The 242,584-nt window shown below is 39.1% G+C and overlaps 14 protein-coding genes and 1 long non-coding RNA gene across 23 annotated transcripts; 10 read left to right on the forward strand and 5 right to left on the reverse strand.

Annotated features, from left to right (window-relative positions):
* Positions 1-5,149: 5,149 nt before the first annotated feature.
* On the forward strand, positions 5,150-23,170 carry eif3c (eukaryotic translation initiation factor 3, subunit C). The gene is made up of 23 exons (XM_079476262.1): positions 5,150-5,303; positions 6,673-6,791; positions 6,872-6,937; positions 10,287-10,476; positions 11,109-11,234; positions 11,329-11,380; positions 11,464-11,594; positions 12,591-12,715; positions 12,796-13,077; positions 13,239-13,380; positions 16,128-16,253; positions 16,885-16,978; positions 17,068-17,255; positions 17,714-17,938; positions 18,035-18,226; positions 18,310-18,481; positions 18,583-18,742; positions 18,919-18,984; positions 19,667-19,754; positions 19,854-20,019; positions 22,200-22,241; positions 22,344-22,391; positions 22,805-23,170. Exons 2-23 carry the CDS (start codon positions 6,691-6,693, stop codon positions 22,879-22,881), a joined length of 2,859 nt encoding a protein of 952 aa, XP_079332388.1. The 5' UTR covers positions 5,150-5,303; positions 6,673-6,690; the 3' UTR covers positions 22,882-23,170.
* A 1,911-nt stretch (positions 23,171-25,081) lies between these two features.
* prodh2 (proline dehydrogenase 2) lies at positions 25,082-36,038 on the forward strand. Its single transcript, XM_079476263.1, has 11 exons — positions 25,082-25,157; positions 25,293-25,797; positions 25,952-26,142; positions 29,344-29,470; positions 29,635-29,706; positions 30,245-30,325; positions 30,433-30,576; positions 31,001-31,167; positions 34,429-34,539; positions 34,638-34,726; positions 34,819-36,038. Exons 2-11 carry the CDS (start codon positions 25,561-25,563, stop codon positions 35,013-35,015), a joined length of 1,416 nt encoding a protein of 471 aa, XP_079332389.1. The 5' UTR covers positions 25,082-25,157; positions 25,293-25,560; the 3' UTR covers positions 35,016-36,038.
* Positions 36,039-37,617: 1,579 nt separating this feature from the next.
* tbx6 (T-box transcription factor 6) lies at positions 37,618-42,094 on the reverse strand (the record flags this gene model as incomplete). Its single annotated transcript, XM_079477282.1, has 8 exons — positions 37,618-39,283; positions 39,369-39,633; positions 39,809-39,870; positions 39,963-40,033; positions 40,180-40,323; positions 41,013-41,280; positions 41,423-41,633; positions 42,025-42,094. The coding sequence occupies 8 exons, from the start codon at positions 42,092-42,094 to the stop codon at positions 37,618-37,620; spliced, it is 2,757 nt and encodes a 918-aa protein (XP_079333408.1).
* A 3,904-nt stretch (positions 42,095-45,998) lies between these two features.
* Positions 45,999-50,086, forward strand: gdpd3b (glycerophosphodiester phosphodiesterase domain containing 3b; the record flags this gene model as incomplete). The annotated part of the gene is made up of 10 exons (XM_079476566.1): positions 45,999-46,323; positions 46,665-46,707; positions 46,790-46,925; positions 47,024-47,069; positions 48,021-48,139; positions 49,073-49,162; positions 49,292-49,425; positions 49,593-49,652; positions 49,771-49,822; positions 49,943-50,086. The coding sequence occupies exons 1-10, from the start codon at positions 46,179-46,181 to the stop codon at positions 50,084-50,086; spliced, it is 969 nt and encodes a 322-aa protein (XP_079332692.1). The 5' UTR covers positions 45,999-46,178.
* On the reverse strand, positions 49,748-54,171 carry nif3l1 (NIF3 NGG1 interacting factor 3-like 1). Of its 2 annotated transcripts, XR_013787765.1 has the most exons (8): positions 54,098-54,165; positions 52,795-53,442; positions 52,471-52,627; positions 51,489-51,612; positions 51,195-51,333; positions 51,012-51,095; positions 50,478-50,841; positions 49,748-50,405 (listed from the first exon to the last, which is right to left on the reverse strand). XR_013787765.1 is itself a non-coding variant. In XM_079476565.1 (7 exons), the coding sequence occupies exons 2-7, from the start codon at positions 53,426-53,428 to the stop codon at positions 50,657-50,659; spliced, it is 1,323 nt and encodes a 440-aa protein (XP_079332691.1). In that variant the 5' UTR covers positions 53,429-53,442; positions 54,098-54,171; the 3' UTR covers positions 49,748-50,656. The 2 variants fall into 2 exon arrangements, 1 of the variants encoding a protein (XP_079332691.1); XM_079476565.1 differs by having other exon boundaries at positions 49,748-50,841; positions 54,098-54,171.
* A 10,093-nt stretch (positions 54,172-64,264) lies between these two features.
* Positions 64,265-68,406, forward strand: LOC306905826. The gene is made up of 3 exons (XR_013787777.1): positions 64,265-65,285; positions 65,377-65,538; positions 66,095-68,406. It is a non-coding gene; the product is annotated as an uncharacterized lncRNA (long non-coding RNA).
* A 548-nt stretch (positions 68,407-68,954) lies between these two features.
* On the reverse strand, positions 68,955-72,147 carry cabp5a (calcium binding protein 5a). Of its 2 annotated transcripts, XR_013787731.1 has the most exons (8): positions 72,042-72,144; positions 71,810-71,904; positions 71,229-71,259; positions 70,437-70,580; positions 70,144-70,253; positions 69,706-69,853; positions 69,320-69,578; positions 68,955-69,144 (listed from the first exon to the last, which is right to left on the reverse strand). XR_013787731.1 is itself a non-coding variant. In XM_079475980.1 (7 exons), the coding sequence occupies exons 2-7, from the start codon at positions 71,843-71,845 to the stop codon at positions 69,550-69,552; spliced, it is 498 nt and encodes a 165-aa protein (XP_079332106.1). In that variant the 5' UTR covers positions 71,846-71,904; positions 72,042-72,147; the 3' UTR covers positions 68,960-69,549. The 2 variants fall into 2 exon arrangements, 1 of the variants encoding a protein (XP_079332106.1); XM_079475980.1 differs by having other exon boundaries at positions 68,960-69,578; positions 72,042-72,147.
* A 4,417-nt stretch (positions 72,148-76,564) lies between these two features.
* taok2b (TAO kinase 2b) lies at positions 76,565-100,136 on the forward strand. 3 transcript variants are annotated; one of them, XM_079475691.1, is made up of 19 exons: positions 76,565-77,003; positions 77,749-77,889; positions 77,974-78,045; positions 80,893-80,994; positions 81,197-81,242; positions 82,129-82,225; positions 83,628-83,741; positions 83,939-84,030; positions 84,302-84,395; positions 84,500-84,581; positions 84,972-85,139; positions 85,430-85,636; positions 85,743-86,102; positions 86,192-86,320; positions 87,153-87,356; positions 89,817-90,056; positions 94,431-94,643; positions 94,836-95,018; positions 97,372-100,136. In XM_079475691.1, the coding sequence occupies exons 2-19, from the start codon at positions 77,758-77,760 to the stop codon at positions 98,185-98,187; spliced, it is 3,351 nt and encodes a 1,116-aa protein (XP_079331817.1). In that variant the 5' UTR covers positions 76,565-77,003; positions 77,749-77,757; the 3' UTR covers positions 98,188-100,136. The 3 variants fall into 3 exon arrangements, with proteins under 3 accessions (XP_079331817.1, XP_079331815.1, XP_079331816.1); XM_079475689.1 differs by lacking the exons at positions 94,431-94,643; positions 94,836-95,018; positions 97,372-100,136 and having other exon boundaries at positions 76,576-77,003; positions 87,153-87,374; positions 89,817-93,733; XM_079475690.1 differs by lacking the exons at positions 94,431-94,643; positions 94,836-95,018; positions 97,372-100,136 and having other exon boundaries at positions 76,576-77,003; positions 89,817-93,733.
* A 743-nt stretch (positions 100,137-100,879) lies between these two features.
* Positions 100,880-108,168, forward strand: mazb (MYC-associated zinc finger protein b (purine-binding transcription factor)). Its single transcript, XM_079476150.1, has 7 exons — positions 100,880-101,693; positions 101,878-102,028; positions 102,465-102,832; positions 104,202-104,449; positions 104,598-104,661; positions 104,795-104,966; positions 105,615-108,168. Exons 1-7 carry the CDS (start codon positions 101,661-101,663, stop codon positions 105,965-105,967), a joined length of 1,389 nt encoding a protein of 462 aa, XP_079332276.1. The 5' UTR covers positions 100,880-101,660; the 3' UTR covers positions 105,968-108,168.
* A 5,502-nt stretch (positions 108,169-113,670) lies between these two features.
* tlcd3bb (TLC domain containing 3Bb) lies at positions 113,671-126,885 on the forward strand. 4 transcript variants are annotated; one of them, XM_079476229.1, is made up of 8 exons: positions 114,449-114,887; positions 115,766-115,795; positions 115,880-115,964; positions 116,649-116,732; positions 118,987-119,209; positions 119,488-119,583; positions 122,625-122,734; positions 123,519-126,169. In XM_079476229.1, exons 4-8 carry the CDS (start codon positions 116,674-116,676, stop codon positions 123,784-123,786), a joined length of 756 nt encoding a protein of 251 aa, XP_079332355.1. In that variant the 5' UTR covers positions 114,449-114,887; positions 115,766-115,795; positions 115,880-115,964; positions 116,649-116,673; the 3' UTR covers positions 123,787-126,169. The 4 variants fall into 4 exon arrangements, with proteins under 4 accessions (XP_079332353.1, XP_079332355.1, XP_079332356.1 ...); XM_079476230.1 differs by having other exon boundaries at positions 114,458-114,631; XM_079476227.1 differs by having other exon boundaries at positions 113,671-114,887; positions 115,766-115,964; positions 123,519-126,885.
* A 1,371-nt stretch (positions 126,886-128,256) lies between these two features.
* pagr1 (PAXIP1 associated glutamate-rich protein 1) lies at positions 128,257-130,683 on the reverse strand. Its single transcript, XM_079476405.1, has 4 exons — positions 130,059-130,683; positions 129,217-129,547; positions 128,975-129,063; positions 128,257-128,650 (listed from the first exon to the last, which is right to left on the reverse strand). The coding sequence occupies exons 1-4, from the start codon at positions 130,246-130,248 to the stop codon at positions 128,400-128,402; spliced, it is 861 nt and encodes a 286-aa protein (XP_079332531.1). The 5' UTR covers positions 130,249-130,683; the 3' UTR covers positions 128,257-128,399.
* vps25 (vacuolar protein sorting 25 homolog) lies at positions 130,416-135,598 on the forward strand. Of its 2 annotated transcripts, XM_079476407.1 has the most exons (7): positions 130,416-130,536; positions 130,648-130,748; positions 131,524-131,669; positions 132,206-132,259; positions 132,347-132,435; positions 133,403-133,478; positions 134,828-135,598. In XM_079476407.1, exons 2-7 carry the CDS (start codon positions 130,702-130,704, stop codon positions 134,938-134,940), a joined length of 525 nt encoding a protein of 174 aa, XP_079332533.1. In that variant the 5' UTR covers positions 130,416-130,536; positions 130,648-130,701; the 3' UTR covers positions 134,941-135,598. The 2 variants fall into 2 exon arrangements, with proteins under 2 accessions (XP_079332533.1, XP_079332532.1); XM_079476406.1 differs by lacking the exon at positions 130,416-130,536 and having other exon boundaries at positions 130,615-130,748.
* Positions 135,599-136,815: 1,217 nt separating this feature from the next.
* Positions 136,816-181,273, forward strand: wnk4a (WNK lysine deficient protein kinase 4a). Its single transcript, XM_079476411.1, has 21 exons — positions 136,816-136,973; positions 137,204-137,839; positions 153,560-153,732; positions 153,825-154,045; positions 154,748-154,905; positions 156,603-156,691; positions 157,058-157,277; positions 159,725-160,097; positions 163,881-164,029; positions 164,214-164,278; positions 165,685-165,820; positions 166,180-166,296; positions 168,055-168,228; positions 171,139-171,187; positions 171,281-171,391; positions 174,136-174,989; positions 176,178-176,265; positions 177,587-178,133; positions 178,433-178,638; positions 178,741-178,844; positions 179,272-181,273. The coding sequence occupies exons 2-21, from the start codon at positions 137,231-137,233 to the stop codon at positions 179,272-179,274; spliced, it is 4,446 nt and encodes a 1,481-aa protein (XP_079332537.1). The 5' UTR covers positions 136,816-136,973; positions 137,204-137,230; the 3' UTR covers positions 179,275-181,273.
* Positions 179,967-182,599, reverse strand: coa3a (cytochrome C oxidase assembly factor 3a). Its single transcript, XM_079476410.1, has 2 exons — positions 182,255-182,599; positions 179,967-181,720 (listed from the first exon to the last, which is right to left on the reverse strand). Exons 1-2 carry the CDS (start codon positions 182,451-182,453, stop codon positions 181,626-181,628), a joined length of 294 nt encoding a protein of 97 aa, XP_079332536.1. The 5' UTR covers positions 182,454-182,599; the 3' UTR covers positions 179,967-181,625.
* A 363-nt stretch (positions 182,600-182,962) lies between these two features.
* Positions 182,963-186,125, forward strand: cntd1 (cyclin N-terminal domain containing 1; the record flags this gene model as incomplete). Its single annotated transcript, XM_079477283.1, has 7 exons — positions 182,963-183,128; positions 183,646-183,721; positions 183,797-183,977; positions 184,057-184,219; positions 184,297-184,441; positions 185,299-185,395; positions 185,957-186,125. 7 exons carry the CDS (start codon positions 182,963-182,965, stop codon positions 186,056-186,058), a joined length of 930 nt encoding a protein of 309 aa, XP_079333409.1. The 3' UTR covers positions 186,059-186,125.
* Positions 186,126-242,584: the final 56,459 nt, after the last annotated feature.

Genomic DNA, 242,584 nt, shown 5'->3' on the forward strand with positions numbered 1-242,584 from the left:
ATCCACCCTGTCTTGGACAAATGCAAAGTAGAATAATCATAACATATCATCGAAACACCTGCTGATCCTCATGTATAGCATCTACAGTTATATTATGTTATAACTGATGTATTGTATAATATTTTAATATATGATATTTGTTTGTGACAGGGTGCATTTAATAAACACATGGTGTACCTCCAGTTAGCAAAGCGATTCACTGTTAAAGCTGACTGTGCAGTGTTTAAATCTTTTTTTAATTTCTATAGATATTAATTAATATTTGCTGATTTTTATTTGAAATACAATTTTCTAAGATGTCACTTTTTACACATTTTTATTGTTTATTTTATATTTAACCAAATACTGCATGTTGATCTTGTCCTGCAATTCTAATGTATCATTTATAATATCGTTAATAGTCTTTCTCAGGTTTGTATCGAATATTGATAGACAGTTCGATAATTGTAGTGTAATAATACTGTCCATATCCTTTTACAGATCTCTATAGATCAGGTACGGTTTTAGACATGAAACTAATGTGATTTAGTTGACCGATTACATTAGCAAAGGTGCAGGGCTTGTGTTTATAAAGGTTCTTAAAGAGGAGTTGATTCCTTTAATGGAATCTATTCCAACCTTTGGAATCGACTCTGGAAGGCCAAAGTTTTTACATTTACATTTAGTCATTTAGCAGACGCTTTTATCCAAAGCGACTTACAGATGAGGAAACATTGGAAGCAATTATAACAACATAGGCAACAAAATACATAAATGCATCAAACTAGTCAATTAAAGCCTAGCACAGTATAAAAAGCTAAGAATAGTGAGGTTAGTAAGTGTATTTTTTTTTTTTTTTTTAAAGAAGGAAAGGGAAGAGAATTAGGAAAAATCAATCAGCGACGTGTTGACGGAAGAGATGCGTTTTTATGCGTTTTTTAAAGATGGCAACCGAGTCTGCTGATCTTGTAGCAGCTGGTAGATCGTTCCACCAATGTGGAACAGATCCAGAGAAGGTACGGGAGAGTGACTTTTTTCCTTTTTGGGATGGTACCACTAGTCGTTGTTCCTTTGCAGACCGCAGTGATCTGGCAGGAACATAGATCTGCATTAGCGAGTGGAGATACGATGGTGCAGATCCGGTGTTGGTCTTGTAGGCCAGGAGCAAAGCTTTGAACTCTATGCGGGCGGCAACAGGGAGCCAGTGTAACCTGATGAAGAGCGGAGTTACATGCGCTCTCTTCGGTTCATTGAAGACCACTCTTGCCGCCGCATTCTGGATCATCTGGAGAGGTTTGATTGTGCAAGCAGGAAGTCCAGCCAGAAGCGCATTGCAATAATCCAGTTTGGACAGGACAAGAGCCTGGACTAGGACTTCCGATAGGAAAGGTCTAATTTTCCTAATGTTGTAGAGGATGAATCTACAGGACCGGGTGGTGCTGGCAACATGACTTGTGAGGTTAAGCCGATCATCGATTACCACTCCCAGGTTTCTGGCTGTGCTGGACGGTGTAATCATTGATGAGCCTAGTTGAATGGTAAGGTTGTGGTGAATCTTTGGGTTGGCCGGGATCACAAGCAGTTCCGTTTTTGCAAGGTTTAGCTGCAGATGATGATCCTTCATCCAAAGCGAGATGTCACTCAGGCATGCCGCGATGCGAGCAGCGACCGTCGGATCGTTCGGTTGAAATGACAAGTAGAGTTGTGTGTCGTCGGCATAGCAGTGATAGGAGAAGCCATGCTTCTGAATGACCGAGCCGAGGGATGTCATGTAAATGGAGAAGAGTAGCGGTCCAAGCACTGAGCCCTGTGGCACCCCTGTGTTGAGCTGTTGAGACGCGGAGACCTCATCTCTCCAGGATACTCTGAATGACCTACCCGAGAGGTAGGACTCAAACCATTGCAACGCCATTCCAGAGACACCCATAGCACTGAGGGAAGCCAGGAGGATGTGATGATTGACAGTGTCAAAGGCAGCAGACAGATCCAGTAGGATGAGCACAGATGACATGGATGCTGCTTTTGCCAGTCTCAGGGCTTCGATGACTGAGAGCAGTGCAGTCTCTGTGGAATGACCGGTCTTGAACCCAGACTGATTGCTGTCCAGGAGGTTGTTTTGCATGAGAAAGGAGGAGAGCTGATTGAACACAACTCGCTCCAGGGCTTTGGCGATGAAGGGAAGAAGGGAGACAGGCCTGTAGTTTTCTAGAAGTGCAGGGTCCAGGGTGGGTTTCTTTAGAAGTGGTGTGATGCGTGCCTCTTTGAACGCTGTGGTAAATGTCCCAGTGGTGAGCGAGGAGTTGATGATGTGGGTCAGAGCAGGCACAACCGTTGGAGAGATGGCCTGAAGGAGATGGGTGGGGATGGGATCCAGTGGGCAGGTGGTAGGGTGGTTGGAGCCAATGACCTTTGAGACATCAGTTTCAGACAGAGTTGAAAAGGCAGGGAGCACACACGTGTCAGGGATGTGGGCGGGTTCGACAGATGGTGGCATAGAGAACTGGCTGCTGATGGCAGTAGTTTTCTTTACGAAGAACGATGCAAAATCAGCAGCTGTTAACTCCGATGAAGGTGCAGGAGCACCGGACAGAGGAGAGCAGAGAAGGTTTTGAGGAGCGTTCGAGAGTCCGGAGAGTTGCAGATCCTCGAGTGGTAGTAATCTGTTTTTGCAGAGGTGACATCTACAGAGAAAGAAGAGAGAAGAGATTGGTAGAGAGAGAGGTCAGCAGGGTCTTTTGACTTGCGCCATTTTCTCTCAGCTGACCGGAGGCTGGCGTGATGCTCACGCAGGACATCCGATAACCAGGGAGCCGACGGGGATGGACGGGCTGGTCCAGATGCAAGGGGGCATAGGTTGTCCAAGCAGGATGAAAGCGTGGAACACAGGGTGTCTGTGGCATGGTCTGTATCTAAAAGAGAGAGCTCATCAGAGGGGGGGAGTGCAGAGAAGACAGCAGAGGAAAAACAGGAAGTAGGGAGAGACCGCAGGTTGCGCCGGAGGGTGACCATCGGTAAGACATCTGCGATATCCGGAGCAGTGAGGTCGAGGTCAAGGGTGACGAAGAAGTGATCAGACGTGTGCAGCGGGGTGACCTGAGAGTGATGAGTTGAGCAGTACCTTGTGAAGATCAGATCTAGATGGTTTCCAGACTTGTGGGTTGCTGATGTGGAAACCTGCTCGAGGAGAAATGATGCGGTCAGGTTGACGAAGTCAGCCGCCTGTGGCTTTCCAATGTGGATGTTGAAGTCACCTAGTACCACCAGGGGAGTACCATCCTCAGGGAAGGATGAAAGAAGCACATCCAGCTCCTCCAAGAAATGTCCAAGCTGACCTGGGGGACGATATATAACTACAAAATGACTTTTAACAGGGTGGGTGATAGTAACAGCATGAAACTCGAAGGAGGTGTTGTCACACATGGGTGTTAGCTGATTGAATTTCCAGTCTTTGGGGATAAGTAGACCGGTGCCTCCACCCCTTCCTGTGATGCGAGGGCTGTGGGAGAAATTATTTTTTAAATTTAAAAATTTAATTTTTATGGGGCCCTAAGCAGAATTTTATTTGGGGGTTCCCCTGTCCCTCCAATACAATCGACTATTGTCAATGTTTGATGCATGCACACTTTAAACCTAACACACCCAATTCTATTAGTTGTAGCTGTGTTTGGGATGTAGGAATGTCACAAAAACACATAAACCTTGCAAAGTGTGTTGTCAAAACATTTGATCATTTCGTTACCTCCAATTTAAGGTGAACTGTCCCTTTTTAAATTTTTAGCACAGACAGGAATTTATTGTTCAATGCATTAAACTATTTGCAAATATTTTTTTTTTCACAACCTATAGACACCCTTTTTAGTAACAACATATAGACACTCTTTTAAAGCCACACAGCCCTTGAGGACGATTTAATCTTTGTATTTACTTGATAACCATTCAATAATAAAACAAGTTTACCTCAACCTGCATGTAGGTTACAGACAATATTCAAATAATCCAGTTTGATGCGTTCATTTAGACTGAATTTTGGCCGTTAAATGACATCTATTGATACAGGCCTTATTATTCCCACCATGAAGGGCAGTGTATTTGAGAAGCTTGCACACACACAAATCTATGATATCTAATGTATGTAATCAACTGATGATAATACAGAACTATAGGTAATTTGGGTCAATGTTCTGTAGTGTTAGTGTCCTTTTTGGTATATATTTCCATTGTTTTTATTTGTACCATGTTAACTTACCTTTTAATTTGATGTCACTGGTACTGTTAGTTTTGTTATGACCATATTCCAAACACAAAAAAACCATTGATTTAGTGATCACTTGATCCGTTTTGTAGCACTATAATAACCCTGATGTGGAAATTCCATTTTACACTTCAAATTTATTTTGTTGTTGGCATATATGTGCAGTTAAGTTAAAAAAATCAGCTGTTTTCATTGTTTTGAGATGATGATGTTAATTTATTTTGATTAAAAAGTTAATATATATTTAGGTTTTTTTCTTTTTTTAAATCTGTCAATATTTATACAAAAAAAATACATTGAGAATGGACATGTTTATGGTGGCTTTTAATCTTGCATCAAATAGTGAACTGCATACTGTATGCAGACTTGCATTTACAGATCACCAGCACTAAATATTTTGCTAGTACTAGAATTAAACTGCAAGAAGCAAGACGGTTGCAAGCCTTTGATTAGAGTCATTTAAAGCTTTTGATTGGACAGTTAGGTCCTAGAGATGTGGTGCCAACAGCTGCACCGAGGGGGCCCAATTCTATTTTTTTGTCATGGGGCCCAAAATTCCTGCCAGCGCCTGTCTATAGGTATTATCAATAATTTGTAGAAACAAGATACAAATAATAGTGTCAAACACTTGTTTTGTTTATTAAAAACGAATACAAAAATATGACAAATAAGGTACAATTTAACTTGACCATTGTATTAATCAATCCATAAAGCCACACAAGAGTAATATACGCGTTATGTGTCCGAGATAGATCAGACACAGGTTGTATCACGACAGAGTCCGAAATCGTTTATTCATTTTCATTCACTTATAGTGGACCACTTAGAATTCGCTGTAGGGAATAGTGAATGAGTGAGCGAATTCAGACGCAACCACCGCTCCAGAGCATTAGGCGGCACTAGAGTAGTGGCAGCAGTAGGGTTGGCGCGCCTATATTACAGTTTCCTTTCTCTCCGGAACAGCCGATAAGGCTTTGACGCGTGCCGTCGTTTGTAATAAAATTGCAACTCTGGATCTAAAATCAGCACAAAGAAGATTCACAAACGGTAGTTTTTACTCAACAGCAAACAGGCAAGTTCGTTTTACAGTCTCTCTATGCTGTTTTTGATGTTTACGGGATTAACAAATATAGGCGTTTCAATACCGTTAACGTTAGGCCTGGAAAAGCCGGTCGCACGTTTTCGCGGACGTCTAATTTGTGTGTTGGCAGCTCTTAATTATTGCGCGACGTATGCATCCTACTTGTTTTTTTTTTATCGCATTGTTTATGGTGTAAATCCTTCCTGCAAAAATCGTCGGTCTTTAATGAGTGGTGAACTAGTGGTCCCGTATGGGTAGTGTAACTCACTTATTCACAAGTATTAATAGCACCAAATGTAACGTTAACATTCTAAACAAGCTGCCCCTGGCCTGAATTACATCATTACATTTGCAAAGCAATGACAAAATGTAAGAACACAATTTTTAATGTCGTATTTTTATCACTTTCCCATTCATTCCTAATTTGTTTCGTCAGTGTTGCTAACCCAGATAGCAAACGTACGAAGCCCGTCGGAGAAAAATAAAAATAGACCCGCAAATCCGAGGTCAGTTTTGTAATTCGTTCACCCCGTTTATTAATCCGAGATCACGGTTTTGTAAACGGTTACAGACGGAGCACTGCGTTTCCCCACGGACCATTATTACTAACGCACAGTCCGCTAAATTCTCACGCATTCACCGTGACACACGCATTTCTCATGCTGATAAATAAGTGAAAGCTTGTTGAAATGGTGAACTGCTATTTTACTTAGTTTTAAGTCTATTTTGTGAGGGATACTTGTTTTCCGGATGCATTGAGTCCATAAAACTAGATGCGGACTTGTGGACGCCGAATCCTATTATTTACACACGCCATCTGGCTGTTCCAGCCGTACTGGGTTGTCATTTTTCACATTTTCTGAGTTTGCAAATGCACCAGAGACCAGATTGTACCACATAAACATGGGAAAAAATGATCCAATTAATATCTTTTAAAAAGTTATCTGATTATTGACTATTTATGAAAGACAGGTACGGTTTCTCTTGCATCTGCTCATATTGTGATCACATCCTTGCGCAAGCCCCAAACAATGGCGCAACAGAACGAGAAGATTCTTCGTCATATGTTGCTTTTACAGTGTGTTTGGACAATGTCATGCTGCACATGTGCATTTTTACACCAAGCATGTATATCAGTTCAAAATATTGGTTATCGGTCTACTTGATTTGTAATAATCCACATCGGCCCTGAAAGGCGCAGATCAGTCGACACAATGTGTATGGCGACCACCATAGTCTTATTAATTAATGGGAAACATTGATAAATGTACTAATTAAGCTCAGCCAGAATTTTTAGGTTTAATGATGTACATCTTAAAAAAATGTAAGTTTATCCTATCTTATTTATTTCTCTTTCTAGTGGTAATACACGTACATCATGTCCCGCTTTTTTGCCACCGGATCGGACAGCGAGTCGGAAGAATCATCGTCCGCCGATGAGATCACCCCAAAGGCAACCGGGACTACTTTTAATAAGCAGTGAGTACATGTTTTTGAATTTTGTTTTGAATTGCGACCTGTTTTGATGCAGACATTTAACTCACTTGTTTTATTTGTAGGGCTCTGTTGCTAAGTGATGAGGAGGAGGATACCAAGAGAGTGGTACGAAGTGCCAAGGATAAGCGGTTAGTGTTTATTTTTTTTACTTTTGCTTGTATAATGGCGAATAAAGGGCTTTTCAGATTGCACGCGATGAAATTAAGCCATGCGAATGACCAACGAACTTGGGGCTGTTCGCCAACAGGAACTACAATACATCATCGCATTATCCCTGCATTACTGTTGATTCGCTATAAGTTGTTGTTTACGTTATGTACATTCACACCGATTGCAAACAAAACAGACATATGACTACTTAAGGCTTATCTTTTACTGCTGGGACCGTGTCCAGTTTCAAACTATATCCAAAATCTAGCGTTACATCCACAGCGACAAACGCATGTCACACAAACAAACTCTGTTTATGTTCTTAGCAAACTCCATCGCACACGTGCTACACTATTAAAGGAGTAGTTCACCTTCAAAATGAAAATTGTCATTTACTCAGCCTCTTGTCATTTCAGACCAGTATGACTGACTTTCTTCCGCAGAACACAAAATATATTTTGAAGAATGTTATTAACAGCCCCCCATTCACTTGCATTGGTTACAATAGAACGGAATGGGCGGGCTGTGCTGTTCAACATTTTCCTAAATATCTTCCTTTGTGTTCTGCAGAAGAAAGTCATACAGGTTTGAAATGACAAGAGTAAATGATGAATCATTTTCGATATGTCAACCTGTACAGCCCTGCTAGAAACATGCTGTTGTCCAGTCATGACTTGTTGCACAGGAGAATAACATTTAGTGTAACAAAGCCCAAACCCTTAAATCATTTATCACATTTGGTAAATACAAAGAACATGGTTCTGATGTGCAGCAAAAGATTGTTGAGCTACACAAAATTAGTATATTTAAAAGGAAATGGTTTAAATAATAAGGATTCCCATTTTCAACATCAGGGCAATAATTAAGAAGTTTTAATGGACTGCAAAAGTTGTAAATCTACCTGAAAAGAAATATATTGTCGTAATGCACAGCAAAGAGAATATTTTGAGTGCCAAAATATCTTTTTTTTAAAGATCTCAGATGGAGAATTGCAGAGATTTATTGAATTTTAGTGTCAGAAAAAAACTGCATCTCCATCACTAGTGCTGCACAAAAAAAAAACAAGGATAAAAGAGTTTTAAGCGGTTTAAGAGTGAACCGATTGAAAAAAATCTTTGTTGTGGACCTACTTTTATACCAGAGGTTCTGTACATCTTGTATTATATCAAATATCAAAAGATGATAATATCCAAACCTGACTTACGCCACTAGAAATATTATAATGGTTTGTGGTTAGACCTTCCATCTGCACATTGGTTCAAAACAAACATCCAAATCGACAAAAAATGGATCACTGAACACAAAATCAAGATCCTGCCAGTTCCTTGACCTGCACCTTCTAGAAAATGAGTGTGTTGAACTGAAGAGTGAGCACCAACATTTGAAGTATCTGGAGAAATTCTTGAGGAATTAACTAAATCTCATCAGACTGAAGACTCAGAACTGTTTTTCTTAGAAATTGAGGTTGCAGATCGTATTGAATACATAATTGTGTAAGCCATTCATTGTGACCAACATGTTTGGGAGAATTTGTTTTACAATGTGATATTCCCCTTCTTCAAATAGTTTTCCTTCAATAAAATTTTGTTTCCCACATGATTTTAAGACTGTGGAACTGTTGATGTCACACACATTTTTTTTAACGAATTATTTTTGATGTCATGTTGTGTTTGCATTTGGTGTAGTTTTGGCACTTGAAAGCTGTTTCGCTTCTAACTCTGATCACATTTTATTGTATTTTAACACACCTGACAACAGAACAGATAATATGTGAAAATAGAAAACGAGTATCGAATAGTGACTAAACACGACCCAATAACATCTTGTTTAATCCAACCAGCTGTTACTTTAACTGCTGCTAAAATCCTGATTTATAAACGCAACATTGTCTGACCAAACATCACCTTAACATTGAAGATGTTGGCTATGTTACTTGTTTTTCACATGAAACTGCCTTTACTGCTGTAACTCTTCTCATCAATGTGTTGTGTTATGACTTTATTTTAAATGCGACTGATTGTTTTATTGTAGATCGCGTATAGCGCAGACAATTCGGCTTAAATTCTGAAATATGGCAGAATACACTGTTGCTGTCACACAGAGCTTTCGTGTCGGGACGTTAATTGAAGCGGCACAAAAACTTCAATGTGGAGAGGCAGTTGCCGGTGGCAAGTATAAAAGTGAGCATTGGATACGTTTGTGACATGAAATGAAAAGAAAACCGGAAATTCTGTACCAGCAGACAAAACCCAGATAGACATAGCCAAAGCTTTCCTATAGCTCAGTGGTTACAGCATGGTGCTTGAAAACGCTAAGTTCATGGGTTCGATCCCAAGGATTGCACATGCGCATAAATGGAAATTGTATTACCATTTTGTTGGGGAAAGGTGGGGCTCGGAAACCATCCCTACCTCCGAATGGGGAATGGCAGAAAAAGTTTGAGAAAAACTGCATTAAAGGAATCGACTCCTCTTTAAGAGCCTTCAGAAGCACAAGCCCCGCCCCTTAGCTTATGTCATTGCTCAACTACATCATATTAGCTTCTTGTCTAAAACAGTGCAGACTTCAGGAAAAAACTGATGGATGAAGTCTAGAGCTGTGGAATGACATCATATCATTCATCTATAAAAGCAAAAGCTTTGTTTGCACACACAATGCAGATATAATTACATGTATCCACACATTTAACAAATCCTATACGAAAGTACGTTTGCTTTTCAGATGAACTGTAGATGGACCGTCTTTCTCTTACTCTCAATGAGCTCAGTATGTGCGTGAAGAGAACATGTAGATCTATATTAAGCATTCTCACAACATATTTAGTTGGACGTCTGTTTAGTTGTGGATTCACAAGGTAATCGCGTTTGTCCAGTTAATTTTCAACGGGAAACATGCGGTAAGCGGCAAAATATAGGCTGCTTCGTTGGCGGCGCGCAAACGGTGCTCGTGCATCCAAAATCCTGCAACTTCAACGGGCACAGCTCTTTGCAGCATGCGCAGCTGAAGACACAAATATTTTATTTTTAGCTGTTAAAGCTGGACAGAGCTTTTTCAACACCTGTCTGCACTACTTGCATCTAACACACCATTTTCACATGTTCCATCATTTTTCGTTTGAATGAAATAGTGATTTAATTTTAGTGATGAATTGGTTTAAGACTTGTTTGTTTTTTGTTATTATTGATTTATGAAAAGTAATTGAGGTAACTAGAAAGTAGAATTTAGCCAAAATCCATTTAAATCACCATATTAAAATGATCTTGTTTTACTAGTCTAAATTCACTATATTCTTAATCTGTAGTTCACTCTACTGGTTGTTTTTTTCAGGTTTGAAGAGCTCACCAACTTGATCAAGACAATTCGCAATGCTATGAAGATCCGAGACATTTCCAAATGTCTGGAGGAGTTTGAGCAGCTGTGTCGTGCCTTCCTCAAAAGTAAAACAATCGTGGACAAAGAGGGTGTACCGCAGTTTTACATCCGCTTGCTAGCTGATCTGGAGGACTACCTCAATCAGGTATGTAGAAGACACTGGAAAAGTCTAGTGTAGCATCACAAATATTTGATCTGCAATAAATATTTGAAAATTTTAAATACTGTTCGAATATCTATTATTTTCATAAGAATAAAAAACCACGGCACAGGGTTAAGTAACCACTGCGGAAGATACCATTAGAATCCTTATTCTGATGTAACTCTGCTTCACTTCTTCTGTAATGACTTTATAATATAGATAAATACATTTTATTGTGTTCCTAAGTCTTTGTTAACTCGGACTGCAGACTAATTTAAATTATGTTAAGTTTAAACACGGATCCCGTGTTATGCTCGGCTCAAATCACCATATAGGTGTTTTAAAACACATGGTTTCTGTCAATCTCATATTAATCTTACCAAGTATCTAAAGGCCCGGTTTCATAAACGAGGCTTAGCTTAAGCTAGGACTAGGCCTTAGTTCAATTAGAATATTTAAATTGCTTTTATTAAAATGCCTCTGACAAAAACATTACTGGGATATCATTTTAATATTTGTTTTTTATGAGCTCGAATATGATTTTATTGAAAAATGCCCAGCCCTAGTCGCATTGTTCATGAAGATGCTTGACCAGGTGCATTATGGGTAAGGAATAAGTTTGTCTTTCTCAATAGCTATGGGAGGATAAGGAAGGGAAAAAGAAGATGAACAAAAACAACGCTAAAGCTTTGAGCACACTGCGCCAGAAGATTCGCAAATACAACAGAGAATTTGAAACGGAGATTGCTACTTACAAGGAGGTACTGCAGAAACCTCTTATATAAAATATGGATATGTGTGTGATTCTGGAGCTCTTCTGCAGTGCCAGTCCTGTTTCTCTGCTTTCCATTTCAGAACCCAGAGCAGTCCGCTGATGAAGAGGAGGAGAAGGATGAAATTGAGAGTGGTAGCTTTCCCTCATACGATATCTTTGATCTGCTATAGATTGATTCTTTTGAAATTGTGTTTTGAAAGATTGTATTTGATCAGGTGGGTCGTCTGCTGAGAGTGATGAAGAGGGGGGGGATGAGGGTGTGACAGCTAAAAGCTTACTGAAAAAGAAGCCTCAAGAGGAGGAGAAGAAAGCCCCAGAGGCCAGCAAGTTCCTCAAGGGTGCAGCTGTAAGTCCTGTTTTTAACAATATAACTCTCGCAGCCCCCAAAAGTTCACTAAAAAATAACATATAAAAAACGTTTTATTTGAATAATCTTTCTGCATTTGTATACTATTAAGATCCTATGGTTCTCCATACCTGGTTATGCAACCGGGTCATTCCATGACAAATCAACCTAATTTTGACAAAGTTCCCTGGCTCTATTTGTTTTCTATTTCTACAGAGGCAAGAACAACATCAGTACTTAACAGTACATGTTTTGATGGAAGGAAAACAGATGCATTTCTAGTTTCAACATTATTTGTTCTTCAGACATCTCTCATTAAAGGAATTAATTACCAGAATTTTAAAAAAATGAGCCACGTTAGGTTTTTGATGACCGTTTTCTCCTGCAGCCATATTTTGATCCTTATATCTCTATAGGACTGAACCTTATAGGGCCTTAAAATGTAGTTTCCAAAAGAAAGGCTGGCCAAGTACAAGAATCAAAAAGGACATTAAGGTATCTCCTAATGGTTTTGAAGTTAAAGGCATTCACATTCTGCAAAAAGAACACCAAATAAATGCCCTTCATTTTTGAGCTGTCATCATTGGCATAAATGCGTCAAGGATTGCTAAAATTAACAGTATTACTAACAGATATACCGATCTAAAAATAAATAAAATTAGGTTGCTGGCATATTACTCATTTCTCATACTCATATTTCTAATACGGCTTCAAATTTAAGATGATATTTGTCTTTACTTCTCTCTACAAATGAATTGATTACTTAAGTATTGATCTGTTGCATTTAATATTTTGTCTTTCATTACTTCTGATGTTGGTCTTGCTTTTGTAAAATAGATGATAAATACAAATTTGAGCCGGGGACCTCTGGTTGAGTTGACACGAAATTCAACTTACAGACCAAAATCCCTGTATTTTCCTTTGAGAGCACTTGATATTACTATATTGCGATAACAGCTATGTGTGTGTGTCTTTCATGGTTTGTCTTGATGTTAGGATGATGAGTCTGATAGTGATGATGATGATGATGAAGATTGGAGTTCTGACACGGAGGACAGCGGTAGTGACAGCGAGGACAACGAAGGAACTGCAGCATCCCTTGCTGTGGCATTCCTTAAAAAGTATGTACTTCAGCCTCAGGCTGTGCGCTCTGTGTGTTTATTTTCATGCACATGTTTAAATCTCATTACGTACCACTCAGAGCACTTGATGGAGACAAGCAGGCTGAAATTGAAAAGCAGTCTGATCGCAAGAAGGATGACAGGAAAAAGAGACACAAGAAGAAGGAGCGAGCGGAGGAAGATGGAATGGAGGAAGAGGGAGGAGAGGCAGAGGAGGGAGTGTGGGAGAAGGTGAAGGGAGGTGTGCCACTAGTGAAGGAAAAGCCCAAAATGTTTGCTAAAGGCACAGAGATCAACCCTCCTGTGGTGGTGAAGAAACTCCATGAGATCCTGCAGGCACGAGGCAAGAAAGGAACAGACAGGTATGAAACCGTTAAGAACCCCAGTCATTAAAAATGATTTAGTTTACTTTATTTTTAATAGTTTAAAAAGCACAAATTGCATCGAAGAGAGTTTTTTCATGTAAAAAAAAAATTTCTGGCATGAGCTTTGGTGAAGGCATGTTTCCTTTTTTGTCTTTCAGAGCTTTTCAGATTGAGCTACTGCATGCTCTCGCAGGCATCTCTATGGAGCATAACCTCGGTGAGGGCATTCTTGTCAAAATCAAGTTCAACATTATCGCCTCTCTATATGACTACAACCCCAACCTGGCTGCTTTCATGAAGGTGAGACATACTGTAGGCCTAGAGGTCGACGTGTGCTAATATGAACTTGCCTGTTGTTGTATTAGTAAGCCGCAGTTCAGCCACTTTCGTCTATGACAAGCCAGAAAAAAACAGAAGCTGCTTTACTTTGTCCAGTAAAGACAAACATTTTTTTTCCAAAACAGACCAGGCATTGTAAGTAAACTAATGAATGGGAAACGCACATCTCTTTGCGATCATGTTCAGGACAGGTGCCTACAATCACGCTCTAATAAAGTGACAAAAGATATAAGCATAATTCAGACTTGTTGTCATTCATATTGGCTACCTGTAACTTTTCAAATTCGTGGCAGGATTTCTGTCGGTGAAATGCTTTGTAAAGCAGATCATTTTGGCTCTTTTTGTGCATACTGATGAACTTTGTACTTGCTTTAACTCTGCTATAATTCCTCTTTGCACATTTGCTTCATTAACATGCCATGAATAGACAGAATAGGCGCTTATCATTGACGCCATGACTTTCATTTTGCCGTCACTCGTCAGCCCGAAAGCTGCAGTGCATATATGAGGAACGTTTTTTGGAGACATGAATAATTTGACATGGTTTAGTGCTGCAGAGCTCCACTGTTTGCTTCATGCTATTAGACCAACTGAAAGATATATTTTTTCAGTATGAATCATATTATGGATGGGATTCATGTTGTTCATACATATTATGAAATCTCAATTATAACAATAATAATTACATTTTGTTACTTAAGTGTAGCATTTGTTTGCAATAATGATTAGAATCAAACATGAACAACAGAAAATAAAAGTGCAGCTGTGCACTACTAATTTCAAAAATAGAAAAGATATAAAAGTGCCATTTTGAAATCTGTAAAAAAAAACATTTAAATATGGCTGCGAAAGTTTGTTCCGTTACAATTAATATGCCGATGTCACGTTATTTTGGTACTTCGGTTCCAGGTTACGTTTTTCTCGGGGTCTCATATCTAATGTTCTTTTAATATAGACTCCATGTAGACTAGTAATGATTACCCCTTTAATGTTTCCATGGCGACGCGTCATATTTGTCACGTGATACACCGCAGCCACACCTTATGACAGATCGCCTTAATTTCTTTTTTATTTCAAAATATTCACAAACTTGCTTACCATGTCATCAACTATCTGATATTCCGATTCTCAAAAATGTGTAAGTGAGTGTGTTTGGTCATTTATAAATAATCTTGATCTACGTGAGACGGGTGCAACCATGTTTCTTTACGACGCAGTTCAGAGCGTTTTGTCTGTCATCAGTTTCTCCCGAAATACATGCAAGAAAGTGGCCGGTGAACTCCGAGAACTTTAACTCTTGTAAACTTTATAGTTACTTCCACTATGTCTGTCTGATGTGAATAACACACGTCGTAAAAAATTATATTTGAATAGATTGTTATTGCTGCTTCCACAGACACGAGTGTGTATTTTACAAACTCCAAATGTATTGTTTTACTTGTGCTTGTGTGTATTTAAATGGCTGAAACCTAAAATAAACATTATTAGGTTGAAAACACTGCATAGTTTTGGTATATGACAGCGCTGAGCGTTTCTGGCTCAGCGCAAACCAACGCGCAAAAGCACAATTTGAATCTGGCAGTCACTGAACATTCTAAATCTCATATCTGGGACCGTATTCTCAGGGGCACGGAAATAATATCCCTTATATGGGACCAAACCGGATACCGCTCAAAAGGTTAACAATTTCTGTAGCGAGGTAGGCGGACGAGAGCCGGGATTCGAGGCCGGTGCGTGAATGAAAATGAGCGTCAGCTGTACGCGCACCGTACTATTGGTTTGCGGCACCAGTGTAACAAAGTTCCATGAAGGGAAGGAAGGAGGCGGGAACCGGCGAACATTTTACATCTTTAATCAAATCAAATAAACAAGGACGTAAAAGACAAACACAAACACAATTTCCGGCCCCGGTCCTCTCTCACTGACGGTCCGGTCGCTCGTCCACTTATGGTTCACAATCCCCTCCGTGATACCAGACCAGTGCGCGTACAGCTCGTTATCATTCACGCACCGGCCTCGAATCCCGGATCTCTCCCCGCCTACCTCACTACAATTTTATTTGTAACCATGAATACAAAATGCCGGAAGATTTGATCTCACGTTTCCATATAAGGCATAAAAAGGAAAATTTCCTCCCGTTCGGTGCGCCCCACCTGTCACGTCTCTATTCCCCACCAGTGGGGCGCCCCCCACAGTTTGAGAAACGCTGTTCTATTCTAAGTTTGATCCGTCTCACCCTTTCATTTCTCTCTTGCGCTCTCTGTGAGCATGATCATTTTGCATTGTGGATGTTTTTTGCATTGCATTGTTGGAAGTATGTCACTTTATTTCTATGTATGTGTGATCTGAGATGTTTCTGATTTTAAGGATGAATTTTGTCCATTTTCTAAGCAGGGTCTCCAGTGAGTTTTCCACACTATAAAATCAAGATACCAATTTCATTTTTTTTCTTTGTAGATCTAGGAAGTGTTGACCACTTTACAAAGTATCATGCCATTAAGACACAGATTTGTTATTTAAGCGAACGTAATTTGCGGGTTATATAGCACATACATTTCATGTGTCATCATTTTGATGTTTTTCTTTTTTTCCAGCAAAAAATAAATGTTACCATTATACATAATCATTCAAATCTAAATTTACATAAATATCATAAATGGCCTTGCGAAATGTGAATCAACTTCCATTTTATTTCATTTCTCTTTTAGCCCGATATGTGGAAAAAGTGTTTGGAATGCATTGATGAGCTGCTAGACATCCTGTTTAACAACACAAACATCTTCATTGGAGAAAATATTGCGGAGGACAGTGAAAATCTGGCCATCTCAGACCAGGTCAGCATAACATGTCACGTTCATTCCTTGGATAAAGTCTTCATGCATATTATACTTGAGTTAAATCTCTTTTTCCCTTTAAGAAATTAACTTTCTTTTCCTGCAAAGGACTATTAAGGATTATCATGTCTGGCCTATAATAATTCAACAGTTTTGGTGTGATGAATGATTTTTGAATGAATGTTTTTTAGGCATACAGAGAACATTACATTCTTTCAGCAGTCCTTTATTTAATGTCCTAACATTATTAGGGCTATAAGGAAGAGGGCTCCATTTTTATTTATTTGTTTTGCTTAAATTTTATATTGAAACGCAATACAGAATGTTGAAAAGCACATTTTTACCATTCAGTTTATGCAATAGTGAAAAAATAAACAGCTAAATGAATAATGAAATGCATAAAAACATTCCGTATTCAAGTGTTTCGATTTTACAATAATATTCATTTCGGTTCATCCCTTTGACATCTTTAAGATGTTCAACAATGGAAAGTAGCATCATGGAACAGTGCAGGAGTTTTGATTCAACTCGAATACTAAATTCAGAGATTGTGCCACCTCGGTTTTTCTCACCATTTACCTTATAAACTTTACTAATTGACTTTATGGCCATTGTAACAATGTTTCCTCAGCCGTTCCGTGTACGTGGCTGTATTCTGACTCTAGTGGAAAGAATGGATGAGGAATTCACCAAAATCATGCAGAACACAGACCCTCATTCACAGGGTGAGTAGATTTTCATATGATATGGCCAAAAATGCTTTTACATTTTCGTCTGTTGTGGCCTCATACCGGTTTCTCTCTCACTCTTGCAGAGTATGTAGATAACCTGAAGGATGAGGGCCATGTGTGTGGCGTCATCGACCGGCTGCTGCAGTATCTGGAGACTAAAGGTAGCACAGATGAAGTGTGTCGCATCTATCTGCGCAGGATCATGCACACTTATTACAAGTTTGACTACAAAGCACACCGTCGCAGCTTGGGTCTACAGGGAGAGACCAAGGTAAGTCAACAATTAACTCTACAATGCAGCTTTACAGAAAGTTATATTGTGTCTGTTATAACTTCTAGTTTGTGTCTGAGGTAGGCAATGTAGAGTTGTTTTTGGGCACATGTGATACGTTTTGTTCATTATAAGCAATCTAGCTGATGCGATTCCAAAAATCTGGAGTTTATCTACAGGGCCTACAGAACATCCGCCTAATAACGTGTTGCAAAAGTTTAGGCTTGAGGTCATGAATTTCAGGGTTTATGGTGAAATTCTACTGCTTTTTTTGCTGGCAATTCATGAATATACTTGTTTGAATATTACGCCATATGAATATTTGTTTTCAACTCGTATAACTAAAGTAACTACTTTTACAACGAAATCTAACTCGGCCAGTGAGTATTTAAAATATTTCATAAACATGTGAACCTTTATATTCGCACTAACTTTATCTTCATGCTGTTTTTCATTAGTCTGAACAGGATCAGGAAGAAAGTGAGGGAGAGGATAGCGCTGTCATTATGGACCGCTTGTGTAAGTATATTTACTCCAAGGACCGCACAGATCGAATCCGCACCTGCGCCATTCTGTGCCACATCTACCATCATGCCCTGCACAGCCGCTGGTACCAGGCAAGAGACCTCATGCTTATGAGCCACCTACAAGACAACATCCAACATGCCGACCCTCCCGTCCAGGTACACACAAACTTGGCTTCAAATGTTTTTCCATTTAAAAGACAACATTCAGCCAAGAAATTGATCCGTGTTTATTCTTTTGGCCATCTTTCTCAGATCCTGTACAACAGGACCATGGTGCAGTTAGGCATCTGTGCTTTTCGTCAAGGCATGATCAAAGATGCACACAACGCCCTCCTGGACATCCAGTCGAGCGGCAGAGCTAAAGAGCTGCTGGGGCAGGGGCTCCTCATGAGGAATATGCAGGAGAGAAACGCTGAACAGGAGAAGATCGAAAAAAGGCGACAGGTAATGTCCTGAATTTAGCTGTAAAAATAGTCTGCTTTAATGTCGGACATGTTACACGTAACACTTCAAATTGCTTTATCCAGGTCCCATTCCACATGCACATTAACCTGGAGCTTCTAGAGTGTGTGTACCTGGTGTCAGCCATGCTGCTGGAGATCCCTTACATGGCAGCCCATGAGTTTGATGCCCGTCGCAGGATGATCAGCAAACAGTTCCACCACCAGCTTAGGGTGGGTGAGAGACAGCCACTGCTAGGTGAGAAAAAAAGCAAAGAAAGGGTTCGATTCAATAATAGTCACGTTAAAGGGAGCAAAACTTGCTTTAACCTACCTGTGATCTCCCAATGTCTACCACAGGTCCTCCTGAGAGCATGAGAGAGCATGTCGTGGCTGCCAGCAAAGCTATGAAGATGGGAGACTGGAGAACCTGCCATTCCTTTATTATCAATGAGAAAATGAACAGCAAGGTGTGGGATCTGTTCCCAGAAACCCAGCGTGTACGGGAAATGCTTGTCAGGTACATGCTTCACATCCAGCCACTTTAAGTATGTTTGGCATCAGATGTGATAAATGATATGATTATCCAGTATCATGTGATTCTTAGACAGTTGTGTCTTAAACAAGCAGAACGATTTGAATAAAATGGGACTGTTTACCTATTGTTTACATTTGTCCTTTTTTCCTAACTTATAGGAAGATCCAAGAGGAGTCGTTGCGGACCTACCTTTTCACCTACAGCAGTGTGTATGATTCAATCAGGTACATGTGATTGGTGTTAAAGCCCGGGACACACCAAGCCAATGATCAAACTCTGGCCTTTATTTGTGGGTAGTTTATTTTTGGTTGTGTTCCACTCCATTGTCTGTAGCCAGTCCCCTCAGGTAGATTTTTGCCTGATCCGAGGTGTTTAATCGGCATTGGAGCTTGTAAAGAAAGAACCCTCTGATTATACGACTTAGACACATCTCTTACATGTGTATATGTCTGCCTTTACATTACATTTCTTAAATTTTTTGTTATATATTTTTGAAAAAGCGACTCTTGAATTTGAAGTGATTATTGGTGATGTCAGTGGAAACATTGGAGGGCAGCTTTGTTTACAGTTTGTATATTCACAGTTCTTCTGTAGCTACTGTTTTGCTGTTGAAATGAATATTGACTACTGCCACCTGTTGGTGTTTGGGGGTTTAATGCATACTTATAAATGTGCTCATGCTTGCTGGCTGCGGAGTAGTCTTTGCAGATTAAGTGCAACTTTTCTCCCAGCACATGTGACACGAAGTAGCTCTTGGTTTAGTTGTTTGCCATCAGTTTGGTGTGACTTTGCTATTATATGTAAAACCGTATGCAGGCTGTTTTGACACTGAACAATTCTTTAAAATTTCAACTTGTCCCAGTATTTTGTGAACAATACTCATTTCTGTCTCTCTCTGTTATACAGTATGGAAACTCTTTCAGAGATGTTTGAGTTAGAGTTACCCACAGTGCACAGCATTATCAGCAAGATGATCATCAATGAAGAGCTCATGGTACGAACAACAGTCAATGTTCCACATCGACAGAAGAATTTAGCTTCTGTCCTTGCTGCGTTCTTACATTTATTTGTGGTTCCTCTCTGATTTTCTCAGGCTTCCCTGGACCAACCCACCCAAACTGTGGTGATGCACAGAACCGAACCCACCTCCCTGCAGAACATGGCACTGCAGCTGGCTGAGAAACTTGGTGGCTTGGTAGAGAACAACGAACGCGTCTTCGATCTCAAACAGGGTGTCTATGGAGGCTACTTTAATAGAGGTAGTGTTTTTGATAGAAAAGGAATTTTATGCTCAAACAGCTATACTAAATTTAATGTGAAATTCCATCAGACTTCCCCTTTAATTATAGATAGAAGAAAATAGTGTATTTAATCATTCGTGAAATTCACACTGATCAAAGTAAAACTCTCCTTTTCATTTCCATTTAAATTTATTTCAATATTGCAAAGCAGCTTAAGAGTAAATACATTGTTCAGGCACATACATTTTTTTTTTATATCAGTACAAGTTATGTAATTTCACTCCAAAAGGCAAACTTTCTTATCATCTAGATTCATTAAACCAGGGCTCCAAACTTGCATATTTGGGGGTTGCTCTAGTTGTTGTTTCATGTCGAAAAACGAGCAGAAAGTGACCCGTCACCAGTGCAGGCTGTGTGTGATAGTCAATCCAGGTCGTCATTGACAAGTTCACACACACAACGTGAGCGCTTTGCTACGAGTCGCTGTTTGCTGTGATGGATTTCTTGAGTCCGGGACGAACGATTTGATATATGAGATGTTTGAAACTAAGCGTAGAGGAAATGTCATTTTGCTGTTGATTTCAAATCCATTCACAGCAGGTGGATACTCTTGTTAAGTTTGATGTTATATTTACATGTTATGTGAACACACAGCTTGCACTCTAAAACAGTTCAGCCAGTGGCTACAGTAAGTCTTGAGACCTAAATTGCACACAGACAAAAAAAATTCGTAGCCATCAGGATTTAAAAAAAAAAATCTCTTGAAATATTTGTCTATGTCTTAAAGTGGGCTGCACATGTCACATTCCTAGAAGCAGGCCACTCCTGAAACAGAAACAATATCAGGAGAGTCTTACCTGGGCTAATAAGAAAAATAACTTTATTGGACTTGCTTGGGGTCCAAAGTTCCCTTTTCAATGAAAGTAAATTAAGCATTTTATTAGAAAATTACCTCAGCAGTGCCACAGGCTGATCGCCTCTATGCCAAGCCACATTAAAGCAGTAATTCATGCAAAAGGAGCCCCAACCAAGTATTGAGTGCATAATTTAACATACTTTGGAGATCTTGAACATTTCTGATTTGCAAATGCTTTGATATGAGAAAATATTAATTTTTTTGCGGAAAACGGAATTTAAGATTTTCTTTAGCTGTACATCGGAGCCGTCATAATTACAACAAATAAAACTTGAAATATTTCACTTTGTGTGTAATGAATCTAGAACATAAGAAAGTTTCTTTTTGGAATTACATAACATGGCTTCATGCTTTTTGGTATTTTACATAACTTTATTACCTTTTTATTAAATTTGAGATGTGCCTGTATTTGGAAAAGCATAAAAATATGAACTATAGGATACATGGTATAATTAATATTATATTTGGTCGTGTCCGAAAGTATTGGCAGTGACAGAAAATTTGTGTTTTGCGAAGTTTACTGCTGCTGTATTTTTAGATCATTTTGCCACATGTTCCTATGGTAAACTGGATGTCTTAAATTAGCATATCTTAGGTTTTAAAGGTGTTTGTTTGAAAAAAAATCACAATATATGCAAAGAGGCAATATTTACAGTGTTGAACTTCTGTAATTGGCTCTGGCATGCTGGATATTAGCTTCAGGGCCAAATCCTGACTGATGGCGAACCTTTCTTGCCTTATTAGTGCTCTGAGAGGATCACAATTTGTGGGCTTCTGCCTATCCACTCGCTTTTAGAGGACTGAACACAGATTCTCTATATGCGATTGACGTCTGGGGAGTTTTTATTTGCAATTATTTAAAATGCATCTGATCACTCACCATAATAATTTATAAAGAATGTGAATAAACCACCAACAGCTCAAGCAGAAACATTGCAAAACACAACACTTATATCACTGCCAATACTTTTGACCACAACTGTATAAACCATATATATATATCTTATATTTATAATACTTAAGTGTGTGTGTGTGTCCGGTTTTTCACAGTATGTGGTAGTAATACCTGTAAAAACAATAGAGATTGTAATTGAAATTAGTTTTTAGTTTGTAAACTAAAGATGACTAATGATGCCATGTGCATCAAATCGAAACAATTTCAAGAAATCGCCACATGTCAGAAGTAGCTGTTGTTTTATCAGAAGACTTTATCATACTTGCCAGTATATAATTGTCTTGGATTAGATTTCACAATCTAACATGACTTGATTCCTCCACACAGATCAGAAAGGAGGGTACCAACAGAAGCAAGGCTACCAGAGAGGTAACTATTATTTATGCATTGGTGCTACAGCTTTGACGTGTAGTAGAAGTGTGTGTGATTGGGCATGTTCAGTTGTGTTTCTAAGTGCTTATTACTATGCAGGTCAAGACCAGAGGGGAGGTTACCAGCAGAAGCAAGGTTACCAGCGAGGTAGTTATAAACCCTGTTCATTTAATCTTTCATCTTTTCATCCACCCACTAACCTGCTCACTCATTACTTTTTTCAATGAATGTGGTGGTAGCTCACCATTTGGTCCTTTAAAGGCCTTCCCATACTTTTTCTTGCTCGCCATATTGTTCTTCCTTGACCATATACATTTCTTGATATCTGTTGGACAGTGATTGTTTGATTTCGGAGATTCGAATATGTCTCTAAGCTTTCCTGTAACACTGTGGTAAGAGCATTGCGTTAACAGCGCAAGGTTGCGTGTTCGATCCCAGGGGATTGCACATACCCATGTATAAATGTATAGGATAATGCAATGTATGTTGCCTTTTGGATAAAAGCGTCTGCCAAATGCATAAATGTAAATGTCTCTTTCTGTTGTGTGTCCATCCAATAGATCAGAAAGGCAGCTACCAGCAGAAGCAGAACTATCAGCGTGGAGGTTACAGGAACCAGAACCAGGGCTCATACTGATCCCATTATGGCCTGCTCCAAAAATGCCTTTATTCTGTAACCAGACAGCATTTTCCTCTGCTTGGCTCTCCACCCATATGCAACTTTGGACCAGTTTCAAATATAGGACTTGTCTACTTTTGCAATGCACATAACACCAAATCATATAAATTTGTCTTTGTTGCAACAAAATTGGCCCCATATTCAACCTTTTATTATAGTAAGAGATTTTGTGCTTAGTGCTCTTGGACAAATATCAAGTTAATTGGTTCTTAACCAGATTAAATGAATAAAGGTTATATGTTCAAAAATGAGTATTTCTTGTCAATCTTTGATTTTTTTTTTCAAATGATCCAATGACCGGACTTCAGTTAGGTGGATGATTTACAAGTGCAGAGGTGGAATCCAAACACACATGGTAGCACAACGGAAAAAAAACCACAACACAGGGAGTAGAAAACAAAATGGCATCATTTTTACAAGACTTCTCACTGCAATTATGAGGACAATAACTGCCAGAGCCACAGCATCCGCACACAACCCCTCTTACTTCTATTGAGCTCTGGCAGACATTTTATTATCATAGCTCCTACCCTTCTTGGATCATAAAAGAGTTTGCCAAGTTAAAGCATTTCCATGCCATTTCAATAGACAAACACCTATATAAAACCCAATGCAAAATAAACTAAAATAAAAAACTACTGGATCCATAACTGCACCCTCACAATATTCTAAATTACCACAAACTCCTTACAACAGTCCACATAGGATTTTATCAGTGCCGGCATTTAGACCGTGTAGTGCCATATGTTGTATGTATATGCATGAGATATTGGTGTACAAATGTGCATAGTCTTATATTCACGGAATCACCTTATTACAGATTGATTTGAGTAACTTCACATCAACTTGTCAAGTGGTTTTGTAGGTGTGATATATTTTTACTTTTGCAAGCTTTCCAAGAGGACACCATTTCAGTATTATATTAGTCAGTTGTGGGACACAAATGTTCAAACGCAAAGCTTATGTTTGAAGTAATGTGTAAACTGCATCTGTTATGAAACGCTGGTAAATCAGTCCTGACAATTTCAGAATATTACATTACCAGTGCATTCGTTTTGCTGCTTGTGCAAACAAGGAGCTAGGATTAGTGAGTATGTGCTGATGTTGCATGTTGTGTTTACAAAAGATATCTTCTCAGTGCTGCAGCCTTTGATATACAGGAATAACAATGCTCTGGTGCTGATGTGTGAATTATAGCAAAACAAAAACCGCTGCGGATTTAAAACAAACAGGAAATCTAGGTATTTCATAATTGAATAGTCTTGTGTAAGAGGTTATTGAGTTATGAGGTTGACCATCATATAGCAAACACTAAATGGTGTTTAACGTTGATGTGTATGAAGACCTGATTTAAAGCTACACAACTGTTAATATTGCTAGCAACTGAACAAAATTTTTCGGTAACACATTACAATAAGGTGATGTTAGTCAGCATTTGTAAATGCATTAGCTAACATTTAATCGTTTTTCAGCATTTATTAATGCTTGCTCATGTGAATTCATGTCAATACAATTCATTTTAGTTCATGAAGCATTAACTATATATGTTAACAGTGATGGCGTTTGATTTGAATAATGTATACGTAAATGCTGACATTAACACAAATGAATCTTGTTAAATGCTGTGGAAGTATCGCTCATTGTTAACAAATAGCACCATATTGTAAAGTGTTACCAATGTTTCTAATAAAAATGTTTGCCTCCAGTACTGCAGATAGTTCAGTTGGTTTGGTTGGTTAACTTCTGGCTCTTCTGTGAGTACTGACTGTTCAGGATGAAGTTTATTATGGCCCTGTCTTTTACACATAACTCTGTTCAACGCCAAAATCTGTCTCCTTCCCAGGACCCAGGGTCATTTTGACACCTGTTCTGTTTTCTTGCTTATCATTTTCACAGCATTTTTACTATTTTACTTAATTCATTTATATTATCTCCCTCTATTTTTCCACACATCACTATACATTTAATATAATTGGACGTCTTTTTTTGTTGTTTCAAAGCATAATGGTGTTGGGACCAAAATTGGATACAATTATTATTGATGCATCGTTATATTTTCTGGATCGATGGGTTACTGAATATTTGTCCCTTAACCTTTTCGTCCCAAGGTTCAGGCTTCATGTCAGTGATTAACTAGGAGACCTCCCCTCTCTACCCCATTCATGTTCTCTCCTCTGCCTGTTTATTTGCAATAAAAGTTGGACACAACCATATAATTGAAAGAGAACATTAAGGTAAGAGAAATTAATATTTTCTTATTGTTCTTTGAGACTTCAGTCATTAGACTACTATGGCAATATCGTTTTAGGAAATTGGACTCAAACTGATTAATACCATTTATTTGGCCTTTCTCCTTAATATGCTTTCAGGTCATTAATGTGGCTGTGTGGAAACAAGTTTCGTTGCATACTTGTATGTATAAGTGTCTATATGAATCTTTCATGTAAAAATAGCATGTTAACCTGTTTGTTGAGCAAGAACGGGAATTACCCAAACTGAGATAGAGCTAAAATTGATCACCCCTGTGACTGTTTAGATTAGACAATCTGTTAAATACAGGGATCTCAGCTCCCTATTTTAGTTGATTGAAAAAGCCTCTCTTACTTTACATCTTCAACAAGTGTCAGAACAGCGAAGATGTATACTCTTCTTCGGCCACATGTATTACATCGTTTCATGTCTCTGCGCTACATGAGCATGGCTGAACCACAGTCTCTGGTATCAAAGCGTGGTGATCGTGACCCTACCGCACCCGCCTTTCTGACATTTGAGGACCCACGAGCATTTAAAGTAAAGAGTGTCTGGGAGATCATCCGAGCCCTTGGAGTCTTCAGACTTTGCTCGTTCCCTGTACTAGTTAACAACTGTGGTAAGGTAAGGCATACACCTGCAACACACTGACAACTACGTCCTTCATTTTCACCTGGTGCACAGATGAATTACGATACAGCACCAGCTGAGAGGCACCTAGAAATGAGCCGCTTGAATGCGTAAAATAAATGAATCTTTCTCTCCTTCTTTTTGGCAGTTAATGACCTTTACAAAAATGCTTTTGGGTGAGCGGATTTTCTCAATGGTCCTGCGTCCATCTGTGTACGCTCAGTTTGTTGCTGGTGAAACCGAAAGAGAGATAGCAGAATCCATGCAAAAGATGAGCTCTCTGGGCCTCCACCCCATGCTGGCTGTTCCTATCGAAGAGGACTTAGGAGAAAGCACTGGGTAGGATATTTGGAAAACGTTGTATCAAGAGTTAAGCATTTGAACTCTTACTGTTAAATAATATTATAGTGTTAGATTTGAACTTTTTTATTACACACAAAAACATTATATATACTGTATATATATATATATATAATGATTTGATCACCTGTCGATTTTGAAAGTTTGCCTGCTTACAAAGAAATGACGGGTCTATCATTTTTATGGTAGGTTTATTTTAACTGATAGAAACAAATATCAACCAAAAAATCGGGGAAAATGTATATAAAGGTTATAAATTGATTTTCATTTCAGTCAGTGAAATAAGTATTTGATCCCCTACCAACCACTAAGAATTCTGGCTCCACAGATTGGTCATGTGCCTATATGGACCACAGATTATTTCTGTCACTTTAAGAAAGTACTACTTATAACAGCTTGCTATGTATATAAAAGATGCCTGCCATCAGACTCTGTATCTTTCATTTCAACCTCTCCACCACCATGGTCCAAGACCAAATAAGTTTCAAAGGGACAAGATTGTAGACCTGCACAAACCTTGAATAGGCTACAGACAGAAGCTTGGTTAGGAGACTACGGTTGGTGCGATTATTTATTATTATTTGGAAATTGAAGAAATACAAAATATCTATCAATTGTCCTTGGTCTGGAGCTTCCTGCTAGATTTCCCCAATGGGGTAAAGATGATCAGGAGAAGTTAAAGATCAGCCCAGAACTCCACGGAAGAAGCTTGTTAATGAGTTCAAGACAGTTGGGACCACAGTTAGCAAGCAAACTATTAGTAACACGCTATGCCACAATTTATTGAAATCCTGAAGCACTGAAAGTCTGAAGTTTGACAATGAACATCAAATGATTCAGAAAAGGCTTTGGAGAAAGTGCTGTGGTCAAACGGGAAGAAAATTGACTCCTGTTTTTGGAGGGAGAGAAATGCTGACTAAGACCCCAAGAACAACATCCCGGAAGAGAAGCACAGATTTGAAAACATTATGCTTTTTATGACTTCACCGCATTGAGGGTTTATGTACCATCAAATATTGGGTAAGAACCTCCTCCCCTTAACTAGATCACCGAAGATGGGTCATGGATGTGCTTTTAACATGACAAAGACCCCAAACATATTGCCAAGACAACCAAAGAGTGGCTAAAGGAGGAGCACATTAAATGTCTTAGCCTAGTCCTATAGAAAATCTTTGAAGGAGGCTAAAACTCCAATTTGCTGAGTGACAGCCAAGAAACCTTAAAGATTCACAGAGGAGTGGACTCAAATGTTTCCTGACACATGTGCAAACCTGGTGACCAACTATCAGAAATGTCTGACCTCTGTGCTTGTAAACAAGGGTTTCTCCAGTAAGTACAAAGTTATGTTTTGCTCGGGGATCAAATACTTATTTCACTGACTGAAATGCAAATTAATATACAACATTTATATAAAATTTTTCCCCTGTTTTTTATATTCTGTCTCTATCAGTTAAAAAAAAAACCTACCATAAAAATTATAGACCCTCCATTTATTTGTAAGGAGGCAAACTTGCAAAATCAGTAGAGGATCAAATATTATTTCCCTCGCTGTATATATACACACAAACCATTTGTTTTTCCACAAAAGCAGAAACCATCATTGTCATCTCTATTAAACATTTCAATATAAACAATCAACATGGCCACGAAAAGTCCCGTACTATTTAAAATCAGATCTTCTAGATGTATTGTGTCCATTCCAGTCCAGTGTCTGTTGAATTTCAACAAAATTCAAGTTCAGGAGTTACAGAAAGAGTGACAGCATGACAAAACACATGAAAACCTCGATTTTTATCACAGTTATCACATTCAAAAATACATTTAGAAGTTTTCCTAAATTAATGTACAAATATTACTGCTGTATTGCTTAATAATCAACATGAACTTGTTTTCTTTGCGGTATTTGAGGCCTGACAAAACAGCATCTTTTCGGTTATTTTCACCTGTTATTTTCAGTTTGCGTTCTCCGCAAATAAATGCAAATAGAAACAATCTTTTTATTTGAGATTTTATCAAAAAACTGTTAGTAGTTCACAGAATGATACAAAGCGTATTTACCTAAATACATACCTATAAATAGATAGAAAATCGGCCTCTGAATGGTTGGTATAATGGTATTTATACACACACACACACACACAAACAATGCTTTTGATTGACTGATCATCAGCAAGTGTGAGCATCTCTATAGAAACTGAAGTTTTGGCAGTTGGCTGGTGTGGAGCATTCAGGTGTATATTATCACAATGCCAAGCAGGAAACACATCAGTTATGAACTTAGACAAGCAGTTGTTGCTGCCATCAAACTTGGAAGCACAATACGGACATTTCCAAACACTGTGAGGTCCATCGTTCTACAGTGAGGAACATTATTCACAAGTTGAAGATAGTAGAAGACCGTTTTAATCTTCCCAGGAGTAGACATCCCAGCAAATTCACCCCAAGGTCAGACCGCGCAGTGCTCAGAGAAATTTGCAGACAACCCAAAAACTCTACCTCAGACTCTACACGCCTCTGTTTTCATGGTAAATTATGAGGTTTGTGACAGTACAATTAGAAAAAGACCATACAAAAAAAACATGTCTGGAAGGCTTGCCATGAAGAAGTTTCTTCTCTCTAAAAAGACCGTACCTAAGACAGCTAAGGTTTGCAAAATGAAGGTATTCTAGTAAAATGTGTGGCCATATGTACAACAGATAAAGCTTGGCCAGTATTGGGCATGTAACTGGACAATAATCTACAGCAAAATGGCTGAAATAGAAAAGAATACTGACCCAGTCAAGTCCAGAATAACAGCCATGTCAAGACCAGGGCCCGTATTCTTAAAGCTTCTAGGAACCCTCTAAGAAAGCTCTTAATTAAGCTTAAAAAACTTTAATAGAAAATGCACAATAAGACACAATAAGTTTCTGTTAGTGCTGTAATTGTTTGTGTGATCAGATTGTGACAGTTATGACAGAAACAAATAATCTCTGCAGCATAGTTGCATTTCTCCAGTTAGCAAATATTTTAATGTAGTGATATATATATATATATATATATATATATATATATATATATATATATATAAATATATATATATAGGTTATATACTGTGTATATATATATATATATATATATATATATATATATATATATAAATATGTATATTCATATACACTTTTCATGCTACACATACAGGGAACGTCGATATGAAGACAACCTGGTGGCCATGTTGGAATGCATCCATATGTCTCACAGTAAAGGATGGAGTAAAAATCCAATGATGCAACTGAAGATTACTGCACTTCTCAGCCCTGAGCTGTGTGTGGGTGTTTATTCTTGTCAAAGATTAAGTTCATGTCTTAAAACTAACGCAAATAATGTATCGTAAATTTGACATGGCGCTGCTTTTGTTTTGTCAGTTTAATGTTGTCACTCATCTTTCAACATACTGTATGCTATTAAGTTACAAATTATACATGTTTGTAGGTTAAGCTGACCTCTCTGCTTAGGACTGAACGATATGATCTAAACTTGCTTGTCAAAGCCATGGAAGGAGAGGTACAGATATTGGTTATTTCTTAAAGAAACACCACAGCCGTGGATTTATGTGTTACACATTTTATATGATGTTTTGTTTTTTTATGCAGTATATTTTATAAATGTGTGTGTGTATATATATATATATATATATATAATTTGTTCCATTTTGATTAGTTCTAGCGATCCCCAAAGGAAAAATACTGATTTGATGAATTGGACAAAAGATCTGCACCATGCCCCTGTAGTCCTGAAATTTGTGGGGGACAGAAGAAGTCACAAATGATCATTTAAGTTTTAGTTGTTGTTAATGATTAGTTTCTATAGCCAGGCTACATCAAAAACATACCTGTAGAGACTGGCTTATTCATCAAGCTACCTTGTACTGCGCGATTTGTGTTATTTAATAAGGTTTTAGAATTATGCATTGTTTTCCCCAGCATCAGCTTTTAAATCAATGTCTTATTTTGTATCGGGTAGGAAAGATTATGTCAGTCATCTTCATTCACACAGCGCTTTAATACCGATTATATGTAACCAGAGACATTTTATCCAATAGGAAATCATGTTTTCTGGCCTATCGGAGAGTGAAAACACACACTTCATATGTGGCCTTCAGAGACTGAACAAAATAGGAGAGGTACCAATATTTGTAATGGATCAAATCTTAGTCACAAGGAATGCATCATGTTCTAATTTCAATGCCTAAGAAATCTAAATATGTATTTCTCTCAATGTATATTATAGGCCAGCGCTAATAAAGTCCGTGTTCTGGTGGATGCTGAGTACACTTATATAAACCCTGCACTTTCACTCATTACCATGGCGATGATGAAAAAGTTTAATCAACAAAGTGCCTGGATCTGGAACACATACCAGTGCTATCTAAAGGTAGGTATACTGCCTTGGCCTGTTGGTGTAAACTGATTTGAACAGGCATCTCAGTTTTGCCAAAATGGTATTCATGTGTTCTAGCCTTCAAAAACTAGACCTGCCTGAACATGCTGGGAAACCAACTAAAACCATCTAACAGGCTTAGGTTTGTTTCTTTAGACCAGCATGAATGTCATTGCTTGTTCTGGTTAATGAATGTACAAAGGGGCTATGCTTTGGTGCAAGTGAGGTGGGGTGACCAGCATTGATTTTAATGTTGCTACTCTAGTTGACCTTCTCATTATAGTGGCATAGAAGCCTGTTAGGGATGAGCAGGCAAATGCAACATCCTGTAGTCTGATGACCATAAATGCAGGTCCAAAAGCTAATTATAAGCCTTCTATTGGTTGAATATAGTCTTGCTCTATTTGTTTGCCTGCAGGAGTCAAGGAATCTGTTGTGTGATGCCATTCAGACATCCAGTGATCAGGTGTTCTGTCTTGGCATTAAACTTGTCAGAGGGGCTTACATGGACAAAGAAAGAAATTTAGCTGAGAAAGAGAAGCGTACAGATCCAATACATGAATCATGGGAAAATACAAATGAAAGGTGAGTCCAAATATTACTTAACATTATAAAGAGTATATCTGTTCCTATTTTAGAATTGCCTTGATTGCATGGACTTTCTAAAATGATTCTGCGTATAATTTCATAGTTAATATACAGTCAAATAAAAAAATATTCAGAGACATTTTTACTAGTGGATGCAGGAAACTGTAGTTCATTTATGTAAGTGAGGATAGCAAAATAAAGTTCATTTTGACATTAAAACTGAGGGCACTGAGATTATTGAGACACTTTGACTTGGCCATGTTTTACTTGCGTGTTTTTTCTAAATTGCTAATGTGACCTTTTTACACCAAAGACTGACCAAAAATCAAAGGAACAGTTTTTTGGAACATCTATTGACTCAAATGCAATATAATATACATAACCATGTGTTCAGATGTTTATAAAGACCTTTCATAATGAAGCATTACGTTTTCTTACCTTAGAATGAGCTATTTCTATCTACAGCGCTGGTCCCCTAGCATGGAATGTTTTTGACATGTCGCCATGTTGTTTCAACAGTAGTCCTAAACAAATGAACTGCTCTACAGAAAGCGTTTCGTAAATACGTTATCTCATAGGGGAAAGAAGCGAAAATGTGACAACATCTTAATCCTCTCTCAGCCTCCGTAGTGCTTGCAAAAGGGAAGGGAAACATTGCTTGGTAATGGTTGCCCAAAATTGGTATTATCTAATCGTGTCTAATCGCTGACAGCTATTCAACTTAATCCATTACATAATTTTCTATCAAAGTTGTCAAAATACAATATAAAGATGAATGTGTTCTATTTCCATTTTCTAAACTATAGTGAATAAACTGTGATAATGTGAGAAATGTTGAAGGTGTCTGAATCAATTTTGGTTTGACTGCATACCATTTTATGCTTTGCATTGTCTAGAAATTGTTGTTAGTTAATGCAATCTCTGTTAAATCATTTTTTTATTCTGTTTTCAGTTATCTAGTAAATTTGACCACACTATAGTTTAGATCAGTCTATTAATGGCTATTAATTATTGTTCTTTTGGTATCAGAATCTTAGCAATAAACATGCATTTCAAAGAGTATTTTCATTACATGAATAAACAAACGATGCCAGGCAAACTGTTGTTTGTTTCAACATTTAGTTTATAGTATGTTATTTTATTATATAGTCGGGGGGAAATTAAGAGACAGTTTTAAAGTACCATTTCAGTCTTATTTATAGGTATATGTTTAGGTTAAACTTAATTTTTTTGTTTAATGCTGTGAACCACTAACAATATGTCAAATAAAAAGCAAATATTTATATTTATTTTCAGAAGATGAAAACTGGAGAAACCGGTCATAATAACAGAAATTATGCACTAGAAGTTATTTTTCAATTTTAAGCAATAAAATTGTAATATTTCTATATATCTGTTTAGGAAAAGTTTGACAATTCTTTTTTTATGTGATAGTCTCTGTTTTATAATTAGACTTTTCATGTGTCTTGTCATGCTGTCAGTCTTTCACGTTGCTTTTGGATGACTTCGTTATTCCTGAAGTTTGATTTTGTTGAAATTCAACATACACTGGACTAGAATGGCCACAATAGATCTAGAAATGCTGATCAAATTAAAATGTGTAATGGTCTATTGATTTTATTCCGTGGCTGTTATATGTTATATATAAGTATATACTGTATATATTGCAGTGACTATAAAAAGTATTCACTCGCCTTCTTTTTTCACATTTTTAACTTGCTGCCTTGTGTTAAACTAATTCAAGTTTCTTTTTACCACATCAATCTAAACATACACCATAATGGTAAAGCAAAAAAAACTGATTTTTCACAAAATGTTTTTAAGTACATTGCAAAAGTATTCATACCCTGAACTCAGTTCTTGGTTAAAACACCTTTAAAGCATGAAGTCTTTTGGGGTATGATGTGACAAGCTTTACACATCTGCACTTGGCAATTTTCTGCCATTCTGCTCCTCAGATCCTCTCAAACTCTGGCAGTAGATAGACATTTTCATTGTTCTTTGTGCACAAAATCATTGTCCTGTTGGAGAAGAAACCATCTTTCCCATGTCAGAGGTTTTCATTAAGGGTATATCTAAATTTTGTGCGGCTGAGCCTTTCTTCCATCCTGACAAGTCCCACAATTCCCAGCTGCTGATAAACACACACAAAGCATGATGCTTTTATCACCACACTTTACTTTTGGGGTGATCTTGTGCAGGGCATGAGCAGCATTTCTTTGTTTCCGGAAGACATGATGCTTGAAACTGAGATTCATCAGACCATTTCAGCCCAAATATTTGCCCAATAGTAGGAATTGCCCAATAGTACATTTCCCATGCCTTATGCATGAGAGGGGCAGCAGTCAAGAATATGAATAGAGGAAAGGAGGTCCGAGGTTTCACTGGGTTTGTAGGGTAGGCAAGTTCTTTGACGTTGGGCATGTCCTCTGATCCCAACTTTCTTAAGCAGCCTTGTAGTGGAATTGGAAACAAAGACCATGTAGCCCACTTTCACAGGGAACACTTTCACTGTCCTTCCCCGATCTTCAGCCTGTGCCGCCAAGTTGGCATACCGGAGCTTCTTTCTTTCAAATGCTTCGTTAATGGCCTCTTCCCAAGGTACAGTCAACTCAAATATTATGACTGTCCTGCAAAACCATGTCCAGCTTTTTCTGTCCCTCCCGAATAAAGGGTTGCCTTTTTAGCGAGTTAACCTGGGCGTTTTGGGGGATGGCATTTGCTGCCACTCTCTTGCTCTCTACTGCTGCAGCCAATTACTTCAGTTTGCATTCTTCCCCACATCTGTGTCTTGAAATGATAATGCCTCAGAGCTCTACTGGCAGTTATTTTGACCTCATAGCTTGGTTTGTGCTCTGATATGCATTTTCAGCTATTAGACCTTTTATTAAGAGATGTGTGCCTTTCCCAATCATACTCATTCAATTGAATTTGCCACAGGTCAACTCCAGTTGAAGTGTAGTAACACCAACAAGCTAAATTTCAAGTGTCGCAGAAAAGGGGATGAATACATATGCAATGTAATTGTTTCGGTTTTAATTATTTTTTATAAAATTGGCATTTTATATTTTTTTTATAAAAGTTGTCACAAACCTTTTTTTGCTTTGTCATTATGGTGTATGGTGTTGTCATTTGTCATTTGGCATAAACAACTAAATGTGGGGGGGGGATTAAGGGGAGAATACTTTTTATAGGCACTGTATATACTTTTTGGGACCACTGTATTTTAATGTCTCAATTTTTTTGCAACCTGTATAGTTATAATGGATGTCTGGAGATGATGCTTAACCTAATTTTTGAGAAGCCTGAACACTATATGATGATTGTTGCCACTCACAATGAAGAATCAGTCAGGCGGGCAGTGACACGGTAAACCTTTGCACACAGTGAACTTCTCTCATCTGATCATTACCAGCAATGTAAAGTAAGATCCCAGTATTTGTAATGTATTTATTTCTGTATTTTAGAATGGTGGAGTTAGGAATGGACGAAGACAGTAGCTCTGTCTGTTTTGGTCAGCTGCTTGGAATGTGTGACCATGTGTCTCTCACTCTTGGTAAGAAGAGGGAATCAATAGCCCAATAGTCTTCATTTTAATAACAATACATGGGATTATTTTTGCCTTTCTTGATTCTTCTCCCATTTTAGCTCAGCATGGTTTCTCAGTTTACAAATCAGTGCCATACGGAACAGTGGACAACACGTTGCCATATCTGGTCCGAAGAGCTCAGGAAAACCGTACTATCATCCAGGGCATCCGTAAAGAAAGAGACCTACTGAGACAAGAGCTCCGCCGCAGAATTAGGGAAAAGATCACAGGGGCCAAAAAAGATACTCAAAAGTAGAAAAGAGAGCAAACATAGAGGGTTGAAATTGAAAAGTGAGTGCAAAAACTCTTCTTTCTTTCACTATTGTAAGCTCAAACTCCTGATAATTCAAAAGTACTTTTACAATTTCAATACATGTTGACAAATATCCCTTTAGAGAACTGATTCAAATGCAGTCACATATTATATTTACATTTACTCTAAAACACATGGGATGATTTGGGATGACTAGTTTTTTAACTAGGATGTAACAATTTATTCCTAAAATAATAAATACAAATAAATAAATTAAATTTCTAGGTCTCCAGGTCTTCATTTAGTAAAAATACAACAAACAAAAATACAATCTGTTGTAATTTGCTTTGGTTGTCAGCAACTTTTACATCAAATAAAATATATCAAATAACATATCAACATTTTGAACTTCAGTGCTGTTTACATAACCTTATTTTAAACTCTTTCTCTGTCTATTACCAAATGGAAAGGGGAAAAACAGGGTGAAGTTGGTGTAGTTTGTTGAGGAAATTGTCACCTAGACTTTAATGACCCTTCCTCTGTTTCTAAAGCACTCACTCCTTGACACCTGCTAATGAGCAAATGTCACAACTGTTTTAAAGAAAACATTGAGCAAAACAAGTTTTTTTTATTTAGGTTTTGAATAAAAAATGAAGAGAAAATATTTTCCTGGTGCTCACGGAACTGCACGGTTACTCTGCATTGACACATGTTGGAACTGACTTCAATTCACTTTAGTACAGACTCTTAGAGTCAACGTTTCCATTTTTGGAAGCATGTATTCTTTGCTGCCAATGGGTTCCCACAACCCTTCACATGTAGTCCAATTACAAAGAGTGAATTACTTGTGAAAGGCCATTTACTGCTTTAATGTATATTATGATCTGAGAAATAAGCCCTGTGTTTTTTAATATACATTTGATTTTCTTTTACACTTTTATGGTATCATAAGTTTTTTGCAGATGTGAAATGTCTGTCAGTGGTTGAATTAATTGAAATACAGATAAAGGAACATTTTGTATTGGCGGATGATGTCGTATTATTGGGGTCATATGGCACCATTTGGCTGTTTTTCTGTGTCTTTGGTGTGTTATAAGTTGCCCATGCATGTATTAGACTCGTGAACTTGCAAAAATGACAGTGTCAGAACAAAAGATGCATTCTATCTAAAAGCGAATGCTCACTCAGACCTCCCTGAAATGCCTCGTGTAACCAAAAGATGAGACAACTAAAAGCGAATAGTTACATTTTATTTACAACACTGTTCCAGAAAAGTACAATCCGAATGATCAAGTTTGGGCAGAGCATTTGCTTCATGAACCTGGGAGAGATCAAGACCAGAATGAAGGCTTTGGTTAAAAAGTGGGGCGATTCCAACCATTAAAACTTTGCAAGGACAGTCTGGCGCTTCAGATTCGCATAAGTATATTTTCATTGAAAGACTTTGTTATGGCCTAAAGTAAGTTACGTTGAGTTTGGCGCATGTTGTTTCCATGTTGTTTTGTGTTCAAACTAGAGGCAACAAATGCCGCGTTTATAATGTGGTTTATTGTCTTTGTAGAGTCACCTCAAGACATAGCGTAACACAGGTTGACCAAGAAGGGCCAAAGCGTGCACATTATTTATTATGTTACCATTTCCTGCTGTAATGCAAGCTTGTTGTTATCTCACACAAACTCTGTATGATGTATATGGTTGTTTGTTTATAGTCTTTATAACGTTATATATAAAAGGTAAAACAGTTAGCTATCGTTTTAACTATTTAACTTTTTTTTATAAAACCTTACCACACCTTTACATCCTGTAAAGTCTTAAACATCTTCATTTTGTGGATCAGATTCGGGCTCGAATTGATATAAAGAAGTACTGATGACATTTTATCACCTGTCTGTACAATTGCTGCGGAGCCTGATATTCTGAATATTGTAAGAGGTATTACATTTCCGTCACACGCTTGGAGTACTCGACCAATCACTACGCACTGCTTAACTGGCCAATCATGCAACACCTCACTTTGTAAAAAAATCTGAAACTCTCTGTGTGTTTCAGAGAGGCGGGGCAAAGAGGAGATACAAACATGCACAGTATGTGGAAAATACAGCGGTTTTGAACCTTAAATCATGTATACACATCGCATTACATCTAAAACAAACTATAATATTCTGTTTATCAAATATTTGTTATAAAATGATGATGCTATTACAATTTGAGAATAAAATAAATCTAACTTACAATCAAATTAAAGAAACATTCCCCCATACCAATTTTATATAATTTCCCTCTCAAGGTTCCTTGTGTTGTAGCCTGGTCATAATTATATGAAAATCACATTTTAAAAAATCACACATTTTATTTTGTAGTTTAAACCTAAACAAGGACATTAAAATGTACAAATTTGTTTATTAAAGATAAGCATAAAGGTCTACTATAGCTACATTTCAGAATCCTATAACAAACAGAAGCCTTACAAACATTAAAAATACTTTTGATTTTCAGCTACCATAAATGACCATTTCTAAACAAAATTTGCAGTGCTTTCATCATTTTCAGACCAATGGCTTGGCCATGAAATCTTGGTCATGTTACTGTCATTTACTGTTGGTTGTCAGAATACTGCTCTTCCTCCAAGATCAAAGTAAGACCCCTGACCATGGGGATGGGCATGCTGTGGCTGCCTATAAATATGCCTGAGGGGTAAATGTAGCGAGGATCGTGGGTCCTGGCAAAGACGCAGTGAGTAGGCAGGAAAGGGATTATAAAGGGAGGGGGGAGCCGAAGAGGAGAGGGAGGTATCCAGAGGAGGGAGCAAAGAAGGGTGCAGCACCATATCTGGTAGATAGGGGGCAGCAGAATTCAGTTGTGAGAAGGTGCCTATCTCTGTGGGAGCAACAGCAGGGTATGCATTTGTAGAGGAAGTGCATTGTGGATGGGCTGGGGGAATAGAAGGATTTGGAAGAGAATGGTGCAATAACTGAGAGGTACTTGATTGCTGAATGGGAGGAAAGGACTGAGATGAGATCTGAGAAAGGTTCGCGGCCTGGGGTGGAATGTAAGGGAAGGAGGGATTAGGGTATGACTGTGTAAAGCAAGGCTGAAATTGGGCAGTGTTAGAAATACTATGAATTGGGCTGGATGAGGGCAGAGCAAGGCTCTGCAGAGGATGTGGACCAGATTGAATATGAGTAGAGAAGGGGTAAGAGTTGTGGGATGATGGAAAAGGGTTTGATCCAGGAGGGTTGTGCATGGATAAAGATGCAGGAAATGGCTGTATTGGGTATGCTGTGGTGGGCTGAATTGTACTGGAAACAGCTTGTATTGGACCTTGAGTATAAGCATTGGTGGGTGGGAAAGAAAAAGGTCCAGCTGTTGAATAAATTGGATTTGGAACTGCTGAGACAATGCTCAGACCTGAGGTAGATAATGGTTGGGGAAGTGGAAAAGAACCAGCTGCTGGATTTTGGGTAGGTTCAGCGGTATTCAGGTGATGACTGTGATTCTGTTGAACAGAGTCAAAGGGTAAGACAGTTATATCTGAATTGGAAGGAGTCATTATAGTGTTAGGAGTAGAATGTGCAGGAGGAAATGGAAAAGCAGTTGGAGTCATGTTTGGGTCAGATGGGGTGGGATTGGGATTAGGGTTGCACTGTTGTACAGCTGGGAAGGAGAGAGCAGTCTGGGGTAGGCTTTGGCATGGAGATGATGGATCAGGATCGGTTGAAGACTGCATCGGGGGAAAGGGAAAGCATGTTTGGGATGAGTTTTGGGTAACAGGAGTTGTTGCACTGGAGGAGCACAATCCACCCTCATCTGCCTGATTTTGAGCAGGGTCAATAGTTAACCCAGAACCTTGACAGGAGGCAGGTGCAATAGATTGGAAAGTTGGATTTGAAGGTGTTTGAGGATTTAGATTGTCCTGAGATTGATCTGATGTAAGAAGAGAGCGATATGATGAAGAGGGGAGAAGGTGCGAAGGGGTGGAGTGAGAGATAGAAGGGTAAGAAGAGCCAAGAGGAGAGCTTGTAGAGGTGGTTATAGTTGTTGAGGAAATTTGAGAATTATAATCTGATGAAAGCATAGAGGAATATGTGGGCATGGAGGGTGGAGAGGCAGTTGTGGAGGAGTGAGGAAGCTCAAGATCCGAAATATGTGTGGAGGACACTGCAGAATAGATGGACGATTGAGGCATGGGTCCTGATGAGTGTGCTGATGAGCTGAGCTGGGGGGTTGGATAACTTGACATGTATCCAGATAGGCCCATCATTTGACCAGACCTGTTAGATTAGAGACATTTTTAATTAACATGCATCAAAACAATGACTTTTGTGGAAAATTAATAAAGCAAGTTCCAAGATTTACCCATTCATCAGTGTGTTGTCCACATTATTTTCTGACTGTTGTTGGTTCTCCATTGAGGAGGGAATCTCAGATACTTCAGAAGTCAAAAATGCTTGACTAAGGACAAGTGATTGGCCAGAGAATGTTTCTTCTGGCAGAGATGGTACATCTGTGTGAAAGCTAGACACTGTAATAGGAAGGGCAGTGTTCATAATGGAGAGGGTGGTGCTTGTGAGTTCCACAGATTGTGTGAGGAGCTCAGTGGAATCACAAGGGTCACAAGATTCTGAGGAAAGAAAGCAGACAAAAAAATACTGATTACAAAAGCAATATTTGAGAAACCAACAAGAAACTCAGCGTAGAAATCGATGTGTGCATTTTGTTATAAATATTCCCAAAAAACTTTGATGTTTTAGTTTACTTTGTGTGTGTGTTTATTTTCAAAACACAAATGTCCTCACCAATATCCAAGGAGTCCTCTTGATTGGATGGAATTTTCCTCTTTAACCTTGCCTCTCTTTGTCTGGGAAAATTGCAATGAAATTGTAAAATGTTTGCTGTCAAGACATGTTTATGCAGGTAATTGTTATATGGGTGAATGTGTTTGTGATTTACTTCTTGCAGTTCATTCCATTCTCTCTAAAGCCTTTTGCGAAAGGATTGGAGTTGATCTTTAGCTCAGTGATCTGCGAGAAAATATAAAAAATAAGAAAAGAATAAGAAATAAAACACAGTGAAGGATCATTTGTATAAATCTTAATTTTCTTTCCCTTTCTGATTATTTTAAAGGTTTTACATATTAATCCTTCTTATATATTTCACGTTCTTGTACCTTGCTGTTCTGGTATGCAGTGACAGTAATAAACTGTGTTTCAGGAAAGGTGAATGAGTGCTGGGCTCTTCCCCACATCAACACATCTCGGGCCTCTATCAAATGAATGCGTGGCTGGTATCGATGGAGGGAGTGGAGGATGACCTTTGTGAAAAACAAGTTGGAAATGTATTGGATTTATGTCAGGAATATTGGTTCTCAGCGGTTCTGAGATTTTCAGGAGAATTTTATTACACAGCTCATAACACATACAGTGCCTGCCAAATATAAGAATACTTTAGTCACACATTACAATGTATTAATACTGTTGCCATTTACTTCAAGCTACATTTTTCAAATACATTGTGAAGTTGTCAATGAAACAACTTTTAATGACGATATTCTAGTTGTCATACGTCAATGATTAATGAGTAACGTACACTTAAAATATATATGCGGATGTTACATGTACATTAAATGTTGTATTCAGCAGCTGAAGTATCTTTGTGTCCATAGTATATGAAATTATATTTGTAACATTTGAGCAGATGTAACCATAGTTGAAGTTCACATTTTAATGTATGTGTATTATTGTAACATTATAGTATTAACATTATTGTAAAGCAGCGTTTCCTAATCCTGGTCCTGGAGTACACCCAACACTGCAAATTTTCCATAACTCTCTAATCAAATCTGTTTCAGTGACATCAAAATGACATCAAAGTGCACTCCAGGACCAGGATTGGAAACAGTGTTGTAAAGATTACCTGTATGATAAAATCCAATATTGGCGTAAATTGCCCTTACTCTTTGAACATTCTCAAAACATGCATCATTTGTCAATAGTTACTTACATATCCTTGTGTGTCTAATGTGTTATTGGTGAGTTTGGCCCGGTGGAAGGATATGGTGCGATTCTGCCAGTGCTCTCCAGTTGCTGGTGAGTCTGGGTGGATGAAGACACGGTCAGGCAACCGAGCCTCTGCCCCACCTACTACCTGCCAGCTGTTGTCTTGGAACCGGTAGCGAGAGGAATCAACAGGTACAATATCTAAAAGAAGAATGTAACGCAGGGTTGGGTTCAGTCCTGACAGCTTCATCCGCAGCTGTGGAAACATTCTCCTGAGTATAGGAAAGGTAGAGAAAGAAAGTAATTGATAAATATTTTCAAATCAATGAAAAGTATCATAAGTAACTTTTTTTAAACAAATGACAAAAGTTATTTTCATACTAAGCAGCTTATTCTCCAAAAATATGTTCTAACCTGCCCTTCTTTGTAACAATCATCTCTGTGCCAACTGAACTGAACTGTTTCCATAGTGATGCATTTTCAAGTTCCATTTTGACAGTATCCTGAGGATTCCCAGATGAATCGGCGGTGGGAGGAGGGGGCTGCAGCAGCCGAGGGGGAAGGCCACGAGCAGCCATGTCGCACGTGGTTGGGTATAACGGCACATGGGCAGAGGGCTCACGATCTACAGGCAGCAAGTAAGAATCAACTACAGTACGAAGCCACATGTAACTTTTGTGTTATCAGATGCGGTGCGTTTTAGGTCCCCTTCTTTTAAACTTGTAAAAAACAACATCGCAAAACAACACTAAATATTCATATTTAATACAAGTATACGTGCTATTATAATTCTTGAATAGGACTAAAAGTGCAGCTTTATAGGTAAAAGGCAATTAGATCAAATTCACATTCCACATAGCTATCTGTAGGAATTACTGTAAAATGATCAGCTCAGGTATATTTTCTCACTTCATCCACATCATTAAATATAATCTAGACTCATTTAAATGCATGCATACTGTTACTTTTTCCTTCTGTGTATTTTTCTCTGCTGAAAGATATAAATTCTCTCTTACCTCTGTAAAAGCAGTCACCCAGTCTCTGAGGTCCCAGGGCCAAACTGGGGTACATTTCCACACCCAGCATTTTTGTTGGTTGATTTCTTTTGATTTCTTCAAGCTAATCAAATCAACACTATTCTCATTGACATTTCATAATGAAGTAAAACTGTTCAAATGGTTTACACTATTTTATTTTCTATGTGTTTCTAACGTCCAAAGGATGACTGTTACTTTCTGTGTCTTCTCTTCTAATGCCTCTCTGTTAGCCCCCTCTGTATTATATAGGTGAGTGTACCTTCACACTTTTACCAAATGGCGAGGTCTTCACACTTCCTCCTTCTTATTATGTTTCTCCAGGCTCAGCTTTTGGGCTAGCACTCCTGGTCTTAAACACTGGTTAAATAAATACAATCTCTTTATAATACACACATACTGGTTAAAGACTTAGTCGTTATTTTGGCAATTTTGTGAAACATGTTGTGTACAGTGTTACAGCTCTAGGTCAATATAAAGCCTTTCATCACTGAGATGGTTACTTTAATCTCGCTCTTTTTTTAATATGATGAACTGAAAAATCTGAAGCTATTCATATTTACAGACAAACCTATATTGTACGTAAAAACAGTATGAGAAATTAGCATATCTGAATCCTTGAATTCCTCAAACAGTAGGCGAAAATAACCAGGTGGCCTAGTGTTTCGAACACCATTTTGACTAGTATTTTCTACTAAATTGACTTGGATTTTCAACTACGGCCAGTGTCTGGGAATAAATATATTTTACATTGTAGTAAATGCTTTTATAATATTTTGCACTATACCTTAGGGTTTGTACAATCAAATAGGCTATTTAGATTTTTTATGTTTTTATATTATATTACAACTACACTACACAATAATACAAGCAGTTTCTATTTCTTTTATAAGAAACTTATCAAATTATAATATTATTTGATAATTTAGAAGTAGCTGAATAAGTAGTTCCCACTAAAGAGTTATGTGTTTCTTGAAAAACAAATGTCATCTGGTTTTGGTTCTTGGTATGACATAAAACCACAAGTGTAAGCTGCTGACAATGTAGTAAAAAATTAACAAAACGAAAATGCGTTGTGACTTAATGACACAAATGGTATGAAAAAATTCCCAAAGCCACATATGGCCATGGTCCACTGTCCACTGTCCCACATGGAACAAATACAGTATATTGTTGTAATTATACTGTTTCGGTATAGTTTCATATAGTATTCTGCAGTGTTAACAATAGCAAAGTGGCAAACTGTACTTAACTGTAGTTTTACTAAAGTAAGGATACACTATATCTAAGAATTTTACTACCACTTACATAAGTAAATACCATAGTATTATACGGAAGTATTTTTTAAGGTGGGGTTGATGGTGAAAACACGATTTATTAAGCCTATATTGTGTCAAGTTTAATTCAGCATTTGCTGAATTGTCTGTTTTTTGCTCTCGGTTGGTGGTGAGGGGTGGAGGGATGGAGCAGACAGTTTGGTCTTACTGCTACAGTTTGGTCACTAAGATAAACAAGGATTCTGGTACAGCATCCAAATGCCTTTTAAAAAACAACCCAAGATTAACATTTGGCTTTAAAGATGCTTCTTTGCATGCTATTTGACAAAATATTTGTCACAATGTTGCTACTCTTGCAAAGTCATGACATTCTTTTGGCAGATGCATTGCTAACTTGGGCTTAGGTCATCCTCTCAGTGAGTAAAAAGATCATTTATTTTATACCTATTGTTGGTCATACCAATATATTTGATCTTAGTTTTTAAAGATTTAAAGAGAAGAGTCAGGGTACATTTGAATGAGATTGAAAAATAGCCTGTTTTGGACTTTCTGATGGGTCTTTTGCCGTCGGACTGGTCCATCATTACCTCAGCATTGTTGTTTTAGTTGTTGTTTTTGTTTTTCATTCACAGGAGTATGATAAAAGTGGCTGGGAGAGAGAGGAAGTGGAGGTGTTGACCCCTTGTGTCTTTCTTAGAGGGGGGTGGATGTCATTACTTACCATGATGTTTCCACTATAAAGAGTTTACAGGGACTCCGAGGCCTAATGGCAACTAATGTGTTTATGATTGCCCAGGCGTGCCTCTTTCAACAACAGTAGCACCACCATCTCCATTCACATTACATGAGCTCTAATGGGGGTGTTTCAAGAAATTGTGGCATGTTTGAATATGTTACAAATGTTGGAAAAACGCAGAAGAGGCTTAAACCAATATGACGATCTTTAATCAAATGTTATCAGCTGTATGGAAGTAATAGAATGAGTTGTGATTGTGAATGTGCCTCTTTAGATCCTTGTAGATCGTTTGTAGATCTAAATGTAGAGTTTAAGGGCTTACGGTGTCTTTATTACAGGTATATTTTGAGAAAGAAATAGAATTGATTAGTGGATGACATTTCCCTATACATCATCAACTTCTCAAATGATTTGCAACATAAAGTCATGTGCAAGCGAAATTATGAGAATGTGAACAATTTAAGAAGAAACATGTAAGACAAAATTTGATGTATTTATACAATGCATTTTCCTCAAACAAATGTATTTTTAGGTCTTTACGATTTTTGTGGTACAATTTATTTTCTGTATAGACCACTTCGAAAGACGTAAACAATAAGAAGAACTTCCTACACAAACGTTTGAACAGATTAGATCCAACAGAACTTATAACGGAAATAAAACGTTAAAAATTATATCTTTAATTATACTCTATATGTAAAAAAATGGATGTGCTGCTGGACCAGGGTTTACATCTTGTGAAGTGGTTTATTGCTGCTTTGCCACAGTATAGAATAAATTGAATTAAACAAACTAAACAATTGAATTCAAGTTATGTAATCAATAAACAGTTGTATTAATTCATTGCACTTTTTCAATAATATGCTTCTTCTATTTGACAGGTGTAGGCATAAATAACATTTTCTTCACAATCGTAAACTATGTATACTATGCACACTAAAATTTATTTTGACTAATATACAATATAGTTTTGAAACATGTCACTAAAAGGGATAGTTTACTCAAAAATGAAAATTCTGTCATGATTTACTCACCCTCAGGTTGCTTCAAACCTGTATCAATGTTTTTGGTCTGTTGAACACAAATGTAAACAATTTTCATTCTATATAACATTATTTACTATAGAAAAAGTTTCCTACTTTTGTTCTCTTGAACACAAAATGAGATATTGTGAAGAATTTAGGAATGCAAACAGTTCTGGGGACATTGACTACCCTTTTAATTTTTCCTATATAATAGTCAATGATGTCCCAGACCTGAAAATTGTTAATATCTTCCTAATATCTTTCTCTGTGTTCATCAGAACCAAGAAATGTATACAGGTTTTGAACAACTTGAGGGTGAGAATTCTAAAAAGAATTTTCTTCTTTGGGTGAACCGTGCCTTTAATATAAAATTATGTTGATGACATAGTTTAACATTACAAAACATGAGAAAAATCATCATATGTCCATTTCGACGTGACATTTCTGACATCAGACCATATAGAAACCATGTGGTTGTACCCCATGAATTTCTAAGCTATATTCCCAAGGCGTAAGAAGAAGTCTGGACTTATTGTGGTCAGAAAGTCAGAAGTTTTGCTGTTCATCTGGTGCTTTTGAAAATGTGGCCACAAACCACTATAGTTCAGATAAAGGATAAAACATTACAAATATTAACATTCCATTGAGAATATATATATATTTACCAAAATCACTATCTTAACAGTTTCCTTTATGTGCTCTATGTTTTGCAATTTTTTTATCCCAATGGTAATATTGTAAAAGGAATGAGATTTGATTCCTTGGGTCCATTGTTAAACCATATTTCCTTTTTTTTAGTTATCCTGTTGTGATGGCATCATACGTAACCACACACACCCTCGGACTCACACATAAATCATCTCATGTATGATCACATGCTTGGTTAAACAGAATAAACACCCGAAACCTGCATGAGATAAGACATGCAGTTCATATAAAAACAGGTCGAAGAGCAATTTAAGTAGCTTAAACCAAGGAGCTGTGATAGATCAAGCATGAATTTTTGCTTTTTGGAGCAACAGACTTGAATAATTATATCTGATTCTAAGAGTCAAAGTTCATTTTGTCAGGGATTAACTAGTTACTATAGTTGCTAGAATGGAAACGGCGAGTGGGATTCTTCTCTTCCTGATAGCAGTTGGAGTTTATGTTGCTTGTTCTCTATACCTGCTTCGTAATCCACTCATTATTCATAGAAGGAAACGACTGGAATTCTACTGCAAACACATTTCACACAGAGGAGGCAAGTGGCATTTTCACACTTCATAGCATTTTCATTTAAATTTCATGACCAAAGTAAATACCGAAATATTTTCTTTGTTAGATCGTAAAATCTTGGTTACATTTTAAAAATGTGACTTCTGGATTCCTGAGAAACACACTGTGAACCTTTAGTGAAAATATGATTTTAAAGTCTCACTACATTTAGGTTCTATAAGGGTACCCTTTGAATTTGGCTTATTAAAATTTAGAATAGACTGTTTTAAGGTGGGTTTATCCCAATTCTAAATAATTTAATGCGTATTGTGACATTCTGTAAAATATGACAATGCTTTGGTCATTTATTTTAAACACTGTTTGTAGGGTGTGGAGAGAAGATAGAAAACACAATAGAAGCATTTACACAGTAAGTTTCTTTTCTATGTTTTCTTATCCTCCTCAATCCCTTTCTCCATTTAAACCATTTAATTGTATCATCCCTGTCATAGTGCTGTTGATGTGGGGACTGAGATGTTGGAAATGGACTGTCACCTTACTCTGGATGGCTATGTTGTAGTTTCACATGATGAAAACCTTTTGAGACAATCAGGATATGATAAAACAATATCATCACTTAGATTCCAGGTAGATTCTGAAATCCTTACTGCTGGCATATTTCCTTATTCTATAATTTGTAACCTGTGGAATGTTAGCTATCAAATTGCAATTTATTTATGTTTCAGGATTTGCCGCTTTATGAAGAGAAACTTGAGGTCACGTTCAATGTCGGTAAGTGTTATTTCAATAGCTATTGTGGTTAACTGTTGAACATGTTTTATATATTGATTTATATTTTTTTGGTTGAGATGGCAGGACCGGTTAAGTATACGTGTCATCTAACAAGCTAAATTACTAAACGTCTCATGGTCTTAAAACAAATATGTGTTTAAAAATGAAACCAATTTGAAACTTCATCAGTTTTGAGTTTCATTCAGAAATTCCTGAGCATCTGGCATTGTTATGGCGTGCATATATAGCCTACTGTATATTCCTGCCCTTACCAATAATTTAGTGACTCCATGGGTTTCAGGTTAGAATTTACAGACCGAGATCAGTTTCAGAGAGGAATCACACAAAAAATGTTCTAAAACCATGTCAAGTCAAGTCAGCTTTATTTATATAGCGCTGTACAAGAAAACATTGACTGTAAGTAAAACATAAAAGGTTATGGAAGTCAAAACACAGGTCAAATATCAGACACACAATAAATTCATATATGCAGTGTTAATTAAATAAGACTATCAAATTCTAGTGACATGTATTTTGCACATTTGAAATTCATGTGGCTTTTCTGTAAGTGCATTTTAGCATGTGACCATCCAGTATATAAAGACACATAAACATGAACATAGATCGGTATATGGGTTAACAAATACATTGTAAATGTGTCCTATGGTATGAAAGCAAAAATAAATCTTTCTTATACCTACTATTTTATATTATACATTTAAATATGAATAATGTAAAATTCATAAATTGCTGTGTCACACCATATAGGAAACACTACCCAAAGCGATCCGACAGTTAGTCACACCTTTGGACATCATATGAATCAACTGCCCTACTATTTATTCTTTAAACTGTATTACCTGTAATGCTGCTTTGTTACAATCAAAATTGTGGAAAGTGCTAGTAATACATTTGAGTTATAATTGACACCAGCATTTTTCTGTCTATTAGGACACTACAGTTCAGGAAAGGACAGAAGTTTTGCATTACTTGAGGATGTCTTCCAAAAATTTCCCAACATGCCCATGGTTCTTGAGATTAAAGAAAACAATGACTTGCTCATTAAAAAGGTGAATTTTACTAGCCATATTTAGTCACACAAGTTAGAGGTCTTCACGGAGGCCCCGAGACCGAGGACCTTAGACCCAACCCGGGTCCCGTGCCGGTTCGGGTTTATATTTTAAATGGTCAGCCGAGTCGGGGCGGATCCCAATCTTCTTTCTTGTGGTCTCTAAACTGTTTAATACCCGAGTCAATTGGAGAACACCCGCCACGAACATCCGTCAGTCAGCACTTTGCATGTTTTGAAACTTGCAACTTGTAAAACTAGGATGAATTTGGTGTGAGCAATAGACTGTATAAAACATGGACGTAGAGTCTGTGACACCACCCGTGCAATTTTGAAGCCTAAAGTGGGCGGAGCTGGCCTTCGCTATCTTGACAGCATATCACTGCCGGTTAATCGAAAATGGGCAAACAGGCGGGTAGTGGGTGGAGCTTAGGTGCCTGGTCGGTGTAACCAGCCAGAATAGCCTCATAGGCAAAAAATAGGCAAAATTTCTCAGGACTGCACCAGTTCGGGTCCAACTTTCAAAATATTAGACGGGTCCGGGTCGGTTCTGTGTAGCACAATCACGAGTCTGTCAGGGTTCGGGTACATTTTGGGACCCATAAAGACCTCTAACACAAGTAAGATCCTAGATCTACATTTTTTTTTCTTCCAAGCACAACATCAACTGACAGTATTTTAGTATTATGCTTTAATCTGACATCTAAATAAAATAACATTAATAAATAAGGTGGTTGTTTTATAGAAATGTTGTTTTATAACCAACTAATAACAATGTAGAATGACCGATGAAAATTTTGATAAATCATGTCATGCTTTAATATTCTGGAACAACATGCCTTGCATGCCCAGAGACCGCCGATTGGCTACAAGGCAAGTTGAGCCAAATCCATCTGTACTTTAAAACTCGATTTTACTTTTTATGTTGCTGTAGGTGTCGTGTCTTGTAAAGAAGTATGGCAGAGATGTTATTACAGTGTGGGCTTCTGAAAAATCTGACATAATGCTTAAATGCCAGAAAGAGGTGCAGGTTTTTTCCTGTAATTATTACCCATTATAGAGTATATAAATGTTTTTAATAGTACACAATATCCCTCCTACAAGGTTTTTAATTGATCTTTTCCTGTTTATGTTTCATTTGTTCTACAAATAGAACCCACACATGCCCTACATGTTCACTATGAGGCGTGGACTACTACTTTTATTGCTCTTTTATACTGGGCTCCTTCCCTTTGTGCCTCTGGGTGAAAGTCTACTTATGTTCTACCTGCCCAGGATTATCAACAGGTAAGTCTATATAACCTGCAAACAGTTGAAATTCTGGGAAGTACTGACATTTGGAAAAACGTACAACCCCTTAAAACATTCCTTAAGGTGTTGGCTGATTTGAAAGTAATGTTTTATCTACACTTTGCGTTTGACTTCACTATTGAAATATTTTTGTATCGTTTCAGGACATATATTCCAGAGGAAGCCATTCTGAGGAAAAGATTTGCAGTGTATTTACTTCAGAAGTATGTGCGGTATTCTTCTGCTCTTGATGCTAGTGACATTCATTAAGAGATGTCTTTTAACAAAAAGTATTAGATTAACCGACACAAAATACATTGAACTTTTTGATGTTTTATTCAGGTTAACAATGCGAAAATGGTTTTTTGAACATTTGATCAAGAGGGGTTTACAGGTGAGCATTTGGCTTTTATGTAATGCAAATCTGAAACGGTAAACACAGCATCATTTTGTGCAAATGCTAGTATATGATCCACATATCTAATACAAAGCTAAATCTTATTTGCCATCCCAGGTGCAGCTGTTCGTGTGCAATGAGGAGAGTGACATGGCAGCTGCGTTTTCTATAGGAGCCACAGGTGTTATGACTGACTACCCCACCCTGCTATCAAACTATATTGAAAAACACCCTCCCCCTCCACCTCCCACTGTTTATTAGATCTTTTTTTAAAGCAAACTCAACACTTTATTACCATTGGATAAATAGGGGATAATCCATGGCTAGCTATGCATTCAAGGATTTTAATCCACAACGTGGAGGCGTAGAACCACCCAAGAGCTAGCCGTGGATTATCCCGTTTATACCATGGTCATTTGCAAAGTTAAAAACAAGTTTAAGCTGTTATTGATGTTGGCACTGCAATTTTGGATCAGGCAAGTGGAAATGATGGTTATTTTCGTCAGTTCATCTTGTGTGATATAATTACATTAATGAAAACCGTAATCAATCTGACTGGAACTACTTGTGCATTAAACAACTTTAATGCACACATTCCAGCCAATCAGAATCAAGTATTTAGACAGATCATTGTATAATGAAATAGATTTACTTTTATTTTAAATAGTACTACAAATCAAATTTAAGTAACAGCAGGGTGCACTTTTAAAGCAATTGTTCGCTAAACAATGTTACATCTCCTTTTAAACTATTAAGTGGCAATATAATTTGTGATTTCAAGTTACATAGTCCCATGTGTTGAACTCCAAATGGCTGTGTTATTGAATGACATTACACTACCTGTAATGGATCACTGTCTCTTTCAGAGACCACTATATTAACTGCATGACTGAGTTTTTCAGCCAGTTTCTCTTTAAACACAACCAGGTAGCCTCTTTCACTGTTGCTATGGTCACTGAGAATCACACTTGTCCCTTTGGCAACGGCATCTAGAACCTCATGATGTGACATCTCACCTATTCCAGAGAGGAAAAAGTTAGGGCAAATTTTACAGTACATACATTTTACGGCCTTAAAACAGCTTCAATGATCTTTACATTGTAAATATGTTGTAACAGCTGTTATTGTAAGAAATGTAATAAACTGAAAATTTACAATATACAAACATGTGTACTCTGAGATATACCTGTGATGTAAAGGTCTGCCTTCACACACTGTACGACAGAAGCTCCAGACCCCGCACATACCGCGACTGTCTTCACCAGAGAGTCTAGACCATCAAATAATTGCTGCATAAATGCTCAATTCTCTCTTTGGCTCTTTCAAAATGCACACTTTGCATCTTAAACACCATCATTTGATATCCCACCTAATGTATTCTGGTTGCCCAAAGCCAGTCTCAAGTGGGGTAAACCAAGGTGAGTCTTCATTTTCTGAACTGCTGCAGCAACAGACACTGGCTCATCCAGAACACGAAGTCTTCCTTGACCACAGCCTATCAATGGAGGCTAGGTTCAAACCATAAACGAAACTGGTTAAACACATTTTTTCATACACTATTCTATATGGAAAAATGTCAAAGGATGCAATAACAGAAGATAGACAGATCGCCGTCACAAAATGCTAAATGGCTTCATAGACAAATAAATTACAGATAAATTACCTGTTGGACTTGTGTAATGTTTAGAGATTTGTTGGCATGTAGATTTGAAAGCAAAGTCTGCACAACAGCAGTTAGCGATGAACTTGCACAGGTTAAGACCACCTGCTGCCCTCCAACCTCATTTCTGAGAAAAAAAATTATAAAACGGTTTTAAATGATAAAGTTAATAATGCAAAATGGCTAGAATAGGAATGTGATAGTGCTCTATATCAGCATGGCTGTGATTAGGCCAGAGGCACGAGGCAGCAGGCCATCGCCCTCCAGTTTTTAAAGGAACTGGGGAACTACTTTCTTCCACCATAAACTAAAGTGCAGCATAACAGCTAAACAAACCTCCGTCTTTTAAATTTGCGTTGTGTTGCTTTAGTGAAGTTATTTTCAAGAAAAAATGCGTTATTCCTACAGATCTACTAGATCATTTGAAACTGATAGATGGAGCGGTCCCAGCGCTTAAAGATGCCCGACTTGAACCGCACGCGGTAAGTGAAACTGAGTCATATGTCTGTTTTGTTGGCAATGGGTGCGCACCTGCACTTGTGCAAAAGGTGGTCTGTTTTCGGAAATAATCGTACAGCTGAATCTGTCTTTTATAAATGTGACCAAACTAAAAACTCTTCGAAGTACTACTATAAAAGTACTCAAGATTAATATGGGATTGGAAGAGCTCTAGGAGTTTAGACTTTGGAGTGAACGTGGTATTTGCATGCCATTATGTAGACGTTTGGAAGGCTCTTGGCAAAGGAAGCGACTTAAATTTCCGCATTATCTTTAGCTGGCATATTCCTGTGACAACGAAGCATTGTGTCCGTCAGCAGATGTTGCTGTTTTAATGGCATAACTTAAGCATAAAACCTAACTGTTTGCAAATAAACAATACATTCTATATTTTTCAAAGCTTTATATATATATATTATTTGGCATATTTTAAAAACTATAGACTGATTCGCGTACAGTTACAACCCTACTACAAAACCAAACTTACTTTGCTGTAGAAAATGGAAAGGTTTCAATGCCCTCTATACATTTGATCTGCTCCAAGAGGCCGTTGAGTTCGCCCTCATTCAAGATTGAGAATTCAAGTCTGTGTTTTTGTTGGGTGCTAGTGTAAGCTTGACTTAATACTGATGTTTGCCCATTTCCTGCAAAAAAAAAGAGATTTAAGTGAGCAAGCACTTTATTAGACTTAAGTGGGATAATTATGAAGAATAAAAAAGCACAAAGCCCCTGCGAAGCAGAGGGTTACAGTGCATTTTATAACAGCTAAGGGCGAACAGAACTGACAGTTTTATAAAACATGTTTTCTTACCCATTCCTCCGACTAGCCAATCATTAACTCCACCTATTACGCTATCCCATGAGGTGTGTGGAGAGAAAATGGCAATGCCGCCCTCTAGTGCTCTGACAGCCAATTGCTGCTTCCAGTCCTTCTGAACCAAGCGCTTGAAAGGTCGAAAAAGCGGTGGGTGGTATGAGATAATCAGATCACAATTCATCATCACAGCTTCATCCATGACAGCCATTGTTAGGTCATTAGTCAGCATGATTGTTTTGATTGGACGTGGTTTGCTGGGCTCCACCAACAGGCCAACATTATCCCACGATTCAGCCAGTGACAGTGGAGCAAGCTGCTCTAGAACATCAAGCACGGCCTTTAAATCCATTTCTCCAGCTGGATGGCTCAAATAAGAAAAGTACCGAATAACTTTATATGACCTGAGCAAAGAAAAATGGGATCGAACCGAGCGTCCGGAAAATGGGAAAGTACACTGTACCAAAGGAGATGCGAGAAAGCAATGAGAAGAAAGTGGGAAGGAGCAATGATGTGAAAAAGGAAGCTTTACTCTGCGATAAAACCTGTTGGTTTTAAAGATGTTACAGCGAAGGTCGAGGCAACTGAATTGAAAGAGTCTTCCTGAAAGTTTCCTAATTCCACCGAACATGAGCAAAGGGAACGCTGTAAAAAAAGAACGAAAATTAACAACACTTCTACTAATGTTCCAAGTATGGTAACAGAACTATGCAACACCTGCCCACCCCTCTAAAATAACAAATATTAGTTACTTAATTTTTTATGTTTATTTGCATGGTTGTCATAGAATTATAATTATTAACGTTATTAAAGCTCTTTAATTTAAAACGTTTCATTTAAACACTTTTGTTCATTAAGTCATACTTGGCACAGAAATAATAATAACTATAAATAATCAATAATAACAACTTTTTCTATTATTTCTATACAGTTTTTTGTCTTTCCTGCATTCTTTTCTGTAAGAACTGTCAATTGTTGGAATAATTTGGAATTAAATCAAAGTTGTTTGTGGAATTATTTGTGCTTTGCAAATAGGTTTCTGAAGTACTGATGTTAACGTTACATATGTATGCTGGACACCAGTTGGCTACTATTTTGTCAACCTCTAAAACATCCCGTCAAAATGTTTTCTCTTAATGTGCACTGCCACCTTCGGGCGATCAACATCGCATTGCTGAAGCAGCAAAAGATAGTCAGATTCACCGCGCGTCAAAATCTTTCCAAACAGAAATGATCGTTAAGGCTTTCCACAAAAATACGCTAAGGAAAAAACGAGTCAAATGGCTAGAATAAAACTCACTGAAAATCTCGCACCAGTCAGCCCTGAGCCTACAGAGAAAGGAAAAGTAATGCTGCGCTGACGAAGCATCCGGTGAAACCATTCGCATGGATTTCTGGTTCTTGTAGTTTTCTTCAGTTACGTCCAAATCGCGAATTTGATTGGTCAAACGATGTTAAAGGAACAGTGTGTAGTTTCTTGGAGGATCAAATGACAGAAATGCAATATAATATACATAACTATGTGTTCAGAGGTGTACAAAGACCTAACATAATGAAGCGTTATGTTTTTCGTACTTTAGAATGAGATATTTCTATCTACATACATCTATCTATCTACATTCCATGCAAGGGTCCCCTTGCATGGAATGTTGTTGACATGTCGTCGCCTTAGAATATATAGTTTTGAGATATTACGTTTTGAATATATGGAACAAACCTCTTTTATACGTGAAAAATACGAAGACCCTAAATGTACAGTATCAACATTTTCTGAAATGTGTACATGGGGATTTTTGGAACAGGTCAAACGCAGATAGAACCTTTGGATTCAGAAAAATCACTTTCGGTTTAGAACTATAAGGTTCCATCTGTGTTTTTTGCTTATCTCCTTGACAAGAGTATCAATAAATCAGTCAACCTCATTGTTTTGTGTTGCACTGTTTTCTCAGATATTCCAACTCTCAGTAAGGAGCCCGGCCACATGACAAAGAAAGCTGATTCTGATTTGTCCTCTTGTGTGCGTTCATTGTGCTGATTGGCTTGATAGAACTAATTTATATTTTGATTTTGTATATAGAACCAAAGTCGTGCCACTCAGTGGCCATGTTTGCAGTGCGCCTCCGGGCAGTTATTACGTAATTCAGAGAAGAGTGAATGGGGAATTCTGATATTTCAATAATCACCGGTTAAAATCCCAATTAAACGACATATTTAAAATGACGTAAACTGTGCCATAACGTTTGTTTCCTATGTTTGTCTAAATTGCGTTTAAAAACATTATTTTTCATGTTGCTTAAGAACACTTGTGAGCGCAAAGCTTTGCTAGGGCTGCCATATTGAGCGTTGCATTCCTATCCATTCATTTCAATGGCATTGACGCATCTTCTTAACATTAAGATCTTTGATAGAACCTTTTTGTTTTCTTAAAAACAAACATGTCACTAGTCTCTTGGTACAAGGACGTTAGAAAGCGTCCCTAGCTTTGGTTTGCCCTAGTAACATTTAACCCTGCAGAAAATGCTTTACTCCTATTGGTATGCTCACAAAAGTCTCTCATCATTTGGATTAAGTTGAGAAAATCTCAACTTTGTCACAGTCACGTCGCTAGACATGCCCACATCCTGTCACCAGGCAGTTCTAGACCATTTCAACTGGGGGGGCAAGCTGGGGCCAGGTGTACTGTTAGAGGGGCCAGTTACATTTAGACCTTATTGTTGTCATATCATTTTCTGCACTGCATGCATTAACAGGCAAAATACCATGGATATAATCATTCAACAATTGTCACGGTGTGTGGACAGAACCCAAGCGCAGGCAGCGGTTTGAGAAACAAGAAAACTTTATTAAAACAAAGACCCTCGATGGGAAAACGTTAACTAAAACAAGACAAGAATGTAAACCAAAACCTCCCACAAGGGGAACAAAACAACAGGGTAATAAGAATAAGAAATAAACTAGAAGTCCACAAACTAGAGTCCAGGAAACAGGGTAATCCAATAAACATGTAATCCAATAAAGTGACTCCAACAGGGATGACGATAACAAATATTGGCAATGAATCGACAAGAGACAGAGGGAAACTGGGACTTGATAAAGGGAAACACTGACGAGGACTGATGACACAGGGAGAGTGGCCACAGGTGACAAGGATGAAACACTAAGGGAAAGCTAACAGGAGGATTGCACGAGGCAGGTGAGGGGACTGAAACACTAAGGGAAGGATGGATCAGGGCTGGAGACAAGACTAACACTAATGGACTGCAAACAGGGAAACAAGGGGGCGGGGCTAAAGGACGTGACACCCGAGAGAGAGTATGGCTTCTCAAACCAAAACAATGCTCTTTCTCCACACAAAACACATGGGACTGACATGATCCTGCCACAAGACTCGAAAACCAAGACAAGGAGAGGCAGGATCATGACAGAGCGCCCGCCTTAAAGAACTCCTCCAGGAGTTCTTCAAGATCACACTAAACATGACAAGACTGACAGACAGGAGGACAGACACCATAAACACAGAACAGAACACACTAGGGGCAGGGCTGACATGACTAGAAAGGGATTGGGGTTGGACAATAAAATAAACATCAATGGGAAGGGGGGAGGCGGAATTGGTGGGAAAAACTTGGGAACATTACTGGGTGGAGACTTAGGAGGGACAGGACCCTGCTTCCTAGAGCTGGGCGGAGGGGTGGGGTAGGAAGGTCTGGGCATGGAAGGGATACCTCTCTTGGAGTGGGAGGAACTAGAAGGGGTAGGGCATGACAGGACGGCCGTAGTAGGGAACGGCTGGGGCAAGGCTGACTGGTCTGTAGGTTGGAGGGCCGGCTGGGCAGGACTTGACGCTGGCTGGAAGGCCGGCTGGGCAGGACTGGGTGCAGGACGCACCTCCGGACTGGACGGGACCACCGGACTGGACGGGACCACCGGACTGGACGGGACCACCGGACTGGACGGGACCACCGGACTGGACGGGACCACCGGACTGGACGGGACCACCGGACTGGACGGGACCACCGGACTGGACGGGACCACCGGACTGGACGGGACCACCGGACTTGATGCCTGGGCAGGGCTGAATACCGGCTGCTGGGCTGGACAGGATGGTGCCACTCTCCTCTGCCTCTTCCTCTTTGACCGGCTCACAGGACGTGTGGCCGGCTGCAGAGTAGCGGTGGGGGACCCCACTATCTCCGTGCTGGAAGAGTCGGACGGGGAGTCCCACGACTCCCTCCGTCCACGCCTACCACGGAGGCTAGCTGATGGTGGAGCAGAGGCTGGTGGCGCGGCGGTTGTCAACACCCCGAGCTTCAGGGCAAGACCCTCAGGGATGGGGCCCAACGGAGATGCAAAACATGGAGCAGTTGAGACCCTGGGCTCCGGTCGGCTCATGACAAACCTGAGCACACCCTCGAAGTCCAGCGGTCTCAGCCTCCTCGTCTCCGCTGGAGATAGGGGAACCCTGAGGCCGTGGATGAATGCTGCGGTCACCTCCTCCTCTCCGAGGACCACCTCTCCTGCAGCTTCCAGAAACCTATCAAGGTAGTCCGCCAGGTCTGAGTTATCCTGGCGAACGCTGCAGAGGGGACGAGGCTGGCAGGACCTTGCAGCAAACACTGCTGCCTTCTGGGTTCTTCTTGGTCGGTTCATTCTGTCACGGTGTGTGGACAGAACCCATTCGCAGGCAGCTGAGTTAAATAACAAAAACTTTATTTAAACAAAAGACCCTCGATGGGGAGAACATGATCTAAAACAAGACAAAAATGTAAACTAAAACTTTCCACAAGGGGAACAAAACAAACAAAGTCCTTTGAATAATAAATCAACAAAATCCACAAATTTAGAACAGGAACAAACACGATAATCCATAGACAGGAATAATCCAACAAGGTGACGTGTGGAGGTACAATAAAGACAAAATGACAATGAACCGACAAGGGACAGAGGGAAACTGGGACTTGATAAAGGGAAACACTGACGAGGACTGATGACACAGGGAGAGTGGCCACAGGTGACAAGGATGAAACACTAAGGGAAAGCTAACAGGAGGATTGCACGAGGCAGGTGAGGGGACTGAAACACTAAGGGAAGGATGGATCAGGGCTGGAGACAAGACTAACACTAATGGACTGCAAACAGGGAAACAAGGGGGCGGGGCTAAAGGACGTGACACCCGAGAGAGAGTATGGCTTCTCAAACCAAAACAATGCTCTTTCTCCACACAAAACACATGGGACTGACATGATCCTGCCACAAGACTCGAAAACCAAGACAAGGAGAGGCAGGATCATGACAACAATGTATTTGCATTTCCATTTTATTTTTCACATTTGCATTACATATTCAGAATTAGTCACAGTAACTGTAATTGCATTTCCATTATATTTTTACATTTGAGTTACATATTCAGTATCGGTCACATTAACTGTAATTGCATTTTAATTCTATTTTTACATTTGCATTACATATTCAATATCAGTCACATTAACTGTATTCTACGATTTTTGTGTTTTTTTGCAAATAGATCAGCAAATTCATGTAGATTTAAGGCCTTTGCCCTCCTTGACTCAATACTTAGAACACCTAAATTGCTTAATCTGTCATCTGACATTGTGGACCTGAGATAATAATGACAGCTCTACTACACTGGGGGGTTTCTGCATGCCACCCTGTATTTTCCTTTCTAAAATTCTTCTGAACTGATGTAGTTCATACCCCAAGTCCTCAATATTTGATTCATACATTCTTGCAAATGAAAACAGGGACTTTTCTTTGAGAAACACATCACTTGTAGGGTTTAGAGTTTGGATGCCAGTCATTATTTCACAGTTTTTGCTAGAAAACCTTCTGTTAAGCTCATTGAGCATCTGATCTAAAACAGGGTAGAAAAGGGTTGTACGAAAACTATCCTTTTCTCGTTCTGAATCTGACCTACTGTACTGAGCACCCAGTCTGCATTAAATTGAGAGCTTAGCTTTTTTGGTCGTTTTGCAGGGGGCTGTATTGCAGTATCACATTGCTCAGCTGTGTTCAACACTTCATTCCATAGGTCATCAAAAAATGATTCATCCCATTATTCATTCAAAGTCTGAACTAAGGCTTCAACTAAATCAACAGCCTTTGATAGGTCAAGTGATGAAGACTGTAGCATATCTGATAGAAATTTTGCTTCTCCAAACACTTTATGGAGGGTAACAATGCACACAATGAACTGTAAATCTATCTGTGCAAGCAGACCTCTAGCCTCCACAGATCTGTTACCACTGTGTTCTTGAACTATGTCTTGCAGGACTCGCTTTATTGCAGGCAATCTATCCATAATAGTATGTAGAGCCAAATATCGACATGCCCAGCGAGTGTCGCTTAGCCTCTGAAGCTCTCTAGCCGGTGCACCTGGATACATTTCTTTCTGTATGCTAAGCCATTTTTGATGCACATATGACCCAGATGTGAATACATACAGTCTTTCTAGTAAGGAGAAGAACCCTCCTATCTCAGGGATAGCTTTGACTGTATCCACTAAAACAAAATTTAGACAGTGTGCATTGCAGTGGATGTAAAAAGCATGCTTTGCTTGTAATGCGTGCCTGGACACCTGAATGCTTCCCACTCATAACTGAAGCACCGTCATATGCTTGGCCTACTAGGTTGTTTTTGTATTCAAGACCATGACTTTCTAATATGTGTATGATTTTGTCAGTAAGCCCTGCTGCATCTAGTCGTTCAGCCGATTCAAAGTGGAGAAAGCTCTCATGGACAGCTCCACTGAAATAGTACCTGAGTACTAGAGATATCTGCTCCTTTTTTTACATCTTTTGTTTCATCTACCATTGTGCTATAGACCTCACTGTCTTTCACTTCTTCTATAATTTTAGTTTGAACCATGTCTGCCAAACAACTCAGAACCTCATTCTGAATCCCTTTGCTGGTATATTTTGCATTATGAATGGAAGTCAAGCTTTTTTGCACAGTTTTGTCATGCTTAGCTATTGTTTCTAAGATTGCCATGAAGTTCCCTTTATTATCTGACTCTGCAGACTCATTGTGTCCTCTTTGTGCAATGTTTTGTGTGGCTGTAAGTAGTAGTATTTCTCCTATTGTTTTAATATAGTCCCGATTTTCTTGAACCTGTTTGTTGTGTTCCTTGTTTAGGGCATTTACCAGTGTTGCATTACTTTTTACAGCTTTCTGATAGTCTCTCCATGTAATCATTGCTTGTTTGTGCCCTCAGACCTTGCATGAATTGCAAATCCCCCCTGTTTGTAAGTTGCCTTCTTCCAATTGTTAAATCCCAATTTTGAATCAAATATCGTCTCTGAGACTTTGGGAGGGCTAAAGTGCCTGCAGGCATAACAAAACACAGAGTCTGATTGTTTGGAATATTCAAGCCAGGGGTGGATATGGTACCAGGCTGCCTTGACGCGCCTCCTCCGGTCACCCATCAGAGTTCTTGGGTATATATTCATCATTGGCTGCATTGGTTCTTCCCGGGATTTGCTGATATCTGTCAAAGAAAAAAAACAATATACATATATTAAAAGTATGTATACCCTTTTCATTTCAGCAAATAGTTTTCATTTACATCAATATTGAGAATTAAGTTTTAAGTGCACTTATTACTTTGTTTGTCTAACTTAGTATTTTTCAGTTTTCCATTATTTGCTGATGAGAATGTATTTATTTTACCACCTTCATTTTTACTCTGTCATGTCTTTTTGTTGTTATTACTACTGTTATGATTACTCATGCCTGTTTATTTATTTGTTTACTTTTTCTTTTTCCTACCCTGAATGTATAATAAAAAAATCATAAAAAATATTTGGCTAATTTTAGATATACAGGTGCTTCTCAATAAAATAGAATGTCGTGGAAATGTTAATTTATTTCAGGAATTCAACGTAACAGGTGAAACCAATATAGTATATAGACTCATTACATACAAAGTGCGATATTTCAAGCCTTTATTTGTTATAATTTTGATGATTATGGCACTTCATGCTTCCTTCAGATGACAAGCTTTATGGAGATGCTGAATAAATGAACTCTTCGATGACATTCTAATTTATTGAGAAGCATTGTTATTGTACAATTGGTATCAGGCAACTTGTGAAATCCACCTGATATCACAAGCTCATAGCATGTTAAATCAGAATAAATTTCATTCACAAATTGATTAATTTCTTTAAACACCATATAACCTGACATATTGCACTGCTTTACAGATGCATTCAACAGCACAAACCTGATGGTCGACTGCTAGTGGGAAGATGTGGCTCCTCTGTAGGTGTATCACTCTCAGCCTCTCCATCTGTCTCACTTTCCTCCTCTACTATTCCTTCACTCTCCGTCTCTCCAATGGACAACTCTTCCTGCTCTCTCTCTGCTCTCTCCACACCTGAACGCTCTGTCTCACTGCCTACCTTATCTTTTCTTTGGAAGAACGACATGATGTCCTTCTTTCTCTTCATTTTGGTGAGAAGCTGAAAACTATAGAGCAAAAGCAACGGGGACCATGAAGCTTATGAATTAATTTACTGAAAATAACTGATTTGCAAGGAAACTAACTATGTTTAAACGTTTAATGTTACAACTCGTTTACTGAGTAAAAACACTCAGAACCATGTGTTTGTTGATCATATCCCTTTTCAAACTGCCACAAAATAACAAACGGCCAGGTTAAGATTAGCTGATCTAACGTTATGCATTTACATATACATAATACAACATATTAACAACTTTACTGCACCAGCTGTCTGCCCCAAATTTTACTCTCAGGTGAATGTCAGTGCTCACGGAGCTTGTACAATTTTACTTGCGGGTTTGAATCATTGCCATACGTTATTTATTGCACATTTGATGTCTGTTACATGTATGATACAGTGCAATGTAATACTTTGGATTTCTCAACCTTAATTGATTTAAAAGTCTACATATTAAATTTTCACAATTTAAGTTTTAACATTTTACATTTGATGATGCATTATGAACGAACATGAATGAATAAAGAACTGCATTTTAATCAGCAGGTAATGTTATCAAATTAAGTAACAACTGTTAACAGAACACACCCCATGTTAACACTTTACCAATTTTTGGTTTTAAAAACACGCAAGCAGGGGTGTATAAACCTACACTTACATTAATTAGAAGTCTGAGTATACAAAAAAGATAAATGCGCATATAATCATTTTCATGTTAATATTAAAGTCACAGAAATAGCTTTAAATGACACAAGAGTATTCTTTAAGTAAACTTTAAGTCCCACACAATAACTAGTCATTTACATCCAAAATAAAGTTGAAAGGAATATGTTTAAAAACATATTAGACAAACCAATGATACTTTGCTTGACCTGCTATGTGGAAACTAAAGTAAATTAGATTTATAAGGATAAAACATCCTGTCATGGATATTTCAAGGATAAACCAAAATTATGGCCAAAGGGCATCATCATTACATCATTTTCTGTATCCCTCTTATCTTTTTTTATATGAAAGAATTATCTGTCAACACTCATTCCAGCTGCGTCACTCCTTATCTCATGTTTTTATTTGCTCTTCTTGTAAACGTTATCTTGTAGTTTACGTTGCGATTTTGGTGTGAAATACATCTATTCGCTGCTTACTGTCTTGCCTTACAGTTTTACAACGCAGTAAGTTAAAGACATAAACAGATCACCATGAAAACACAAGTTACATAAGGTTTAAATAAAACACTTTTAGGGCATGCATTATGACCTTGGCACTGGACAGTATGATTAGCGTAGTAACTGTAGCAGGACTGCAGACAGTACGACAGATGTGCCCTGCAATATTGACTTCACAGAAAAAATGGGAGTTAGTTTACTTTGTGTAATTGGTGGTCTAAGCCCTCCAGTCCCAGCTGTCAGCTAAATTCAGCACTGAATTCAACACAGGAGGCAGAATTTTTTTTCTTTTCTTCCAGGGCTGTTACTGAGGATGAATTGAGGTCAAGTTAAGAAGAAATCTCTTATCATTTAATTGATAAATCACTTGCTTTTCTTATGCACATTTTCCTCTTACGCTTCCAACAACCACTTTTTAACTGGTACTTGCCAATAGCGATGCCTGTACCTGTGCAACACACTGAATCTAATAAAAATAGACTGCTTCTTTATTATAAACAACTCCGCCTCAAACACATTATGAAAAAAGACATCATTTTATGTGCTTGTCACAAACTTTCAAAGCACAATTTTCAGTCAGTTCAGCTATGTCACTTGCGGTATCGGTCTTTGGTGTTGGTGTATCATGAGCTTGGTATCGGTGAATCGCTATTTTTTTTATACATTTTTCAGTAATATGTATTTAAATACATATTACTGTTAAAGTTGTAAATTGTTGGTTGCTATATTCTTTGTTTCTACTTGGGGTCTAAAAATATTGGCATCACCAGTGAAAATGCTTGATGACTGATGCTGGATTATTGGAGCATGCATTTGATGAAGTCAGTGTGAAATGCTGTTCATAACCCATTTTACTCTTTATTTATTCTTAAGTCAATATTTCTAAAGACAGAACAAAATAACAAAAATTATGTTTAGAAAGTCTTAATTTTTGCCTGCAATTCAGATGTTTCTCCTTTATGTAGTTTTCAACTAATGTATCTTGTGGAATCTGTTTAGTGCATCCACTTCATTCTGTTTATACTCTAAACTTTCCAGTGTTCCTTACCCCATCACTCTTCCATTATCCCCTCTTAATCTTTCAAAGAAAGTTCCTTGTGAAAGTGATTTTGTGTCTTCATCATCTGCTATTGGCAGCAGCTCAGTACAAAGATTACACAGCTTGGTTTGTTTTATCCTGAGAAATGTCAGATGAATAGAGATAGTTACTGGAAGCCTTCGGGATCTTTATCTTATGCACAGAAATTACACTGTCATCAGTACAGAAAAGTTCAGAAATGTATCTGCATATGCTGTATCTCTCAGTCACAGAAATTATGAATGCCTCTGAATCCCAGATCAGACCACAGAGTATTTATACCAGGTGTGTCGGTCCTGGCGGGCCGGTGTCCAGCAGAGTTTAGCTTTAACTTGGCATAACACACTAGTCTGCCGAGTCATGCAGATGTTCCCAACACTGGTCTTCTGCCAACGTCTCTGAAAATGTCTCAAAATGCATGTTTTTGAAAACATGGCATTATTGTTTACGTGTAAACTCGGAAGGCGCCGTTTAAAAAAACGATGATGTCATACGCATGCGTATTACACGTTCACTCTGTAGGCATGCATGAGTTTTCCCCAAACAATAATGACGGCCTCCATGCTGCTGTAACGTCACGCCAGCAGAGGGAGCCCTCTCCTAAGTTCTGACTTTGTGCCACGCCATCTGCTTCATTGATTACTTCCTGTTTGTTAAACATTTAAGCATGGCCAGGCTAGCAGGATTTTGCGAAGTATTGTTTGTCCTGCTATGCTACTGAACGTTACTCTGTCTTTGTCATGAGCACATTGGAGTTCTTACCACCGCCTGTTTCAAGATTGTGCAGCTGCCTGTTGATTCTAGTTTGTTCTCGTGGGATTACAATAAACCTCTGCACATGGAGTCTGCCTCAGCGTCCGATTCATTACATAATACTTCGCCTACAATGACTCCAGCAGAAGTAGCTAATTTACAAGCAACTCTGGCTTACCAAAACGACATCCTCAAGGGATATCAAGACCAGTTGGGCAAGATGCCTAACGAATACCTCTCACAATATCTCCACTCGTTACCACCTCCTGCACCTAAGAAAGTAAGTTTTGCTTTTCCCAATAAATTTGATGGATCAGCCGATCGATGTAAGGGGTTTCTCCGGCAAGTGGAAATCTTTTTCAGACATCAAAAGGAGGAGTTTGACTCTGGTGAGAAGAAATGTGCTTTTTTAATGTCTCTGTTATCTGGTAAGGCTATTGATTGGGCTTCAGCGGTTTGGGAGACTGACAGCAGAATTCAGAGATCATGTGCCTTTTTTTTAACAAATCAGAGAAGTATTTGAATATCCAGCAGGAGGCATGGATGTTTCTACACAACTACTACAATTGAACCAAGGACGCCGATCTGCCGCCGACTTTACTATCGATTTCAGAACGATTGCTGCTCAGAGTGGTTGGAATGATGTTGCACTCAAGGCTATGTTTCAACAAAGTTTACAAGCTGAAGTCGCATGCAAAGGAGAACCTATCATTTTCTGAGTATATAACACTAGCTATCAAGATTGATAATCTCATGCGCAATAGTCCTGCCAAGTCAAAATCACCTTCACAGAGAACCACTCCGATAAACCAATCTTTCCAAATATCCGATCCAGTTCTACCTTATGCTCAATCCTTCCCTGAACCAATGCAATTAGGAATTACCAAGCTCTCTATGCAAGAGAAATCACAATGGCTAATACACAATTTATGTTTTTATTGTGGAGAAGCAGGCCATTTGAATGCGGTATGTCCACATAAAGCCCGGAGGACTACGTCATATGCTAGCCGGGTGAGTTTTGACCAGATGCCTCTTCTTGCTATTAAATTCCTCACCATCTGTGTCAAGATTACCACTGAAGGTAACTGTTTTGATTCCACAGCGTTGATTGATTCCGGATCTGCATTGAATTTAATTCATCAAGACATCGTCAAGAATTCAACGTCCCCACACAACCCTGTGATCCACCACTCAAGATCAACGCTATAAACGATAGGCCCATTGGAAATGGCATCATCCAACAAACTCTACCCTGCAACTACAAGTAAGATCTTCTCATTCGGAAGCTATTTCATTCCATGTAATTGACTCCCCACGCCATGAAATCATCCTAGGATACCCATGGTTATTCATGCACAATCCTATCATCTCTTGGCATCAAGGTGAAATTACGCAATGGTCACAATTTTGTTTTACTCACACTCTAAGCACCATGGTTACCAAGCCCTGTTGCACTACAAGTATAGAAGGCCCGAATTCCTCTCTCTATTCCACCCTGTTATCAAGAATTTCACGAAGTCTTTAGTAAGACTAAAGCGACTATTCTTCCACCCCATCGTCCTTGGGATTGTGCTATTGACCTCTTATCCAATGCGATGCCTCCCAAAAGTAAGGTTTATCCTTTATTACGACCAGAATCTCAGGCTATGGAGAATTACATTGAAGAAGCTCTCAATTCCGGTTTCATTAGACATTCTACTTCTCCTGTGGCGGCAGGTTTTTTTTGTGGAAAAGGAGGACTACGACCATGCATTGATTACAGAGGTTTGAACAATGTGACTGTTAAATTCAGTTCTCCATTACCTTCTGCCCTTGAACAGCTCAGAGAGGTGACAATTTACACCAAGTTGGACCTTAGAAGCGCCTACAATCTCATTAGAATCAAGGAGGGGGACGAGTGGAAAACAGCATTTCTGACCACTAGGGGTCACTACGAATACCAGGTCATGCCATTTGGTCTTGTCAATGCACAAGCAGTCTTTCAATCTTTCATTAATGAGATCTTCAAGGACATTCTGAACAAGTACGTAGTTGCATAAATTGACGATATCCTCATTTATTCCAAGTCTGAAATTGAACATCAAGATCATGTCAAGACTGTGCTATCCAGACTATTACAGAATCAACTTTATGTAAAGGCTGAGAAATGTGAGTCATGTTAATCAAACCTCCTTCCTGGGATATAACATCAGCAATCAAGGTATAGAGATGGACAATTCAAAGATTACAGCAGTCATTGAATGGCCTCAACCAACCACAGTCAAGGAGCTTCAGCGGTCTTTAGGATTTGCTAAATTCTATCGATGCTTTATCCGGAATTATAGTATTATGGCTGCCCCTCTGACATCCTTGCTGAGAGGTAAACCTTCAAGATTGAGTTGGACTGAAATTGCAACACAGGCCTTCAGTAGGCTCAAAGACCGTTTCACGACTGCACCCATCCTCAAACATCCAGATCCTGATCTACAGTTTATAGTAGAGGTTGACGCTTCAAACAATGGAATTGGTGCGGTACTATCTCAACGCCCTGGACAACCAGGCAAGCTCTACCCTTGCGCATACTTTTCAAGAAAGCTCACGGACGCAGAACGTAACTGTTGTCGGCAACAAGGAACTTCTATCTATGAAGGCCGCTATAGAGGAATGGAGACATTGGTTGGAGGGTTCCGTGCACCCATTCCAAGTTATAACAGACCATCAAAATCTGGAATACGTCAGGAGTGCCAAAAGGCTTAATTCACGACAAGCACGCTGGTCACTTTTTTCAAGATTTCAATTTACTGTGATGTACAGACCCGGCAGTAAGAACACCCAAACATTTACCCTCTGGTTTGTTACAGCCTTTACCCATTCCTCAACGTCCTTGGTCACATCTGTCAATAGACTTTGTTACCGATCTCCCTTCATCAAATGAATTCACGACCATCTTAGTTATCATTGACCGCTTCTCCAAATCCTGCCGGGATTTATTTATTTTTTTTATTTATTTATTTATTCCCATGAAGGGTCTACCCACTGCCATGGAAGCTGCACAAGCTCTGTTCCAACATGTCTTCAGAGTTTATGGCATACCCGAGGACATTGTTTCTGATAGAGCACAATTCACCTCACAAGTATGGAGAGCTTTCTGCGGTCAATTAGACATCAATGTGAACCTCAGGATATCACCCTCAGTCTAATGGTCAAGTGGAAAGATTAAATCAAGAGATTGGTAGATACTTGCAATCGTACTGTGGTCAGAAGCAGCATAGATGGTCAGAATTTATACCATGGGCTGAGTACGCACAGAATTCCTTAAGACATTCTTCCACTGGCATTACTCCCTTTCAATGCGTGCTTTGCTACCAGCCCCCCATGTTTCCATGGTCAAGAGAACCATCTATGGTACCTGCAGTTGATGACTGGATGCGTCGAAGCGAGGAGGTGTGGAACACTTCACGTATACGTTTGCAAAGGGCGGTCAGGTTCCAGGCCAATAGACGACGTCGTCCGCACCCTCCCTGCCTTCCGGGACAAAGGGACTGGCTCTCCACATGGGATCTTAAGTTGCGGCTACCTAGCAAGAAAATGAGCCCAAGGTATGTAGGCCCATTTAAAATCATAAGACAGATAAATGAGGTCACATATCAGTTGGAGCTTCCCATTAATTATCGTATCTCTCCCTCCTTTCATGTTTCCCTCCTTAAACCGGTCCATCCGGGTGCTGACCCCAACATTGAGAACCCGGAGCCACCTCCACCGCTGGACATTGGCGGATCCCCTGCTTATGCGGTAAAGGAGTTGTTGGACTCAAGAAGGAGGGGGGGTCAGCTCCAATATTTGGTGGACTGGGAGGGGTACGGTCCAGAAGAGAGATCTTGGGTAGCATACCATGACATCTTGGATCCATCACTTACCAGGGACTTTCATCTAACCAGACCCGATTGTCCATCACCGCGACCACGGGGGCGTCCTCGTGGAGCTCCAGGAGTCGCTCCTAGGAAGGGGGATTCTGTAACGTCACGCCAGCAGAGGGAGCCCTCTCCTGAGTTCTGACTTTGTGCCACGCCATCTGCTTCATTGATTACTTCCTGTTTGTTAAACATTTAAGCATGGCCAGGCTAGCAGGATTTTGTGAAGTATTGTTTGTCGAGCTATGCTGCTGAACATTACTCTGTCTTTGTCATGATCACATTGGAGTATTTACCACCGCCTGTTTCAAGATTGTGCAGCTGCCTGTATATTCTAGTTTGTTCTCGTGGGATTACAATAAACCTCTGCACATGGAGTCTGCCTCAGCGTCCGATTCATTACAGCTGGATGTTTGTGCCGCATGACATGCTATCATTTCTCCAGCGAAACATTGATTTACTGCACCACTACAACTAGCGAAGACATATTATTTATATGCACACTACTATAAACATGAATACACGCCGACAAAGTTTATTAAAAGCACTTAGATAAAAATAGTGTAGGGTTTCTTTATAGCTCAACAGTGAAATCCACTGGCATGCATAATACATTGCCTTTATTCGTTTTCCCGGCTCCAAGTAAATGCATATAATTTTGATAACTCTGTCCTGTGTACGTGAAACTTTTCAAAACACAGGAAAAACTTGTCAGTTTTTTAATTGTGTAAACGTTGTAGTCATTCATTCATAAGCTTTCTGTTTTAAATAAAAACATAACTAATGTAATTGTTTCATAATTTAGCATTTTATTCATGTGCAAATATCTTTAAAAAAAATGTATACAGATTTTGTAATTGGACTGGGTAAATTAATATAATGCAACACATAATGTAATAATAATTAACAATCCCCCCCAAAAAAGAATTGCAATGAGAGTTTTGCATATGCCGTGGAAACAAAACTTTAATAATGTTCTACTATTTATGTGCATGTTTGTATTTGTATCCATTTTTTGCATGTGTGCGTTTTGCATGTTTTATATATCTGCATGGAATATAGAACCCCCACCCAAAAAACCCAGTATTGCAATGAGAGTTTTGCATATGGTGTGGAAACAAGACTTTAACTAAAAACTGAAAAATTATTTTCTACTATTTATGTGCATGTTTGTATTTGTATCCATTTTTTGCATGTGTGCGTTTTGCATGTTTCATATATCTGCATGGTATATAAAACCCCCCACCCAAAAAAAGCTCAGTATTGCAATGAGAGTTTTGCATATGGCGTGGAAACAAGATTGTGTTAATTTTCTACTATTTATGTGCATGTTTTGCATGTGTGCGTTTTGCACGTTTTATATATCTGCATGGCAAACGATCTTCTCAGCAGTTTGACAACATCCTCACAAATTCTGAAAAAAGCATAAAAACATGATCGCAACTTCATTCATACACTGTCAGCGGTTGCATTTGTGCAGGAAATGTAAAGAGTATATGCTTTAGGAGTTGTATTTAATTTGAAATGGTAAAATTTCTCACCTTCAAAGTCTACTGTCCCATCACCATTGTTGTCTGCTTCTCTGACCACAGCATCAATCTCTCTTTGGTTCATATGCTCTCCCAGTAGTTTACTCATAGCACACCTCAGCTCCTCTGTAGTGATTTCTCCATCACCATCCATATCAAACTGTAGATGATGAGAAATTAGAATGTGTTGTGAGACACAGATCTGTTCTTCAGTTGTAGTAACCTGTGTGGTGTTGAATTTAGTTCATGTAGTTCATGTGATTAGTTTGATATCCAGGAAAAACTTGCTGGTAAAATGAACTGTCGATCATTCGAATTATCGAATGCGCTCAGGATAAAAGAATAAGCCCTGATTTGAAGATTCCAGCCAAAAGTATAATAAAGCATCCTAAGCTTAATATGCAAAGAAAATTGTAAGCAATTCATAAGTGGATTTCTTAGTTTTCTCACCTCTTTGAAAGCATCTCGTAGTTCCTTTACACCAATCATCCCAGCTGTTTCAGCCAATAGCTTTGGAGCCATCAACTCTACAAAGTCTTCAAAGTCTACTTTCCCTCCTACTGAAAGAAATGCCTCTCTTTTATTAAAGAAAATTGTTTTGTTTGCTGTTATTTTCTATTTTATTATATTAAAATTTTCTTGCATAGTGTACAGAAACCAAAGTTATCCAGGTAAACTGTTAAAATTTATAATAATAAAAATAAACCTGCTTGATTTCATTATTTACCATTTCTACCACTTACAGTTCATGTTAATGTTCTGGCCCAACTCTATCAGTTCCATCTCAGTTGGCATGTAACCCATCGTCCTCATCAGGTTTCCCAGGTCCTTACAGCTAATCAGTCCATCCTTATCCTTATCAAACTCATTAAACGCCTCTCTCAGCTCTAACACAAAGAGTGCACAAATATATTCTCATCAAGGCATATAAATATATATCTATCAGACCTAATGTCATAAGAAACTAATGCACGTTTGGAATAGTTATATATGTAGTTTATGATTTAATTGATAAAATAATTATGATAAAATAGTAACCATCCCTATGCTGTTAAATATTTCACAGCGATGTTTTCTTTATAACAAAAATAAATAGTTAATTTAAGTTAATTTCAAGAATCACAGATTTAATAAAACAAATAATTTAAACCTGAAAATAAACCGCAGCTGTACACCATGAGTAACACGACATGACAAAAGAGCCCTTTAGAATCTATTACAATTTTACATTTTTTCATTCTGGATGCAGTGCAACATGACAAGCCTGTTTGGAATGAGGCATTTGTCATGTCGTGTTGCGCCACTTCCGTCTAGTGTTAACAGGGAGTTACTTTAAAAAACCCTTTTTGAAAGAAAATAAATAAATGATATGCCTTAAATTGCTGCATTTCTGGATCACTTGGGTATTTAGGTAAATTTGTGACCTAAATAATGACCCTGTTAATGACTTTGTACAAAATTTCCAAATCTTATAATTTTGTAGTACAATATAGCAAAGCTTTGACTGTAAAACAGTAATATGCACACGTATTTACCTTCAATTTCATCATCTGCCAATTCTCTGTCCTGCAAAACCAAAATGACAGGCAGGTTAAGCCTCTTACAAATGCATGAGGCCCCAATCTTTATTAGATTTTTTTATATAATATAAAAATCCTATTCTACCTGCCTGGTCCCTCTTTTGATAACAGAATAGTGCACTGCAATACTGTATATCCCATTAAGAAGCAAACTCTCAATGGCACAGTTAGCCTTTTTCAGATGAATTAGAGGATTATTTTAGGAATATTAAAGGTGAATCTGACTGAGGCTTTACTGTGATCACAGATTATACCTCACCTGATTTACTGGGGCTGGAATTATTGTCTTTTAAATCAGACCAAACCAACACACCAATCCAAAAAAAAACATCTATTACTATTAACTCTCTAATTGCATTTCAATTCAGTTTTCCCCACACATTTTGACATTTGTTAAAAAAACAAGAAACACGTCAAACAGATAATGATGATTGTATAATAAAATGTATTACATATTTTGCAATATTCATAAATATTGTTTATTAACTGTTTCTCAAATAGTATAAGAAAACATCTTAAGCAATCATTATACTTACAATTTTGCCTCCTCGTATGAAGATGCATGCAGTCATATTTGTAAGTATGGATTTAGCTGACCGGAGTGCTGTAAGTGAACGGCGTCTGTCCTGAGCTGGAAAGAAACAAGGATTTACACAACTTAAACGTATTGCATATACTGGGTGTGGTGCGTTACTGTTGTGTGAAGCATATAATTGCATTTCATAATAAAACTTAAGTTATTTTGAAAAGTTATTTATACATTCTTACCCTTTTCTGTTTCAGTCAGAGTGAAATTTGACTGGCAGTGAATTGTTGGTGAGTTAACCTTCTTCCTCGGAGAGTCTGATTGACTGACTGTGCTTCTCAGAGCTTTTGGTGTGGTGTAGGAAAGAGAAGGAGGAGGGGTCAAGCTGACATCAATTCTGCAAACCATTATATTATGAACAATCAGACTAAAATTAAGTAATTTAACTGATGACTAAATAAAACTGTAAAAATGATCCCCCCTTACAGACAATAGGGACTGCACAGCTGTCACAAAACATACAAACTTTCATTGATTCGAGAAAAATACACACAATATTAAGACCCAAGAGTTTAAACATTTGAATGAGCTCTTGTCTAAAAAAGCTGAAATATAGACATGAAATGTCATTTTAATATAAATAAAAATACATTTCTTATTTTGTTTCTGTGGATAAGGTCACCTCTGCAGTTTTTACAACATGTATAGTTATAACATTGTGATAATCAAAATAACTTAGGCTTATTGCTGATTTGTACCAATATATAAATCATAGAAACCAGATGACATTAGATCTATATTTACATTTAGCAGACGCTTTTATACAAAGCAAAGTACAAATGAGGTTAACAATAGAAGCAATCGGAACAACAAAGGACAACAAAAAGCATAAGTGCAGTAAAAACTGGTCTCATATAGTCTTACAGTATACAAAACTAAGGATTCTTATATATTTTAAGGATAGAAAGAGCAGAAAATAAATGGAGTACATTGTGTAGTTATGTCACCAGCTTCATACAATTGTTATCGTTTTTGTAGCAAAGATGTGATCTGATCTTTATTGTGTCTATATACAGAACATTAAAATGTTTACCTCATTACTGTTACATAAATGCATGATTTCAAATAGTACCACAGTCACAAATCTGTTTGCATAAGGGATTAAGTCTGACGCTTTAGCCTAGGACAACTTAATACGGATTTATTTATTTATTTTATGTTTTTTAAGAAGGAAGTGTGCCAGAAATTGTTACATAAGGGAATGCATGGACGAGAAACTTTGAGAAGGTAATAACCATGCGACAGGATTAAAAGAAAAGTTAATCACATTAATAGAAGATAAACGGATACGATGTTTAACTTTAAGAGGTTTTGGAAAACTAACAGCAGGAAACAGACATATTACAGAGAATAACATTGATTCCAATCACTTTCAAGACTTAAAGCCCCAGTGAAATCAAATGAATGTTTTTTTCCCTTTTATAAAATATAAGTTTTCAATAAACTGATATGATCCTACGCGCTGACAAAATTCTCATTTAGAAGATATAAGCATTTAAAACTGACAATCTGGCACATGCGACTCTCATCAAAATTCTCGTCCAATCAAATCTGCTTTAGAATCCGAAGAGTCCCGCCCTCTTCACTATGAGAGCTGCGGAAGCGGCTCCTCAAATCAGCCACTTGTTCGCAGATTTATTATGTCCTACATGGTGAATGACGCATAATGTCCTAGATTGGAGATGGGGGATGATGCAGACGGTGTAACCATTAACATTAAAGTCTTAATTCAGCATTAATGTTACGTGAGTGGTAGCACGTAGGTGTCCTCTAGTTCAGAGACATGATAGCACAGAGCTGATTATCTGTGCGATCATATACACAAATTAACTTAAAACGTATCCGACCCATTTCAAGTATACACCGAATGTTGTATGTTAATGCTCTATGGAAGAGATAGGAGCCTTGATGAGTAAAGGATAAGACAATAAACATTGTCAACAAGCTTCATATGACACATCCCTGGTAACACTGATCTTTCTATTTTTTTCAAAATACTTTTACACCACTTTGGCTTTTACGTTGTTAAATGTAGCTTTGCCAGGCTGACTGTGTGCCATAAATGAAACGCTATTGATTATTTTAAAAGGGGGCGGGGTCACTCTATTGTCACACACTCTCTGCATTTTTCAGTTGAAATTACGTCAACACGTGTTCTATTTGGCTGGCCCAGCTACCTGTCTTCTGCTCTCATGAGGCACGGATTCACGAAACCAGAACCAGCTGAACAATATTTATTATTAAATATAATCGGTTACTGAACTTAAATATATTTTGTTGCTGTATCCCATGAACAAAGTAGTCACATAATGACAGCACATTTTATTACATTTGTACTATTTTATAAATTGTTTTATCTCTTTTGATCACTGAGGCTCCTCAAACTTTAGAGGCACCCCCTTGTCATGGTACAAATGAACAATACAAAGTTTTGTAATATGCTATTTCATTAAATACTGCATACTGCTGGCAGGATTTAGGACACCGATTGCTCACCGCCAACGAAACCCCCGTGTTTTGCTGCTTACCGCATGTCTCCCATTGAAAATGAGCTAGACATTTCCAACTGTCGCTCAAAACTAATAACACAGGATAATCCCGGTACTTCGAGTCACCTTGACCAGCAGAGTTTACACAAACATCATATATAATACACCATGTATTATACATGTGCATTGCATTGTAGTCTATTTGACAGTTTATGAGTTTACCTCCACTGCATTTAACATATAGCTAGTATACATAATTTGGATTGAAACAATGAATTCCAAAACCTCCGTTGACATACCTGGGTATTGTAAACACTGAGTTTTTTAACTGTTCATATGTGTTTAAATGTTTTTAAAAGCATTGGTTCTATTTACAATAGGCTAAGCATTTTTATGAAATAATAAATTTAATGTTTAAATGAAAGTATTAAATGAAAATATGTTTTTCATGCTTTGCTTCAATTGTGTGTAGGAATTGTTCACTTTCAACATACATTTTCATGATAATTTTCTCACCCCTCTTGTCATGCAAGATGTTTATGTATTTCTTTCTTTAGTCGAAAAGAAATTAAGGTTTTTGATGAAAACATTCCAGGATTATTCTCCAAATAGTGGACTTCACTGGACTCCAAACGGTTGAAGGTGAAAATTACAGTTTCAGTGCAGCTTCAAAGGGCTTTAAACGATACCAGACGATGAATACCGGTCTTATCTAGAGAAACAATCGGTCATTAAAAAAATACTTTTATATAGTTTATAAACACTTGTAAGCTGGGCCTGCAGAGGAGGGCCAAAAATGCCTGGTTAACAGACAGGAAAAATTAGAGAAATACTGTATACAAATGAATAAGCTATCATTAGATTTTTTTAAATGACAAAGACGTCTGTTTTCAAGAAAAATACACATTTTATTAATTATAAATGCAGCAAAACACAAAGCAGCAGGTGCAAAGAACTAAAGAGTTTTTTTCATGAAAAAGGATAAACATCTTAAATATAAATTGTAAATAAAAAAATTAAAAATAAAAGCTATTGTTTACGCTGTGTGTGTGTGTGTGTGTGTGTGTGTGTGTGTGTGTGCGTGCGTGCGTGCGTGTGTGTGTGTGTAAGGGTACAGAAGAACATTCAGACTTTTATAAAGAAGATTAAAGGCTAAAATACACTACAAGGCCTTTGCTCAAATTGTGTCCAGACATGGACTTGTTGCAGAAAGTCTGTGCCAGTCTGCAGATTTCATAAATTTGTGTGTTTCTATCTGAAACTTTCAAAAGGTGTACGATGTCTAGTTTAAATTGTTCAGATTTTGTTCTTGTAGTGTATTCCTGCCACAAGTTCTCAACGTGTTGTATTTTTATTTGTTAATTATTTTGATTAAAGTAATATTTTACTTTAAATCTAGATGCAGATGACGCCAAATTATCCTATCACAGTTTAAGTTTGCAAGCTCTGGATTTAGCCTGTGCAAAACGAATTTACTTTTACTTTTACGAATAGTAGATTACTCTTTAAATATAGTTTTCATTACAAATGTATTTAACCTTTATGCATAACCTCTAAAACAATTATCACATAAAAAACGTGAGCATTGCTGTTTTATGACAAACTAATCATATAAGTGGACAAGTGGACAACAGTGATGATATGCAAGTGCCATGCAGTTAATATACTTCACAATTAACATCCTTTAACTATTGGAAATTGTAAGCTGTGCATATTCATCCGGTGATTTTTGTAGATGTTTTAATTAACCTACAGTATTCAATATAAATACATACATAAAGTTAATAATAAAATTAGTTGTGAATGCTAAATTGCGATGGGTGAGATTGGAAATGTAATCGAAATATTGCTGTAAAATTATTATAAATTACAAGTAATCTGTGCTTCCACGCCCACTCGACGCTCATTAAAAGCGCACACATGCGCAGACAACCCTTAAAGCTTAGTAACATTTCCTTAAAATGAACTAACCCTGCTCCGGAGCAGGTTATCGTCAGGGAGTAAGTTGCCATGGTTACTTACATACCCTGAAAGTTATCTCCGTTTTTGGAACCGAAAGTTGAGGTTACCCTTAAATTTACCTGGTTTTGTCACATAGCCAGGTTTCTGGAATACCCCCCTGCGTGTGTATGGACATTGTGTTGTAACGATATGTAATGTTTATAGTTTCAGGCACGTTAGAGAAAACCTTTCATTTGCCTTTTTCTCGCTCTTCCGGTTTCCGGACGGCTCCCGCCCCGTTCCGCCATCATGCAGTCCTGAACAAAAAAAGCGAATGAGACAGAAAGAACAGCAATGGGCCTGTCACTGACAGAAGGAGATAACATGAACGAATGACACCGACGGCATGACAAAACTTGATAACAGTGCGTCGGGAAGAGATGGAATATCTAGCTGTGATATAAAGTGTCCATCCGCGTCGCTTGACAATCAGCTGGTTCTGTCCGTTAACGGTTAACAGCGGTATTATTTAATAAAAACGAATGATCGGACGGATTACTGAACGCATATCAAAATCAACACAATAGCAGTAGATGGATCGCTATTCAAATCGATGAGGACTCTTTGTATGAAGTGAGATAAAGGAGGCCAGATTTTCTTCAGGCCGGAGAGCTAGCTGACTTTAGCTAGCTACAGTGGATCCCATAAACCACGGTATGACAGACTCGTGTAAATAATTGAATGTAGTGCTGAAACTTGCACGAATAGACATCTGTCTAAAGCGGACAGTTTTGAGGTGATCTAGTCCGCTGCAGCTGTTTTAAAATGTGCATGATTTAGGTGTAATTACTTCATTTTTTTTGCCAATCTGACAAATACACACCAGTTTTTGTGTGTCTACTTAAAGATTTTGCGAGCCGGGCATGTCGCATTATTATTAAACTCACAAATACATCTCCGAATCACATTTCTTACAGGTTCCGCAGACAAGCATGATGTTTCCTCACCCAGTGCGTTACCTGTCATTTGCGCGACTAAATTCATTTATATGTTTTAAAGAGCATGCTTGCATGTAACTTTGTCATTTCAAAAGATGTACACCTCAATGGTCTGCTCCGAAATTATGCTTTAAAAGCGTTTACTGATTGATAATTATTATTTATTTGATAACTGGCAGTGATTTGAACGTGTGGTATTTTAAGTGTCTGGTCCGTATTGTATACAGTGAGATACTGATGTTGATTCAGACTTTGACAGGTTATTCACTAATGTATGGTTTTCTGTAGCTATAGCTCTGTCCCCTTTTATTAGTGCTACGGTATGTAGGGTAGGTGTTTTAAAATCAGGTTCTGAAACATTCAAAGGTCAGTGCGGTTCAGGTTAACCATGGTTTTCATTTTATCACTATTTTTGTTTGTATGTTCTATTATTTATTCATCTGCTGTGTTTGTGTGTTAAGGCGCTGGCCATGCCGTCGAGTGTGCGGGCTGGGAATCTCAAGGACCCAGAGGTGGCGGAACTTTTTTACAAGGAAGATCCGGAGAAGCTCTTCACAGACCTACGTGAGATCGGCCATGGCAGCTTTGGAGCCGTCTACTTTGTAAGTGGCCATTATGACATTCGGAGCCGTAGTAGAGCTCAGCGAACTGACTTGCCATCCCTCTTTTCTGTTTGTGTCTTATAGGCCCATGACATCCGCACCAATGAGGTGGTGGCCATTAAAAAGATGTCATACAGTGGCAAGCAGTCTAATGAGGTAAACCCACACACACAGTTTTATTTCTCAAGTTCGTGTTAGCATAGCAGTGCAACTTTTTTTGAATCAGTCAAAAAGGGAATCATAGAACATGTCATTTTATGCAGGAGTTTGTTTTCTAAGAGGTACTGAGATGCTGCTTAACACCTCTTCTTATGAAAATGAGTCGTGGGATTTTTCCTGTAATGCATGGCAAGAGATCTAAAAGCATAGAAAATCATACCAGATCCTTCGAATTCTCAAGGATTGTCTCTCCCAGCTCACCCCAGTGGTTTTCTATGGGGTTCAGGTTCACCTGACATTAGGACACAGTCTTGTTTGAAGTTATATTGTCAGACAGTTGAATAGGTTGGAGTTTGTTTTTAGATGAAAGCAAGGTTTTTAATCCTTCTGAACAATTTGTGGTGATGTAGGTGCTGTTTGATGTGGTTTTCTAACCCCAATGATCAGCTGACTTTTGCAATCCTCTATGTGTGTGACACGTGGAGATTGTTTGGGGATACTAACCATACCCCTCGCTGTGCAATACACATACTCCTCCATACGGATTCATTTCAATGTTTAAGCTGTTTTCTTACAGTCTGTTTATATTTTGTGAAGATTAACAATCTTTTACTGCACATCAGAACTATATTCTTTGGTTGTACCCATTGTGAAGGATCATAAAAGGAATTTGGCCTTTGTGTTACTTCATATTTATGCGGCTGGGCCACAGGAAGTCGTGGCTGATCATTTTTATGTTCCGTTTTACACTGTTGTGCTAAGGCCTGAGAATATACTTGTAATTGTGGCCATTGGGTTAAACATTTTTTATTATTACAATAACATTTCAACGTGTGGTCTTTGCTCATAATTACTAAGTGTGCCAATAATTCAGAACAACACTGTATTATGTAACTCCGTCTTTGTTACACCAGTTACATAATATTTGTAAAATATAGGCTTATATAGTATGGATTAGTATGAACATTAATTTTTTTCACTCACTTAAGTCTTTAGTGTCCCAACGCAACCTGTTTTATTAATTCACCCCAAAATAAATAGTTCTGTAGTTTTTTTTACTTGCTCCTCATGTCTTTTCAAATCACAACCTCTTTTGTCTTCTTCAGAACGCAAAGAGAGAACTCTGGAAGAATGTCCAATTCCACTTTCCAATACAATGACATTTGATAGGGAATATCATTTCAATCTTTCAACAATGTAATGGCATACATTATAACTCTCAAGTAATGCATGGTTACTGTATTGCAACTGTGCTTTTCGCATTGGGATTGCTAATTTGCATGCATGAAATACAGAAACTGACCAGGTGTATAGCGATATAGAGTGACTGTATTTCTTCCTTGTTTTTATCTTCCAAAATGACAAACATCACTATAAATATTAGGGATGCTCCGATCCGATATTTGTATCGGGTATCTGCGTCGATACGTAATAAAATTCTAGATCGGGTATCGGTGCAATTTGTCACCGATACCCGATCTGACATAAAATTTGTGCTAGACGATGTAAAAGTTCATGGAGACACCGGCGCTTAAACTCTCTCGTGGGCGGCTGTGCTTTGCGCAACGTGTGACATCATACGCTAGCAACGTGTGACATCATACGCTAGCAACGTGTGACATCATACGCTAGCAACGTGCTCTGTACGTAGTGCACGTGAACATATAGCAGCGAACAGCATGGAGCGAGCCAAAATATCTGTCATTTGGAGTTATTTTACAACAGCTACGCCAATAAGTTCCACCGCTTTCATTGTTATGGATGTGCAACCGCTGTCCGTCGTTGCGAAAAATGGCTTCAGACTACTTATAAACCACCTGGAGCCGCAGTATGACACGCCGAAGCGTAAATATTTATCTGATATTTATCTCTACCTGAACTGTACCAAAAAGTCTGCAAACACATATCAGAAAAAATTAAAGATGTCAATGCGGTGAGTTTTACAACAGATATCTGGAGCTGCGACGTGTCGCTTTTAAGTTTAACCGCACACTGGTTGGATGAGAATTTTGTGCCACAAAATGCCACGTTAAATGCAACAAACATGTGCAGTTTTACTAATCTAGGGAAGCTAGCGTTTTATTCATCTGTTTCTGTGTTGGATGTTAAATTTTATTTTCACTAAACTTTAGTTTAGTTAAGTGGACTTTGCTTTAGTGACTAAAGCATTAAAAAGATCTGATTCTTGTTATTTTGAATATCTAAAGCAGTAAAGCTATTACTTTTTTGCTAAATTTCAGCAGCTTTTTTGCGAATTGATTTTTTAATTATTTTTGCACTTTCTTAAAAATTATTAAGAGATTTTATTTCCATTTATTTATACCCGTTTATCAAGCTAGTGAAGCTGTTGTTATATTCAGCTGCTTAATTTGCACTTTAATTTTGAATGTCTTGTCCAAAGATAGTGAACACTTTTGTGTTATTTTTCATTTGTTTTGCTGGTTCAATAAACTATTTACTAAATTTGTGAATCATTAGTTTGTTATTTTGTTTTACGGGGTCAGGAAATTTATGTTAAGTCAAGCCTGATGTCTTGCACAGCAATGCACATAGTTTATTAAGTAATTGTGCACTTTAAAATTTTTACCTTAGTATCGGATCGGTACTCGGTATCGGCCGATACTGAATCTCAGGTATCGGAATCGGTATCGGAAGCAAAAAAGGTGGATCGGAGCATCCCTAATAAATATCCATAGCTGTTTTCATTTTTTTATGGCAATGACAGAACATTTCAAATGAACTTTGTATGCCTAGAAATGTTGCTATAATAATTACATTTGAAACATTTGAACTGCCAAACCAATGCTGAATAATTGCTACGTTCTCTCTTCGTTCTTGCTGTAGAAATGGCAGGATATTGTCAAAGAGGTAAAGTTCCTTCAAAAGCTGCGGCACCCCAACACGGTGGAGTATAGAGGCTGCTACCTGCGAGAGCACACAGCATGGGTGAGTGTGTTTGTGAGTGGGAGGAAAGCTGAAAGCATTTGAAAGGCCTTGTTCAGGGAAAGAAAATGTACTGACCTGCTAACACTATTTCCATTTACAACAAAGCCCCAGATGCACCGCTTGTCACTTTCAAACTGCTTTATTTCTGCTTTCTCCTTTATTTCTAACTCTCATTCATTTTCCTTTGCGGCTCTGTTTCTAGCTGGTGATGGAATACTGTTTGGGTTCGGCCTCAGATCTGTTGGAAGGTGAGTGGATGTTTGGAATTCGAATTGTTAAAGGGGCTATGGGTATTGGGATTAGGCCAGTTCTGTTGGTTGCTGGATATTTGTCATTGGATGTACTGAAACTGATACTAAGCTTATTTACTCAATCAAGTATGTGTCAGGTGTGACTGAAACTAATCTAAAACTTTGCGTAACTAAAGATTGTTACTGTCAAAAAAAACACCATAAAAGGGATCTTCAAATCGTACGGATGCACAGGTGCATGACAAGACTTGCATTCCGAAACGGCTATGCAATCCCAGCTAGTTTTATGCCATTTATAGTTAGAAAATATCTTTTCATTTTGGAATTCAAAGATTCTGACACGTCATCTTCATTTATTAGCATCCACAGAATTGTATGTAGGACCTGCGAGTTTCCTGTTTTATTTTTGTTCAAAGTTAATACGAATATTGCCATGCCATCCTCCAGATTGACATTAAGAAGCATTTAAATTAAAGGGATAAATTCTGTCATCTCACCTTCGAGTTGTTCCTAATCTGTTTACATTTCTTTGTTCTGATGAACACACATAAATATATTTGGAAGAATGCCTATAACCAAACAGATTTTGCCCCCCATTTACTCCCATAAAAACTTATACAGATTTAGAACTACTCGAAGGTGAGTAAATGTTGACAGAATATTCATTGTTGGGTGAAGTATCCTATTAATGTCTTTCATATGTTTTAGTGTGATTCAATTTCTTTGCTTTTAAAAAAAAAACAATACAAAATTAATTTCCTTGTTATAGTGGCCTATAACAAAACCAATTAAACAACTACAGTATACTGTAGTAAAGAAGATTCGTTGAACATGTTTTTTGAAAAACAAAACCAGAATTCCACATTTACTTTGTTTTCCTCAGTGCACAAGAAACCACTACAGGAAGAGGAAATAGCAGCAATTACCCATGGTGCATTGCAGGGCTTGGTATACCTTCACTCGCACAACATGATTCACAGGTATGGAGCAGATAAGAGAAGCAGTAGTCTTCTACTCTGTTATGTTAGAGGTTGTCTACACTAGTGCGTTTTCATAATGCTCTTCGTCCACATTAGGGTTTTCAAGCATTTCCCAAAAGCTGCCCATCCACACTGAAATGTCTGAAAATGCTTACATCCATGTACTGCGCATGAGTAAAACATAAGACGTCAGCGTGTGTCATTTCTGTCGTTTATTTACTTTCTGCCTTATTATGTTGCGGCAGATAATGAGGTTATAGATGTTTCTGCGGGTAACACAAGACTATAAAGCTGTGAAAGTTAAACTTAACTCTCGCTCCGCTGCCAAACAATAACTGCGAGTAATTACTTTTTCTGTCTTCTAAAATGAGATCAAAAGTATGCATGGACTGACATTAATGCTATCAAACGTGAGATAAGCCGAAACAACTGCGTCACATGACGAAAAACGCATCGTTTTTCAACGCCTTCGTTTCCCTCATCCATACTCCAACGCGAAAAAAGTGTTTTTGGATGTATCAACTTTCAAGTGTGTTTACGGAAAGCTCAGTTTTCAATGACAAAACGCCATCTCAGTGTTGGCGAAAGGCCAAAATGGAAAGAAAAGGATGTGATAACAAACAAAAACGCATTAGTGGGGACAAGGTTTTAGTGGGTAGTGCAAATCCACGAACACAGTATCATTCTCAGTATTTAAAATTGTGGAAGAATGTATTTTTAAAGGGGTCATATGGTGCGAATACGTGTTTTTCAGTGTCTGTGGTGTGTTATAAGTTGGATTAGGACGTATTAGACATGTAGATTTTCAAAAATGAAAGTATCGGAACAAAAGATGCATTCTATCTAAAAGCGAATGCTCACCCAGATCTGCCTGAAACGTATCCCACAAATATGTTTCAGTTCTTGGTCAGTATTACCTGACCAAGACCGCAAAAAATGTAAATGCAAGTAAGGTGGGCATAACTGTCAGTACAATTGCTTTGGAACCTGATGTTCCAAATATGATAAGAGGTGTTTCCGTCACACACTTGTAGTATTCGACAAATCACTACGCACTGGTTAACTCCAATCATAGCACACCTCGCTTTTCAGAGCGATGAGCTTTGTTAAGAATCTGGGAGTTTCAGGCAGGCGTGGCAAAGATGAGATTCAAACATGCACAGTTTGTGGAAAATACTGCAGTTTTTTTTTTTTTACCTTAAATCGTATATACACATTGCATTTCCTCTAAAAGCAATGATAATATCCGTAGCCCTGTTATATGACTCCTTTAAAAGCCCTATGCAAATAGATTTTGATAACCCTAGAAGACCCTAGATTTCTGCATGATGTTTCTGCATTAGTTTAGATTAGCAGTGTTGTGTTATGCGTTAATGATTAAAAATGGATCTGTTTTCTAAAGGGATGTGAAAGCAGGTAACATCTTGCTGACAGAACCGGGCCAGGTGAAACTAGGAGACTTTGGCTCTGCCTCCATTGTTGCTCCAGCCAACTCCTTTGTGGGCACACCTTACTGGTATGCAAACACATCCAATAAAATGACCAGCAGCCGGTTGGGTACCTTTTATCTACATTGTCTGACATGCCTTTTCTGATATTAATTGAATCTGACATTCAATCTACAGTTTAAACCATTTTGTGGTGCACAGGTCTGTGGGACCTGATTAAAAAAAAGTAATATTTATTTTCCCCCAACCATCGTATGGTTTCTAGGATGGCTCCAGAGGTTATCCTGGCCATGGATGAAGGGCAATATGATGGAAAGGTTGACGTGTGGTCACTCGGTATCACCTGCATAGAGCTTGGTAAATAAATTGAATATTCCCGTGCATTGATCGAAACAGAATGTACTTTTTGTAAAACAATATTCAACTAAGAAAATCACCGAACATATTCATAAATAGTTTTACCAATGTATTCTGGATATACCACACTATATTAATGTGGCAAGTTGCATCACCAGTACATCTACTGTGGTACAAAAGGTATAGCATACAATGATTTTCAAATTCACTGCGATTATACTTGACAATCTTACAGGTAATTGTTTGGTTGTTTCTTTTTCCTCTACCGTAGCGGAGAGAAAGCCTCCCTTATTTAACATGAATGCTATGAGTGCCTTATACCACATCGCCCAGAATGAGAGCCCAGTCCTGCAGTCCAATCACTGGTAACAAACCTTCACAGATCACACTGGTTATTTATTCTGTTAGCCTTCTATCAGTCTTTACATTGAATTAATGAACGTATGTATTCTGTCTCCCAACCTCTCAGGTCGGATTATTTTCGTAACTTTGTAGACTCTTGTCTGCAGAAGATCGCCCAGGATAGACCTACCTCTGATGTGCTGCTGAAAGTAGGTCTATGGGCTCTATGCATGTGTTCCTTCCGTGTTTAACACAAGAACCCTCTTCAGTTTCCGGTTGGGGAGACTTACAATAGAGAGAAATGGGAAACTGAAAAAACGTTTAAATTTAGCAGACACTGTACACTGCGGCACACAGCAGTGGTATATAGAACATATACTGTATTTGAAAGGATACTTTCATAAGTTTAGATCTACAGTATATAAAGCAGGCAAGCATAAAAAAAATGTGCAGAATATTTTACCGAAAATCAGTCATCCACCGCCGTGCATAGAGCGCATTAGTTTTTTGAGTAACTTTAAGGCTGCTGTTGTAAAGCTTTTTCAACATTATACATTCCCGTGATTTAAATAAACCTAGTTTTTTTATTGTCTCTCCAGCATCACTTCCTGTGCCGTGAGCGTCCGGTGACTGTGGTGATGGACCTGATAGCACGCACTAAAGATGCCGTGAGGGAGTTAGATAACCTGCAATACAGAAAGATGAAAAAGATCCTTTTCCAGGAAACACACAATGGGCCTGCTACTGAGGGAACAGAGGAGGAAGAGGTGGGCTATCGTTTCAGCATCTGATGACTTTCTTGATGTCGTCGAGGAATATTAAATAACATTGGTTTTGGGACTCCATAATAATTATAACTATTTAAGATTTATTACGGAATATAATAAGACTTTTCCCTCTAAAGAAACACAGAAAATATGCTTTATCCATCTGAATTATTCACATGTTTACGCGTGCGTTTTCTTTAATGTTATGTTATTTGTTAATGATATATACAGTATACATTTTTTTCAAACAAAAAATTCTAATAATTATGTGTTTTTAATGTGTATTACAGGATGTTGAGCAATACATGTTACGAATGGGGACGGTTAACAGCATGGAAAGCTCACATTCGCTGCCATCCATGTCAATCAGTGCCAGTTCCCAGAGCTCTTCAGTGAACAGCCTGGCTGATGGTTCAGATGACAGTGGTGAAATTGCTATGATGCAGGAGGGCGAACATACAGTGACCTCCAACAGCTCTGTGTTGCACAAACCTCTGGTATGTCTCAGTGGGTCGGTTTAAGCTTTTTCGGGGAGAGATGGAGAAGGGAATAAAGGCTTGCTCATGACACACTCTTAAATTGTCCCTCCTTGTTGTCTTAAAGAACCATGATAATATCTACGACGACCCCTACCAGCCAGAGGTGGACTTGCAGCAGCAGGGTCCCTCTGGGGGTCGCAGACGCAGAGGACGTGACCACTTTGCCACCATCCGCACAGCCTCTCTGGTGACCCGTCAGATTCAGGAACATGAGCAGGGTTCAGCACTCAGAGAACAGATGTCAGGTTACAAACGCATGAGAAGGCAGCATCAGAAACAGCTCATGGCTTTGGAGAACAAGCTGAAAGCAGAGATGGATGAACATCAGCTCAGGCTCGATAAAGAACTAGAGACACAAAGGAACAACTTCGGCAGTGAGGCAGACAAGCTAACCAAGAAGCAGCAGGCCTTTCTGGAGAAAGAGGTTATTTGAGTAGATCATGCTAACTTGTTGTTTTTATATTGTAAAACGGATTCTAATCTTGTCTTTTCCTTCACTTTCTTCCCGTTTAGACTAAGAGTGCTCTTGGAGAGGAGAAGAAGTTTCAGCAGCATATCTTGGGCCAGCAGAAAAAGGAGTTGACCGGTTTACTTGAGACTCAGAAGCGGCAGTACAGACAACGAAAAGAGCAGCTCAAGGAGGTATTATATTGTTTTTATAATTCCATTGCAAACGTACTGTACTGCATCAAATGATGTTAGTTTCACAAATTAGGGAATACTTTACTTCAAATTATGTACAGTGGCCTAGACAAGGCTATTTTAGACATGAAGAGGGGGCAACCATCACGAGTACATCAAGACAAATTGACAGTTGGGATAGTGATCGATATTCTACACCTATAGATGTCAGATGTAAGACGTGCACATAGTCATCATACAGCTGGTCAACAGGATCCTTTCTATGCTCGTCATGCACACACTGGTTATAAATGCAGAGGGACCGCTTCATTCACAACATAATTTTGCAAGTTATCTTTATGTATCCATAGAGTCCGTGAAAAAAAGATGCCAGACACAGCTGTTTTGGTACTCAAAAAAGCGTCTGGAGTCATATCTGTGCTTGTCTTTCTGTGCTTGGATCACTCTTCAAATAATGAGACCAAATTAATAAATAGACTCTGGGAGTGAGAGACACCGACACAGATCTGTAGCTGGTTTATTCTTAGCATAGGTTGATGTTTGTGCAAATATCTTAACACATTTGAGCATATATTTCCAAAATTACCAGTCAGAATTGGGTAATCATAATAGTTTGTTTTGGTGTTGGTAAGTGAAAAATATATATTTTCGTTAAACAGTTTCCTGTTTTTAATTGAGGTTGAGCAAGGGTGCGTGCAGTCTTCCTTCTTTTTTCTCCTTGGGTTGATGGAGTGACTATCTCAACTAATTCCAAACCGTAGAGCCTGTTCCGCAATCCCTTTCACCATTATTTACTTGGATATTCTACTAAAATTTTTGGTCCTATTTGCAGGAGCTCAATGAGAACCAGTCCACACCAAAGCGAGAGAAACAAGAGTGGCTGGTTCAGCAGAAGGAGTGTCTCCAGCAGCACCAGGCAGAGGAGGAGGCAGGGTTGCTACGACGGCAGAGGCAATACTACGAGCTGCAGTGTCGTCAATACAAAAGGAAAATGCTGCTGTCCCGCCACAACCTAGAGCAAGACCTACTAAGAGAGGTAAAGATCTTAACTGGGGTGCGTATTTATACAATTGTGTGAATGTATGTATTTATATTGTATAAATTAAATATTTATTGACCGTTTCATGGGACTGATCCCCAGTATACTTCCTGTTTGTGTTTGACTAGTGTCTAATAATTATATTAGTAGGGGTGACACCGAATAGTCAAATCTTCGAGGGTTTTATACAATGGGTACAGCGCCATTTTGGTTATATGGGCAGTGGCGTAACAGAAGTTCACGCACTGCACTGCCAAAATAATATTTATAATGCAAAGAAATGGGACTTCTTAAGGGTTTGGAACCAAAACACCCGCCGCTTATGAGCACGAGGTCTGGCTTGACCCAGTGCAGGATCACGTCTTCGGTGCTGCGAGAACGTTATATAGAGAAGAAGCGCGTTTCGCATGCACTCGCAAATTAATGTGTAGCTTAGACCGTTTTGCACAGTGCTCGACTGCTCGTGGTAGCAGAGGTGGCGATCATATCACAATGTCAATCCCCCACAAATAGGTGACAAATAGGTCATTTTCACTTTCCTTCCTCCACTGACTGAACCCTCATAGCCTTCGGAGAAACCGTTTAAACTACATAATCACTTCAAGTTTTATGCTTACATTGCACATATGTCCGAGACAAATGATCTGTTTTTGAAGAGGTTTGCCAGTGAATGTATTTAAAATAACGTAATGTGAACTTGCAATTGCTATACTGTACTTGTGGCACAGTCAGCTCTGCTGCTGATGCTGCTGGCAGCAGGAACCGCCGTAAACACTCATGCTTTATATGCACGAGGTGATGCAGAGACACACACTAATGTTGAAACCCGTCCGTCTAGCGCGTTTACATAGAAAACGGTGGGAAAGTTGCGCTGCAGGATAGAAAATCATGTTGTCTAATAGCCAGTCACTGTTGCTCTGCTCACAGTACGCACATACATTGTGCAGTTATTAGTGTGTTCTGTACAGTAATGAAAACGGGTCACACCACAACAAAATGTGGACTAATACTCCCAAATATATTTTGAGATCACACAGGTTACATCTAGGGAGCATATAAGATTAAAATACTCGCAATTTCGAGCCCAACACCCCATCGTGTCAATTGCGTTAGGATATTGTGTTCTCGCAAGATCAAGTCCCACCACTAAAAGTAATATAACCAAAATCACTGCTCGTAGAAAGCACGGCACAGACTGTAGGAACTTGTCATTCTCTGCACTTAAAGCAAACGTGCATGTCCGTTTTGAAAATAGTTTTGACGCAAGATCTGGTGTAGTGATTGGCACAGCATTGTTATGTTAATTTGACTATTTGTGTCTTGCGTTTTGAATATATGTTGAATCTGGCTTATTTCGTTTTTTTTTTAATATAAAGGTATATTCTGTTCTTTACTTATTCTGTAAATTAATGTCTGATTGTTTTTTGGTGCATCAATGTTGCGCTGCACTTTGCACTGTACCCTTGTTAATAACCACCCGGTGTCGGCCCCACATGCGCACGCGTGCGATTCAACTATCCGTCACTTATAGGCAAGATGTGGCAATTCTGATTCGACTGTAAACCCTTATTCGAGTACACCCCTAAATATAACTATTTATATTTAATACGTTCAAATTAATTAGCATTTTATTTGATTATATAATAGTTGTAATAAATAAATAATTTGTTACATTTTTACAATATGTTGAATGGGTCCTTTATTCGGTCGCATTTAAACTAACCGTATGGTACATTGACATCTATTGGTTGAGTTTGCATCGCAGTCTAAATTAAAAATATTGGAGAGACTGAGACTGAGCTGTAGGCTGCAAAACTGCAGCATATCAGGGAATATGGTTTTATTCGAATAAAATAAAAAATGCACCACAAAAAATTAAGCGTTGAGAACAATTTAATCTGTTATTAATATTTTGTCCAGTTCTGTGACATCATTGACTACCGTAGTAGGAACAATTATTGTATTTATTTTTGCTCCGTTGAACACAAAATGAAATGCACATTGTTTTCTAAATATCTAAAATTCAGGAAAGCAAACGGTTCTGGTGCACTTTTGACTACCAATGTAATTTTTCCAACTGTGGTAGTCAATGATGTCCTAATGAAAATTGCTAATATTCTCCCAAATATCTTAATTTGTGGTCAGCAGAACAAAGTAATTTATACATGTTTGGAACAACTTGAAGATGAGTAAATGATTACAGAAATTTCATTTTGGGGTGAACTATCCCTTTAAATTTTTCTCAGTGCTGAGCTCCAGAGCTCTCCATGCACAGCTACACACATGCAAACAAACATTTGAATACATCTTTAGTAATATATTTCAATAAAGAGTAAAGACGTCTATTAAAAAAAACCTTCTGCTTGATAAAGACAGTAAAATGTAAACTAATGTATGCCTAACTGCCATCCTCCATTCATTTCTTAATTTATTTCTTTGTGCTGTATCCCACCATAGGACCTGAATAAAAAGCAAACTTTGAAGGACCTGGAATGTGCCATGTTGCTTCGACATCACGAGACCACCCAAGAGGTTGAGTTTCGACAGTTAGGCCTCGTGCAGCACACGCGGGCCGAACTGATCAGGACGCAGCATCAGACCGAGCTTACCAACCAAATGGAGTACAACAAAAGACGCGAACAAGAGCTACGGCAGAAGCACGCCGTGGAAGTTCGCCAGCAGCCCAAGAGCCTGAGAGTGAGTGACATCATAGAGAACATTATCGAAATGGAGGGTGCTAGTGAAGGGGAGGGGCTTGATGTTGAAGAGGTGGGGCCCAAGGACATACTGGAGGGTCAAGGAGAGAGAGAAGGTGAAAGGATCGATGGAGATGAAAGGCAGCCGATAGGTGCTTCTGAAGAGACAGTTGATGAAGAGAAGGGAGAACTAGAAGTTTTTGAAGAAAACAAAACTTTGAGTAATGACACTGAAATCCAATGTCAAAAAATAGACAGGGAAGGAAAAGAGGAGGAAGTGGTGACTTCAGCTAACAATGCCATAGAAGGAAGTGCAGAAGAACAATCAGTGATCACATTAGAGGTTAATGTAATATCCAGAAACGAAAAGCACAAGGGACAGGGCCAAAATGACATAGATGATGGAATTGATCCAAGGCATGATGGGCTTCCGTGGGACGTGAACGATGATGATGGTGGTAGCGAATCACAGAGCGAGGAAGAGGATAGGGGTGTGGCTGACGGCTGTCCATCAGAGTTCATGCTCGGCCCCCCTTTTGAGCGTCGTCTTCATCAGCGTGATACAGATGAACTCTCAGAGTTCTATTTCCCAGACACTTTAGAGGAGCTGGAGCTGCCGCCCATGTTCCCACCTCCTTCCCCCACTTCCTCCTCCAAGTCCTCTTTTCTCTCTGTTTTCTCTCACATGATTTGTCTCGCTCTCTCACTCTCCACTGCCGTACAGCCATCTGTGCTCACACTTCTTTTTCTTTCCATCTTCCTTCTTTCTCTTCGTCGCTCTCGGCCTCTTCCTTCCCTCGCTTCTATTCTTCTGTCTGGTGAACTTACCTTCCTGGCCCTCTTTTTTTCATACTTACTTTTGCGTTCTTGCTGCTCGCTGTCATTTTCGACATACCTTTCTCTAACGTACTGGGGTTTGGGTCTGTTCAGCTTGGGTCTCTCTTTAAGCCTGGGACTCTATTACATACCTGTTGCCCTGGTCTCAGCATCCTTCCTCAGCTCGCCTTCGCTTTTTCTCACGCTGTACCTCGTCGTGGTGTTGGTTGTCCGCCCAGCTAGGGTCTTCCTCCAGAACGCCCCACGTAAACTCAACCGCCTCTGGATGCGGGTTCTTTTCCGGCTGCCAAAGCCACTCTTCACTGTATGCCAGTCCATCCTGGGCGGCCTGGCAGAGCGCAACCTTTATGACATGTTCCCTAAAGCTGGCCGAAACTGGGGTGGCCGGCAGTCAAGAATCCCTATGCCTTTGAAGAGTCTTACTACTCAGTATCAGGCCAAAAGCAAATATTCCATGTTATTTTCACGCTGCCTGCTTTTGTGCAGGCGGTTTGTCAGGCGACCTTTAGGCACTCTGACAGACTTGGCCAACTCCGTGGTGCTTCGGTTAGCCAAACGTGTACTGCGTACACTGCCGCAGATTTACCTGAAAAAGCTGCAAGCCTTCGGTTTGCTCCGTAGAGAAAAACCAAGCAAGCTGCCGAGGCTTCTACCCAGAGCTGTGAGGGAACATCTGCGGATGATGCGAGAGAGGAGAGAGCAGGAGAGGAGGAGAAGGGAGGAGAATGAGAGAATATGCAGGGAAGAAGGGAGGTGGGAAAGTGTGTTGAGAAGGACAGCCTCGGGCCGAAGTTTGAGGGGAAAGATGCCGTGGAGATAAAGGAGAAAAGAGAGAGACTTGGTGATGGGAAATGTGTGTTATATGTGATCTGTGTGAGCATGCACATTCCATTCAGCCCTCACTGTGCATTTTCCCTTCATTGGGTTATTTTATTTTTCCCTCTGACTGATCTTTCTTTTTGCTGTTGTTTTATTCGATTCTGTATGCTCACATGGAGTCCTTTTTGTTATACGTGAAAGTTCTCCATCCATATTAATTTGCCGTTCATTCAGCTCACCTACCCGTGGTCAGTCACATGTGAATGTAAAGCTTAAGACAATATTGTGCTTTTTGTAAAAGTTTTTGTTTATTTTATTCACAAATAGCAAGAGGCGTGTGTGTTATGGTGATTGAGGCCATGTTTGTGCAATCTTAATTCATTTAATTTATTTTATTTCTTTTTGAAGGGAGTCTTAACCTGATATTGCAAAACCAGGGCTAATTTGAAAATGTTTTCTGTAAAACTTGCAAAAGCCATTTATTTTATTTCTTTTTGAAGGGAGTCTTAACCTGATATTGCAAAACCAGGGCTAATTTGAAAATGTTTTCTGTAAAACTTGCATTGGTTTTGCTAAATGTACTGGAACCACTGTGCAAGAAGATTAGAATACAATGCTTTACACTACAGACCCCCCATAAAAAACTGCAATCTTTAACAAACGTGCAATAGAAGTTGTCCTTTCGGTTAAGGTCAATTTCGCGTAGTTTCTTTTATCTATAAGGTCCTTTATGTAGAAATGTTTTGGTTTTGAAATAGCTAACTAGGCTGTATGTCACAAAATAAAATTTTAAAACATTTTAACAGCCAACTGAAACAACAAAAGTTCTATTCAAATAATATAAATGAAAAAATACACATAACAGACATCTCACTAGAGGTTTAGAGACTGGATGATATTCTTTTAACTTCAACACACAGTGAAACAAGCACTGAGGAGAGTTATTTCCACTGCTTGTTAGTACATAATCTGTAGGGTTTTATCCATCAGGTTATGATATCCAACAGAGATTTTAAATGCTGCTAATCCTGTGCTCCCACTTTAGCGGTGAATTTGACTAAATTTCACTTCATGTTATGAGGTTTAACATTATCACTTCCAAAATGTAAAGTTAAACTCTATACAACATGATATATGCAATGTTATTTATACGTTTAGAGGGGAAACAGGATCCCTCTGTTTTTCTGTGTTGTGTTCCTAAATAGTTTGGATATGAACATACTTGAGATTGTTTAGTCTGTTTTGCACCCAGAATGACTACTTATAGACTGGTGAGCTAGGCCATATGGATCTGGATTTTATATATATAACCTTTTTTATTGCACTAGGGGCAATGATTTGACCATATTTACCATGTAAACAAGTTGTTTGGTCATATTCTTATGAAGTTAGGTAAAACCTGTTTATATCAAACATGTTTATGCAAAACCTTTGCGTATTATATTCATAGATTAGCCCTAGTTTTTCAGTGTTTGTGTGACACAATTTTATTTATAAGTATTATTGATTATATTTTAGCGATTTTCATATCAAAGTTTATGAGAAGCCATTGTACAGTCATTTTTAAAAACTTAAGTTCGGACAAGAGGAATGCAAATTAATACCAAAGGTTAGGTCACATTAGACATCAAGAGGTCTGCACTGCTCTAATACTGTCAGTAAATACAAAAAAAGCTTTACAGTTTCTCAAGAGAATCGTTTGGATGGTAAAATTAAAATTACATTGTTCACATAACGGTTTCCAAAAACAAAAATGTATTGGTAATATAAAGTTGTGTGCGTGAGAACGGAAGATACATTTCATACATTTTCATACTTTTGTTTACTCATGCTCCCTTAAGTTGTTTTTTATTAATTGAGGAACATTTGCTGTATTTCATGTGTTGCACCCTCCGTTTCAAGATCATTGTGTGTGCATTTCATCCTCATTTTGTGTGTTTGTGCATGAATGGATGTTTACGTTGAAGCCTAAAAAAGGTTTTTGTTATACATTTCTGAAATAAATGTTTGTTTTTGTTATGATGCTTGTCTTTGGTTCTTTTTATTTAGTATGTTTTTGTCTGAATTATTCATCTCATCTCAGTTTTGTTTATCGTTCATGTATGTCTTAAATACAAATTGTGATATTTTGCTTTAACATAACTAAGTTTTGTAATACTCTTAAAAATAAAAGTGCTTAAAATATTCTTCACAACGATGCCATAGAAGAACCATTTTTGGTTCCACAAGTTCCACAAAGAACCATCTCTTTCTTACCTTTTCATAATATGAAGAACCTTTTTCATCACAAAGAATCTTTTGTAAAACAGGTTCTTTATGGAACCATTTATACAAAAAAGTTATTCTTAGGCATCGAAGAACCTTTCGAAGCACCTTTATTTTTAAGAATGTAGAGGACATTTATTATTTACATATTACATATTGGACCTCGTATTACATCTGAGAAATGTAACAATTTACTTTGAGTCATAATTTCCTGATGAAAATAGCATTTAAAAATATCTTCAAGGTTTCTCATTTGAAACCCCCACAATCTTTAATATTTCACTGGATAACCGGAACTTGAGATCTAGAGTGAGTAAGTTCTTTGTATTATTTTCGAGATTTTTATGCATTTCAAAGGCCACTTGCCACAACCATGACGCCACTTTTCAATCCCATTTAACCCCAATTTTCTTATCTGTGCCTGTTTTTAATCCTTTTGTTCCTGTTTCTATAGTCTAAAGAGCTTCAGATTAAACGTCAGTTCCAGGACACATGTAAAATCCAAACCCGTCAGTTTAAAGCACTGAGGAACCACTTGCTGGAGAACACTCCGAAATCCGACCACAAAGCCTTGCTGAAGCGTCTCAAAGATGAGCAGACCCGTAAGCTGGCCATTCTGGCCGAGCAATATGACCACTCCATCAACGACATGCTGTCCACACAGGCTGTGAGTAAGGCAAGGATGCATCGGTCACAACTTCCATCCCAGTCTGACGACCAGAAACCCTCCCTCAAACCTATTGTCATGTTATTTACACGCTTCAAGTGCAACATTCCTGCTTTACACCATCAGTCAGGGTGGTTTTCTGTGAAAGTGTCGCAACTCATTGACCTTTGGCCTTTTGTGCTGTTTTTCCAGCTACGATTGGATGAGACACAGGAAGCAGAATATCAGGTGTTGAAGATGCAGCTGCAGCAAGAGTTAGAGTTGCTTAATGCGTATCAGAGCAAAATTAAGATGCATACGGACACTCAGCACGAGAGAGAAGTTAAAGATCTGGAGCAGAGAGTGTCCATCCGCAGAGCACTACTGGAACAGAGGGTAAAAGGTTACCTTATGTATTTGATGTGTTGACAAATAATATAGTAGCAATTTTTAGAACTAGTGATTGTCTTTAAAATATGACATAGAAACTACATTTCACTTTTCATGGGTTTAAATAAAATATTTTTCTTATAAAACATGATAAAAGCAACAATGTGTGTCAAAAACTATTATTTTCCTAAAAATTAAGCAACATTTTTTTTTCTTTAACTAGCCAAACATGTCCGTTTCTGAGCAACATGATAAACGTGTATTAAAGCCACAGAGTAAATTGTAAAAGTATAATAAACTGCAAAACAATATTCTAACTACCCCAAAGTAGTTCACCCCTTACAAGCATTATCATGTCCGTCAAAAACTTCAACTAGCTGTTTTATTAGAACTAAAAACAAACGATGATATTGTAGCAACGTGGCATACTGATATAGCAACTACGCCACCCCAATACAATTTGGGACAAAAGTTTATAAGATTATAAAAACACACAAGTCTGATCCACTGAACAAAGAAAGGCAAGAGACGCCGTACAAAAATAGTACTTTTATTTAAATCTTTTTTTTCTTTAACAAAATCTTTTAAAAACTCACAGAATGACCAAAACAACAGTTTGAACAAAACAAATCACGGAAAGAAAGAAAATAAGGCTAGAGCTTCGTACACAAGGAGCGCCAATTATACAAAGAAAAACCACCCCAAAATCAAGGTCACGCAAAGTGCATGGCAAGTAGCAGCACAGCAATAGACAGCCCTCCACAAAGGGGCACCCGTGGCTTGATAAGACCAAGCCTGCTTCTGAAGCACCCACCTCCTATAATGAAACCAACAACAAATACTGTCGCTGAATCATACTGATTGGAAATCTTAAGGATGCTAAATGAATACAGGGACTGCGTAACCATAATCGTTACAAAATCTCATAAAACCATTCAATACAATCAGCACTACTAAAGCGACAGTAAAGAAAACAAAAAAGTATCAACTAAGAACCTGAAACCAATCAGAATATTAAGTAGGACAACTTAATCCCTCTGAAAGCAGCAGCCTGGCTCAGAGCAGCCGTTGGAGAAGACACTGCTTTTCGTCAACCACCCGATAATGTGACACTCAGAACCATGTTCCCCCCAGCTCATATAATAGCTTCTTTGGCCTTTACAACAGTCACAGCCACCGCTGCGACCCTACCAAACTGCAGAATTGACCGAGTGGGAGCCTTGACGGCACCCCACACTGAGAAATGTAACACTACTCTCAGTAGGTCTACCCCCACCAGCACACATCATACTGCAATAAAAGCATTCAAGGTACAGAGTTTCGAGGACCGTTGGCACATTCGTGCTACACATTAGTCGGGCCGCATGGCCACTGCATTGCTCATAGTGACCCAGGAAGGGGCGGGTTCTCGACCATGTGATTAAAGGCGTCCCAAACCAGTTCATATACCCAATGTTAATGCCTGTGATTTGTTCCTACCTGCGACCAGCCCTGCTACAATATTAATGTTTGTAAAAAAAAGTATGGGCACAATATACATACATGAACGAGAAGAAGAGATCCAGACAGTATAATGCGCATGTCCCGGCAAACTAACTTAACCTACATTTATTTGAGAAGATAGTGATTAAGATTGTAATGGGTCTGTTGTATTAATAGTAATATTAAGAAAGTATCTAGGTTTCAAAATATATGATCACATAGTGGATGGTGAAATCAGACATGTCCATATACTGTATGCCAAGTGTGAAAACCTTGCGTAGGTGTGTAGGTCATGCCACATTTGTGTCCATCTTATTTGGTTATACATTCTACCAAGTGACAATTGATTTTCCCTCATTCCCTTATAATAATATGACTCGTTGCAAAATGATATCAGCTTTCTTTTATAACTGGATTTGTATGTTAGTGCAGTTTCACACTAGTACTTATGGCGAACCAAGGAACCATATCTGCTTAAAGGTGGTCTGGGGGTTCATGTGAACTCCGGTACGTTTTGCTGCTGATATGAACGCAATCGTAACAAATCCCGGAGGTGAACAGCTATTCATCCCGTATTATTTGATAAAAAAGTGTGTTGGTGTGTGTGTGTGTGTGTGTATATATCTATTTCTGTTCACCTTCCGCATTCTTAAGAGCATTTACACTACATTTGTAAGACAGGCGTATGTGTGTATTATTTACTGAAGCTTTGAAAACAAAACTAAGGGTTCAGAAACACATATATATATATATATATATATAAAAGTGAGAACACCATGGCATTAGTTAGACGCGAACAAATTGCAGTACAGACCCAAATAAAATATGCAACCAAACCAAATGTGAAACCTCCCTTAATGCTTTTGTCTTTTTCCAGATTGAGGAGGAAATGCTGGCCCTGCAGAACGAGCGTTCCGAGCGCATCAGATCCCTTCTGGAGCGCCAAGCATCTGAGATTGAGGCTTTCGACTCCGAGAGCCTCCGTCTCGGCTTCAGCAGCTTGGCTCTGACGGGCATTCCCTCTGAGGCTCACCCAAAGCAGGGATACCCATCCTCGCAGACCCCTCGTCTGTCCAGCCACTGGAGTCATGGAGGCGCGCCACATCCCCACTCCCGTAGGGGTCCCAGCAGAGCAGAATCGTCATCCTCTTCAGCCCACGCCTTCAACCTAGCACGAGACGGGCCCATCCACCACTCTTCCCGCTCCTCATCCTCTTCCTCCTCTTCTTCCTCTTCCTCCCATCACAACCGCCATCACCTTCCCCAGCACTACCACCACCAGAGCACACCCCAGCTGTACAGGGAGAAAGAGAGGGATAGAGAGAGGGAGCGGGAGAAAGAGAAGGAGTGGGGTGGAGGGAGCAGGGGAGATCTCGCACATCCCCACGTCTTCTCCCACCACCTTCCCTCCCGCTCCTCCTCCCAGTCCCTCGCTCTCCTCCCTCCTCCTCCTCCCGCTCCTCCCTCCATCACGCTGTCCGCCTCTTCTCAGTCCTCTTCTCAAGGAGTGTACGGAGGTGGTGGAGGAGGGCTGGTGGTGAGGGGCCCTAGCCTGATGGCATTGAGGAACAGCCCTCAGCCCCTGCGCAGAACAGCATCCGGGGGCGGGTCTGGCAGCGCAGACGGAGTCCTGAGCCGCAGTACCTCGGTCACCTCACACATCTCCAATGGATCCCATCTCTCCTACTCTTAAAAGGAATAATGGAGGTTGGGCTTGATTTGTGGAGGTTATTGTCTTTTTAATGCCAGTTAAATTTGTCCAAACAGTTCCGAAGAAAGGACAAGATAAGAGAGAGCACACTGTACTTGTTGTATTGCTTTTTTCCTGCTGTTGGTTGTTGTAGTTGTTTCTTTTTTAACCTTTTTGTAAGGGTGCCCAAAAATGGAAAGGTGTAATCATATACTGGCTATATCTTCTGAAACATCACCACTGCCTTTAAGATGTCTTAAAGGGATGCTGTGTTATATAGGTTTATTTTGTGTGACAGAGAATTCTTGCAAACACAAGACAATATGAACACAGAATGTTTTTAAAGTGAAACTATTACTTTTACACACTTACACTTGTTGTGTAGAAAGGTTCTCTGTCGGTCAAACTTGATGAATACATTTATGTCTATGAAGTTGCTCCAATGCATGAGATTACTGTAGTAAATACATTTGTATCCATATGTCGCATTTAAAATGTAAGGCTACTTTTTCAAAATCATAGATGTTTAGAGTCATTCTCACACCAATTGGATCTTTCATGGTGTACATACAATATCTAAAGTGTTGAAGCCTTGTGTCCACAGTTTTCTATAGTGGTAATAACTATCAGCATTTTGATCAAATAATATGTGAACAAGGTAGACCTATCATTTTGCTGTAGAAAAGCAAATGAACGCAACTGGATCTGTAATTGTTTTTACAGCATAGTAACTTGTGATATCATATTTAATGTTTGATGGTATCATGATAACACTTCTAATTCCTTGAAACACCTGTTTGGACCACACAGTCGAAAATGGCAGTGCAAACAAAACAATTGTGTGGTCCAAAACATTGCTTTGTTTGGTCTAATGTGTGTATGACTATTTAATTATTATTAATTTACCAATATTAATAATTGTTAATAGTCTGTTGGCTGAATGGTTTACAGTCCTGGAAATATTGCCACTTTTGTACAAGATTTAAAGGACGGCCGTGCCTTCTCGGTTAGGTAAGCATCTAAGACCCTAAACAATAAAGGAAAACGACAGACTTTATTTATTATGGATTGCAATGACTAATCTTCTTGGGAAGGAAGGAATTGTTATGTATTATTTTGAGTGATGCAAGGTAGTGCACATTCGAATACACTTCACAGAGGCAGGCATGAGAAGCCATACTGTATGATGATGTTGGGGCTACTGTACTTCTGATTCTGTCAAATGCAACAGCATATCTGTATAGGAATGTTCTGTTCTCTTCCCCTTTGGGGATTTGCATTCTCACGGGACGTGTGGGGTTCCTCAAAGGGCATTTGAAAACAAAGTGTGTCATGAGCATTCAAAAGATACTCAGCTGAGAGGGAATATCTCTTGCATCGCCGAGGCGGTTTCACAGACATATTCAGAGATATCCAAGAACAACAACAGAAAACCCTGATGAACTTAATCGAGATAGAAACACCAGCTCTGATATTTCTCTGTATAACCTTCTACGTTATGCTTGGTTTAAAGTAAAACTGTGCATGCAGAACTTGATGTATTGAGGATGTTGGATGTAGTGTTAGGAGGGCCAATGAGATTGTACCATTGAATGGACTGAGTTGTTTGTGAGATATGCTGTGTTTTTACTTCATGATCTTAGGACAGTTTTGCTGATCCCATTATAATGTTGAATGTTATAACGAAAAGAGCAAGTCCAAGGTGAAGGTGAAACTTGTTTGGATCCATGTATGGTGGTAAAGGAGGCTCTCCTAGTTTGTCTGGCGTTGTGATAGATGGACTATCTATCTAACATCTTGTGTATGTATGTGTTGACTGTCTAACAGATGGGTGAAGGTAGAGGCTTTGCTGCGAGTACATTTTCAGTAAATCTTGAAACGTATTATCAACTGAAATCAAACCATTTCTGGTCGAAGAAAAATGAAAGGACAATAAATTGATATTAACGTGGACCATCTTAATGTCTTTGTTATTTACATAACAGTTTTTTGTGACTTTTTTTATTACCAAATTTCTCAGTATAAACAAATAATCGGAGGTGTTAATTTAACAAATATTAGATTTTTATCAGTGTCCATTCGACATTGATGGCTGACAATGGCATCACTAACAATTCTCTATGCGCCATTGTGACGTGCCCTTTAAGACATGCTCCAGATTAGTCAATGGTCGTTATTACGTTCAGCGATTTATTTTTTGACAAGAAAATAAAATACACTTACATACATTAAAATTTAATAACACTGGTTTCTCAGAAACACTACAATAATTTAAATAAACGGTTAAAAAGTAAACAAAACAAACGCCCAGATGCTAGAATTAGATTTATAAATTCGATTTCGAATACAATAAATATAGGTTGCTTCAGTAAACTTGAAATTTAGCAAACCGTAAAAGACTAACAATACGACACAAATCCTTCTTGGATTTGGGCTAAATTTAAAGAATAGTTTATCTTTAAAAGACGTTAAAAACGCAAATATTTAGTATGCATTTCTTTCCCAGAAAGTAAATATTTTTTGAAAAGACATTTAGCACATAAGAGAAAATGCAGTATGTTTTTATATTACGTTTGAATGAACAACTTTGTTTGCTGTTGTTGAATAATAATATCTGACGAAACGCCAGTTGAGCTCGGTGAATGAAATAGCCCCGCTGTCGTTGTATTTCTGTCGGCTCACGCTCTGCGAGGAGGAGGAGGAAGCGACGGAAATAGGAGGGGGAAACCGTTCCCTTTAAAAACAACTGGGACATAGCGGAGAGGGAAAAGGAGAGGAGGGGGTAGAAGAAAGAGGAATTAAAAAAGAAAAGGAAGAAAGATACAGGGAGGGAGGGTGAGCGAGAGAGAGCGCGCGATAAAAAAAGAAAGATGACATCCTGTGAATTGAAGCGCCGAGGTGGAGCGGCGGGCCGCGGCCGGGCTCGAGTGTTATTCGTCAGGGTCAGGGCTTGAATCCTACAGCGAGGCTTCGACAAACACCCGTTTGGCCTGTCGGGGGGAACCGAGGGGGATAACTCCGATTTATCCATAGCAAGCAACCTTTAAGTTTGAATGTTTCAAACGCGTCAATCGCATTACATGTATCTGTTATTTTAACGTCTATAACGTTATGTATAAACTCATTTTTTTATAATGCACGATGTGTCAGCGTTTAAATTATTTGTTTCGTATGCAGATACAGATTTTCAAGTGTTGGAAATGAATGAATGCTACGTTATTGTTATGAGCGATTCGGAAATGAGGATTTAAGTTAAATGGCAGCAAAGTAAAAAATGTAATAGTGTTTACCTTTGCCTGGAAATCTGGATTAGATCCTTAAATAAACGGAAAGGGTTAAACCTTTGGAGAATAGTTCAACACAAAACTTAACGTTCACGTTTGACCAAATACACACGATTTAAAGGACGCCAATGGCGCTCTATTCATCGTAGCCTATTATTGCATAGTTGATAATACTCATCGGTCTGGAACAAAATGGATGCCGCATGGAGCAATTTTCTCTTTCAGGTGAGGCTGATCGTGATTTGTGTGTGTTTATATGGACGTGAATGTTGAAGTCTTCAAATTCCTAAGCGATGTTTACATAAAAATGAGCATTTGACGTAATTTAGTTTCAACCTGTCTTTTCCGAGCTACTCCTGGACACAAGTTTTAAATTCAAACTTTGTACTTTTTGATCGTTCTTTCCCAGACCACACCTTCTCAGACACAAGTGGAGGGCACCCTCCAATCGGAACTTCTGGCTGTCCACACGACCTCTCCTGAAACCCCACCCACAGAGCATATAGCCCCACCTCCATCCACAGTGGACACGGCAGCTCTCAATGAGGACCCTCTACCTGGTGGGTGAGGAGGGATGGTGCTCAAGGAGCGATGGGCATGGGGAAGGAAAGGGGAGGGAGGTTTGGAAAGAAAGGAGAAAACTGGCAGGGAGGGGTTGGAGGATTTTGTGTGGTTGCTCCACTGAGGTTCCACCGTGATCACATGGAGCAGAACAGCAAACGGCTCCCTAACAAAAATATTAGCTGGGGAAATGAATCCAGACAACAAAGTCTCTTGGGTTGCCATTTTTAGAATTGTTATACCGTCCCACATCTTTTATGGCATCCCACCTCTCATGAGTCACGGTAACTCAGAAATATCCTGAACTGTTTAAGTTAGGATTTTCAGGCCTGAAATTGTTTTGGAACATATTTGTATACTTCTCGGTCATGGAGATGCATTGGCGTGGGGGAAAACATCCCTCTAATAACTTACAATCTCACTTTTCATTTCTAGAGAAACCAGTGTCCAGACCAGGCCGTGCAGCTCATATCTGTTCTATATGCAGCAAGCAGTTCAAGAACAGCTACAATTTACGGCGCCATCAATCCGTTCACACTGGGATCCGCATGAAAGGGGGCTCCCAGAGTCAAAATGCTGTGTCCAAAGAGAGTACTGAAAGACATACGGTCCCTCTATCTCTGCTTCACCTCTCCATACCCCAGCAGCAACCCCAAACACTCCCCTCTGTGCTGTCCCATCCCCACACACAAGTCCTGGCCTCTCAAGACGGAAATGAAGTTGCCATGGAAAGTCTGGTGTCCACTGTGACCGCCCTCCCACCTCCTTCGGCTGTTGTCATGGCAACAGAAGAGTCCATACAGGTGGGCATTCGTGTGCGAATGTTTTTTCTGTGTGTATGTTGTTTTTAAGATAATCATATAATGGAGCGTTACAAAATTGTACAATGTACATTTAAAAAGATCACACAGATAACATGTATTTCCATGTTTTAAACAAAGTAATAACATATGCTTGTCTCTTAATGTACAGTCGTGCCCTAAAGTATTGGCAGTGACATACATTTTGTGTTTTGCAAAGTATGCTGCTTCTGTACTTGTAGTTCATTTTTACATATGTGTATATACTGTCAATGATAAGTCAATGATAAACGTATCTTAAGTTTTAAAGGCGTTTATTGGCAAAAACATAATATATGCAAGGGGTCAGTGTGGAGCCTTGTTTTTCATAACCTCTGTTATTTGGCTCTGGAATGCTGGATATTTGATTCAGGCCCAAATCCTTACTGATGGTGAACCTTTCTTGCCTTATTGGTGCTCACAATTTGCTTTCTTCTGCTTTTCCACTTTTGAGGACTGACCACAGATTCTCTATATGGGATCGACGTCTGGGAGTCCCTTTTTTGCTATTATTAAAATGCATCTAATCACTTTTTGCATAATAATCTATAAACAATGTGAATTAACACCACGACGGCTTAAGCAGAGACTTTGCAAAACAACATTTATGTCACTCCCAATAATTTTGGCCACGACAGTAGTGTGATGCCTTTCTTAAGGACATATTAATGTGGGTCAGATATGCAGAAATGCTTGAAAAGCAAAAAAAAACAAACAGAGTGGGCAGTTTAACAGGACAAACTATGGATTCATAAACACCTAGAATTAGGAATCAAGCATATGTGAACTTTTGAATTGGGATATTATTATATTTGAAAAATATGATTAGGTTATTATTATAAATAAGTTGTTATTGTGTGACTACACTACATGTCAAAAGTTTTGGATCACTTTCTTGTTTATTAATATTTGTATGTTTTAGAATAATGGTAAACTTAAAAAAAACTGTTTAAAAAAAGAACAGAAATGAATTATGGACAATGTTTAAACCAACAAAAATAACGAAATTAAATCGGAACTATATTTCAACATCTTCAAAGTAGCCATAACAATTTAATCATTTTCTGGAGGCTTTAGATGCGTTTCAAACTGTATTAAAGTAGTTTCTATTCATATCTGCTCTTCATTACTCAGTTCAGGTCATCCATTTAAAAAATATATTGTAATGTTATGTACAGTATTATTCAGCATGCACTTTTAAATCATATTTTTATTATTAATGTTTTCTGTGAAGCGAAAGCCTGTTAATACCATAGTGCTTTTAGGGGTCCCTTTTACATAATTTCTTTATTGCAACATATTGTTTATATCACTTAATTGCTTAATCCATCAGAGGCCAGTAAACCAGAACCCCAACCCTGTGCGTAAAAACCATGCATGCGAGACCTGTGGTAAAGCCTTCAGGGATGTGTACCACCTGAACAGACATAGGCTGTCCCACTCGGACGAGAAGCCATTCTCCTGCCCGATCTGCCAGCAGCGTTTCAAGCGGAAGGATCGCATGAGCCATCACGTCAAATCCCACCAGGGTGGAGTGGAGAAACCCTATGTGTGCCCACATTGTGCTAAAGCTTTCTCACGGTATGACAAACCTTTTTGAGCTTGATCTCTCATACTTATGTGTTGTGTGAATAGATCTATCTAAATCATATAGTTGATCCCACTTTAAGCACTTGGCTCTTCTGACGGACACGAAATCTGTGATTGAACGTTTGACTTTTTCTTACAGGCCTGATCATCTCAACAGTCATGTTAGACAGGTCCATTCTTCAGAAAGACCCTTCAAATGTCCGGTATAGAAGTGCATAAACAACCCACAGCTTTTCAATTTCGTTCCTCTAACCACGATTATATTTATAATGTAGCACAGTTCCTTGTACCTTCTTATTTAAAGTTTTAACGTGTGGTTTATATCGTTTGTTACAGACATGTGAATCGAGCTTTGCCACACGGGACCGACTGCGCGCACACATGATCAGACATGAAGAGAAAGTTCCGTGTCACATCTGTGGCAAACTGCTGTCTGCTGCTTACATCACAGATCACATGAGGGTGCACAACCAATCACAGCATCACACCTGCCACCTCTGCAACCGCAGTATGATACTTTATACTTCTCATTAACTTTGCTTATTCATTTAGTTGTGCATGACATTTTTCGCTTAATGTCCAAGCATGATTGACGTCTCCGCATTTTAGATTGAATATTCTGCAGTATTTAACAAATCCTTTTTAATTGGATAAAAACATCATTAAAAATTAGGGCTGTAAATTGAACCAACAATTAAAGGCAAACTATAGAACCTTTCCTCACGGGTTCCCCCATGTGGTTGATAAGTGAAATTAACTGTTATCAGTGTTGAAAATAATTTTGCTGTATAAGCTTCCCCGTGGCCAGGGCAATACACATGAATTTGTTTACTAAGCGAATGGAACCTGCGAATGCAGAAACGTTGTTTGGAAACAAGAATGTGATTAATTTTGTTGTAGTATTATGTAATACATGAATTGGATAAAAACTTTTAATCTTTTTTCAGTCCTAAAAGAATACACAGTTATTTAATAACCTTGCTTGATTGTAATTATCATCCAATATATATCATATGTATATATCAATAATAATTATCATTAGCAGAGTCATATCCGTTTTGGAAACACTGCAGTTCATCCCAGGGAACACAAATAGTAACAAAATGTAAAACATTTGCTAGATGTGTAAATGTATTCTCGTAAACTTTCTCCTCAGGTTTCACTACACTGACGTACCTGCGTGTTCATGCTCAAAAGCACCATGGTCAGGAGTGGAAGGAAAGCGGAGGAGGGTTTGGCACCGCAGGGTCTGGAGGTGTCCTGGTTTGTCAGCTCTGCGGCGTGCACTGCAAGACCCCCACACAACTGCAGGGCCACATGGGTACCCACAATCCCCCCGTGAATGACCCCATCCCTGTTACCACCACTACCACCAGTGAAGTGTTGCCGGGAAGTACGGTCACCTTGTGCAACATGGTGTCGGCACCTACATTGTTTGTGAGCGGAAACACGGTGGTGGACCTGCTGGTGACCGACTGCTCCAGCATAATCCCTCAACCTCAAAGCTAGCAGAACGGGCTTGTAATACAGATACGCTAGTAACTATATTCTACAGTAACTATATTTACAGCACAGTTACATCTGTATGACTCAAAACAGCCATTCAAAAGTATACACTAAGGAACCACAAGAAGCCAAGGATTAACTGTGACAAAATAAATTTAGAGTGGATGTGGCTCATTTGTTTTTACATGCACACATGTGTACATGACAACTACTGTAGCATGATGCATTTTGAACATAACACCTCAACAATGATACACATAATAGGACACACAGACGCGTTACCCTTGTCTCTCCTAAACCCAGATAGTTATCCAAGTAATATATATATATTTTCTGGTCTGGCAGAGAGGGCAAGAGGGGAGGACAATTTTGTTTGTCTTTTGAAGCTGTCTTTGTTTGAACAGGAAGGATCAGGGCAAAAAGGTGGACAGGAAGGATCAGGGCAAAAAGGTGGACAAAGACACAAGCAGAGACTTGAAGGGCAGTTCTTTCAATTTAATACTAATAGAGAAATTGCCACTTTGCACTGACTCAATCCACGCTTTCTTCTTTTTCTCTTTTACGTTTGCTTTTTCTCATTGCTGCAGGACTTCGTAATGATACTGTGATTGTGTATTTCTACTGTATTTCCTCTTTCTGTGTGTTTGCTGGAAGTCCACTGCCGTAAACATGGCTCGGGATGTGTTTATTAGTCACGGTATGGAATCAAAAAATTTAAAGAACAAATGAAGTTGTGAATAGTGATAAGTACTGACTACAGTCTCTATACAGTACTGGCCGAATAATTAAACTCATATCAGTGTGGCATGCAATTGGTCTCATACTAAATTAAATGAACATTTATTCGTTTAGTTATTAGTCATATGCTGGAAGACTTGTGTCCTCAGAAAGTTTTTGAAGGTTGTTAATGGAGTTTGTTCCATCACTAAAGGTATAAGAAAATACAATCTTTTTACAAAAATGTAATCGTTACATTTACAAAAATTTAAAGGTTAAAGGAAGAAAACGTGAGCATGAGCAGTTCAGCATTAATATCCTACGATAAGCAGAATCTATAGAATAAAAAAAGATTACATTTGATTTGAGACTGTAGCTACTAGCTTTTTAAAGACGACTATCAGAGAAGGTTTGGAATCCAAATGTTTAACTTTGTGCTTGATGTTAAGTGGAACATCTGTGTTCGGTTTTATAAGTATTTGTCAGTAACATTTATTTGCTTTGAGTCTAATCATTTGGCCACGACTGTATTGTGATGCATTTCATTGCCGTGTTTAGTGGCGATCCCCATGTCTCTTAAAATGTGTGCATTCTTTTATCCTATGCTTTATCTGATAACTATATATAGCCTTTTAGTACTAATTTTCTTTCTCTGACTCCGAGCTTTGAGCTGGGTGCACACTGCACGGTTGTGGCCACGGTTTGGCTTCCGAGACAAAATTTGAGAATCTTAAAATGATCTTATGATCCTAACACCGTGTCTACACCGGACGCAACAGGCATCCAGTGTGTACAAACTTTGAACTTTTAATAGGTTCGAATGCATTACTAATGTATTTTGTCGTGTCTCGTCGCGTCCGGTTTAGACACAGTATAAGCCAAAATCTGTGTTTTTTGTCTCTTGCAAGTGTCGATTTTATTGAGTCTTTTCTGTTGTACAGCCTGAAATGAATGACAACTGTTATCCCACAATATGACATGGCTTGTAGCTGAGACCATATTCGATCAATCTGATGAACATCAATCGTGAAGGACTATTACAAATTGTACAGTGCACACTCCGCTTTAAAAGCTGTTTTAATCGTTACATTTGCATTTCTCTTAACAACGGGCTTTCAAAAATTGAGTGTTATCACTGTTGTTACCGCTTCCACTAAGAATTTTAAGAAAACGGATGTTCATAGATGTTTTTACTTTTTTTCTGGCATGAATGATGTGTTTCAAGAAGGGCTTAATCATGTTTGCGTAAGTGTAATTGAGAGTAACACACAGAAATAAAACAAATTACTAGCTCAAGGTTTTAAAACAATATAGGAAAAAAAGAAATGGTTCCTGAGTATGTGCTGGAGTGGTTTGTTTGATCAGTTTAGTGTTGGTACTGTATACTGGATATATCTGGTTGTTCATGAACTTACTTTTGAAATGGAATTTGTTCTTCCTGTTTAAAAATGTAGTTGTTTTTATAAAGATTAAATGATATTTAGGGGTTTCTTTTTCATTTAGCATTAATATGAAATAATACCTCTAATCTCTGTAAGCTCTGACAATGCATCTCAATGCCTTATTGTACACTACCGCATTTAATTTGTCAAACTCAAAAACTATTTTAAATTATAGTCAGTGAACCAGTGAAAAAATTATGATGGGATGTATTTATATTTTTATATTTCTCAGCAGTATGCATGTCTATAAACAGAGCAAAACAAAATGTTGTTGCTTACCAGGATCATTAATATGTTATTATTAGATTATGTAGATCATGTTATTGTTTTGTAATTTGACTATTAAAAGGATATTAAGTAATTATGACTGTGGCTCAAGCAAGTTGCCAAGATGAAAGTGTTGATGTGTTTGTGTGGAAGAGATTTTACCTTGATCCATCTACAGAAATAATTCATAATATATATATACCTGCTTGTTCTTCATGGGTTTGTCGGGCCGCATCCGGTATGGACAGAATTAATACAGCTTTACGATTATTTCCGGAAGTAAAGCACGTGCACACACATTGCCAAGAAAAAACAGACATCAGTTTCACTTACCACGAGCGGTTCATGTCCAGAATCTTTAAGCGCTTGGACCGCCGCTCAATTTATCAGTTTCAAACGATCTCCAAATCTCCAGCGTTATATCCACTGTTTATAAAACATTCACCACCCACATGCAGCGTACAAACAACACAGCTGAACTTCGTCATCGTAGTGCTCTCTCTCTCCTACACACAAGTGAAAGTGACTTCTCCCGCTCTCCATGGTTTATGCGTGGGTATGCCGCATCTTTTTTCTAGGCGAAATGTCCAATAAAAGACTACGTAAAGGTGTTACGTTACGATTTTTCATGTTCGAAAAAAACTTTCCGAAACCTGTACGATCACTGGGGGAGTGCATCGAGCACAGAAATACTACGAAATACATCCAACTCATGAGAAGCATGAGAAGACAGCACGTTTAACATTGTAAAGAAGTCCGAATGCATGACACACCGTTGCACCACCCCTTTAATTTCTAAGCGTTTATTATTTCTGTTGCAATTATGCATATACTATACATCTATTATTTTTTTTTAAATATGTTCTGTTTGAGTGTATTTTGTTGACTAGATGGTGTGTTAGTTTACAAACTAATTTCTAAATGTTTTATTTCTCTAATGAGAAATCATTAACTTTCTCACTTCTATGTTTCACTTGTTTGCATAATTATTCTATTATTGATCATTTAAAAAATGCCATTGTATACCGTTTTAAGTCTCTGTGTGGAGAATATTTCAAAACGATGGAAATAGGTCCTCCACATCAGTTGCCCTCAGCTCCTTAAATGTTTTTGTGTTGCCCTTAGAAAATTGAATGACAATATCTGATCAAATAGAAATACTCTCTCTTTTTAGTGACCCTAAAATGATTAAAACTTGCCTATTACTAGTTAGCAAATGTCTTGGAAGGTCTGTTTGTTCTTTTCCCTTTCAAACAATAGGCCCCAAGACCTCATTTGAAGAAATCTTGCGCAACATTTTCCTGACTGCAGCACCAGGATTTAATCTTCCAAGGGATGAGTAAATAAAATAAAAAAGAAATGATTTACATTTAATTTAAAAAGTAAAGTGTGTCCTACTAAGGTCATAACGATTTATTAACTTCTGATCAGTGGGTTGAGATCTGCTTATCAAGTTTAACTGACTGATAATATACTTTAGCAGGTTAACATCTGAAGAAAGCTGGTGATGAGAAGGAGAGACAAGCACGCATTTACTTTTAAACATTTATTCATCTGTATTAGTTGCATCTTACGATTAATTTTACTCTCATACAGTATCTTGTTCCCCAAAGCCATTGTACCTTATAATGGGTTGTGGACTCATCGATATATAACATATTTCATCACTGACCCTGGAAGCAATTGTACCTCGACAAACAGATCAGACACTGTGAAACCCCAGTCCGACCCTGGATGCAGGTTTATAATTTCGGGCTGGAAATTAGGCCACCACAAAACAAAAAGTTTTCACCGTGACAGTGCTTTGAACAACATTGCATGATGCTCAAGTCAACACCATACATTAAACAGTCAGGTGTATGTAAACTTGATTTGGTATTTTGTCAAATACCTCATTTTATCATTTAGTAATGGCCTCCTTAAGCTACAAAATACACGTAGGCAATACACACAAAATAATATTTGAATCCAAAATGGCATTTTAGGAGGTTTACACCCACCTGACTTTAAATGTATTGTGTTGACTTCTTGAGCATTAGAGAATGTTTGTATCTTTTGTAATAGTTGTGTATGATTCTGTTAATTGTCCTCGGTTTAAATAGATTAATCTCACTGGTGAACAGGAGTCAATTAAGCAGGAGATGCTAAAAAAACAAAGATTGTGGAGGATTTTAAAGATTTTCCAAAGATCAGTGGACAGAGGTGTGTCCGAATCGACTTTTACTATAGTTTGATGATGGAAAAATGGTCCGCGCTCCCAGCACATGGTCTAAAAAATGCACCATAGTGGATTCGTTATTCACATAACGGAATGCATCTCTTGAAACGCATCTGCTCGTGCTACAGTTTAAAGCGCACGCAAGTTTTTTTAACTTTATGTACGCAAAAATTATGTGTGCTGTCCCGTTTCCTCGCCTGAGAATTATTCAGTCTTTGCTCCTACCAATTTTACAGTGTGCTTTTAAAATGCCTTCATATGTATTTATCATCTTGGTTCACACACACACACGTGCACACACACACATATATATATATGTTGTTGCAGTTGCTGTTGCTGATGCTGATGCTGTTAATCTACTATTATTTTTGCAGGTGTTTATCTGTTAGGACCAAGTGTCAGCTTTAAAGGAAAGACAGAGATGGTGTCGATAAAAAAGTGTTTTCCCAACTTCAGCATAATTTGAATGACACACTCCATCCCTGACAAGCATTGTTTTAATTGTCTTTCAACAATTCCCTTGATGTTTGGAGTGCTCGATGTCCTTTTATTCCCTCTGGGAGATCAGTGAGTGAAGGTTTTTTGTTGCTCAACTGTTTATTATATTTACACTTATACTCTTAATGTGTTCCTCAGAAAAGACATCTGCATTTTGAAATAACAGAATGAGTGCTTTATATTCCCTGTATTGATTCTGCATAAGCTGATTATTTGTATAGTCATTTCTCTTGTTCCATATGTTTGATTTATTCCCAATTAAATAAAACTGTTAAAGCCTCTTGTAATTGTAGTGATGTGTAGTTTACTGTTTGTCAAAGCTTTGCTGAAAGATGATAGGCCAGCAATGTCAATGTAATGGTAAACCCCCCAAAGTTTTTTAAAAACATATACTGCAGACAAATGAAAAAACAACCTCTGTACACTAACCCCCTTTTCTCAACAGGTAGTGGTCTAGCTTTTTGTTGAAACTAGTAATTTTGTATTAGCACCTAATGTACTATTGCTCTTTTATGACATATCGCTTATTGCTCCCCGAACTCAAGTCTTTGGATAAAAGCGTCTGCAAAATGTTAATACTGCCTATTTTTCCATTAAGCAGAGTACCGAAGTGTTTAGTACCCTGTCTTTCAGAGACAGGGAAGTATTGTGTACTTTATCTTACAATAACTGAACTCACGTTACACTTATCAGATGACAAAATCCATGATTCAAAACTATAAAACTGTCAATAAGTATTGATAAATACATACAAAAAACACTGTGATGCCACACATGGGATTTATAAGTTTGTGATATTGATAATGTGCTTGTAATTGCTCCTTGAAAATATAAGTGGTTCCATTTCTACACTTTCCCTAATTTAACTGACCTGATTCGTAATTTGCTTTAAGACATGAATGCAGACTTTGGAAAGTGGTAAGAAACAGATAAAACGTTGTGCATGCACACCCACATTGGCTGATAATGTTTATATGGCCTGAAAATGGTAATGTTTTGTCAGGCTTGTGTAAAAAAAGATCACAGTAGGTTTTTTTGGTTAAAAAATAACATGAAGGGAACGTTCTGGGAACGTTAGCTGTTGGTTAGAAAAACGAACTTGAAGGGAACGTCCGGGTAGGCCTACTATAACTGTTGGTTAGAAAGAACTAACCTGCAGGGAATGTTCCGGGAACATTATCTGTTGATTAGAAAATAACTAACTTGCAGGGAACGTTCAGGGAACATTAGCTGTTGGTTAGAAAAAAACTAACCAGCAGGGACCTGTCTGGAAACGTTAGCTGTTGGTTAGAAAAAAAACTTGCAGGGAACATTCTGGGAATGTTAGCTTTTGGTTAGGAAAACTATAACCTGCCGGGAACGTTCTGGGAATGTTCCACTATGATTCCCAACAAAAAACAAAAGGGCTCTGCGCTAAACCAAATAGCCTATGGTTCGCCTTCATTTCCGGCCTTAGACTGGTGGTCTGGATCGTGTGTCCTGAAACGTGTTGTGCTTGGGGCCTGCAACTGGATATATCTCCGCCACGCTGTGACCAGTGTGGACAACATTTAAAATTATAATGGGTTCTAATGCGTTTTTAATGTCTTTTGTCGCGTTGCGTCGGTCGCGTCAGATGTAGACAAAAGTAGTTATATATGATATGATATCACAATTTGTTTTCAGACAAGTCTGAAATTAGCTTCGCATGAAGTACTATATTTGCACAAAAGTTGACATTTACAGAAGGAATAGACAATACACATAAAAATCTTGACAGGACATTAACGAACAATTACACCATGTACCAGCGCCTTCACATCGTCACATATATTACTATTCCAATTCCATCCTAAATCCTCGATTTTTAACTTGGATATCTTGTTCAATATTGCTTGGTGTACAAATGAGTGTTTAAGCCTAGACTTAAGATTAGATAAAGAAAGACGTGGCGACTTGACACGTCTTCACTTCAAAATGTCAGCTACTATTAGATTATTAATGATTTATATTTATAGGTATATATATTTTTATATATAAAGCTTGTGCAGTGGCTACAGCTTTTGCCAGAGGGGAACAGGAATCCCCTGTTTAGGCCTGGTTTACCTCTGACGTTTTTTTCCTCCAATTGAGTTTTGGTTTCCTCACCACTGTTTGCATACTGTTTTGCACTCTTTGCCTGGCCGGGGGGTCTGCTAGAATTGACCTGTGGTTCTCTCTCCATATCTTGGGTGAGTGGTTCTAGGTTATGGTGTCTGTGTGTGTTGTGTGGAGTGTTTTGTGTGTTTCTGAATCTGTGTGTCTGTGTCTGTCTTCTGTGTTGTAACCTTTTTTGGTTTTGACTTGCATAACCTTATATGTTTTGCTTACAGTCAATATGTTTTCTTGTACAGCTGCTTTGTAACAATGAAAATTGTAAAAACCGCTATATATAAAGTTGATTGACTTGAAATGTAAATTTGTATGATATTACTTTTGTACCAATTTATCTTGAAAACATGAACAATGAATGTTTGATGCGATGAAATGTGGAGAGCTTCAGACCACATGTTTGGAACTGAAATGTTGCCAATTCAAGCTTAACAGGTGCCACTGCTCACTCATTATGTGAACATATGGCACTTAATGTAGTCCATCCTTGACTGACTTAATTTGCCTGCAGTTCTGTGAATATAGAGCATGTTATGGTGTTTGTAAAGCCTCGCCGTACTGGGTTATAATCGCTTGTTTGAACCTAAAATGCTAAACGTGTCTCCGTTTAAAATATGCATCAATTCCAATTCTAAGATCTTTATGGATTATGCATTCTTGATGGATTACGCATTGTCGTCGTAACGTTATCGTCATACATTTTTTTTGTTTCACCCATCACCATAAGCTGCACAATATTAATGTTAATTGTTATGACAATGACCGAGTTGCTCGTATGTAGTGTCTAACACCGCCTCCTTATAATGTTACATACCACAAATGAAGACTGTATAGTGTTGCATGAAATAATAACCCATGTGGATCCATACGTGTGGTGCAACAGTTTATATTTAGACTCAGTGGATTCTACTGGCGGTTTCATTCGTTTAGTCCCTAAAGATTTTGCTGAATCCTCTAACAAACAATTATTGGATCCCACAAGCGTTATCATTTTGTTCTCCTGAGGGACGAACTCTCCGTTCCGTTCATTGTTTTTGTCACAACATGAGCGTGAAATTCGCACATCAGATGGTTTCTCGACACTCCGCTGATCTACAAAAACCATCATAATATAATCATATGAATAGGTGGAGAAGACGGGGTCCTGTACGCTTTTGGAAGTTGAATGTGGTATTGATCAGGCGCCGGTTGATTTATATTGGTGATGCAAGCAGTGCGCATGGCGATGGACACGCGCTCTGCAGCAGTGGTGCTATTGCACGGCTGCATGTCCTCTGTTTGATCGATAATGTAGCACAGGCAGGATAAAGGATATCTAACCGCTTTGGAGGAGCCGACTTCTCGTCCACATTTTTATTCGCGGAAGCATCGGCTGCAGGAGACAAAGCGAAAACCGTAGGTATCAAGCGATTGACGCGCCAGCGAGAGATTTAAAAGCGACTTTGTCTGTTGGAGAGGGACAGCCGGACTGAACACAATAGCGATCGCATTTTTAAACTCCGGACCGAAAAGCAGCTTCTGCGAAAGATTCTGTTACCCCACAGACACTGCAAATACATATCGAAAAACATGTCATGTCAAAAAACATGCACCCGCTCTTCGTTGTTTGTTTTTACGGGGACACGAGGGTCGACAGGCCGCTGACTGCCACGTATGTTCATCCTTATCTCCTTTGATTTATAACATTTTATTCATTTATTTGTTCTTATGATGGGTTCACGGCCTATACCAATGCAACCACCACTGTCACCGTTTTACTGTCAGCTTATGGAAAGAAACTAGCATTGTCTTCCATCAACCAGTAACGTGACATGTGGGAAAATGAACGCCGAAATTGACGTTTGTCATTGCTTTTCTTGCTATTAAAGGGCGGCCGCCCATTGTGCATGCGGCTTGAGCCACCGTGCAGTTATTTTATCCTAAACCTGCTGTTTTATGATCTTGCATGATAGCGCATTGCGCATTTTTCGGCAGTTAGCTGGGATTCACGTGCGTTTTTACCCATTGATTTGCAAATTCTACAGCAGCTTTAAAATAAATAAATGTTTCTCTGAAAAACAAATATTGTGGCTAAACACTAAGAGTTTGCATTGTTTTTGACAGCAATGTGTGATTCTGTTAACAAAAAAGCTCTCGCTTTGCTGGAGTAGCCTATTTATGATATTTTACATTTCAATATTTTTATATAAAAAGGTCATTGTTTTATTAAGAATTATTGGGTTTTTAAATTACAATAAGTTACCTTGATACAGACCATATGTGATAGAGGACAAAATGTATTATTGACTTGGAGCCATAGATCTGACATGTGACTTGGTTTGCATGTGTTACAGTTACATTGCAAGTGACTGGCCACATGTGGCACCATCTGGGGCGTACATAACTTGATTCCTGCACAATTCAGACCCACGAGAATCCCTTTTCCCTTCCTTGTTTTCTCATTACTATCAGGAGAATGTCTGACTTTTGTTAGTTTGTTTGTTAATTTGTCTGTTCATAACCTTTCAATCTCACCATATGTTGTTACAGAAGAGGCAGCAGGTCAAGAAAACTACAAAGGTCTTTTATGAACACAGTATTACCACATATCAACTAAAGGAATCATGCTGTCCATCTTAGCAGCAGGGTCTGTTTTTTTCCCAGGCCTTTTTCTGTTGTCCAAGCAGTGTCTTAGATCCATCCCTGGACTACGGTGGAACGAGGGGGATGCAGTTATTGTGTCAGCCAGGTAAGTCTTTGATCAAGTTTTAATTCATCATGCATGATTGGACATTATTTCAGTATATTTTTATATAAATAAGTTATTTAATGTGGAAAACTACATGTCCCAGTAATGATGATCAATAATGTTGTGACTAACTTAAATGTTAGAAGTGTCTTGATCAAAAACAACAGAAGCACACAGTTATGTTTGTTTGTAAAGTATGTTTATAAAAATTACTTGAATATGGTAATGTAACTAAAATCTAGTCCTGTTTTAAGATAATCCCTGTCTGGGAAAACTACCCCCTAAAGATCTATTTTTAATTTGACTTTGTTTAAATTACAACATATCATGCGCTCCGACATAGCTGGACACATTGCGGTAATGACATTTTCAGCAGAAAATGCAATAAAAAAAGAACTCATTCCTATGGTAAACGTATTCTTTGCAAGGTAGAGAACGCAATTAACTGTATTATGATCATTTTCATGTTACTAAATAAAAATGTTCTTGTTTAAAATCAGTAACGGCACATTGTTTCAGTGGTTTTGTGAGATTGATTCAAATGGACTATTTCATTTTAATTCTACTTTCTGTTTATGTCCAAAAGAAAAAAAAATGATTTTCTTCAAATACTTTTGGATATATAATTCTAGCACTTACATGTGTGGTAGCTGTATTTATTCTGCTGTACATGCTCTCTTTAAGGTTGGTGTCATCCATTCAAGCTATTATGGCTTCTACAGCTGGTTATATAATCTCCAAATCCTGTGAGGACATCCTTGAGGACCAGTAGGTGCAACAATTATCATTTATTTAATTGGAAATGCGTACCTCTGCCTATATTTCTGTATAACTCCAAATATTTTGCTCCAGGTACAAATCGCTGCATCTTTTAGGTGGAAAGTCATGTGTTTTTCCCACATGTGATGTGGGTTTATTTAAAGTTATGTAGCAGACACATGCACAAAGTAGAAAAAAGTTGGAGCACCTAACCCCACTCCTACCCACACCCCAAAAAATAATACATGGAACAAACATATACAAGTCAACCATGGCTATTTATTGCAAACACTGACCAAAAACAGTGTAAAAGCATTACAAACAGTTTGCGTTGCATTCCCAGTCTTCTAAAGCCGTACGATATCGTTATGTGAGCAGTAGTTTAAAGTTTTAACCGCTGACAATTGCGCCCTAGGAATGCACACAGTCGTATTTTACTCACAAGTATACACTCAAGGCAATGGGAGCGGGACAACCAATGCCATTGTATAACGTAATGACGCAACCAGTCACAAAACACACAAGAGCCAATGCCATTTCACTGTTAATGCTGACGTTCCCTCTGCAATTTTTGAAAATTGAGCCAGTCCGGATCAGAGATTCATGGTGGATGGAGTCTTTGGCCTCAGAAGGCTAGGAATAATTGCACTTTTTTAATAAATAGCATCTGTACGAAATACAAATGTACTGTATGTTGATCATTCATTCATTCATTTATTGGGGCTATGCTTAAGTAAACCTAAAGTTCTTGACTGACTTCGGCCAAATACAATCAATCCTCACCCTAACGATATCAGATGTTTATCCACCGAAGTCACAAGCATGAACTGAAGAATATAAATAAATAATGTTCAGTATCGTCTGCTTTGTGACCTTGAATGTAACGACATCAGAGCTGAGCGCCTCTAGTGGAGGTTCCACCCAAAAGATGCAGCGTTTTGTACCTGGAGCTATGTTATTTCTGCATAACCCGGAGCTATGTATTATTTCTGCATAACCCGAAATGAGAAATGAGCCTGGGTTGCATTATTAGCGACACAAACATCTATTCTAAATCGAATCAAATAGCTTAATCAAAATAGTAATGGGTATTTGTGCCTAAGTGGACAGGACCTCAGGTTCAGTGACCAGAATAAAAAACAGGTAAAAGAAGGTAAAAAAAATAAAGTAAGCCACGAGGGGCCAGTGAATTAGGGGGCTGTTCTTATAGCCACAATTCAAAGCAAAGTACCCCTTAAAGCCACAATATGTTCAGTACATTTGGGCCGCTAGATAGTGAACTTTTGAAACAAATGGCAAAGCTAAATGATGTTATGTAGGGGATTAGAAGTTACTTAAAGCCACAATATGGAAGAATTTTGTTGTGAAATATGTTCCGAGGAATGTGCAAATCCCGAGAAATTCCTATTTAAAATAATGGCCGCCCCTTTTTGTTATTTGATATTTGTTGCATATCAGTGACTTCATATCTGGGGCTCCGCAATATCCTCAGATTCCGGTTGTAAATACTACGGCAACACGCAAATGCGGAAGTGATTATACAACATCTGGGACGCGCCATCTGTTGTTCTGTTAATATGGATCACGATAACTCTTTGGCGAGTAAAGGAAACCCCACAAAGTGCAAACGAAAAAGCAAAAGACTGTTTTAAACACGTAAAACTGTGTAGCATTACGCTACCAAACCAATTGACAGTCCGATATCATTCGCGGGCTAACATAGCATTACATTCCACGTTTCTTGCATGCGAATTCATTACGATGACATCAAATTTCATTTTATGAAATCTCTATACGCCTCTGGATGGTGAAAACGACATGTCCCATAATTCCTACATAACGTCATTTAGCTTCGCCTTTTGTTGTTGTTTGGAAAGTGCGCCATCTAGCGGTCCAAATATACATATTGTGGCTTTAAATAAGTTATGACCAGTCTTGGAGAAAACATTAGATGGGTTGTCTAAGCAGTTTATGCAACAGCCCCCTGATGGTTTTATAATATTTTTTTTAAAGTAAATATATTATATAACATTTACATTATAGATTAATCATTTTGTCTGTCCAGATCAGACTGAACTCAATGAAACAGACACATCAAATGTTTTTTAAATATATAAACTACCACTGCTACAGTTCGGTAAATATAAAAAGTGTGAGGAAAAAATCATATTTTATAAACCAAGATAATTCTTTGATGATATTGCATTTTATCGAAGATATGCAAATTAAAGGTTGACTTGTTTTTTCCCCCCAAACACTACAGGCATTGGCTGACCAGCTCCTACATCCTATTTGCTGTGCCATACTTTGTGTATGACACCTACGCCATGTTCCTGTGTTACTGGCACAAGCTCCAGGTCAAAGGACATGAGGTGGACAATGGGCCCAAATCTAAAGCTGTGGCAGTAGCTGGGTATCTCCGCAGAGAGTTCCTCATGGTCTTGCATCATGTTGTCATGGTCACTCTGTGCTTCCCCATATCTGTGGTAATTGTCTTTACAAATGTAATGTAAGATATAATGTAATACGTACAGATGTGATGCTATAATAAATGTTATTTTATTATAACTTAGAAAATTATTTGCTAGCATCTACATCAACCAAACTGGGTCCACAAAAAAATTTTGTTGCATGAAAGTATGAAGCAGTATTTTAAGTCATCCAGTTTTTGAAGAATCATTCAGAAAAGTATGTCTACACCTAATGCCTAATACTGTCTGTGCCTTTTTCACCCTCTCTCGTTCTTTCTCATAATCACTTTAAGTTCTGGAGACAGGGGAAAGGCGATTACTTCCAGGGTGTCATGTTCCTGGCTGAACTCAGCACACCGTCTGTCTGTCTAGGCAAAATCCTCATCCAGGTAAATTCATTATTGATTAGATGAGTGCTTTTTTGTCCACCCTGTGAATTGAGCTAAACTGTGTACAACATTAAGCACAATTACAGTTACGTTGTACTTTAATATATTATTCATTGTAAAGTGTATTTACAGAAATGCTGACATACGGTATATGAGCCCAGCCTGTTTAGAGCTTTCATGAATCTTGACATGGTAAAAATAAATGTTAATGCACTTATCTAATGAAAAAAAACATTGTGTTGCTTTTAAGCTCAAGTATTTCTTAATACGATCAGTATGTTTCTTTCACCAGCCTTGTTTCTGTTTTTCCAGCCTAGTTTTACCGAAGGAGGTTTGAGAGGTTTCTTAGACATGCTCTATGATTTAAAAGGGTCAATATTATCGTTTGTTTTCGATGTAATGCAATGCGTATACACGATTTAAGGTTAAATAATGCTGTATTTTCCAGATACCGTGCATGTTTGTATCTCCTCTTTGCCCCGCCGCTCTGAAACATGCAGATTTGTTACAAAGCTCATCGCTTTGAAAAGCGAGGTGTGCTATGATTGGCCAGTCAATTCATCTCAATGTCCTTTGTGCAGCTGGTCCATGACCATTTCAGGACACAAATGCCGCAACTCGTTGCATTGCACTTAAGGGGCGTTCAAATTATAACGATAACTGTAACTAACTTAATCTGCATCCACACCAGTGGACAATAACGATATGTTTGTAATGTAGGCTTACGTGCTGCAGTGTTCCCACTGCAAAAATAAATGTAGATGACTAAATGAATGTAGAAGACCCTCTGCTAATGGCTTTTGTCCAAAATATGACTGCAAAGTTAGGATGCCCACTTTGAAGGCTGAAAGTGCTCTTGTGACTGGGATGTAAAACATATATTTTGTCACCTTGTTCAGACTTACACTCAGCTAAAGGATTATTAGGAACACCCTACTAATACTGTGTTTGACCCCCTTTTGCCTTCAGAACTGCCTTAATTCTACTTGGTATTGATTCAACATGGTGCTGAAAGCATTCTTTAGAAATGTTGGCCCATATTAATAGGATAGCATCTTGCAGTTGATGGAGATTTGTGGGCACATCCAGGGCATGAAGCTCCCGTTCCACCACATCCCAAATATGCTCTATTGGGCTGAGATCTGGTGACTGTGGGGGCCATTTTAGTACAGTGAACTCATTGTCATGTTCAAGAAACCAATTTGAAATAATTCGAAATTTGTGACATGGTACATTATCCTGCTGGAAGTAGCCATCAGACGATGGGTACATAGTGGTCATAAAGGGATGGACATGGTCAGAAACTATGCTCCGGTAGGCCGTGGGATTTAAATGATGCCCAATTGGCACTAAGGGGCCTAAAGTGTGCCAAGAAAACATCCCCCTCACCATTACACCACCACCAGCAACCTGCACAGTGGTAACAAGGCATGATGGATCCATGTTCTCATTTTGTTTACGCCAAATTCTGACTCTACAATCTGAATGTCTCAACAGAAATCGAGACTCATCAGACCAGGCAACATTTTTCCAGTCTTCAACTGTCCAATTTTGTCGAGCTTGTGCAAATTGTAGCCTCTTTTTCCTATTTGTAGTGGAGATGAGTGGTTCCCGGTGGGGTCTTCTGCTGTTGTAGCCCATCCGCCTCAAGGTTGTGCGTGTTGTGGCTTCACAAATGCTTTGCTGCATACATTGGTTGTAACGAGTGGATATTTCAGTCAAAGTTGCTCTTGAATCAGTCAGCCCATTCTCCTCTGACCTCTAGCATCAACAAGGCATTTTCGCCCACAGGACTGCCGCATACTGGATGTTTTTCCCTTTTCACACAATTCTTTGTAAACCCTAGAAATGGTTGTGCGTGAAAATCCCAGTAACTGAGCAGATTGTGAAATACTCAGACCGGCGCATCTGGCAACAACAACCATGCCACGCTCAAAATTGCTTAAATCACCTTTCTTTCCCATTCTGACATTCAGTTTGGAGTTCAGGAGATTGTCTTGACCAGTACCACACCCCTAAATGCATTGAAGCAACTGCCATGTGATTGGTTGATTAGATAATTGCATTGATGAGAAATTGAACAGGTGTTCCTAATAATCCTTTAGGTGAGTGTATATAAGTATTCTATCAATATATAAAATCCTGCTGTAAACACACAACATGATTTAATTTAGACATAAAACCCACGTCGCCATCATCAAAAGCCAAACATAAGAGATCTGTCAGAGACTATCTTACAGTTTTATTGTTCATCAGCTGGCAAGAAATCTTTCTCTTTATCATTATAGTTGTGAGTTGCTATTGTCCTAAATGAAGAACAAATTTTTTTTAGTTATTGCTACCATCCATAGTTATCGTTATTGTCCATAGTGTGAAGGGCCCCTCAGTCCACAGTTCTGGGGACTGTACATTTTATATGACGCATCATTCTGGCAGCGCAAGAAAGTTATGTCATAAAGACTGGCTGGTGGGACGCACACAAACCCATGTGTAGATCTCTAGTCTAAAAAAATTACTGTATGATCGGTTCTATGAAATACGCTTATAAATGCATTGTAATAAATGTGACAAATTAAATATGGTCAAATGGTTAATAATTTTTTTGGGATGTTGCAATTGTAATATTTTACAGAAAAGTAATTGTCTTATTTTAAGTTAAGCTATTTACAAATGTTTAAAATATTTTTTGGAGGGTATCACTTTGTCCTAATGGCTTCACGTTCACACAAACAGTGTTTAAAACAGTGTCTTCTGATCTCTATAATACTTCTGGGCCAAATGAGTCATCAAATAAAGCATTTTGTAACATTTAAACATATAAGTGCATGATAAGGCAATTTTTTTGGAGTGTAAACTCTTGAGATGTAACCTAAAAAGCTGAGATTCTTTGTTATAAGGAACTGAGGCCTAGAGTAATGTTTTGCTAGTGGTAAACCGTCCTTTCATAATCTCTCCCACTTTTCCTCTTTCTACCTTCCCTTCCTTTAATCTAGTTTTGACGCAGCCTTACTGATTCTCTTTCTCTTTATTTCCGTGTTAAGTACAAGCAACAGCACAGACTTCTTCACAAAGTGAATGGAGCTGTCATGCTGATAACTTTCTTCCTCTGTCGAGTCCTTCTCTTCCCCTATCTCTACTACGTGTACGGAAGGTATGTTTCTTTTGAAGCGTTCTCAAACTTTTACATAATTAGTTCACCACGCAGAAAAAAGTGTGTCATTTGCTAACCCTCATGTTGTCAGTGGCTCACCAATGGATCATTTTTGAGGAATTGGACAAATCCTGTAGACCATGGCATGGCAGTCAAGCATTTTAAAAGATATGAAACATCATAAAGCATTGTGAAGACTGTCAATATGACTTATGCTCTATATTACAAGTCATCTGAAGACATACAATAACTTTGTGTTTGGAAAAGATGAATCGCAATTAAAACCAACTTAAAATCTTCCCTTCCATCACAGCAGATATTACGTGTTTTCTGAAAACTTGTGAAAAATGTGGGGCCAACATTGAATTGTTTCTCTTGACCGTACAAATCTTTTGATCTGAAGTTGAATGCTTAAATGTCTGAAATGGGTTTTGTAAACATAACATAGTAGCTTGTACAAACACAGGTATGTACTGTATTCTTATTTTTAGAAGAAGAAAAAGAGCCAGTAAGAGCTCACACAGTTTACAAAACTTCTAAAATGTGTAAAAAAAGGATAAGTGAGGAGGTGACCCTAAACTTTTTGAATTGCAGTGCTTCTTGTTATCATTGTGTTTTTTAAAAACATGCTTTAGAATTACATGATAATGATGAGTAAAAAATGACAGAATTTTCAGACTACCCCTTAAACTATCACTTCCTTAAACTATCCCCTTCTGAGGTGTACAGGGTGTCCTTTCAATGGAAAATGTGAGCACTTTTTAATCACACTTTTTTTTTACAGGTACGCCTCTATTCCTTTCTACCGGGTTCCTTTCGCGGTACCCTGGCAGTGTAATCTCGGAGCATCTCTTCTTATGGCTCCGCAACTCTACTGGTTTTCCCTGATCTTCAGGGGAGCGTTCCGGCTGTTCACCGGCAAGTCTTCACGCTCCCGCAAGCCGATAGCTCCAGTCAAGCCTGACTCCGAAGGACATGCGCCATTGTGTCAGTCAGCCAATGGCTACAACGCGCAAATGGTGGGTCGAGAAACGCCCACAATGTCGCACTGAACGGAGGAGCTAATATGAACAAGACTTCGCTAAGGACAGAATAAACATGGGAACAAATGATTGCAAAGATTAATAAGAAGGGCAAGTGTAACCAGGAAATACACGGAGTGATTAAACCGGCACTGAAATAGATATTACAGAACAGCATTGCGTTTAGTTCCAGGGCATGGGTGATGTATATAAGACATGCTTTAGTAGATCAAGGAATGCTATGCTGACAATAAATCCGTGGAAGGGTCTACACAATGACCAGACGTGTGTCAAATCCACACGTTTGAGTAACTGAGGCAATAAGTGCAAATTTTACATAAGAACATTTCTTGACCAGGAGAAGCTCTTTTTTTCAAAGCACTTTGATATGGTTATGGAATGTCAAAAGTGGGGCTGAGGTCTAGTGCCTGGGGTCTTTTAAAATACAGTATATTACAGTAGTGCTGTAGATGCGTCACAAATCCTCAGTTACTTGCAGTACATGAACGAAGTATAGCAGACCAGCTACAATGAGCAACCCAAGACTTCAGGCAATAAAAAGATTTACTGTCTCTAGAGAATAATGGAAAATGTGTGATTAAAACTAAATGAATAGTTTACCTGAAAAGATAATACTGTCATGGATACTCTTGATGTTAGATCTTTTCATCATTTTAACCTCGTGCTGTTTTCTTTGTGTTGTAAAACATAACATGAACATAACGGGCCCTATCGTACACCTGACGCATTGCAAGTGTATTTTACTAGTTTAAGCCCGATGGCCCTGACTATGTGCAATCCCCTGGGATCGAACCGATAACCTTGGCGTCGCTAGCGCCATGCACCAACCACTGAGTCACAGGAAAGCCATTTTGAAATATGAAAATATTATTGTGTGCATAATATAAAGATCCGGTTAGATGGTGTGCTTGTGCGTGAGATCCGTTTCCCTCTGGGGGAGCGTTCAGTCTGAGCTCTTGCAAACAACACCGTGTAAATAGGGTATGCGCCATGATGCAAGCGTATTTGGCTTTTAATGGGAACGGGATATGAGACTTATTGGTTTATTTCATGTTACTCCCAAAACACACACGTGACCCATTAGGAGAATAGGTATAACCCTTTTGGCCTATGCGCCTGGCATGCGAATTAAAATTCCCGCTGTTAACCTACACTGTAAAAAAACCCTACATTTTACAGATTTTTCTTTGACTTTTTTTACATATTTTATAAATGTATTTTTGAAATACGGTCATTACAGAAAAAGACAGCATTTATAGGGAAATGGGGAAAAAACGTAATCTTGGTTTATGTCTAAGTTAAGTTTTTCTTTTTTATAGTTTATTTTTGAAATACAGTCAAATTTGAAAGACATCAAATTTACAGGGAAAACAATCGATTATAAATCCTTATGTCCTGTTATTTGTCAGGTAAAAAAATATAATTTTACGCTAAATTTCTGTCACTTCAGCTGACAGAATTAAAAAACAATTTGTACAGATTTTTCAGTGTTGGAAAAAAGGATTCGGAAACGCTCACTTGCGCTTTGCCCAATGCGCTTTAGACCACGTGCTTAGATCTTTTGAATAGGGCCCGAGATGTTAAGAATAGTGTCCCAACTACTGTCTTCCACTGCCAATACTTTGTCCAGTATTTCAGGTCAGAACACGGTTTATGATAGCTTTGTGTACAAAACTGAAATTATAAATGATGATGCTTTTCTTTTACATTGCAGATTATAATTTATAATCGTGTTCAGTACAAATATACAACACCTTTTGTTGCACTGCACAATCTGTGATCGTTGTTGTATAGAAAACTGAAGTTCGAACATTCTGCTTAATTTCTCCTTCGTGTTTCACAGAAAAAAGGTTCAATTGGTGATGAGATTTTCTCTTTTTTTGTAAACTATTCTGATCCATTAAAATTGGATCTTGATCAAATTATGGGAAAAAAACATATAATGTAATTAAATCCTGGCTGTCTGAGGAAAGGCTTTGGAATGTATTCTTTTATACATGCTACTTTATTTATACATCATCTACTTAGAAAACAGAACATTACATTTAATGCAAAGTAACCATGAATGTTCTCAAATTAGAAATCTGAATGGGTTTATTTGCGGTTAGCTTTATGATATCCCTATAGTGTAACCTCTTTAAGATTGATGTCTAAGAATCCAGCATGTGTTTAAAATGGACATTGTAAAAGGATCAAATATACTGTATATTAAGCTGCCTTACCCCTCTGATTACCTTATTCTTTTACATGATACTTTCTGTCTAGAGTTGGATTTCCTTCACTTAAATCCAATACAAGATGTAACTGTACATAAACAATGTGAAATTTATTTGCACTTTATTTATTTCATTGTTTTTTCTTTTCGTCATTAAATATTTTTTGTCACTTTGTGTCTCACACGTATGTGTTTCTTACCATTATTTATTGTGCTTTGTTGGAAAATGTTGACTGTTTTTGATTATTGTTGGCAATCTAAGCCTGTCATCCTCAGTGTCATTCAAGCTATACGATCTCGATCAAGTTATAATACAGGTTGTTTTCTCTCATTTGCAAATGAATGTGATCAGGTATGTTTTGTTCAAAACAACCACTGATGAATGCTCACAAGTTCAACTGTACCACTTAAAACTGAACTAACATGGCAAAGATCCTGCCACAAGGAAACTTAAATTACTATATGCTGATTTTAAATGTATGTAACTGATGAACAAACTGAATTGGTTATATGACTTTGCATGCGTATATTACATTTTTGTCCCTTGTGAAACCTCTATAATGTACTACACCACATGCTCAGACATTGATCCAGACTATTTAACTTCATTGAACTGAAACTGCTTTTGATGGTTTCATTTGAAAGATTTGTTTTAGTTGCTTTAACCATTTGCACCTGTTTCCTGTTATAAGTACAAAATGAAAGCACTATTGTATCTCATTGCTAAAATATATACTCTTGTCTTATATGCTGCATGTTATGTTAGTTCTCCTGGTCTATTTGTGAATGTGCTACCTTTAAGGTACAATAGCTTTCATTGGGGTGATACTCTTAAGGCCCTTTTTGCACCTCTACAAGTACACAACATAAAATGTACTTTTTTTCTGACAGTTTTCTTACATCAGACACAAATGGAGCCTAGAATGAAGGTTTTGCACCTCAATTCTTCTCTGACTCTAAATTTGATAGCTTGACAACATTAAAGCTAATAGGACACAATCCAGATAACATTGTCTAAACAGACACTAAATATTTGTGTGACACTTAACAATAAGGTTCAATTTGTTTACATTAGTTAAGACATAAATTAACAATGGGCTTTAACAGAATTTATTATTTGTAGTTAATGTTCATTTCGACATTTAATAAAGCAATAAGGCCCAGCTGAGGGTTGTGGTTAAAAAACCCTTACGTTTATATGTGTAGCAAGGTCAAGAAATACAAATGTGACCCTGGACCACAAAACCAGTCTTAAGTAGCATGCACAACATTTTGGTTTATTACGGTAGGAACTTTAGAGAATATCTTCATGAAACATGATATTTGGCATTAAAGAAAAGTATTTGGTAATGAACCACTCAAGTTTGGTATCTATGTAAAGCTTTTGGGTACATCTAAATGCCAGTGTTACAGCAGTAACCCAATAGAGAGCATTAAAACCAGATTACAGTGCCTCTGATTAACAACTTCAAAAGCAATTTTCTCAATATTTCAATTTTTTGGTCCCTCAGATTCCAGTTTTAAACTGTTGTATCTCCTGTCAAAAAGGTCATGAACAAATATTGTCTGATCCTTACAAACCACACATGGGGGAAAGCTTTCAGATTTTCAAAAAATTGTCTGCCAAGACAATTTGGTTTTGTTGTTCAGGGTCACAAATAAGGTTTTACAATAAGGTTATAACCAACAACACTGGCACAGTACTTAGGCTATGCGTTCAGCAATTAATAATCTGGTATTTTATATAAGGACCAGAAATGACCGTTTTATACTACTACATTTATAAAACCAGACATATTTGTTAACATTAGTAAATACACATTGAGTTAGCAAAAATGAACCAGTGTAACAAATATATTTTTTATGTTGAAAAATAATTTAGCTATTTTAACAAATGGAAATGTATTGTAAAGTGTTTCCAACATTTGCTTTACTGTGCAAAAAATTCTTATTCAAATAAGCTAACATTTCTTTGTTTACAATACCAGCTAGAGTACTCTTTTAAGACTACAGCCAGCCAACCAACAAACACAATTTTAAGTCATTGAAATAACTCCAGACTTATCTGTGCACTGGTTTCAGTGATTCATAGAAAAGAATGACTCGCTCACAAGTCAGACATTGTTAAAAATAGTACTAAACATCTATTTAAAATAGTAACCCTTAACATTGTAACCCTGAATATTTCATTTTTATTTCAAATACATTCACCCCTTTTTAGCCATTTTGATAAATATTCTAAAATGAATAGAAGAACAGCTGGATCTAGGCAAGACATTTATTCACAATATAAAAAATGTAAAAAAAAATACATGAGTAAAATAGTTTTATTTTCCAATGCAAAATTACAAATGTTAAATTATTAACCTTGAAGAAATCAGTTTTCTTTAAGGAGTCTGTTTTTTCCTCAGTATCTCCTCTGTCTGGGACTGAAGACAGTGCTGGGGTCACTGTCTCTTTCTTTTTCTTTTTCCCGCTCTCTCTTACTATTTGGCGATAAGGGCTGCTCGGCAACAGGCACCGGCCGCGATTTATCACTTTTAAAAAGGTCACGACCTGTCCTTAGAATCTGTTCCTCAATTTTTCTGTGCCGCTTCATGTCTGACAGCACTTTGTCTAGACGAGCCTCGCGCCTGACTGTAGAGCGGCCGGAAGAACCTGGAAACGAGAGACAAAAAAAACAGATGAAAAAGAAATGTAAATTGATTGAATGCCACTACGTTCCTGTTCTACGTTTTGGAGCTCAGGTGTATCTGGTAAGGTTTAACGCATCTACATGCAAAGATGCATTCAGGGGAATGAAGATAATTTTTACTTGCAGTTGATTAAGAAAATAAATTCATGTTTTAACGTTAACGTTTAAAATCTAATTCGCAAGTTGTAAGCTGTTTGATCATGCAAATACAGACCGGACTAGATTTTTAGCCATATATCGACGATAACTAACTGCAGAATATAGACTCCATTTACACATAATCATACCTGGCGTTCTGCGACGGTTAAGGAAAGAATTCTTGGGAGTTGCAGTAGTGTGCTCCTCGTCAAAATCAAACTCGGTTGGTGTGAGGACTCTGGAGAACACATGAAAACACAAGAATGTTTAAGACCAAATGTTTGACCAATGGTGATAACTAGTGAAGGACCAACATATTAGCCATGTCATCAAGCTTTTTATAGCTAATGTTGTTTTCTAAGTTCTCTGCCAAGAACATTATTCGTCTCACTTGCGCTCACTCTCCTCCTCTTTAGTCTCCTGTGAGTCATCTCCATCTCTCTCAGGCGAAGGAGTTTGTGGAGGGGTCGGAGGTCGGCGTGGCAGAGGGACCCAGTGCAGCTTGAGCGCTTCCCCTTTAGCCAGGAGTTCATATAGCCGTTTGATCTCCTCAGGTGGAGGCATCCAGTTCTGGGGATCCTCCATCTCCTCATCACTGTAAGGGATCTCCCAGTCCTCCTCCACCCGCTGGTGTTCTCCTCCACTTCCATTCATTTCTGCATCTGTGGTCATGCCCTCTTTCTGCTCCTCAACTTCCATGGATTCTTTATCTCGCTGTACATCTTTTTGTATACAAGAGTGTGAATGAGAGATAATCAGGAACGTAAATCAGCATTGGAAGAATGCGTAATATACATATACAGCCTATGGTATCACATGGTAAACATGTGGTTCAGTGATAAATCAATATAGTAATATATAAATATGATATGTCAACAAATGATATAAAATGTTTATAAAATATGATGTAAAAATTTTTTTTTAAAATTTTGATTAAAGAAAAGCCGGCACAATTACTTGCTAAATGACACTTATTATAATACAATACTCGTATTATTTACATACATATAGTATACCCACTGTGTAACATTATTTGAACAATACATACATACATACATACAGCCAGCCAGCCAGTACTCCCTTTAATTTCTGCTAATTCAAATAAACACTGTATTGTACCATATTGTTATTAACGCGGTACTCTGCTTAAAACATCATGGTACACAGTTAGTACAAGACAATGGTGATAATATCGTGGTAGTTCTCGGTAGGAGACTAGTCAAAAGTGTGTACCTGTGTCATTCTCATTTGTTTTGGTCTCATCTGTTGTTTCTGTTGTCTTCTCGTCTGTTTCTTTCTCGTTTTCTGTAGTTTTGCTGTGTTCACTGACTCCCAAAGTCTCTACGCGCTCTGCTAAAGTAGACTGCACGTCCTCTGCCGCCTGCATCATGCTGATATAACTAACGTTACACAAAACATGCATACGCTTTTGTTGCACTGCAAAATATTTATCACACAGCTGTTCCACGACTCTTAGGAACAGTTGTGCGAAATACTAAATCACATCAGTGTGTTATTATGAGCTACAAGGTCCATGAAGATTGTTTATCTCGGCGCCTTGACATTATCCGCCTCATTTCCCGGATGAGAAGAGCTGTTCACAGCGCCATCTCGTGGTTGAATGACCGCTCAACGAGTTTGTTAGACGATATCGCCAACTACGCGTTCCAAGACTGTGCAAATCATATCAGAAGACCCACTTATTAGGCTGGTAGTATAAAATACAAGAACGTTTCTATACAATTTATAAATATTACAAATGTTAGAGCATTTAAAGGCGTCAGAGGACTTTTAATTTGACGAGTGTTTCTCGTTATTCCAGCAAAGCGGAAGTCGACTCGGAGCCTAACATCAACAGAACTAGCACAAATCTGCAATGAGTTTTGAGTGGCCTTGGCAGTATAACTTTCCTCCGTTTTTCACGTAAGTTAACATATTTTACCAACAGTGCCAGTGACTGGAGATGAGAAAATGGGGGTTGGCATCCTTGACATTGTCCGTTTAATGCAGTATAGTGTGAACATGTAATACATTGCGAATAAAGCTCTGTTCTCAGTCCGCATGATGATCCGCTGGCAAAGTAAAGTAAACCATTTTGAGTAATGCAGGACATGAACATAAATACAGTTAATCTGTAATAAGATCCCGTATTCCAGTTGTCTGTTTATTACAAACCAGAACTAAAATGCTAAAGTAGGTTAAGGAAGCTAATTACAGTAACGTCATGATATTTAACATAAAGTCGTCACAAACCCCTGGATGTTTATATGTTATTTTAAATATGTTGTCATTTGCAACTACAAATTTAGAAAATTTGTGTTAAGTTATCGTATTTAGGGTAGTTAATGCAAATTTTGTATGTCACATAGATTTCTTTATATAAAACGTCATATTCAGTCATATCAGGTAACTTAAAAGATTATGAAAATATATTGCTCAAACTCATGGAGCATAGTATACCATCCTCATGAAAACTACAGTAATATACTATATTTATACTGTGGTGTGTACAAATAACTGTTTGTCTACTCTGTATTACGTCAGCTCATACTGTCACAGCAGTTAAACGTCTCGAGACACCAAAACGTATACACAAACAGACATTACAATGCATTAAATATTGCATGAATTGCTATGACCTTCTTGCACACTGAGCAATTGTTATTGAGATTAATGGTGATCAAATTTTGTGTTACAGATTACAGCCGAATGTTGATACGAAACAGAAGCAGTTGGCGGCATGGTGCTCGCTTGTTCTGTCCTACTGTCGTCATCGGAAGCTCTTCACACTGGATGTGCTTGAGGCGCAGGAAAGCCCTTTGTTTAACTGCAAGAAAATTGAGAGTATCCTTTTATAATTTTTATTTTATTTGAATGTAATACTGTCACTCTATACACACTATATTCACATGCTTTAGTCATCCATCCACAAGGGGTAAGGCGAGTAAGTGACACTTACATGTACATGAGTCCTTAATACTCAGGTTTTCTTATGATGCTTTGAAATTGGATTTCTTTCTTTGATTATGTGATTACCTATATCACTGTGTTTTCCATCATGTGGATGAAAAATAACAAATTGTTTCTTCCAAAGATGCTACCAATTGTAAACCGTACAGCAACGTTTTGAGTATAATGCACTTTGCACAAAGCTGTGGTTAGGTTTTCTGCATGTCATTGTCACATAAACCGGGCATGTCATAGGAAATCCTGTACTATATTATCAGAATAGATTAACAGTTTTTAATAATACGTGTTTGCATTTGCTTTATTAGTAAATCTTAAGTGTGGGTTTGTTTAGCTTTTGTGGGGTGGTGTTTCTTTTGAGCAATGTTTTCTCCCATTTTCCTTTGGTTGTTCCCCTAACTTGTGCTGTTCAGGAAAACTTTCGGTTGAAGCCATACAAGTAGTTTTTGAGGAACTGAGAAAAAAAGGTGAGTTGAAACCTACAACATACTTTTTCAAACAATAGTACCAGGAGACTCTAAAATTCGCTGTGCTCTTTATTTTTTATATCATAGGGAACCTGGAATGGTTGGACAAGAATAAAACACGATGTCTTATAATGTGGAGGAGACCAGAAGAGTGGGGCAAACTCATTTATCAGTGGGTAAGAAATTCTTAAGCCTTTTAAAGCAAGCCAAGAAGCCTGCATTTCACATCATTACCTTAATGCATTGACACTGACTATGATAGTAAGACCCTTTAGTATGTAGGTGTTGTGGCCTTATGCAGCGCAGCCTGTGCAAATGCAAATCAGGCCTGTAAAGGTGTACCAAGTTCATACTAGTTTGCTTTTTTCATACATTTATCTGACAAACATAGGCTAATATGCTACACTTTACAAAGCCCTGCATATTACACTCAAGAAAAAATTGTTGGCGAAGTCACGCACACAATTTTGTAAATCATGCACAAAAATTGGGAAATTGGAACAATATTTTGGCAACAATATCAAACTTTCGCTGTGCGGTAATACCTCATTATAAGTCCACGTTGCAATATTTATTGCAATATTTAAAATGACAAGTGATGATTTGGAAACGTGTCATAAGCATAATCTTTTCTTTATCCTCTAATCATAACTGTTGCTTAGAGATCTATAAATATACATCTATAAATATTTCCAACATTCTCTATTAGGCCCGGAAGACCTATAATTTTTTACTGTCATGTGGCCACGATAATATTGAGATTATTCTGCTATTGCGAGAACCCAATTTACCTCTAGTAAATTTGTAAATGAATTGCTAAATTGAGGGGAATCACAAGGAAATGTGTAAATCATGTGTATCAAAATCAAAATAAATGATTTACTTCTTCCCTGCATATCATGCATGTGCAGGGCTTCGTAGAAACCATGTACAATTTGTTTCATGTGATAATCCAGATGACATGTATACCACCATAACTGTTATATTTTGCACTACATAAATTGAATGGAATGCTGCCATACACAATGTTCCAGGTTTTGCATGTTATTTCAGGTGTCTTTGTGCACTGGATTGAGTTCATGATTATGTTTCTGTGAGCCAGCTGGTTTAACTAAAGCATATTTTTCTCTTCACTCATTCTAGGTTTCTAAAAATGGCATGGTCAATTCAGTGTTTACACTTTATGAACTCTCCAATGGGGATGACACTGAAAAAGAAGGTATTTCATAGTTAAGCTGCTAATGCTCTGCATACCCAGGCCATTTACATTTATTCACTATATCACATTGCAGCGTTTTATATTTCCTGTGTAAGAAATTTTAATACTATTCAGTGGAAAAAAAAACGAATTCAGTAGACTAGAGGCAGAGACATTATTTTTCGGGAATTTAAATCCTTGTGGTTTTCACAGCCATGGTTGTGCAGTGTTGAGGCATCCTTGCAAACTGTGAGTGACTTCAGTGGACCATTCCAAGATGGCGGGACAAGTTTACATGCCTGGAGTGCTTGAATAAGGCATCTAGTTTTTTATATCTATGGATACAGCTCAGCTAAATGATGTGACGTCTCTTGATATCTTTTTGCCTTGGACACAGCCTGTGTGTGACTGTCAGAAAACACCTTGATCTCCGTAGTGTTGTGATACATAATACTACTCATGTAGCAGCAGCGGTGATGACAGAATCCACTTGAGAAACAGTTTAAATCTTACCATCCCTATACATAACAACACAATTGTTACATCCAATAGATGGCGCTGTCACCAAATTGAAATGACATGGTCATGTTTTGCCACAGTCACATGGTGATAGGGATAATTCATTAAAACACATTTCTTATGACCAAACACTGGTCCTACAGTAAACCTTGTACATACAATGTATGCAATTGAATTTGTAATCTACTGCATTGTGTAAATATATTTGTTCTGTTGAAGATATTTGAAGAGAAATGTTAGCAACTGATATTTCTGGGGCACCATTAACTACCATAGTAGAAAAAAATATTGTGTATTGTATATATTTTTTTCTGTTAAACATAAAATAAGATATTTTGAAGAATTTAGTCAAACAGTTTGACTACCTTTGACTACCCCAGAAATCTCACTTGCTAACATTCTTCTAAAAAAATTATTTTTGTTCAACAGAACAAAGAAATGTTTACAGGTTTGGAGGTTGGAACTACCTGAGGATGACTAATTCATTCTGTGTTACAGCTGCACAAATACTGGCTAATTTTTACCTTATTTTACTTCATTACTTCCGCTGTTCGATCAAGCCTACACAATTTGCTTTTATATATATATTAGTTTGATAATTGATACTTATATTATATGTAAACTAATCTGGTTGGCCTAAAATCTTTTCTTTCTTAAAAGAATAAAGGTGTTTTTATTGCACCTCATTGCTCTTCGTTGTTCTGCATTTAACTTTAAACTCAAAACAATAATATCTGTAGTACAGAACGTATTATGCACTTAATTTATTGTTTGCCTCTTATAGTTTTTGGATCATTATGGAATATTTGACTATTTAAGTAAATAACATGATTTTTGTCATTTCATCTCAGAGTTCCATGGATTGGAGGATTGGATGTTGTTACGTTCGCTACAGGCCCTACAGGCTGAAGGAAAGGCTGAAATGATCACTATGGATGATGGAAAAGGAGTCAAGTTTTTTTGAAAATGGCTCAATTCAGACTTTGGGATGAGGTGTTGGGGATTCTGTCAGCTCAGCATGATGTTTTTTCTTTATGGTCCACTGGGATGCTTTTTGGATTTACAAACACTCCACTAAAATCAAAGTTAATGATAAGTTGCTATTTGGCAGATGAGCCCAAACAAAGATGTAAGGATTTTCCTTTTTGGAACATGTTTAAATTGGTGGTTTTACACCTGACAAAACTGAAGGTCATTTTGGAGCCCAGTGATGAAATTAACCTCAGAGAATTAGAATTATGCATAAAAATGGAAATGTTATTTAACCAAAACTGGAATATTAGAATCTGTGTAGAAAACGTTTTATTTTCACTTTTATTGCTGTTTATCCCCATGGAGTCGTCTACTTGAAGATTTTTTCCCGTGTAGAACAAAGCAAAAAGAAAGTCTTGTCAGACATGGCTTTTGTAAGACCTACGATGCTTCCTTGAAAAGAAAATAACCTTGAGTTAATCTTTTTTCTCATGGCAGTGTACTTTATATCAACACTTTGCTAAGATTTCTTTAGCGTTCCCTCATTTCCCTGGTTTTCCATGTATCCTACCACACTGTATCTTTTATATCATTGTAATACCATGCAAATAAATGAGGGAGGCTTTTTCAGTTCTCTCCTGGATATCGTGTTGCTTTTGCTTGATTGACAGGCAGTCACCATGCTCTGAACACTGAATACTACCAAGTAAGGGATAATGTACAGGCAGCCTGCTGTACATTATCCTGCTCATTACAAGGCTGTGTTATTAGTTTTGAGCGGTTGATATGGGGGAATAATGAACCTGAAAATTTCGCTGCATGGCCAATCTGAATCAAGCATTGTAGCACAAATATTCTGTTTTGAGTGTTGAAAACATGAGTTGATGTCTGCATAAGTTGAGTGTCCATACAAAAGAAGTGAATCAGTGCCGTCGTTGTTCGGTTACCAACATTATTCAAAATATCTTCTTTTGTGTTCTGCAAAAGAAAGTAAGTCATACAGGGTAAGTAAACAAATAGTTAGTTTTTGTTTAAACTATGCCTTTAAGTTTGTGGTAGGGCACTGGGTTTTCCCCCAAACACTCTTGTACTATTTGTGCAACAATACTACAGTCTTTATTAGTCTAGGTTCATGTTCATTTTTAAAATCAAACCTAACTGTTGACATTAGGGTTAATGTCACGGGTGCATTAACTAATCTTGATTTTACACTAATATTCTATACAAATGATATTGTTAATGTTAGCCACTTGCTTTGTTTTGTTGTAATGAAATATAAATAAGTGTGCAGGCCACTGAGGCACTTAATAACCATTATAATAAAGATTATTTATTATGTCAATAGTACGAACTCATACAAATGTTTATGTGAAATATAAACGACATATTTAATAACCAGTAATCCTGATCTTGTTTGAAATCTGTAATTAATTTCTTCTCTACTTCGTGTTTCTGTTGATTTTCACCCCACAAGTGTTACAGATGTGTTATCTGTGAATGTTTAACACAATGGCAATTTAAAAAAAACGTATATATAAAAAAATGGTTCAAATTCCATTGTTGCTTTCAAATGCTTAATTCTACAAGAAATAACGCCCTCTGACACCACGTAATGTATTGAATGATGCTGCCAAAAATATATTTTTTGCTTGTAATAATGATTTAATCAGTATACAGAATGTTATTTCCAGTGACAAAAACAACGGGCTGGGGTGGCACATTAAACATGTTCTAGCTCTTTCTAAAGACTGCAAAATGATAAATAAGGGACATTTTAATAGATTCTTTCACCAGGTTTAGCTGGCACAGATAAGCACTGACGAACGCAAGCCTGCGCTGAAACCCAATGCTGCAGGACCCAGGTGAAGGGGGCGGAGCCAAGTAAACACACTCACTGTCAAGAGGGTTAAAGCACGCGGGCGACTTTCACATCAGCAGTGTGTGTTCATGTGTGTATGTGTGTGTGTGGAGCAAATGTTTTGTGTTGTTTAAATTCCGGACTTATTTCAGAGTGTGCTGAATAAGGTAAAATTTACAGATTACTAGCATGTTTTGTCTTCCCTCAGCATTCACGATATAATGCAGGTGCAAATTGACTGAAAAATAGCATGCGTTTCGATGTGTTTCTGTTAATATTAAAAGGCGAATTATTTTAACCGCCTTTAAAAGTTATTCGTGACGAAAAAGACGCGGGCGCATATCTTCGTTGATACTGGTGCGCATTTAATGCGTGTTTGTTTCTTTTTTCCATTCAGTTTGCGATGCTTTGATCAGTCCTCGTCATGGCTCATACCGAAGTTGAAATCCCTGGATGTGGTTTTCCAGGTTTACCTGTTGAATTAGAGGACGACCGTCTCTCCAGAGCGCCAGTTCTGCGGACGCCCTCCCTGAGCGCTAGGAGAAACTCGTATGTGCTTCACAAACTCAGCGTGGATATTGACTCACAAATATATAATAAACAACTGTCCAAGGCGCTTTCGTGGTCTGCTGAAAACATTTTAATATCAGATAGAGGGACAGAAGATGACAAAACTGACCCCCCATCTCCAGATTCTCCATCTCCTATCTCCAGCCCAGAGTCTTCCACCCCCAATCCCAGTTCATCCCCTCCAGAAGACTGGAGAAGGGCCGTTCAGACGCCACTGTCTCCTGTTACCCAGGGTGGCAGTTCAGATTCAGACAATGAAGTGTCCAAGGTCGTTTCACGGCGTTCGTTTTTAAGCAGACTGGAACAGGATGAAAAAGAGGAAATTGAGACCAAAGCTGTGGCCACTTCGCCAGATGGAAGATATCTCAAATTCAACATTGAAATTGGGAGAGGGTCATTCAAGACGGTCTACAAAGGTCTGGACACAGAGACCACTGTGGAGGTGGCATGGTGCGAGTTACAGGTAAGGTCCCTTTGCTAGTCTAATGTCAAAGTTCTGTGTATGTAAAAGTGAAATAACTAGATGTCATCTCGCAAACTATTGAATATAAAAATATTGCTGGTCAAAAATCTTCAAACTTGTATAATGGACCAACTATTTGTAGTTTTAAAACTATAACAGAGCAGATTTTCCATATGGCATATAAATATTTTTTTAACCTGCAATGGGGTACTATAAATATTAAACATGACGCTCTTCGAATCACTATTAGGCTAAGTGTAAGTTGAGGGATAGTTCACGCAAAACTAAACAAAATCGTCCTTTTCACCTTAGAGTTGTTTAAAACCTGTTGTACAGTATACTACTTTTTCTTCTGTGGTACATAAGAGGATATTTAGAGAAATGTCTTGCTGGTTTTGTGTCCATACAATGGAAGGCAATACAGGTCATTGGTCTTGCGCTACCAGCGTCCTTCATAATATATTTGGTGACATGTACATAGCAATTTCTTATTACAGTCAGCTAAACGTAAATTACTGTATTAATCCAAGAGTTAATCCAATTGATTGTGTTTGATTTTACGAAAATAGAAATTCTCTCAATTTTTGCGACTCAAAAAATACAGTGAAGAGAATCATGTATGTTTAGAATGACATAAGGGTAAAAAAATGATGTCTTTGTAAAAAGGGCATTTATGCGTTTGTTTTTGAAACATTCTGAAATTATGCTGAAATAACACTGTATGCTATGTTTAGATTGTTTTTAAAGACAAAGTGTGGACATGGTACTGGCCTTATTTTTAAGCTCTACATTATTTATCATTTAATCAGTTACGCATCCTTAGGTGCCACAACAGAATTGGCACTCTAATCTATGTGCAAATGAGCAAAGTCGGCATTGCTTTGTATCTAAGATCTTAAAACTTTATTCTATGTTAAATAAAAGCCGTATATGTGATTTTGTCATATCACTTATCTAGGTTTGCCTGCTCTTGTTCTCTCTAACCCTGAGCAGCTTTCGGACGGCCACTCTTGCATGCATACCAACTTTTCCACACTTCACTGTGTTAATCCTTTCCTGTGGCTCAGTGGTTCGATGATGGCGCAAAGGTCATGGGTTCGATCTCAGGGATTGCACATACTTTAAAAGAAAACTATAGTACAATGCAAGTCGTTTTGGATAAAAGCGTCTGTCAAATGCATAAATGTAAATGTAATGCTTGCGTTCCACATGTCACTGTGTTCATTAAGAGAATCATACACCAGGGACTCGCTTATAGCATCACATACATGCATTGGTAATTAACCCACCATAGTCCCCCAGAGGACAATTGTTTTGCTTTTTCATTGCTCAGGAGAAATTTTGTCTTTGAAATGTTCTCCTGCATTTCCTTATGAACAATTGTTGACAAACATGGAAAATGCTCTCACTGTGGATAAACAATTTAGTGTATAGAACGTAGTTTGCAGACTTTGGTAACTTGGCGATTCTGAGGACAGTTCGAGACAATGTTGACTCTTGAGAAACAAGAGGAGGCATTGGCATTGTTTCAGCCAAACACAGAAGGCAAATGTTAGAGTCTGTAACTTAAGAAGTCTGCATTCACACTCTTAATTCATCTTTGTTTAATTTTATTACGCCACAAGTGAGAAATTAAATGTGAATGTACTGATTTTACAATGATCTTAAACACACCTTTCAGATTAAAAGTTTCGATGAATTGTAACATTTCTGTTTTCAATCACCCTTTATGACCTAAAAAAGTGATGTTATCAGTTTTCCTCTGTTGTGGATCATGTAATATTATGATGGCTTTTGCAAAACAAGAGAGGGTTGTGCTATGTTTTTTTTGTCAGATATGAGTAGAACATACTTGAGTTGGCATGTTTCTGGGATATCACCTCCATCCTACATCATTTTTTAAAAGTGTAAACACAGTCATTAAATGCAATGTAAATGCTCCCCACCTGCTGCTCTCCTTCATGTTGTCCTATGATGGGAGTTTCCCCTGGTGAAGTAAGGTGACGATTATTATTACTCTATCAAACCCAGCCCTAAGATTGACGCAATAGGTGTATAGCAGGGTAGGGCCATGATAAAAACAGGACATGTTCTTATGCGGGTGCCAGTCCTAATTTAAAGTCACCGTGAAATTATAATTTCATTTCTTAACAGAAATTTGTAATGTTTTTTTATAAATTACGTATCTGTACACTTTATTCATTTTCAAACTTTCATAATCTTGAATTAAAAACGTTAAACAAAACCGACTGTCTAGCAATGGGTGTTTATACCAAGCAGCAACCTTCCAATCCAACACTGAAGTGACTTAAAGTTTCAGTGAAATGCCTATTTTTTTATCAGGGTGGGTCATTCTCTTTTTAATATTCGTGTGCACTCATAATCTTTAATTAAAATTTGAATCCATCTTAAATGACATATGTTAGACGGCACTGATGCGCCCAGATTTTTGCTTTGCATTGTGGGAATTTTTAGGGATCTAATGTTTCAGTGCACGCAAATGAGATGTCCCTTAAAAGTGATAGTTCCGTGCTGTGTCTTTCTCTGACACACACTGCCGTCATATTAAGCTGCATTAATATTGCGCACCCGTCTCTCTCTCTCTGCCAGCCGGTTTTTTTGCGCGATCATATCACGTGTACTGATCGGTGTAATATATTCAGCCATTTCACCTATTCAGCATGCTACATTCCTTTTTTGGGCTATTTTGGCCAAATTTTTCCAATTGCCGAACATTCGGTGTATCCCTACAAATTTATGTTCATATAATGCCAATTTTACAGCCCGGGTTTGTATCTACACATTTCTTTATCCTGTCTGTACTATCCAGTGTAGTGTTATATGTAGTTACCAAACACTTGGACCTTTGCTCTTTACTTCCTGTATTTCCTGTGGCTTGTCTGGCTGCGTAATGAGGCATCTTGTTCTAGTAAACCACTGTAGTTAGAGTAGATGTACGGTGACAGTGTGGAATTTTCCTTTGCATTGCTCCTAGACTAGACAGTGACAGTGTGATGTAACGTGTTATCCTGTTACATAGGACAAATGTTTACAGAGAAAATGGTCTTTGCATGCCGTTATTGAGGAGATTTTCAGAATTTTACTTTAATTAGGCAAATGATATTCAATTAAATAACAGTGCCCCAGTAGACACAAGTGAAATGACATCTTGTCAATATGTTACTTTTACAATATCTTATATCTCGGTTTTATGACATAATTGATTAAAAGATTTATTGTCTTAATAAATATTATAATGTTCCTGGAATTAGTTTTTTCTTTTCTCAGATAAGTGCCCTGGCCATGTTTTGTGAGATTTACAAAATTCCCTATTAGCTATAGCAACATTTGGTGCGGTCCCCCTGAAAGCTTTGATCAATTATTTAAATGAATAAAGTAATCGAATTTGTGCAATAATAATAAGCAGGTTATAATAAGCAGATCATCTGCTTTTGATGTCATCTTCATCTTTACAATGTACAGGCACATAACTGATGTGCAGAATTTTCAGTCAAAATGTCCTGTCCCCTTATTTCAGGGTACATGTTCTCTTCCCTTTTTGCCTTTCTTGCTATTTGAATAATATTTGAAAGAACACAACATCTTGACATCTGTGTCATGTACTATGTACTCTTTGATGACATGAGTGCCAGTGCTGCACACCAAACTGGGTTTTTTAAATGGTTGGGTTGTGAGCATCTTATCAGCACCTTCCTGATGGACAAATATTCTCACTTCAGAAAAGGCGGGGGCTCTTTGTGACGTTTAACGGTCTTGTCCACACCCATCATGTAGAGCAACTGTTCATGTATGTGGGCTGTACATTCTGTGGCAAATGTTATAGGGAGATTACAGCTGCTTATATAGAACAAGCGAAAACTGAACACGTGTGCACATGAGGAACATTGTGTAACCAATGATGCAACGCAAAAAAAAACATGCCTTGATGAAAAGCTTTTCACAATATGCACATACGGAGTGTTTAAGGGGCTGTCAAGTAATAATTATCCATATGGCTTCATTTGTTTTGACAAACCATGCTCTTTGCAATGGCCCTAAAACCATACAGAATCACAATGAATATGACACGATGTCAAGACGTTTCCCGTAAGGTTTAGCATTAGTGATGTCAACTGCTATTTGCTTTCCTGGGTTTTGTAAGAGTTTTTAAGATTTTAAAGATTTTACCAGGTTTGAGGTCTATTTGGCCCTCTCAACCTATACAACCGCAGAGATTCTAACGGCATTGTATTGGAGACTTCAGTGCCTAATTTGAAATACAATTCCCCTATTGAAGGTAATGTAGATGTATTACTAATACAATAATAACACAATGACATATTTGGTAGACAATGACCACCATTTATTATTATCTTATCCTGACAGTAACTCCTTTCAGTTGACATCAGCCTGATAATTTATATATTTTTATTTATTTATTATTCTAAACCATTGTTTGAAATTTTACAGTCCTTGGCAATTACACTGACCCAAAGGATTATTAGGAACACCATACTAATACTGTGTTTGACCCCCTTTCGCCTTCAGAACTGCCTTAATTCTACGTGGCATTGATTCAACAAGGTGCTGAAAGCATTCTTTAGAAATGTTGGCCCATATTGATAGGATAGCATCTTGCAGTTGATGGAGTTTTGTGGGATGCACATCCAGGGCACGAAGTTCCCATTCCACCACATCCCAAAGACGCTCTATTGGGTTGAGATCTGGTGACTGTGGGCGCCATTTTAGTACAGTGAACTCATTGTCATGTTCAAGAAACCAATTTGAAATTATTCGAGCTTTGTGACATAGTGCATTATCCTGCTGGAAGTAGCCATCAGAGGATGGGTACATGGTGGTCACAAAGAGATGGAAATGGTCAGAAACAATGCTCCGGTAGGCCATGGCATTTAAATGATGCCCAATTGGCACTTAGGGGCCTAAAGTGTGCCAAGAAAACATCCCCCACACCATTACACCACCACCACCAGCCTGCACAGTGTTAACAAGGCATGATGGATCCATGTTCCCATTCTGTTTAATTCCGCCAAATTCTGACTCTACAACCTGAATGTCTCAACAGAAATCGAGACTCATCAGACCAGGCAACAGTCTTCAACTGTCCAATTTTGGTGAGCTCGTGCAAATTGTAGCCTCTTTTTCCTATTTGTAGTGGAGATGAGTGGTACCCGGTGGGGTCTTCTGCTGTTGTAGCCCTTCCGGCTCAAGGTTGTGCGTGTTGTGGCTTCACAAATGCTTTGCTGCATACATCGGTTCTAACGAGTGGATATTTCTCCATTCTTCGTAAACCCTAGAAATGGTTGTGCGTGAAAATCCCAGTAATTGAGCAGATTGTTAAATACTCAGACCGGTGCGTCTGGCAACAACAACCATGCCACGCTCAAAATTGCTTAAATCACATTTCTTTCCCATTCTGACATTCAGTTTGGAGTTCAGGAGATTGTCTTGACCAGGACCACACCCCTAAATTAATTGAAGCAACTGCCATGTGATTGGTTGATTAGATAATTGCATTAATGAGAAATTGAACAGGTGTTCCTAATAATCCTTTAGGTGAGTGTATATTGTATTTGTGTTCTGTTATTCGGCCTGCCAACATGCCAAAATCCACTGTTGTCAGTTTTGAGTTTTGTTAGGTAGAAACAACTTGTTGGCCCTTCTTTGGTTTATGGAGTGTCCAACAACAAGTTTACGTACATATGCAGTGAAAAAACACTTTCATTTTCTAATACTAGACAGTTATTATTACATTACTTCTTGACTGACTCTCAAATGATTAATCTGTCTAATCCCCTTCTTTTCGTCAGCCTACTATGATCAGATTGGTCAAATGGTTTAGTCTAGTGTACTGTGATTGGTCTATACATGCAGTGTCGCAAATCCGACTCATTCGCTTGATTCAGAGTCGACTCCTTTTTTCCCCAAGCCCATAACTTTGTTATTTATTCACTTTCGCCTTTATAACTTGGCAGACTGCTTACATTGACACACACGAACATTACACACTGCATGAAATACAATTTTAAGGACATTGTAATATTTACTCTTTAAAAGTATCTTTGTTAGAGCACATTTCCAAGAGAATGAATCACTCAAAAACATAGTGTCCCAGGTTGATTTGTCTTAGAGCTTCATGGGGCACGAGCCAGTGAGAGAATGGAGAAAGTGTTTTAATCGAGTGAGTTAGAAGATGTGTTTACAATCAACACTAAAACAACTCGTTTTTTTCTTTTTGAGAGAGAAAGCGATGGAGAAAGTGAGAGCATCACAGCATAACCTTTATACAAAGAACAGAGAAAATACCCTGTTCCAAGCCTGTTTCACTCAGATTAAATGCTGCCAGCGCACAACTATAACATCATTGTGCTTTTATGTGCTTCTCTCAGACTCAGAAAACACTGAGTCATTTTGAATAATGAAAAAACCCATAGATCAATAAATCTGAATGGAAATTAAATGAACCAATCAGATAGCAAAAAGCATCAACTTTTCCCAACATACAGGCAAACTGAATAAGGATACTGTTCTTGTTCTCCAAATGTTCCACTGGTCTGTGTGTATTTCACTTAGTAAGACAGACAGCCCTGTAGTCATTATTCACAGTATATTTGTGAAGACTCCAAGAACCTCTCTGAGGGATTTCTTTAACCTTTTGATGTTCAGAACTTTGTTAAAGATATATTACAGAAATTAAAATGTTGTGCATCAATATGGACATAGTAATAAACTCATGATTAAGAAATGACGAAACAACCAGAAATGTTTACAAAAAATGTTTTAAAATCATTTTTATTCAACAGCAGCCGACAAGAACAAGCCTGTTCAATTCATTCACAACTCTCGTTGCAGACCTTTTGAACCGAAGCCGTACAATAACTTAATACGGAGAACTCTGCGTCTGTGCACACATGCAGTCAGCAGTTCCCGTTCAAACATAAACCAGAACGTAAACCTGATGCAGTTGATCACGGGAGCCAATACAGTTTCACGTTCACGGCGGCAGTTCCTGAACGTCTGTGTTCACCGGACCTGAGATGTACGGCGGATGGTGATCACTTTCGGATTTGTTCCTCATACTTTTCGTTTGGCTTTGGTACACTTATATATGTGACCCGGACAACAGACCAGTCTTAAGGGTCAATTTTTGTTAGGATGGGACAATATTTGACCAAGATACAACTATTCAGAAATCTGCAATTTGAGAAATATTTAGAAAATTGCCTTTGAAGTTGTTAAGGCGCTGTAGCAGGTTTGTTTTAACTCTCTCTATTGACTTACCGCTGTAAGGATGCTGCGGACAATAGATGAACCTGAAAGAGGAAATTCTAAGTTTTACATCGATAACTTGAGTGGGTAATTCCCAAAGAGCTGTCAGGATTGAGCGATAGTCATAGACTTAATATCCTGATAATATTTTGGCATAATTGAAAAAACTATCATTCTGAACCATACAATATATTTTTGACTATTATTACAAATGTTCGCGTGCTACTTAAGACTTTTAGTGGTCCAGGGTCACATTTGTATTTTTATTTAAACGGCTGTGATTTCTTGTGTTTTTCATAATAAATAAACTGTCACGTATTGCTTAAACTGCGTGAATAGCGTCATGTAAACACAATTACCTTGGCTGTTCAACTGAAAATCAAACGACAACACATGTCATCATTGCAAAACTACAGGCCAATTATAATTTCACAGTAAAATTTACTGATTTTGATTTATTGACGCCAATGGTTTCTCATGGAAAGCAACGATTACGCAGCACACGGAAAAACTACGCCAAAGGGGTACCCTGCATGTTAAAAACAACATCAAGGAGCGCTGCCTGTACGTCAATATGTGACGAGACAGGAGTGAGAATGTGTTGGCCTGTTGTCTGTGTAAAAGTGACTCTTCAGCAGGTAACTGAGCCCAGGAGTACATCCTGTTCCACGCCCGCCTCTTTCCCTCATTCTTGGTGACATTAAAACTAGTAGCTATTCTGTTGCAGTTAGTATAATTATGGTTCACCCTTATTTCTGTCAAACAATAGCAAAATTTAAGGTTGGCGGAATGAAACTGTTCTGGGCAAACCCTTGCAAATATTGCTGTGCCCCCGCTCTTTCCATGCGGACAGAGTGGGAGCGCAGCAATAATTGCGGAGGGCATGGGGGGGGGGCTTGTGTTGTTGATTTTATGATGATGGTATGCTGGCATTTATTTCAATTATTCAGGTTATGTGTTATATTATAGTTATTGCTACAGTTGTGTCATAACCCTTATTGCAGGCATCTTTTTAGAGATTTTGAGGCATTTCACCATGTTTACGAGGTAGTGCAGAATACAACCATGTTAAAATCAGGTTCAAAATCAAGTTGTACATCTTGGACCCTCTACATTTTACTTTTGGTGTAATTTCTGTCCAAATTGAATCACCCTTATTTACAAAACACAAATACAGGAATTGTGTAAACTGTAGTCTACAGTTTACAAATATCTACAGTAAACTTATATAAAATAGCATTAATTTACAGTAACTATTATTCAGTTTTTTCCTGTTTTGTTTTTAAGGAGTCATTCAACAGCAGGTAAAATATCTCTGATACAGAGCAGAAATAGTGCTGACACATACTTAATGTTAACTCCTATTTTTGGCTCTTCCCAAAGTTATCTTGCTTCACCACACCTACCCCCTTCTGTCTCACTGTCTTTCTCTATGTATGTCTTTCTTTGTTTGTTGGTCAGCTATCGGTTTCACTCACAGTGCGTGTCACTGCCTCTGCTTTTGAAATAGTAACATTATGGGAACTGGAAGAAGACGACAATGCCATATATTTTCAGAAAACTGTTCAGATCAGTAATATTTTTTCCTTGTGTGGACTGTAGCAGATTAAAATGTCAGGTTTAACTACATGATCATTTTGGATATTTTGCGGGTCCCCGCAACATAAGGAAAACCTGACCCTCCGCCCCCACGCACACAAGTGGCTCACGTCATGTATACACAAAGATAAGGGAGAAAATTTTGTGTTAAATTGCAGCATTACTAAAAGTTGTGCATCCAGTAAATGTAAACATAGTTCATTTTATTGAATTAGTTATTTTGGGGCTAAATAGGACCTAAATATATTCAGGACTTGAAAGTTACAGCCAAATACTTCAGTATGTGGAATGCTTGATACTTATCTTTCCATCTATGCCTTCTCTCATTTCCTTTAAACTTTCATTTCAATCATTTTCATCTATTGAACAGCTCCTGCACATAATGTAATCTACATTATAGATGCCTTTGCAGTGCCAAGCATATAGGTATTTGAGTGAAGAGTGTGACTGACTATATGATACATGTTAGTTGAAAATGTGACTCAGGAATGATGACTTTTTGTGTGTGGCAAGAACTGCTGATATTGATACTACCTCTACAGACAAATAATCCATTAACACAGTCCATTAATACACTAACTCATTATTGGTTTGCTACATTTTTCTTTGCTTTCAGGTGTAGATGGTTGTGGTTCGCTAACAAAGCAACACGTTTCCCACCTTTTTTAGAAATATGAATATCTTATGTCTGTGACATTCCCCCAACACAATTTCAATGTTGTTACATCTTGCGTCACAGAAACACACAAGCATCCTCTCTATTTTCTCTCTTCAGTCTTTATAATGAGCATGTTGACGGGTGGTCCTTACCCACGTGGAGCTCTATAACATCGGCAATGCTTATGTAATGTAGAGCTAGTCCAGAACTTTTCTAGCCTGGCTTAGTTTACACATGCAGACTGCCACAAGCACAACTCAATAAACATTTTCAATTTATGGAAGGGTCCCAATTGCATAAGCATTGTGGGGGTGACTCTTATTTCAGCTTAGACACCCTAGAAAAAAGCATTATGCTCAATATTTTAACATATTATTGGTCAGAAAAACAGGTAGATCTAAAACAACACATTTGTGTGAGACACTATTGCAGTGTTGGGCAACAAGGGATGCTTCAACAAACATAGCAATGTTTTGAAAGCGCCACATTAATACATTAACATTCTTCTGAGAAATCAACCAACCAATGGCATCCTTATAGCTGTTTTCAAATTTTTTCGAAATATTTAACTTATCTTAAAATGGTAGGAAAATATATACGGAATGGCTTTCTGTAACAGTTATTCCACAAACTGTCCACAGATTTCATGTGCCACGCATTTCATGCGGATTAAGTGTTGCATCAACATGAATCAAAAGAAAGTTGGAAAACAGAGCTGGGAGCTCGAAACCCCTGGAGCAGTTTATGGTTCGTCATTATGATTTCTTTCCCTTCTACTAGCCCAGTTTGAGGCCTGAATCTTCTTTCAAAACTGTTCATTCTTTATAGTGATGTTTGTTTTCTCCGTCACCCATGGCTGCATGAGTGATGAAGGACTGTTTGTTTATGTTTCCGTACTTTTTTTAAAGTTGTAATTGAACAAAAAGTTAAGTACCCTGCAGTTTTCAATATTATTCAACTTTTGGAGGGAGAAGTCTGTGTCTGATTTTTGTGAATTGATTTATTGACTTGTGTTATGCAGTTTAATTCACTTACGAAATCATTTTACGTAACGTTTGTTTGTATGTCAGAGGTTTGGAAGACATTGTGAAGGAACTTTGTTTGGTGACCAAAGGACAGGTGTTCATTGTCTCCATGGGCTTGGTATCATATACAAACCTGATGCAATATGCATGTGTTTATGGTTATAGCATTGATGTGTTTATTTCACTCGCTGATGATGACTAGAGACATGTGATCTGAGCCTTTGGCTGTGAGTTAGTTGAGTTTAAACATCCTGATGTTTTTTTGATTATTAAACTGTAATATTCTCAAATCATGTTTTTTATTACCGTTTTTATTGTGTTAGTTAGCTGTATTTTTTAGTTAATATGGTTTGAATCAAAACAAACCAGCTGCAGTTTCATTTATATTAATTCGAATGCACAATAAAAAACAGAGTTATCTCATTTTGGAAGCAAACTCATCTATCCATTTGACCTGTTAAAAGACCAGCAATTCACATTACCAGCAAGTCTTTTGGATGCTGGCATTGAATGATAGTATGTGTGGGTGGTATGCAAGAGCCAGCTTAACTTAATCAGCAAAGCTTGCATTGATCAACCAGCTTCATCCCAAGAGCCATGCTGATTGACCAGCATTTTTTGACGGTGAGCAACATAGCTATTCTGATCTAGAAGCCAGACTAGGACCAATGAACATCATCCCAATACGGTTGCAGATACGTAGTTTACAGTCATGAGTCCTAAATGTGTTTTTACATAAAGAAAATGTTTGGATTGTTGTTTGCCATTATTTTGAATGGTTTACAAGTAGGGTTGGGCGATGTCTACCAAATTGGCATCAGACCAAGCCAATAGTGAAACATCGCGATGGTTACCACCTCCCCCATGGTGTATCTGTTTGCTAGATGGCTATCTGCCAAAAACAATAATATCAGGGCTCTAGACCAAATCAGATTTTGCGACCAGTTTTTAAGACCGATTGAGCCTTTTTAAAAGTACTCACGCATTCACAACCTGCACATTTCTTCCAGTTGTTATTTAATGTGGAAAGAAGATCTTGCGCCCACCATTGTAGCCTGTGTGTGATAAGTCAACTGCGTGGGTCACGCTTCACTGATGTTTCCCGCTGCCATTGCGGACGTGCACAGTTCGGGTCGTCATTGACACGTTTACACACACACACACACACACACACACACACGCACACACACACATTGTCTTGGGAATGTGCTGAACGCGTAAGTGGACCGCAGACCCTCCCGATGACGAAATTTGCGTCATGCAGGGGAATCACGATGCCGGCCCAACTTCGTGGATTTATTGCATCCTGATGGCCTTAATGAAAAGAACACATTCTGATTGCACAGTATTTTTTACTGTAGATATGGATCAGGGTCCTCCCTTAATTTAAAACTATGGGATACATTTTGCTATGCCAGGAAAAATCGACATTGTCGTATAAACAAGTATCAAAATATTAAAAGGATATCCTGATATGCACATTTGTGGTATTTTTGGAATTTCGAGGATGTGCTGCACTTGCAACAGCCTTTAAAAGCACAGCTTATAACATGGAGGTTTACATTGCTAAAACTATTTGAAAAAAAATGACATTTTCGAGTCTAGCTAACTCTTCTTTTCATGTCGCATTGGATTTCTCACAGAGATGTTTGGAGTTAATGCATGTGGTTTGGCATGCTTGGGAGGAACATGCTTTCTTGGTTTATGTAGGTTTGCAAATAGTTAAACAATGATGTGAAACGGCTGTTCTGTTCTGCAGCCCACCCCCAGCAGCGTGTTGTGATTGAATGCACATATGTTTCTGTACATTCTTTTAAGCATTCAGGCATTACAGTAGCACAAGCTATTTATAAAAATATATACATCTTATGTAAGCATAATTCCAGTTACAAATAGTAATAAATGGCTATGGTTTAGGAACTGAACCAAATATTTGATGATAACCACAAAACCGTAATATTAATTTTGTAACTAAATAATAAAAAAATAAAAATCCAAAAATGTTTTGTTGTGCATTTATTTTTTAAATAAATAGCGAAAATAAACGTGCACTCATTTGCATATTGCTTAGCTCACAAAGTCTGCCGAATGCAGTTTGTACTTATGCACACTGTAAATGTACATTACACTGTAATGTAAACACTGAAAACATTTTCTTCTTTAAAGCAATCCCATTTGGCAACAGAAAATCTGTTCTTGCTAGATGTTAAAAAACCTATAACCCATAACAAAAAAGATATGCAAACACTTTATTATATTAGTGTTTTTTGCTTTGCTTAGGAAAGGACATGTCTAACATTCGTACATTTCCTTTTTGTCAAACACATAGCACTACATATGGCTCATTCATTTACAAACCCTTAGGTTCTTTCAATCCTGTGAAGCCTGTGAAGGTTGTTATGTGTCATTTTGAAATTACAGTCTCACTGTGCCGTCGGCTATCCTGAACCCAAGGTGCTACCATTTCTTTAGGGTGGCATAGTCACTTAAAGTCTTATTCCAGGATGCATATTACTCACGTTTAAGACCATCATGTTACAAACATGCAGCTTTAACATGTTTTAACAGTGCAAATCCAATAGAATGTTCAACTGTTCTGTGTCACAAAACTAAAGACTACTTCAATGTCTGAAGGGGTCACAAACTGGATGAGAAGTGCAAAGCGATGCAGTAATGGGTGTAGGTCAGCTCTCATGTATCCGATTCTGAACAGAGCACACTTTAGACACATTTAGTGTAATAATACTCATTATACTGTATATAATAATTTATAAGATAACTGGTGATATACACTACCGGTCAAAAGTTTTTGCACACTTACTCGCTAAATAAAATGCATATTTATCATCTTAAATATAGGCACATTACGCCTAAATTTGAAGAAATGTTCTTTTGCCATTTTCTCAAGCAGCTTCTTGGGGTTTCACCAATTATTATTTTGCATGACTGCTCTTTTTTCATTATTTAGTTAAAGTGATCCATCTCAAGGTCATTTATTAGATAAAATTGTATTAGTTTATAATGAAAAATCCAATAATTTATTTTTCCTATGAAATAAATTTCAGACATTTAAGCTTTGTAAGACCCAGTTCATTCAAGTGTCCAAAAACTTTTGACCGGTAGTGTATCATATTTTTGTGGAGGGTTGGTTAGTTTTTTTTAGTGTTTAAAGAGTGGTGTGACAAAAAATGTTTGAGAACCACTGCTGTTGGTCAACCAATGTAACAACTTAATATAGAATATGTGATTACAAGTGAGCCTCAATTTAGAATTTCGAGTTAGCAAACTATTTTATGTTTTACAGCTTAATTTCTTAATATAAATGTCAGGATTGTTTTTTAGTACTTATAGAGTTACAGTAGAGTCACTGTGTAGTGTACAGCAGTGGTTGGACTCTACTTACGGCTTGTCAGAAGCAATATTTTTATGGAAAATTGTTGTTTTAGGGTTGCTTACTTTGGGGAGAGACAACTTTACATACAGACAAACATTTCTGCTTTTAGAAGGCATTTGAGTCAAATTTATGTTTACAGTATATACAGCGTAAAAAAAGCCCAGCTTACCAAATGCACTGTATATTGTTAGGCTGGTGATTGACAGATCCACTCCACACCTCCCAACCCCCTGGCAGCCACCACACCACCATCCCACCATCCTCCCCCACTTCCAGTTTGTTTTTACTCGACAGATATTCTCGTCCTAGAAAGATAGAGCATGTATTTGGGGTGTTGCATGGGGTTGAAACAGGTCTTTGTATATAAGTGGGTCTTGATCGCATGACTAATATGAGGCTGGATATGGAGAAATCACTCAATTATTATTGTACACAACATGGATGGAAAAAGGAGTCTCACGTTGACTGGAAATGCAAAACCGATGTTTTGAGTCACTAATAAGATTAGCAGTCTTAATGTCTATCATATAGATATAGTGTGTATTCATGTCTGGCTGCCTTTTAGCTGTTATAAGGTGTACAGGTACAGAGGGAAAGTACCATAGTAAACCGAGATATAGCGTGAGTGGCAACACCGAGGGCTAACATGTGTGCGTAAAAGGGAATAATGCCTGTCAGTCATTAAGTGTCAAAAAGCCTTGGGCCCTAGGGAAAGAGCAGTTGGCTTGTGAAGAAACATGTTTGAACAGGAATTCTTAAATGTATTTTCCCAAGCATGTAAGATTGTTTCTGAGTTATTTAAAACCTTTGGTTTATCTGTGAAAGGCCAATTCAGAGAGTTCAGGTATTGGTGTGTTTGTTTTCAACTTGGGTTGCAGTGTAAATTCAAGAAGAGGCCGGGAGAGGTGGGATATTTGGATACTTAATTTGTACATATAATGTTTTGTGAATTACAGACATTTAATCAATACAGATAAATCAATACAGACACTGCACAAGGTTAAAAATATGCAGACATCTTAGTTTTGGAGTAGGCTGTTTTGGCTGGAAATGTATTTGCCTTAAGTTAAATGTAGACCCTATTCTTTCAGACTCTCTGTCCCTATCCTATATGTATTCAGGATTACAGCGTGGTCATAAATACACACTGCTTTTCCTAGAACTCATTCAATGTTGGATTCATGGTGCTTGGGCTGGTGTCTCTGAGGAGTTTCCACCCACCTCACACAGCTAAAAGGCCCTGGCCAGCTAAATCAGGCCTTTCATACCCACAGGAGGACAGAAACGCTCATGTTGCCAATGATTTTCTTGTCTTTGGTCCAGTTACAATTCACTAAAGGTTTTCAAACGCCTATGTTTCGAATAGGTTGTTATTATGTGAATAATATGTAACGGTATATCATTTATAGTTTGAGTTACAGATTCTTATCTGCTTTAGTGGCATTTGAATATCTGCCAGAGTAACCAGTGAAACATGTTTAATGAAGGAGGATGTACGTCATACAAATTCAAATAAACTTAAGTTCTTTTTTGCCAGAGCTTTTGCTCATTTCACATTTACATTAAGTCATTTAGCAGACGCTTTTAACCAAAGCGACTTACAGAGAGTTCAGGGTTCAATAGGGTATGAAAGATCTCATTCATCCAGGTTTTTTTAGAATGTCTTGTAAGATTTATACTCGATCATTGGGACATAAAAGAACAAGGGTATGACTAAAATGTTGTGAATATTCTTTAAAATAAATTTCTCTTATCAGACTCTAAAACTGACGAAAGCGGAGAGACAGCGCTTCAGCGAAGAGGTAGAAATGCTAAAGGGTCTTCAGCACCCAAACATTGTGCGCTTTTATGACTCCTGGAAGTCCACTGTGAAAGGTCACAAATGTATCCTGCTGGTCACTGAGCTCATGACATCTGGCACTCTAAAAACGTGAGTTTGTTCTTAATTTAAGAATCTCTTTTATCGTATTAATGTCTTCTTAATATGCTAAGGATATGTTGATGTATCTGCCCGCTTCTTAGGTATCTGAAGCGCTTTAAGGAAATGAAACCAAAGCTTCTGCAGAGGTGGAGTCGTCAGATCCTTAAAGGACTCCATTTCCTGCATACACGAACCCCTCCCATCATCCACAGGGACCTGAAGTGTGACAATATTTTCATCACAGGACCCACAGGAAGTGTGAAGATTGGCGACCTTGGACTGGCCACACTCAAAAGTGCAAGTTTTGCAAAGAGTGTGATAGGTATTTGATTGCAAGACACTGAATTGTCATAGTTGTATTATACATTTTATCCCCCCTCCCGACATTGGTCCAAACCTGTATACCTTTCTTTGTTCTGAGAATGATATTGGTAAATTGTTAGCAACTGACATTTCTGGGAAATCATAGACTGCTTTCCTGTATCTCAGTGGTTAGACCATGGCACTAGCAATGCCAAGGTTGTGGGTTCAAACCCAGGCGATTGCACATACTTAGAATCAAATGTATAGGACAATGCAATGTTAGCCGCTTTGGATAAAAGCGTCTGCCAAATGTATCAATGTAAATGTACCATAGTAGGAAAAATATAAATGGTAGTCAAAAGTTTACAACTTGAGTAAATAATGACAGAATTTTGGGGTGTAATATCCCTTTAAAGATTCAGTGAATTCTCTTTGAAATTTGCACCTTTGATCATTATAGCCTTACAAATAAAAGCAGTGGCAAAATCATGATACTATACATTGACATTTAAATATCATGATACTGAAATCGAAATAAATACCATTTACATTGTATGTGTACATATAACCAGAAAAGTCTATCCACATCCATCAAACTCTATCCATCTATCCACCTCAAAGATCCTTCTAAAACATGGTATTACCATGTACCATGCCCAATAATCATGGTTGGTTTTGTTGGTAATGACTAGAGCAATATTGTCTAAACTGTGTTTCACAGGAACGCCAGAATTCATGGCTCCAGAAATGTATGAGGAGAAGTATGATGAGGCGGTGGATGTCTACGCATTTGGCATGTGCATCTTGGAGATGACCACATCGGAATATCCGTACTCGGAGTGCCAAAACGCAGCACAAATTTACCGCAAAGTCACCAGCGTGAGTTTAAACCTGTCTGTATCAGATAAAAACATTTTGTAAAATAGATCAGAATTGTTTTGGAAAAAGCCTCTTGCTCGGTAGACAAAACTTTGTTAGTAGACAAAGCGTTTTGAGGGAGCAGAAGGAGCCAGGTCACTTAAAGACAAGCGGTTAAAGAGAAGTGAATTTCTTTTGGCCACATAATGGAGCATAACCCTTGCGTTTTGTCTTGTGTGTTTGCATTGTGTTCGTATGCAAGGATGGCTTAGATTTTAGACCTTTAAACCAGCATAGAAAATGCAATAAGCATCCTTTTCTGTTCACTAATTTAATTTGCCTCTTGCATTGCCATGACTTGTCTCTGAGCAAGGTTTAAGACTTGGGTTTTTAATTAGAGCTTAAGGCAGAGATAGAAATAGCCCCTGTGTGTCTAAGCTTTATTTCATTTTGGAAAACTTGCAACATATGCATTCACTCAACAAAAAAACTGTCCTGACTTAAGATACAATTTTGCAAATAGGATCTTCATGCAACTACATACATGAAAGACCATTTTAAATGAAATAAGTCTAAATGCTGCGGTCAAGTAGATACTCAGTGTTTACCTTATTGAAGTTAAAGTTTCAATACTTATAAATAGTTTGTAATTAAAATTTCTTAACACAATCAACAATTTTAAGTGGATTGGAGTGATTCAAAAAAACTGCAACAGGCTTTCAATTGGGTTTATTTTGTGTAATGTTTTGGTCAGGAACAAAATTATGATGTTTATAAGCCTGTTCCTAGACCCCATACACACTGTATTTAGATTACGGCAATGGTTTTACTTTATATGTTTGCTAAATGACGTGTCTTGAATGAACGAAACAAAGCCTGCACTGAAAAAGTTGTTGAGTGTTAATGACAAATCCAAGCACCTAGCTAAAGTGTAAACGCAATGGGCAGTCATCCAAGAATCCAACACCTCACCAGACCGGACCTTATGCTCCACAAATATTACGTGAGACTGCAAGGGATGTGTCATCGGGAATGATCAAGTCTAGCTCCCCAAGCTGTAATTATGTGAAATCCTTATATAAACTGAATGCCTGTGCAATAACCATGTTCAGTGTTTCCCCTAGGTTTACAGCTTTGAGGGGGGGGTTGGATGGGTGCAGTCTTTTGGTCAAGACAATACCTTTTCTAATAAATAATATTTAATCAATTGAGCCCAGTCGAATATGTATTTTATGTTTTACCTCACCATTTATTTTATATTCTGATACCCAAAGTATATATGGAACATATAAGACCCGGTAACTGAGAAAATGTGTGGTAGGCGCAAGTAGTTTGATCTGCTTTCAGGTGGTTGACGCAACATGCGCTCTCTGTCTGCTGGTGGGGGTGTGCTAACCTGTTTATATGTGTGCACGTGTCTGTGTCTCTGTGTGTGTGTGTTCTTGTCTGGTGGTTTTATGAATAGATGTCCATTATACAGTTAAAAAGGCCAGTCGCCACTTTTTAACTCTTGAACATGCTTTAGCTGAACTTTAGCTTTTGTCTGAAATAAGTACTCGGCTCAAATCCAATACAAATGTAATATTTATTTTATTATAAAAATATTGTTGTTAGATTTTTTCCACCGATTTTCTTTGTTTTAATACATTTGAGAAGCCTCCCAATATTTATTTTATCAATGTCTGGGTTTGACATTTGCTGTATTATTTATTTTTTAGGGAATAAAGCCTGACAGTTTCGACAAAGTGAAAGTTCCGGAGTTAAAGAAAATCATTGAAGGCTGTATCCGGATGAACAAAGATGAAAGGTACATTACCTATTCACTCTCTTTGTTCTTTTTTTCATACCTGCTACAATCCTTATCTGGTTTCAATATCAATAATTTTACATTTAATAGTAACTGCTATTACAGCTGAATACATCAACATTCAGCAGTGACTTATTTGATACTACATTTTTTGTTTTGCAAACTCACATGTTTGTTACATTTGCTTCCTTTTTATTTGAACGAAACTAAATTTTTCCAATACATTAATATATTTTCTAACAAAACTGCTTTCAGTAACTTTTTAACACTTTTTACAACAGTTTTCTACAACATGAAGCTCATGTCAAACAAATGATTTTTATATAACACTTAGAATTTTTTTATACCAATCCAACTGTTTACTAGGTATACAATCCAAGACTTGCTGGAGCACACATTCTTCAAGGAGAACAACGGTGTTCACGTTGAATTGGCTGAGGAAGATGATATGGTCAAATCCAGTCTCAAGCTGTGGCTTCGTATGGACGACACCAAGAAGCTCCATGGGAAGTACAAGGACAACAATGCAATAGAGTTTCTGTTTGAGCTCTACAAAGACGTGCCAGAGGAGGTGGCACAGGAGATGGTGAGTTTGAGTTGTGGTCCCACACCTACAAAGTGTGACTTACCGATATTGTAAGACTGTGCCCAGGCCGAATTCCAACCAAGGGCTGTTACTAGCACAATATCATAGATCACACTTCTCACAGAATCCAGTTAGAATGGTGTCACACCCTCTATGCAATTTACCGTGAACTTTTAGTTTGTTTTTCTTGTCGAGAATGGATGTGGTTACTGTATATTTCTCAACTTGTTAATTGTTGATCCCTGAGGGGAATATCTGTGCTTAGTGTTCAAAGGGACAAAGTACATCTATCCACCCTGAGAGATAGGGCGTATAGATGTGATTGATCTTAAATGTAATAATAAGATATTTAACAATTTCTTTTTTTAATAGTTATTTACTTTAGATTTACATCAACAGTTCAGCTGCATGATCTCGAGTTTACAATTCACTGAGAATAAAAAAGAGAAATTATATTTATAAGGACCATGATGTGTTAAGGAGCATTAAAATTAAATGCTTTCTGATATTATTTCCCTGCTGTGACAAACAATTTTTGCTTCAAATTCAATTAAAATGCCTAGTGATACATGTAAAGGTGACTTTGACAAGGTACGAAAAACTCCATAATGTGCAAGTAATTGAGGAAAATCAACCCAGTTTTCTTAACATAATGTTGAAGCGACAGTTCACCCTAGAATCCAAATTTGTTGTTTATTTACTCACCCTCAGGCCATCCGAGATGTAAATGACATTTTGTATGTAGATGTTGGTGACGTCCTTTTGCGACATAGGAAGTGCGATCAGGACGTTTGGCAGAAGCTGTAGAATACCGTTCGTATTTATATAAATGAAGTTCAGTTTATTGCACATTAAGATCGATCCACTTCACAAGACGTCAATATGTCATGAGGAGCCGCGGAATAACGCTTGTGTTGGATATATGTGCTTTTAGAATTCTTAACCCCATGGACACATTTACATCCATTTTATGATGCACGGAGGGATTTACCAAAAATCTACTTTTTTATTCTATTTTATATTTTTTTACCTACATCTTGTATGCCCTGAGGGTGATTATTGAAAATCGTATAATGCAACAAATCTTGAAGTCCTTAAACAGTCCAATTTCCTTATTGTTAGTCATATGCCAAAATTGCCAAGATTTTTCCATTTATATTGATGTGCTGTCCTTCTGTCCAAATTTGCTGTTTTTCAGCTAATGAAAGAAAAACACTGACAACACAGTATGAAATCATTTAAACAGTACAAAGTTGACAAGCTCTTTTGAATACTTATTAGTCAAATATTTGCGAAACCCATAGATTAACATAAAGGGTGATTCATAAATTGTGTAAAAAAAAATCACGAAATATATAGATACCAGGTTTCAGAAGGACAGCAGTGATATTGTTCATGTTGTGAATATGACCCTGGCATATTCTTGACAGGTTCTCTCCCCAAAATGTGTAATCCTTACCTTGTTACTTTTATAACATTCAAAGTGTTCCCTTTCGACCTTCACAATGTTGGTCATTTCCAGCAATCTGTCCTCACTATTTGAATATTTTGCACTTCTCCTGTGTCAATAATGTATGGACACTTTTGAACTGTTGACCTGCCCAGAGTGGAAAATTCGAAACACTCTTGCGTATTTATCTGCACTCTCAATAGCATTTTTCTTTATGTTGTAGACTTGCCCATTGCCCTTCACTTAAATATAAAGCCTGCTGTGATAAAAGCAGAAGAGTTGCATAACAGTTTCAAGGACATAACCTTTTAATCATCAGGGTGGAAATGTGAGCACGGGGGGGGGGGGGGGTCAGAAGAGGAACAGGAGGTCACATGACCATGTTTGAATAGTGTTGTCAAACCGGAGACTTTCTCCTGTCCTTCACAGACCAGTCTGAAGTCGACCTTATTAGGTTTAGATCTTCACAATACCTCTTTTATCACTCACTACATCTGCTTTCATCAAGAACAAATTTATCAAATCACATTGATTGCAGTTTATCACATAATCTGACTGATGTGTTGATAGAGACTTGATCATAAGACAAGGCAACATTAGCTCACATTCTTTCAGTAGAACACAGTTCCAGAACTGGGTACAAGGATATTGGGGGCCATTAAAAATTTGTATCTTTGTACCACCAAAGATTGTCAGAATTCATTTGCATTCAATTAGGAGTACAATCGAAGCAATTGCACTTCCATTTGTAGACACGATGAACTAATATCTGTGTCAATATTAGTCTTTATAAGGCTACAGTATATAGTTTTGATCATATATTAGTCAATGTTTTATATGACGGAATGTCTGGGAAGTCAACAAAAACAGAAGAAATGGAAAATGTTTTTACCCTCCCATTTTTGTCCAACAAATTGATAAGCCTATTATTTTGTTATCCTAGATGCCCAACTGTGTTTATAGTACACCAAGTTTATTAAACCGTTGTGTTTTCCAGGTGGTTCTGGGATTTGTATGTGAGGTGGACTACAAACTGGTGGCTAAGGCGATGCGAGAACGCGTAACGGCCATCAAGCGCCAGCGTGAGAAACATCGAAGATTGGCAGAGGAGAAGCAGCAGAGGAAAAAGAAAGAAATCATTGAGGAGGAATCTGAGCCACGATCGCCCAAACCCATTGGTCAAACGCCTGTAACCCTGACCCCACCTCCTGTGCAAATTCTGCCCACTCCTCTAATCCCTAACTCCATGTGCTCTCCTGTTAGTGGCTCATCTGATTTTGGGCTAAATGGAACGTTCCCACCAGAGCCAGAGGAAACAGAGGCCGACCAGCACTTCAACATGCGGCATGCAAGCTGCTCTTCAGCAACCTGTAGGCACCGAATATTTAGATTTTTTGTTTCCTATGTTTAGAATTTTAAGACAACAATTTGCAACAGCTTTAAGAAGTCAGAATCCTGTCTTCCGATCATATATATATATATATAATATTCCTTTAGGTGAGTGTATATATATATATATATATATATATATATATATATATATAAACACTCACCTAAAGGATTATTAGGAACACCTGTTCAATTTCTCATTAATGCAGTTATCTAATCAACCAATCACATGCTTCAATGCTTTTGTGGATGTGGTCCTGGTCAAGACAATCTCCTGAACTCCAAACTGAATGTCAGAATGGGAATGAAAGTTGATTTAAGCAATTTTGAGCGTGGCATGGTTGTTGGTGCCAGACGGGCCGGTCTGAGTATTTCACAATCTGCTCAGTTACTGGGATTTTCATGCAGAACCATTTCTAGGGTTTACAAAGAATGGTGTGAGAAAGGAAAATCCAGTATGCGGCAGTCCTGTGGGCGAAAATGCCTTTTTGATGCTAGAGGTCAGAGGAGAATGGGCCGACTGATTCAAGCTGATAGAAGAGCAACTTTGACGGAAATATCCACTCGTTACAACCGAGGTATGCAGCAAAGCATTTGTGAAGCAACAACATGCACAACCTTGATGGGGATGGGCTACAACAGCAGAAGACCCCACTGGGTACCACCCATCTCCACTACAAATTGAAAAAAAGGCTGCAATTTGCACAAGCTCACCAAAATTGGACAGTTGAAGACTGGAAAAATGTTGCCTGGTCTGATGAGTCTCGAATTCTGTTGAGACATTCAGATGGTAGAGTCAGAATTTGGCGTAAACAGAATAAGAACATGGATCCATCATGCCTTGTTACCACTGTGCAGGTTGCTGGTGGTGCTGTAACGGTGTGGGGGATGTTTTCTTGGCACACTTTAGGCCGCTTAGTGGCAATTGGGAATCGTTTAAATGCCACGGCCTACCTGAGCATTGTTTCTGACCATGTCCATCTCTTTATGACCACCATGTACCCATCGTCTGATGGCTACTTCCAGCAGGATAATGCACCATGTCACAAAGCTCGAATAATTTCAAATTGGTTTCTTGAACATGACAATGAGTTCACTGTTCTAAATTGGCCCCCACAGACACCAGATCTCAGCTCAATAGAGCATCTTTGGGATGTGGTGGAACGGGAGCTTCATGCCCTGGATGTACATCCCACAAATCTCCAACAACTGCAAGATGTTATCCTATCAATATGTTTTTGTAGTAAGTCTTGTCCTAGTCTTTTAGCTTTAAGTAGTTTAGTCTTGTTTTATGCACCTCATGGGAAGTCTTTGTTTTCACTTTGGTATTATAGTTTGATCAGTGTATTCCCCCATCATGGGTGTTTGTTGTGTTTTGATAAATAAAGCCTTGTTAAGCCCTTCAACGCTGCCTGCACTTGGGTTTTACCTACACCTACCGTGACACACAACAGAGTCCTACCACACTGCCCGAAAATTAATGGAATTTAGCTATGATACTGCATGTTTAGACTTATTGTTGCTCAAAACGCAATTCAAAGCTGGAACTAGAGGTCTGCATTCCCGCATTCTTGCTGCATGGGATTAAATGTTTTTGGACAAAAGATGGTAGCGGTACAATGCACAGGAGTGGGTCTTTGATTGGGTGCCCACTACCAACATCCTTCTAACGGACCACATCTAGAGCCTGATCTGAGGACTGTGTTATGCAAGTGCTGCTCGTGCGGACAAGTTCTTACTCCGTTATAAGTTTAATTTGCACACATCAGACCATAGACAAGCGAGAGAGAGCATTCGTGTTTTTTAGAGGGGAGACGGTCATCAGGACATTTCTTGCATGGATGTTATTTTGCACGTGCTAGCTATAATTCTATCAAGTTCATATAATGAAATCTCTGGGAGTTGTACAATGCCTGGATATGGCAAAAAGGAGGACATTTTAAGTTGTAGACTTCTTCTTGGGTTAAGGATATTGCTGTAAGACACTTTTTGAAGCTGATGGAATGTTAAATGAGCCTACAGTACCACATTGACCCACATCTGGTTTTCAATGTCTGTATATGTGTACATTTTTACAGTTTACTCGTGAAGCCATATTTAGATCCTCATTTCTCTAGGACGGGACCAAATAGGGCCTTCTAAATGTAGTTCCCAAAAGAAAAGTAGGTAACGCACAAGAGTAAAAGGACATTAAGGCATGCAAATTTTCCCTTTTCCTCATTGTTGAACTGTCACCATTGGCATAACAATTGTATTTTTTACCTCCTCTAGAAATTTGTGGATTACTTTGTAAATATTAATTAATAAGCGTTAATATTTTGGCTTTCATCACTTCAGAGGTTTGTCTTGCTTCTTTAAAAATATAACAAAAATCTCAAATTTGAGCCAGTGACCTCTGGTTCGGTTGACAGGGAATATCCCCTGTAGTAAATGTATTTGTCCAACACAGTCTCATAGCAAAAACTTAACTATTTTACGATGTGGCTAATTTTGGCACATTTGTACATTTTTGTATAATTTTCTTCCACGCCAGTGACGTTAGGATTGGGGTGGGGTTAGGGGTGGGGCTTCACTATTGCTTTTTTTCTAGTAATCATACGTTTTTGTACGATTCTCAACAAAGTAATTCGAAAAGTAGTCACGAATTCCTGCGAGATCGAGTTGATTAGTCTTCAGATTAATCTAAATCTCTGTCTGTAAACAGAGCAGTCAGGATGTCAAAGGCTTTTCACTCCACAACACAAATTCAGTAAGATTATCATGGAGCACTAAGAGCAGTTAAAACTACTTGGACAAAAAAATCAAAGGGTTTTAATAGTTTTTTTAGGCTTAAGGAGAGCAAAAGATTGGTATAGTTGATTTTGAGTTACTGTTATGGATGTGGACAGAACCCAAGCGCAGGCAGACATGTGTCGAACAACAAGACTTAAATCCAAAACAAAGACCCTCGATGGGGAAAACATGAACACAAACATGACTGAAAACTATAACTTCCCACAAGGGGAACAAAACAAACAAGGTCTTAAGAAAAACAAACTAAGTCCACAAACTTGAGTCAGGGAACAGGAACACAGGTAATCCAGACAGACTAGGAAGGGTAAATGTGCAAAATGAACCGACAAGAGACAGAGGGAAACTGGGGCTTGATAAAGGGAAACACTAACAAGGACTGATGACACAGGGAGAGTGGCCGCAGGTGACATGGATGAAACACTAAAGGAAAGCTAACAGGAGGATTGCACGAGGCTGGTGAGGGGACTGAAACACTAAGGGAAAGATGGACCAGGGCTGGAGACAAGACTAACACTAATGGACCGCTAACCGGGGAAACAAGGGGGCGGGACTAAAGGACGTGACACCGGAGAGAGAGCATGGCTTCTCAAACCAAAACAATGCTCTTTCTCCACACAAAACACATGGGACTGACATGATCCTGCCACAAGACTCGAAAACCAAGACAAGGAGAGGCAGGATCATGACATTTACTAGGTTTTAAAACATCGACCTCTTTTTCTATGTAAACATTTTGGAAATTAACTGAAATGTTACATCTAGTCATCAAGTGTTCCTTTTTAACTGAATAGTTCATGATGTTATTGTGATTATTATTATTTAAAAAGCCTTTTTTGTGGAGCACAAAAATTGTTTTGACAAATTGTTGTGCAAATCTTGATGTACAAGCAGCGCTCATTATGACTGCAGAAATTACACACTTCCCCTTTAACTTATCTCTCTCTCTATTTGTGTCTCTCTGTGTTCACCAGCTGATTGTGAGACTGATGGATATCTCAGCCCGTCGGGTTTACAAGATGGCACCATCGTAAACTCTTCAATCCCCTCCACACCACAGGCCACACCCCCAGACGTCAGGTCCATCAACGCCCCACCAATCCCAGCTCTTCGCTTCCCCTCAGTGAGTTTTTCATTACGATTGAATGACTCACTTAATTGTCGGAAACCCATTAAAACCCACTTTACATAATGTTCTTTTGCTAGATGTGTTAGCCCGAAGTTGTAATGAACTGTTTTGATGCCTCCTTTAATGTTAGTTTTTCAAGTAGCTGTGGATCAACCCATATCCTTTTTTTTTCTCTCAGAGTATTGCAGTGTCTACCAAAACTGAGAGTGGACCGCTAAGCCCTTTCTCCTCACCTGTGGACAGGTAAAGACCTGCAGTCGTGATCATTTTTGGTCCGTGTGCAAACAAATTTAATTTGGTTCCATAGAGATTTTATAATTTGTCAGATAAATCACACCACAGCAAACCTGATCTGTGTTAGATTTGTACAGTTACATAGTACAGCAAACTAGTAAAGCTAATATGAGGTATTATGGGACGTTTGGCTTCTTTAGTCTTCATATTCATGCCAGAAATTGCTAAGATCTAAGAGACTGTTTATCCACAAACAGAGAACTTTGGGGTGGGTGTTTAGCTTTAGAAACAGATGTACTGTTGAGTTTTCTTCCCCCACAAGGGTTATATAAAAAGAATGGGTTTACTCTCAGCATGAGTGTGTGCATGTATGTGTGTATCAATGAGCCTAGGGGGGTTATGTTGTCATCTGTAGTCCATCTTCTCTCATCTTTCGTAACAGAGCACGTGCTCTACGTCCTATAGAATACAGTATAAACACACACGTGTATAGTTTTGGACTGCGTCCCTAGCAAATGCCTACCATTACACTAGTTTTTCCCCTCATAAGAACAAGTCAGCAGGCAGATATCTTTCAAAAAATCCGATCCTGCCAAGCTATAAAAGTTAATGGTCCTCATAGGAAGCCCAGTGTTTGGATAAAACAGAGTGTAGTATGGCATAGGAGCTGTGAGACACAATTAGCTCACAGGGACAAGCTCGGAATGGACTCAGTGTCCCCACAGAGCTCCAAAGTCAAACACGGCTACAAATAGAGTTTTAGAATTTCACCAATTTAAATACTACGCTTGTCTGCTTTTTTCTTAGGCATTATGGTTGGCCTTCCAGAAACATATTTCTTGGCAATGAGAGTGGTCCTTGTGTCAGCTCTGAAAGAAAAATGACAAGTTACAATGTCAAAGGTCAACAAATGAAAAAAGTACTGTACACAGTACACACACAAAATGTTTGTTTACCTTAAACTAGTAAAACCTATTCATGGGGAACATAACACTCATTTTATACACCTTGTTCCCTAAAACATTGATTATTAAACAAATACGAGTATTAAGATGATGTGTACTAGATGTATTTTCTGAAGAAAAAGTGAGTTTGTAGGTTTGTTATGAGTCTTTGCCAGGGCATTAATATACAAATGCTTGAAGGCATTTTAGGTGTTTTAGTGCATTGATGTGCAGTTGCTTCTTGTTAGGGTTTTTAGATGGTTGTTAGTGCCTTGCTAGGAGCTTTGAGTATTATTGTGGTGGTTTCATGCGACTGCAAGGGATTGTGGTAGATCCTGTATATATAGCTACGGTTGCCTAGGCATCTCATTCATGTGCACGCAGATATTATCGCATTTTTGGCATGACAGAGAATGTAAAATATATGTCTTGTAATCTGTCACACATTTATGTGGATTGTGATCTTCACAGTTATGCTTCCGACGTGACCTCAGGCTTGAGTGATGGTTACGAGGGCCAATCAGAGAGGGGGAATAAGATAGCAGCCAGACGGACAGCAGGGAAACTGTTTAGGAGGAGGAGCCGGTCCCGCCTACGCATTACAGGGGTGAGGAGAAACCAGTCCCAATATCCCATCTACCCCTCATTTTCTTTCTTTCTTTCTTCTTTTATTTCTTTAAAGCCATTGGATAAAGACAGAGATCAGTAAACACTGTTAGCAGTGCCAATAGCAATAGCTGGAAGCAGATTCAAGATGTCTTGAACTTGTCTCTTTGTAATCCTTGGTTTGGGCGGGTGCAATGTGTTTTCAGTTATTTGTTTCATGTGCAACCCTTTGGCCAGTAACTTTTCAAAGTGTACATACCAGTAAATGATAAACACAAATAGCTATGCCAAATCATCTTAGAACATGAGCAGATCATTCCTAGTTCACCACTTTAAGCATATACACGTTTCGCCCCACAGCTTTCTGATAAAGTCGACCGAGTGGTTGAGTGTCAGCTACAGACCCATAATGACAAGATGGTCACCTTCAAATTTGACCTTGATGGTGACAACCCTGAAGACATTGCTGCAGTTATGGTAAGTGCCTTAAATCCAAAACACACACACACATTTCCATAGTGCGTTCCATAGTCATTTTTGTGAAAATCCCAATTTATGGCAAAACAACATCATTTTGTAAATGTAAATTTGCCTGTGCCTTCTCACAACACTGAAGAGCACTCCCTGTGAGTGCAATACACGCTACCACACACACAAAATACATTAAACGCTCAACATAGTTAAATTGTGTCAAATAGCGTGTCTTGAAGTTCAGTGTTTTGTTAAGCATGTCAGAAGTCAAGGGACACACATGTGACATTGAAGCACAAATTATCAGCTGTAGCGGAGTTACATAAATGTCCCACTACAGCCCTTATCAGGAAAATCCAAGTAGCAAATGTTCTACTTCCTCTCTATCACGGAGTAATATGTGCCTTAGGAAAAGTTCTTGTGAGAAAAACCTTCAGTTAGGCACGTATTCAGATATCACACTCATTTGTCAGAACATGCTGTGGAAGATTTAAATGTGACTTTTTTCTCCCTTTTTATATTTTGGGAATAATTTGACTACTTGAAATCTTGAAAACAAAGGGTGTTTTTTAATCATTTTTTTGCCCCATTTTAAATTGACAGTTACGTCCTATAGTAAAGCTCTGGCATTGGTCAACATTAAAGTGAATTTCAGTATGTAACTGAGTTTATTTATAGTATGCATAATGGTATTTACGTTTTTCACATTTTGCGTTAAACATAAAAGTCCAAAGCAAGCAGTCAAGAAAGATGCATTAATTCAAATAATTAAACAACTTTAGAATTCAACAAACCCAAAGATGAGTTTAGCTCAGTTTTTCCATACAGTACGTACCAGCTTTTATGTTCTACTTTGTTTGAAGCAAAATATTTTATGTACTAGCAGTAGAGATTTTTTAAATAGCCCTGGTACAAAGATGTTGGAGTAGCTTCAAACTTAGTGGGTCTCACATACTAACATTAGTTTTGCAGTGACACATTGATCCTAAATCGATTGCACATGATTCAAGTCACCCACTGTTTCAGCCATCCGGTTCTGTCCTTCATTGTAAAACACAGGGGTGCAGTAGAGCACTCTTTATCTTGAATGACCGAACTGATGCGTTCCACAACATCTTTTAAAGTGTTCCTGTTTAACCTCAGAATAATGCATAATGCATGAATGCATTTCAAAAGACAAAATACAATCTAGGAACAACAATAAAATGACCCCTTTCTATAAATGAAACAAGAAATTATAGCTGGCATTTTCAATGATAGTGCGTGTTTGGTTGTAATAGTAATTTTGGAGGAGTAGATCGATGCCCATTGTCTGTATGGGCGTCTACGTGTATATTTCTGTGGTGGCTCCTTTTTTCAGATACAGAGGCTCTTTGTTTAGTCTCGGAGTCCTGGCAGCGTGGAGTCGCTTCTCGTGTGTTATTGGTCGAAGCGTAAACACCCACTGCTATTAGTGGTGTGTAAAAGCTCAGCTTGTGGACGAACTTAATTAAACCTGCCTGAAAAGAGTGTACACAAGTGCGCACATGTTAAATTTAAGCAGTCATTCATTTGATACAGTCAAGGAATATCCAGTTTGAGAAGTATTGCACAACCACAGGTTTCCTCATCCAACACAGAGAGATCCCTTGACTGCTGCATGTACGACGTGCTCTTTGTGGTAGAAATGTCCCCTTCACCCCTTTCACTTGACAAGTTGCACTTACCTTTTATATGCTATTTTCTTTTTTGTGTTTTTCACAATTACCTTTTTTTCGTCCCAAGGTGCATAATGAGTTCATCTTGCCCTCAGAGAAGGAGGGCTTCATTCACCGCATCCGTGACATCATTAAAAGGGCAGAGTCTCTGATGATGGAAGATTCCTCAGGCCAGCATGAGAGCTTTGGAGTCACCCGTCCATCTCATCTTAATACCATCAACTCTCTTTCTAATTCCCAGGTACGCCATCATGTACCACAGCATATGCAGATATATACACTAGGGGCAGTTTCCTGGACAGGGCACAGATTAAGCCAGGACTAGGCCTTTGAAGTAGTTTTTACTAAATTGTCACAGCCACTCTTCTCTACTTAACTTAAAGATCCAGTGTATAACATTAAGCGGCATCTAGCCATGCAACCAATGGCTCACTTCACCTCTACCTTTCGAATCAATACGGTGGCTGACGCAGGACTAATATGTTGTCACGTTTCCGCATCTTTGGCGAAGGAGATTATGTATTTACGAAACGGGCTCTGTGGAGAAGTTTGTGTGTTTAGGTCTACTGTAGAAACAACATAGCGAATTCCACGCAAGGGGACCTGTGGTGTGTATAGATCGAAATAGCTCTTTCCAGGTCATTAAAACAGAACTCTTCAAAAAAGGTCTTTATACACCTCTGAAGACTTAGTAATGTATATTATATTGCAAAGATCCTCCGAAAATGTGACCTTTAAATCAAATTATTCTGTGTCTTTACACCCCCAACAAACACATACCTTTATATACTTTTGGCATCTGCTGAAACGAGAAGTACTTTTTTTTTTTAGCACCGGCCTTTTGCTGGAGGTGAGGGTGCGTGTTCTATTCATGTGTACTTGTTTGTACAAGGGGGGTTATTACATAATGCTTTTGTGTGCAAACCTACTGGGTAATAAAGCTCCTTCTGATTCTGATTCTGATTCCCCGCCATTCACAGTATAATTGAAAAAAAACTCAACTGTGGGGAATTGCGTCCCAAATCGCGCACTTTATGCACTATTCTATACCATTTTGTAGTATACATAGTGTGAGTAGTGCGTTCACATTAAAATTCTCAAAAAAATGTGCACTTTAAGTTCCCGGATTTTGCCCTTTTTCAACTGAAAATGTGAAGTGTAGACACTTTCGCTTACGTAGCGGAAGGGAGGCGGAGCTATCAAATGCTGCTTGCGCAAAACTCTCCTGCAGAGTGATAACGCTTCAATCTGATGATGGCTATAGTTAACTACATTAAATGTACGCACTGTGCCGTGAAATTGACGTCATTTGCGCAAGTAAACCGATATACTTCTGGTTAGTATGAAACCGTTTAGTATTCGATTTTGGACTTCTAAAATTCATACACTACATGGTTGAGTGCATACTGCACAGTATGTCATTTGGGATGGACAACGTACACAGTTACACTATATTACCACAGTCAATGTAAAGTTGCCTTCAATGTTTGGATTTGGAATTGAATTGTCCCATTTTAGTATACTGGACTTATATGAGGTAGGCATGTGTAACATAACCTTTCGTGGTACTTTCAGCTGTTCGTTCAACAAATGTCTCACTAATTCTGCAGTTTCCAGTCTCAATTTACTCTAGCTTGCCAGTCCGCTGATCTTGAGATATCTCTTAATTAGTATAGAGAAGCAAAACAATGGACTGTTTTATCTGATTGTCTCAGATCTGTAACAGCATAATGGAGGCGCACACACCCGCACAATTATACTTGGAACCCTAGGAGTTGCATAATACCAGGAGAGTGCCTAAGAGCGCTCTGTTGGATCTAGACCAGTTCCTGATTAAAACCAGATGCGCAAGACGATCCGCCTCCCAGACCCCTTTTGCTGTGGAGGTTTCTGCGTCTTCTCGATCATTATTTGCTTGTCTCTGGAGTCCTCTCCAGCGTTGTTCACTCAACAGGCACAAAGCAAGAGTCTAAAAGGCTTAGGGTGACAGAATGTTACCCCTTAACCAAAGCATGTTTTCCAGTAAACTGTGCAGCTGTGGAGTTTTGGAGGCAGTCAATGAAGAAGAAACGGTGTTTGTGTGTATGAGGTGTTTTGTGCTGCTACAGAGCCATAGAGGCATAATTATGGCGTAAACGGTGCAGCACTTACAAAGACTGCTCCTTTGTGTGTAAGCTGGAAATGAGTTTAGTGAGTTTGAGATGTTGAACTGCGACTGTTCTTCACAATAATTAAGCCTAAGGACTTATTGGTGAATATTACAGCAATAAATTAAAATTCTCTCGACACTGTCACTAACTTCCTCTCCTTGTTTCGAAGCCTTCAGGTTGCAATTAGAAGTATTTCTTATTGCAGGATGCAGATTGACATAAATGAAAGCACTGCTGGAATTGTTTAAAGTACATTATTATAATCGTTTTATAGTTGCTGTGATTAAACATAAATAAACATTAAGCGATATCAGAACTTTGATGTGAATGGTAGTGACAGCCACAACAACGTGTCAGAACAAGCCAAGGTTTTAGCATGAATATGAATGATGCTCAAATATTATATTAGTGTTTCAGTTTGTTGTAGGCTACTTAAAGGTGCAGTGTGTAAAAAAAGCGAGGGGTGGAGTGAGCTGTTGTTTGCAATTCGCAACCTCACCGCTAGATGATGCTAAATTTCACACAAGGGACCTTTAAACTATACTATTTGAAATTAAATGTATTGAATCATTTACACCACAAAATAAATAGCATATTGCATGAATAATAAAGGCGCTTTCCAATAGGATGATAAAGCGTTTACCGTCATTTATTGGCCGTGCATCTGGTCAAACTCAACACTTTGATATTTGGATGCAAATTCATCTGTCACTTGCTAACTGAATCACCACTCCTTGTTTCTCTATCAACTGTTTATATTGTTGGCTTCTTAGGATGAATTGCTTTCTTTAGGTTGCAATGTAAATGTAAAATACACTCCTCAATTGATTTCCTCTTTAGGAAGATTCTTAGATGTAAGATAAATAGGGGTAGATGACATCCCCACCATTGTTTATAAAGTTGATGGAACATAAATGTAAGCCTGTAAATGACAGCCATGGAACAGATATTTTAAATATTTTCAGATTTTTTATATATAAATATATATTGTTTTCTTTCAGCCAAACCTCCACAGTCTGGCACGAACCCACTCGTCTTCCTCACTACCAGGTAAACAGTACTATTGAGTATTGATGATGTGGAATGATGAAAGCTCTTTAAAACCAGGTCTGTTTTTCACACTTGTGTTTATGGGTTTTTTAGCTGAGTTTGGCCTGAGTGCTGGGCCACGGGCCTCTCCTCCGGGAGTCATTGGAGACATTACCTCACCCGCACGCCCACTCTTGCGTTCACAGTCTTTCCATAATGCTCCAGGTAAGTGACCACTTCTCTCCAATGCAAGAAACCTACTACTATTTCCTATTCCTACGTATGCTCATGTAGCTCATGCTTTTATCCTCTGAGTGGAAAAGAAAGTTGGCCACTTTTTAAATGTCATTAGGTGGTAGCCGGTGCCTTGAACACACGGTGAAGCTCAAAGATGTGGTTTGTGTTTGCCTGGCACCAGGACATTTTGGGTAATTACTCTACTGGAAGGCAGCTTGTTTATGATAAGTGAATGCTGTCTTGCGTTTGACCAGAGGTTGCCTTAAAAGTAATTTCAGTCATGACAATTCCTAGGATACATTTTAGCATGCTAATGGTTATGACATCTAAATGTGTTTTGTCTAGACATCATAAGATCTGCTTTCGCTACTGCTGTTGCAAAGCAAATATAAAGAATATTGCTAAAGCACACATGCTGCACTGAGAATGCTGCGGCAAAAACATTCACAACATCCCCTAAACAGATGAAGACAGGTGGATCTGGGGTTGGAGGGGGGTAATTGTTAGAGTTTTGATACTGGTTGCAGTAACAGTGTTTAAATGAAGCAGTGGAAGTCAAGTTTATTTATATAGCACTTTTTACAATTTTCATTGTTACAAAGCAGCTGTACAAGAAAACATATTGACTATAAGCAAAACATATGAGGTAATGCAAGTCAAAACACAGGTCAAATATCAGACAGACTATAAATTCCCATATGCAGTGTTAATGAAATAAAACTATAAAATTACCTAGGCAAACAGTGCAAAACAGTACACAAACTGTCGTGAGTAACCCAAAACTCCAAACCTCATAGGGAAACCAGGCCTAACCAGGGGATTCCAGTTCCCCTCTGGCAAAAGCTGCAGCCTCCGCAAAAGCTTGACAGTGCTTGCACAACAAGGCAAAATAAAAAAAATTGAATTAAGATTATCATTAATAATCTAATAGCGGCTGAAATTTTGTATAGTCACTGCGTCCTTCGTCCAGCTCTATCATCACAGCTTTTTTTCAGGTCTGGGCATGGACTGCATCCTGCCCGCTCTGGTGACCTTGGAACAATGAGACAAGACTGGATGAGAGAAGAGTACTGTTCTGCACGCTTTGATGCAACAAATACATCATTTGTTATTGGAAGTGTTCCTGGTTCCAGTTGATCTAACTAGTGCAGCCTAAACCTTTGGACTATTTATATTATGATAGTGTAGTGTAGATCACACATGATGCTGTAATGAGCTAATAGCAATACCACTGCACATACATTAGCTGAAGTTCAAATGCAGTATCACCTTAATTGCTTATAATGCTTTATAAATGTTGGGTAAACACTTGATAATGATGGCGCAAACATGACATTTAAAATGAACTTTTGCCTGTTTAAATCAAAGTATTCGAGACTAAGACAGTAGACAATAACTTGTAACTTTGAATTAGTGAAAATACAAATGTAGACTACATCGAGACGAAATCAACTAGCAGAAAATGTTCTATCCTTATTCTCAAAGTGATAACATCTGTTTGTAAGCTGCTCTGTACTCTGCACTTCAGCTCCATTTTTCCAGCAAACGGGAAGCTTTGGCGTAAATTTAAAACCGAGCCTCGCAAATCCTGCCAGGCCCCCAACTGCTGTACCCCCTCCCTTTATCTCTCTCCACCGCTGTCTGTGCTTTTCTGTCCCTCCTACAGAACATTTTGTACTGCTACCTTCTGGCTTTCTACTTCTATGACGCATTGTCCTAGTGCAGAACGTCTGACTTCTTTATATATTTTTTAATTGTGGTTTCTGCACATCCAGAGGTAACCAAAGAACTACTGTTCAACGCAATTACATATATTCCAATAGATTAGTCTACAAAATTACTGGAAACCTCTAAAACTGCAATTTAAGCTGAGTATGCCCATGTGGTTCATATTTTCAATAAATGTAAGAGGGACTTTGGCTTACTCACTTCATCAATGTCGGAATTACGATCGTTTATTGGAGCTGGTCTGTTGGCCCCACTGTTATTGGTGGGAGGTTTAGATGACGGGGGTCTTGTGAACACTGTTTGTATCGTGGTTACATTTGTATCAGCCGTCAACTCTTAATTTACCAATTCCTATCAATATTTTTTGTAGGTTTAAACAATTCAGACAATTTGAACATAAATGGCGCATGAAGCCAGGGGAGGAGGGCATCCCTTACTATGGGGCCTGCTGGGGTTTCCTGTACATCAGTGAAGATAACAGACATCATTCTGCAATCAGAAACAGTTTTAGACAAATCTTCATGCATTGCCATAGAGATTTTATTGTACAGAACTCTCTTTGTGTGCTTTAGCAATAATAGTTACAAAAAGAAAGAGTATGAGAAAAGCCTATGGGTGTGTGAAATGCAGTAGAATAAAAGAATCACAGTGAACCTTATCCAGTTTGGTTAGGCTTGCACAAAAGACACAAGTAACAGGATGAACTTGTAATACAGCTTTTTATTGCTGTGCATATAAATATTTACATGGTTATTATAATCATGCTTACTATGCCAAGTAGAACAGTATCGTTGATGTCTTGCAATGGAACAGGTCCCACAACAGTAGCTTTTGTTGTTTCTGGATTGTCTTTTAATTGAGTAAATTAGATCAGCGTGTCTTAACAAGATTTATGTAAACTGGCAGAACAAAAAACAATATTGAATTATTGTGGTATTTCACATTAAAATAATACCATTTAATGTAGTCTGAAAATGTGACTCACAACAGTATATTTTTTCCAGGTTCTCCTCATCCACATCGTGTTTCATCAGCTTTGGCCTACACTCCTGATCCCAGAACGCCTCTATCCAAACTACCTCACATGCAGCAATACAGGCCGTCATATATGAACAACGTCGCACATTTTAACTTCCCATACCCACCTCACCCAGGCGCCCCCCAACCCGCACATGCACCTCTGTCCCGTGTACACAGTAATCCCACTTACTCCCTCTCTGCTCCAGCATCTACTTCAGGGTCCCCCAGTAACCTCAGTTCAGACATCTCAAGTCCCCTGTTGTCCCCCTCTCCCTCCATTGCTCACACGTCTCCAGTGTGGCCACCCCACACTCAACCCCTGTTTTCCCTGGCTAATGTGCTTTCAATGGCCATGAGCATGGCACATTCGTTTATGCCCCCCCAGAGCCTGGCACAGGCCATGCCATCGATGGTGCATACCATACCCCCCATTCCAGGCTACCAACCTCAGCCCCCCCCACAACCTGGTTATCCATCAATGTATGCTCAGTATGCCCCACCTGTACCAGGAGAGGTGGCGTACACCCAAGGGATGACTGACTATTACCAGACCATCACTTCCCAACTTCAGAATCAGGACACTGGATTCTCACCTCTCCCTCAAGTTACTCCGTCTACTTCACCCAGTGGTGTTCCCATTCCTGCCCAGCAGACGGCCTTTACTGTTTCTCAGCAGGGAATGCTGGGAAGCTCACAGTATATACAGGAATCATCAAAGGAATTTTCTCTGCCTCCTGGATACAGACCAGCTTTCCCAAGGCACTCGCTAGACCAGCGGACCAGCCCTGGCTCTTCATCTGGCCTGTCGTCTTCGCCACGAACCAGCCTAGTAAGCAGAGTAAGCTTTAAAAACGGCATTGTTTCAAATGATAAATTATATACGTGCTAGATACGAACTATAGTGTGATTATAATCAGATTGTAAACTGTAGGTGTAGTCATGGATATCTTAAAAGTGTTTATTTAATATTTAGGAGGAATAGGTTTGACAGAAATGCTATATAATCTAAATGCACAACTATGTCTTCAGAGGTGTATAAAGACCTTACATAATGAAGCGTTGTTTTTATTACCTTAGAAGGAGCTATGTCTATCTTCATACACAGCAGGTCCCCTTACATGGAAATGTTTTTGCATAGCATCTTTCGTAAATGCTTTATCTGCTTCGGCAAACAAACGAAAACAAGACAACATCTTTGTCCTGAGACTGTGTGTTCACATAGAGCGCGAATGAGGCGTCAAAAACGCGCTATTCGCGAGTAGTTTGACGCTTGAACATTTTGTGTTTACTCGCTTCATTCGCGTCATTCGCGTCATTCGCGCCATTCGCTTCATTCGCGCTATTCGTGCGTGACAAACACGTCATTCGCGCTATTCGCGTCATTCGCGAGTGAAATTCGCTTCACGAAAATGTTTTTACAATTTACCGGATTCTCCGACCTCCTCACTCACTTTCTTCCAAGCAAGATCCTTTTTATTCCTATTTTTATGAACACGTATCATATAGCTCCGGGTGTCCACACACTGAGATGAGCGTGTCCTCCATTTTTTATTTCTGCCTCTGCTCGCTACGTCGTCTACGTCACTACTCAAGCAGGCTCCTGATTGGTTAACGCGGCGCGAATTTCCGCCAAAGTTCAGATTTTTCAACTCGCGCGATTCGCGCAATTCGCGTCATTCGCGTCATTCGCGCCGCCTCATTCGCGCTATTCGCGCCGCAAGCGCGTCTATCGCGTCTTTACATTGACTTAACATGTAAATCACTCGCGCTTGACGCCTCATTCGCGCTCGGTGTGAACACACAGAGAGAGTCGCCGTAGTGCTTCGAAAGGGAGGGGGGAGTGAGCCATTGGTTGCAATACGCAACGTCACTGCTAGATGCCGCAAAAATCTCCACATTACTCCTTTAATACTTACTGTTCTTGGCCTTATGCAAGTTATTTTCAAAATGTTATTAACTTCAGTTATGAAACGCAGATGTGACATTTTTCCTGAATTGAATAGACTTTTTCTGCACTCTCTCTAAGGTATCGTCATCCAGTCCTAGATCATTGTCCCCCCCTGCAACACCAGAGAGTACCAGAGTGCCTCAATGCCAAGAAATCTCATCATCTGGTAAAAAATGTGATCAATAAATACAGCAACCCTGCAATTATTACCTTTGGGTTTTCTTCATTGCACAATGTGGTTTTATAATGTAATAGGTCTCGCACTCACAGATAGTTTTGTGGACACAGTATAACCCATTCAGTTTGCCTATCTTAGCGTGACCAAATTGTAATGTTCCCAGTAGCTAATCTTTACGTGTTCCTGAAAACAGGGTAACGTTGGCAGAGCCTGAGAGCCTCCATTTGCTACTTTATTTTAAATGTACCAGCCCAGAGTAATCACAGTTTTGGTATTTTTAAAGCTTCAGTTTGTAACAGCAATACAAACAGTGAAGGGATTTAAATAGTTTTTAAATTGGATTTATACGAAATGAATGTTTTAGCAAATAGGCAGAAAACAAATGACGTTATTAAAGACTGCAGCTTGTAGCTACAATAGTCAGTGGAATTTAAGCCTCATGCAAAATCGAGCAGTAATGTTGTCTAGAAGTTGTCAAATGAAAGAATCCTACTGTCTTTCAAGAAGTTCAAGCATAAATTGTTCAATTTCAAGTAGATTCTTCAAATGAAAGTGGGAATTTCTTGTATTTATTGTATGCTAAATGACTAAATGTACTAAATGTATTTTTATTTATAATATGGTACTTCCTATTTATATAAATACATACAAAATTAAGTATAAAACAGCCATTTGATTGTTATATTATTTCAGTGTGTATAAAGTAGTACTCTTTATTTAGAAGGAATCTTTCAGATCATATTTTGGAAAATGTTCAAGTCATTAAATAAGTCTCTCTACACTCGTTGCATCTTTTACATTTTTGCTGACCTGCATTTATCACACACGTTTTATTAATTTCATTCTCATTTCTTATAAGGCTGACTGGTGAAAAAAGTATTAAATTAATATCAGTCAACATCTTTTGCATAAAGTTAATTTTGAAATTACAGCATGACCTCTTAACAAACTCTGAGCTTTGAATGCAGGTATACTGTCAAAATAGTCTATTCCAAACACAGCCAAGTATGAAAAGTCATGGCCTTGTCTTTGGTTACACACAACGTGGACCCGTCTTTTCAAAAACATTAACAGATGAGTTACTGTTTCCAACTGTAACAGTAGGAAGATTATTTAAAAATACTCTTAATGTTTCACGGAATAAATATCATATGGTTGAACTTTTATAGGTAAATCACGTATTATTGCTGATGAACGTACGTTATGCTTAGGAAGATTTATATTATTGGTTGCTTTCATGATCTAATTGAAATCTTACATACTTTAATCTTCTTTAACTCATATTTTTATATTACTCTCTTTCTTACAGAAACAAAGACTACTGTGACTGTGGGCCGTTTTCAAGTGTCCCCCAGTAAAGCAATTCCCACCCCACCCACACATACAGACAGTGAAAAACCACCTCCCTCCTCTTTTGTAGCTCATGAGCAAAATCCTCCAGGCGAAAACAATGAGAATGTCTCTACTTCCGGTGAAACTCCATGTGATTCATCAAGTTCTGTTAAACAGCCCGAGACGCAGAGCAATCAAAAATCGGATCAGGATGGACAGATTAATCAGGAGCAAAATGAAAAAGACAATGATGAGATTCCTATAGATAAAAGACACAGAAGGAAGAAGGTTCGCAGAGTGGATTGTGGGACGGGTATTTTGGGGACATCGGTGGACAGTGTTTTTTCCGTCACCTTGAACCCAGATGGAAGGGCATGGGATGGCAACACAGGCAGCCCTCCGTATCCCAGTCCTCTCCACAACCTCTGGATGAGCTACACGCGAAGCTCCTCCTACTTGAGCAGTGACGAATCAGAGAGTGAGGATGATGAGATGTGGGGGGAGCTACAGGATCTAAGGGAGAAGTAAGTGACTCATGGCCACCTTTGTGTTTTTGTGGTGGGGAAATTTATTCTTTTATTATTGCACAAAAAAAGAAATTTTAGTGTTCTAATATATCAAATATTCTTTGTAAGAGGTCCCCAGTTTAACCAAGCTTACATTTAATGCACCTGTATAAACTTTTCAATTCTTATTCTTTATCTGTACAGGGTTTTACAAACAAGTATTTTTAATATCTGGTTCAAGATATACATCAACACATCTCAGCCGTAAATTATGCTTGTACAGGTATCTTACAAAAAATTATTCCTTTGTCTCTCAGGCATCAGTGTGAGGTTCAGAGTCTTCAGGCAGTGCAGAAGCGAGAGATAGAGGAACTTTATTCCAAGATGGGGAAGGTTCCTCCCCCGTGCATTGTATCCCCTGCTGCTATGCTCTCCAGCCGCCAGCGCCGACTGTCTAAAGGAGGAAACTTCCCTTCATCTCGTCGCAACAGCCTTCAGAGACTGGATATTCTTCCTTTAACAGGTTAAACGCTAACAGTTATAATGCTTTTATTGACGATTAAGGTTCTTTAAATGAAACCGATCAATTCAATGATTAATGTTTTTCTGTGTTGTGGGTCTTTAGGGATCATGAGGAAAAATTCCCTTAGCGGCAACAGTAGCAGTAGTTCCCAGGAGGGTTCACGGCCTACTAAAGGAGTGAAGTTTGCTCCCGATTTTAATAGAATGGTATGCTTTCATGATATGCATTGAAATAAGCACACACTTATCCTGTTTGCTTGGTTCCTCAGGTCTGTAAAATGCATTTTTGTTAAACAAGTCCTTAATCACCTTTAATGGAGAAAAACATGTTTGCATCACATTTCTTCAAAAAGCACCTGGATATGTTTGATAGCAGATGGTTCTGTACAATCTGTGAATCAGATGCAGATAAACGGTATGCTAAAGAGCATACAAAGTTTCCTTAAATTACCAAACATCAGTATAATCCCTAAAGAGTCCAATACGGTTGTTTGATAAACAAATATATGTTATAAATGTTCCATAGTAACAAACCCCTTTTTTTGCATTTGATTTCTAATTCAGCTCTTGGACGTATCAAATTAATGTATTTAGATCTTAATAATATTTTCCTTGATCTCTTTTGTCTTACTAGTAAAAATCCTTGGCATGTACATTGGTGGAACTACGTTAGACTACCTCATTCATTTGTGATTTACTCTGCCACACTTGCTGGACTGAAGCAGAACAATCTTTGGACAACCAGCCACAGACTTCCTAAGCTGAGCCACACAAACCCGCTGGCCCTCAATCAAGAAAAAGAAAAACGATATCAAATATTGATATTAGATAACAGGATAAACCGGAAGAGCAGAAATAATTATACAGCTTGTAATATATGATGTACAGGTTTTTAATTGCTGTGTGATTTTTAACCTTCTGACAAGGTTTTCGTCATACTGATGATAGTACAAATGCCTTATTTTGCTTCATTCTGTGAATAGCCAAATAATTGGGGAGTCTCTGCTGTTACGTGATGTTGTTACCATGACGAATTCAGGGATGTGAGGTGACATGGCATGATGTCTCTGTGATGTCTCTGATTGCTCATTTATGGCTCGGCACTGAATATCATTTCTTATTATCTCTTGCACTTTCTAAAGAAAACTCCCTGGACATGCACTTAGTGAGCCCTGAAAGCGCATGTATCTGCAACAACGATCCACTGCTGGATCAGTCCTGCTGTTTCTATTCTACTGCCTTCGTTTGATATGTAGAAACATAAAAACACAATAAGAGTGTCTTAATGATCTGATCCAACAAAATAATCACAGTAATCACTATAAACTTGGTTCATCCGGTCTGTAAACTGTTTAATATTTCAGTTTTACTTTGATTATTTGTTGTTATTTAAGTTCTTTAATCAAAGGCTGTTAAGATCCTTTTATGACAATTTTAATGTGAATTTAAAAATGTAGATTACATCAAAGGGATGTTTGTATTACGAGGGTTGGGGGTTTGATGTCCCAAACAGTATTTGGATACTCAAGTCACACTTAAAAGTGTATGTATAACCTTATATTATACTAAAATATCAAGCATTTACCCTGAAAACCCACATGGAAAGGGCTCCTGAACAATATACTGTTTAAAAGGAAGTCAGAAAGTCATTGACTTTATAGACCCACAATTATTACAATTACCTTGGGATCGGTTTTATTGTGCAATTGTAAATAATTGTAAAAGTTATATTTTGTATCTAATGCAAACACATTCATATATAATGCCTGACATAAGTGTCCAAATACTTTTGGGCACCACTGAAAATCGTTTTGTGTTTGAGATTTCTATTCCCAGAGATGTAGGACTTGAAATGGCTTGTTTAAATATAGCCTATCCCTACATATTTATACATTTACATATATAGTTAAGGCGTCTTGTATTATTTTGACTATAGTCTAATGTAATGTATAATTTTTTTAATGCATCAAATTAAAAAGCAAAAAATACTTTCTATATAAAACATACAGGTATATATATATAAATATGCACGCTGCACTTTGCATATCCATATGGTTCCAAGTTGCATTGTGATGGCCTGTCAATATAAGAACATTACAAAACATTAACATCCGAGTGGCTGCTAATGTTTACTTAGAGCAGTTCATGAAAGTATATTTTTAGGATTGTCAGTGATCTCTAAAACTCAATATACATAGAATTATAGAACATTTAGTTTTTCATTAACTTAGCAGAGCGCCCTGCTTAAATTACATTGAGGAATTCTGTATGTGAAAAATCTAAAACAGAAGACTTTGCATAAAATAGACTTTGTAGATTTATGTTTTTGTCATGCAATGACGCCTTTCTATGCAGAATGAAACACGGTGAAGTGTACTTTCACATATACACATGATGACAAGTTTTGTACAACATTTTCAAAGCTGTGAAACTGTATGAATTATATGTACACAGTGACCAGACTGCTGTAAAAGTATTACAAACATAAACACAGTTAACATGTTTCAGATTGAGGCGAGTGCGACTTTATGGTGTTGTACTAACGGCTTCATTCTGCAATGCAACCCATTGTGCCTTCTCTTTCAGATTATGTATCGTGAAGTAAATCATATTTGTACATTAAATTCAATAAATCTAAATAAAACCACGTTTGCTAAAGGAGCATTTCTTTTACACACCACAGTAATATTTAAGACACGTTTATTGTGTTTATAAAAAAGAAAGTCAAAACAAATATCTTTACAACAAATTAGGCTGCCAATCACTTAAATCATTTTACTTGGGCCTGTAGCCCAAGTAGCAGCATTGCCAGAAACTCACTAACAGTCAAACAGGATATGAAATGCGTTTCTTGTTCCTCAAATCATCCAGTATGAGAGAACGTGTGTGTGCCGCCCTCTGTTGGCTGTCTGATGAATGACAGCGATCCCCATTCCAACGTTCTGTGTAGTCAGTGCACATAGATCAGATGATAGATCAGATGACAGTTCATTTGGCTCCTGTCTTTTGAGCACGTGCTCTGGCTTCTTCGTCTACTTCATCCATTATTTTTTCCTGGGATACGGAGTAGAAAGTGTAGCCGTCTGTGGACAGCTAGTAAAGGGATATACCGCAGTACACCTAGTCATGTCTGAGCATACAAGACATGTTCAATATAATAATAAAAATAAAATTCTAATGTATGTAGAACCCTTCAAAATGTACAGCATGGACTTACTGATGATTTTTACATAATACAGCATTCTACTACACTGTAGCTGTGGGAATGAACGGGGGGCTTTTGGCATTACAATTTGAAATCACCATTGTGACATGGAATTACAAAAATACATTTGGTAAGATTGTTAGCTGTTATGTAAGTATGCAATAACTAAGCGTTTAGAATACAATAACTGATTATTGGTTATCATCACCTTGGTTGTCATTTGCACGCACGTCACGTTACGTAAAGCATTAGAACGTACAGATTCTAGATCTAAGAAAGATGCGCAAACTAATATACTACAGTTTCTCAAACATGTGCGGAATTTTAGCTGAAGTAACTCGATTCTAAGGCTCTAAAACGTATTCTTACATGATGTCATCATAACCTTGTGTAACAGCGTTGTTAAGGATACAAATGCCAAGTACTACAGCTCCAATGGCGAGTCCGGTCGCAATGTTTCGACCCCTGAGCTTCTCTGTTTTCTTCTTCCATTGCGCCAGCTCCACGTTTCGGATGAATTGTAACTGTTCCTTACTCAGCTCGTCTTTTGCCGGGTCTAATCTCTTTGCAAACTTGGCTTCTGGGTCCCCTTGCCTGCTCTTGTCAGCCATGTTTGAAGCGCAGTTGTTGTGACGCAACACTATGGTGGTTTACACGTCAATGCTGCACTGTATTTGCGCAGCCAGTCGTTTTAACAACCTTTCCGGTCAAAAGCATATTTTACAGAAATCAATTATTTTACGATCTGAAATTTCTGAAAAAGTATAGATCAAAATTGTGTTGAAAATTTCGAGGTACTTCCAAATGTAGGTGCATTACGAATCGCTTTCTCTTCTCTGCGCAGCTATTCATATTTATATAATAGCCAACGACTAACATTTTCTACAGCATTCTAGGAAATATTTGATTTATTTTCCATTTTATTTGAAGAAATATTAGACAAACTAACACAAAAAGTTATTAATGTGGCTCGACAATATATGCGACAATGCAGACTAGCGCCCTCTGCAGGTCAAAAACATTTCGCCACCTACTGCATAGTTACATTATAGCGAACGTACTGAACGGTAGTTAAAGACTGTAAACTGCTGCTTCTTTGGAATGACAACTTAGTTTTACAATGGCAAAAAGAGTTCCCCTGAAAGAACCTGAAAGAAACCTGAGGTTTGGGAAGGTACCTATGGACATTCTCTCTGATATTCTGACCAACCTCAATAACAGAAACAGATCCAACTTGGAAAATGTTTCATATCTGTGTGGAGATCTGAAAGATCGTAAAATAGTGGGTAAGTGGCAGAAATTATTTGAAGTTTGTTTGCTGTTTTCAAGCGGATTATTATTTCCCTAAAACAAATGACTGAAGTGAGGGTGCTAGCACGATTTACCAATGTTATCATATGGTAATACAGTACTCGTTGGCATATATTGTTTCGATATTTAATAAAATACTTGATTCATTTACCACGGTATTTTCATAGTAGTTCCAAAGAACATGGTATGGCCATGATGCCCTGTCCAGAAACATGTCATTGGCAGAGTTGCCAGTCATACCTGCGCACTAAACAGCATGTATGGCCCCTTGGCCAGCCAGAACTAGTCTATAACTAAATAGTGCACACCCCCATACATACCTGTACAGATCACTGTATAGTAGTAATTATAAACATTATCATATACAAATGATTTTTTCATAAATATCTTTAACTTACAGAATAGAAACAATTCAGCCCAATTCATCTAGGCAATTCAGGCCATTTGTGGAAATGTAGCTTTTTTAACTTTTGGTGCTGATTTTCTCCTCAGAGTATGTATTTCACCTCTGTGCCGAACTAGGACTTGACCCTGTGGTTGGGTACTATGCCATTGAGATACTGAACAGGTAAATGTGATTAAAATAAGCCTTTTTCCTTCTAAACAGCTTTGACCTCTTTAAAGCTTCACTTGAATATTTTAGGTTTATGGCCAAATATCTTGAAGATCTAATCCTCAGACAAAAGAGGCAACCTACAAAAGGTGCACCATGTAAGGAGACAGGAGACTATAAGGATCTCATCTACCAAGCACTCAAGGAGAAGTTCTTTGTTCTCATCCTCTCAAGTGTTCAGATAGCAAGCAAACTGGACCTGCACTCTAATGTATGTATGTCACGTAGAACGCAGCGAATAACTTTTTTCTAATGTTATGGAGTGATTTATTTTGTTCTTTGCTGTCTAGGTTGTTAACAACGACATTGCAATGAATTTTCTGCACAGTGTCAATTACCCTTGTTCCAAAGAGAAACTCCTGGACTCTGAGATATTTATTTTAAAAACCCTCAACTTTAATTTGAACGTGCCCAATGCTCTAACATATGTCGAGACTCTTTTGGAAGTGCTCGGTAAGTTTGCTCAGCATCAGTTCTCATCCAAAAATGCAGTGAACTCAAATTGTCTTGAATACTTTGACTTCCCATAGGCCATAATGATCCAACAGCCCCTGTGGCTCAACTGCACCATCTCTGTATGTATGTACTGCAGTTCATTTACCTGCAGAGGGAGGCAATCTACAACTCATTGCTCATATCTGCCACTGGATCCCCAAGCCCATCCTATGAGCAAAGGTACAAGGGTTTTCAGAAATTTTCTGTTAAGGTCTTTCTAATATTTTCGCTATATAATTACTCATTTTAAGTGCTTCAAACTAAATAGGAATCATTTAAGAAAATAGTAAATACATTTGAAAATTGAAGTGATACTTCACCCAAAAATGAAAATTCTGTCATCATTTACTCACCTGTGATTTGTTCCAAATCTGTATAAATGTCTTTGTTCTGATGAACACAGAGAAAGATATTTGGAAGGATGCCTATTACCAGACATATGTCCCCCCCCCATTGACTACCATAGTAGTTTTCTTGTTCTGTTGAACATTTTGAAGAATATAGGACAGCAAACACTTTTGACTACTATTGTATTTGTTTCCTACTGTGGTAGTCAATGGGGGGCAAAATTTGTCTGGTAACAAGTATTCTTCCAAATATCTTTCTCTGTGTTCCTCAGAACATATACATTTATATTAGATTTGGAACAACTCGAAGGTGAGTAAACGATGACAGAATTTTATTTTTTGGGTGAAGTATCCCTTTATTTGATTTGTAATTTGCTTGTGCATTTTTGATGTTGCAAACATGATGGCACTGTGACACTCTCAAAACATTGCTCTTATGCCCAATGGAAGGAGCTTTGGACAGGACTACGTAATTGGATAAACAATAGAAGATGTGTGCAGAGGATACAGCAGTGTTTGGGGAAACCTGTTTAATAACAATCATTGTACAGAATTTTCTATTTTGTTTGTTGCTACTGGTGAAATTAACATAACTTTTAACGTTTTACCTTTTTGAGCAGCTTGGTAGTGAAAGCTGCATATCTTGGGGAATTATGTTTTCGTGTGTGTGTGTTTGTGTGTTTGTTACAGAGCCAAGTTTGTGTCTGTGACAGAAGACTTCATGCTTTTGGGAGTTGGAGTTATTGCTGTGGCTGCCTTTATTCATCATATCTCAACATGGGAAAAGGTATTGAAAGCTATAGTTCTGAATAGGAATAAGGATTCAGCCAGTTGTGAAGTGTATTAAAATATTATGCACTGCCTTGAAAAGTGCCCAGAGGGGTAGATGCATTATTATCTAATAAGTACATTGTTTTATTAAGGGGACACTGTAAACGGACAAATATCTGGGTTAAAAGTTCATTTAAAACTAAAACTGATGACTCTCATGTTGTCAGATCTGTATAACTTTCTTTTTCTGGAACACAAAGAAGCAATGGATGCCATGTTCATTCTTTATGTTGAAAATGAACCAGAATGAATGCTGGCAAGCTCCGGAAATTATGTAGCACCGTCAAAGTTAGTAGCAGATATTATATAGCTTTAGAAGAAATTATCACTTAAGTTGAATATAGTGAATATATAGACTTTTCTGATACCTTTATGTTATTTCTGGAGTTTGACAGCACCTGTCCCCATATCTATTGTCCTTCTATATAAAAGAGCAGCTTAATGGTTCCACGGAGAAACAAGTCATGTTTGAAACATCATGAGGGAGATTAATAATGACAGTTGATTTGTTCTGCAGGTAGTGGATGAGCTCACAGGCGTCACAGGAATATCAGGCCAGAGTATCATGGACTTTGCATATGTCACCCTGATGCACATCACCAAGATCAAACCTGTGTGATTCCTTTGTGTATTTAAGGGTAAATAATAATCTAGAGCATCATACAAATAAAGTCAAGACTTTAGAAAGTAGCTATGCAAACAATGAAAGTTCAAAATGATAACAGTATTATTATTACTTTAAATTATCTCCGTCTGTCATTGTATAAATGATTAAAAGGAGGAAGCATTCAAACTTGATATGTATATACTGTATAGTAAGTTTTTAAAGGATGATGTTACATCTTTTTGAGCATTTTCAACTACATATTGTACATATTTAGTCAAACGTTTATGCGAATAAATGAAATGAAATATGAATTAATTTAATAAAAAAATATATATCAACTAAGTAGATTCAATTGACAGTGCTGTTTTCATAGGAAGTTCTTTTATGTCTCCTAATTCTACACACCTTTAAAAGATAAAGGCGGAGGCATAAACAATATACTGTATATAAATTCTATAGCACTGTAATTCATAAATGTAAATGTTTTAAAGACATTTCATGCCACCTTGCAAAGTCAATAAAACAAGCAAGCGACTAAGCAACAAATAGAAATAAAAATGAAATAAAAGCCTGCCTAAACATGTAAATGAAGTATTTATTGTAATATAAGGAATGTATTTAAACTGACCATGACATGGTGGGACTAGACTTTGCTAACAAATATTTTTTACATCAGCTAAAAAAGTCCTAAATGAGAGGAGAGAAAACATGAACTCTTATGGGCTTAATAAGCAAGTAGCTTACTTATAAGCGTAGTATGCTTTTTTTAAACTATACAGTGAATACAAATTTGACAGAATAATTAGAAGTAATTTCATTACCTGTGATGATACTTCTGCAGTCTATAGAATTCCACAATGCCTATTGGATTATCCAGCCCTGGTTTCAGCAAGACATTTCTACAACGTAACATTTATATTTTTTTTACAATTCTCATAATTCTCTCGACAAAGACTTTAATCATGATGCTTTTTAGCATTACCTGCATTTAAAATAAAGTTTATAATGGAGTTCATCAATGATTTTATTGCCTGAAATACATTATTGATATATTAATGTATGTAATCTTTTTTATTAGAAGAATGTTATTAATTAAAACTATTTATTTTTGTATTTACCTGTATGATGCCCTGCAACAAGCAGAAAAGGTTGCCCCATGCAGTAAAGTGTGTTAATAAGATTCCTTATTAGCATGGATGCCACCTTAAGAAGATTGCTGATTATATAGGCTTGTTGAAGGTGATCTGTGTTTAACGTTTACAGTACCATCGGCAATTCTCAGCAGTCTTTTTGTTTGGAAGGTCTGACTGGGCCAGACATAACTACATTGGATAAGCCAACAGCAATACTTTGGGGTGAGTAATGGCAAACTGGGGGGTGTTTATAACTTATTTAATTACTTTCAAAATTCTGCTTGAATTCCTCTAGTGGCGCTGACATAAAACACTTCACCTTTAAACATGACCCACTGAGACAACAGTAGCAATTATTGTAGTGGAACTGGTTTAAGAGTAACAATAATCCTTAATAAGCTGTCATTTTATTAGGATTTCATTGGTATCAAAAAGTCACCTCTTGACTCTGTGTTTAAAGTATCAAGCAGAGGAGGGAAGATAATGAGTCTCTGGCTGAAAACTGTCCTATCGGATGGCCCATAGCTCTCATTATGTACACTAAAACTTTTGTAAATTCATATAATGAATTTAAAAACGGGACCTGGAAAATGTCCCCTCTTTGCTCGGTGGTCACCTGTTATTTTAAAGCAGCCCTAACTCAGACAGTTTCTGTATATCTCAGAATAGTACCGCAGCCTTCAAATATCCACGGTGTCTTTAGTTTGATCAAATTTATAAAAGACAGATACACCTGTACGATTATTTCCGAAAACATGTGACACGTGTGGGGGAGGGCGCGTGCGCAAACACTGCCAGGAAAACACAGATATCAGTTTCACTTACCACGTGCAGTTCATGTCTGTAATCTTTTAGCACTGATACCGCCGTTCCATCTATCAGTTTCAAACGATCTCCAAATCCAGCGTTATATCCACCTTTTACATAACATTTATCACCCAAATGCAGCGAAAAACAACACAGCTGAACTTTGTGATCGTAGCGCTCTCTCTCTCCTGCACACAAGTGAAAGTGAAAGTCCAACTACTTTTATGACAAGTTGACCATGTCAAGCAAGAGAAGACGTTTAACACTGTAAGAAGTCAGAATGCATGACACACCATTGCTCCACACTTTTAAAGCAATACATTCTCAAAATCTGTAATTGTAACTTTAAATCAAGATTTACATTTATACGTGGCAGTTTTACCAAATCACATTGATTCAAAACATATTCTCAGAAATAAAAAACACCAGTGCAACGTTTTAATTCCTAAGTACAGGTCTACATTCAATAATTTCAATAATATTAGTATTTTTACTCACCAAAAGCCAGATTTTTTTGGTGTCCACCGAAAGCCGGACACCTAAGGCTGTCCGTTATCACACTATTTAAGAAATTGTATGATTGTGGGATTTTTGGAAGGTGTTTGGAAACACAAATATCACACTTAAATGTACTTTTCGAACAATAAATTTCACTTTAAAAAGTGATAGTTAACCTCAAAATGTAAATTCTGTCACCATTTACTTTAATAATTTAAAACTGTGCAGAACACAAAAGAAGATATTTTGAAGAATGTCTGTAACTGAACATCGGCAGGACCCAGTCTGTATATGCATTGCAAAGTCAGGCCCTGATGTTTACTAGCTTCCACTTTTCTGGGAAGGCTTTTCACTAGATGTTAGGACACAGCTGTAGGGATTTGAATTCATTTAAACACAAGAGCATCAGTGAATTCAGGTCCTGAAGATGGGTGAAATGGCACAGATCACAGTCACTCATACAATTAATCCCAAAGGTGTTTGATTTGCTTGAGATGTGGGATTTGTGCAGGTTAGTCAGGTTCGTACATACCTGACATCTTAAAACATTTGTTTATAGAATGACGAGAAACAGATTGTCCTTGTAAGCCTGGAATCAAATGAGCTTAGGGAATTGGCACTGCCATCTGAGTTTTGGGATTAAGCTCTGGACATGTCAGATTTTGGAAATGTAAGACCTGAGGGAATAGGGATGCCTCTTTTTTAGACAATGAAGTCTATTATCTAGCAAGGCAGGATTATTTTACGAGGTTGGCCTTGACTTATCACAGAAAAGGTGTCTATCAATATAGTCACTAGTGCTGTGATGGAAAGACAAGAGAATTCTTGTGTTATCCTCCAGAGTTTAGCCCCAACACCAATTTAATACATCTGATCCACGTAATAAAAGTCCTTGGGAATAACTTGAAAATTACAGGTACACATGCAAGAGGTTGAAACAGGTTGGTGGCCCTCCTGGAGTGATTTGAATAGTCTAGAGACTAAGGGTCTGTTGTTAGTGGTGATTGTTGGGGACACGCGCAGTGTTTCATTATAGTTTAGAATTGGTAGCCTGGTGTGTTGATGACATAGTTTCTTACTTTATATAGAAATAAAATCTGATGTTAAAGCCAAGGTCCAGTGTATGAAATTTAGCGGCATCAAGTGGTGAGGTTGTGAATTGCAACCAACGCTCACTCCACCCCTCCCTTTCGAAGCATTACAGAGGCTGACACAGGACTAAGATGTCATCAGGTTTTTGCTTCTTTGCCGAATGAGATAACATATTTACAAAACGCGCTCTATAGAGCAGTTCGTCCGTTTAGGGTTACATGTTGAATTGCATGTAAGGGTACCCGCTGTGTATGTAGATAGAAATAGCTCATTCTAAGATAATAAAGACCCTTAGGTCTTTCTACACCTCTGAAGACATAGTTACTGTATGTATATTTTATTACATCTCTGTCAATAGATCCTCTGAAAACCTATGCATTGGACCTTTAAGAAAAAAAGAGAAAATAATCTGAAGTGAGTTGATGGGATGGTGAAAGGATGCTGAAAAACATAGGAGGATCATAGAGTGAGGGGCGGCTATACGGTCCGTTTCTCACGCTGATAGTTTGGATTTTCTCAATGTGTTCCTCTCAAATCTTTTAAAATAAACTTAATAAGAGCAATACTATTGTGAGCTTCAAATCCTCTCCCATGTCCTCTCCAAGGTTATTGGTTAACCAATAAATGTAGTTGTTTTTTGCAAATATCTTGTCGGCTCATTTGCCCCACATCAATGCAATAAGCCCTATTGGAATACTGTATCATGGAATGGGAGCACATGCCAAAGCACCATCACTTCCATGAGGTCACCATAGCAACCTGAGCCTTTTAACCAGTCACTGGGGAATTCTGTTTTTCTTTCATGAATGGCTCACTTGCCAAGTAAGCAATTCAGCTCTTCATCGGCTTGCCTTTTGCTTCTCTATAGAATCCAGTTGATATGCAGCCACTGTTGCCATGCGTATGTGGATTTATGGGTACTGTGACCCTCATACTGAATACCATTTTTAGTTGTTCGTCCACCCCCAAACAAAACTAAAACATTTTTGATTGTGGCAATTTCAATGTGCCGTATTTCATCACATAAAACTTCACCTATATTCATGAGGGCTGCGCGCCTCTGTTTTTTATAGCAAGTGAAATTGCGTGGGCTACCCCCTGACAGTCAACTGTGAGACATGATAGGGTGATTTCCCTCAAAAACCAACAGCTTCTGCTGTTCAGATCTATAATTTCCACATATCTTATGCTGATGCTGTCCTTATAACAGTAATAATAATAACAGTTCCTTAAACTGCATTTGCCAACAATGTGCAACATGGTGGGGCAACAGTAATGGTTGTCTCTTTACAACACAGTCTCAAGGGAATTTGTGACATTGTCACGAACTGTAATCTATGAATTCGTGTTCATGGGCATCCCCCTTTTTTCGCGTCAGTCAGCACAACTTCAAGTCGCCCCACTTCTTTCAGTCTAACGTTTTTTAATAGGCTGTATCGTTCATATTTATAAATATATATTAACGCAATCTGATAGGAATTCATACCTACGCTTTATAATTATTTGACCCTGTGAGGGACCCGGTTTAGGGGCGGGGTTAGGCTAGCCATTTATTCTGGCTTTGACACCACGTACAATTTGTGTTTTCAGCAAAATTACTCTTTGCGGCTGCGATTTTGGGTTTGGGGGAGGTAAGGTGTCGGTTAGCCACCTCCTCAAATATTTACTACTTCTTAAAATATAATTTATTATTACTATTATTAATATTACAGTTATTATTAGTTACATCTTTCAGTAGTGACTGGCTGACTGATACCATTACCCCAAACATTCACAGATATTGTCATTTGTAGTGGCAGATGCAAGCACCACACACACAATGGACTTGCTGACATAATTCACAACCGGTATTGACTGAGAGAGAAGCCATACGGCCCCTTTAAGGAGGCGGAGCCGGGATTCTGTTCCTGTGTGTTCTTGTGTTTTTGATGTTCTTTTGTTAAATAAAACGGACTGCGTTGAGAGTTACCACGTGCGGTTTCCTTGTGTTTTCTTTTGTTAGCACAAGTGCTACATTGGTGACCCCGAGTCAGAACTATTAACGCAAAATATCGACGAACGCTGTATCGCTTAAGCTTCCGGAGTTTTGGGAGCAACAAGCGCCTGTGTGGTTCGCTCAAGCCGAGGCTCAGTTCGCTTTACGAGAGATAACCACGGACGACACGAGATACTACTATGTGGTCGCAGCTCTCAACAGTTCCACAGCCGCACGAGCGTTAAGCATCCTGGAAAATCCCCCAGAACGACACAAATACGCTGCACTAAAGGCTTACCTGCTAAAGACTTTCAGTTTATCAGAGACTGACAGAGCACGTCTTTTGCTCTCGCTGCCGGGTCTCGGAGATTCCCGGCCGTCCGAATTGATGGATCACATGCTAGCATTGCTCGGTGGGCATAAACCATGTTTCCTGTTTAAAGAATTGTTCCTACAACAGTTGCCACAGAACGTTCGCACCTCTCTCGCAAACAGCACGGTGACTGCTTACAGGGAACTAGCGCAGCTGGCGGACGAATATCACACAGCTTCGCACAAATTTACGGCTAAAGCCAAAAAGTGTCGTGCACCTTGCACGTTCAGTGAGAGTCGAAGCATCCCAACAGTCAGCAGCGTAGTGGCACATAATGCTGAATATCTCCTGTTCATCACAGATTCGCTATCCAGCCGACATTTCTTGTGTGACATGGGAGCACAAGTTAGCGTGATTCCTGCATCACCTGTGGACAGATGATCCTGCGAAACTGGCACACCGCTCGAAGTGGCCAACGAAGGTAAAATTAAGACGTATGGGACATGGCTAGTCCCGCTGTGTTTCAATGGACAACTTTTTACATGGGAGTTTGTTTTAGCAGATGTGAGCAGGCCCTTCCTGGGCGCGGATTTTCTGTGCTCTTATGGACTTTTGGTAGATGTAAAGAACTGTTGCTTAGTCACTGCGGAAGGTTTCAACGTGTTGCCTTGTTCACGAAGCACTTTTGCAACAACCACGCTTTCTAGCGCGTTGACCGGGGAGTGCGAGTTTGCTCGAATACTCAGTGAATTTCCCAATCTCACTAAGCCTACTTTCTCATCAGCCTCAGCCAGCCATAGGGTTGTACACCATATTTGGACGTCTGGACCCCCAGTGCATGCCCGAGCCCGACGCTTGCATCCTGAAAAGATGGCAGTGGCTCAGGCGGAGTTTGCTAACATGGAAAACCTGGGAATTGTGCGGCGCTCCAACAGTCCTTGGGCCTCACCCCTACATATAGTCCCCAAAACTGATGGTGGTTACCGCCCGTGCGGGGATTATCGTCGGCTCAATGATGTCACCACGCCTGACCGATACCCTTTTCCTCACATTTAGGATTTTTCAGCGCGTCTGGCAGGGGCAACCATCTTCTCCAAAGTGGATCTGGTGCGAGGATGCCATCAGGTACCAGTGTTCCATGAGGACATCCCCAAAACAGCTGTGATAACACCGTTTGGCCTCTTTGAGTTTTTACGGTTGCCTTTTGGTCTCAAGAATGCGGCCCAAACATTTCAGCGCACGATGGACTCAATCTTACGGGATTTGGACTTTATTTTTGTGTATTTAGATGACATCCTGATCGCCAGTTCCTCCACACACGAACATCTCACTCATCTACGCTTGCTGTTCCCCCGACTCAGTCAACACGGTTTGATAATTAACCCTGCCAAGTGTCATTTTGGCTTGAGGGCTATCGACTTTCTTGGTCACCGACTCACAGACATGGGGGCTTTCCCTCTACCAAACAAAGTTGACGCCATCGAACAGTTCCCTGTGCCCCACACTATCAAAGTGCTGCAAGAATTTCTGGGGATGGTGAATTTTTATCACCATTTCATTCCTCGGGCCGCTGAGCTCATGCGACCTTTGTACGGGGCTGTCAAAGGACACAGCAAAACAAAACCGATCACCTGGTCGGAGGAGATGACCAAGTCGTTTGTGGACACTAAGCGAGCACTAACTCAAGCAACCATGCTGTCTCATCCTGTTCCTGGTGCTCCTATCGCTATCTCCACTGATGCCTCAGACTGGGCTGTAGGCGCAGTACACGAGCAGCTTATAGGAGGTGTTTGGCAGCCCCTTGCATTTTTCAGCCGTCAACTACGCCCCAACGAGCGAAAGTACAGTACATTTGACAGAGAGTTGCTCGCCCTATACCTAGCTGTCAGACACTTTCGTTTATTTCTGGAGGGCCGTGCATTTACAGCATTTGTTGGCCACAAGCCCTTGGTTCATGCAATGGCAAAAGTTTCCGAGCCTTGGTCGACCCGCCAGCAATGTTGACGGAAAAAGCAACGTTGTGGCAGATTGCCTTTCGAGGGCTACAGTGCAGGCAGTGCATTTGGGTATGGACTTTGTCCGTTTGGCTGCAGACCAACAGTCCGACCCCAGGTACAGGCATACAGGACGGCTGACTCAAGTCTGAAAATCGCTGATGTCAGTTTTACTGAGGCAGGTGTGACACTAATGTGCGACGTCTCCATGGGCAACCCTCGCCCAGTCCTACCCATGCAGTGGCGGAGTCCTGTTTTCGATAAGGTCCACAGTTTGTCACACCCAGGGCGGAGAGCTTTGCAGAAGCTGGTCTCATCGACGTATGTGTGGCATGGCTTGAAAAAAGATGTTCGGGACTGGGTCGCTGCTTGCGTGGCATGCCAGCGGGCTAAAGTACAAAGGCACGTCAAAGCACCCTTGGAGACATTTGAGGTACCTGAGCGACGTTTCGAACATGTCAACATCGACCTGGTGGGTCCATTACCGCCCTCCCAGGGGTTCACTCACCTTCTCACCATGGTGGATCGGACTACCAGGTGGAAGGAGGCGGTTCCATTGACCTCAACAACCGCAGACAATGTAGCACGGGCTTTCATTGCCAATTGGGTGGTACGTTTCGGCACACCTGCAGACATGTCTTCGGACCGTGGCCCGCAGTTCACGTCAGAGTTGTGGTCGGAGGTGGCCTGCATCCTCGGAGTGCAGCTCCATCGTACTACGGCGTTCCACCCGCAGGCCAATGGCCTGTGTGAATGTTTCACCGCTCTCTTAAGACTGCTTTGAGGGCCAGTCTAACGGACGACAGATGGGTCGAGCGTTTGCCCTGGGTCCTTCTGGGTCTGCGGACCGCTCCTAAGGAAGAGCTGCAAACCTCTTCGGCAGAATTGGTGTATGGTCAGACACTGCGTGTTCCAGGCGACTTCATTCCATCCTGCACTGAACCCTGGAGCCCGCTCGCTGGACGGTCTACCCTTGTTGACAAGATTAAGGCTTTTCGGCCGGTGCCTACATCGGAGCACGGCATGGGGCAGTCCTGGATACCCCGAGACCTATCTACGGCTGATTTTGTATTTATTCGCTGTGATGCTCGCCGACACTCCCTGCGCCCTCCTTACGATGAGCCATTTCGCGTGCTGGAGGCTGGAGATAAGACTTTCCTGGTTGACATTGGAGGTCGTCCAGAACGAGTTACGGTCGACCGACTCAAACCAGCTCATGGAGCACGAGGCTGCCCACTGGTTCCTGCTCGGGCACCTAAGTGGGGTCGCCCGTCCATTCACAAGAGTACAGTCTCCAGGGAGGCATCCTAGCCCGCTTTAGCTGTGCCATCGGCCCCTGAGCCGCATTTTTCACACATTCTGGCAGACAAGTTCGGTTCCCTAACAAGCTGATGTTGCCGCTGTTGGTGAATTCTGGGGGGACCTGTGTAGTGGCAGATGCAAGCACCACACACACGATGGATTTGCTGACATAATTCACAACCGGCCAACGGCCCCTTTAAGGAGGCGGAGCCGGGATTCTGTTCCTGTGGTGTTCTTGTGTTTTTTATGTTCTTTTGTTAAATAAAACGGACTGCGTTGAGAGTTACCACGTGCGGTTTCCTCGTGTTTTCTTTTGTTAGTACAAGTGCTACACATTGGCAATTACCTGATTACCTAATTTGCTAAGTATTTAACGAGGGGAACAATTTGGGCCCCAAACGGGACTTCAAGAACAGATGGATTCGATGAATAATGTATTTCATAATCTTCATTAAGTCAACAAAAGATTTGACAGCTAATGTCTTTCCAATTTCTAGTCCTTCAGACTGTGTAAAATAATGTAAAGTGGTGCTCCAGCTTCATGCATGCTTGAATGTCAGAAGTTAAAAAACAATGTGCAGTGGTGAGTGAAAGTGTGCGCTTCAGATAGGGGCAAACTGACAGACTCTAAATACCAATGCGTTATACACAAAAAACATAAACAATAAATATACTGTACACAAAGTACAGATATAAAGTAAACTGTTTCAAGATGTAAACAGGACATTAAGCAGATGAAGAGTTGGTTATTATATTATTAATAATATGTTTACTCCAAAAATGCTGGGTTGTTTTAGCCCATTTTAGAGCGTGATCTGCCTCCCAAGGGTTTCTAGGGTCATAAATGATATTTTGATTGACGTCGACCTTGCGCACCTCTCTTGCATGATAACGAGCCGGTCGGTCGAGTCCCTCCCTCCCGGTTATGAATAAAACATGACATTACAGCTGGTCAAGGGAGAGGTTGTGCGCTTCTGTGCAGCGTTTCTGGATTCAGTTTTGAACTGACGTGATTGCATCGTATTTACGTTGCAGTAGTAATGCAGGCATCGTTTTGATTTAATCCTCAACTGGCCATTTTGCAAAAAAACGCGAGGGGGTTGTTGAGCTAAAGAGCGGAGATACCGGCCAAAATTCTGCTCAAAGTGGCTGCGGAAGGGATCAGTCGTGGCTGGCGGAAGGATGTTATGAAACAGGCACGGGAAGGACGGATCTCACGCAGGTTAACTTGCATGGAAACCGGCAAGCGAAGGTGAGACGGAAAGTAAAACATAAACAAGGTACGTCTCTTAGCATTTGATTTGGGTGTATGTGGTGTAATAAATCGTAGACATTTGCGTTGCCACAGCGACACAAGGAGGAAAATAGAAACTGAAAACAAAATCTGTCAATTAACCGAATTGTAGAGTGACAACGGATCATTGGCTTGTCAGCTAAAGGGCAACGGTAACCATAGTTTCCAGAGGCATACTGAGGTAAAACATAAGAAACCGAGATCTTTCCAACAGAATGTGAGAACAACTTTAGAATAAAACTGTTTTGTGGTTTTAATGATTCTATTTGGTATTGCGGTGGAACTGTTGCCATATGCTCTTATTTTGTAGTAAAGTTGGTGCTTTGTGTTGTAGCCTATTTTTGACCTTTCAGCAATAAACATGTAAACCATGAAATGAAGCTCATGTCTAACCAATACACTTCTGCTTTATTAGTATATTGTTGTATTAGTAGAGAGTGATAAAGCATTCTAAGGAAAGTTTTGAAATGCATCGCACCCTGGTAGTTGTATAAACCAAAAGCAGTGTTTTGAAACCCTTCAACCACAAACTTATGAGAATTTTTCAGCTTTTGAGACTTGACTATAATGACTATAAAAATGGTCAAATATAAAGCACTGTATGCAAATATTATAGAATATAAAATGATCCTGTAGTCCTGTAGTTGGTAGAGCATTGCGTTTGAAATTCAATGGTTGTGGGTTCAAATACCATGGTGCATGCATACTGATGGAAAAGCGTAAATCTTGTATGCACTGGAAATTGATTTGAATACGAGTCTGCCAACTGCATAGATGTACCATCCATTTCCAAACCTCCTGCTTATCCTCTGCAGGGTTGCGGGAGTGCTGGATCTCATCCCAGCATCTTGCATGGGCCAGGCAGGATACACCCTGGGTAGATGGCCAGTCCATTGCATGTCACTAACAGACATGCGTTAACACACTTAGGAAGAGCAATTTACAGACGCGCCATGAATAAGGCTTAAGCACATCAGGATATTCTAGTTGCTTCATTCACTCCTCCTCATATTAGTTCATTTTCTACCTACATGTTTTAGGAGCAGAAAATGGTCAGAATTTTCTGAAAGTAGAGACAGAGGTGGGCTTCTGTCCCATGGGCTTCTGTTGAGTCATTGCCTCTGGGCGAACGCTCTATAAACAGCCAAACAGAGAACATAAATGTTCGGTAATGTTCAGTTCATGAGAGAAAAGAACATATATCATGTTTTTATTGCAGAATGTTTCAACACATTTGAAAATGTTTTTGGTTCATTTGATCTGCCTTTGCTTTAGGCGTTAATGAGAGAGTAAGTCTCAATGACTGTGAAGTGAAGTTGCTCTAATTATGAGTTACAATGATTATTCTCCAGCCCTTTCCACATACTTTCTTGCTGATGTAACTTTTATTCTTGGTTTGATAAGAGGTCTGCTTTATTCTTTATTCTGCTTTAAGAGATGCACACAGACATACTGAGAGACAGATGGTTCCCTTTCGAGAGCGGTCACTTCGACATTGCGGAGACCGCATATGAAACTCCTCCTCTTTTTCACTTTTCCTGAAGTCCTAAAGGATAACGCCAGTAAAAAAACTGGCCAATTGTCGCAAGACATGCACAGTATGCAAATACTGACGAATCTAGACAGTATAAATACAGTGCATGTGACGACAATCCTCAGAATCTTCTTTTTGACGCTGCCATCGTTGAAGACGCAACTAGAACTTCTTTCACCGCATCCGATGGCTTCATTCTGTCGTCTTTGCGCGGGCACCATTGGCCCGCAGGATACTCACAAGCACTGCATTGCCTGCCTGGGCCTCGCTCACGCGGAGGATGCATTCTGCGAGTCTGATTGCGCGCACTGTGCGGACCTGCCGGCGCGTGTCTTAAGGACTCGTAGGAACATCGCTCGTGGACTCATAGGGTCGAGGCTCACCGCCGCCAACGAGCCGCTGGTGAGTCCACCCACCCCGCGAGGTGGCGGCGACGACCCGGCTCCGGGCCCCCGTCCTCTGCCGTCACCTCTTTCCCCAGTCCTCTACGTTGGCGAGAGCCTTCATCCGCCGCCTTCCATCGCGGACGCCGTTTCCTTCGGCGAGGAGGATGATGACTCCATGTCCATCTCGGACAAGGACTGGGCAGGATCGGAGCGGGATCGTTCCGATCCAGAGAGCCCCCCGGACCTCCACGAGGAGTTCGTAAGGGTTCTCGAGAAGGCCGTTAGCGAGCTCGACATTGCCTGGGATCCACCTGAAGAGCCGGCAAAAAGCGTTTTGGTGAGGCGCAAAAGCGCGCCAAGGCCATGAGTCACGTGCTGCCTCGAAAGGTCCGCGCCACGACGGCGGAGCGATTTCGGCTGCCAAGCCGCCGTCCTGACGGACCTGGGAAGAGGAAGAGAGAATCCGTGAGCGTGCCGGCGGCCCCCAAACGCCGCTGTTTGCAACAGTTTTCCCCCGCGATTGCGGGCGATTATTGCAATGTTGTAAGTGTTGTTTGTGTGAATGCAATAACACATACCTGTTCACAAGAGGACCTCTTTCCCCCTCACCCACACAATGCTGCGCCCCTTGCCCTGCCACGGTGCAGCGCGAAGCCGCAGTTAGTCACAACTATAACCAGCCTTCCCTCGTCCACGGACGAGAGACCGCTGGATTCTCACGCGCGAACATTCTTCGTCTACCAGACGTTTCTACCCCCTAAAATGGGGGGTGTTTGCTAAATGGTGCAGCAGTAACAATATCGACCCGACTGATGTCTGTCACAGTCCCTGTGTCTGATATTTTATCTTTCCTACAGCACAGGCTGGACAAGGGCGGCCTCCCTTCAACGCTGAAGGTTTATGTGGCTGCTATCGCCTCATTTCGTTCCCCGGTTGATGGGCAATCGATTGGTAGGCACATGCTGGTGGTCAGATTCCTCAGAGGAGCGAGGAGACTTTTCCCCCGCGAACCCCTTTCGGGGCCACCTAGGGACTGCTAGCTGGATAGCGCTGGTGTTGAAGGCTCTCTCTTCTCCCCCTTTCGAGCCTTTGGACGCGGCTTCTGTAAGAGAGCTCACTCTAAAAACCGTTCTCCGTCTCGCCCTTGCTTCGGCTAAGCGCATAGAGGATTTACAAGCGCTCTCAGTCGGCGCTGATTTCATTCGTTTTGCACCCGGCGACTGCAGCGTCACTCTCCGGCCAAAATCGGGTTAGTGCCAAAGTCCATGTCTACCCCTTTTAGAGCTCAGGTCATTTCTTTGCCCGCTTTGTCTTCCGAGTCGTAAGACTCGCAGGAGGCTAACGCTCAGAGAGCGGTCTGCCCGGTAAGGGTCTTGCGGGCTTACATTGATCGCACGGCCGGGTTTCGGCAGTCTGAGCAGCTCTTTATTTGTTTTGGTGGGGGTACTAAGGCCGGCTGTCAACAGAGGCTCTCTCACTGGGTGGTGGACGCTATTACCTTGGCATACGAGAGTCAGGGTCGGAACTGCCCCTTCGGTATCAGGGCTCATTCGACTAGGGCTATTGCCCCTTCGTGGGCCTGGTCTAAGGGCACATATATTCAGGACATATGCTGTGCAGCTGGCTGGTCTTCTCAGAATACTTTCGCCAGGCTCTATAGATTGGATGTGTCCTCGTTGGCTTCTCAAGTCCTCTCGGTGAGTGCTGATTAAGCTTTATCTTCTACCTTGTATTTCTTATGCTACACAGTTGTTGCCGCATTGCTGTTTACACTGTGCTTGGTGTACTTATGTTCGCTATTATATATTGCCCGGGATTCTGTGCTGGTTCTACTGCTGTGGTGTCTGCCCTGTTCAGCGCAGCCCGCTGCGTTCGTTGGGTTTGGTTATGCAAATTTGCCAAGAGGCCAATCTAGCAGTTCATTGGCGTACTCAGTGATCTAGCAGTTCATAGGCCGGTTTCAGCCAATCAGCGGTTAATGCTTGGGGCGACCTCGCGAATGGTTGGTTTGTATGCTCCACATACTTTGTGTGTTATCCCAGTTGTCGGGCTGTTTTTGCTAGCTCTCACGGCGGGATTGTACTATCGTTCCATATGCGGTCTCCGCAATGTCTCGTTCCCGCTTCTCAGGGAACCGAGGTTACGAAAGTAACCGGAGACGATTTCTTTCTAGTAAATTTGTTGGGCCAGTTTTTGGCTGAATCATTTACCTGAACTCACCTTTCTAAACTTCACTCACTACAGAAAAGGGCTGTCCATTGTTTCAGCACACAAATGATATGTAAGAAGCTTTTAAAGAAAACTGAGGAAGTCATTTTTTGTAAACATCAAGCTCACCAAAATCAACTTTTGTAGTGCATATTAAATTGATTTCATGGCAAACAGTTAGTTTTAAATAAAACAATTATCTCTAATACAACAATGTACTGTACATTTTTATTTTAAATGAATTACAAAATCATTTCAGTTAGGATATGCATTGTTTAATGCAAAAGGTCTGGCTGTGCTTAAAGGAATAGTCACCCAAACAAATTATATCATAATTTACTCACCCTCCGATTGTTCCAAACATGTAAATATATCTTTGTTCTACTGAACTAAAAAGGAAGATATTTGGATGAATGCCAGTAAACAAACAGATCTCATCCCCCATTTACTACCATAGTAGGGGAAATAAAATGGACTCCTAACTGGCCTCCCCAAAAAGACCATAAGACAGTTGCAGCTCATACAGAACGCTGCGGCAAGGATGCTGAGCAGAACCAGAAAATATGAACATATCACACCAGTCCTCGGGTCTTTAAACTGGCTACCAGTTACATATAGGATAGATTTTAAAGTATTATTACTGGTATATAAATCGTTCAATGGCCAAGGACCTCAATACATAGCAGATATGCTCATTGAATATAAACCCAGAAGAACACTCAGGTCATTAGGATCGCATCAGACAGAAATACCAAGGGTTCACTCTACACTCAAAAAAATAAAACGTTGGATTTACTTAAAAAAACTTTGTCAAGTGGGTTCCACAGAGCTTTGTCAAGTAATCTCAACAAACAAAATGTAAGTTGTATTTACTAAAAAAGTTTGTGTAAAGTTGACAATATAAATGTCATATGAACTAAAGAAAACCTAGTAAAGTCACCATTACATATACATAATGTTATGTTGTATGAACTAAAGAAATCCTAGTGAAGTCACTATTACATATACATAATGTTAAGTTGTATGAACTAAAGAAATCCTATTAAAGTCACTATTACATATACTTAATGTTATGCTAAATTTACGAACATTTAGTGTGCAATAAACATTTAAGGATTTCAGTTGCTTTGTAAATAGAAGCCATACAAGTGTTCAAGAAAACCATTAAATAATCAGACTTATTATTTTTCAAAAAAAAAGGGTTTTTATTTGCAATACAAACAAGTCTTGCACTTTTTTTTTCTTCAATAAATTCTACAAGCATGACAATTCGTGTCTAACGCACCCCAAAGTGATACAGAACTTGACCCTCATAGAAAGGAATGAGGCATGTTTTTTATACAAAAAAAATAAACACGAAAACAATATTGTTTTTCAAACAGCAGTATTGTACTGGAATTAAACTAAACATCAGTTAATTATTCCATAAGTTTATTTTTAAGTACCTGCATTTTGTGTGAAAAGTTTGCTTGCATCAAGTTCCAGTAACACCTTTTGAAGAAACTCAAAGGTGTACTTGAGATCACATGGATAGCTAAGATTCAAGGTATATATTACTCCCAAGAGGAGAGCACAAGCCTTGGTGACATCTCGTAGATCCTGAAGCACTTTCACTCCTTCAACAATGATCCCAACATCCAATGGTGGTTGTTCAGGTCCTGCACCTTCAGCTTGGACAATGAAAATTCCAATGGCTGTATTAGCCATGTCTCTCTCAGCTTTCTCCAAGTCATTGTCCTAAAACAAATAACAAAAGTTAATTAGTTTTAAAACATGAAACTTTGACAACAACACGCCCTATATTAATATCATAATGAATAGAATAGGTTTAAAAAAATGACAGTCACTTAAAGGGCTTCTTACACTGTATATGTGGCAAGCGTAATTTTTTTAATATGCGTTTTAGATCACATATATGCTCCCTCTTTTCTGTTGATTCTAACTACAGGAAACATGCGGAATATGCATGCACCCATACTGAATGGGTCCTTAATTTTAGCTTGAACTAATTTAAGTGTGTAATTTAATGTTTTATTTTAATATTAGTTTAAATAAAAAGACAACTTAAAGTTTAGAATCAAACTGCCTTATGTTGTGTATGCAATTGTGCACTGAAAATTACCAAATAGCCCCACCTGTTAACCCATAGAGTCCAACCAGCACAAATACAAGTATTACCGGTTTGAACTAAGGATAGCATTGGGGTGTGCGATATCACTATTTTTGATCATGGGCGATTAAATTGTCTCCACGATGTGCTTTTGAATAAATATCGTAGTATCATGCAACCATAAGTACATTCTATGAGTTGCAGTTCTGGCCCCTCTGTCCCACCATTCTGTACAACATGACGTACATTCACATCACATGCAGAGGTAGTGTTACACTCACGGGACACTGCAGTTCCCAAAAGTTCATTATTTGCATGTGCTTTAAAGCCTTGCCGGTTAAACATTTAAATTTTGTAAACCAATCGTTTTAAGAAGATTTTAGCCATGTAAAATCACGTGATCGCTTGCTTTCTGAAACTGTAATGTTCTGCACGTTGCTTGCTTCTGACGGAGTAATGGTTTGTGCGGCCTATACGCACGTGAAAATATGAAAATATACATTTCAGTGTGATAAGCAACATAAACGCGCACATCAATCTGATTAACTTAACGTTATTTTGCGTTCATGCTAACAGAAAATCATCTATCGGAATGAATTAATTTCGTTTAACCGCAGCTTATGACATAAATTGACATATTAAAGTAATACAATTACATAGTGTACTACATATTACTTTTATTGGGTATTATTTTGCAGGATGGCAAATGATTTAAACAAAATATTCATAACTCACAAAGACGCCACTGTCGTCAGCTCCTCAACGTTCGTCTGTCTTTGGCGCTGCTGCATGTACATACGGTGTGTACAAAGGGACATCCTGTTTTTTTTGTGCGTGTTTGTGCGTTTCACTGGACAATGATTTGTTGACTGAACAAAAACACCTAAAGTTAAAATGACAAGACACGGCCAATTCTTTTTTTAAATATAAATAACTAGTTAAACATATTTTATCCACTGAAAGAAATGACAAAACAGTGTTTTTTTATAATTAAGTTATAATTTTATGCACTGAAAGATAAAAGAAAACTCAACCTGCATTTCCAGACTCCGACAAAAACCCATAACGTAAAGAGCAAATACTATTTGGTCTTCTACATCAGTTAATTATTTTTGACAGCATTTATCGAGATGTCAACTGATTTCAAAATATTAATAGCTTACAAGGGTCAGCTGTGGCCTAATGGTTAGAGCGTTGGGCTTGTGATCAGAAGGTTGCCGGTTCTAATCTCAGTGCCAGCAGGTCATGACTGAAGGGTCCTTGAGCAAGACACCTTACCCCTGATTGCTCTGCAGTAATGTGCCACTGTATAAAACTACTTGTAAGTCGCTTTGGATAAAAGCGTCTGCCAAATGAATAAATGTAAATGTAAATGTACAAAGTTCCCAAAACATTCGATCTGGTTCGTCTGCCTTTCACAGCTCAGCTCAGCTCATCTAAAATGAAAAACGCGTATATTCTCTGACATAAACTGACATCTCGACGTAATAACTTTTATTGCCAGTATTTTTCAGGACGGAAAATGATTTAAGCAAAATATTCATACCTCACAAATTAAGTCTCCAATGTCGTCATCCCCTCTCAACGACAACGTTTGTCTGTCTTTGGCGCTGCTGCATTTGCATATGGTGTGTGCAAAGGGACATACCGTTTTGGTTTTCTTGTATTTGTGCGTTTCACTGAACAATGATTTGTTGACTGAACAAAAATGTCTAAAGTAAATATGACAAGACACGGTCTTTTGTTGAAATTACTAAGTTATATTAATTCTATGCAGTTACTTGTGTTTAAGTAAAGTGAACAAAAAATTATTTAGTAAAACTGACACCAACCAAGTTCATTTTTTTGAGTGAAGGAGAGTCTGCATTTAGCTATTATGGCAGCGTCAGCTGGAACCAGCTTCCAGAAGAGATCAGATTTGCTCCCACAGTAGTCGAATTCAAATCCAGACTCAAAACACATCTGTTTAACTTTGCATTTAATGAATGTGCACTGTACCTCTGACCGTCCGACTGTTTGAACTGAATTGTATTTATTTTTTATTCTTAACTGGTTAAAAAAAATCCTTATTGCTTCACAGTTCTGTCAAATGGATATTTAAATTTCTTCTATGTAAAGCACTTTGAATTACCATTGTGAAATGTGCTATATAAATAAACTTGTCTTACCTTGCCTATCATCTGCATAGCTGTGATAGAAAAAGCCATGTTTCCGAATGACAGAACCAAGGGATGTTATGTATACAGAAAACAGCAACAGCTTAAACACTCATCCCTGAGGCACCCCTGTATTGAGATGCTGGGACACAGAGATCTCACCTCTCCAGGATACTCTAAATGACCTATGTAACCCGCATAACCCAGGTTACCAGTAAAGGATTAAGAGAGAGAAAAGATGTCTGCCCAATCATTAGTCATGCCGCTATGATAAACTTTCAAATTATCCCATGATAGCAGCATATGAGTAGCGCCGCCCATTGCCGGCTAACAGCGTAAGGAAGAGTGAGAAATAGAGAACAGTCTATAAAAGCAGCACAGTGTTTTTTTCCTGAAAAGCAGAAATGTGCAATGTTTGGTTGATTTTGTCAAAAACACGATTAAGAGCATTCAAGCAACTGCCTTTTAGAGAGATCGACGATTAGATAGCGACGTAGAACCAGCGATTGGAAACTTTACGCGGTGTCGAGACCGTGATTAATATTCTCCTGTGAATATGCGCTTTGGTGTGTGTTATTTTCGACATTCATTAAATGTTGTGGAAAGGACATGTTGCGGTCCTTGAAATTGAGTTATATGTGAAATTTTCTAAGCCATGTGCGTCCTATACCGACTAGTTAGCAGGTGATCTGAAGCTAACACATGGGATTATTCAATCAGAGTAAAGATGTATAGTAATGCATAAATGTTGATGTGTTCAACAATTTTTGCAAAGTATGGGGTATCATTTAGAAATGTTTGTGTTTGTTATGAGTGTTTTAATCAGACAAAAGTTTTGTGTTTTGCCTGGGTTTTTGTCTGCTGCATGTTTCCTATTGCGCTTCTCCATCTGCACGCGGATAGTTCTCTGCATACATCACGGCCGGGTCGCGATGACCTACTTGATTGACGCGAATTGAGCGTTCGCATGATTCGCACGAGTTGAAAAATCTGAACCTCTGCAAAAATTTGCGCCGCATTAACCAATCAGGAGCTTGCCCTAGTAGGGCAGTAAGCGCGCGGCAGTAGCTTATATTCTTATATTAAAAATGTCTGACAGAATGTAAGATTTAGGCATTTATTTGATTTGATTTTGATTTGATTCAATTTATTGTCATTACACACATACAAGTACAGTGCAACGAAATGTATTCGTTTATACAGGCTATGAACCTTATAAACTACGTATTGTGTCTAAAACAGTGTCTGCAGTGGAAGGGCAATATGCACGTTTCATTCCTAATATATAATCTTAGAATATTTGTTTGACTTGAACTTTTAATAAAGTGAAATATTGTCGAGTTTTCCACTTTAAGTCAAGTCAAGTGAAGTCTCAAGTCACTTGCTCGAAGTCAAGTAAAGTCATTTTCTGAAAATCGAGCATCTAAAGTCCTGAAAATCGAGTCAGACCCGAGTCAAGTTATGTGACTCGACTGCTATTTACTGATATAGATGACCAAGCTTTGCATTATATTCCTGTTTCGTTAGTCATAAAACCGCGATGTTCAAGTTTTTTTACACGTGGTTATGCATGCATAATAAACTAATGCAGGCTAAAAGTCCAGAGCTTGCAAAATGAAACTAAGATAGGAGAATGTGGCATTGTCTGCATCTAAATGCAGACTTACATTTGAAAATTACTTTAATCAAAATAATAATAAAAAATACAACACGTTTTGATCACTGGATCGAAATTGATCGATTAGCTAAATTTTAAACAAGAATTGACAATTTATACTTAGCTTTAGATGGTCCTTTTTCATGAAGGTGACCATGGTAAATATAAATTAAGGCAGATACAAATGGCAATGTAAATATAAATTATTTAACCAAAGGTCCATGCAAATCACAAGTCCAGTACAGTGTACCACAGGGCTCAGTCTTGGGGCCTATGCTCTTCGCATTATACATGCTACCTCTAGGTTTCTCGTCAAGGTCAAAAGTTCTCCCGTGAGTTTTGATGTCAGCATGATGCAGCGTGAGGGTGAATTGAACTGCCACTTTTAAATATTTGATTCTGATATAGGTCTTTAGTTAACTAGTTCGGTCGAGATGGTTTTTTTTTTGACAAGGGGCCTTATAACAGCCACCTTATATGCTTTAGGCACATGTCATACTGTCGGAGATGTGTTAATAATGCTAAGAAGGGGATCTATAATTTCTGGGAGCATCTCTTTCAGTAGATTTGTAGGTATAGGGTCTAGCGTGCATGTTGTTGATTAAGTAGTTCATAAATTCATCACTGCTATGCTGGTATACAGAATCAGAAGTCACTGACTATTACATTTTTGTTAATTTTGCCACTGTGTTAAATAAACCTAGGATTGTGCTCGTTGTCTCCTATTAGTGATAACAGGTAGGCGGATCTAGACGTTTTTAGGGCTTTCCTGTTTTTTCAAATACTATCCTTCCATGCTGTACGAAATACCTCTAATTTAGTTTTCTTAAAGTTGTGCTCCATTTTTTGTGCAGCTTTCTTTAGAGCCTGAGTCGGAATGTCACTGGATTGATCTGTTGAAGGATTACAATGGGGCCGATGTATTTTGGTTTTCTGCAGGGCTGTCGCGGCTGCAGGTCCCGGGTGAATAACCACACCTTCTGCCCTGGTTGATATTGCCCAGCGCTTGTCGGCGTTTGCCTTTTGTCTGCCTGCTGCAGTTGATGGTGTGCGGAGTTCCATACCCTCTCGCTCTCCTGAAATCAGTGGTCCACCTGTGGTACTGCTGAAGGATTCCCTGACCAGGGGAACATCAGGGGTTGGTAGCCGAGATGAAGGAATTCCTCTACAGCGGGAATAGGAAGCCGACTTTCACATGCTCAAATAGCTTGGTTTTCTTTAACAAGAACACGTGAAGTAATATAAAGTCTATATCCATATGATAGGACTGTCTGGTGACATAATTTAAAAAACGATAGCTTTCTCACTAAAAGTTATTAACAAATAATTACTACTTGTTTTTATGACATTTTTAACTCAAACTTTTAATAAATTGTTTTAAAATTGTGCAAGTTTAATGGTTTATTAGCAGAGGTGGGTAGAGTAACCAAAATCTTTACTCAAGTAAAATTAAGTGTTAGTATTTTAAAAATTACTTGAGTAGTTTTTTCATTGCATACTTTACTTTTACTCAAGTAGCTAGTTGCTTGGTTATTTTGTGTCTAATTATACTGTATAGGCCTACTATTCATAGAATGTATATTAAAGCCAATATTCTAATATTATATTTAAATCAATATTTTAATTATTATTATCATAAGAAGATATCTTTGCAATATACACACTGAGACTAAAGAATAGACAAACACAGAAGACATTTCTGTAAATTCAATCTAGTCCTAAATTTCAATGTAGCCTACACAACTACTTATTTAGGACTTAGTACATGCAAAACTCTGCAGGTTCTGCAGGTAATAAGCATTTAACTGAACTCCGAGCATTTCCTAAGATGATCTAAAACATCTGCAGTGCTCTCTTATATGAAATACAAACTGATGATTAATCTAAATTAATGTTTCACATGTTGTGTCCTGTGTGTGTTGTGAAAAGCTCTTACTGTAATCATACAGTAAACCGTTTACCACACACCCATCAACAAGTTTTCTACCTTCTGTTCTTCAAAATGTATATTTCTCTGTGTCTAACAGGTCTTCCAAACAGTTTACGCGGGTGCGTGCATATGGCGGGCATTTATCATTGCTGGCAAACAATATGAAACATTTTCAGTTTTAAAGTAGATTAATATCCACTACATATCCGCTCTTTGTGTTCGGCGTGTTCTTAAATTTTGCGCAACGATGAGGGTTTAATCTGCCGCTTCAGATGACTCAGATCGTCCTGCGAACTGAACAAATCATTTGAACTGATTCGTGAACCTATTCAGACGGTTTTGCCCATTGTTCAATTAATGCTTTCAAAAGAATCGACTCGCAATGTAACGACGTAAAAGTACAGATTTTCTATTAAAAATATACCCACTTTAAAAGTACATATTTTCCAAAATGTAACTTAAGTAACTATAACAAAGTAAATGTATCGCTGTAACACAGTTCAATAAAAGGAAGGAGGTGGGAACCGGCGAACATAAACAACTTTTAATTAATAAATAAAAACTTAAATGGAAAGACCGGCAGCCACCTCACGGTAGACTGCCAACATTTAACAGAATACACACAAATTAAGAGAGATGAATGTTGAATTTGATAAGTAAAACGAATTGGTCTATAACTTCTGCTCTTATTGCTTGCTGAAGACTGTGCTTTCACCGATGGCTCCTTCTTCAGAAGCCAGTCCATCTGCACTCTTGAAGTGATGACAAAACTGTAATATCAGGGTTGATGTTAAAAATCCTTCCGTTTTATACTTTAAATGCAGGTGTGTCAAAACTCAAAATAACAGATGTAAACCTCTGGGAAACCTCATAAACTGGACACCCCAATGCCTGGACCATCACGTCCGGGTATGTAAACGCGCCACTTTGAAAACGTTAAATTAAAATATTATATGTAACGTTATATTACAACAAATTTGACAACTCTACTGTATATTACCAGCTAATCTACTAAAAGGTGACCACTGGTAATGCACATTTGCTATGGTTGAATGCAGAGCGGAAGTGCTTTCAAATAAATTGAAATATGTATTTATTTAATTACACAGTGTTTCTAAAATATCTCCTTTCTGCACTCATTCGTTTTCATGAAATTGGGCCAACATTTAAAATGGGCTAATACTCAATGTGAATTCCTAGATCCTATTTTTCCCCTTTGTTTTTACAAAATCGCAGTGTCCCGCCCCCTTAGTGCCAAAAGTCAAAATGTGTAGAGTAGCATTTGCTCAAGTAGTTAATACAGTGCGCGAGTGATCTGCTTTGATTCGGGGGTTTGTTATTTTGCCTTTTCTAGTGTTGATTTACATGCGCAATCTTGGTTTTCGTGTTCGAGTTATAGATTTACCACACACCCATCAACAAGTTTTCTACCTTCTGTTCTTCATATTTACATATACATATTTGGGGCCAACCATTTCCTCCTTCCCAGTTCTTTTTGTACAGTGACTTCATCCTGTAAAAAAAGCCCAAATATTTAAAACCTCCTTTACCCCAGAATAGTCCATCAGGGAGAGCTGGTTCAGATTGCAGCAGCAAGCCTCGTCTTCCAACAGCCCAAAGGGCTCATGTGACACCCCTTTTCATCTCTCTCCACTGGCTACCGGTTGAAGCCCGTATCGGAGTCACTGATGTTTGCCTACAGGACTATCACTGGATCTGCACCGGCATAATTTCACACCTTTCTACACTTCTACACCCCATCAAGAACCCTGCGCTCAGCAAATGAGCAACGTCTTGTATTGCGTTCTCAAATGGGCAGTTAATCGCTTTCCCTCTTTCCTGGTGGAATATTCTTCCAGTCCGGTCAACCACATCTTTCACAACATTCATCAACATCTCTTTCTCTCAACAGGTATTGTTCTGGCTTTTGTTGAAACTAGTAACTTTGTATAAGCATCTATTGTATTATTGCTCCTGTATGGCATATCGCTTTATTGCTCCCTGAACTCTCTGTAAGTCGCTTTGGATAACAGCGTCTGCTAAATTACTAAATGTAAATGTTACCGGTCAGTAACTTGTGTACTTCAGACTGGAACGGGTGGTCTGACAGTAGCCCCGCCGCTCCCGACACCCTTTGACATCATACACGTGTCGCGTACACACAGTTCCATGTACTAAACAATTTGAAAGTAGTTGTTATGTGCATCCCAGTTTTGAGGAGAGACATGAACTGAATTGGTTGTCATTCAGAAATGCTTGCATGGATGTTTTTTCCCCTTTATAATCATTTCGCAGTGTAGCCATGGGCGTACATCTAATTTAACAGTAGGGGGGACAATAAACACAACATTTCTCAAGAGCAATTTTTGAAGGGGACACAAATAATCCAGTCAAAAAATCGTTGAGTTTCAGTCAACTGAATGTTTAGCTCAGTGCTCAAATTGAATCAAGTCTTCTGTGGATCCCCACCATAAGATGTTTTTTGGTGGGGTTTAGTCTCACAATATACAATTTATACAAAAACACAATATATTTCATCATAATATGCATAACTATATCCAATTTATTAAAAACAGGCTTACATAAAAGAACAGGCTTCTTTTACTGTATTTTGGATCAAATCAATCCAGGCTTGCTGAACAGAAATTACTTTTGAACAGTGGTGTACATCCAACAGAATAATTCTAGCATTAATAACCTATGTAGTATTTACTATTTTCCCTAAAACAACTGAACGATTTACACGTTGTGATAATAATGTTTGTTACAAAAGACTTTAAATGCGAGAAACAATTTTTTTAGATATAACAAATATGAATTGTGACAAGACTGGGTGTTAGTCTGTGTGTTAGTGTTATGGGGATTTTTCAAAGATTTCAGTGCAGTTAGCATACGGCAAGGGACCGTTATGAGCAAGTCTGTCAGTCAGCAGACCATTCAACCGTTTCAGGCCTAAAGTCTACTTTATTCAGGAAATAAGTATGGCTATTAATATGTCACTCATAGCTATTTCAAGAGTTAATCCCGCATTTACATGCCAATTTAATTCCCGAAAATTGCCAGCGTGTATGTGGCTGTTGGTCTTGGCAGTATGAAAAACAAGTTATCACATTCTGAATGGATTATATACAGAAACCGCACAACGAGCATTCCTTTTATAATTACTAGAAAGCTTTCACTCATCTTCATCGAGATCTCTAGCACCCCAGAACCAGGCCTAATAATAATTTACGCAAGGAATACAAAAGCCCCGACATGGAGTTGATAAGTGTAGTGGAAAGATTCTCCATATTTTAGCTGAAGTTAGCTCCACTTGAGCGACACCAATCAAACAGTCATGTCAACGATGTCCTGCGCTTAACGGTCTATAGACGTGGGGAGACATGACAACTAGCCCATACACAAACGTTATACAAGTTATTGTAAATAATGAATTCACGAAATGTACCACTTCCATTGCGTGAATTTAATCACATTTATAATTTTTACTCAAATGAAAATATCTGAGGGACCCCTAAGTCTTTTTTTACTTCTTATGGGAGTCCCGGATTAGTGCTGGATTAGTTTATCCGCCGTGCGCACACTGCACAAAATAGATGCTGAGAAAATGACTTTTTCCCACTGAATGAAAGCTGTGCACCTTTTGTGGACAAAGGGGGTCTGAAATTTGCTAAATATATTGCCATGGTCACTTAACTGCCGGCATGTGCGACTATGACAGGTTGCCTCAAATAAAACAACGCATGGGAAAGGCTTCTGCGTGTTAGTTACAGTGTGTGAGGCTCTATGCAACAAGCTATTGTTAACAAGTTAACGTTAACTAGCTAAGTAACGTCGGTAATCAGCATTTTTTGCCACAACTAATTTATTAATTAATCAGCATAAAGAACATTAAAGAGTATCACTTAATTTAACGTGAATAAAATAACCCCCTGAACTGAGCGGCATGCCTTGGGTGTAGCGAAGTTGAGAAGAGCTGGAAAGCGGGCAGTGGGCCAAACTACTGTGAGGCAGGGGAGGGGAAACTCAACTGTTTCTAAATGTAAACGCATTCATTGCGTTTGTATTTTTACTGTTTACACAATTATTTTGCGTATAAATAAATATATATATTTTTCACAATAGACAGTGAGATAAAAAAAAAGTTTTTTGGGATTTACGCCCATGAGTGTAGCCTATAATAATCTAGTCTCATGCCCACGGACCGTTGGTTAAACGGTTGATCGAGTCAACCTCGGAGGCTCTCGTGAATGTGCGTTATAAACTAAATGCTTTTAGTCATTGGTCAGCTGCATTTTGGGCGTACTCATACTGTCCCTATCAAACTGCGCCTGGGCATGTTTTACACCTAAAGCCTGGTTCGATTGCGTGCAGCCGGGCCAAGTGTGTAGGTCCTTAATAGCTATATTTTATAATGTTATAATATTCAAGTTAATGTTGAGTTTTAGGTGTGTTGAAGAAATAGTGTCAGTCTTCTGAAAGGGATAGTTCACCCAAAATTTCAACCAAACATATAAATCTATAAAGGTTTGCAACAAGTGAGTAATTCATGACAGAAATTTCATTTTTCTATCTGTTTTTTATATATCAATAACTCTTGATTGACGAACACTTATATAAAAATAGCTGGAAGGGATGGAAAGGGAATTATGATTCATATTCTAAATAGAAATGTCCTTTTCTCAGTACCGTGTCTTTTATTTGACCAATAAAAACGCTTTGTGAATATTTCTTTACATTATTTAGTGAGTTCATAATTGGTTCATTGCTGATTTCTTTACAGAAACTCTGAGCAAGAGAAGGAATAAAACAATTGTATTCAGCCTAAACCCGCCATTCCAGGGTTCTATACTGTATGCTGCCTTTATTGGTTCTATTCTGTTAGGACTCTGTCCTTCCTGTCTCGAGCTTTCTAGCTCCCTGGGCAGAGTCATGACATTGCCACGTTTTTCGGGTTTCTGTTGTGTTATGTTTGGAGACATGTGGCTTTATGTTGTTACTTGATGCCACGTGTCTTCCTGTTATGTCTCTCAGCCCCACCCTCGTATCTCCTGTAATTTCATTAGGGTTTCATTCCCATCGTCTGTTTTGTGTTTCACCTTCGTAGGATTTTATTCCCATCACCAGGGACCCGTTTCAATAAGGAGGTTCAAGCAACACTGAGTTAAAATATGAACTCTGAGTTGATTTACTCAGATAACCGCTACTCTGAGTTTTCTGTTTCAGAACAGCTGGTTTCAATCAGTTCAATCCACTCTGAGTAAGTTCACCCGAGGTTACTCGTGTTCACCGCGGCTTTAAAAAGCCATCATCAATTGAGCGAAGATAACACGATTCACCATGGCAACGCCACGTGACAAAAAGCGCTCCGTTTATTTCTCGCCAGTCGAATTGGAGGCACTATATATATATATGTATATATAAACATATATACCTACGATTTTTTGTCATGTAGGTGCAATCCTTCTGCAATAAAAAGAACATGGCAGCAGCTGAAAATAAAATATAAAAACATCATTCAGTCCGATGAGTTTAAATGCTCTTGGTAGTAGGATGCCTGACTGGGAAATGTTTGATATATTTAATAAACTGGCCTTGAAAGTTTTGAGTATATGAGAACCGAGCACTGTGGCTGTAGAAGACAAAAAACTGGCCATGCTTGCCCCTGCTCCAGCTATGTCTAATGGAGGCCAGCTAGAGATGCTCTAGCGACAGATGCAATAGGGACTGCGGTCGTTAGGCTCGTGGTTAGAGCGCCCGTCCCTCGTTCGGACCGATGGCAGTTCGAAGCCAGAACAGAACGGGGCGAGTGGGACCTTTTAAATGTGCACCCAATCACATTGGGAAATCCTAAAGGGTATTTGAATTATTAGAGTTGGCAGCAAGAGCACATTTATTTGATCAGCTTATTCAGAAAGACGTTCACCATTCACCTGCAATCTTATGAAACTCCTCTTTGATGGTTCTCACAGGAAACTTAACACACATGTATATAAAGTGCTTGAGAGCGATTCACACTTTTCTTACTGCTCTGCATACAGTTGCCTTGCTAACGTGTTCTGCATCCCCGGTGTTATAAAGAAAGCTTCCATTAGTAAAGAAACGTAAAGCCATACAGAGAATCTGCTCAGATGTAAGAGCGCAGCCACGACGAGTGAGGTTTGTGATGTAAGGATGAAGCAGATTATGAATATATTTAATGGACTGTAAAGAAAAACTGTGCCGCTCAAATAAAGAATCCTCCGGATATGATAAAACATCCAAACGGGGCTTCGCCATATATTCTCTCCCGACGTAAATGTAACTCTCTCTGAATGAATGCAGCTTCCTCGTCTACGGGTTCCTGAATAAACGGACATTTAATGTCTGTGTTACGAACTTGTGCGCGATTAAGGAAAACGATTGAAAAAACAAACGGCGAAGGCAATTTCAACACCACTCGCGCTTCTAAAAGGGGCGGAGATTGAAACAAACCTCGGGTTAGTGAAATAAAACCTGCTCCCGACCAGGTTAGGTTCACAGAGTAGGTTACTATGGTTACTCACTCTAAGTATAATATACCTTGATTTCTGAAACAGGCTTGACTTACCCCGCGGTCACGGGTTTGATATACCTCGCGTTCTGAAACTGAAAACCCAGAGTATCCCGTTTTCTGGGGTTAACTTACTCTGAGTTTGCACTTACCCTGCTTTCTGAAACGGGTCCCTGGTAGTTGTTTCACTCGTTATGGTTTCATTCCAATCACCTGTCACCACTCTCCCCTTGTAATCACTCCTCGTTAGTGTCTCCCTTTATATAGTCTCAGTTTCTCTCTGTTCAGTGTTGGTGCATTATCGTTTGTCTTATGTCTATTGTCGGTTATCAATGCTCACGGTAGTATCACAGTTTCTTGTCGTGTTGGACTACCCTGTTTCAGTTTACAGTTTGTGAAAAGATTATTTCAATTTATAGATTCTTGTTTTGTGTTTGTTTCTAGTGTATGTTTGCTAGTGTGTTTTGTTCTTGTTTTTCCCCATTGTGGGTCTTTTATTTAATAAACATTTCAAGTTAACCCTTCGTCTGCCTGCATCTGGGTTCTGTCAAAACCATTTCGTGACACTATTCCATATGCTTAATTTTGAATCCATATAAGCATACTGTATATATTTAAACTTGACTGGATGACATCACATCGGGGTGTTGCTTTTTTGTGAATATATAGATTTGAGCTTTAGTCAGATATAAATTTGTATTTTGTTGCTGTTGTTACGTTTTATTGTCCAGGCTGTTTACCAAATTTCTTGCCAAATCTACACTCAAAAAGATATTTGACCCCAAAAGTTAAAACTTATGTATTTCAATTACATGTTAATTTTCCATCCAATTTAATCACATAAATCCAACGCAAAAGTTCTCATTTTATATAAACTTTACAATCACGTTCAGTTTATGTGAATAAATTAAATAAACATTATGTGAACTGATGAACTGTGATTTATGATTGTGTTTTAAATAAACTTTACTAATTTTAAATACATTTTTGTTACTTGTTTTATATAACTATCTTACATTTCCTTATTTCTATTAAATTAATGGTCAAACACGTTAAATTCTCAAACATTTATTGTGTGCAAAAGAAACATCAATGACAAATTTTATATAATCCTTTTTTTTTACATACAACAATATAACAAGTTTTCAACACTTTTAACATATAACAAAAAACAGTTTTTTTAACATATAACAAGTTTTCACATTTCAACATTTAGCTTAGAATGTTTCAATAACTCATAGCTACTGGATAATTCTGTGCCACACACTTTACATTGCCACATTCCCAAAACTCACATATCTGAAATAAAATAGAAAAAAGAGAGAAAACAACAGTCATCACACTTTTGCAAAGAAATTCAACAAGTCAAGTTTAATTTTATTACAAATAAAAAAATACACATACCGTAATTGACTGGTTGTTCCAAACGGGAGCCAGAAATGTGGGAATAGTGTTTCACATCATTAAGGATTCTGAAATAGCAAACACAGTTTTATTTTTTTATATTGAACTCAGCACGAAAAAAAAGTATGTTCCAATTAATGGAATCCTATAAACATTTGCATGTAACTTTCATATACAGACGATTAATTATGTTTTCAGTGTTTGTTTTAGCATATTCAAAGGATTTTTCAAGCAAAATAAAATGTAAGCCTAACTTGCATCTATATATGACAGTTGCAATTCAAAATGACGCACATAATAAGTTAGTCAGTTGATTCTAGGCCTAACGCAGGGCTATTCAAATACATATACAGGGGGGCCAACCTAGGAAATGCCTAAATTTGTGAGGGCCGGACAGACAAGTTGATATCAGCTAAAGGAAATTCAAATATACTAGGCCTATATATGCTATTCGTTATATTAAATAAAATATAGGGTACAATTTCCTTTATTATTTCAACACATTCAACTTGTATTGATTAGGCCTACAACAAACTGCAAAACTACACAGCTTTTCCCCTAAAACAGTAAATATAAGTTTACTATACCCCCCCCTCATTTAACGTTAGTTTACCTTATTTATCAGTGAGAGTAACGTTACGTGACTCCAGAAGTGACAACGATTTGCTTTTTCAATTTGCACAGTAAACACACACAAGTCTATCGGTCTCTAGCTTGCTTGCCGCAGTTGGCACAGTAAATAAGTACTTCTCTGTCCATTCACTCTGAAACTTACGGATATGCAGTTTGGCTTGGACAACGCCGTCAGTGTGAGAACATCAAATCAGCGAGAATGAGTGTTTGTCACCATGGAGACGACCTGCTCCGCTCATTGCTCCGCTCTAATCTTTCCTGTGTTTGCACCGCGGCAGATTCGTAGATTTTTAGATTTTTAGATATTTAGACTTTTTAGACTTTTTTTTGTTTTAGACTTCTTTTTATATATATATATATATATATATATATTACTTTTTTGAATCAGAATAAATTTAAATCGGGCCAAATTTGCTATTTGAATAGGCTATTTGAATAGGCCTGGCCTAACGTTACCTACTGGTCTAGCTAAAAATAATCAAAGTTACAAATATGTTTTTAGATATTTGTTTTAACGATAATTTCTATACAATTTTAAATGCAACCACCGCTAACTTAACGTTAGCACTATACGTTAACATTAGGCCTGTAAGTTATAACGTTAGTTCGATTCACTCATTACAAAAGTGAAATGCACATCAAGATCATGAAACCGTTATCAAAAATCCTAAACGTAATCTGCCTAAATTCAAATATGATGTCAATCGAAAATAAATCTTAAACATAACAGTTAACATTAACTGGAAATGCAGGAAAAAGTGCAGTAGGTCACGGCAGAAATAAGATATTTACAAAATCAGATCGATTAAATGATCAATAGTCTAATAGCCTTGATGTTCAAGTCATAAATATATAAAACATATCTTACCTTGTCGAATATTTCATATATTCATGCAGATGGCTGTTGTTGAATGATTCTTATTTTGTGCCTCCTCGTGTACCCTCTTGACTTGCCGCCTTCAGCTCAGAAAGTATTTTTTTTACTCCAGTGCGCACGCGCAATATCTGCATTTCAGTGGTGTGCGGTGGACTTAAAAAATGAGGAGGCAGATTTCTACCCATGTAACTTTTGTTCATCTCTGCACTATTAACAAGTGCGTTTGTCAGAAAACCAGTGTCATTTCAGTGTTTATGTGTGAAAAATTCCTTTTAATTACTACAAGTTCATTACAGTATGTACTTCTGATTTTTGTAGTTTTTTATTTTCCCTGCTTTGGGAAAAGGTACATCAACACCACCTTCATCTTATTCTGGAACATTTGGGATTTCCTATATAAGAATAACATCATTACCAATACCATCAATTTAATTATTAGCAGTCCCAGAAATACTCAAAGCATTTAAGAGATCAAATCAAATAGATGTGACTTACTTTAGCCTTGCTGCTATCCTGAGCAAGCCTGATCACAAGCAAATGTTTTTGAACAAATCTGAACCACGTAATATTCTGTCAACAATCGATAACTCTTCTGCCTCCGCTATCTCCGACACGAATCCTAAACTCCGATTAATACAACTAATAAAACAATTTAATTAACGTTCAATCTAATTTAGCGCCCGCAGTTTAAAATGTATGACGAAGACGAGCAGGAAGGCGGGATCTCGCTGATGAGTTAATCCAATCATAGCTCGTTGGAGGCATTGCCTCCTCTCACGTGACTTTTCTCCATTCTTTTCAATTACCCCCACTCAAACTCACGGCACGCTTTAGCAGGTATATTTAAAGTCAGTGAGCTTAGAGGAGGCAAGAGAAACGCTGCCTCCCTTTGGAATTCTTTCGAGCGGGGTCGCTGTTTCACACTGTTATACACGCTGATTTATCTCTTATTTAGCTAAATACGTTATATCTGCTGTCCTATTTTATTTCTGAACTGTTAATAATATTCTCACTTGATTATTTTCGAGGGGGAGGGGAGGCACTGTCTCCCTTGCCTCCTCAGAGGAAACGCCCCTGCTGCATTTGTCCCTTACGGCAACAAATTAAGTATAGTGTATGTAAATTGATCACTTTGGTCTTGGATCCATTACAATCATGTTGTGTAAGAGTAATTCGCAATAATAATGGTTATTTTAGAAAAAAATGAATATATTTTATTTTAATTGTTTGCTTAAATACAATTAGTGGCAAGAATCGTTTTTTTGAGTGTAAGCAGTTTTTAAATATTGTTGAGATCCTTCTGAATCCATCAGGGACATGATGTGAGATTATGGGGTTCTTTCTCTTTCTCCATCTAACATCAATTTAATGTTACTACTGTCTAGTACAAACAGTTGTGGTATATATACCAGATCTTATATGTGAGTCTCCTTTTCTATATGGTGTACAAACAAATCCAAATAAATAATTGAACAGGTTCATATTTTTGTAATAACAAATGAACATATTATGCCATTCGGTGTATCACTGGCCTTGATAAATCGTATTTTTGTTACTTTTGTCATGACTACGCTACCTCTCTCATGTGTCATCATAGAAATTACTCTCTGTGCCATCTCCTTAAAAGTCATTTATGGACATAATAAATATGCACTGGCGTTCCTATTGTAACAGTGTAGTTATTCCCTCCTCCGCATGGAACACAACTAGTCCTACCCTAGCTAGCAGGACTGATTCATGCATATTTTATGTGTGAACACAGTCATTACCATCTCAGGATGACTATCTGTTTCCAATCTCCAGATATGATATCTTGTTATATGACACCAATTTACAGGTGCTTTGCTTGACTGTGTCATGGTGAAATTACAGTATTGACTATGTTTGTATACACCGATGATAACTATTTTAGTGTATATTTAAATTTGAGTGGATATGTGAACAAGATGAAGTTTTTCTGCGTGTGGATGTCCGAGCCCTGTAAATGTGGAGGTGCAAGCTGACCAGGCTTAAAATACAGTTTTTTATTGCAGTCCAGACAGAACACTTATTATTTACACTTGTCCACCTACAGACATGATGTGAGACTTGACGGAAAAACTCATTTAAATCTGTTCATAAGGTTTTGCTTATCCACTGGAATATTACTTCTTTCTGGATTTTCAGAAGATTATCTGCTTAAAAACCTTATTGCAGATAAGAGTTGATGCGGTCTAGTCTAGGCTTGAATAAAACTGGTGGGTCAGTTTTCTTCATCAGGAAGTATTTGGATTATGAAGGTTGTCTTTTTTGAGGGAGTTGAAAAGTTTGAATTTGTGAGGTGATGTTATTTTTGGAATAGCATATACTCATAAATCATATACAGTATATTACCCATACTGAAAAAAAGCTTTAAAATGTATGGTTATATGGAGATAAGTAAACAAACGTACATTAACAATTTACGATAATAATCCAATAGACAACTTATTATATATTCTTTCCCCTTTTGTGTTAAATACAGTAAAAAAGCATAAAGGTTGGAATGACAAGGATGGGTAAATGATGAATTTACATTTTTTGGAAGAAAATAAAACCACATGAAAATGTATTTCAATATGCAAATCTGCAGACTATTGAACAAAGGGGCACAATCTAATTCTGCATGTACATACAGCTATAACATTAATAACCGTAAATGTCTGGCACTGGCAGTCTCAGGCAGCATTACAGTACAGTATATGACACCCTCGCACACAAATTGAGAATCAACAAAAGCACTGAGCATTGTATCCAGGAAAATGATGTGAGTTAGATATAAAGTGCTGTAGTGATGCATTAGGGTGTGTATATCTGGAAGTATCACTCACTATAGATAATAACCTGACTTTAGCACATCAGACTTGCTGCAGGATATCACATACAGACATACACAAGATGACTTGAAATCCACTGTTCACCCAGTACACAGATGACTGTAAACAGCTAACAAAGCATTATTTTGGTGTTATGAATTTTTACTATAGGTAACCATGTTATTTTGAAATTACAAAAATATGTCATTCCTGCAGCACTCTAAAACAACCTGTAGTTGTGTTGCACTCATAGCTGGCATAAAGATGTTGTTGTGTTGCATGTGTTTTCATAAAATTACGTTTGATCGTTGTTACCAGTCAAGCGGTGGCTTTGTTTAAATGCATTGTGTGTATTTCTGTATACTCCCTAGTCTTTTACATATCCATACATGTATTTCTACGTTTATACATTCAAGTGTATATATTTGTGTATTCAAGCTATACATTTTTATAATTATACTTGATAGTAAAATAATTTTAGCCTATTGCTATGTCACATTACCTTAAAAAAGCACATGCATTTTAAATAGGAAAGTCTCTTTGAAAGCTGAAAACAAAGAATCACAGTAAAGTCTGTTTTGTATGACTGAGCAGACATTAAAAGTGGCCTTTTTAATGCAGTGGCATATATATCAATCTTGAAGGGTCCTTTTGTGCATCTGTGGCATCCTGTCTTCAGCCTTATGCCTTGTGTATTGTGCGTCTGTGCACTGGCATTTGGAGTAGATCAGAGCTGACAGCCCAAACATTGAGAGCGTGACAGATATGACTGCTCACAGAGAGAGCAGAGAAAGAGATAAACTGCATACACTGTAAAGATATTGTATTTTCCACACATCTTTATGCGATATAAGGGTTTATGAAGCAATGCAATACATAGAAAAAAAAGAATTATCTACTTACCTGCAATATAGATTTGTCAGATCTAACAAGTACCACATGCAGTGACAAGGTCACAAAGAGTAAATCTGAAATTATTCAATATTGCAACTCATTTTCAAATGGGTTCAGAGGTTGAATATATTTTGATACAAATGAGATCTGCCTCCTTATGTGTTTTTGATTTGATTGAGTTTGTAGTACTCAATGGCCAATATATCCTTATATCAATTTGATAAATTATTATTAAGAAATCAAATTTGTTCAGTTCACAATATCTCTTTCATGCAGTGAAAATGCATTCAGTTTTTTGAGTCTGCTGTTACAGTTACGTTGTTGTTTTTCTCATGCGCGACACTCTGGATGGCCTTAAACAGTTCATCTTTTTTACAGCAAGCCTTGCTCTTTTCCAAACCAGAGTTATTTTTAAGGTGAAAGTCCAGGATCATCTTTTAAAGCTCTATTGAAATCAAAATGAATGTTTTTTTCCCCTTTATTATTAATTAGATAGCTTTAAAGTCGTCAATAAACGGATATGCTCCTACGCACTGACATAATTCCCATTTTAGTATAACCATTCAAAAATGACAGTCCGGGACTTGCACTCGAGAACAAATCTAGAAATTCCATATCACGCCACACTTCAGCTTCTCATCTAAGTTCTTGTCCCATCAAATCCGCTTTAGCATCCAAAGAGTCCCACCCTCTTCACTAGGAGAGCTGCTGAAGCGGATCCTTATATCAGCCACTTGTTGCACATTTATTATGAACATGGTGAATGACGCATAGTGCGGAAAAGTTGCCGTAAGCCCGTAAGTTCTTTTGAGTAAAAATGAACTAAAACCAGTTATAGAGCAAGTACACAAAAGAACGCTGTTTAAAACTGTGCCACTACCCTAGATTCACCACGGGAAATTTGTAATAATGGTTTGTAATTCTTTTTTCCGGAAATACTTATTTGGTGTCTTTCGTCAATGCGTCATTTTGTCACATTCTTGAACAGAATGAAGATGACCTGGCTGCTATCAAAGGATGTGGATGCTGCGGGTAACGGGGGAGATTTGTAGTTTTGCGCTATTTGGGTCTGTTTATGTTCTTATTTGTTTCGTTTTATATCATCTGCCATGTTAAATGTTTATTATGCGCTACTGATGTACATTGAAGATTCTCACAGGTTAACTGTCACAGGCCACACGACTCAAAACATCAGACTCAGAAAATCAGAACATCAGAAAATACCTCCTCACATCACCTGCAGTAACAATTACAAATTAAGATGGCGACAAAGATGCGATTCTTACCGACAACCACTTTAAGAGATACGTTGAAACTGAACTGATCATACCTGCAAATCTGCTGAGAAAAAAATACGTATCCAACATGTTAAGGCTCTATGGAAGAGATCAGACATCACAGCCTTGATGAGTACAGGAGAAGACAAACGCCAGTTTCATTCACCAACGTAAATAATACGCTTTAAATGACACATCACTGATCTTCCTAATATTTTCAACAGCTGGGAAAGTTAACGCATTATTATCGCGTTTGCAAACCAAATCTAATTGCACTTTTGTTTATATAACAGTACTTTTAAAATAAAAGTGCACAATACACTACTTTTGAATTCATTATTGAATTTTACGCTTAACATAAATCGCGATTAATCACAGAAAAGTCATGCGATTAATGCAATAAAAACAATTTGCGTAGACCAGTACTATCTTATTTCTGTTCTCTCCTCACATTAATGCAGCATAGAGGTGACAAATTAAAACTTTTTTAATGATATAGATTTATATTATGAATGAAGACTTTATATACATAAACGGCATAAATTATATAAATATATATATAATATAAAGTACTTATCTACACCAAATGAATGCTTTTTCTTACTTTCCATATTCTTTTTACTCATTGCAGCTTCCTCTCTGCCATGCTGGTGGAGTGCGGGTTGATTTTTGGGTGGGTGAGTCAGTGTGTTATATCACACTAATGATATTGTATCACCCCCCACCTCCAGCCATCATTTTATGAAAAGTATCATCTGACTGTGTCACTGTGCCACTCCTATTATTACACATACTCACATTCAACTCTCTGCTGTAGTTATTCAAAGGGACTTATTACTCAGTACTGTCACTGTTGAGCTATTACTATCTTTCGCCAGTCTGGTTTCTGTAATGGGGTGTGTTTTTTGTGTGTGCCTCCTGTGAGGAATACAATTATTTGCAGACTAACTATTACTAGCCTGAGAATGAAGTCTACCTTGGGCTAAACTGACTGGCTCATAACAAACTCCCAGAACTTACAATTCCTCTCCATCTTTCCTGCATTATATTACGTTCTCACAGATGTTCCAGTGTGTTCCGTCATATTGTTTTTGCTACTTTATCTGCACCCATTTTGAGGCTGGATCGAAGAATGCATACTTAGAAGGAGTGGCCTTTATTCAACCTTCGTGTACTTTAGAGATGAGACCGTGTAGTCAACAAAGCCCCTCACACCAACCCAATGGTTAAACAGTGAAATGAACCATTTTACTACACACTATTTACTTTTTAAATTTTTCAATACATTACACTACGCAAGATACATTTTTACTTAACAAGGGTTATGGATGTGTGTCTCAAAAAAGGCCAGTCATCACCGCACAAGGATAGCCTTTGTCATTCTGCTGTGACGCATTTAGTCTTGAAATGTACCTAATGAAGGATGCAGTTTCTGAATTGGGATGCATTAAATTCGAATAGTATCCTTCGTCTCTGCAAATTGCTATATGTGTTAAAAGACTACTTTAACCAATTTGATTGTTTTCAAATGGTTTCATTCATATCTCTCTGGCCGCACTCAGTTCATTCAATAATTTACCTCTGATCTATTCCGTATTAATACAGTGGCCCCAGGGTTATGTTCTGGGGCCACTGTTGTTTATCATCTACCTTCTTCCTCTCAGTTATATCTTTCGCAAACATCACGCTAGCTTCCATTACTACCCAGATGACACCCAGCTCTACCTTTCTACCAGACCAAACCCAACTCCAAACTCCCTCTATCGTCTCTCATTAATTGTCACCTCGACATAAAATCCTGGTTTGCTTCAAATTTTCTCAAATTAAACTGTAATTTAACTGAAATTATTCTATAGTTACAAGATGAACATTCATCAAACTTCAGAACTTTTCTACTCCTATTGATAATTCCTTCATCTCCCCCTCTTTTCAGGTTAAGAGTCTGGGAGGCATTTATGATAGCATTGCCACACCAGCTTGCACTTTCAGATCCTCTTCCTCTATTGATCTCTCTTGTCCTCCTGTCCGTCTTTCAGTAGCTCTGCTCCCCAGCTTTGGAATTCTATGACATCCCATCCTATATTAACTCTAACATTTTAAATCTAAATTTAAAACCAATTTGTTTGTATTGTAGTTTTGTATGAATGTATTACTTCATTGTTCAATTGGTTTTGTTTCATAATGTTTGATTTATATAAAATTAATGATGTTGAAAGGACTACTTTTTGTCGTAGTTAAACCAAGACTGACAGCTGAAAATGAATGCAGCCACTGAGTGAATGCCACATTTATGTGCAGATCTTGTCCATTTTAAAAGGATGTCAAGCTTTTTCAAAGAGTAAATGGTGTTTCTGTGTGGGAGGAGTGAATTATGTGGATCTGAGGCTGGAAGACAGGATTAAATGACAGATCAAGGGAGTGAAGGAAACAATTTATGAAGCAAAGACATTTAAATGTGCTGAGGAGAAAACTGAGGATTTTGACTGATTAATAACATATTGACACAGTGTTTATGAAGTACATAGACATAGTTTATACTGCTGATAGGCAAAGTATATTGACTTGCCAACAGAAATAAGTTAATTGTAGAAAATGACCATGGCAGCAACAGGGTGTATGAATTGTGAGTAGGGAACAGGACGTATCCACTGATTGCAGACCTCAGAACTGCAGCAGATGAAATGCATAGCTTTTATTTATATAGCAGATGCTTGGAACTTACATCACAAGAAATTAGACATAAGCCAACAATAAATGTAGCTAGTACATAATGCTAAGTTTTATTAAATAGCATAAAGAAATCCTACTCAACTAGGGTTGGGTATCATTTGAATTTTAACGATTCAGATTGCAATTTTGATTCTGCTTATCGATTCCCAGTTTCGATTCCACAGTTGAAGTAAAACATTAAGATATCAACCTGTATGATCATTTAAACTGCTTATTGACTGGTATGGAATATATATATATATACAGCGGGGAAAATAAGTATTTGACACATCAGCATTTTTATCAATAAGGGGATTTCTAAGTGGGCTATTGACACAAAATTTCCACCAAATGTAGCCATCAAGCCAAACATTGAATTCATACAAAGAAATCAGAACATTTAAGTATACAAGTTAAGTCATAATAAATCAAGTGAAATGACACAGGGAATAAGTATTGAACATTATTTAATACTTTGTAATCACCAACAAAGGCTTTTCTACAGCTTCTAGACGCCTCTTGTATGGAGAGACCAGTCGTCTGCATTGCTCAGGAGTGATTCTGGCCCATTCTTCCACACAAATGGTCTTTAAATCTTGAAGGTTCCTTGGGCCTCTTTTATGAACTTTGATCTTCAGTTCTCTCCATAGATTTTCTATGTGATTTAGGTCAGGTGATTGACTGGGCCATTCAAGCAGCTTGATTTTCTTTCTTTGGAACCACTGCATTGTGTCCTTGGCCTTGTGTTTGGGATCATTGTCTTGCTGAAATGTCCACCCTCTTTTCATTTTCAGCTTTCTGGTAGATGGCAGCAGATTTTTATCCAGAATGTCCCGGTACAATTCTCAATTCATCCTGCCTTCAATAATATGAAATAATATGAGGTCTGCCAGTACCCCTTGCTGAAAAGCAGCACCAAACCATGATGCTTCCACCCCCAAACTTAACTGTTGGTATGGTGTTCTTGGGGTGGTGGGCTGTGCCATTTCTTCTCCAAACATGGAGTGTAGAATGACTGCCAAAAAGTACAATTTTGCTTTCATCTGACCATACTATAGTCTCCCAATAATCCACAGGCTTCTCCAAATGCTCTTTCGCAAACTTTAACCGAGCCTCAACATGCTTTTTGTTCAGCAATGAAGTCTTGCGTGTTGGCGTGCATGGATGCCATGGTGGTTCAGTGCATTGCTTATAGTTTTCTTTTAAACAACAGTACCTGCTGATGCAAGGTCTTCCTGAAGTTCTGCCCGAGTTGTTCTTGGCTCTTAGAGAACTATCCTGATTATTCTTTGGACTCCTCAGACAGGGATCTTACGTGGAGCACCTGATCGTGGCTGGTTTATGGTGAACTGATGCTCTTTCCATTTCCGGATAATGGCCCCCACAGTGCTAACAGGAACATTCAGCTTTCTGGAAATGCGCCTATAACCATTCCCATCAAAATGCTTTTCAACGATAAGATTACGAAGATCTACAGAGAGTTCTTTGCTTTTACCCATCATGAAGTCCTGTGTGCCTCCTAGGTAATGAGAAGCCTTTATAGGCCATCAATAAGGACTAAAGCAGCTGCTATCAATTAGAACTGATTGTGGGCAGGGTTTCTCTCTCAATACTGACAGATTTCAGGTGATCTCCTGGCTTTCTATGCCATTTTACACCTTGTCCCCTGGTTAGGCCTGGTTTCCCTCCGAGGTTTTTTTTCTCCTCCAATGGAGTTTTGGGTTCCTCGCCACTGTTTTGCCTGGCCGGGGGGGCTGCTAGAATTTGTTAGTCTTATTTAATTAACACTGCATATAGGAATTTATTGTGTGTCTGATATTTGACCTGTGTTTTGAATTCCATAACCTTTTATGTTTTACTTATAGTAATTTTTTCTTGTACAGCTGCTTTTTAACAATGAAAATTGTAAAAAGCGCTATATAAATAAAGCTGACTTGACTTGACTTGTTATCTTCATGTGTTCAATACTTTATTTCACTTTATTTATTATGACTCAACTTTTGTATACTTAAATGTTCTGATTTCTTTGTATGAATTCAACATTTGGCTTTATGGCTACATCTGGTGGAAATTTTGTGTCAATAGCCCACTTAGAAATCCACTTACTGATAAATATGCTGATGTGTCAAATACTTATTTCCCTCGCTGTATGTGTATGTATATATATATATATATAATGTATACATATGTATATATGTACATATCTATACATGTATACATGTATGAGTACCATTATTTGTGAATGTGTGATTATAATTTCAAGTATCCGATTCCTGGTGAGGCCCGGTTTCCCTCTGAGGTTTTTTTCTCCTCCAATGGAGTATTGGGTTCCTCGCCACCGTTTGCATACTGTTTTGCACTGTTTGCCGGGCCGGGGGGGCTGCTAGAATTTGATAGTCTTATTTAATTAACGCTGCATATAGGAATTTGTGTGTCTGATATTTGACCTGTGTTTTGACTTCCATAACCTTTTATGTTTTACCTATAGTCAATGTTCCCCTTCAGTCGGTCTCTCGACGTTGTGAGAGACTGACTGGGGTTTGATCTTGAGAACCTACCTTCTCCGAGATAATTAATTAATAAAACGCCAATGGGCTTGGCGAATGGCACGCGCACGCCAGTCTCCGCCCCGTGCATACGGGTATAAAGGAAGATGGCGGCGGTCATTCACTCATCCTTTGTTCTTCGGAACCTGTGTGTTTGCTGATGCTACACGCGATACTCGACTTCGAGAAAAACCTGCTGGATTTATGACGCGGAGCAGCGGACTTCTCCTTTCGGTGGACTTCCCCTGGGCGTTTCGGCAGAAGGCTACAGACCTTAAGAGGTAAGTCCCTCCGGCTACGAGCATGTTTCGTAGCTGTATCCTTGGGTGCGACAGACTCATCCCGGAGTCTGACGGCCATGATTCCTGTGTCACTTGCTTGGGGCTCAAGCATGCTGAGGCAGGTTTTCACTGGTGCAATGTCCCGTGTGTGCGGACATAGCAATCAGGGTGTTGCTGTCACGGTTGGCTACGTTCTTTCGAGCGCTGCCACCACCCCGTCTGTTTCCCAGGCGTGTTCAGCTGCCGTTTCGGCGAGGTTGACCGCTTTGGCGAGCGGCGGGGGTGATTTAGGGACGCGATAGATGTCGCTCCGTCAGCTTCACGCTCGCGGACCATCTATACCTCTTCACGCTCACCTGGTTCGTCCCCTACGAGCGGCAGACGGCCGTCTCATAGTGGTAAGACTTCGCGCACGGATGATGACGCTATCTGTGTCGCTGCATCGGACAGCTGCCTGCTGGCATCGGATGCGGAAGAGAGCTCCGGAGGAGACTCGGGCTAAGATGTCGGCCATGCTTTCCCGGGCAGCCGCGTGCATCGGGTTGCAGGGTGTAACAACATCCTCGCCGGAACGCTCGCGGCTAGATGCGCGGTTTCGGGGGCGTGGTCAAAAGCCACGCCCCGCTCCGTTACCATTTTTCCCGGAGGTGCATGACGAGCTCGCCAAGTCCTGGAATGCGCTCCTTTTGGCGCGTTTCAGGCCGGAGGGCTCTGTGGCTGTGACTTCCCTGGTTGGTGGGGCGGCTAGAGTCTATGTTGACGTTCCCCGCGTGGAGCGTGCAGTCGCGGGCCACTTGTGCCCGCAGACAGCTGCCACTGGGGGGGGCTCGACCTAGACTCCCGTCCAGAGCACGTAAGCTCTTCGACACTTGTCGAAGACTTGCAGTGCTGCTGGACGAACCGCCTCCGCTCTCCACGCCATGGCGGTCCTCCGGGTTTTTCAGGTAAGTCCTGAAGGATTTGGACGACGGGAAGTTCGACCCAACTCGTATGAGAGCTACGTACTGCCACAGACCTCGCGCTACGAGCGACGAAGGCCACGGCACGTGCACTGGGTCGGTCGATGTCCACAATGGTGGTCCAAGAGAGGCATCTGTGGCTTAGTCTTGCGCAGGTGAGCGGCGCCCAGAACGTCGGTTCTGGATGCGCCCATCTCGCAAGCAGGGCTGCTTGGTGATACCGTGGAGGATGGCAGTTCTCCGCGGTCTGGCAGACTGAGGCGATAGAACAGATCCTGCCACGCGGCAACGTGCCCGCCAACAGGTCGGCATGGTCTCGGGCACAGTCTGGTTCCCAGCAGCCCTGCCCTCCCGCGGCGGCCCTCCGGTTAAGGAACCTCCCAGAGGACGACCCACCAGAGGTGGACCCCCGCGGAAGAGGGCATCTGTTCCCCGTCAGCAGCCCGCCAAGAGGCTCTTTAAAGCGGCCCTGACGGGACGAACCAGGGGGAGATTTTACTGGGCCCGAATCCCGGCCTTTCCAATGCCGGATCGGAAAAGGACGCTGCCTGCCGCGTTCCATCGAGTCTGGGCCCTTTTCAGGGTCCGGCGCCCACATACTCTCAAAGAGACAAATCTCCCCTGGGTTTTCCTCCACAACACTCTCGTCCAGACGGTGTATGGGATGGATCGGGCCGCCGACCGCAATCTCCTCCGGACATTGCGTTGGGCCGCCTGAAGCAGGTAAACATACAGAGCCGTCAACCTCCCTGGGGGTCCCCCCTGTGCGAGGTGACCGTACTGTCAGCCACCGAACCAGCCTCCCCCGGCACGGTGAGGCAGATTGTCCCTCTGGTCCCGTTGTCACGGTTCTTGGGCGCTTGGTAGCGCACCAGCCCGTCACACTGGATAGAGAGGACGGTCCGTCTCGGTTACTCGATCCAATTCGCCAGGCGCCCCCCCCAAGTTTCGTGGCATTCTGTACACCTCGGGGCGAGGAGAGAATGCTTCCGTACTTCGGCAGGAGGTCGCCGCCCTTCTGGCGAAGGGTGCGGTCGAACCCGTCCCTATAACCGAGATGTCGTCCGAGTTTTACACTTCATCGTGCCCAAAAAAGGGCGGGGGGCTGCGGCCCATTTTTGGATCTGCGGCACCTGAACAAGCACCTGCACAAGCTGCCGTTCAGAGTGCTGACGCAGAGGCGCATCCTGGGCTCGGTACGTCACCAGGATTGGTTCGTGGCAATCGACCTGAAGGACGCGTACTTTCACGTCTCTATTCTCCCCCGACACCGGCCGTTCCTACGGTTCGCGTTCGAGGGAAGGGCGAATCAGTACAGGGTCCTGCCATTCGGTCTGGCCCTGTCTCCACGGGTTTTTTCCAAGCTAGTGGAGGCTGCCTTAGCTCCTGGCAGGGAGCAAGGCGTGCGAGTGCTAAACTATCTTGACGACTGGCTTGTCTTGGCACACTCGCGAGATGTGTTGTGCACGCACAGGGACCTTGTGCTTCGGCACCTAGACCGTCTAGGCCTCCGGGTCAACCAGGAGAAGAGCAAGCTCTCCCCCGCGCAGAGCACCTCTTACCTCGGTATGGAACTAGACTCTGTCCGTATGTCAGCACGTCTCACCAACGAGCGTGCACAGTCAGTGCTGCGTTGTCTGAGGTTGATCAGTCAGAATCCCTCGACGCCGCTGAAGAATTTTCAGAGGCTCCTGGGGCACATGCCGTCCTCGACGGGGGTAATCCCGCTCGGGTTGATGCACATGCGGCCGCTTCAGCACTGGCTACAGAGTCGGGTTCCCTGGACGGCGTGGCACGCCGGCACCAGGCGGATTACGGTAACGCCTCAGTGCCTTCGCACTCTCTTACCCTGGTCAGACTTGACCTTTTCTCCGAGCGGGGGTCCCGCTCGGACAGGTTTCGAGGCGTGTCGTGGGAACGACAGACACCTCCCTGCAAGGGTGGTGTGCGGTGTGCAAGTGGGCACGCAGTATCGGGGCGGTGGACAGGTCCCCGACTGCGTGGGCATATCAACTGCCTAGAGTTGTTGGCAATCCTTCTGGCACTGAGGAGGCTCCAGCCCCTCGTGCAGGACAAACACGTGCTAGTCCGGTTGGACAGCACGACTGCCGTAGCGTACATCAATCACAAGGTGGCATACGCTCACCGCAGTTATCACAACTCGCCCGACGCCTCCTCCTTGGGAGTCAGCAGGTGAATCCCTGCGGGCCACGTTTCTTCTGGGCAACCTGAACCAGACAGCCGATGCGCTCTCTCGACAGTGTACTCCCCACGGAGAGTGGCGACTCCATCCCCGTGCAGCCCGGCTCATGTGGGAAGCGGTTCGGCAGGCACAGGTGGACCTGTTGCCTCCCCGGACTCCACCCATTACCCGCTATGGTATTCCAAGACCGAGGGTCCCCTCGGCACGGATGCCCTAGCACACAGCTGGCCGCGGGACAAGCGGAAGTACGCCTTCCCCCCCAGTGAGCCTCCTTGCACAGGTCCTGTGCAAGGTCAGAGAAAGGGGCATCAGGTTCGGCTGAGTGGTGCCATACTGGCCCAACCAGACCTGGCTCTCGGATCTGGTAGATCTGACGACAGCCCCCCTGGCCCATTCCCCTGACGAAGGACCTTCCGTTGCAGGGGAAGGGCACGTTGTGGCACCCCAACGCAGGCCTCTGGAACCTCCATGCCTGGCCCCTGGACGGGACGAGGGCTTGCCCGTTAGCGGTCCGGGAGACTGTCTTACAGGCTAGAGCCCCGCCTCTAGGCGGTCATACGCTTATAAGTGGCGCCAATTGTCCTGGTGTTCTCCCCGGGAGGAGAACCCGCGGAGTTGCCTGATCGGATCAGTGCTGACCCGCAGGTAAGTATCCCCGTCAGCACAACCTGGTCACCAGGTTCCTCAGGAGCGCGAGGAGGGTGTGTCCACCCTGGCCGCGCTCCGTACCCTCTTGGGACCCTAATGGGGTCCTACAGGGCCTTGGTACGGCCCTGGTGAGCCCCTAAGTATTGCCAATCTTCCTCAGTCGGATGAAAGATGCACTCTTTGTGGCGCTCACCTCCATCAAGAGGGTGGGGGACCTACAGGCATTCTCTGTGTCCCAAAGGTGCCTGGAACTCGGGATCGGTAATTCTCACGTGGTCCTGAGATCCTATCCCGACAACGAGCCCAAGCTCCCACTACTCCCTTCCGGGACCAGGTGGTGAACCTGCAGGCGCTCCCCTCCGGAGAGGAAGACCCAACCTTTCTATGTGTTGTGTCCAGTACGCGCGCTGCGCCTCGGTCTGGACCGCACACAGAGCCTCAGAAGCTCTGAGCAGCTCTTTGTCTGTTCTGGGAGACGGCACCCGGGGGGGGCTGTCTCCAAACAGAAGTGGCGCACTGGGTACCAATCCCAGGATCGCCGTGCCCGCTGGCAGTGAGAGCCCACTCCACTCGTGGGCACTGGCACAGGGCGCCTCTCTGGCAGACATTGTAGAACTGCGGGTTGGGCTACGCCCAGTACCTTCACGAGATTTTACAATCTCCACGTGGAACCAGTTGCAGCACATCCCTTAAACGCCGCCAACGTTTAGGGTGGGCTCCTGGTTTGGGCGTACGCCTGCGAAAGCGCCTTCTCCCCTCACCAGGTGAGACTAGTGCGCTATTGTAGCCTACCTACTTTCCCCTCTCGGGCGAAGTATAGGCATTCCATCCATCACTAAGCATTGCACTTGGTAACAGACTGGGCGGAGCCGTCTGTTAGAACCAGGTCCGTTACAGGTAGAGTCATCCCTGCTCAGGCAGACCCCTGTATTAGGACTAGTGCCCCATACGTAGTGACTCCCCTTTGGGTCGTCCCGTGTGTTGAATTCCTCACTCAGGATTTCCCGATTGGTGAATCTGTGACCTCCCCGCCGGTGGTAATCCCACCTGGATTGTCCCCCTATTCGGGCTAACACCGTTCCGCATGTTGTTCTCCCCGCCGGGGAGACCATGTCATGTCTCCACATGTACCTCCCCTCCGGGTAGGATGTGGCCTCCGTAGCACACTCTTCTAAGAGGAGAGCAGTGTTTCCCCAGTGTTCGGCTCCGGACAGCTCCTCGCTACTAGAGGCGTACGCCACTGTCCGTGAGGCCGTCAGTAGAGGCTTCTCGGTATGACCAATACTATATGACTGGAAGATTACGTCTCGCGGTAGCACTCTGGGACTCGCTAGCCCAGTCAGGGTCGCTCCGCTAGAGGTCGTGATATCGGTGCAAGCGCTGTGGCGTTTAAGATTGATCCCCAGTCAGTCTCTCACAACGTCGAGAGACCGACTGAAGGGGAACGTCTCGGTTACGTCTGTAACCTCGGTTCCCTGATGGAGGGAACGAGACGTTGTGACTTCATGCCACAACGCTGCACCGAATCACTGCAGTGAACGGGAGTGCCCTCTCAGGTTCCTCAGTACAAAGGGTGAGTGAATGACCGCCGCCATCTTCCTTTATACCCGTATGCACGGGGCGGAGACTGGCGTGCGCGTGCCATTCGCCAAGCCCATTGGCGTTTTATTAATTAATTATCTCGGAGAAGGTAGGTTCTCAAGATCAAACCCCAGTCAGTCTCTCACAACGTCTCGTTCCCTCCATCAGGGAACCGAGGTTACAGACGTAACCGAGACGTTTTCTTGTACAGCTGCTTTGTAACAATGAAAATTGTAAAAAGCGCTATATAAATAAAGCTGACTTGACTTGACTTTTCCTTGCGATTCCAATTCCCAAAAAATTCTGATTTTCAAATCCCAACCATACACTCAACACTCAACTGAGGTACAGCACCGTGTAGTGGCAAGAATGGGTATTCTAGCGCAGGGAATGTCTGGCTAATGAAGAGGAAACATAATGTCATCAAACCCTTCTGAAAGAGGGAGAGAACAGCTTGAGGAATTTGTATTGAGAAAGAATAGAATAAAAAAATTACACTTCGTCAATGTTGCCAATATTGATGCTTCTACATGCACACAAATAGTTTTGACAAGATGAGTTGTGACAGTTTGTTGAGATTGCCAGGGCTTGTGAGAGTAGTTTGACTGTGCTTTCTTGGCTTAATGTGCTGGCCTGTCTCTCTTATGCAGCGGATCTAGAACATACAATAAAACCTGACAGGATATGTGGGCCAACAGAGTTTCACCACACAGGTGGCACACCACACCTATCATAAGTACATCATACCTACTGCTGGGTGATGCAGCTGCTGTGCAAGGCTTTGAAATTTTGAGTCTCTCAAACACACGTAATCTAACAATTCCTTACACAGTCTCTGACACATCACAGGGATGGACTCGGATGTTGCCGCGGCCCTCAGAGGTGGAGTTAAGCGTAAAGGCAGCTGTGGAACCACTTTGTTGGAGCCAATTTGCTCGGGGGCTACGTATTCAAAGGCGCACATGAAAGAACGCTCCAACGCATGACAGCTCACATTCATTCCCACATACAGTTCATTATTTTTCACTGTGGAGGCATCTAGGTCTTACTCGTATAGAGTGCCTGGTATTGGGCCCCTTAACCAGTTCTCTCATTTTGTTGAACTATCCTTGTAAATCCTGTACAGTAGTAATGTTAGAAATATATATATATATATATATATATATATATATATATATATACACACACTACAGTTTTTGATCACTTACTCATTTACTCACTAAACTCATCAAAAGTCATCCATTTAAAAAACATTTGTTATTACATAAAGCGTTTGTTTTGTAATGAAAAAGGACGAGGTGTACACTTTTTTTATTTACCAGCTGTTAGTAATAGTGGACACAAAACACTTTAGTTGTCACGTGGAGTCAGAGACGTTCGGATCCAAATGCAGGGTTTATTAACAGAATGGTCAAACAGGCAGAGATCAACGACAGCGTTAGGTATGTAGGGGATATCCGAAATCATAAACAGTCACAAGCAGAGGTCAGGGCAGGCAGCAGAGAATCGTAGTCAATATCAAAGTCCAAAGTAATACACGGAAAGGATAAATAGAGGAAAACGCTCAGAAATGTAGACTGGCTAAACAAGACTTTGCAGTGTGTGAATAAGTGAACATGGTGTATATAGAGTGAGACTAATAGGGTGATGAGATACAGATGAATGTAATCAGTGATGATGAGTCCGGGAAGTGAGTTCTGGGAAATGTAGTTTGTGAGTGATGGTCTGATGTGGAGTGCCCTCTGGTGGTTCTCATTGGCACTCCAGCTGGTGATTGTTACATAGCCCCCCCCCTTTAAGGAGCGGATTCCAGAGGCTCCTAAAACTGTCCAGGAGGGAGGTGGGGCGGAGGCGGAACCGGGCGGCGCAGGCTGAGCAGGCAACCAGGGCGGAGCAGGCTGTGCAGGCGGCCAGGGCGGAGCAGGCGGCCAGGGTTGAGACGTCCCTTCAAGGGGACCAGGTAGACCTGTCGGTTCAGGGGTATAGCGCAGATCCGACGGTTCAGGAACCGGCACAGGCTCAGGAACAGGCGTGGATTCGGCCATCTTGTCCGAAGACACGGGCGTGGATTCGGCAATCTTGTCCGAAGACACGGGCGTGGATTCGGCCATCTTGTCCGAAGACACGGGCGTGGATTCGGCCATCTTGTCCGAAGACACGGGCGTGGATTCGGCCATCTTGTCCGAAGACACGGGCGTGGATTCGGCCATCTTGTCCGAAGACACGGGCGTGGATTCGGCCATCTTGTCCGAAGACACGGGCGTGGATTCGGCCATCTTGTCCGAAGACACGGGCGTGGATTCGGCCATCTTGTCCGAAGACACGGGCGTGGATTCGGCCATCTTGTCCGAAGACACGGGCGTGGATTCGGCCATCTTGTCCGAAGACACGGCCGTGGATTCGGCCATCTTGTCCGAAGACACGGCCGTGGATTCGGCCATCTTGTCCGAAGACACGGCCGTGGATTCGGCCATCTTGTCCGAAGACACGGCCGTGGATTCGGCCATCTTGTCCGAAGACACGGCCGTGGATTCGGCCATCTTGTCCGAAGACACGGCCGTGGATTGGGCCATCTTGGGATGAGGCTCTGACTGGGCGCTGGTCATTTTGTCCAAGGGCTCTGGCTGGGCAGACGTGACGTGAACAGTCTCTGGTTGGGCAGACGTGACGTAAACAGTCTCTGGCAGATCAACTCGGACTTGACTTGACTCTGGCAGATCGACCAGGATTTGACTTGACACTGGCAGATCGACTCGGACTTGACTTGACACTGGCAGATCGACTCGGACTTGACTTGACACTGGCAGATCGATTGTTGCTGCCCTTTCATGCAGTGGCTCTGGGCTGGCGGCCATCTCGTGCAGTGGCTCTGGGCTGGCGGCCATCTCGTGCGGTGGCCATCTCATCCTGGTGCGGCGAAGTCTTCTGTCACGTGGAGTCAGAGACGTACGGATCCAAATGCAGTATTTATTAGGAGAATGGTCAAACAGGCAGAGATCAACGACAGCGTAAGGTATGTAGGGGATATCCGAAATCATAAACAGTCACAAGCAGAGGTCAGGGCAGGCAGCAGAGAATCGTAGTCAATATCAAAGTCCAAAGTAATACACGGAAAGGCTAAATACAGGAAACGCTCAGAAATGTAGACTGGCTAAACAAGACTTCGCAGTGTGTGAATAAGTGAACATGGTATATATAGAGTGAGACTAACAGGGTGATGAGATACAGATGAATGTAATCAGTGATGATGAGTCCGGGAAGTGAGTTCTGGGAAATGTAGTTTGTGAGTGAGTGATGGTCTGATGTGGCGTGCCCTCTGGTGGTTCTCAATGGCACTCCAGCTGGTGATTGTTACATTACTGTACATATTTACCTTGTGGGACTACTAGTGGTATGCGTACCACAGTTTGAGAACCACTGTTCTAGATGTCTATATGACATCTGACAGCAGACGTCTCCGAGACGTATTGGTTTAACTTGGTTCAGTTACACACTGTGAAACACCTATACTGCAATACTACATAATATTAGAAACATATTGTGCATTGCGTCGCATCTAGTGGACACAGTGTCAGAGAATGCCAGAAGAAAAAATATTTTGCCCAGAGATTGCTCTTTCATAGCTCAGGAGGTCTTAGATGTGTTTTATTTAAATATCAACTTTTGACAGTTGTAAGAGTTCTACGTCTTTTTGATATGCAAAAATGGCCAGCCTCCTTTATAGGCTAGTGTTAAGCAGGGCTCTTGACACGAATAACCTTAGTCAGCTGTCATCTGCAGCTTTTATCTATAGTGATTTTAGGGTCCTCTTACAAGTCTTTCTTTTTGTTCTCAGAGACATTTTAGGGATGACTTTTTCCAGGCAGTTTTCTGGGTGGTTGAATGTAGCTTCCACTTCCGAAGAAATGCACCATCAGTGTCTAAGACATTCTAGTACTGGTATGTAGATTTGTAACCCTAGTAAATCGCTGTGGCGAGCAGGGCAGGACGAGAGCCATGAGGGAGCAGCATGAGGCCGGTGACCTGAGTGATAACGAGGTCTCGCATCTCTCGCGGAGGAGCTCACGTCATCGGAGGAGCTAATGTCCCTTGTCAAACAATGGCGTGGCGTGATCCATTTAAATACTCTCCTCCCATAAAGTTTGCCTCCGAAGAGGAAACTCCTATAAATGCATATGCAATAAGGTCAGTCACAAAAACAGCAGTGTCCACACCTTTTCAATGGTAATTTACACTGCGTATCTTTAGTAAATACCAACAGTATTTTCTTTTACGCCAAAAGAGGCATTTGCGCTGCCGAAAGCTGTTAGTAAATCTGGCCCTAAATCTGGACAATTAACCATAAGGAGTTATTTTGTACACTCACTGTCAACAGTGTCTCTTCGTTATACCAATCAGCCAAGACTCCTTGGTAGAGAACCTGTTTAAAAATACCATTTTACAGTGTTGTTTGGTGCTGCTATTGAAACTGAAATAGCAAACTTGTTTGACAACAGTTTGCAGTCTGAGATGTTCTAGATGACTTAGATTTGATTGATATAAATGCAGTACTTTTTAGAGGGGGGCAACAAAATGCACAAAGCAAACTATCGCGATTTTCTTTTTTCCCTCTTGTTCTGTCTATTTTCATCCTAACTAATATTCCTGAGACTGCATCACTTGGCTAGGTACAAGCATCTTAAGTACTGCCCTTTTGCCCATATGTCCATATTACATAACAGACCCAGCCAGGAGAGATGAAAGAAAGTGATTTGTGGTAGAATTCACTGATTTATCAACCATCAAGATGTTGTTAATCATACTCCTGACAGACATCCAAAGAAAAAACCTTAAGATAAGGTCTAAGTTCCAGTGGAACTAAAAATAAATATTAGTAATCATGATAATTTGGTCTCATTAAAATCTTCATATGATAAATTATTTCTATAATTCCCTCAAAATCTTACAATGTTTTTTTTCTGTGGCTGGAACATGATGATAATTTTTATTAATTACAAATATATATTTTAAAATATTAAGACAGTGCTTTCTAATCAAAAAAACCTCCCTAACAATTTTCACATTTCATATAAAGTACAGACATGAGGTTGGAGTCCTTTGACTAAAGCCAGTAAACAACCACCCCAAACACCCTAAAACCACCTGTAAATACACTAGCAACCACATAGCATTTTAGAAACAACTCAAAGCACATATTTATATCCAGGCATACAAAATAATGTCTTGGACACACTGAGTTATGGTGAATTGACAGCACTATATTGTCTTATTAAAATACAACAAGCTTCATTGGCTGATTTTTCCCGTTAAGCAGATGTTAAATCTTTTGTGTTCTACGTGTAGAGTAGAACTGTAAAGATGTTTATATTTATTTTAATGTATATATGTATTTTAATGTTCCACTGCTAATGAACATATTCGATCAGTGTTAAGGTTTAAGTGCAAATTATGTTTATAAAATGCTTCTATCCATCTTTGCCTGGCGCATAAAACACAAACACAGTAGTCAATATTCTGTATGTTAATGCTCGGCAGGAATAATGCGTTACATAATACACACCTTAATTAACCTACGGAAACTCAAGGCAACTTCTACAGATTGAAAAGAGTAGGGAAGACAAAACGTTACATCAGATATACAGTATAAGCCACTATCTAAGTCTGTAATTTTTCCTTGTATTCTCTCTTGTGTGAGACAGAGGTGAGTTCTGTCATCTGGGGGTGTCTTTTAATAAGAGAAAACTTATATAAGTAACACATTGAAACAGGCTGCTGAAATAATCTTTCATTGCAAACCATCTGGGAAATACTTAAGTAGAAGAAAATGAAGCAGTTTTGTAATATATGGGGGAAAAGAAATGAATTCGATAAACTAGCAGAATGTCCTCTGAGTCGGAACGGCCTTGAATTTGTTGCCAGGCTGTAGTGTTATTGTAGCTCAATGCCAGATTGTCGTCCTACAGTAGTTGTCACTTGAGTCATTGCTTTTAGATTACAATCGTAATGCGTTATTAATATGCCGATGTACCCGTGTTCTTCTCTCTGCAATGCTGTTGAAGATTGCAGTCAGGATGGTAACATTGTTTTAACACTCACGAGTGTTGTTTTCTTGTTCTCAGCCACTGTAGCTGAATTGATCTGTTTTGCTCGGGATTCCACAGCCTCAACTGCAGCACACACCAGATCACGTGTCATTTAAAGTCTTTGGTAGACATTTCTCCAATAGCAGCAGTTTCTTACACCTCATTATCACAGAACTGGAATGGACCATTCAGTAAACAAAAATAACAAACCCATATAGAAAAAGGACAAAATAAATAATTAAATACTATTAATTTCAATCCAAACATGCAAGAATTCTGAAATGTAACTGAATGTAAAAAGACAAATTGTGTAAAATTCGGTTGTACAAAAACAGCTTTTATCAAAACTAAGCTCCCAAAATCTATATTCAGATTTTGTCTCTCACTGCTGTCATTTTGTGACCAAAGACACCTCTGCAGAACAAAAACAATGCCTACTTCAAAACTATAGATGATTTTTCTGTTAGTAAACATAGTGACGTGTTTTTGTGTGCGGAGCTTAGGTTGAGGCAGAAAGATCCCCATGACCGCATTACTAATGCTAGGTAGCACGTTTTGTTTATGACTAGAAATATATCTCCAGTGGCACCCACTAACAGTGGCAAATGTTAGCAAAATCATTTACTTAAACACAAACATGACACATAACATTAGACTTCTCTCTGTTCCCTCTCCATTTCTACTAATGCACTTGTTACAACTAAAGAAGAAGATATTACAAACAGTTTCCTTTATGTTTAGTTTCTGGACGATAGTTACATCTAGTTGTATAACGTTAACTAATAAAGTCAGCTAGCATACCATATGCGTTCAAAAGTTAAGTTAAAAGTTAAAAATAACCTTGTTCCCCAGTCCCCAATCCTTTCTTTCTATTGGTCTTAAGTAATATTCAAATTTTCTGAAATACTGAATTTGAGATTTTCCTTAGTTGTCAGTTATAATCATCAATATTAAAAGAAATAAACATTTGAAAAATATAACAGTCTGTGTGTAATAAATGAATATAATATAGCTACAAGTTTCACTTTTTGAATGGAATAAGTGAAATAATCTTTTTGATGATATTCTAATTATATGACCAGCACCTGCAGTTTTACCCGTGTTGTGCCTACAGCGAATGTAGTAATGTAGGCTCTAATTTTCGAATGTTGCATATGTAAGGCTTTTGAATTTATTCAAGGATAGCCCCTGAGTAAGCGGTTTCTTTGCTTTGCCTTTCTTATAATCCCAACATTAGAAAAGCATCCCTGAAGTTCTACTATATGCCATAAATTGCTGTGAAGACAAATTAAATCTCAACATCTCAGTGCTAATGTTGTTTTCTTGCCAACATTGATTACTCATTCTTCTTACTGTGGAAAAGACCCCCTGCCCCAGGTAAATTTTTCATTTGCTCCTCAGAATACCTGTCAGGAGAAGAGCTTTTCAGCTCTGTTTCTTTCACCCTCTATCTCTCTTTGGAACTCTTTTCTTTCTCCTGCCTTGCATTTTCCACCCCCATCACTTTCTAGCTGTGGCAGACACAGGGCACTGCCTGAATACTAATAGATTCATCTTGAGTCACTGAAGTAAATCCATATATCCAACAATCATCTCTCTATTTCTCCCAGTAATTCTCAACAGAAACTTTCTCCAGACCAGTAGTTATTTCTTAGATTGCTTGGGAAAAATTGTTACCACGCTTACTATTACAGATGAATAATTATTCAAATAAGCATTAGAACTGCTAGCTATTTGCATAACAATAGAATATATTATTTGGAAATGTGATTAAAGGTGCACTCAGTAAATTTGTCTTCATTTATGAACAGTAAAGGATAATGTACAGCCAGCCGGCTATAATCGTAGAATGAAAGACTAGTAATTTGCATGGGTGGTTCTAAGGTGAGTGGATATCAGATCCTCCTCAGATCCTCCACATACTGTATGTGTTCGAATACACTGGTGTAGCAAGTCAGGTCCAGGCCCATATGAAAAAACATTTAACGGCACACCTTTGTCTATTCTGGATCGCGTTGCGTATTACTGGACATCGGTTGTTTACACAGGTCTGTTATTTTAATGTTGATGCCCGTAAATCGTGCTCAAATAGTATAATAGTATGGCAAACCCCAAGGTGCCAGAAAGACAAAAAAAGGCTTAGGCGTCAATAGCCCTGTGGTAGTGTGCCGACATATAGTGCCAGTGCACTTTTGGCCCGGTCCTAGTTCGATTCCGGTCTCGAACGTCTTTTGTCGGTCCCATTCTCCTGTCTCAAACCAAAGCTTTCTTGTCTGTTCTCCACTGTCCTATCAAATTAAGGCAAAAAGCCCCTAAAATATAACTTTAAAATTAAAAGCCGAAGCCTGCCGTTGTTTTCATGTGTTTGTTTTGAGGATAGTGGGGCCCAGGGCCCAGCTAAGCGGGTTGTCGAAATGGTGTTGAGCGCATTAAGATCACAATTGCTGACACGCAGCACAGACCTCGGTTGGGATCGTCTTAAGCCTCCCTCCCCCTTACAGGGCCCTTGGCTCTGAATTTGATTTTTTGTCATCTTGAGGCCTTGTCGAAAGTCAGCCATAGAGAACCACTGTTTTAGGCAGTTGTTATCTATAACGTACTTGGGATTTTGCGACTGGCGAATTATAATAAAGTATTCTATGTAATAAAAAGTGTTATAAATAGTACTAAAATTTATATATTTTTTTA

This window comes from Barbatula barbatula, assembly GCF_947034865.1.
Source record: "Barbatula barbatula genome assembly, chromosome: 16".
NCBI lineage: Eukaryota > Metazoa > Chordata > Actinopteri > Cypriniformes > Nemacheilidae > Barbatula > Barbatula barbatula.

Coding starts and splice junctions, on each gene's coding strand:
- cabp5a (XM_079475980.1), bottom strand. CDS start 71,845: ATGACTGCATGCATCTTCATACGAGGAGGCAAAATT. Junction 70,254..70,436: donor CCAGAACATTAACATGAACT/GTAAGTGGTAGA, acceptor CATTTCTTTCAG/TAGGAGGGAAAGTAGACTTT. Junction 69,579..69,705: donor TGGGACAGTAGACTTTGAAG/GTGAGAAATTTT, acceptor TGCTTTTTTCAG/AATTTGTGAGGATGTTGTCA.
- nif3l1 (XM_079476565.1), bottom strand. CDS start 53,428: ATGTTCGGTGGAATTAGGAAACTTTCAGGAAGACTCTTTCAATTCAGT. Junction 51,334..51,488: donor ACATTACACAAGTCCAACAG/GTAATTTATCTG, acceptor GTTTGAACCTAG/CCTCCATTGATAGGCTGTGG. Junction 50,842..51,011: donor GGCAGACCTTTACATCACAG/GTATATCTCAGA, acceptor TCTCTGGAATAG/GTGAGATGTCACATCATGAG.
- mazb (XM_079476150.1), top strand. CDS start 101,661: ATGGATGCCGCATGGAGCAATTTTCTCTTTCAG. Junction 102,029..102,464: donor CAATGAGGACCCTCTACCTG/GTGGGTGAGGAG, acceptor TTTCATTTCTAG/AGAAACCAGTGTCCAGACCA. Junction 104,967..105,614: donor CTGCCACCTCTGCAACCGCA/GTATGATACTTT, acceptor CTTTCTCCTCAG/GTTTCACTACACTGACGTAC.
- eif3c (XM_079476262.1), top strand. CDS start 6,691: ATGTCCCGCTTTTTTGCCACCGGATCGGACAGCGAGTCGGAAGAATCA. Junction 6,792..6,871: donor GGGACTACTTTTAATAAGCA/GTGAGTACATGT, acceptor TTTTATTTGTAG/GGCTCTGTTGCTAAGTGATG. Junction 20,020..22,199: donor TGGAGGCTACTTTAATAGAG/GTAGTGTTTTTG, acceptor TCCTCCACACAG/ATCAGAAAGGAGGGTACCAA.
- taok2b (XM_079475689.1), top strand. CDS start 77,758: ATGCCGTCGAGTGTGCGGGCTGGGAATCTCAAGGACCCAGAGGTGGCG. Junction 82,226..83,627: donor TCGCACAACATGATTCACAG/GTATGGAGCAGA, acceptor TGTTTTCTAAAG/GGATGTGAAAGCAGGTAACA. Junction 84,396..84,499: donor GTCCTGCAGTCCAATCACTG/GTAACAAACCTT, acceptor CCAACCTCTCAG/GTCGGATTATTTTCGTAACT.
- tlcd3bb (XM_079476227.1), top strand. CDS start 115,840: ATGCTGTCCATCTTAGCAGCAGGGTCTGTTTTTTTCCCAGGCCTTTTT. Junction 115,965..116,648: donor GCAGTTATTGTGTCAGCCAG/GTAAGTCTTTGA, acceptor GCTCTCTTTAAG/GTTGGTGTCATCCATTCAAG. Junction 119,584..122,624: donor TAGGCAAAATCCTCATCCAG/GTAAATTCATTA, acceptor TTCCGTGTTAAG/TACAAGCAACAGCACAGACT.
- pagr1 (XM_079476405.1), bottom strand. CDS start 130,248: ATGCATGTTTTGTGTAACGTTAGTTATATCAGCATGATGCAGGCGGCA. Junction 129,064..129,216: donor GAGGAGGAGAGTGAGCGCAA/GTGAGACGAATA, acceptor TGTGTTCTCCAG/AGTCCTCACACCAACCGAGT. Junction 128,651..128,974: donor TAACCGTCGCAGAACGCCAG/GTATGATTATGT, acceptor TCTCGTTTCCAG/GTTCTTCCGGCCGCTCTACA.
- vps25 (XM_079476407.1), top strand. CDS start 130,702: ATGAGTTTTGAGTGGCCTTGGCAGTATAACTTTCCTCCGTTTTTCAC. Junction 132,260..132,346: donor TGAGGAACTGAGAAAAAAAG/GTGAGTTGAAAC, acceptor TTTATATCATAG/GGAACCTGGAATGGTTGGAC. Junction 132,436..133,402: donor GCAAACTCATTTATCAGTGG/GTAAGAAATTCT, acceptor CACTCATTCTAG/GTTTCTAAAAATGGCATGGT.
- coa3a (XM_079476410.1), bottom strand. CDS start 182,453: ATGGCTGACAAGAGCAGGCAAGGGGACCCAGAAGCCAAGTTTGCAAAG. Junction 181,721..182,254: donor AGCTGTAGTACTTGGCATTT/GTATCCTTAACA, acceptor AGCTGTCCACAG/ACGGCTACACTTTCTACTCC.
- prodh2 (XM_079476263.1), top strand. CDS start 25,561: ATGTATACTCTTCTTCGGCCACATGTATTACATCGTTTCATGTCTCTG. Junction 25,798..25,951: donor TAGTTAACAACTGTGGTAAG/GTAAGGCATACA, acceptor TCTTTTTGGCAG/TTAATGACCTTTACAAAAAT. Junction 34,727..34,818: donor CCATGTGTCTCTCACTCTTG/GTAAGAAGAGGG, acceptor CTCCCATTTTAG/CTCAGCATGGTTTCTCAGTT.
- wnk4a (XM_079476411.1), top strand. CDS start 137,231: ATGGCTCATACCGAAGTTGAAATCCCTGGATGTGGTTTTCCAGGTTTA. Junction 165,821..166,179: donor CCCGCCTACGCATTACAGGG/GTGAGGAGAAAC, acceptor TTCGCCCCACAG/CTTTCTGATAAAGTCGACCG. Junction 178,134..178,432: donor CTACAGGATCTAAGGGAGAA/GTAAGTGACTCA, acceptor TTTGTCTCTCAG/GCATCAGTGTGAGGTTCAGA.